Raw genomic sequence first — 280,306 nt, forward strand, 5'->3', positions numbered from 1 at the left:
CTAAATCTTTTGTTTTTTCAACACCTAGCTTCTTAGTACCCATCTCTACTTCTTTCACCATAAAAAAATCCAATATTAACATTCACCAAAAAAAAATCGTCATAAATAATCAAATCATTTAAAAACTATAATACTATTTTCACTTTGCATCTTCTTGTGTTAAAACTCCTTCCAAAACCATTTAACAGATCATTTTTCCCAGAAAAGATTAGTTTTGCCAGAACAAAATATATGATCGCGTCTGAGCCGTGTGAATTATTCATGTGTTAAAACTCCTTCCAAAACCATTTAACAGACTATTTTTCCCAGAAAAGATTAGTTTTGCCAGAAAAGATTAGTTCGATATATCGAGAACAAAATATATGATCCCCTCTGGGCCGTGTGAATTATTCATGGGCGAACTGGCCCCGAAGAGAACGTGTGACATCGACAGGCAGGCGAGTAATCTCGAAAATCCAATCTGCAAATCTTATTTTAAACCAGTTCTAGAAATCTTCAAAATCTGGAAAAGCCAATCTATAAATCTTAATTTAAACCAGTTCGAGAAATCTTCAATCAGTTCTGTTTACGAGGTGAACCAGCTCTTCACACCAAATACACGCCATCAACCATGAAACTACCCCACATTAAAAAATTCCCAACTCCTTCACTTGTACACTAACTAAAGCCAGGAACGAAGGCTTTGAGCACAACAACACAACACACAAAAATCTCGCAGAAATTTAAACATAAACAGCCTTGAAACTCTGGGGCACAGCCTGAATTGATTGGCTGTATTATTGGATTAAGGCTTTGGGCACAGCGCAACCCACAAAAATCTCGCAGAAATTTGAACATGAACAGCTTATAACTCTGGGGCACAAGCCTGAATTGATTGGCTGGATTATTGGATTTTGGATCGAAGAAGCAATTGGGTCAGTAAGGAATCAGGATGAGAACAGCCTTGGTCTACACACTGTTGGGCATTGGCTTAATTCTTTTCCTCACATTTGACAACAATAATAAGAGAAATCACAGTCCTACTCTACACAGGCGCAGTGGCCCTGAAAGGCGCCTGGTGGTGCGAGTGAACCATTCCAGAATAGCATTTGATCCCATTGTTTCTGATATGGAGCAGCGCCGAGAGGACAGGGATTGGGAAAGCGAGTACATCAAGCAAAACCACCCGGAAACATTACAGAATGCTTCGTATCGCGTGAGTGGTAAAGGATGGCACGATGACCAAGACCAGTCAGAAGCCCATGATACCTGGAACGAGCTCCATTCTCTCGACTATGGGGATGAAGATTACTTGAATGACCACGAGAGATTTAACATCACTCATCGGCTCTTAGCTCTTTTTCCACTTGTTGATGTGAAGCCCCTTGATGGTTTCATCAGTCTGGCAGAGCTGGAGGACTGGCATGTTCAGATTGCTGTCACGAGGTTGCTGCATCGCACGGACAGGGAGTTGGAGACCGTCGATGCCAACAAAGATGGGTTGGTCACACTCAAGGAATATCTCCGTCATCTTACAGACGAGGAATTAGGTAAGAGACGCTTCCTTCGATTTTTTTTGTTTGGTTTTTTATGTTATTAGTGCATATTTGGGGTGGATCTGGATGTGAGAACAGCTAATAGAGTAATGTAAATTATGGTCCAGACGAAGTTCTTGTCATTGGATTGAAGTGGGTTTCTAAGATCTGGTTATTCTGCGGAGCTGAACCACTGAACTGCACCTTTGTTCTCACTGTGAGTTGGGTGGTCCACCCGGGCCTCTTACAATTCTCGATCGCTATAGCAATCCTGATTACCATTGCCACCCTCCAAATCACCTGCCCTGCCCAAAAAGGATTGAAGAAACCGTACTGCAGCTTGACCACTGAAGCAAGCCCATTGCTATAATGACGAATCAAAACATAGCTTCTGGACATTTTGGGAAATCTGTCAAAGCTGCTTCGGCAGCATCTGTTTTGTGGTACTTGACAGCTTTGCTGGGAATACATGATATATAAATTAGATGGATATTGCAAAAGCGGGTTTCTGTAGATTTTGATTACTCGTGCGAATATAATGTGTGGCTTGGTAAGATATGCAGGACTTGATCTGTTCCATCCAATCCCTCTTCAATCCATTTGGACAACGGCCCTCACCTTACCTGCACAATCATGATCGATGATGTAATTTAGGTATGATGAGATAAAAGCCACAACTAAGAGCCAATTGAGAGACCTGTATAGATTCCAAATCAAATAACAGTCTGACCGCAAAGGTATTAACATCTTGTATATACGACATGAACAACCCACGGATAACTGACTTTCTCAAGCGAGATTTTGTCAATCTTACAAGATGTGCTTCATTGATATTGCCATATGTGTTGCTCTCAGTCCTATGATGATATCTTGGCAGTGATTTATCTATGCTTTAACCCTGATGGCCTTAGAGGTCTTTTGAGCTTTCTTGTTCCAGCAACTGTGGCAAGGACTGAAGGCTATTTAGTATTTATATATCTATGGAGTATAGGTAACTAGCTCTGGTAGACAGCTGTGACTTCCATGGGACCTGTCTTATCTAGATATTCAAAATACCTGTACTTCAGCTTTGCTACTCTTATAGTGGCATAAAAGTTCACATTTCCCGACTCTATTGCTGACTAGCACTGTCCATGGATATACAATACTTATTCTTGAAAAGAGAGGGTGGTGGGGGTGTGAACAATATGGTTACACAAGTGTTTTTTTTACATTTAATTATGGAGCTTAAAATGTTGTGCTTTTATTCACTGTTGGCATTGAAGGAGTTAGTTTAAGTCAGGATGGGTGATTCGTACTTTGTTATTCTTGTACAGTTGTTGGGATCCTCCTAGGGGTGTAATGGGGGGCTGAAGGGCTTGTTATGACAAAATCTAGCACCTAGCGCAAAGCCTCACTAGGTGACCTAGACAATGTGCAACCCATGGGAGTATCACCGTTGTCACCTCAGCAACTACTCCCATCTATTTAGTGAAGGACACAATCCAACACAAGGGAGACTTCCTTGGTAGGGCTTATGGATCGAGTAACCAAAGGATCTTAATCTAAGTGCCCCTTAAGAATCCTACAGCAAAGATCCATGGGATAAAAGTATGACAAATTAGGGTTTGAGGTGGATGAAGAAATAAATCCAGATTTGGGTTCAAGGGAGCTATGGGCCAATCTAAAGGCTATGGTTGGTTTAAAGAGTCTCGAATAGATTTCCCAAACACACCAGATCAAGAAAATACTCATAGTTGCTATAAAATAGAGTTTTAAATTAGCAAATTGCTGCAAATTTGCAAAAAAATAATTTATGACAGCAACAAATTTAGCTGTGAAAATTGCGAATAAGGTAAGCGAAATGACGGCTAAATTAAGGAGCAACTAGGGACAAAGTTGCAACAAATTTTGTCAGTTACGAAGACATAAAACAACAAATAAAACCTTGACGTCAGCCCTAGAAAATGGCTGAAAAACTTCAATTTTGCTTACCTAACGCACTTTTACACAATGTCTAACCTTAGGGCATACATCAACAAGTCATTAGATGTTGAAAATATAAGATTTTTGCTATAATTTACCCATAATTCACCATGAAATAAAAAAGAAAACGATTTCTATATTTTGATAAAATGCCACAAAAGAAATGGATTAGTGCCTTCTCAATCTAGGGCTAAGTTGCACGATACGGGGAAACGGGTACGGGTACAAAATGTGACCCTTCCCCCCTCCCAAATTTTGGAAACGGGGAAACACAATATATATATATATATATTATGATTAAATTGTCCAATGCCAATGTATAAACTATAAGTCTCTAAATTTATATCACATTTACCCATGAATGATCACATAATGAAAATAGCAATATCCAAAATTAGCCACGAGAAATTTCTAATTTCTTGTCTCGTGCTTAATTATGAGTCTCCTCCTGCATAGTCGAACGACCTTAGTGCTCTTGATTAAATACAAGTTCCATACCCTAGTACCCTAGGTGCTCTTGATTATTGGGAGTCTCCCCTGCATAGAGGGTTTGGTTCTCTTGATTAAATACAAGTTCCATACCCTAGTACATGACAAAATCCAATGGAAACATTGCAATCCCCCAAATCCTAAAATCCTGAAAAAATGATAAGTCTGCTGGATTTTGAGTGAGATTTAAAATTCTACTTTCTCCATATGAAATCCAATGAGGGCGAAACCACTCTCAAACATCTTGAGTCATTTCATGGTAATGTTAAAAATTTAACTAAAATGATGAAAATGAAAGATAAAGGAGAATGTCACTTTTACTTACCACGAGCTTCATATCAACACTAGGGCCATAGGCTTGAACATTAGGCTGCCCCACTCAAAATTTTTTGTTTCCAATCTTCAATAGCTCCTTCTATCACTCTTGAATTGGCATGGAGCGAAAATAAAAAAATAAAAACGAAAAATAAAAATAAAATACTGAAAAAAAATTCACTTTATTGCTGAAACGTGGCTGTACGACCTGGAAACACATTTCAATCCGCACTGGGCCACGTTTCCGGCATGTGAAACGTGGCAGTACGGCTTGAAACGTGTTTCCAGGCCGTACCAAACGCGTTTCCCCATTTCCGTACTGTTTTTGCCCAAAAATGGGCTCAGGCCCAACATTTCCTGCAACATAGATCTAGGGCATTGGAGTCTAGGATACAAACAATTTTAGGGTTTTTTGGAGTGATAGTAAATCCAAACAAACTAGGGCAAATAAACTTACCCTAGGGATTGAGATTTAGGTTCTAAATTTTTCGGATTATTAAGGGAAAGAAAAACCTATTTCTTTTCTTCCAATACTTGGAGGAAGAGCTTAGTTCAACAAGGTACAATGAAGCAAATACAAAATAAACTAACTCAACACAAGAACATTAATCCATGGAACATAATACTAATACCATGCAACATCCAAGGTCCACCATAAGCATCCATGAAAAGAGATCACATCACATCACAAATCCACCCAAGAGAAGTTGCTCAACTAGGCCTCCATAGCACACAAGAGAGAAGAATCACTAATCAAGTGAAATTATGATCCAAGTGTGACAATGAATCCTAGCGACAAAGTGACTCCCTATATATATGTAGATAACTAAGCCAATTTACCTCTAATTTGCTTTAAAACCCCTAAAAATAAGTTATCCATGATACAAGGTGAACATATCTATTGATTTTTTCATGGCACTTAAGAATCAAGTTTGAGTCTAAGATCACGACCACAGACACACTCAATTGCCACAACACAAGCACTTTGCACAGTGGAAAATTTTAACCCACAACTTGTACAGTGAATCAACTAGTACACAAGACAAATTTTAACCCACAACGTGTTTTATTACAAACTTTAATACAACAATCTTAGGGCTTTCGTACCAGGGATCATGGCCCTTACAATCAAGCCTGATACAAGGAAAACTAGGGCTTGGTATAAACAACTATGATCACCAATCTTTCCCTGAACAAAGTACACTTGGCTTACTTGCTGAAGGTGCGCGCTATAGTCCTTTCAGTCCACATACCTTGAACAAATCCAACAGGTACTTTTCCTCCTCTTCTGCTGCTCACGAGTCTTCTGCAACCTCATAAATGCTTATATCTTTCGCTGTCAATACACCTCCATCAATCAGTCTTGGCTGCTCCAAGATGATTGAACATAGATTTCCTTCATACATTGTCTTTTGCTGCTCCAAAAGGTCACTGTCATAAAGTCATCAATATGTCTGCCCTTTAGCTATCCTTTGCTTCTCAAAGACACCGACACATAGGGTCTTTACTCCTTCCCTCTTATAATTGATGTTGCCCATGACAAATCCCTAAACTAGGGAACAACAAGCTGCCCTCTTAACAATAACAATTCTTCCTTTTGTTCAATGTACTAGGGCTCTCCAAACAACCCACTCATAGCTCCTTAACAACACTAAGGAGGATTGTTCTAGGGCACATAGAACACAACCTTTTAACAGTCCTTAACTCCATTAAGGGCACTATACACAGGCTGCTCCAAACACTGCCCAAAACTAGACCTCATCAACATAGCATCATCCATAAGAAGACCAATCAAACTTACCTTTCAAGACATCTCCAACAACCTTGAAACCATCGACTTTGAGCACAGAATATACTGAGGTTTTGGCCCTCTTTAGGGCTCCTACAATGCCTCAGGGTTGCCATACCTTCGGCCTTCACTAACCTCTGTGCAAACCTCTTCTTTTAGGCCCGAACACCATTTGTTGTACCTTTAGGACTTGCGGCCTTGCTCCAGCAACTTGCCGGGCCTCTCAGTCCTCCAAAACAGACCTTACATCCCTCCACAAATAACTATTGCAAGGGTCTCGACCGTCCTCTTCTGAATAGAACAGATTTGGCCAGAACACAGAGTATTTGCCTTCAACATGTGCCCAAAATCCCTGCCAATGAACTCGGCCAACGATCCCTATTCTCGGCCTCAATATAACACAAGAGAAAGATACAAAACTTGTCCTTTCCTTCACTTCAAATCAACTCCTCTAGGTTTACGACCGAATTAGATCAATCTTCTTCTTGATTAGTGCACTTGTGATGTGTGTGAATGAGCTTAACTTTGTCTTCTGTTTAGAGTGTTCTTGGTGGGTTTCATTAGCCACCAAGGGTCACATTACTCCATCAAGGCCAACCTAAACAATATGTTTAAACACCATAAAACATAAGACAACAACCAACGCCACATCATTGAAGTCTTTGTTGCCCCTTAGCCCTTCAAGAGTGCCCCACAAGCTTTCAATGATCAAACCATCAAAATCTCCACTTGGATTCGTGCCCACAACTTTGGGTGCAAAACCCACTACTTGGGTACACTTGCCCACAAAGCCCTTTTGGGTCAACTTCTCCTAAACCTAGTACCCTAGGATTTGGGAGTACCTCCCAAGCCACAAATCAACACTCCCTCTTAGCGAGGTAGTTACTTCCACCACTCGAAAGTATCTCGTTATCATTGTCATTGGCGACACTAGCCCAACTTCTGACGTTCACTACTGCAGCATACCTTGTAGAATGAACCACATTAGTCTCAGCTGCCGCCAAAAGCTCCCTGCTTCTTCTTCCTTTCTTGATAGGCCTTCATGCCATCCCACAGTTCCTTCTTGCCAGCTATAGAAGTCCCCTTACTACCCACTGACCATGCGCTCTTCTTGGGTTGCAAATTCTCCCGCTGAACCTGCATACTCTTGCTCGAACTCGACTCCCTCTAAGTCTTAGGAACCTCTTGCTTCTTCTCATGATCTATAGGCTTGTCGTTAGCTGGTATAGACCATGCTCCCTAAATCCAATGACAACTCCAGCAGAGTTAGAGCCTCTGGTCCTCAGTCTTGCTTTCTCATCCTGGAAAATCATCTCAAACCTCTTCGCCTCGATCATTGATACAAACAACACGTATTTGAGCTCTGGTACCCGCAGTACATCTTGAACTCGCAACAACCGACCTAACTCCATCTTGAATGGCACAACACCTGATCCTCTGATTGCTTTTTGACTCTTGTCGCCAACCACCATGTGCAACTTTGAGTCCCATTCAGTTAGAGTCTCAAACACTTCACACGAACCTATCATATGCTTCGATGCACCACTATCCATGTACCATGCAGTCTCATCAATGGTACCCTCGGTGAAATGAGAAACTAGAGCAAAATCCTCGTCCTCCAACCTTCTCGAGAGGTCATCTAGCTCAGAGGATGTAGCAACACCAACTATCTCCTTGCCCTTCCTTTTCTCATTGTCTCCCTTCTTCTTCCACGAACACTTGCTTGAATAATGACCATATTCGCCACAGTTATAACACTTCAACTTGCTCAAGTCCTTTGCCTTGCCCTTCATCCTCCCTGCAAGAGCCATGTTATCATTAGAAGTCTTCTTCTTCTTATGAAGGTCCTTGTCTTGTAGTTCTTCCTAGATGAAGTCATCCCACAACCTGTTCCAATCTAGCAACTTCTCTCGAGCGATGATCCCTTTGATGAAGGGCTTCCATTCCTCAGTAAACCCTTTCAAAGCAGTCCTCACCAGCTTAGAATCTGAAACAGTTTCACTGATGGCAACAAGCTCATCTCAAACTTGAGAAAGTCTCGTCAGATACGGGGCCACTCCTTCACCATCCAACATCTTGGTGCTCTTCAACTTATCCCTCAATACCAACAGCGGGTTCTCGTTCTTATTCTAGAACAGATCTTGAAGAGCTTTCCACATCTCATGGGTAGTGTTCTTCCTGGACAAATGAGGTATCAAGTGATCTTTGACACCATCTAGGATGATCAACTTCACCTTCGTATCCAACTCCTCATACACTTCCAACTCCTTAGGGTCAATCGGTTTCTTGATCTCCTTGTCGGCAAATTCCCAAATCTTGTTCACCATCAAGACTAACTTGATCCTTTCCTTCCAAGGACTATAGTTAGACAACCCATCTAACCTGTCCTCATATCACAGACCAACTGCCAACTTCACCATTGCTATTAGTGCTTCAACAACAATTGAACCAACTCCCTCTTGAGCTGTACGTTGTGCACACTTTGATTCACTGGCCCTTCAAAGTAGCTCTGATACCATGATGATTTTTTCATGACACTTAAGAATCATGTTCTAAGATCACAATCACAAACACACTCAAATGCCACAACACAAGCACTTTGCACAACGAAAAATAAATAGCAGTGAATCAACTAGTACACAAGACAAATTTTAACTCACAACTTGTTATATTACAAACTTTAATACAACAATCTTAGGGCTCCCGTTCAAGGGATCATGGCCCTTACAATCAACCCTGATACAAGGAAAACTAGGGCTTGGTATCAACAACTATGATCACCAGTTATTCCCTGAGCAAAGTACACTTGACTTGTTGAAGGTGCACATTACAATCCTTTTAGTCCGCGTACCTTGTTGGGAAATTAGTTTGACTGTAAATTAGGGTAGATTTCTCTTATTTGATAATTCCTTGTGAATGTTGTTGGTTTCTTATTAATGTTTATTATGTCTTCTTCTTCAAACAATTATGTACAAAACATGAAGATCACAATATATAGGCTCCAAGCCGGGGCAAAACCCCTCCAAGGGGAAAACCAAAAAAAATTCTCTTATAGAATCAGATCAAAGTGAGATATCCAAGACCCATGACCATAGAAAGACTCCAACCCTCAAGATGCCAATTCAAACCCTCCTTCCACATAGCAAATCCATCAATAACAAGAGACCAACGACATGTACAACATCAGGAACAAATCTTCAACAAGAGATACGTCAAGGCAGAACTTTCTAGATATCTGAACCTAAGATAAAACCTTCTTTTCTTACCAATTTTATACTTCAACCCTCCTTCCTTCTGTGATATTTCAGAACCAATAATGCAAATTGTGTGTGTTGAAATGAGCTCAATTCTCCCTCTATTTATACTGTCCAGAGGGGTTTGAATAGACATGTGTTTTGGGGCAGGGCCAACTTGATAAGCAGGGCTGACTTGGCATCTACAAGCAATTTTGACCTAAATTACATATTTGAAAAATCCTTTTTCCAAGCTATAAATAAGCCTTTGACTTTGACCAATACAAATAATAATGAGCATGAAGAACATGCTTAAATAAAATAATAATTTGACTTGAGCATGAAACCCATGCTTGAATATATATATATATATATTTTTTTTTGATTTTTACATAAAATATACAATGACATAAGTTAAAAGATAATTATGAAGACTAAACCTGGTTACATTTTCCAGCACTCCCTCCTAACTAGGGAGGTATTAATAATTACATAACCGGTACAAGGATACTTCTCAAATTGAAATATTCTTGGAAGAAGAGTCAGATTGATAAGCCATATTTAAGCATCAACATCATAACCAGCATTGTCAAATAACAATATAGCAAGGCCTTGACTAACAAGCTCTAACTCTCCACAAGATTAGAGCACAATGCTGGGAGGCATACATATGGACACCAACACCACCGCCTCTCAAGGCACATACCCCATCCAGATGTTCACCAGGTATATCCTTCCAAGACTATTCTTATCTTGGATTCCTGATCCTCAAAGAATATCAGTCCTCTTCTCTACTCTTATCTTGGATACCCTGTAAGATCCTCAAAGAGTATCGATCCATGGGACTACTTTCTATCTTGGATTCCCAATCTTCAAGGATTGCTAGTCCCAGATGCTTATCCAATCCTTCATTCTCCCTCCTAGTACCTTCACTAGACTTATGGTTGTTAGTCCTGGCCTAGTGAATGGCTCATGGAGAATGCAACATCCATCATCACTCTCGAGGCCCTCTCAACTAGGTAGGAGGTCCTTACTCCTTAAACATGGAGGAGATTTCTTACTCCCTCTCAATCAGGGAGAAGACATCACAATCCTTAGATTGGTCTCATACTTCATTAATACATCAACTACTAGTCCTTCCGTGGAGATATAGTTGTCGCTGTAGGGTTCCTTTCTTGCATTACATCATACTTGGGCTTTGAACTTTAAACGTTTTATGGAACCAAATTCTTTCACACTCTATCTTCATGATAGGGTTTCTTGGCTCTTCATAGTACCATAACATATCAAACTTTGACCTTTCTGGATCTTGACAATCATCATGCAACTTTGTCATCAAATGGTTTATCTATCATCTTCAAGGAGCCAAACTTCCTCACAACGACTAGCACATGCCTTCTATTCTTCATAACAAAGTTCTACCTCATATTCTACAATAAGTCACATCAGTTTTCCAAATATCAATTCTGCCCTCATGCTTATCCAAGGCATCAATAGTGCTATCCACACAATCCCTGTGTTTCATGATCAAACCAAGTAGTTGTAGGTCCAAAAAATATCTCAATTTCTATCTTTCCAGTCTTTGCATATACTTCTACAAAATGTTTTTCCAGGGAGCCAAATCATATCTCAAACAAATCATCAATATCATAGTTACCAAGTCATGATAGCCTCTTGCCAAGATGTCAAGTTTTGCTACTTGCTCTCTCTAAGGTCAACATCCCTTTGCATGGTCTATCTCCATACTAGAATCTTTCTTCATGCTATTTGTCTTTCAAATATCAATCAATGTGTTCAAGGAATGAACCAATCAACAAGCTTCAATATCGTATCCATCAGGGTCTTTACAACTCCCTTTTTCCATCTAAGGTAAGTGAACTTCTTGTCCTCTAATTGATTTTCTTGATGCAAGCTTCAAAGTGCTCCTTTCATCTTTATGCTTTTACCATGTTCTTTTACTTCATCTTTCTGCTAGTCAAGCTTTGACGTTTTGAGAAGGATTAGCTCCCTCTCAATCTCAGACTTGTTCACCAATCTTGTCCTCACATTAAACATCAAGGGTTAGATCTATCTTTAACAATGAACATGATCAGATAGGGTTTCTTTTAGTCCAAACCATGCTAAGGTTTACAAACTCTAAATGCCAAGATTTGATGCTTACAAGCTGCAAAGTCCTGCAACCACACTAGAGAGTTAGTTGTAGAACCCTAGATACTTTAAGGTCTTCAAGATCTTGTTACGTTAGAAATTGCAAATTCTATGCAAACCCTAGATCCTTCATAGTCATCAAGACTTGTCATCCAAGCATTTTAAAATGTTGCAAAACCCTAATGATATTATTTGACATGCCTTTTATCCATGTCATTAGATTACAAGACCTAGTCTTCATATGCAACATATCATCAAACCCTTACATGTCATTGTCTATAATATTTATGCAAACCCTTCTCAAGATCATCATTATGACCTGAAGGACATAGATCAGAAATTAAATGTACCTCTTTGAGTTTTATCTATCCTTCTTAGCAAAGATCTGGTCTTGATTCTCGAGTTGACGTTTATCAACTTCATTCATCTTTGTCATATAAATTTCTAACTTTTATGAGATCACTGTTATGTTTGTCACTTCATTTCTCATTTTTTTACAGCCAATCTTCCTGTCAATAATGTCACTGATGTGTCAAGGTTACAAGAACTGTTGTCATAATTCTGCATTGTCATACATTCTTGAGTCATTGTCATCAACCAAGGTCACTGTTGTGCAGATCATAGTCATGCTTCAGAGCCTTAGAGATTACCACAAGCCAAAGCCATAGAAATATGTATGCGATCTTTAGGAGGTTCCTTCATAGATAGGTCAACTATACTCAATTGCTATATATACAATATCATTGCCAAGTATTGTTGTCATTCTTATCAAGAGTATTTTCTCCTTGTCAAAATCTCACTGTCAATGTTACACAAATCACATTCTCACATTGCGAGTCACTTATAATAAAGAGTGAGCCACAAATGATGAAGAGTGAATCACTGTAACATAGTGCTATGTCACAGAGTCATAGTGATCAATAGCGAGTCACAAAAATTGCTAATGAGCCATAAGATGAGCCACTGTTCAATAAATCCGAGCCTTAGAGATATATATATGCCAGCCACCAATGTGAGATCCAAGTTCCTGTAATATACGAGTCACTCAAAAAGACTGCGAGCTTTTGAGATTGTAATGCGAGCTTCAAACAAACCACAAATATTAATATGTAAACTATTGTGAGCCATAACAATAAATGATACGAGCCACAATCTTCAGAGTATATAGCTTGCCACAGAGAGGCATGGGCCACTTGTGGTTAAGTGCGAGCCAAGTATAAGAAAAACGATCCTCAGGAAAATATATAATTGAGCCACATGTATTTGAGCCATAATGAGCCAATTAGTAATCCAATGCAATGCCACGGGGGTATGATCGAAGCCATGTGAGCCACTATTTGATATGCACACTGAGTATGTAATGTCAAACCACTAAACTCTGATATCATTATAAATCGATGTGAATTTATGAGGTATACGAGCGACAAAATAACATAGTAAGCCATAGATTTTTATGAGAGTGAGTCACAAATCTATAAAAGTATATAGAGCGAACCACAAAAACAAAAATTTGACGAGCCATGGTCATGTATGCGGGACATTCTATAGAAATGTTATTGTCATCAAAGTTTCTTCATCAATCAAAGAAATGCATCCTCAAATTTGATACTTCGTCACTGTAGATTACTTTAGACATCTGCGAATATACAGATCGGATCACAGGATCAGATCTTAGGGTTACCACAGATTCCATTTTGGATATTTCGCACAACATGTTTTTTAGAGTTTTGATGTTCTTTTTCGTACTAGACTAAGTGCATTTACGAGCACATATGTTAATCCTTTTCTTGAGCTCGAATCTTGGACAAAGAATATATGTTTCAGAATCTTTTGGTGTAGCAGGCTTCAGGTACTGCTACAACGATGATGAATCTTCTTTAGGAATGCCAACAAAAATGTGATCTTCAAACTGTCGACTTCAACCTTATCACTAATACCATGTTGAGAAATCAGTTTGACTGTAAATTAGGGTAGATTTCTCTTCTTTGATAATTGCTTGTGAATGTTGTTGGCTTCTTATTAATGTTTATTATGTCTTCTTCATCAAACAATTACCAAATGTACAAAACATGAAGATCACAAGAATACAAAGAACACAAGATATAGGCTCCAAGCCAGGGCAAAACCCCTCCAAGGGGAAAACCCAAAAAAATTCTCTTCTTATAGAATCAGATCAAAGTGAGATATCCAAGACCCATGACCATAGAAAGACTCCAACCCTCAAGATGCCAAGTCAAACCCTCCTTCCACATAGAAAATCCATCAACAAGAAGAGACCAACAACATGTACAACATCAGGAACAAATCTTCAACAAGAGATATGCCAAGGTAGAACTTTCCACAAATCTAAACTTAAGATAAACCCTTCTTTTCTTATCAATTTTAGACTTCGACCTTCCTTCCTTCTGCAATATTTTAGAACCAATCATGCAAATTGTGTGTTGAAATGAGCTCAATTCTCCCTCTATTTATACTGTCCAGAGGGGTTTGAATTGTTGAAATTCTAGTGTTGCAATGGCTAGAGTAGTTCCTCACAATTGATAACTACTTTTGTTGATATAGATTGTTCCTTCTTTATACTTTAGTTAACAAGTAGCTATACATGAAAAACTTCAACCTTTAATTCTTCAAACAAAGCAGTAAATAGAGATCACAGTAGACAATGAACAATAGACAATAAGCAAGAGACAAGAGACACCAAGATTAGGCTGATAGTCAGGGAAAAACCCACAAGGGGAAAACCCAAAATTCTTTCCTTATTATAGAGAGAGATTCTGTCTAGCAATAGTACATCAGAATGTTCCAACAAATTCAAAACAATCAACAGTGCAATGCCCAATCAAGAGCTGCTCAAATAAAGAGAGAGATTCCACTTCTGTCCAATGAGAGGGTCTGCACAAGGAGGCCAAAACGTAGGCCTGTAATAATTGTGAAAAGAGGCTGAAAATCCCACTGTAATCACCAATGAACTATCCACAATATAGGCCCAAAAACCCTCAGTCAACTTCAGAAATGTGTCACATAAAGGAGAGTGAGCTTCTCTGCAATTATTCAGCCACAAAAGAATTAACAAAATGGATGTAGAGATGATCCCAAGTCACCATATCAACAAGCCCTTTAAGGAGACCAAACTGTAGACAAAAGAATCCTTGTAATCTTCTTCTCACGTGTGGATATGATCTAAAATAGAAGGCCGAATTAGTTTGAGATTGCAGACCAAATTGGTTGTGTTTATTGTGGACAAAATGAATGCCAATGACCTCTTATCAATAGGTGTCATGTGAGGGCTAATTAGCCATAATGGGGATGACTTGATGATCTTTCAAGGAGCCGACTTGTAGGGCTTGTTTGAGCCGACTTGTATGAGTCCAATAATCAATTTCTTCTTTGTGTATTCATGAAAAATGCCGGTCGAAGCTATAATTTATTTCAACACTCCCTCTTAGCTAGGGAGGTAGTTTTTTATTCTCTCTCAAAATCAGTCTTCTCGACCAATCTATAGGTCTCACGACCCACAACCTAAGGAAGAGAACACAATCCAATTTTCTCTCTCTCTCGGACTCATCATAAGGAAAGATACATAGCATTCATCTCAAAGCATCTCCCTGACCACGATGTCTCTTGGCACATAGCCTACAGGAGGAATCCATCAATACATCTCCCGGACAACAATGCTCTCGGCACACAGCCTACGGGAGGAAATATCAATACATCTCCTGGACAACAATGTCTCTTAGCAAACAACTTATGGGAGGGATCCATTAATACATCTCCCAGACAACAATGTCTCTCAGCACACAACCTACAGGAGGAAACATCAATACTTCTCTCGGAAAACAATGTCTCTCGACACACAACCTACTAGAGGAATCCATCAATACATCTCCCAGACAACAATGTCTCTCGGCACAACCTATGGGAGGAATCCATCAATACATCTCTCGGACAACGATGTCTCTTAGCACATAGCCTACGAGAGGAATCTATTAATACATCTCTTGGTCAACAATGTCTCTTGACACAACCTACGGGAGATGGTCCATAATATGATGCTATGTAATCAGTGCTCCCTCTTCAAGGGGATTCTCATTCATTCCAAGTTCTTCACATAAACATCAACAACCAGTTCATCATCAGAAATGTAGCCATGGTGGATTTCAAACATTTAAGCAAACAACAACATTCAACTGTTCATCCAGCTTTAGCGGGGCTTCTCTCAGAAGCAAACCTCAACAACCACCAATAAACAACAATAAACTTCAGCAATGGCAGCTAATATTAGAGTCTTGCAACTTCTTCAAATCATTCATTAGGAGAATATTGATGGACTTGCAGTCCACTGTGCGAAGGATATCAATAGGTTCATGCCTCAAAAGCAGCTCCCTCTTACACAAAAGTTCTCTCCATAGCATAAAAAATCACGGGCCCATCTTTAGCATATCTAGATCAACATTGGTCTTCAAAGCTTCTAACCATCATCATGAGAACGTATTTCAATTCGGCTGATCTTGTCTGCTCCCTTTGAGTATAGAGCCTATTGCAAGTCTTCTTGTCACATTGTTATTCTGTCATTTCCAACGATATGCCACATCTTGGTAGTCTTCATTATGTACCTGCAATCCTCACGAGGAGGCTATGGAAGAACAATAACAACCAAGCAAGCCAAGAGACTCATAATGAAACAATCAATAGAAACAATCAAGATAATACTTATCTTTTGAGAGTGTGCCCACTCCCTCTTGATCTTAGCCTTCTTAGATCGAGTAAATCTCATCACATCATCAAGGAGTCCATACTATTGTCAAAGAGTTCACATCATCAAGGAACCCACAACATCATTATCATCATCATCATCATCATTATCGTCATCAACATCATTAACGTCATCAATGAGTCCACATCATCATTATCATTATCATTATCATCATCATCATCATCAACATCATCAACGTCATCAACGAGTCCACATCATCATTATCATCATCATCAACATCATCAACGAGTCCACATCATCATTATCATCATCATCAACATCATCAACGAGTCCACACCATCATCATCATCAATGCCATCAATGAGTCCACATCATCAACGTCATCAACGAGTCCACATCATCAACGTCATCAACGAGTCCACATCATCATCATCATCATCAATGCCATCAATGAGTCCACATCATCATTATCATCATCATCATCATCAAAGAGTGAGCATCAATTTAGATCATCATTAAGGAGTTGAATCATATCATCCATGTCATCAACAATTGTTAGCAGATTGTACTTATAATCATCGACAAGGCGTACATATTGTCAATATTATAGTGTACGCATCATTCATTATAAAGAAGTCCACATCAACATCCTTATGGAGTCTATATTATCATCCACATCATCAAGAAGTCCATGTCAACATCAAAGAGTTCTTATTCACATCATGAAATCTACATTATCATTAAGTCTATATCTAGTCCAATTCATCATCAGCAAGTTCATGTCATCAACAATTCCATGTCATCATAAAAAACAAATTCTCATCATCATCATTACAGAGTCTATTAAGAAGGACAAATTATCACGAGGCTCATGTTATCCATGTCATTATGGAGTGCACAATATTATCAACAAGGGAGTAGGGTAAGGTTCATAAACCTTTATCCAAACCCTACCTAGGGTTTACAAACAATCCATTGTCAGTAATAATAAAAAGAAACACAAGGTACTTATCTTTTTCTCATCAAAACAACTCTCTCTTGATCTTCAACCCTCTTGATTTCGACTTACAAATCAATCTCAACATCAAGATGTTAGAGCTTTCTATGGTTCTTTTATTTAATCAATCCATAGGCATAGGGTAGTCAATTCCAACCCTTATTGACTAGAAAAGATTCAAATCCCTAATGACCTATTAGGTCAAACAAAGGTTGCAATCCTCTTAGGGATTCACAAATTCTAGTGATATTTGATGATTAACCCCCTACAAGGGTTTTGTAGGTCCATATTATAACAACATTGTCCTTTAGATATACAATATTTCGGCAGGACTTTCACACCAATATGACTTGATATTCAAGTCTAGAGAACTTGCACAATTGGATGAACACATGACTCTTTTCATATCGTATTCTTTTCACATGATTATTGTCTGAGTCAATTCTATCTGACAGAGGTAGGGTTTACCTTTTGACATAACTTTAGCAAATCCTTTCTTAATTTGAGAGCTTCATCTATTACTGTTGATAATTGATTTAATCAATTGAGGTGAGACCCAACCATAGGGGATCCGACCCTCAGGTCATTATCAAGTCATAATGTCGACATATATTGCCTTGAATACTTATATAAAGTAGTACTTCTTAAATTTATAGTGATACCATTCAGGAAATGGATCAATTCATTGTCAAGAATCATGTATCATTGTCACTATCATTAAAGTCACAGTCATATCTATAATAAGAGCAAGACCACTGTAAAGTCATACCACACTGTCATTGACATAATAGGCATCAATATTTACATCAATAAGGTGACAGGCAAGTTAAGGTTATTGCTGTATCTTTAAATCATGATGCATAAGGTGCTAGCCACAAAGAGTTATAAAGCCTTCCATGATACTAATAATAAGATCATGAGCACAGTCATATGATACTATTGTCACAGGAGAAATAGAAGAGCAAGGCTTATAGTCACCGAGGTTATAAGGCATCATAGCTATAAGGATCACATTAATAAGTCACTGAAATTGTATGACAACCATATATATAATTCAAAGATAGGATACAAGCATCATAGTGAATATATAAGTCCATATATGAGACTCATACAAACAATGCACAAAGGTACGATATGAATTTAGCCATAGATATACAAAGACGTCATAGAGGATATATGATGTTGCATGAAGGTATACGATATGATATACAATTTTGCAAGAGATACGAAGTTGCTCTAGCAAACCATTCTGAGGAATCAGACTGTACATGTCTGCAAAGGGTGTATAGTATACAATATTGCCAAGGATAAGTTACATTACCAACCATACAAGCTTGCTAGCTTTCAAGATCATGAGAGAGTCTTATCCAAGGCTCATGTCAGTTAAGTGGAAAATAGAGATAATATAATCCTTCAAAGATTAATATCTGAGATCTTAGAGAACATAGATCACACCTTTATAATCATACTTACCTCATGAAGATGTTTACCATTATAGCTATCTGAGTTCATTGTCAAGTACCTTCTACAATCATTGTAATGAGCCATCCGAATAGAGAGAAATCACCCGAAGTTGCAGAGAGAAGCCATTCGAAATCATAGAGAAGCCATCAGAGATCATAAAGAGGATATCCAAAACCACGAAGAAGTCATCCAAAATCCAAAATCACAAAGAAGCCATCTGAAATCATAGAAAGGAATCATTCGAGTTCCACAGAGAAGCCACCTGAAGTTCCACAGAGAAGGGTCATCGAAATTTATAGTAAGAAGCCATTTGAGAACCATAGTGAGAAGCTATCTGAAATAGAAGAGATTCTTGTCATTTAAGCTCAAAATTTAGATCAACATTGGTCACAACAATTTGTTCAATAAATGCCACAAAGAAAGAGATCCTTCAAAGATTCATTTGATCAACATGGTGTGATCTTGAAGCCTCCCTCTTCAAACCTTAGCTTTGATACCATGTTGAAATTGAAGCCTCCCTCTTCAAACCTTAGCTCTGATACCATGTTGAAATTCTAGTGTTGCAATGACTAGCGTAGTTTTTGACAATGGATAACTACTTCTGTTGATATAGGTTGTTCTTTCTTTATACTTTAGTCAACAAGTAGCTATACATGAAAAACTTCAACTGTTAATCCTTCACCCAGAGCAGTAAATTGAGATCACAGTACACAATGAATAATAGAAAATAAGCAAGAGACAAGAGACACCAAGATTAGGCTCATAGCTAGGGCAAAACCCACAAGGGGAAAACCCGAAATTCTTTCTTTATGAGAGAGAGATTTTGTCCATCAATAGTACATCAAAATGTTCCAAAATATCCAAAATAATCAACAATGCAATGCCCAATCAAAAGCTGCTCAAATAAAGAAAGAGGTTCCACTTTTGTCCAATGAGAGGGTTTGCACAAGGAGGCCAAAATGTAGGCCTGTAATTATTGTGATAAGAGGCCGAAAATCCCACTGTAATCACCAATGAATTGTTGAGAAATCCATAGGGCAATGATTAGAGTGATTTCTTTTTACTTGATAACTGCTCCACTTGAGAGGAAAACCCGCAAATCCCTTCTCTTCCTTATATATTCTTCAATTGACGAATTCCAAGACCTTTAGACTGAGATCAATACCCTCTAAGACCAAGACCAACCTCTCTAGATGATGTGCTATCCTTGATCCAGTCAAACCCAGTCAAATCTCTTCCAGTAGCACTACTTCGACCTTTTGCTGCAGAATTTCGGCCTCCACTGCAGACCTGAAATTTTCAGCCCTCCTGCAGTTGCTACTGCCACACGTGTGAGCCTTGCTTGGCCTTCCAAGGCTTCCTTAGACCTTCGCTTTCCTTTCTTTGACTTTTGGAGCTTGAGGATGACCTTTGGTGACCTTCGCTTGACCTTCTTGCCTTCTTTTCTCCAAGATCGAACTTGTAGATGAAAACCCTAGATCTGCTGTAGAAACCCTAGTCCTCCTTCGCATGTGTGAGAGAGAAATAGCCCAAACAAAAGTCTTCTTCGTCCTCTTCCTTCTTTGCTGCCTTCTTCCTCCTCCTTCGCTAGAATGAGTGATGGATGAATGTGTCTCAAGGAGGTCGAGTTTCCTCCTATATATAGGCTCTTCAAGGTGGATGTGGCTCTTCCTTTTAGGCCGACTTGGTCTTGGAGGGTATTTTAATACTTTTAAAGACAAAAATAATTTCTTTATAAGTTACAATGTGCCTGATGGGGTCTTCAACTTATGACAATGACTCTTTTGACTTCTTGACCTAGGACAAACCCTAGAAGCACTCAATGGGTGGTTGACCTATAAAATAAAAGACCTTGAGCATGAAACCCATGCTCTAAAAATAATAATAATAATTTTCTTTCATTTTACAATTTACAAGAACCAAAAGTACATTTCATATTTAGGAAGACCAAACCTAGTTACACATTTTTCAACACGAACTGTCCACAATATAGGCCCAAAAACCCTCGGTCAACTTCATAAATGCGTCACAAAAAGGAGAGCGAGCTTCTCTGTAGTTTTTCAGCCACAAAAGAATTAACAAAACAAATGTAGAGATGATCCCAAGTCACTGTATCAATGAGCCCTTTAAGGAGACCAAACAACAGTCAAAAGAATCCTTGTAATCTTCTTCACACGTGTGGATATGATATGAAATAGAAGGCCGAATTAGTTTGGGATTGCAGACCGAATTGCTTGTGTTTATTGTTGACAAAATGAATGCCAACAACCTCTTATTAATAGGCATCGTGTGAGGGCTAATTATCCCCAATGGGGCCGACTTGATAACCTTTCAAGGAGCCGACTTGTAGGGCTTGTTTGAGCTGACTTGTACGAGTCCTTAATCAATTTCTTCTTTGTGTATTCATGAAAAATGTTGACCAAAGCTACAATATATTTCAACATGAATAGACATGTCTTCTGGGGTCGGGCTGACTTGGCATCTAGAGGCAATTTTGACCCAAATTACATATTTGAAAATCCTTTTTCCAGGCTCTAAATAAGAGTTTGACTTTGACCAATACAAATAATAATGAGGATGAAGAACATGCTTAAATAAAATAATAATTTGACTTGAGCATGAAACCCATGCTTGAAATTTTTATTTGTTTATTTATTTTACATGAAATATACAATGACATAAGTACAATGGTAATTATGAAGACTAAACCTAGTTACATTTCCAACACCTTGAACACATCTGGCAGGTACTTTGCCTCCTCTTCTGCTGCTCACAAGTCTTCTGCAACCTAAAAAATGCTTGTATCTTCAACTGTTAATACACCTCCATCAATCACTCTTGGCTGCTCCAAGATGACTGAACATAGGCTGCCTTCATACAATATCTTTTGTTGCTCCAAAAGGTCATTGTCATAAGGTATTCAATATGTTTTCCCTCTAGTTGTCCTTTGCTCCTCAAAGACACCATACTTAGGGTCTTTATTGCTGCCCTCTAATCATTGATGTTGCCCACTGCAAATCCCTGAACTTGGGCACAACAAGCTACCCTCTTAACAATAACAATTTTGCCTTTTGTTCACTGTACTAGGGCTCTCCAAACAAACCACTCACAACTCCTTAACACCACTAAGGAGGATTGTTCTAGGGCACACAAAACACAACCTCTTAACGATCCTTAACTCCACTAAGGGCACTGTACATAGGCTGCTCCAAACACTGTCCAAAACTAGACCTCATCACCATAACATCATCCACAAGAAGACCAATCAAACTTACCTTTCAAGATGTCTCCAACAGCGTTGAAACCCTTGGCTCTGAGCACAAAATATAATGAGGTTTCAACCCTCTTTAGGGCTCCTGCAATGCCTTAGGGCTACCCTACCTTTGGCCTTCACTAACCTCTGCGCAAACCTCTTCTTTTAGACCTGAACACCATGCAATGTACCTTCAGGACTTGCGGCCTTGGTCCAACAACTTGCCAGGCCTCTCGACCCTCCAAAACAAGCCTTACAACCCTCCACAAATAGCTATTGTAGGGGTCTCAACCGGCCTCTCTTGAACAAAACAAATTTGGCCAAAACACAGAGTATTTGCCTTTGTTAAGATATGGTATGTTCTATGCTTATAACAGTCTACTTCTTTTTCTAATTACATTCCACAGATTAACAATCACATGTTCATAAAGTAAAGTGCAGATAGAACATTAAACGATTGACAAAAAACAAGCCAAGACAAGAGACACAAGATGTGGCGGCTAGCCAGGGACAAACCCCACAATGTGTGGGTGTTAAATTTGGACAACTAGGTCCAAACTCCATGTTCTGATGCTCAAATTAAGAGGCTAATATTTTTGTTGGATTCCTCTTACTGAGAGGTGTAAAATCCATATAAAAATAGTCTTAATCCGATGAGCAGAACTTATATTGTGAATTTATTATTCTTAATAAATTATATGTGCAAGGTCAGCCAGTTTTGTAATGTAGGCTCACATGCCCAACAGATGTGTCACACACCCTCATTGATGGATATATATACAGGAAAAGTTGGAGAGAATTTTAAGACAACTCAACTCACATCTTCCTCTCTCATCTTAGAGAGTACGCTACCTGGAGGACGAATTTCAGCCACACGTGGGAAGGACGAAGAGGACAGACCGTACGGATTTTCTGCTGCTAGGGTTTCGCAGAAAGTTTGACCAGCGTTGCGTTGACTTTGGTCAACGCTTGGTCCAATCAAGCTGAAAATTGGTGGAAAGTTCGATTTTTGAAGGCCGTACTATCTGGCACAAAAATCGAGGTCAAAGGGTTGACCGCTTTGCTGCTGCGTTGACTTTTAGCTTGCTGCCCCTGCGTTGACTTTTCAGGACAGCGTTGACTTTTGTAGAATTGACTTGGGTTGACTCATCTACTAGTTGGAGGGATCTTGTGACACATCTGGGCTGGCTGACCAAAGGAGACTTTGCTGGTTGAAGCATCCTGTTGACCGCCGAAACGAACACACACATTTTTCTTGTTTCTGATTTGTCTTCTGTAAGATCTGCTTCTATGTTCTATCTGCATTTTGCTTAACTACTTGTATGATTGCTGTGAGGAAAGTGAAATTGCTCTTAGCATAGAACATCTACAAAACTTTACATGGTATCAGAGCTGAGGAGAAGACAAACTCTATCTATAGCAATCATCATCAAAGGAAATGGATTCCACTAAGCTTGAATTCAGGGAGAATGACAAGCTGACTGGAAGTGATGACTTCCATGCCTGGAAGATGTTATTAGATCTCAAATTGGAAGATCATGATCTCCTAGATCATGTGACAGGGAAGATTCAAGAACCCCCATCAAATGCCTCTGCTGCTGTTAGAAACAAGTATAAGAAGGGAGAAATCAGAGCAAAGCTGCTGATCAGGGAATCCATAAATAAGAGTCTGGTTGCCTACATATCTGAACTAGGCACATCCAAGGAGATGTATGACAAACTGATACTTATGTTCCAAGTAAACAATGTGAACCAAGTGCTATTCCTCAAGAACAAGTTGAAGAATATGAAGAAGGGCCGAGACGAGTCTATTCAAACTTTCTTTATGAAGTTGACCGAAACCAGGAACAATCTGCTAGCTATTGGGGAGACAATAGCTGATCGTGAGATGGTTCTCACCGCACTTGGAGGACTTTCATATGAATGGCAAGTATTCACAACTACCATTCTCAACAATAATACCATCCCTAACTTTGATGAGCTTCTGTCTAGATGTATGCAAGAAGAAACAAGGATGAAGGAATTTGATAATGAAAGAAATGCTGCCTATGTTGCTCATTCCCGAAAGAAGAACTCTGGTGGTTCTAAGGACAAAGGAAGGACTAAGACTCAAGAGAAGAAGGGTAAATGTTTCACCTGCCATAGGACTGGACACTATGCTAGAGAATGCCCCTTCAAGAAGAATTCTCCCGATAGTGACGACAACAACAACAACCGAAGGAATGGGAATCGAAGAAATGACAAATCCAAAGGAAAGAGGAAGGCTCACTTTGAAGGAAACAATCCACCTTCTAAAAAGACCAGAAATACCAGGTATGAGGAGTCTAATGTTGTTGATAAAAGAAATGAGTATATTCTAATATCTGCTCTCTCAGCTGCATCTCCGCCCGACACTATGGATGTCTGGCTAATCGATAGTGGTGCCTCAAGACACATCACCGGATTCAAGGAAGCACTTTCTGACATGGTTGAAAAGGATACTGATTTAGAAATTATCCTTGGGGATAATGCCACTTATCCTGTGAAAGGGACCGGGACTGTGACCCTCCACTTGTCTCAAGGACAAGTCCTCCGTCTACAAGATGTACTCTATGTACCCAAATTGAAGAAGAACCTTGTGTCTGTATCTGCCATGGAAGACAAAGGATTCAATGTAACTTTCTCTGATGGAAAGGTACTCATGTGGAAGAAGAGCTTCAAGGAAGCTATCTCAATTGGTTTTAGAGTTGGTACACTCTACCATGTTGGAGGGAGTCCGTTGGGAGCTATGACTTGTGATACTATCCGTCAAACCGAACTATGGCACCGAAGATTTGGACACCTTCATTACAAGGCTCTCCCCGAAGCAAGGAAGGTGGTGACAGGGATGCCTGATTTTGGAAATAATCATGAAGGTGTATGTAAGGGCTGTGCTGAAGGAAAACATACAAGGGGACCTTTCCCCTCAAGTGTCACAAAGACATCTGAGATATTGCAACTGGTCCATTCTGATCTTTCCGGTATGTTGCCTGTAACATCCCTGGGGGGATATTCTTACTATATGACATTTACTGATGACTTCTCTCGCAAAACCTGGATATACTTCTTGAAGAAGAAGGATGAGGCTTTCATGTGGTTCCGTACCTTCAAAGCCTTGGTGGAAAATATGACCGGAAAGAAGATCAAAATTTTGAGGACTGACAATGGCACTGAATATGAGTCAAATGAGTTCAAAGACTTTTGCAGAGAAGCTGGCATTAAGAGGGAGTCTACCACTGCATATACTCCCGAGCATAATGGTGTTGCTGAACGCAAGAATAGGACTATTGTGGAAGCTGCCCGTGCCATGCTATGTGACCAGGGTCTACCAAAGTTTCTGTGGGGAGAAGCTGCAAATACTGCTGTGTACATTCAAAACCGATGCCCTCACTCCGCTTTGGACTCCAAAACTCCCGAAGAGGTTTTCTCTGGTAAGAAACCTGATGTCTCACATTTTAGAATTTTTGGATGTCCTGTCTATTTTCATGTGCCGAAAGAAAGGAGAAGTAAGCTGGATGCTACTGGAAAGAAAGGAATGTTTGTGGGCTACAGTGAGACTTCTAAGGCATATAGAGTCTATGTACCTGGTCAAAGGGAAGTAGAGATAAGCCATGATGTCACTTTTGACGAAGATGCTTCCCTGAAGAAAGTAGTAGATCTTCCTAGATCTGAAGAAAATCATGAAGAAAGACCTGGAAATCTGGAAGAACCCCATGATGAGACTATGCCTGATGTTGAAGGGCCTATGGACCCTATTGATCCTTCCCCTTCTCTAGGAAAGAGGCCATCATGGCTCAGGGACACCCTCGAAGATGCTAAGGGTCATGCTGCCCCAAGGGGGACATTCCGAGAAAGCAAGAAGCCGTGTAGATACCAAGGGTATCTAGCTGCCATGAGTTCTATTATACAATCTGAACCTGGATCTTTTGAGGAAGCCATCAAGCATCAAGTCTGGAAGGATGCTATGCATGAAGAATATGAGGCTATTATGAAGAATGATGTCTGGGATGTGGTCCCGAGACCGAAGGACAAATTTGTTGTCACCTCTAAATGGCTCTACAAGATTAAACATGGACCTGATGGGAGTGCTGAAAAGTTTAAGGCAAGATTTGTTGCTCGTGGCTTCTCTCAAAAGGAAGGAATTGACTATGACGATATATTTGCACCTGTGGCACGATATACCACCATCCGATCCATCATAGCCCTTGCTGCTACGCAAGGATGGAGTCTTCATCAGATGGATGTCAAGACCGCTTTTCTGCATGGTGCAATAAAGGAAGAGGTGTATGTAGAACAACCTCTGGGATTTGAAGTTCTAGATCGAGACACTTATGTCTGCAGGTTGAAGAAAGCCCTCTATGGGTTAAAGCAAGCACCCAGAGCTTGGTATGAGAGGATGGATAGTTACTTGATGAAGCTGGGCTTCACTCGAAGCAATGCTGATCCAAACCTTTACTTTAAGGTTGTGGAAGGAAAGCCTCTCATTCTAGTGCTATATGTGGACGACCTTTTCCTGACAGGTGATGACCCTCTCATTCATCAATGTAAGAGGGAGCTTGCTGCTGAGTTCGAGATGAAAGACCTAGGACTGATGCACTATTTCCTAGGCCTGGAGGTCTGGCAGAGACCTGGAGAGATTTTCCTTTCTCAAGGAAAATATATTGTGAAGCTTCTGGAAAGATTTGGGATGGTGGACTATAAGTCCGTGTCGACACCAATGGAACTCAACTTTAAGAAGTTGAGTGGCAGCGCTGCAGGGCCTATCTTGGCCAATCCTACTGAGTATCGTCAACTCATAGGAGCTTTGATGTTCTTAGTGAACACCCGTCCGGACATATGTTTTGCAGTGAATACTTTGAGTCAACAGATGGTTGAGCCTCATCATTTTCACTGGGTTGGTGCCAAGAATCTTTTGAGATATCTTCGGGGCACGATAAACCATGGGCTGAGATACACTGCCGGGAGTGTGATACTCCGGGGATATACTGATGCCGATTGGGCTGGCAGTGTGGTGGATCGTAAGAGCACATCTGGATGCTGTTTCAATCTTGGTTCTGCTTCGATCTCATGGATGAGCAGGAAGCAGAAGTCGGTGGCTTTGAGCACCGCGGAGGCCGAATACATTGCTGCTAGTATGGCCTGTTGTGAAGCAGTTTGGTTGAGGAAGCTCTTTAGTGAGCTGTTCCAACATGTGCTAGATACCACTGTGATACTTTGTGATAATCAGAGTGGGATTCGTATGACTGAGAATCCTGTGTTCCACGACCGATCCAAGCATATTGATATCAGGTACCACTTTATCCGGGATATGGTACAGCGAGGCGCCGTAAGGCTCGATCATATAGGAACTGATGAGCAGGTCGCGGATATTCTCACTAAGCCCCTGGGGAAGGTCAAGTTCCTAACCTTCCGTGAGAGTCTTGGTGTCGTGGAAAGACCCTATGATGTGGGTCCTGTTGGACGATGAGCTCTGGGAGCTCTGGGGGGCTTTGGGGATAGCTTCTCGGAGCTATAAGCACTCATAATGCTTTTGCCCCACCCTTGTGATTATTGAGCTGGTTCGCCACTCATTTATTAGTGCCCCGTATGCATCCTACCCATTGAGTTCAGGGCTCATGGGAAGTACCTCTCATTTGGCCAATGAGGTGTGGAAAAGTTAGAGACTATTAGCAAAGACTGATGGACGCATCAGAGATTGCCGTACTCTCTATCTAGGATGGCATGGTCCAACCACTTGATCTGGGATCAAGATTTGTGAGGTCTGGGACCTCTGGACTGACTATGTCAGTCGGGGAATGATGTCTTTGTGACTGACCCACTTCTGTTCTGAAATAAAGAAGCCAGCAAAGCAAGTTTCGGCGGGATGACTCACGATGTTGATTGCACTAATAAATGGAGTTCTCCCTAGTTGAGAGGGAATGTTAAATTTGGACAACTAGGTCCAAACTCCATGTTCTGATGCTCAGATTAAGAGGCTAATATTTTTGTTGGATTCCTCTTACTGAGAGGTGTAAAATCCATATAAAAATAGTCTTAATCCGATGAGCAGAACTTATATTGTGAATTTATTATTCTTAATAATTATATGTGCAAGGTCAGCCAGTTTTGTAATGTAGGCTCACATGCCCAACAGATGTGTCACACACCCTCATTGATGGATATATATACAGGAAAAGTTGGAGAGAATTTTAAGACAACTCAACTCACATCTTCCTCTCTCATCTTAGAGAGTACGCTACCTGGAGGACGAATTTCAGCCACACGTGGGAAGGACGAAGAGGACAGACCGTACGGATTTTCTGCTGCTAGGGTTTCTGCTGCTAGGGTTTCGCAGAAAGTTTGACCAGCGTTGCGTTGACTTTGGTCAACGCTTGGTCCAATCAAGCTGAAAATTGGTGGAAAGTTCGATTTTTGAAGGCCGTACTATCTGGCACAAAAATCGAGGTCAAAGGGTTGACCGCTTTGCTGCTGCGTTGACTTTTAGCTTGCTTCCCCTGCGTTGACTTTTCAGGACATCGTTGACTTTTGTAGAATTGACTTGGGTTGACTCATCTACTAGTTGGAGGGATTTTGTGACACATCTGGGCTGGCTGACCAAAGGAGACTTTGCTGGTTGAAGCATCCTGTTGACCGCCGAAACGAACACACACATTTTTCTTGTTTCTGATTTGTCTTCTGTAAGATCTGCTTCTATGTTCTATCTGCATTTTGCTTAACTACTTGTATGATTGCTGTGAGGAAAGTGAAATTGCTCTTAGCATAGAACATCTACAAAACTTTACAGTGGGGAAACCCTTTGATCAAATCTTCTTTTATCTTCAATAATTCAGCAGAGAGAAATAGTACAATAAATCTGATTCATATCAGCAGTAGCAAACCCTAGATCAGTAACATCAACATTAGCGGCTTCATCATCAAACTAGGGCAGACGATATCTCACAAACCGACCATCGGATTGGCTTGATTCCACCACCAAAATTTGCGGCTTCCAGAGGAGGTTCAGATGAACCTACATCGCAGTTCAGATGAAGAGATCTTCCAGTCCACGCAGATCAAACTTTACTTCTGCAGTTGCAGCTTCAGTTTCGACAGCTTCCGGCTTCAAACTAGGGCAGTCGATATCTTGCAAACCGTCTGTCGGATTGACTTGATTCCACCACCAAAAGTTGCGGCTTTCAGAGGAGGTTCAGATGAACCTACAACGCAATTCAGAAGAGGATATCTTCTAATCCACGCAGGTCAATCTTTACTTCTGCAGTTGCAGCTTCAGTTTCAGCAGCTTCCTTCAAACTAGGGCAGTCGATATCTTGCAAACCGTCCGTCGGATTGACTTGATTCCACCACCAAAAGTTGCGGCTTTCAGAGGAGGTTCAGATGAACCTACAACGCAGTTCAGATGAGGAGATCTTCTAGTCCACGCAGGTCAATCTTTACTTCTGCAGTTGCAACTTCAGTTTCAGTAGCTTCCGGCTTCACATGTGTGAGGGAGAGACCCTTTTTCTGTGCAGTAGAGAAGAGACTCTTTTCTGCGCAGTAGAGAGAGAGAGAAGTGATGAGTTGAGCGAGTCCAAATGAGGAAAAGTCCTCCTGTATTTATACACAATGTTAGTGTTTGAATAGATGCGATGGTTGGGCTTCTGAGCCTACATGAGTTGTAGGTCGGCTTGATAATAATTCCATAATCAAAATAAATTCATATCTCCATGAATACTTATCGGAATTGGATGATATTTATATCAATCCTACACCTCTCGACGAGAGGAATCTAATAAAAATATTATCAGCCATGAATAAGATGACCCACATGAAATTTTGCCCTAGTTTCCAATTTTAACACTCCCTCTCAACTAGGGAGAACTTCATTTGCAATATGTCTATCGGTCGTTACTATTCATCCATCAAATGCACTGCCCTGTACAGCCTGTCCCTTGCCCTGCTTTGCTCTATTATGCCTGTTTCGCTTTGTCTTGTTCTACCCTGTACTGATCTGTATTGTTCTGCTCTGCTTTTGTCCGAATTATGAAGAAGAAGAAATGATTGAGGATGTATCATACTGAATCAAAGTCAGTCTTAGAGTATGTACCACTGGTCCCAGACTAGTCTCAACCAACCCGAAGTTAGTGTCATAGTGAGTACAACTCCACTGGTCCCAAACCACTATCATCCTCCACTGACTCAAAGTCAGTCTCAGAGTGCGTACAACTGGTCTCAGACCAGTCTCAACCGACCCAAAGTCAGCTTCATAGTAAATACCACTCCTACCACTGGTCCCAAACCAGTATCGCAGTCTCAGAAAGTGTACCACTGGTCCCAGACCAGTCTCAACCGACCCGAAGTCAGCGTCATAGTATGTACCATTCTCACTAGTCCCAGACCAATAATGCACTAACACGAAGTCAGTCTCAGAGTATGTACCACTGGTCCCAAACCAATCTCAACCGACCCGAAGTCAGTGTCATAGTATGGTACAACTCCTACTGCTGGTCCTAGACCAGTATCGCAGTCTCAGAGAGTGTACCACTAATCCCAGACCAGTCTCAACCGACCCGAAGTCAGCGTCATAGTATGTACCACTCTCACTGGTCCCAGACCAGTACTACATTGAAACGAAGTCAGTCTCAGAGTATGTACCACTGGTCCCAGACCAGTCTCAATCGACTCGAAGTCAGTGTCATAGTGTGGTACAACTCCTACCACTGGTCCCAGACCAGTATCATTGATCCCAGATCAATGGAGGTCATCATAGCGTATGGAGTACGGTAGATACAACGATGCGTCCATCGATACTACTATGGTCCCTAACTTCATTTCCCTGCTCATTGATCAGATGAGAGGTACTTCCCATGAGTCCCAGATTGCATGGGTAGGATGCCTCGACAGGAGAACTAATCAATTTTGTCCTCACAGGAGAACACATCAATCCTGCTACAATCGACATGGAGAACACATCAATCCAGGCCGCCATGGAGAACACATCAATCCAGGCCTCACAGGAGAACACATCAATCCTGCTACAGTCGCCATGAGAACACATCAATCCAGTCCTCACAGGAGAACACATCAATGTTTAGTAATCTTCGGCAAAATCACATAATCAATCTTTTGTCGACGCGTTTCGAACCAACCAGTGTGGTTCATCGTCAGAACACATCAATCCTGCTACAATCGCCATGGAGAACACATCAATCCAGGCCTCACAGGAGAACTAATCATCCTTCTACACAGGAGAGCGAATCATCCTGTTCCACAAGAGAGCGAATCATCTTGTTCCAGTGCGCACCACCAGGGGAGGGTGAGTCACCCTGTGGTCGTATGTTGCTCCAGTAAGAACCGCAAGCCCTCAAAGCTCCCATAGCTCAATGTATGCAACATGTAGGACCCTTCTACAAGGATTTCTTGACGACTCCAAGTCATTTAGGAAAATCACAGATTAGATCTTTCCTCGGGGCTGACAAGGTGTATCGACCTGTACATCATCTTAATGCGATGGAGCCTCCTTGCTCATCCACTTACCATATCTCAGATGGTGTCTATCTGTTGGAGCAATCGACGAATACGGGATTCCTCAATAATTGAATCCCACCTCTGGTTGTTACAGAGAATCACAGTGGTATCCAATGTAAATTCAAACAACTCACTGAAGATCTTTCACAACTAGACTGCCTCACAGGAGGCCATGCTAGCAACAATATACTCTGCTTCGGCGGTGCTCAAAGCGATCGACTTCTACTTCCTGCTCATCCAAGATATCGAAGCAGATCCCAAGGTGAAACAACACCCGGAAGTGCTCTTACGGTCCACCGCATTGCCTGCCCAATCAGCATCAGTATATCCAAGTAGTCTCACATCTCTGGCAGTGTATCTTAACCCATTAGTAATTTTTCCACGAAGATATCTCAGAAGATTCTTGGCATCAATCTAGTGAGGCTCAACCAAATATGAGCTCACAATGCTAACTACAAAACATATGTTCGGACGGAGGTTCACTAAGAACATCAATGCGAATGAGTTTATGAAACTCAAAGGCATTTCCCAAATCTGGTCCGACATCACTACCATATAACTTCTAAAAGTTAAGATCCTCGAGGTAGTCACAGGCTTGCAGTCCATTATACCGAATCTTTCCAAAATCTTTACCACATATTTTCCTTGAGATAGGAAAATTTCCCTTGGCTTCTGCCACACTTCAAGTCCTTGGTTCTTCATTTCAAATTCAGAAGCCAACTCCCTTTTACATTTGTGAATGAAAGGGTATGCACCTGTTAGAAAGAGGTTATCCAGATACAACACCAGTATGAGAGGCTTGTCATCTTCAACCTTAAGGTAAAGGTTAGGATCGGCTTCACTCCTAGTGAATCCCAGCTTCATCAAGTAGCTATCGATCCTCTCATACCATGCTCGGGGTGCTTGCTTCAGCCCATAGAGAGCCTTCTTCAACCTGCATACATGAGATTTTCAATCATAAATCTCAAATCCTTCGGGTTGCTCCACATAGACCTCTTCTTTGATCGAACCGTGCAAGAACGCGGTCTTGACATCCATCTGATGTAGGTTCCATCCTTGTGAAGCCACAAGGGCTATGATCAAGCGGATGGTCGTATATCTGGCAACAGGTGCAAATATCACATCATAGTCTATACCTTCCTTCTGGGAGAAACCACGAGCAACAAAACGAGCCTTATACTATTTCGTACTTCCATCTGCTGCAACTTTATCTTGTAAAGCCATTTTGAAGTAACAATTGTCTTGTCCTAGGGTTTAGGAACTACTTCCCAGACATCATTCTCCATAATGGTCTTAGCATCCTTCCATACTTGATGCTTGACGACATCTGAGAATGATGAAGGCTCATTTTGTATGATCGTGCTCATACTAGTCAGGTATCCCTGATACCTGTTGGGTTTCTTACTTTCACGGAAGGTTCCTCGGGGTGCAGCATGTCTTTCAGCATCATCAAGTATCCCCCTAATCCATGAAGGCCTGGAAGGCTTTGGTCGATAAATAGGATCCATCGGTTCTTCCACATCAGGCATTGTTACATCATCTACCCATAGAGACAGCGTCCACAATCGTAGGGTGCCACACCATTATGCTTTGGAGTATGTGGTGTAGTAGTCTCCCTCTTAGTTCCAACCTCAGGTATGCTTGAGTGAACAAACTGTAATATATCGGAGGTCTTGCTTAGGCTTTGAGGGGAATGGTCCCCTTTTGAGCTTTCCTTTGGCACATCCTGGACATACACCTTCTTTCTCTACTCGGAATTCGGGCATCCCTGTCACCATTTGTCTTACATCGAGTAGAGCTTTATAATTAAGGGGGGGGAACCTCTGATGCCAAAGTTCGGACTGAAGAGATGTGTCATAAGACATGACACCTAGCGGACTTCCATCGACCTGATATAATGAATCAATACGAAACCCAAGAGTAAAGGCATCTTTAACATTATTTTTCCATATACGTACCTTGCCATCGTTGAAGGTTACCTTGTAGCCTTTGTCTTCCATTGCTGAGATGGACACCAGGTTCTTTCTTGAGGTCAGGTGCTTTTAATACATCCTGGAATTTCTAGCCTTCTTGAATGGTTGCCCTCTTCCTTGATTTCTAGCATTCCTTTTACCTTTGCTGTTGAATTTGTCATTCCTTTGATTGCCATTAGAGGGATTTTGATCATCGTCCCACTGTGAGTCCTTTCTATTAGGGCACTCCCTTGCAGAGTGACCTGCTTTATCACAGATGTAACATCGTCCTTTTATTCCACCCTTAGGTCCAGCCTTTCTTTTCGATTTAGATCCAAAATTATTTCTTTTCTTAGCATGAGAAGAAAAAGCAGCAGGAGGACCTTTAGGCATGGGCATTTCTTGCTCTTCTACCCTTGTTTCTTCTTGAATGCATCTAGCCATTAATTCCTCGAAACCAGGAATCACATTATTGTTTAGAAGAGTAGTCCTGATCACGTACCATTTGGATGGTAATCCTCCAAGAGTCGTGAGTGCCATTTCTTTGTCAGTAATAGTCTCCCCAATATATAGGAGATCGTTCTTGATCCCGGTGATTCTTAAGAAGTATGCTTGCATACTCTCATTTTTACCCTTATGAATTTCCTTCAGCTTATTTCTAAGAAACAAAACTTGATTTGCATCATTAACTTTAAATAAACTCACCAGTCTATCGTAGATTTCCTTGGAGGTGTCCAGTTCAAGGATGTAGGCCACCAAGTGCTTGTCGATAGAGTCGCGGATGATCTTCAATGTTTTGGCTTCTTCGTTTTTCCATTTGTTCCAGGCAACAACGGATGCATTTGATGGAGGCTCAACGATATTGCCTCTTACATGGTCCAACACTCCTTGATATTCTAGGGTTAGATCAATAGACATCTTCTATCGGTGATAGTCAGCTTTCTCATAGAGCTTGTCTTCGGCAGGAAAGAGTGTTGAGGACCCCATAGTTCTTTTAGGATAGCCTTGCCAATCTTCTCTTCGGTGATTGCTCTTGCTCTTGCTCGGGCTTTGTCTTCACCTCAGCTTTGAAACCATGTTAAGTTACGGTATGTTCTATGCTTATAACAGTTTACTTCTTTTTCTAACTATATTCCACAGATTAGCAATCACATGTTCATAAAGTAAAGTGCAGATAGAACATTAAACGATCGACAGAAAACAAGCCAAGACAAGAGACACAAGATGTGGCAGTTAGCCAGGGACAAACCCCACAATGTGTGGGGAAACCCTTTGATCAAATCTTCTTTTATCTTCAATAATTCAGCAGAGAGAAATAGTACAATAAATCTGATTCATGTCAGCAGTAGCAAACCCTAGATCAATGGCATCAGCATTAGCGTTTTCATCATCAAACTAGGGCAGACGATATCTCACAAACCGACCGTCGGATCGGCTTGTTTCCACCACCAAAAGTTGCGCTTCCAGAGGAGGTTCAGATGAACCTACAACGCAGTTCAGATGAAGAGATCTTCTAGTCCACGCAGATCAAACTTTACTTTTGCAGTTGCAGCTTTAGTTTCGGCAGCTTCCAGCTTCAAACTAGGGCAGTCAATATCTTGCAAACCGTCCGTCGGATTGACTTGATTCCACCACCAAAAGTTGCGGCTTTCAGAGGAGGTTCAGATGAACCTACAACGTAGTTCAAATGAGGAGATATTCTAGTCCACACAAGTCAATCTTTACTTCTGCAGTTGCAGCTTCAGTTTCAGCAGCTTCCTTCAAACTAGGGTAGTCGATATCTTGCAAACCGTCCGTCGGATTGATTTGATTCCACGATCAAAAGTTGCGGCTTTCAGAGGAGGTTTAGATGAGGAGATCTTCTAGTCCACGCAGGTCAATCTTTAGTTCTGCAGTTGCAGCTTCAGTTTCAGCAGCTTCCGGCTTCACATGTGTGGGGGAGAGACCCTTTTCTGCGCAGTAGAGAAGAGACTTTTTTCTGCGCATTAGAGAGAGAGAGATCTGATGAGTTGAGTGAGTCCAAATGAGGAAAAGTCCTCCTATTTATATACAATGTTGGTGTTTGAATAGATGCGACTATTGGGCTTCTGAGCCTACATGAGTTGTAGGTCGGCTTGATAATAATTCCATAATCAAAATAAATTCATATCTCCATGAATACTTATTGGAATCGGATGATCTTTATATCAATCCTACACCTCTCGACGAGAGGAATCTAATAAAAATATTATTAGCCATGAATAAGATGACCCACATGAAGTTTTGCCTTAGTTACCAATTTTAACAGCCTTCAACGTGTGCCCAAAAATCCTGCCAATGAACTTGGTCAGCAGTCCCTAATCTCAACCTCAACTAAACATAAGAGAAAGATACAAAACTTGTCCTTTCCTTCACTTCAGATCAACTCCTCTAGGTCTACGACTAGATTAGATCAATCTTCTTTTTGGTGAGTGCACTTGTGATGTGTGTGAATGAGCTTAGCTTGTCTTCTTTTTTCAGTGTTCTTGGTGGGTCGCATTAGCCACCAAAGGTCACATTACTCTATTAAGGCCGACCTAAACATATGTTTAAACACCATAAAACATAAGACAAAAATTATTTTCATTCAATCGACGCCACATCATTGAAGCCTTTGGTGCCCTTGAGCCCTTCAAGGGTGCCCCACATGCTCTCAATGATCAAACCATCAAAATTTCCACTTGGTTTCGCGCCCACAACTTTGGGTGCAAAAACCACTGCTTGGGTACATTTGCCCACAAAACCCTTGTGGGTCAACTTCTCCCAAACCCAGTACCCTAGGGTGTGGGAGTACCTCCCAAGCTACACAAATCAACAAGATCATCAAGCTAACCCCAAAGATAGCTAGAATAATGAAATAACATGAAAATAAGCCTTAGTTAGCCCACACATGTGAGTAGGGAAACTCCCAAAGGTGATGTCATCATCCAAAAGGCATGTCTATCCATGAAAAGGTGCAATGAATAGCTCAAGGGATGTATCTCATCCCATAAGTCACGTTTCATCACAAAATAGCCCTCTCAAGCCCCAATGTCACCCTGCAAAGGGCTTACATCATCATATGTAGGACATAGGTGTTATCATCAAGCTAGGACATGACATCATCATAGTAGAAGGTGCATAATTGCATCCAAAGAGGTCCCAAGTGATCATCATCATCAACCATCATCAAGAGAAGAGAAACATCCATCAAGAAAGTACAATTCCAACTTGGGGGCATCCTGTCATCTCTTGGGCACACTTGATCTCTAAGCAATGTCCAAGCCTAGATCATCAATGTCCAAGGTCCTCAGGCTAAAGGAGGGTCTCATCAACTGTGAAAAGTCAACCTCAAGGTCAATGCCCCTCAAAAAGTGCCCAACTTCTTCTGTCACAGTGCTCTGCATCATCATTAAATGTGGTTGGATGTCATCTCTGAAATGGAGAAGCATCATATTGCCCCTCAAGGGATCTTGGCTACTCGTGGAAGAATCATCGAACACATACTCAAGGAAACAAGTGAGATCAACTTCATGGGTAAAAGAACCAACGTGGAACATATTTAATGTCAAAGTCATGAAAGTACTTCACACAAGTATCATCCTCAAATGCCTTACTAGCTTATGCTTGTATACATGTTACCATACTCAAGTATGCAAGGGTTATCACGTGACCCTATTAGGTGCTTACAACCCTAAGGGGAGGAATAGTTCTTAGGCCGACCCTTTCAAATGATAGGTGTAAGTGATAAATGTCATGGCTTGGGGTTTACTTCATGAAAAGTGTCATAGTCTTATACTAGGTTAGGTTATGTAAAACCATTGTCCCTCTGTAGAGGGAGTGCTTAGTTGCATAAGTTACCTTCCCTTGCTTTTTCTTTCCTAAGGCCCCTTATTTGCCTTTTCTTTATTTGATGTGGTCTGTTTAACAAGATTCATGGAGTTGTGATGTAATAACGATGGTACAATCCCCCTTCAGTGATGGGTAGTTTATCGCTTTATCGGGGTTGGGATGTTCTTTGAGAGTTCCTTTTACTTTGATAGGTGTGATATACATGGATACTCTTGGGAACAAGTGGCTATATTAGAGGGGGTAGAGCTCAAGCTATAATTGGCTTTTGATTGCTTAACATCCCTTGCCATTATTTTTCTATTTGACATTTGACATTTGGCTTATGCTTTTTCTTTTCATATAGCTGCATCAACCTTGGATATTTCCAACCTCTTCTTCTCATAGGATGAGTTATACAAGGAACCAATATGAGTGATTGACAACAACCAATCAAAAGATGGGAACATGAAATGGGGGCAATACTGACAAGTGTTAAATATGAATAACATGAAATGTTACCATCATCAGAGCCTCCTATTTGTGCCCCTCCTAGACAATGTAAGAAATATTCTAAGGAAGGTCACACTAGACTAAGGGCAAATGATAGCCATCAAGGCGAATTAAGGGAACAAGTTCACGACCAAAAGTGGTCTAGAATCCAATTCCAACTATGATCTATACTAGAATGCCTTAATAATAAATGAAGGCACTTGATGCAAAAATGGTTAATGTACCTCGTAGTAGATGACCCACCTCCATGGGATGACTAGGGTAGATAAATGAATGTACTGATTGGAGAATGGGTGATAAGCATTTGAGGTTGCTTATCTGTGGGTCATGGTTGGGGCTGTTGGCTGGCAAGTTGCATCATAGGAGAAAAACTTTCTCCTAGGGTTACCCATATATGTGGATGTGTAACATCTGACTCCGACTCGGGGACATTTGCTCACTGTAGAGCACATGATCCATGTGCTCAAACAAATAGTGCATGAAAACCTGGACCAACAGGGATAACTTGTCTGAACAATAGCTCAGGCTTCCACAAAGATGGCTTGTCTTAACGATAGCTCGGGCTTCCATAGAGATAGCTTGTAGCGATAGCTTAGGGCCTCCCATAGAATTAGAGACAACTCATCCTTCTATAGCAATAGCTCAAGCCACCACAGAGATAACTTGTCTTAATGATAGCTTGGGTCTCCCACACACAAAACTTAAAACTTCAACTCTCAGCTTGTTCGCATTGTCACACTGACTCTAAGCTCTTCGTCACTCGGTTAACCATCACTCTCCTTGCTTCAGATCTCATTGTGTGGCTCAGCGATAACACACCCACTTCGATCAAACTGGTGGTCATATATATAGTTTTTACGTGGTTTAATTTGGATCGGGGCCGACCTAAAAAAAATTGACATGAACATGATCAATAGCTATAAATCAATGCTATGCTTTGACCAACGCTGACGTGGATGCCCTCGAGGGCTATTGTGTTATCCCATAGGACCACCTTCAAAACTATGTGTTTACCAAGATAAAACTTTGTTTTTCGAAGGCCGATGTCGATGCCCTTGAGGGCTATTGTTTTAGCCCATAGGACCACCTTCAAAATCATGTGCTTACCACCGGTCTGTCTCTAGCCATTTAGTCCATGGGGGCTTAACATCTTTTTCATGTGACCTAACCTCATGACCGTGCTCCTAACCATTTGGTTGAATTTATGTTAACGTCAACATGATAAATTGCTGAAGTCATTATGCCACATGTCACTAAAAAATGGCCCAATCAAACACCCGAAAATACCATTTTCCATGCCATGTGTCCCCTGCCATACTCTGCCATGTCATCATAAATGTTGACGTCACCAATCTATTGTCCATGCCACATCATCCTCATCATACCACTTGTTTACATCCACATGTCCTTGTTCTACTGCCTGTGTTGTCCGCCATGTCATCCGAGTCTTGCCACTTGTCTACATCATGCCATATGTATCACAACTTGATACATGTTGAGACAACACAGGTCCACACTATGCTTGGTATATTGACCACGTCAGTGGACCACCTACAATTTTACGTCATGCCATGTGTATCACAACCTGCCACATGTCGAGATGACACAGGTCCATGCCATGCTCTGCGTACTAGCCATGTTAGGAGACCACTGTGTAGAATTGGACTTGGGGTGGAGGGGGTCTATGCCAATCATGACCGTCGATTGACCTTTCACCATGGTATTGACTTTGGCCTTCCCTTGTGTTAACCTTTGGTATGATGGAAGGGCCCAAAACCTATGAGGATTGCTGTATCTGGGCACATTTGGATCAATGCCCAACAACATGTGCGCCATATATAGTGAAACTTCATGCACTTTTGAACCTTCGTTATTGTCAATTGCTCATGCCTTAACATTATTTGCTAGATCCGCTGATAGAGTTGCACATTGTTTAACAAATTTGAGGTTTGACCCCTTTTGTGCACTAGTAGACTTTAAATCAAGTTTTCTCCTGATTCCTTGAGAGTTTGGCCAAGTGACATAAGCCGTTGGAAAGCTCTTGGAGAGGGATATCCAACCAAAACCTCCGCATGCTTTTGATCAACATAACTTCAACAAATACTCAATAAACTCAAAACATCTTTAGGCCTCCAAACATCCTTTGACATTAATGACATTGGTTGTCAAGAGCCATATACCGTTGGGAAGCTCTTGGAGAGGGGTATCCAACCAAAACCTTTGCATGCTTTTTTGATCGACATAACTTCAACAAATACTCAATATACTCAAAACATCTTCACACCTCTACACATCCTTTGATATCAATGACATTGGTTGTCATCAATGATAACACATTGGTCAACAATCTCCCCTTTTGGCATAGATGGCAACACCACTAGACATTGATGGTCATTGATGACAATGAGCTAAGCTCCCCCTATCAAGCTGTTGATCCAAAGATTGTTCACTTTCTTATGCTGCTGGTCAATTTCTGCTTTCTCTCCCCCTTTGACATCAATGTCAAAGAGGGTTATTGGGAATTGTTCCAATTGCAGATGGTTGCTTGAATAATAACTACTCATTGTTGATCCAATCACTGCTCCCCCCTGTGAATGGGCTCTCCCCTTAACCGTACTCCCCTTGTGAATGGTTTCTGGTATGAATTGCTCCTCCTTTGGCAATATTTCTTTCTTGCCATTTGCTTGATCAATTTCATCTCCCCTATCAATATCATACTCTTCAGCTAAGATTAGTGAGCCATTCCTCCCAACGAGGAAGAAATTTCTTCCATACAACATTTTTCAATTTCCGTTCCATCAATAATGTATATATTGCCTGAAGTTCTATTATCCTTGGTAACCAATTTTCTTGTATCAACATTTATGATTTCACATCTCTTGGAATTGAATGTGAGATCATCCTTGATCACACATTTCACTAACACTTAGGAGATTGTGTTTCAGTCCTTACACATATAAAACATTTTGAGCCTTAGTTCTTCCATTATCGATGTTGACTGCCCCTTTTCCAACAATTTTTACCAATGTATTTTTACCAAGAATTACCTTGCCTCCATCCTTTTCTTTAAGTTTGACGATCTTACTCTGATCACCTGTCACATGTCTTGAGCAACCACTGTCAACATACCAATTATTTTCTTGCTTTTGCACGTATAACATGAGATCACATTCTTCCTGCTTTTCTTGTCTCTTCCATACTATTGGATTTCTAGTAAGACACTCTTTTTTGCCTTGGTTTTGATACCTGTTTAGACTGCTTCTGCAATGCCGTGCTTTGTGCCCATACTTGTTGCATATGTAACCTTCAGCATAATTCTGCAAGGGAGAAAAAGGATTGCCTCTTCTAATACTATTTTCATAGTTGTTCTTTAGAGATTCTCTTCTTTCATAATTTATTCTTGCATAGCCTCTACAATCATTTGCTTTATGACCAAAATTATTGCATGGGTAACACTGTCCATAAGAGAAAGTTTGGTACCTAGATGAATGCGGCCTACTAAGAGGAATAGCCTTGCTGATTTTGTTTTGCCTGCCTTCTTTGCCATGACGTTGCTGATTCATATCTGTATTTGTGCCTTTAAGTGTGCTTGCATGGCTACCATTTTTTCCTTTTGTTAATTGCTTTGCCTCTTATTTAGCTTTTTTTTGGATGATTCAACCTTGTTGTTGGTAGGGGTAGATTCATGGCTTTGCTGTCTTCTTAGATTGTTGTTAAGTGAATCAACATGGCGGGGGGGTTTCCTGCTTTTCTTTTCTGCTACTGATGAGCTTGACTCTCCCTTGCTGTGTTTTGGGATCTCTTCATACCCAAGAACTATCTTTAATAGTGGAGATCTCTGAAGGCTAAGGATGTGATCTAATGACTCAAAACCTTTTATAAGCTTCAAATTTTGATTGAGCTGATCTGAAGCCTTATCTAATTCTTTTCTCAAAAGAGCAATTTCTTCCTCTGGCTTTTCACAATGTTCTTCCTTTTCTTTTAACTACTTTGACAAAATTTCCTTTATCCTTTTGGTTTCTTCTACTTCATTTTTCAGAAGGATGACAAAATCTGTATCACAGTCCTTACCCTTATATTCTTGCAGTTGTTCTAGCTGATCTACCTTTTTCCTTAGAGGTCTTATCTCTTCCAAGGCACTTATGAGTTCTCCTTCAAAGTCTACTTCCGTGTCAACCTCTTCTTCAACATTTTGATCATTCATAGTTATGAACAAGATATCTCCTTTTTCATTATCAGACATGCTTTCATTGCTTTCACAATCACTATATTCTTTGGAGTACAAGCTTCTCTTTTTGAAATTGTTGCAAATATTGAGAGGGGGGTGAATCAGTATTTCTTAGCAATTAGTAGCTTATTAATCTTTTCAGAGCATTAATTAATCTTCAGTGATATTTCAAAAACATAAATAAGCAGTAGACAGTGGACACAAGAATTTTTTGCTGGAAAAGCCCCTCCGGGTCAAAAACCACTGAACACTTTTCTAATAAGCTTTTTTAATCTTTAGTTGCAATTGAAAAAAAAGCCCCAACTCCCTAGAACTCTAGAAAAACATTCATTCTCCAACTCCTACTGGAAGGATGCCCCAACACCTTGGTTTTATCAATAGTCAACTGAAAGGATGCTCCAACACCCTAGCAAGCTCCAACTTGCCCTAGCACCACCCTACCATCCTGAAAATGACAAAAGTTTAATACAATATTGGGTACTCCTGTACTAGGGATAATGGTCCACTTACAATGATATACAATGACTTTACTTCAATTGACCAAAACCCTAAGACCTAAACTTTGTCCTTGTTGACCACTCTGTGTCAACTACCCTATAACATACAATTTTTCAAAGCCTTCCATCATGATCAAGCAGACAGACATCTAAAGATCATCATCATTTTTCAACATTTTTGTCAAGATTGTAAATCCAAACTCTGCAGCCTTGTGGGCCATATGTAAAAATGATTCTAGTATGTTTGTGAAACCATGTAAAACACCTAGGTAAGCTTAAGATTTTCAATGAAGAGTTTCACTCTAGGGAGTTTTTTAACCTCGACTAATTATTTGTGTTTTTCCTAAACATCAAATAATTAGCTGAGTTTTTCTTCCAAGTATACACAAAAGCTAGAGTGGGGCTCGATGGTGATGTCTTAGGTGAGTCCTACTCTATAGACTCGATGTAAATTATCACGCTATATCATGTCTTGAATGTCGCTTAATTTGGTTAAGGATAAGTGTCTAATTTTAATTATTAAAATTTCCAACTGGTCGGGATTTTAATTATTATTTTGATGCAAATTGTAAGATGTAATGTCTATAGAAGTTGATGGGGGTATGAATACTCATAATTAGAACCTCTACACTTCAACTCTTTATTTAGACAATTTTTTGAGTGTTGAAATGTCTATCACCTCTTTTTTTTTACCTGGCAAAAAATGGCAAAATTTTAACTGGAAATTAATCAAATAATTAAAATGAGAGAAAATAAAAATTCTCCCATAGTGGAAAAACAAATTTTTGGAGAATATTGACTTTTCTGAGAAAGATTAAATTTGAAGGACTCATTTCCAAGACAGAAAAATCCCACAAAAAATTCGTTGGGCCAGAAAAAATAATTTCTCAAGGAAAGTCAATTTTTTTGGTCCAAGTGGTTAAATTGAATGAGAGAATTTTGAGAAGGAAAATCAAAAGAAATATTTTCTTAGCTCTCCAGTAAGGAAAAATCTATTTTTTAGGAGAAAATTGAACTTTTGGACCATGGTGGTTAATTGAAGGGGATTTTTCAAGGAGAAAAATTTGAAAAAAATATTTTTTGGACTTGGATCAAAGTTTCCTTCAACAAATTCGAATTTCTTCTTCCAGATCAAAGGACAAGATTAAATTTTGATATGGATCTAGCTTTAATTAGCTGTTATTCTCCAAGATCAAGTCAAATTTGTGCACTTCCTTGGATCTAGTTGTTTTCCACTTGGAGGGGGATCTAGATCTCTCATTTTTCTATAAATTGAGTCTAAGGTTCCTCATTGTAACATCTTTGGATGGTGTAATTGGTTCTGTAAGCTCTCTCTCTGTAATACTTTTTTTTACTGGAATAATAAAGCAAAAGTCTTTGGCGTTCATTGACGGTGGTGTTTCTCTCCTATATCTTATTGTTAATTTTTCTGATACTATTCTTAATGCTCTACTGAATAAATTTTAAAGAGTTGTTATTTCATTAGCCAGTTGTGGAGTAAATATTTGCACAAGTATCTTGCATTAGTTATTGGTTTTCGAGAAGCATTTTAATTCAATTGATCTATCAGGTATCTCTAGTTCTTGAGAATTATTTGTGATCTATCTCTATTGATCTACCAACTTGATCTTAAGTGTGTAGAGATTTATTTCATATTCAGATCTTGGGCGTGAGAGGAAGTCTTCGGTTGGACTAGCCAACTTCCAAGACATAAGATCTGAAGAGTCTACTTGATTGAATTTCCAAGACTTATCTAACGAATAATTTCTTGGCTAGTGCTCCATCTAAATCTATTTATTCATCAACTCTTTTATCTATTGCACTTTAAATAATAGAGCTACTAGTAATAGCTTTTATTTTGCTGATCAAGAATTGGAGTTGGTCTCATAGTCCCTTTATCTAGCAATTGTAAATTTGTAAATAATTTCATGTGCATAGATCTAACTTTGTATATAATTTTCCATACATTTCCTATATTTTTCTTGTAGATCTGAAAGAAGAGGATAAGGGTTTGGCATAATTTCATTTGTAAATTCTTTGCAGGTGGATTTTGTTGTAACATTATTTGGTTTTGATAAGTTAGCATATTAGTCAAAAAATAATTTTAAAATGTTAAGTTAGGATATGGATGCAAAAGAAAGAACAGTTAAAATGTTAGGAATTTTTTTTTTAGGCATCCATATCAATAAAATGTTAGGTGGTAACTGCCCTAAATAAAGAAGGCAAAAGGAAAATAAAATGCTAGGGAAGCAAAAAGAAAAGAAAGGCTTCGTTTCATGTTTTTATAAATGCACAGGCTGCTAGTCTAAATGTGCCACAAACAAACATCAAATGTGTTTTCATGTGCAGAACAAAAGGCAGAGGAGTAAAGGCTTTACTCCAAGGTTTATATATCAATTATTTGATATTAATCCTAACCCTAAGTATAAATCCCAAATCATTATCCCCTCCGCTCATAATTCCCTTCACCCACTTATCCCTAAGTCATTACACCCCTCATACATTATAAATAATCCATATTATGCGGTATATTAATCTCTGTTGACCCCATTGGATATCCCTTCACGTCACGATTAATCCCCCGCCATATCACACTCCATCTTTGCCCATCTTCCCACATCCGACGACCCACATCATATTTCGCCCCCCCCCCACCATCCAAGCTTTACCATCGGGGGGGGGGGGGGGGGGGGGGTGTTCGAAATGGGCGGTATACCAAACTGCGCCTGCGCCTTACATGTCAGCTCCACAGTGTTTCGGACCCCCCTCTAGTGAAACCACTAACCACTCTCCCCCTGCTCCGAAAAGCTGATTCCCTCGCTTCCGATATTGCTCTCCTACCCGTTGCGCTCCAACCATTCACCTTCTGCCACCTCATCTGTCCGTTAACTCCATCAAATCATATTCTTTCCCTCCAAAATTAACCCGTTAAACATTTAATTGTTTAGCCGTTAATCCAATGGACCCGCGCCTCCTTCAAGTGAAAAATCACTATGTTATATAAACCTCCTTCTCTTTTGAGAACAGGTTATTGAATTCATGCTTTATCACTGATAATTGATTCGTTACAATACTGCTGGACTAAAACTTCGACTGTTTCTAGTCGCCAACAACACCCTCTGCTCACCTGTTTTCAACTTATTGCCTCTGTTCTCGCCTCCAAAGCCTGACTCTTGTCTATGAATTCAGCCTCCAATCCAATTTTCACTCCTGTTCTTAGCCATAGCCAATATGCCTCCAAAGGATAAAGGACCAGAGGAAATTGTCAATCCTCTGATCTATCCTCCCATAGATCTTCATCATGTCCCTATGGCTGACAGAGACTACAAAATCCATGAGACACTCTGTGAACTTGACCTCTTCGAGATGTATTGTTGGCTCGAAGACAAGTATATAGATAAGTCAGATGATATCCAGCTGTGGGAATCCAACTTACCTCATTACATTTTCCCTCATACCCACAACACTCCAGATTTTATTAGAAAATGTCATGCATCATACTTGCCAAGCCAAAGAGCCATAGTCACCCCCACTGGAGAAATTTTATTTACCATAACTCCTCAGGCCATTGATCAGATGATGCAAGCCCCCTCAGTAGAGAATGCTACCCCATTTTCCTATGAAGCACTGGTTGAACTATACCAGAAACTAGACTTTGCCAAGAGAGCCCAAACTCTTGAGCTGTTCTTGACACAAGATGCTTCATTACCAAAGAAAAATCCTCCTTATCCCTCCTCCATTTTCCCTGAGAGAGCCAAGCAGATTATTACAGTTGTTTCCTACCTCCTTGGCTACTACTCTGATCAATGGGTAGATGAGGCCATTATAGGATTTTTGTCCATCTTCTCTGCTAATTCTAAGCCCTCCATTGTGTTTAATTTCAACCAATTTCTTGCAGAGTCAATTCATCAACAGCTTATCAAATTTCCCACTGAGGAGGTATTCAAGTATGCCTCTGTGTTGGTGTACATGTTCTTATACTTTCAGGGGGACAACATCAACCTTGCTTTGCAAAAGCTAGATGAAAAAGGCAACCAGTAGTGAGTCATCTTTTGGACTACTTTGGTCATGAAGGAACAAAAGGAATATACTTATAAACAATTTACAGAGATGTTTATTCATCTAGCAAATGGTCTCCTAAGTGGCAGGATAGAACCAAGGATCAGTGAGGAAATGAAAAGGGTGTTGCAGCTGTTAGATCAAGTTTAGACATGGGACTGGTACCTCTACGAGAACTATACAGAAATAAGAATATTTGGATGTGAGCCCTTACAAGCTGTCCAAATTCCTCCTAATGAGGATTTTTGCTTTGGAGTACATAAGGCAGATGATCAACATGGATGAAGTCCACTTTGTTGCTGCCAAGAAAAAGTCCCAGTTTAAAATCAAAACACAAGTTGGCCCTTTCATTTATAACAGCAGGACAGTAGGGGAAGAAGCAGATAAGCTCTTGAAGGAAATGCAGTTCAGCCTAAGCTTTACCTGGTCATATGATCCATTAGGGACCATTTCTAAGTTAAGGGTAGAAACCAAGTCTATTCGTTACTTTCACACATCCAGGCCAGAGATAGAGAAATAGAAGAATCAGTTAGAATGGGTTGAGAATACCCTACAAGAGGCAAAAGAACAACAAGTATCATCATCCATAGTGCAGACTCCTACCATGCAGGAGAAGATAGCCAAGAGACGCAGAGAGGAAGAGTCCCCTTTAGGGACTGACATTTTCAGTGAGGGATTCAAGATAATGTACAGAAGGAAGGCCAAGCTTAGTTCCAGACTAAGCCTTAGCAAGGACTCAGAGCAGCAGACAATTATCACCACTAATGAGCCACTTGTTTCCTCAATAGTGGGTGATCAGACAACATAGTCTCCCACCACCTCCACAACTTCACAAGAGCAACAACAAATTATGCAGACAGGCACATCTACTTCAAGGGAAATAGAGAAGAGTATTATGGACATCTTCAAGGAGATAAAAGTCAGAAATGAAGCCTTGAAGATTAACACCTACAACCAGTTCTGGAAGCAGACTTCTGGTGCTCAAAGCAGGCTGCTGTCAGCCTTTGATTCAGAAAAAGGAAAGATGCAAATGGCATTCCTCCAAGCACAAGTGCCCCAACCCAAGGCAGCATCAGACTACAAGAAGACAACCTTTGAGTTTGATGTAAAGGATATACATCCCATTGACCAAATGGAGATGCATAAGCAGACTGGGGAAATGATATTTTCAACTGTTACTAACACTGCCATGACTTTATCAAAACTGCAGGTTACCTTAGCAAATGTCCAATCACAACTGAAGATGGAGAAGGTCTCTGCGCTTGCCAAAGACACCAGGATTAAAACCCTGGAGGACTTGGTAATCAAACTGGGTTATGATCCATCAAACATCAATGCTGTAGAGGAACTTGTGAAGAAGAAGAATTTGGACATAGCAGCATTGAGGAAGTAGTTAAAACTGCCAGCTACTGAAGATCCTCTAGCTAAGGATATTGAAGAGACAAAGACTCAAAAGGTAGATATGATGAAGCTCATCATTGAGCAGACTGCACAACTCAAGCAAATGGAGACAAAGATGGAGAAGATAATTAAAGAAAAGGAGAAAGCTACTAAAAAGACTGCCCCCTTGGAAGCACTCCCTATCATAGTCATTCCTACAACCATATCTGCTACAACAAGTACAGGAGATGCTGCAGACCAGTTGGCCAATGTAGTGCAAAACATGTCTCTCCAGACTGAAGAAATCAAGAAGTTGCAGGATCAAGTGAAACTTCTAGAGGATCATCGCCAAAAATCTGAGATTTTTCATGCAGCAGAGCTTCAGAGAGCTCAAAATCAAATAGAAGTATGGAAGAAGTCAGCAGCTGAGTCTTCTATTGGCCACACTCTGGGTCATGTCAAGGAAATCATATGGAATAACATCATTGAGGAGATAGATGAAATCGGGCCATGTATCTAGATTATTTTGAGCAGAAGGAACTCATGGAGAAAGCAAAGCAGACCATTCCCAATATCAATGCTCAACTGGGAGAAATGCCTGCTACAACCAACAACATTATAAAGTTCCTCAACTCCAAAAATAGATATGAGCTGGATGATCTAGGAGTGGATTACATAACAGAAATCATCGTGGAGGTGAAGAAAGTTATTGATCCAGGTGGATGTTGTTGGCCACCCACCTATCCCATCTCGACCCCCACAACTGTCCCTTTCAGTTTTTCAGTTTCGTTAATTATAGCGCAGTTTACTATTTTTAGCAGTTTTTCGAGTCCTAAACTTCCGAAGCCGTTTTGAGGCCCTAAACGATGTTTTTTGGGAAATTGACCGGCAGCGATTTTTCTGTCAAAAAATCGTCTTTTCCGTCGTAGTCCTTGGAGGGATCTTTCCAACGGGCTATCATGCACGTCAAACGGAGATAATACGACCAATTCGCAACCACGGGAAGTTGATGTACCAACTTACCCAAAAACAGGGCCCACAATTTGGCGTTTCATCTTCTAGGGTTAGGTTTTGGAATGTGAAGGGTTTTCCATTGTTTCTCAACAATAAATAGGCCTTCGAGCCTCATTGTAACACAGTTGAGAACAGTTCAGAGGTATGTAGCCGCCACATCTCTTCTCAGAGATAAGCTACCATCGCCCTAGCTGGGTTTATCCAATTTTGTTTGTAAGCATATTTCAGTATTTTACAGTAATGAAATGAAGTATTATTTCCGCTGCATATCTGTCTTTATGGTTATCTCTGTATTTTATTGCGTTTCTGTTTAAGTTCGGATCAGTTCTGACCAAAATGAACTTAGTTATACAACGGATAGCGAAGTGTCACACTCTAGAGGTAGCAGTCAACAGGGTTTTCACAAGGATTAATGCATTGAACAAGAAGGGTCTGCCTTCACTGTTTGTAATCAATGATAAATTGATGACCAGGGAAGACTATATGAAGAAGCTTCAGGACATTGCCAGGGATACAACCAAGTCCTCCAACATCAAAGGTTCCATGATAGGCAAAGCGTTTTATGAAGCTATCAACAACATATTTTTTATTCAACATGAGATAAAACATATTTTCACTTTAAAACCCACTTTTGCTTGGTAAGGTAACCAAGATAGCTGTTCCAGATGAAGAAAGGTGGGAAAAGTTGTGTGAATTTCAGCATTAAAGGACACGCCAGCTTCACCAGTGTAGCACTCGAATAGTGGTCACTCAGCAACAACCTCTCCTTCAAAACAGTGCCAAATGTTTACATTCATTCCTTTTGATCGAATTATTTATGTTTCTGTTAGTTTTAAGTAATAATAGAATGCCTTGTCACTTAGGCATTTATTGTAATATTTTGTAATTTTGTTTAAATACTTCAGTCTGTCAAAGTATTCAGGGTTGAACCCTTGAACCAATTATCACACAGATTTGTACTAAGCTGGAGCATTTTTGACATAATAAACGATTCTGGATTTGCATCCTATGGTTTGTTTCTCAGTGAGTTGTTTTCATCTTAGTTTTTCATTATGTCTTCTTCATATAAATTAATTCTTTTACAGTCATCTAACTTAAAATTTAATTGAATACCAATTTCATTTTGAATCCGCTGTGAAGTTGTATTTAAATAAGAGATTAGTTTGCAGAACTATCTATTATTGTGAATTCCTCTTTGAACTTAAATTACACTAGATTTTTGTAATAGTTTAATTATATTTTGTTGATCAAGGAAACACAGTGTTCTTGATTTTTGCTTATAAATGATTAAATACTCAGTTTGAATATTAAATTAGTTATACTTCTACACATTCTTCTTATCCATCCACCTAAAATCAAAATAACCATATGTATGTAAAGAACAACCTCTTGTTTTATTAAGAATCTTTCTAACTTTAAAGCACCTGTTTTATAAACAGTTCACTGGTCATCCAAATCATTAAAATCAACAAAACATTATAGATGCTTTGGCATAACCAATTGACCTATGGTTATCTCAAAGGACAACAAATTTCGCTTCTACTTGAGGAGATCAAATTTTTTTTCGAGCCAAATTCCTTCTTGGCCTACATGAGTAGGGTTCTTGAGCACTTAGAAAATATTTTGGGTAATCGTCTAGCTTGGAGCCCTCTTCTTCAGGGCCACAAGGGTTTGAGGTAGTCCCTTTGCTTCAAATCGTTTTTTTTAGTTTTCCTTGTTAATAAATTTTGCAAAAAAATTATCCATAATTTTTCAAGATCTGTTGGTCATTTTCGCTTGAGATTTTTGTTTGATTTCTGAATATTTTTTTTTTTGCATAGCTGCAAGGCTTTGAGGGACTTTCTCCTCAAATTCAAAAATTTTCAAAGGAAATTCTATCTTAATTTTTTTGCAAATTTTCTCAGGTGATTTCGTTGGGGTTAATTCATTATTCTTGGTGGCCGAAAATAATTTTTTAGAGAGGCCGAGGGTTTGGATTCTCTCTCTTCTTCATCGATTAGAGGAGGGTTTTCATAATATTTTTGGCATGAATTAATTTATTGATCAATCTACTAAGCCGTAGGGATTAAAAGCATTTATTTTTTGTACTTTTCTTGTCTCTTCTAACAGTGGTTTTGCAATGAGAAAGCGAGGAGGATTGGAGGTTTGCCAGCCAAAACTTGATTTATAGCAGGTCTTTCCATTAGCATATTTTTGGCATAATTAGAAAACCTTTGGAGGCCTATCCTTTTCAAAGCCAAGAGTTCCATTCATTGTCTCCTTCTTTGGTGTGAAGAGCTTGAAGGAAGAAGGCTACCAATTAATTTTGGGAAAAGATTAAGCATACAAACCTTAAACAAAATTACCCCTAAATTTGAATAAATTTTCAATAAAATTTGTGATCATTTCATTGGCAAGGTCGTGAGCTATATTGTCACTGTATCCTTTGCTTAAAAGTCGTGAAGGTTGATATCCATTGTGTGGGAGAAATTTGTCATCAAGAGAGTAGGTGGATCAACATTTTTCTTGAGGGGAATTGTCATTACATTTTTCTTGATCAATTATTGTAAATCTTGTTAAGGGAGAGAGTCTCTCTTTCTTGTCTTAAGAGCTCTTTCCTTGCAATTTTAATAATAAAAGATAACTTGTTTCTTGAGTAAGCTTGGGATCTAAATCCCATGGTACCACGTCTCCTTTATTTAGGGAGATCTTTTGAGTCTTGCTTCATAGATTTTAATCTAGTTCTTTAACTCTCTTGCACTTAGTTTCATTTCATTCTAGATTTGATCTCACGGTTGCATTTCTAACTTGTCTACTTGATCCAAGTGCATTTGAACATTTTTTTGTCTCTTGTCCATTTGTAATCTTAGATCTAACTAGTATTTTCTCTTGTTTAATGTTAGCAATCTCATTTGCCATCTAATAAGTGTGATTTCACTATATAATTCTTACTTGTTTCAATTGTCTAAATAAATAAGAAATATCTTAAACACACTATTGTTTAAGGGCATTGTGGGAATTTTCTCTAACTCATCCAATCTAATTGTCGCTCATTCCATATCTTTGTTTCATTGAGTGATTATTATTGCCTCATTTGATCATTCTCATAAGTTAATAGTCTTGTGCCTAAAGTATTTATCCCATTTTTGATTACAAGCCTATTGACAATTTCTTCCTTTGAAGCATATTGATATCATTACATCTCATCTTGTATCTTAGAATTATACTTGCATCCTTAAAATCTACCTCCAAGCATAAGCTTGGTTGAATAGAAAGTTAAGCAAACCTTCTCTATTATTCAATCTAAGAGCTAGACCCTTACCCAACAGTTAAAACAGTTGACCTTGCAGCCCTCTTGTGGGAAATCCCTCGTAGGAACGGAGGCACTTGGGTCATTAGAAGTCCTGGGTAGGTATTGTTAATGAGGCCTTAGCCTCCTTCTCCATCACTTCTTTCTACAACCTTGTTTAAGACTAGTTTTTGACAATTGAGGAGAAGGTCTTCATCTAGATTAGGCATTTTAATTAAAATTAACCAAGATCTTGCATCTCACCTAGCTTAGTTTTGCATTCATTCTAACTTTCTCTCATTTGGCATATTGAACTGTGAGCATTTTATTTCACTTGCAATATTGTATCACTGCTCTTGTACTTGTCATTTAATTTCCTTCCTCATTGTCTTTGATATTGTCATATTTTGAAGAAAAGTACAAGTTTCTTTCTTTTTGCAAGTTATATTGTTCTGCTCATATTTTCAATATTATCTTGTCTTTGTACTAACACTTGTCTTGCAACATTGTTGTTGTTGTAACTTGAGATATCTATCTACTTGCAAGTATCTTGATTTACATTGAGCATTGTTTTAAGGCACTGGTCTATCATCTTTATATTTCATGTTTTCCTCATTGATCTTAATCGAATCCATCTCATACACATTGCTCATAAATAATTACACTTTCTCTAATTAATAATCAAGTTACATTAATAATAATTGCCTTGCCCTTAGATCTCCTAGACTTGTTGTTCCAACAAGTTTTTCCTTTCATTTCATCCTTTAGGGACTACCCCCCTTAGCTTGCCTAGGAGAGAGCTTAAACAAAGTGAGTAGGGAATAGGTGACAACCCCTACTCTGAGGGTTGCGCCTCTAAAATTACACCTGGTGGGAGTATAATTTTGCCTACATTGAGGCGTACATTTTAGGCGACAACAATTTTTTGGCGCCGTTGCAGGGGATAAATCTTTTTGTCCCTGGTTTTTCGACATTCTCTATGACTTAACATTGACAATTTTTTTTTGGCGCCATTGCTAGGGATAAATTAGTTTTGTTCTCGGAATTCCAACATCTTTCACAGGGATAAGTTTCTTGTCCTTGGTTCCGTTTACTAACTTTTGGTTCTATCATCTTGGGTTTCTAGAGTTAGATTTCTATATGAGTGGTGACTCCACTTTTTCCGTCTTCTACAAGAGCGTATACTAGAAGGCACCTAAGTATCTTGGTTAATCCTACCTTGGATCCTGAAAAGGTCTTCAAAGTTCAATCACACAAGCTCTGTTCTCGTACACTTGTTAATTTCAGACAAGAAGCTCTTTTTGATGTCCATTTGCCTTTTTCTTGATCTGGTTGAACAAGACATCATGGACTTGTTTGCCCCTTGTAACTTTGCTAACATTCAAGGTTATTAACATGATCTTACCGAAAAGGCTGAGTTCTTGCCTTTCCAAGGCAATAATGTGATTAATGTTAAAACTCATCTCAAGGGTTTTCAAGCTTTCTTGGTAAATTTGCTAGTAGTGTTAATTGTAATCATGAAGATGTGAAGATGAGGCTCTTTTCTCTTTCTCTGGAAAAAGATGCTTTGGATTGCTTTATGCCGTATAGAAAACCTTGATAATTCATTTGATTCATTACAATCGATTTTAAATGCCTTTAAAGATAAGTATGAAGATAAGAAAGAAGAAAGGCATTTGCTTAGAGCTATTAACACCATAAAGAAGAATGAAAATGAGATTGTAGAAGAGTTTAATAAAAGGTTTAAAGGTATTGTTAAAGATTTACCTCAAGATTATAAACCTACCGACAAGTCTCTTTTGGAATATTATATTGATGCATTTACTACTGATATTGCTGATACTTCTTATGAGTTGAGACATGCTAAGCCTAATGATTATAAGGTTTCCCAGACTTTGGCTGAAGAAATGGAAAAATGTAGGAAAACGTCTGGGAAATCTAAGATTCCAGGTTTTGAGAGGGGTCCTAGTAAGTCACGAGAATCTAAAGGAAAAGAAGTAAAAGAACCTGATACCGATCCTATTAAAGAATTGATGCAAATAATTAAGAATATGGAGCTCAATCAAGGCAACTTAATATCAAATCATGCAAAAGAAATAAGTGCCATGCAAGCTAGGTTGGTTCAAATGGAAAGATCACAAGGACAAGAAATGCAACCTAGGAATAATCGCAATAATAATACTTGGCAGAAGAGAGGCCCATCAAATGAGCAAAGACTGCCAAATCCACTTGAGTTTACCAATTTGGTAGAAAAAGCTCCACCTTATTTTAGAGCTTGTGTTGCTCTTCATGGTGAGGCTACTTGCTCTACTGTGAAGAGAACCATGGATAGTGGAATAATGGGGACAAGTAATCAAATAAGTATCGTTGGTGATGAGCATCACTTGTCCATGGAAGATTGGATGGAAGTTGTGGAAAATAGTCATGTGAAAAATCTTCAATTTTCTTATAGTGTCAATACTTTTAGTGAAGAAAGGGATATGATTTCTGAGATGTTTGGTGAAAAGCCTTCTCCAAAGCAAGTCTTGGAGATTGCAAAAGATAAAGGATTAACTTATCAGTGAAGGAATAAAGAACAAAGTGAAAATCAGATTACCCCTTGAAGTTCTAACCCTGGTTTGAGTTCTAACTCTGGATTAAATATTGATTTGGGATGATGGTTAAATAATGCAAAAATATGGGTTCCTGTCACTGATATATTAAAGATTCCCTCTCAAAAAGCCAAGTTATTGAAGGCTATTGATGCTCCTCTTGTTGATGTTTCTTGTGAAAAGGCCCCTAAAGTTGGTTATTAGGATGCTCCAGTGTATTTGCAAAGTATGGATCTAGATAAAAAAAATAATCGAATATTCTTCATTACTTTGCTTGTTAATGGTTTCCGATCATATAAATGCATGTTGGATTCAGGTGCATCAGCCTGTGTCATGACCAAGAGGGTCATGGAGCAACTTAACTTAAAGATTTCAATACCATATTACAACATATGTGCTATGGATTCCAAGAAGATTGAGGTTCATGGGTTAATTAAAGATTTGCGAGCGCATTTGTCAGTTTACCCTGATATAATGATTGTGATGGACATTGTTGTAGTTGATGTACCATATGCTTGGGGTATGTTGTTGTCAAGGAAGTGGGCCACTGATCTATGAGGGAGTATTCAGATGAATTGATCATATGCTACGATTCTTTATCCTAGAGGTTCTGGATTTGTTAGACTTAATAGAGAGCTTGAAAGAAGATTTCATGTTGAAGACCCCAAGAGCCCTCATAATGAGGTCATAATGGAACAACCTAGCCTTGGGAATTATGTGGTCCTGTCTAATTCAATAGTTCCTTTGGATGAAAAGGTTGTTGATCTAAAAAATCAGGTATGGTATATGAATTTTGAAGGTGCATCTTCCAGGCATGGTAAGGGTGCTGGAGTGGTATTGAAATCTCCCCTTGGTCACATTTTCAAATTTGCTTATAGATTGGAATTTGAAGCTACTAACAATGTGGTTGAATATGAAGCCTTGTTGTTAGGTCTTGAATTAACAAAGGATCTAAAATTAAATTGCTTAGTATCAAGGGAGATTATGATTTGGTAATTATGCAAGTCAAGAATAAATTTGCCTATAAGAATGAATGGTTGTGTCAAAATGCAATTTGGGACACTGTGGAACTTTTTGATGCTATTAACATTGAACTGTCCCGAGAGAAGTCAATAGTTAGGTTGATCAACTTGTAGTTGCCGCATCCACTTTGCAGATGTTTGATGATATGATAAATGATAAAGTTAAAATGGAAGTTATCTTTAGGCCTTTAGTTCTCGATAATGTTGAGCATTGGCAGGTTTTTGATGATGAAAGTCATGTAATTCACTTTCTAAATAATTTGGATGTATTTGCAAATTTTAAGGTAAATTTTAAGGAGGAAGGATTTAACAAATAAGAAGACGTAATAAATCCTACTCCCAGGAATATTATAGATTTGGAGCAACTCTTTGATAGGCATGATGCCACAAAGAGGAAAGAAGAAAATAAGATGGATCCAGGGGAATTCATAGAAGTAAACATTGGTACCTCTAGTACCCAAAGATTGTTAAAATTGGTAAAGATACTACTGAAGAAGAAAGGAAGAAATTAATTGATTTACTTCATGAATACAAAGATGTTTTAACATTTTCCTATGATGAGTTGAGGTTATAGGGAAGATGTCATGGAGCATATTATCCCTTTAAAAGATGAAAATGCTAAACCCTTTCGCCAAAAACTTAGGCAAATAAATACTAAGTTAGCCCCCTTGGTGCAAAAAGGAACTTCAAAAAATGCTCGCAACCAATATTATTGTGCAGACTAGGCATTCATCATGGTGTTCAAACTTGGTGATTTTTAGAAAGAAAAATGGAACAATCAGACTTTGTGTGGATTTTAGAAACCTTAATTTAGCATGTAAAAAGGATAATTACCCTTTGCCACACATAGAGACCATGTTGTAAAGAGTAACGGGTTCAGGAATGATGTCATTACTAGATGGTTTTTTCTAGTTACAATCAAGTCTAGGTAAAGAAAGAGGATCACCATAAAACTACTTTCACCACACCATGGGGAACATTCAAATATATTAGATCGCCTTTTCAATTGACTAACGCTGGAGTAACCTTCCAAAGGGCTATGGACTATGCTTTCAAAGGATTAATTGGTAAAATCATTGAAATATACCAAGATGATCTTACGTTTTTTTTCTAAAGATGGTATCAGTCATATAGATCATCTTAGGCATATTTTTAACAGGTGTAGAGAATATGGGATCTCCTTGAATCTTGCTAAATCTGTGTTTGGAGTAACTGAAGGGAAATTGCTTGGTCACATCATCTCTAGGGATGGGATCAAGATAGACCCTGAAAGAGTTGAGGCAATCCAAAAGATTCCTCTACCTCATAATCTTAAAACCCATCATTCTTTCCTTGGAAAGATTAACTTTCTTAGGAGATTTATTCCAAATTATGTAGAGTTAGTCAAGCCTATCAATAGTCTTCTGAAGAAAGATACAAAATTTTCATGGTGCTATCAAAAAAGCTCCTATTTGGGTTAGCCCTGATTATCCAAAGAAGTTTTTGGTCTTTTCTTTTGCTTCAGAAGACATAATTGCTAGTGTTCTATTGCAAAAGAATAAGGAAGGTCATGAGCAACCCATTTCTTTCATGAGTAGATCGATAGTTCTAAGTTAAATTGTAGTACCATGGAAAAGCAAGTATATGCCTTGGTTAAGTCTCTTAAGCATTTCAGGACTTACGTGGGTTATTCTAAAGTCCTTGCTTTTGTCCCACATTCTGCTATTAAAGATATATTAACTGAAACTAATTGCTTAGGGACTCGTGCTAGGTGGGTCACAAAGATTCAAGAATATGATTTGGTGATTAGACCCACTAAGCTTGTTAAAGGTCAAGGATTGGTTGAAATGTTAACCGAAGGTACTAAGAAAGCTTTGGGTTTGATTTTTCATAATAATTCAACTTCACCTAAGCTTCAAATATTAGGAGAGCTAGAATGGTATAAGGACATCATTTATTATTTGCAAAATCTTACATGTCCTAACCATTTAGTTGCTCATAAGAGAAGAGCTCTTAGATTAAAAGCAAATAATTATTACATCATGAAGGCTGGCTTTGGATGGAGGAATCCCGAAGGACTAATTATAATACTTAGGTGTGTTGATGAAGTTGAATCTAGAAAGCTTATCTCTGAGTTTCATTCAACGTTTTCTGGTGGTCATTATGCTGCAAAGACTACTGCCCAAAAAATTCTTAGAGCTGGTTATTATTGGCCTTCAATTTTTTCTGATGTGCATAAATTTGTTAGGATTTGCCAATTATCAACTATTCATTGGGAAACAGAAGCTAGCTGCCTTGCTGTTACAACCTATGGTTGTTGAGGCAACTTTTTGTTGATTTTTGGTAGCATCGGATGCGCTCTTAGCCTCAAAATTTGCAGGGAGGCTAAAACACACGTATTCCACAATACCCATAAATCGTTTTAGGAAATTCCACTCGGAGACAGTTTTATTAAAATAATTAATTATTTTTAATGGGTGCCTAAGTCTAAACTTAGGAAATTAAAATAACTAAAGGGTATTAATCAAACTGAGGGTGAAACTTCTAAAAGAAGACAGAGATCGAGTCCAAATGATTTGAGCCATTGATTAGAATCTAATCTGGGCCGTTGATTACTCAACTGGAGGATTATAAGAAGGACTTCGATGGGCACTTGGAAAACACATCGAGTAAGAGATCAAGAGATCGATTTCCGAAGAGAGCAGCGCAGCAGTTGCCGAAGAAGTGATTGAGGTGATTTCTTTCAGTGAGGGGCATGGATGGTTTCCGGTTGGAGAATTTCCTGATCCGGGGATACATCGCAGAGAAGGCAACGCAGAGCCACGTTGGGCATTGTAGGGCCACGCAGAGCCTGAGAAGAGAGCCAAAATTTGTTGGAGAATCGAGTTCCAGAGCCAGAAGCCGAGGTGTGAGACCAAGAGGGCAGAAAGTTGAAGTTCCAGAGGCAAATCGATCAACCAAGGGAGTGACGTAGTCCCCAGAAGCTGTGACGCAGAGAAACACAGTGATTGCACAGAGGTAGCTAGGCTCTAGCCATTTAGTGGTTGGATCAGTACTGGATCGCCAGTGATGGTGTGAGGTATATCTCACTCATCTCTCTATCAATCAGATTCTCTGTATTAGATAGCCAGCAAGGCATCCAAAGATTGTATTAAAAAATTACTGTTTAATAATACAAGCCCTCAATTGCTGCATCGGCTTTCCCGCATTGGGTTTTTTCCGGGGACATTGGTCCAAAAACAATGGTGTCACTTGTGTGTGTATTTCTTTCTTGCTCAAATTCTTCTTTCCACGTATTATTTAAATTTGTGAAGGCTGCGGTTGTATTTACTTTGATATTTACAGTAGAACATAGTAAATAACTTGCATGGATTAACAAGTAAGAGAAGTAATATCGGTTTGCTACAGTAGTGATTTGGGGTTTCTCGAATTTTGACACTTTTTAGCATTGGGTCTGGATTTCATCGGGAAATTCCATGAAAATTCTGGTAATGGCTATTCATGGATTTTAACTGCTACTGATTAATTTACTAAATGGGTTGAAGCCATTCTTGTTAAGAATGCCACTGAAAAGGTTATTGTGGATTTTATTGAAAATCAAATCATTACTAGATTTGGTGTCCCAACGAAAATTACCACTAATAATGCCAAGGCTTTTAGTTCTGTTGAGTTTTCATCTTTTTGTTTTAAGTATGACATTATTTTATCCCACGCATCTAACTACTATCCTCAAGGTAATGGTCTTGCGGAATCAAGTAATAAGAATCTTATGACTATTATCAAGAAGATAGTAGGAGATAATCAGTGGTCCTGGGACAGTAAAATCAAGTATGCGTTATGGGCAAATAGGATTACAAAGAAAAAAAGCTACTGGAAAAGGTCCCTTTGAATTAGTTTATAGTTTAGATGTAACTTTACCTGTGCACCTTAGGCTTCCAGCTTATCAACTTCTTCTACATTTTTCTACTGATAAAGATGTTGTTCAAAATAGAATTGATCAAATAGTGGAGTTAGATGAAACTCGTAGGAAAGCTTTTGATAATATTTGTAGAAGTCAATCTAATGTTAAGAAAAGTTTTGATAAATATTTTCGAGCTAGACCTCTTCAGGTTGGAGACATGGTGCTCCTTTTGGATTGTAAGATTGAGAAGCTGGGAAGCCATGGAAAATTTGACAGCTTGTGGTTGGGACCTTATATCATTAGAGCAATTGCCGGACCAAAATCATTCCACTTGAGCACATTGGATGGTGAACCATTGGACTTACTTGTGATTGGCCAAATGCTCAAATTGTTCTATAAATATGACATTTGATGCAACGAGGCATCTTTTGTATTGTATTTCTAACCCTACTATCTGTTATTTCAGTTGTTAGAGTAGATTTCATTTCAGGATTTATGTTTCATAGATTAGATGCCATTTTTGTTATTAGATTGGATTTACATTTCATGTTAGTTGAATAGTTTCTGTTTATAGACCTTCTATTTCATGTACTTAATGTTGTATGACAATTTTTGGATTATATTTAAATGGACGCTACTGATATAAACTTGTGTGTTACTTGGATGTAGATTCTGGATTTTCACATTCCTTCAACGAAGCAATGTGTCCCCATGTAGAGCTAGATGTTGACCACTCTGTGTCAAGTACCCTATAGCAACATACATTTTTTCAAAGCCTTCCATCATGATCAAGTAGCCAGACATCCAACGATCATTATCATTTTTCAGCATTTTTGTGAAAATTGTAAATCCAAATTCTGCAACTCTGTGGTCCATATGTAAAAATGATTCTAGTATGTTTATGAAGCCATGTAAAACACCTAGGAAAGCTTAATATTTTTAATAAAGAGTTTCATTCTAGGGAGTTTTTTAACCTCGACTAATTATTTGTGTTTTTCCTAAACATCAAATAATTAGCGGAATTTTTCTCCCAAGTATACCCCAAAGCTAGAGTTTGAGCTCGATGGTGATGTCTTAGGTGAGTCCTAGTGTATAGAGTCGATGTAAATTATCATGCTAGATCATGTTTTGAGTCTCGCAGAATTTGGTTAAGTCTAAGTGTCTAATTTTAATTATTAAAATTTCCCACTAGTCGGGATTTTAATAATTATTTTGATGTAAATTGTGAAATGTAATGTCTATAGAAGTTGATGGGGATATTAGTACTCATAATTAGAACCTCTACACCTCAAATCTTTATTTATACAATTTTTTGAGGGTTGAAATCATGTCTATCCCCTCAATTTTTTTTTTTTTTTGTTCGACAAAAAATGGCAAAAAATTAACTAGATATTTGTCAAAAAATTAAATTGAGAGAAAATTAAAATTCTCTCCATGTGGAAAAATGAACTTTTGGAGAAGATTAACTTTCTCGAGAAAGATTAAATTTGAAGGACTCATTTCCAAGACAAAAAAATCCCACAAAATATTCGTTGGGCCAAAAAAATTATTTTTTCAAGGAAAGTTGAAGTTTTTGGTCAAAGTGGTTAAATTGAATGAGGGAATTTTGAGAAGGAAAAATAAAAGAAATAATTTTTGGCCCTCCATTAAGGAAAAAATGATCTTTTAAGAGAAAATCGAACTTTTGGACTGTGGTGGTTAATTGAAGGGGATTTTTCAAGGAGAAAAATTTGAAAAAAATATTTTTTGGACCGGAATCAAATACTCCTTCACAAATTTGAATTTCTTCTTCCAGATCAAAGGACACAATTAGATTTTGGCATGGATCAAGGTTCACGTTGCTGTTATTCTCTGGGATCAAGTCATATTTGTGCGCTTTCTTGGATCTAGCCGTTTTCCACTTGGAGGGGGATCTAGATCTCCCATTTTTCTATAATTTGAGTCTAAGGCTCCTCATTGTAACATCTTTGGATGGTGTAATTGGCTCTGGAAGCTCTCTCTCTATAATATATATATATATATATATATATTTTTTTTTTTTTTGGAATAATAAAGCAAAAGTCTTTGGGGTTCATTGATGGTGGTGTTTCTCTCGAGTCTCTTATATCTTATGGTAATTTTTTTTTACACTATTCTTAATGCTCTACTGAATAAATTTTAAAGAGTTATTAGTTCATTAGCCAATTATGGAGTAACTATTTGCACAAGTATCTTGCATTAGTCACTGGTTTTAGAGAAACATTTTAATTCAATTGATCTAGTGGGTATCTCTAATTCTTGAGAATTATTTTGTTATCTATCTCTTGATGGGATAATGAATCATTTGTCAAATATTAAACAATTAAATGTTATTTTGTGTGAGAGAGATTTATGGACAGATTTATGGAGAGATCAGTGGAGTGATTTGTGGAATGATTGTTGAGAAATTATAGGAAATTGTTGAGAGATTTGTGGAGATGGGAGATTCGCGAAGGCCTCTCCTCAAGTATAAATGCATGCTTTTGATAATGAAATGAGTTGAGAGCTGGTGTGATATTGTTAAAAGCTTTTGCTCTGTAATATATTTTTACCGTGCTTTCTTTCATTTGGTATCAAAGCCATTGCCCAAAGCCAAAGAGTTTATGAAACATGTGAGTGAGTTGGAGTGTTGAAGTCCCTCTTGCATGGAGGAATAATTTGCCTACATTAAGAAATTCCTCTGCAATGGAAAAGAAGAGGATCTGCGTGAATCTAGCTATGGAGCTGTAAAAAATTCTACGTGAAGCTTGGACATTGATGTGCCTGTGTGGACAACTATCTGGATTGGTGCCTCACTGTGTTCCTATGTGTATTGCTCGAGATTTGTGTTGGAAAAGGGTTTTGTGGAGTGTTATGCTTTGCTCGGAGACTTGTGCGCTGAGAATTGTGCACTACGTAGTGTGCAAACCTGCGAAACGTTCCTTCAATACTTGTGAACGTCTAACTTGTGTTCGAATCATTAGAACGTGTATGCTTTGAACATATAGACTTGTGAACCTATATGCTGAACTTGTATGCTTTGAATGCTGCTTCTATATTTGAACCTACGTATGCTCCATACAAATATGTGAAATGCCTTTTGTGAATTTTTAAATTTAAAAGGTTCCTTATATTATGATATGCATAATGTTTTTTTTATGCATATAAAGAGGAGAAAGGCTTAAAGCTTCACTTGGATTCTTTAAAGCCATGCTTTACATTAAAGTCATTCCACTATTATTATGTAATAAGAGAAATTAGTGGGGAAAAGGTTTAGGAGAGATAATTTGAGTGTTTTTTAAAAGGGATTTTATTTTTTGAGAGAGATCTTTTAAATGATTTTTTTATAAATTGTAAATGTGAGAAAATAATTTTTATTGAAAAAGAGATTTTATGTGTTTTCTCATAAGAAGTGTAGAAGGTTATATTATCTTCTCTCTCATTGCGAGATATTGTACTCATTGAGAAAATGTATTAAGAGAGGGAGTCTTGAAGGAGTCATGTTTCATCTTTGATATAATTGAGCTTCTTAAGCTCTTCATTGTACTCAAATATTAATAAAAAGGATATTTTTTGGTGGTGGTTGAGTCCCAATTTTTGGGACATCTATTCTTGTCCCGGGTTGAAGTGGGACACATTGTGCACTTTCTCCCTCTAAATACTCTGATTCGCTCTTACTCCTCACGGTGACAAGCAGTATTGTATTGCCTAAACTTGTTGGCACAAACTATTTTTATTGGAGCAAACACATGCAACCTATATTCATCACTAAAGATTTATGGGAACTTGTAACTGATGGATACACTATGCCTTCTCCTGATGAATTCAAAGCATTAAGTGATGATGAAAAAAAATATCTGGTTGAGTTGTAGTTAAGTAGATCAAACTTCCAACCAATTGATGATACAAAGTAACATCAATTGAATTGGAATCATCATGTCTGTATAACTTCAACTCAAATTCCAAAGGAGTTGCCGTTGGCTTGCAACTCAACATTTTGAACTTCTTTAGAATGTCCCAACTATACTTGGCTTGTGACATACCATCTTCCTTTTGCAAACTTCAATCTCGAAGAAATAATGCAACTCACCAAGATCTGTCATCTCAAACTCAACAATCATACGTGACTTAAACCTTTGAAATAGTTTTGTACTATTCCCTGTGTAGATCAAATCATCAACATATAAGACAACTATCAAGATTCAGAATGTCCTGTCCCGACTGAAAGATATAGAGATTGGGCTCAGATAAACTTTTAACTAAGCCATGATCCCTAAAATACTTATCGATTCTTGAATACCACACCCTTGGCACTTGCTTAAGACCATATAAGGCCTTCTTCAACTTGTAAACATACTCTTCTTTTCCTGGTACTTCAAAACCTTCAGGTTGCTCCACATAATTTCTTCATCCACATAACCATTCAAAAAAGATGATTTAACATCCATCCGAAAAATTGGCCATTTGTACAATGCAACTAATGCAAGAACCATCCTGATTTTATCCAACTTTTCCATTGGGGCAAATGTCTTAGTATAATCAATTCCGTCTTTTTGTGCATAGCCCTTTACAACTAAACGAGCCTTATACATTTGATTTATACTTGTAGTGGGTCTTGTGGAGTTGTCCTAGCCCTAAAATATTGCATGGAGAAGGCTTGAAGGAGCAGTAGAGGGAGCAACTTAGTGGGACAAGGAGGTACATAAATTTGAGCATTGGTTTAGGGTTGTTGGTGTGGCCTAATCAATGCTCCAAATTGTGCAGATCACAAGGCAAGAGGACAACAACAGTGAGTTGCAGATGGACTCGTGATTGATGGTTGGATGCTATGTGGATAAGGTCTTAAAAGAGGACCAAGGTGGATCATCCTAAGAGCAAGTTTCAACAACAGTTGCATGTGTCAAGAAGGGAAACAAATGGTTGTAGAACAATTGGTCATCTTCTTGAGTTGATGGGTTGCTAGTGGATGTGAGGTGCTAGGAGAGGAAATGTATTGGACACAAGTGGTTTGTTGGAGGGCAGCGTGAGAGTGGACCAAGTGTGGGCCTAAGTGAGGCAAAATTGGAGCAGCCTAAAGAAAAACTTGCTAGGATTGTAGAGGCTTGCTTCAAGCCCGAAGAGACAAGTCTCTTGATGGACTAAGAGATTGTTAGATGTGGCAGAAAGAGAGTTCATAGGTTTGATCAACCAGGAATAGTATGAGTAGTCCTAGACTTGCCTTGTGGAGAAGGACATCTACAATAGAAGTTGGGCAGTCCTCTTAGCCTGTGTTCATTGTGGGAGAAGGACATCTTGCAGTGATAGGTGGCAACCCTCCGTGCCCTATGTTAGTCTTCATTGGAGCAACATAGGAAGACTATAGTGGGCTGAAGTCCCTAAGTAGTTGAGGAGTAGCAGTGGGTAGTTGAGAGTTGTTCACAAACGGAATTGTGAACAACTCGACAAGAGTCTCAATGTGTTGATGCGTTGAAGGACGAATAGTTAGTGAGAGAGCATATTGGAACCGAGATTCAGTGGCCAGATGGAATTGGTGCATTGATAGAGGCAGGTGCTGTAGATCGAGAGCCAAGGGACTGGGCATATGTGTACAGGGTACGACCAAGGCAGCTGTGAGGGACTCTACATCAGCGAGATGGTCATAGTATCTTGTATTGGGTAGATTGGTGGTCATCACAAAAAACACCAAGCCCTAGTTGTTGTTATCTTGTACTAGTGGATATTTCAAGGCCATTATCCCTAGTACGGGAGCCCTAGACTGTTGTATTATCAATTTGATTAATATAATGAAGTTGGGTTGTTGTAAAAATTGTAAAACGCTGTGTATATTTTGTGCACTAGTAGATTTATTGCTGCTTATATTCCGCTGTGCAAAGTAGACTTGTTGTGATACTTGGTTTGGTAGCATTAGTGATTTAAGATTCTATCCTAGACTCCAGTATCGTGGAAAAGCAACAAGCTTGTCCTCTCGTAGCGATAGCTTGGGCTTCCCACAAAGATAACATTCAGTGATAGTATGGGGCTTTCCATAGAAATAACTTGTAGCGATAGCTTGGGGCCTCCCACAAAGACAACTCGTCCTTTTGCAATGATAGCTTGAGCCAACCCAGAGGTAGCTTGTCTTAACGATTGCTCGGGCCTCCATAGAGATAGCTTGTAGCGATAGCTTGGGGCCTCCATAGAGATAGCTTGTAGCGATAGCTTGGGGCCTTCCACAGATACAACTCGTCCTTCTACAATGATGGCTCGGGCCACCACAAAGATAGCTTGTCTTAACTATAGTTCGAGCCTCCCACACACAAAACTTAAAACTTCAACTCTTCGCTTCTTCGCATTATCACGCTGGCTCTAAGCTCTTCATCACATGATCAACTATCACTCTCCTCGCTTCAGATCTCATTGTGTTGCTTAGTGAGAACACATCCACTTTGATCAAAATGACTCATATATATAATTTTTCTGTGGTTTAATTTGGATCTGGGTCAATCCGAAAAAAATGGACATGACCATGATCAATAGTTATAAATCAGTGTTATGCTTTGACCAACGCCAACATGGACGCCCTCAAGGGCTATCGTGTTAGCGCATAGGACCACCTTAAAAAATGTGTGCTTAATAGGATAAAACTTTGTTTGCCCAAGGCGGATGTTGATGCCCTCGAGCGCTATTGTTTTAGCCCATAGGACCATTTTCAAAACCGTGTGCGTACCAATCGTCTAGCTCCAGCCATTTAGTAGTCCACGGGGGCCTAACATCTTTTTCATGTGAACTAACCTCATGACCGTGCTGTTAACCATTTGGTTGAATTTATGTTGACATCAACATGACGAATTGTTGATGTCATTGTGCCACGTGTCATCCTTAGAGTGGTGCCACGTGTTACTAAAAAATGGCCTAGTTAGCCACCCGAAAATGCCAGTTTCCCATGCCATGTGTCACCCGTTGTACTCTGCCACATCATCATAAATGTTGATGTCACTGTCTCGCTGTCCATGCCACATCATCCTCGTCTTGCCAATTTTCTATGTCCATGTGTCCTTGTTCTACTGGCCATGCTGTCCGCCACATCATCCAAGCCTTGCCACTTGTCTATGTCATGCCATATGTATCACAACCTATCATATGTTGAGACGACACAGGTCCTCACCATGCTTTGCGTACTGACCACATCAGTAGACCACCCACAATTGTATATCATGCCATGTGTATTACAACCTGCCATGTGTCAAGATGACACAGTTCCACACCATTATCTATGTATTGGCCACGTTAGGAGACCACCATGTAGAATTTGTTGATTTGTGTAGCTTGGGAGGTACTCCAAGCCCTAGGGTTTAGGGTTTGGAGGGAAAAGCGCCACAAGGGTCACTTGTGGGCTTGGAAAACCCAAGCATGGGGTTTTGCACCCATCGGGATTTGGGTCAAAATCACGATGAATTTGAGCTTGAGAAAATTTGAGGTGATAGAGCTTGGCAAGCCGATTCCAACGCTCCAAAGATCACTCACATCGGAGCTGTAGAAACGAAGTTATGAATTTTTGAAGTTGACAATTAATTATGGACAACCAAAGTCATGTAAGCTTGTGGAAATCGTCCAAGAGACATGTCTCTTCATCAATTCGTGGAGCCCTTCTATTGGTGTATAAATAGAAGGTGATGGAGGACATTATTCCTCATCCATCTTGTGCAACACATATACATCAAAGACGAACTCGTTGAGGAGGATACTTTTGAGCCCTAGCCACAGCAAAGGAGGCAGAACAATGAAGTGGGAGGCCTGTATTTGGGTCCGAAATTTCTGTGGTGGAAGTTGAGGGTGCTGGAGGCTAGGTTGAGCTGAAGAGCCTCCTCGCAAGTCTTTTTGGGGCATCATTTGGGGACAAAAAGTTACCAAATATGTTGGCCGTTTGCTACATGATTGCTGTGTGCTAGGCCGCAGGCCATAGCACCATAACTAGGTGTGCGAAGGGAGGTTTAAGGGGTTGGTGTATGCCTATGACAACAACGTGGTAGAGGAGGGGTCTCCTAAGGGTATGCCGCAGATTCTGGGAGGCTGCTAAGGGCTGTTTAGGGGTCAGTTAGTGGCTGTTATAGCTTGCAAAGTATGCCCTAACCAGTGGTAGTCAAGGGCAGCGTGAGGACAACAGACTTGGAGCGGAAGTTTGATGTGTGTTGGGTCAAAGTTGACCAGTTTGGATAAGTTTGATATTGCAGCCTGCGGGAGCCAATTTGGAGGCGAGATTGGGTGATTGTGTGTCTTCATTGGTGTAGATTCCGCATTGATTGGATTGGGTGCCATTGATTTGATTGGAGGGCAGTGTGTTGGCTACCCAAAGTAGCCCTAGAGCAACATACAAGAAGGACGTTGTTTGGTGCGTGATTGGGTGAAGTTTGTAGCCTTATGAGTAGCTCTTTGATGGATGAAAGAGGCTACTAGAAGGCAGATTGGAGCTCGGGAATTAGCCCTACCCAAAGAGCAGATTTATGAGCCCGTGTACATGCAACAGAAGTGACATGCAACATTGTTAGGTGGCAGTCCTCCTGGAGTCTCAATGTGTACTGGCCTTGATGGACTAAGGCACTACTAGTGAGTAGTACGAGTGCAAAGGGAGCAGTACGGGTGCAAAGGACTGGCAGGACAAGATATGCCATCGAAGTTGTAGTGAAGTTTGTCATTGTATCTTGTATACCATTGTCAGTTGTATTATTCAGATTTGGTTTTAATATAATGAAGATTGGGATTGTACAATTTTGTTAAAAAGTGTATATTCGCGCATATGTGATTTATTGCTTTATATTTCCGTTGTGCAAAGTAGTTTATGGTTGAGATTCTTGGTTTGGTAGTGTCAGTGATTTTAAGACTCTAACCTAGACCCAAGGTCGTGGAAATTCAACTTGGTATCAGAGTGTGTCTGAGCTACTTTGGAAGTAAGCAAATCAGAGTTGTGCGCAACAAAGTACAGTGTGAGAGGGAGCTGGTCACATTGTAAGTGAAGGGCTCACTACAATGTCGAAGTTGTAGGCAAGTCTTCGGTATGAGGACAGGTTGGAGGGGTTGTTCAACTATAGTCCTTGGAAGGAAAGGATCAAGTTGGTCTTGCAGGTTAACAGGTTCTGGGAGTTCGCAAAGAAAGAGATGAAGAAGCCAACCGACCCTAATGAGCTAGAATATGGGATGATTTGGATGCGAGGGCGAGATTGATCATCCTAGATGGTGTGAAGGATGCCCTAATACCTCGTTTGTCTGAGAAGAACAATGCACATGAGATGTTGATGGCTCTTTAGAATTTTTTCCAGAATAAGAACGAGAATTGGGTACTGGTATTGGAGGATAAGTTGAAGTCCACCAAGATGTTAAAGGGTGAAAGCGTGACCTCGTATTTGACGAGATTGTCTCAGGTCAAATATGAGCTTGCTGCCATCGGTGTGACTATCTCAGATGCAGATATGGTAAGGATTGCCTTGAAAGGGTTCACCGAGGAATGGAAGCCCTTCATCAAAGGGATCGTTGCCAGGGAGAAGCTGCCAAACTGGTATAGGTTGTGGGATGACTTCATTCAGGAAGAGTTGTGAGGCGAGGATCTTCATCTAAAGAAGTCTTTCGATGATGATGTGGCACTTGCAGCGCGAATGAAGGGTAAGCAAAAGGACTTGAGTAAAGTCAAGTGTTGCAACTGTGGCGAGATGGGTCATTATTCGTCGAGATGTCCGATGAACAAGAAGGGAGATGATGAGAGGAGGAAAGGAAAGCAGGTCGTTGTTGTTGCCACTTCAGCTGAGATAGATGATTTCTCCAGGAGATTGGAAGAGGAGGACTTTGGTAAGATTTCTCATTTCTTGTAGGGTATTGTCAATGAGGATGGATGGTATGTGGACAGTGGTATGACGAAGCATATGACAAGGTCACAGGAGGTTTTTGAGACTCTAGCTGAATGGGACTCGAAGTTGCACATGGTGTTGTGCGAAAAGAGTCAGTTGGAGATCTGAGGATCGAGAGTTGTGCCATTCAGGATGGAGACAGGACATGTGATGCGAGTCCAGGATGTACTGTTTGTACCAGGACTCAGATATAGCGTGATTTCTGTCTCAATGATCAAGAGGAAGGGGTTTGAAGTCTTGTTCCAGGATGGGAAGGCAAGAGTCAGGCCCAAATGCTCTAAGTTCAAACTCGAAGTTAGAGAGCATGGTCTCTACAGGTTGACGGGCAAGCCTGTGGATCATGGAAAGAAGTAGGTGGAGTAGGTGCAGGTTCCAGAGAAGCAGGAGCAAGTGAAGATGCAGGTGTGGGCTTCAAAAGAGCAGGTATAGGTTCTCGAGAAGAAGGTACACCTCCCCAAGAAGAAGGTACACCTTCCAGAGTCGGGAGTCTAGTTTGAGAGGGAGCTTGCAGTTTCAGAGGGAGAATCTGCAGTCCAAGAAGAGCGCATGGTCAGTGGGGAGCAAGGCTACTCCTACAACTGTCAAGAAGGAATCATGGAGAGAGTGGAAGACGATACAGGATAAGAAGAAAAAGCAGGGTGCTTCCAGCAGTGACAACGACACTTCCAAGAAGGGTGAAGTTCACTGTATAGGGATTGCTGCGATTATGAGTGCCAGGAGTTGGGCAAGTGTTACGAGCAGTGATGACGATGACGAGTTATTTCCCAGTCTTGGAAGTACCTCCCTCGCTAAGAGGGAGTGTTGATTTGTGTAGCTTGGGAGGTACTCCAAGCCCTAGGGTTGAGGGTTTTGAGGGCAAAGCGCCACAAGAGTCATTTGTGGGCTTGGAACCCAAGCATGGGGTTTTGCACCCATCGGGATTTGGGTCAAAACCATGATGAATTTGAGCTTGAGAAAATTTGAGGTGATAGAGCTTGGCAAGCCGATTCCAATGCTCCAAAGATCACTCAAATCAGAGCTCTAGAAACAAAGTTATGAATTTTTGAATTTGACAATTAACTATGGACAACCAAAGTCATGTAGGCTTGTGGAAATCGTCCAAGAGACATGTCTCTTCATCAATTCGTGGAGCCCTTCTATTGGTGTATAAATAGAAGGTGATGGAGGACATTATTCGTTATCCATCTTGTGCAACACATATACATCAAAGAGGAACTCGTTGAGGAGGATACTTTTGAGCCCTAGCCGCAACAAAGGAGGAGGCAAAACAGTGAAGTGGGAGGACTGTCTTTGGGTCTGAAATTTCTGTGGTGGAGGCCGAGGGTGCTGGAGGCTAGGCTGAGCTGAAGAGCCTCCTCGCAAGTTTGCTTTGGGGCATCGTTTAGGGACAGAAAGCTACCAAATATGTTGGTTGTTTGCTAGGCCGCAGACCATAGCACCACAACGAGGTGTGCGAAGGGAGGTTTAAGGGGCTGCTGTATGCCTATGACAACAATGTGGTAGAGGAGGGGTCTCTTAAGGGTATGCCGCAGATTTTGGGAGGCTGCTAAAGGCTGTTCAACGGTCAGTTAGTGGCTATTGCAGCATGCAAAGTATGCCCTAACCAGTGACAGTCAAGGGCAGCGTGAGGATAACAGACTTGGAGTGGAAGTTTGATGTGTGTTAGGTCAAAGAAGTTGACCAATTTGGATCAGTTTGATATTGCAGCCTGTGGGAGCCAATTTGGAGGCGATCTTGGGCAATTGTGTGTCTTCATCGGTGCAAATTCCGCGGTGATTGGATTGGGTGCCATTAATAAGATTGGAGGTCATTGTGTTGGCTACCCAAAGTAGCCCTAGAGAAACATGCAGGAAGGACGTTGTTTGGTGCGAGATTGGGTGAAGTTTGCAGCCTTATGGTAGCTCTTTGATGGATGAAAGAGGCTACTAGAAGGCAGATTGGAGCTCGGGAATTAGGCCTACCTAGAGAGCAGATTTATGAGCCCGTGTACTTGCAACAAAAGTGACATGCAACATTGTTAGGTGGCAGCCCTCCTGGAGTCTCAATGTGTAGTGGCCTTGATGGACTAAGGCACTACTAGTGAGCAGTACAGGTGTGAAGGACCGGCAGGATAAGATACGACATCGAAGCTGCAATGAAGTTTGTCATTGTATCTTGTATACCATAGACTGTTGTATTAATCAGATTTGGTTTAATATAATGAAGATTGGGATTGTCCAATATTGTACAATTTTGTTAAAAAGTGTGTATATTTGTGCATATGTGTTTTACTGCTTTATATTTCTACTATGCAAAGTAGTTTATGGTTGAGATTCTTGGTTTCGTAGCGTCAGTGATTTTAAGACTCTAACCTAGACCCAAGATCATGGAAATTCAACAAAATTGGACTTGGGGTGGAGCGGGTGCATGCCAATTGTAATCGTCAATTTACCTTTCACCATGGCATTGACTTCGGCCTCCCCTTGTGTTAACCTTTGGTATGATGGAAGGGCCCACAACCTACGAGGATCGTTGGATCCGGGAACATTCAGAGCAACAATCAACAACATGTGCAACATATATCGTTAAACTTTGTGCAAGTTTGACCCTTTGTTGCTGTCAATTGTTCATGCCTCAATTGTCCAAACATCCTTTTGGCATTAATGGCATTGGCTGTCAAGTGCCATATATTGTTGGAAATCTCTTGGAGAGGTGTATCCAACCAAAACCTTTGCATGCTTGTTTGATCGACATAACATCAGCAAATACTCAATAAACTCAAAACATGATCAGGCCTCCGAACATCCTTTGACATCAATAATATCAGTTGTCATCAATGACAACACATTGGTCAACACACTTTTGTTTAAAGTGGTTTATTCCACATTCATAAGTGAATGATTTGTTTAATAAACAATGATATGTAAGGAGGTAATCTCCATTGTAACAAATGCACCTGTTATTCATTGGTAATATCATATTGCATCACTTATTCATTAAAATATCATATTGTGTTATTGTGAGTATCTTCCTTTGATCTTAATTATGTGACTCTAACCCTATCTAGGATTTCTTCATTTAGTGATCTAACTCATTTTGCAATATTGAGCTCTGCATTAGGAATCCATACAAGCACAGTTACAACATTTACATGTGGTCTTTTGTTTAAGCCCACATGGCTTGACTCTAGTGATTATAGGTTATAACTACACATTTATGATTTATACACAATCTGATCCATTACATTCCAGGAGTCAAAAACAGGGTATTACAGTGTGTTGCACCCCTCTGTTTTGGTTTGGCTAGGCTATTATTGCTGGTTGTAGTCACTAGCCCCTTTGACCTGCTTAGGTATTTAGAGGACATTAATAATAATACTGATTTCAATTCCAATTATAACCTGAACTGCACATGGGTTTGGAAACATCAATTTAGATTGAGATAACTTTGAAATGCAACTTCTCATGCATTATTTATGGTTCTGATACCTGACATTTATGGGAGATTTTGGAGTTGTAATTTAATGGTTTTGAGAATGATCTAATGTGTTTATGAGCTTTTCATTAACTTGTGCTTGGTTTTCTTTGCATCATGAAACAGCTAATAATAGCACGGAGCATGGTGAACCTGGCTGGTGGAAGGAACAATTTAATTGTGCAGATGAGGATGGTGATGGAGTTTTGAATCACACTGAGTTTTATAAGTTATTAATTTTTCAAACTTTTCTGACATAAAATGCTTTATTCTCAATTTTTGAGAAATTTTCCTCTCACTGCTTATGGTCTTCCATAACCTTGGATATCAACATTTGCCATGTTCGATTGTGATAAATTCATTAAGTCTTAAACCTTTACTAACTTTGCTTCATGTTCGTTGAAGCTTTTTGCATCCTGGAGATAGTAAGAATGAGAAGCTACTTCAGTGGATGTGCAAAGAAAGAATTAGGCAAGTTGCTTGCAACAGGAAATGCTGATTATGTAGTGCACAATTGATATATCAGGTCTTGATGTGCTAGTTTTCAATAAGAATCTACTTAAATTTCCTGCAGAGAGCGGGATCAAGATAAAGACGGCAAACTCAACTTTGCAGAATTTGATCATGGGGCATATGAACTCGTTAAACAGTATGATGAATATGATACCAGGCCTGCAAACATCACTGGACATGTACCATCTTCTCAAGAAAGATTTAATGAACTGGACAAGAACAAAGATGGGTATATTTCTAGTGTCTGTACCTTTTACAAAATATTATATGGACAGTTATCACCTAAAGGACAGTTTTCCACATTTAATTGAAAGAGTTGTGTACATCATTGCCAGATTCTTGACTGAGGATGAACTTGGGCCTATATTACACAAGTTACACCCTGGGGAAATTTCATATGCAAAATACCAGGCCCAGTATCTGATGTACCAGGTTGGTGTTGGTTTCTTCTTTTCTACCAAGTTTGGACACTAAAAGAGGTTATATATGGACAAACTTGATGTTGATGCATTTCAATAGGACATTACCTTTAGGATTAGCTGTATCTTTATTGCTTGTACGAAATTTTAAAATTATCTGTTCATTAGTTGTTATTTCTTTCTGAATTTATAATGCCAGGGTATCAAACATTGTTTTCCTAAACATAACACTATTGCATTTGGTGAACTGTTGTCGGTATTGAAACATAATGGTGACATAATCAGGGAAGGTCACACCTTTTGAAATGGCCATAACAGTCATAACTGACATTAAAATTACTCGTATGGTCATGATATTTCAATTACCGTGTCTGGACTCTTGGGCCTTTTTGGGTATTTCTTCTCTTTATATAGTCCATATCGTAGCATGCTGTTTGAGAGTTGAATGCCTTGTGTTATTTTGGAATATCATCTCACTAATAATCCTTCTAAATCATCAAATCCCTCAACATCGCTTGCAGAGCTGCCATAATCTCCCATGTGCTACCCATTATCTCAAACATTCATGGCTTTTTATTTTTCATCCATCATGCTATGATGGTTGTTTTCAACTGCTAACATTCTACACAATTGTCAATTTATTGTTACTGAAAAAAAGGACTTGTTCTAAGACCTCATCAGTATTAGATTATTAGTTGATTAACCTGGTTTCTTCCATATTACATCCATTACTAATCCAATGCATTTCATCTCATTTATCTTTACATGTAAGTAATTTTCAAAGTTATTTTGCTCCTCCAGAATTATTAGTCCTTCCAAGAGTGTAAGAACCCCAAATTCAAATCCCAGAATATTTAATTTACATACAGAATTTAAACAATTTATCTAATGAATACCAACCTCTCTGCTCTATTGCAAATCTTGTTCCGGCTGTGTTTCCAAAACGGCCAAAACCTCTTTGCCGAACTGGGTACAACCTAGGTACTCAGTCTCAGAATGCTTTCAAATGGAAGCAATCTGATCCCCCGTGCCCAAAAACTCCAGTACAATCAAGACTCAAGACTCCTTGTTTGTACCTCTGTGTTAAAAATTGTTCTCCTCCCCCCGTCCTCAAGATTTCCTTCCTCCTTTTAATTCCTCGTCCACCGCCTTCCTCCCATTTCCGTGTCATTGTTTTTGTTACGTGTAACTTTTATAAAATCAAATCTCATTTGATTTTCTTGATTTTATTTGGATACGTAGATTTGATTTGATAAAATTTATTTATTATTTTAATAAAATAATTTGATTTATTTAATTTATAATTTTAATTAATTTATCTTATTATTTTATTAATTTTAATTTGTAAATTAAAATTAACATTTTCTTTTAGTTCAAGGATATATATATATATATATATATATATATATAAGGTGGTATACGTATTACCTACCTAATTTGATATATATAATATTTTGGTGAGGTATTAATTCATTACCTTAATTTATATCTCTCCCTGTAGTAAGTTAGTAACCAACCTATATATAATGCGATACATGCGGGTCCATGCATACGTAGCTATCGTATGGAGGTCTCGTATGTATGCTAATATTCATATTTTATTTATAGTTGTAGGTGGGTCATTACATATGTCCCTAGTTAGGGTTTCCAAAATATATTAGTGATTAGTGTGAGCATATAAGTCTTTGTATTTCAGGATTGAATTTATTTTATATGGGTATTTAAAATTTGTTTTGTTGAATATTTTAAGATTTTACAACTATAATATTCATGTTCTGCCCCTGTTGGGTTCCCAAGCTACTCTAGAATCATCCTATCCTTCATAATCTCTTTCGCTTCCATCTTATCCATCCTCTACTAGAGTGTGCCATGGTGTCAGCTATACTGACTAACCATTCATGGGCTCTCAAGGGTATCAACGTCAATTATATCAACCTGATTGCCCAGTAGGCATCTAGCAGTCATCCTCACATGTCTAGGGGAGCGTGATTCGCACAGTCCTCCCATGACTCCAGGTTTTGGAGGATAAACGGCGAGTAATACCTCCACCCCTCCTAGTGGGACTAGGGTCAATGCTCTATCGTGGAATCTCATTGAGTCTTAATTGTACTGAAGTTTTTGTCATCATGTGGTCATTTTGGTAATGATGCTATCTGCAACGCAAACACTTGTTCATATATTATAAATATGCATCAATATATATAAAATAAATAGTTTTTGTATAGCTCATACATGTTATCTACAGTATAACATAATTGGTCATGTCCTACTCATGTTATTGGCTTTCATATTGAAATTTTAATCATTTTTTAATTTCTATCTCATTAATCATATCAATATGCATAAATGAAACAAAACTATAGAGATTTTAATTCATGATTTAGATTTTATAGCAAGGTTAATCAAATATTGAACTTCATCTTGGTGTCCATAATTCAGTAAGGTCAATTTAAATAATATATTTCATTTTGGTATCCACGTACCAGTAGAATTAAGAAGATAATATATATCATATTTCAGTAACATAAAAATTCACTTTTATATGTGATCCTTCCAAAACGGTTTTGAGTATCTGATTTAAAGTAAATTAAATATATACAAAATATAGCTGAAAGTTCTTCAAAATTGACACAAGTTGGGGTATTTTTGACATATGATTTCTGTATATTTTCAAGTAGCCGATCCAAGGCTATACTTGTCCCACTGGACCTTAACTTGGTCTACCAGACGATTCCTGAGCTGTTGAACCCTACGTTCCAGTATACATAATGGTTTGATCGAAATGATTCCCTTGTTTGATACCTGCAGTTCCTTCCATTGAAGGTTATGAGATTTGTCAGTTATGTAATGCCTTAATACAAATACATGAAATACATTATGAACTTTATGCAAGTGAGGTGGCAGTGCAAGACGATAGGCGACAGGTCCAACTTTTTCTAGGACTTTAAATGGTCTGATAAATCAGGGTGACAACTTTGTCTCTTTTCCAAATCGGATAGTGCTATTATTTGGTTTGATGCGGACGAAAACTTGATCCACTATTTCGTACTTCCTATCAGTTCTGTGAGCATCAACATAAATATTTTGTCTATCCTGTGCTTCTTTTAACCGCTGTCTAATTTGTTTTACCTGTTCCTCCATTTCTTGTATTAATTCTGACCCACTATCACCTGATCTTTTAACCCGTCCCAACTTAACAATGTTTGCAAGGTCTACCGTATAATGCTTCAAATGAAGGCATTCCGATTAAACTGTGGTAACTGTTATTGTATGCAAATTCAACTAAGGATATGTACTTTTCTTAGTGTGATTGCTGATTCATAACGTACACCCTCAACATATCTTCTAGTACTTGATTTACCCTTTCTGTTTGCCCATCAGTCTGAAGATGATAAGCTGTACTCAAATTTAGCTGAGTTCCTAATGCTGACTGCATGCAAGTTCAGAATCTTGAAGTGAATCGCGAGTCTCTATCTGATATGATCTTTTAAGGGACTCCATGAAATCTGATAATTTCATTTATGAATACTCGAGCTACGTCAGCAACTTCGTAAGTATCTTTTACGGGAATGAAATGGGCGCTTTTTGTTAATTTATCCACTACCACCAGAATAACATTGTGTCTTTGTGAAGTAAGAGGTAGCCTAGTGATAAAATCCAAGACATTTTGCAACAAATTGAACGATATCGCGTTTCATGCATGACCAGAAGAAGAGTTTCTTGGTATCAGTATACATTTTCTTTACCTTGGGATGTGCACAATACATTGCTCTGTGGACTTCCTTAAGGATGGTGTTTCAGAGATTCCCATTATCAGGAATATACATCCTTCGATGAAATTGCAAGATTCCATCATCTTCTAGTTCATACCCCTCAAACCTAGGTTCTTTTGACTTTTTACTATCAAGATCTTACCTTTAAATACCAGCTATCTCTTATGAGATGCTCTAGTACTTGTTGCCTTAAGTCTACTTTGATAGGTATGAGGGAAAATATTCGAGGTCTTATGCTTAAAACATTTGTCACTACATTCTCTTTTCCTTTAATGTATATGATATTCCAAAGCCATACTCACTTAGGAATTCACTCCATCGTCTTTGTCTAGCATTCAAGTCTCTTTGAATGAACATATATTGTAGACTTTGATGGTCGCTTTTGAGCATAAAGCTTCGTCCTACTAGATAGTGTCTCCATATTTTTAAAGCTAGTATTACAACGACTAACTCTAAATCATGAGTGGTGTAGAGTTCTTCACGAGGCTTTAACTTTCTTAAGGCATATGCTATTACTCTTCTATCTTGCATTAATACCGCACCTAATCCTTGCTTGGATGCATCAGTACATACAGTAAAATCTTTGTCCATATTAGGGACTTGTAAGATTGGTGCACTGGTCAACAGTCTTTTGAGTTCAGAGAATTCTTTATTACATTCCTCAGTCCATTCATACCTAACATTTTTACGTTGGAGAGTTGTAATTGGTTTTGCAATTTTGGAGAATCCTTCCACAAATTTTCGGTAGTAACCGGCTAAACCCATAAAGCTTCGCACTTCATGTGCATTTTTTGGTATTGGCCATTCCATGATTGCCTTTACTTTCTCAGGATCTACTGAGATTCCTTCACCAGATATGATATGACCTAAGTAATGAATCTTTTTTTGAAAGAAAAAACACTTGGATAACTTTCCATATAACAGAGGTTTTCTGAGGCAGGATAATACTATCCATAAATGGTCTTCATGCTCTTTGTCATTCTTGGAGTAGATGAGAATATCATCTAAGAAAACTTGTACAAATTGATCAAGATATTTGCGGAATTTTTTTTTCATAAGGTTCATGAATGCTGCTAGTTCATTGGTCAACCCAAATGTTACTACAGTGAATTCATAATGCCCAAAGCGTGTTCGGAATGCAGTCTTAGAAACATCGTTTTCCTTAATCCTTCGCTGATGATAGCCTGATCGTAGATCGATTTTCGAAAACACAACAACTCCTTTCATTTAGTCGAAGAGGTCATCAATGTGAGGCATTGGATACCGATTTTTTACTGTAGCTCGAGTCAAGTCTCGATAGTCTATGCATAACTGTAAGGAACTATATTTCTTGACAAAAATTACAGGAGCACCCCAAGGTGAAACACTGGGCCGTATGTGTCCTATATTTAATTGTTCCTTCAATTGAATTTGCAATTCTTGAAGTTCTGGTGTTGTCATTCTATAAGGTGTTTTAGAGATTGGTTCTGTACCAGGTTTCAATTCTATTGTGAGATCTAACTCTCTTTTGGGGGGTAATCTTGGTAGTTACTTTGGAAATACATCAGGAAATTCGGCTAACACCGGATATTGTTTTAAGGATGGTCCTTTTTCCTTGCTTAATTATTGAACTGCATATGTCTGACAACCTTTCCTTAAGCAACGCTTCATTTCATTGCTGATATGTAGTGTAAAGATGCTTTTTTCTTGATACCTTGAATTTGGATCGTCTCTCCTTCATCATTTATACCGAGAATTCTTTTCCCATAACAGTCTACCCAAGCTTGATGAGCTTCTAACCAATCCATACCTATGACGAGGTCATAAGTTCCTAGGGCTGTGACATAAACTTTTCATTTAGTTGAACAAACCCCTAAATCAATTTTGCATTCCTCCACACTTAAGTCTACGAATTGGAGTTCTCCTGAGGCCATTTCTACCTGTCTGAAATCATTTTGCTTGCGAGTTGCCAACTCACATTTATTTAATGCATATGACGAAATGAAACTATCCGTGGCACAAGTATCAAATAAGATTTTGAGTTTTATACTATTAATAGTACCTGAGGATTCCATTACAGTGGATTGATATATTGCCTGATTGTTGTTTACTATTGCATGGATTCTATGATTGCCTTGGGTATTTGATGCTGGTTCTTTTCCTGCTCTGTGAATTATACTTGACGAAGCTTTTGGACAATTACGTTGAAACTGCGGTTCCCCACATCTCCAATAATTAACCTGGGTCGATCCTCTTGAATCATATTGTGAGTTTTTAGGTAAGGAGCTTCGTCCTCTTATGCCACTCCCTCTCGTGTTTTTTCCTCTATTAGTAGTTCCACGAGATTTCCATGGACTTGCGTTTGATGATTCAATAACTATAGTATTAACTGCCATGGGAGCTCTTGCTCCTACTCCCTTTGGGGTAAATCTATTACCATAAGGAGGCCGCCTTGAGCTTCTTCCCCTAAAGAAGTTTCGGGGAATCTTTCCTGGAAACCCTGGTTGTAGAGGTTTTGTTGGCCTGATATCTCTTTTTGTTTCTAGATGCTCTTCTGCATAATGGCCACATTCTACTGCCTCAGCTACTGATGATGGCTTCCACATCCTAACCATGGCCCTAATGTGAGGATTTAACCCATATATGAAGCGCTCAGTTTGACGTTCATCAGAATCAAAATAATGAATATATTTCCCAAGCTCCATAAATCTTATTTCATGTTCTTCCATTGTCTTATTACCTTGGACTAATGTATGAAAGGCCCCAACTTGTTCTTGAAAATATGGATGTAATTAATTAGCACGAAATATTTCCTCGAACAATTCCCAAGGGACATTATCTATTTTGAGGTGTAGTTGTTTTTCCAGATTTCCCCACCAAATCAATGCGCTTTCTTTTAATTGAAATACGACAATTTTGTTTTTGAAGTTGTAATGTCCCAAATGAGAAAAATTTGGAACAAGCTCTTCACATAAAATTTATCATACATTTAACAGAAGATTTCCATGTAAAAATGAGCAAATAAAGCACTGCAATCTTAGAACAAAATGAACAAGAAATTCTCAGCTTTATTATATTAGAAGAACTGGGGTTTACATATAAATGCAACCCATATAGTTGAGGTAAATGGCCTCAGACAAATCTACAATAATGCCGCAATCGGCCTCCAAAACAAACTGAAAAACCAATACACTGCAACCTGTGAACCCTGAATGGATTCACCAAGGGAAGAGATGGGTGCTTTCCCACTCTCACTGAATCACTCGAGGGTTTCTGTCCTGGGGCTACTGCTGGAGTAGAGAATCGGGTTCTCGACCTCACATACAAGAAACAATATCAAAACCAAGATGTCCCAAATGATTTTCTCGTTCTCTTTTTATAGATTTGGTGGATAGATCTCCAAGCCTCTAGAAGCATCTTATTTTATCATTTTACTATTATTCTAGAAGCTCCTCCATTGACTTTATCTTAAGTGACCTCTTTTATTTTATTTTATTTTACTTAAGTCAATTTTGGCCCATTTCGTCTAATTAATTATTTTTCCTTAATTAAATGACTAATTAAAGTCATTTTTAACTAAGGAAAATGGTAAATCGCCCACCATACTCTCTTCGGCCACTGGAAGTCACTTCTCAACATCCCATCATGTAGATCTTCTTGTTCCGGTTCTAATGAGCTATTACACTGAGGTGTTCCATCCATTAATCTCCCTGGAATGCCACCTCAAGCATAATTAATTAAGTTATGTCAATAATAATCCCGTTTTACGGGAATTATCAGAAATTCATGGAACCAAAAAAAGATGTGCGAAATTGCTCATGATGATGAATATGCCAAGCGAATGCCATCAGACCCCATGAAAACTCCTCAAAACTCCATCAGAACCCCTGATGACATAAACCTGCTCCACTAACCTGGCCATCCCCTGCCCTGGAAATCCACGCTGGCCGTACTATGGAGAAAAATAAAAACGGGGACATTACATCCCTCCCGCCCCAAGATTGCTTGTTCTCAAGTAATCCGAACATGTCATCAACAAATTCTCCGGGATCCCAATGCCACCAAGAAGGAGCATGAATAGTCCATGGCTCCCGCTGTGCTATAATTTCAACTGTGAATTCTGCTCCATTCACCATGTACCAACTCATCACTTCTCTCCAATCCAACCCTTGGCATAGACCAAGGTCAATTCCATCATGCGGATGCCATGTTGAAACACTGATGGGTGGCCAGCCCACACCCTGATGTCAACTGAAGCATGTTATGTCCCTCATCTCTTCGGGCTCCTGCAATACAATGCTCTTGACTAAAAATGATACTCCATCAATAGGATACCAACTCACGATCTCCCGCCAATCCATCCTATGGGAAGGATCGGATGCACGTGCTCCTATACAAGGTATGAATGCACTGAGCTGCACCATGCTCAATTCATGTAGCTCTGCCTAACCAATTAATCGAATATGTCTAGGAATGCATGCCTCCCTCCCTATAAGTGGGTAACCCATGCTACATGCTCTATAAATGTACTCCTGCAGAGGGTTGCTGTCTGGAAATATTATAGCTTTTCTAGCTGCCACTGCATCGACTTGCACCTTGTTATTGGGTAGACCCAAAGATGGATACGTGACTGCCTCTAAAAGAGCCTCGCTCATTTGACCGGAAACTCGCTGCCTTAATAGTCCACTCGTCATCTGCAAAACTATCCTGTCAAGTGCCAACGCCTCCTGGTGAACAATATTTGCAAATACTACCTCCCTGGTAGCAGCCTGCACATCTGCGTGCTCCTCTCCAATGGTTGGCCCCAAGGGTGTCTGCTCATCCTCCATCCCGGGCTCAACATGAGCCACTAGTTGACTTTCTAAAAATGTCTCATCCCGCACACTATACATATCGTCCTCCTCATGTCCTTGCACCACTGAGTGATCTTCATGTTGGGCCACCACCAATGGCTCATTTTTCGAATCCTCCTGAGTGTCTTCTCTTGGGGTTTCTTTATGCATGGAGTCAAATTGTTGCTCACCATTTGCAATCATCAAACATGAGGCATAGGTAGGTTTCTATCACACAATTGTTCATGCTTCTCAAAGGTGTTTCAATGCAAGTTAAAGCATTCTACATGCAACTCCTGCTCAAACATGGGCCCTTCATTTCTTTGTTGACTTGAGTTTTTTTGTCATTCCTCGCTCTTCTTTAGTTTTTGCTTCTCTATTAGTTTTACATGTGTGATCTGGTGTCCATGCTCCTTGACATGTGAAGCAAATATGCTCTCTTCTCATTTGATTTCGGCTCTTCTTTGGGAGCCGTTGAAATTGCTTATGCTTTGGTTTTCATCCTTCCCAAATCTGAACCCTCCCAAAAATATTCTCATAAACTTTCTCTTGACGATAGGGTCAGATATAAGGGCTGCGAGCTGCCTAAGTGACTCATCCATGAGCCAATAAATTTTAAAATTTCAAGCTCCCCTTACTGCTGTTGCAAAGGCCAAACAAATAACCCAAATAATTAATTCGCATTGCCCAGAAATTATGTTGTTGCTACTGAAGATGAACAAGTGTTTTTTTCCCTCAATACTACAAAAAATTCTGAAAATTTAACTTGAGGCTCCTCACACCAAACCCATAAAAACCCAGAAATGGTTTGGCTTAAATCCAAGCCAAGAAGATCAAGCTCACCAAGTGGTGTGAATCAGTGTTGCAGTACTCGCGATTTTATCGTAAAATCGTGGTTTTTTAAATCCAATGATAATATTGCCCGATAAATACAAATTTTTTATTTTTTATTTTATTTATTTATTTATTTTTTCTCTCTGCAGTTTTTTTAAAAAATTGCGAAAAATAAAAATAAAAATAACTAACTAAATAAATAAATAAATTATATGAGGAGGAGGAGGTGACACAACCTACCCAAGTTACCCCTGTCACCAGTAGAGGACGTGGTATACCTCCTAGTTATTCAGCTTCTAGAGCATAGCAGAGTCCACTGCCAACTCCACCGACATCTACATCTAGAAGGGCAGAGGAAATCAATGGTATTAGACTTTAGTTATTTGGTTCATTTCATTGTATATGACATTATGACTCATGATATGAGATACATTATTATATTTTTTGTTGATATTTTGAGGCTGACTTAGGACTCATGAGTCAAGACTTACTATTCAGGACATGCTTCATTGTTATGTGTGATGTAACACTAGAAATGATATTACACATCTTATATATTAGTTTTTTTTATCATATTTATGTGCCAATGTATTTATTTTATGTTGCAGATGCTTTATATATTAAAAAAATTGAAAAAAGATGAATATTTTTGTGTTTTATGGTTTTTCCTGATTTTTACCGATTTTTTTCCCGACTTTTACGATTTTTTTCCGATTTTTTCCCCTAGCCGATAATATCCGATAACAATTACTGCAACATTGGTGTGAATTACGCAATTCACTGATAAAACAAAATGATGAAGGAACACTGATTTATAGCCCGCATACTACTCGAAAATTTCTGAAAGTTTAACCACAAACTCCTCTCATAAAACCTAGAAAAACCCATAATTTTTTTGGGTAGATTCCAAAATATACAGAAAGCCCCAATTTAGTGCAAGTTCCGTACTCCGCTCAACTCGGCACACTGCTCCAAATAAGGTAAATTAATATCACAATGCTCCACCTCTTCAATCCATCAAATTCACTAGAAAATCACTGGCAACAACAATCTTGGCACAAAAATAAAAATTCTGCAACAAATGATGACTTTGGCACTTCCAAAATAAACCCTTGAATACTTAAAACTGAAAACCCGAACCCGCAGGCTGAGGCAAGTTCGATGCTCTGATACCACTGTAATGTCCCAAATGAGAAAAATTTGGAACAAGCTCTTCACATAAAATTTATCATACATTTAACAAAAGATTGCCATGTAAAAATGAGCAAATAAAGCACTGCAATCTCAGAACATAATGAATAGGAAATTCTCAGCTTTATTATATTAGAAGAACTGGGGTTTACATATAAATACAACCCATATAGCTGAGATAAATGGCTTCAAACAAATTTACAATAACGCCGCAATCGGCCTCCAAAACAAACTGAAAAACCAATACACTGCAACCTATGAACCCTGAATGGATTCACCAAGGGAAGAGATGGGTGCTCGCCCACTCTCATTGAATCATCCAAGGGTTTCCGTCTTGGGGCTACTGTTGGAGTAGAGTGCTGGGTTCTCAATCTCACATACAAGAATCAATATCAAAACCAAGATGTTCCAAATGATCTTCTCCTCCTCTTTTTATAGATCTGATGGATAGATTTCTAAGCCTCTAGAAGCATTTTATTTTATTATTTTATTATTATTCTAGAAGCTCCTCCATTGACTTTATCTTAAGTGACCCCTTTTATTTTATTTTATTTTACTTAAGTCACTTTTGGCCCATTTCCTCTAATTAATTATTTTTCCTTAATTAAATGACTGATTAAAGTCATTTTTAACTAAGGAAAATGGTAAATCACCCATCATACTTTCTTCGGCCACTGGAACTCACTTCTCAGCGTCCCATCCTCTAGATCTTCTCGTTCCGGTTCTAACGAGCTATTACACTGAGATGTTCCATCCATTAATCTCCCCGGAATGCCACCTCGAGCATAGTTAATTAAGTTATGTCAATAATAACCCGTTTTACGAGAATTATCAGAAATTCATGGAACCAAAAACAAGATGTACGAAACTGCTCATGATGATGAAAATGCCAAGCGAATGCCATCAGACCTCATGAAAACTCCTCAAAACTCTGTCGGAACCCTTGATGACATAAACTTGCACCACTAACCTGGCCATCCCCTGCCTTGGAAATCCACGTTGGTCGTACTATGGAGAAAAATAAAAATGGGGACATTACAGAAGTAGAAGAGTACTCTCGTAGTGCAAAGCATTTGGTCATTCCTTCTAACCATGCTTCAGCACGTTCTCCAACTTGTCCTCTTGAAAATTCCGGGAGTTTAATTTTCTGCAACTTCAGAAATATCTTCCTTTGATTGCCTATACTCAGAACTTTTGGGTTCCGTTGGATTTGTTTCTTAAGGTTGAGGTTGTTCTTCTTTGGTTTTAGCCATTGTCGACCCTTTTAATGTTTCCAATATGGCTTCCAATGAGCGCATTATAGCAGTCAACTCCGGTGCTGGAGCGATTGGTGTTGATGATAGTCTCGATGGTGGCGGCGATGGTGGTGGCGATGGTGGTGGTGTTAATGACGGTGATGCTGCCCGATCATGTCATTGTCATTGATATATCCTTACCATCGTAGTGTTTCTCGTATACATAATAAAAATGTAAAAATTTGAGACATACTTTCAGATTTAACATATCATTTTGCAATTTCAAGTTTACAAACGGGTATAGTTTTTTTGCTATTTTTACCTTCTAAGTAGGTCTTACTGGTACCGAAGTCATGGAGGGTGGTTTCGTGACCTTCTTGTCCTAATGCAAGGTATTCTATCCTAATGCCTAATAATTCTTAATAAGATACATGGGTCTTCATAGACCATAGTATTTATTTCGTAATTTACCTAATCATGCTATAAAATATTTACAAAATAAACGAGTTGAACAAGAATAATTTACCTTTTAATTCCTTTCTCGCTATGGTTTGGACATAATGCTCAAAATTAATTATATTAATATATATAAAAATATTTAGAATTTATTTTAATAAAATCCCCATATTAATAAAGTCTCAAGTCTCAATATAATGTATACAAATATGCCCTTTGTAAGCTTCTCTCTTGACTTGAGTTGATTTGATTTGATTGCTCTATAGACTTCCATAATATATACGGTAAAATCTATTATAATATAAAGTCTCAATATATATTATATTAATTATCATTATTATCATTAATTTTATAAAATTATGGTACAAAACCCATCATTAATTTTATAAAATTATGGTACAAAACCCAGAAATATTTTGTGATTATAAATTTTATTTTATAACCATCATAATACTTTATTCAATATCCTATCAAAATATATTACCAAAATTACAACTATTTTTTTTTAATATTTCATCAACAATCTTATAATATATCTTTTATAGAATCTGAAAACATACTCATGAAGATGAAACCAATTTTTAAACCGTAATCTAATTATTTTATGTTTCAACTTTAATTGGAGTCATTGGATTTAATAAATAAAATCTTATATATATATATATATATTTGATACTTATTTGTAAACCATTTACTCTTATTTTACAATCTGACAACACCATAAAGTATTAAATAATTTATATATATATATGAATCATGTCATAAATTTACCTTTTGGATATCACAATAATCGGGTTGAATTCGTTGATGGATGCTTGGATGCCTATCCATAAACTCTTAAAAGCTAGTTTAAAATTTTACACCTTCGTCCTCCTGTAAACTATTAAAAGGTACGCTGTTTTGTTTTGTTTTTTTGCTTAAAACTCTAAAGCAATGTCTTGGAAAAGCAAATCATCAAGATTGAAAATACAAATTCTTGCATATATAACATTGAATAGACGTGGGTAATTGCTGTTAAAAGTTGTACTGCTCGTAGTGGATGGAACATGCGTCCATTCCGCCACCGCTTTCGACCTGAGCACCGATGGCATTGTCGCAATAGCCCCAGACGGAATTAGCTCGGTTAGTAAGGCAATGGGTGCACTCAGAGACTCTGATTTTCTTATTGCAGGTTGCTTCCCCGTACGCATCTATACCTGTGGATGGGTCTACATACGACGCCTTGTAGTCGTAACCACTGCTGGCCATGTATTGTTCCAGAAGTGTTAGCACCTTTCCGGGAGAATCGAAGAATGAACTTCCGCTTGGGATTTGCTGCGGGTCACAGGTGCCGTTTTTTTCTTTTAATCATTAAAAACAAAATAAATTTATTTACTTATTAAATCGTACTTTAAAATATTCCAACCATTATTATATACACTTAACGAAAATACAAACATAAATGTGTAACTTAACAAAACATCAACCTTAATATAAACCTATATCAATCTAACAAACTAACATAAGAATGGCTTTCGAAAATCAAAATCTAAAACATTTTTTTTATAATCGTGTGACCTTATTTTCAATGGCGTGTGGAATTGTTCGTTATAGTAATGTATGCTGGAATACTCTGTTAATTTTTTTTTTTTTACACACACGTTATTTCAAATCGAAACAGTATCAACATTTCTTTTCCAAAGGAAAAACTAATTCGACTAGCCAAGGGGATTTTAAACTGCAGAATTTAATTAAGAAAATCGTCCAACCATCACAGCTGCACACAGGGTTAAAACAAGAAATGGTTGAATTCAAATTTTCCCATAACTGTAATGTCTAAACTTGACGGAAAATATGAAAACACAGTCGAAATTTCAAAGGGTTAAAAGGGAAGACGCAGAGGTGGTAATGGAAATCTAAAGCCTACCAGGGCGGAAGAGTTTGAACCAGTTCCTCTGATACCATAATGTAAGAAACCTAAATTCAAAATACCATAATATGTAATTTAAATACAGAATTTAAACTATTTATCTAATGAATACCAACCTGTCTGCTCTGTTGCAAATTTTGTTCTGGCTGCGTTACCAAAAGGGCCAAAACCTCCCTGCCGGACTGGGTACAACCCAATGTTCCACCAAGGTTCTGGGACGAGGGGGCGAGGGAGCGAGGGGGTGCGGGAGCGGCCTATGCAAAAGCTCCCCACCATTTTTTAGGAAACGTGGGGAGCGTCAGGGTCTTAAAAACTTATAAATATAGAATATAATTGAGTCCACTATGACAATTTGGTTTGAATTGAAAAGCTGCAAAGCATGATCATTGATATGAATATCATTTGACATTATCTAAATTTATAATATCATATAAAATAATAAATTTAAAATTCTAATTTATAATCATACATCAATGATCATACATTATGATTAAAGTTTAAAGTTTAAACCATATTGATGTTCCACTTCCTACTATGAACATTGAATATTGAACAGTGAATATTCAATATTGACATAAAATTATAAAAGTAAAGTCTGATACATCATACATCAAGAGTCCAAATTTTATAGAATTATAAAAGATTAAAGTCAAGTCTGATACATCAAGAGTCAAAATTTTATAGAGTGAGAATCTGAATAACTGATAACACAAATGATAAGAACTGAGAACATCAACATATCAAAAGATAAACGAGCATAATGCAAAATATGCCTCAAGGTAATGCCCCAAGGTAATGCTCAAGCCTCAAGGTAATGCCCCGCTAGTCTCTGCATCCAGCTGCTGCATGAATAAATCAGGATCAACCATATCACCATCTGAATCTGAATCACTAGCATTCTCAAACATGCTAAGTGGCACACCAACCAACCCCATTTGTCTCTCATCAAGTCTCTCCTCCATATCTACTTGTGCATCATCCTCTGGATCAACATCCAATCGTGTTGCTGGTCCCTTCAAATACTCAGGTGTCTTCCTATGCTCAAGACAGAGGGCACTGTGCACAACAACTAATTTCTCCGCTTTTCTAGAGGTAAGCTTGTTCCTCTTGATAGAGTGGATGAAGCTATATGTGGACCAATTTCTCTCTGCTGCAGAGGAACTAGTAATCTGAGACAACAAACGCATGGCTAGATCTTTGAGCTCTGGAGCACCATCCCCATGCATCCTCCACCAACCAATAGGGTCATCTTGGGCTAGATTTATGCGATTTGCCCGAGCACCACGTGTGTTGTAGGGGCCACTAAGAGATGCAAACTAAACAAACTGTCTTCGAAATTTTGACTCCTCCTCCTTACTGTACATCTTTGCAATTGCATCTAGGAAGCCTTCTTTACCTCTGGATCATCAATAGGAGGCACCTTCCCAAGTCTCTCAACATACCATTTTGGGTTTAATGCATATGTTGCCATGTGCAAAGGTGTGTTCATGTGATCCCACCTACGCTGAATGATGGGTCAAATCTGGGAAGTATAGAACTCTAATGAGGGCTCCCTCTACTGAATGGTTACCTTCACACGACCCAACATGCTATCAAAGGTCTCATAAATTTCTCCAAGACTAGGAGCATCTGAATCAGTGTAACAAATGACCTTCACAATAGGGCCCTAGAATGACACCAAATAAGAACAATCTGCCCACCAATCATTGTTCAACACCTGAAGCCTGACCTTCTTCCCAGTGTCTGTCTTTGATTCTGACCACCTTCCCCACTCTGAACTCACAACCAAGGATTGTAGTGGTGCTTGTACCTTTATCATCCTCTCCAATAAGAGAAAATAGCTAGCATATCTAGTATCAGTGGGCTTGAGGAATTCCTTCCTCGTGTGAGCCCTATACATAGCCAAGGAGGTGTGGTGGTTGTAGATAAACATCTATACATCTCTTGCCGCTGACACCAAGTATGATATCCACTGAATCTTGCCAATGTCCTTTAGTGCATTATTGAGTGCATGCACACAACAAGGAGTCCAAAAAATGTGTTGATACCTGTTCTGAATCAATAACCCAGCTGATCTACAAACTGCTGCTGCATCTGTCACAACCTGCACCACACTATCAAGCCCAACATCCTCTATAGCTTCTCGAAGAATCTCAAAATGGAAAGATGCATCCTTGCGCTTTCCAGAAAAGTCATCAGCTTTAAGAAAGAATGGACCTTTTGAAGATGTCACTATGATGTTGATTAGTGGGCGTTTTCGGATGTCAGTCCATCCATCCATAACAATAGAGCAACCAAACCTCAACCATGTTTGTCTCATTCTTTCTTTCTACACATTAATTTTGGACACTTGTCTATCCAAAAGTGTTGTTCGTAGTTTATGTTCTCTGGGTGGTACTTATGAAGGCCCTTTTTTTGCAATTGCTTGGACCATTTCCTTGTAATAAGGAGAACGAACAACATGGAAGGGAATCCCATTAGCAAAAAGAAATTTGCCAATTGCATCATCTGTGTCATCTCGATCTAGAATGTTGTACATCCCAGACACTGTACCAGTACCACCCATTGCAGAAGAACAAGATGCACCAGTGGAAACCTTTGTCTTTTTTGATGAAGCACTGGATGGAGGAATATTTGTGGATGGATCAACATGTCTACTAGAGAACAATCCTTTTCCAGTGGCTGCCCTTTCTAGCCTCCAAAGTTGCTCTCTTAGAGCTGAATCCAGGTTCTTTGAGGGACACATATTCACTCCTTTACTTGTAATAGCCAAAATGTGTTGCTTCACCCTGGTATAGCTGCCAACAAAGTGATGCCCACAAATATTGCAGACCCAATCACGTGAGCCACCACCAACTTTTGGATTCTTTTTCGGCAGTCTAGTTGCATAGATTAGAAGTGGTTTTAGAGGATTAAATGTCCCCTTTGCAAATTTTTCCAGCTCTCTTGGTGGGCCTCCAGAATCTACACCATGCCTATTCTGGTATCTTGCCCCCCTGTGACCGCTTTCAACTTCTTCTTGTGCATCATGTGGCTCACTACAGTGGTAGCTACTGTCACTGTTCTCACTGTTCCCAGAAGAAGTTTGACTCTGACTCATAGTTGTAACTTTGTAAGTTGTAAGTTGAATGACAAGTCAAAATGTAAGTTGTAGCGTGTAGGTTGCAACCTGAAATGAAAATAAAAAAAATTAGAAACATTACAGCTACAGCACATGCCACACATATTGAAGTTTTCAAGTTTTGAACACTGATTTTTTTTTTAATTTACAAGAAAAAAATTAAAATAGAAATTAAATTTTAATATAGTAAAAAATTATAAACAAAAACAGTTTCAATTTTTTTTTTAAAAACACAGTGAACAGTGAACACTCAAAACATAATGATAAAAAAAGAAATGAAAAAAATCCTTTGCTCCTACTTAGAAATTAGAATATAAATTGAGATGTGATGTATCTTGATGAATATATAAAAAGATGTGAAGATATTAACGAATTACAGGTAGATCACTCTAATTTTCGGTGGCATTAAGGCTACATACTGAACAGTGAAAAGTTCAAATTAAAAACTGTTTCTATAATCTATTCACTCAACTAATAGTCTAATACCTTTTGCGTTTAGGAAAGAAAAGGATAAAATTTAAACCTATGCTTAATTGTTCTGTAGTTTGCACATAAATGATAAATCTCTCAGCTCTGTCAACGTGCCCTGAATTAGTTACAAACTTTGCTCCAGATCTCTGAAGATGCCACTATTTTGCTCTAAAAGGGAGACCGAGAATCATGACCAGGTCTATTGATAGCAAGTGAATTCAGATGTATAGAAGACCTCGACCATTACAAACTTCCTCTTGCACAGTTTTGTATTGAAGATTAGATCCTAAAGATGTAAGTGATATGCCCAAAATAATAAAATATCCAGACCTTCAACCTCCTTTAAGGCTTTAAATTTATAAGTGAAACATGGAAACCTGGGTTCTTTCGAGAAAGTTGCATTCATACTAAAATTAAAATATTTTGACACATGGTTAGTTGGCATGACTTCTATGTTTCGGATCTCATCGCAAGAGTAAAATGTCAAAGCAGAGGTGCTGCACCAAGTTATAGTATTTTTTCTTGAGAAGATGGGTTCTTGACTCCTTATTTTAGTAGTATAATACCTACATATTTGCTGGAACAGATCTATGTTGGGAACAGAACTCGCTGAGAGACTGAATTTGAACTTCGAAGGAATCTTTTGCAATTCTCTAGTCAAGAACCATGGTGACTCCATGGAAGAATTGATGGCTGGAAGAAAATATCAAAACATGGAACCTCCATCTGTAGTTTACTTACGACAGCATTGTCGCTTAAAAGAACAGCTCTCAAGACACACCAAACAATGCGCACTATTGATCTGTTGGAGACTTATATCACATTTGAACCCCATCACATGGGCAAATTTGGAAGGGCAGTGTTTGCCATGCATTCAGAAGATCTCAATGCTTAAATAGGTGTAACGCGTCCATACGTTAAAACTTAAAAACTCATTTTGAAGGGCAAACCTAAGAGAAAATGAATCAAAATAACGGATTTTAAGCAATAAACTTTTGTAAAATAAACTGCAAAAAGAATTTGGGCTTGGAAACAGTGAACACGTCTTCAATGAACAACAATTCATATACACAAACATATCCAAACGCATTCTTTAGATGCACTCTAAACGCAGTTATGCAGTCGCAAATGCTTATGAAATGAACTGTTACTTACCTGTTAGGTTGTAGCAGTCCGCTCCTCGCACGCAACGCTGCTCGCACGATGCTTAAAGGGAGGTGCTGCTCGCACGATGCTCGACGGGAGCTGCTGCTCATAGGATGCTCGACGAGAGGGAGGGAGGAGTTCTGGAATGATGAATCTGAATAGTGAAATTGAACACTGTGAGTGGAGCGCTCAGAAAACTTGCAAAGGCTGTGAGTGTGTTGTTCATGGTTCACGCTGCCGTTTTTATAACATGAAACAGCTAAATTCCAAAACCCTAAGAGTTAATTAACTGTTAATTAAAGATTAGGTTCAACGTTAAGTTAATTAAAATGGTTTTTTTGCATTAAAGGTGTGCCACGTCCCCCCATGTCCCCCCTCGCGCCCCCCATACCCCCCTTTTCGGAAACGCCCCCTCAGGAAAGGGAAACGACTCCCTGGCACGTTCCCCTGAGTTTCCTCAGTTTTGGGAGCGTGGGGAAACGCCCCCTACTCGTCCCCAAGTCCCTGGAGCACAGGGGAGCGAGGAAACTAGCCCCTACGGGGGGGGGGGGGGGGCGAGTCCCTGTGTAACACTGGTACAACCTAGGCACTCAGTTTCAAAATGCTTTCCAATCGAAGCAATCTGATCCCCGTGCCCAGAAACTCTAGTACAATCAAGACTCAAGACTCCTTCCTATCTGTACCTCTGTGTTAAAAATTGTTCTCCTCCCCCCTTCCTCAAGATTTCCTTCCTCCTTTTAATTCCTTGTCCACCGCCTTCCTCCCATCTCCGTGTCATCGTTTTGTTACGTGTAACTTTTATAGAATCAAATCTCATTTGATTTTGTTGATTTTATTTGGATACGTAGATTTGATTTGATAAAAGTTATTTATTATTTTAATAAATTAATTTGATTTATTTAATTTATAATTTTAATTAATTTATATTATTATTTTATTAATTTTAATTTTAAATTTAATTTGTAAATTAAAATTAACATTTTCTTTTAGTTTAAGGATATATATATATATATATAGGGGCTGGTTACTATAGGAGGAGATATAAATTAAGGTAATGAATTAATACCTCACCAAAATATCATATATATCAAATTAGGTAGGTAATACGTATACCATATATGGTAATACGTATACCACCTTATATGGTATAACACCCTATATAAGGTGGTATACGTATTACCATATATGGTATACGTATTACCTACCTATATATATATATATATATATATAGGTGGTATACGTATTACCATATATGGTATACCTAAATATATATATATATATATAAGGTGGTATACATATTACCATATATGGTATACCTAATTTGATATATATGATATTTTGGTGAGGTATTAATTCATTACCTTAATTTATATCTCCTCTTGTAGTAACCAGCCTATATATAGTGCGATACATGCGGGTCCATGCATACGTAGCTATCTTATGGAGGTCTCATATGTATGCTAATATTTGTATTTTATTTATAGTTGTAGGTGGGTCATTACAAAGAGTTTTTATGTGTAGTTTCCTAATTGTTTTTCTATGTAGCACGAGAGCTCATCTCCACCCCTAGTGAACCTGTACTTGTGGTTCACATGTTCCAAATGTTGAAATTTCGAGAATCTGACTTCTATTGCAAATTCAGAAATTTCACCTCAACCTTGAGATGTTCTGGATCTATTTCATGTGAACTTTCAACCTTGTTTCTGAATTTGGAATATGAATTTACAGCCGCAATATTTCACTTCTCTTTGACCCAATTTTACGAAGTGGTGCAATAAAATAAATACCATTCGAGTGTATTTCAATACCACAAAGCTACAGCCCTTAGGGCACAGTTTTCCAAACATATCGTGGATATTTTGGATATGTGTTAAATCACTTAACTGGTTCAACTTTATTTTATGTCAAATCAGCTTGCACAATCAGCACTATACAATCCAATCAAGAAGATAACATAAGCTGAAAATCAAATCTGCAAGTACACAAAATTTGGACAACTAGAACACTTAATATATATATATATATATATATATATCACAACCTGTTACAAGTCAAGCTCAACAAACCCTAGCTAGGGAAACTATAAGAAAACCTTAGCCATCAACTCCTCCTAGCTAGGTATCACTCCTAACATAAGCTAGTCACTCCAACGATCCTCATTCACACCTACACTTGCATCTCATTAGTGTACAAGATCGTGGTTTTCCTCTCTTCTCCACAACAAGCACACCAAGTAGAATTAGGGTTTCTAAATGCCACAAAACCCTAGTCTTCTTCTCTCACAGAAAGTACAAGTTCAAATGCTTCTTTTGCTCCATTAGGGTTTATTTCAAATCCTAGTCTTCTTTATCTTCTTAGGGAAAAATCCTAACCATAGTCTTCCCTTGAAATTCCTCCAAGAACTCTAGTGCTCAAGATAAAGAGAGCAAATACAAATAAAAAGTGTACAAGTAGACAAGTTCACCCTAGCTCTAACATCTCTAATGCAAGTATGTGATTGCATGAGTGAACAAGATCAAGTGACGAAAAGGCTCTCCCCGCTTATTGTTATGAAAGGTGGAGGAGGCCAACAATACAAAGTGGACCTAGTCCACTATAACCAACCTATCTCTACACAAGATAGGCCCACATATGGAGTACTCCAACTCCACTTGACGCATGTCAAGATGTGTAGAATTTGTTTTCGGATCCATCGCATTGATAGTTATTTTATCGACGTTTCAAACCATCATATGTGGTTCATCATTAGGATTAATGAAATATATGAATGTCTGATCAAGTCAAAAGGTGGCATATATATATACATGAATCCTATAGAGTAATGATGACAAGGAGTCGACAAGAAAGGGGAAACCAACATAGGGAACCCTAGAAAACCCTAAAATGAGAGGAGAAATGAAATATATGTTATCAAAATATTATGATTATTAATAACATGTTTGTTAAAATATTAAGTTATTAATATTAAAATCAAGTTTTTAATATTAAAAAAATTTTTAGTCAAGATACAAGGTGAGTACATTTGAAAAATAAGTTGCTAAGGCTGAATTCTCCACGAAATGTGTCCAATGCTCCTCCTCCAAAGCTCCAATGCTCCCTCCTCAGCCATGTCGTCTTCTGGGTCCACCACACCTAGATGATCACTTCTCAACCCAAGTGTCCTCAAGTCAAGTATAAACCTCCATGCAAGCAACCAAGGGTCTCATGCCATCTAGGGCTCAACACCCTCCAAGATGTTCAATGCTCCTCCTTCAAGGTAAGCTGTCCTCCCAAGTAAGAAACCAACCTCCATGTGCACATCCCATGAAGAGCCACTAAGCCACATAGGTCTCCAATGCCCTAAGGAAGTGCACCACATAAGAATCAAGTCAAGGCATAGCAATCCAAGAGTACATTGTCTTTTGTTGAAATTGTAACTAGGTTCGGTCTTCATAATGTATATTTTATAAAGAGTCAAAATGAATTTATTTGAGTCAAAAGAGAAAAAAATATTTTTGTCATGTCCCATTTGGATATTGAAAAGAAAAAGGAAAAATTAAAATTTTTATGTGTCTTTTGGTCAAATCCCAACTGCCAAGTCGGCCTTCCAGATGACAAGTCAGCTCAGCCTTTAGAGGCACCTTTTCGGATATGGAAACCACTATATTTTGACATCATCACTCCACCATTTGGCACTCATTCATAGCTCTTGTGTGAAGAAGAAATATGGAGCTGTCTGAGGCAATATTCTTCTGTGAAATGTGAGTTATCTGAGGCACTTTTCTTTTGTGGAATGTGAGTTCCTGAGGCTACATTCTTCTGTGGTTATGCTTGCCCCTAAGGCTATATTCTCCTGTGGCTATGCGAGTCCCTGAGGCTATATTCTTCTGCAGTTATGCAAGTTTCTGAGACACTTTATTTCAGTAGCATGTGGCATCTTAAGGACAGTCTTGTGGACAGAAATGAGGAGGGCTGACTTGGCACTTGGGTAATTGGTCTATTGGTCAGGTTGGCCATGACTTGGATATCTCTCATGTTGACAATGATTCTATAATGAAAGGATTGTTGGGTTTTTCCCATTGTGGGTTTTCCCAAGGTAAACTTGTGTTGTCTCTGTGCATTGCGATATCTACTTTCTTTGTACTTGCATAATTGAATGTATAATTGCTTGATGACACAATGGAATGAAGTGAATGCTAAAACACAACATATATATTAGCCACAAGTAATTATCATGATCAGAAATTCTAGCTTACAAACGAATTTCAACATCTTCAATGTGTATTTCCATCATAGAACAACCAAGCGTAATCAACACACTGTGTACCCCTCATCACATGAAGCACCCCCAAGCATGGTATAAACTCTTTCAAAGTAACCTCGAAAGATAATGCCGGGTAGCTTGTGAATGGCTACAAAATATCCCTGTTTGGCTTGGGATGACATTGGGATCATTGGGAATGTTCCCAGCTAGTCCCCAACTAGATTTGAGAATGACCCTGTAATATTCACACATGTTGAGGAGTCATACCTGTCAGGAAGTGGAATGTATATACTATAAACATACCCAGTTTGTCAAGGAGCATCCAAAATGCTCATCAACAAGCTGCGGGTTGCCTCGAAATTCCCAGTCTGCAAAAGAGCATCCAAAATGCTTCTTGACAAGCTGCTGGTTGCCTAGATGTTCCTGCACCTTCTGGGCCCCATGCAAGTGCCAAAACAGGCTTGTTTCACTTTCAGTGCCTAGTCAGCTTAGGCTGGGCTTGCTATAGCATATTAAAACAAATAAAAAAAACTAAAAAAACACATGAAACTCTGCTCTGCTTAATTTAAACTAAATTTTAAAAGTCCTAGGTAGTTTTCTTTTTTTCGAATGTTTTTAAAATTTTGAGATTTTTTTTTTTCCATTGTCTAGAAAATTTGGTGGAAACTCCAGCCATTCTGGACACTTGTTCATGTTTCCCCACCACCATTCTCTGTCCTGAAAACTCATGCAGCAAAGATATTTTTAATATTATCTATGCCAGCATTCATGTGCCCTAGACGTCCCAGCACCTGCTGGGCTCCATACAGTTGCTGGAAAAAAGCTTGTTTCACTTTCATGCCTAGTTAGCCAACTGTAGGCCCAACTTGGCGTAGCAGCTAAAAGCAAAATAAAGAAACAAAAACTAAAACAATACCAATGTTCCACCAAGACTCTGGGACGGGGAGACGTGGGTGCGGGGAGATGCACAAGGGGGACGTGTGGGAGTACCCTCAATTCTTAGGGAAATTTAGGGGGGACGGAGGGACATCGGGGTATATAATTTTTTTAATATATATATATATATATATAAATTCATATTCAATAATGAAATCATAAATACAATGATACATACATAATTGAATTAAGTAATGAAATACATTGATCCATACTCATCATCCTTACTAATACATAAATGATTCATCCGCAGACCACGAGATTCAATAATGAAATACTCCGCGACATATTCATCATTCATTATTCACCATTCTAGAATCTACATTGATAAAAATTAAATTCATCATTCATCATTCTAGATTCTAAATTGATTTAAAATTAAAATTCATCATTCATCATTCTAGAATCTAATTAGTACTATACTCTGATCATCCTTACTAATACATAAATTCATCATTCATTATTCACGAGATCTACATTGATTTAAAAATTAAATTCATCATTCATCATTCTAGAAAATTATTGATACTGGTCTCTAAAGTACACAAAGGGCTTGGTGCTCTTGATTAAATACTAATTCCATACCCTTGTACATGACAAAATGCAATGGAAACATTGCAATCCATCGAATCTTGAATTCCTAAAAAACTGTTAAGCCTGCTGGATTTTGAGTGAGATCCAAAATTCTACTTTCTGCATATGAAATCCAAAGAGGTTGGAACCACTCTCAAACATCCCGAGTCATTTCATGGTAATGTTAAAAATTTAAGTAAAAGGATGAAAATGAAAGATAAAGGAGAATGTCACTTTTACTTTAAGAATTTAACATTACCATGAATTGCATAGCATTAGTAGGGCAATATGATCAAATACTAGGTTTCCCCTATCATAAATCATTGTTTACAAGCAAATTTAAGGGGGACACATAGCCCATTTTGAGGGGGGACGCCCAGGTGTCCCCCTTTTGGGGAGTCGCGTCCCCCACATTGGGGAAACGTCCCCCCCTTGCGTCTCCCCAAAAGGGGGACGCGGGGAAACGTTTCCCCAAACGTCCCCCCGTCCCAGGTGCGTGGGGTGTGAGGGGTGCGCACACCCGACCATGGGGACGCGTCCCCATGGAACACTAAAAAATACATGAAACCCTAGGTGTTTTGCTTAAATTAAGCTAAATTTTAAAATTTTAGGTAATTTTCTTTATCTTTTGGATGTTTTTATTTTTATTTTTTGTTATTTCCTGGAAATCTTGGGGGAAATTCCAGCCATTTTGGACACCTGATCCCCTGTCTCGAAAAATCATGCAACAATGCTGTTTTTAATAGCACTAAGAGTATCAAGGTGCCTCTACAGCCCAATATGATAGAGATGTTGTCATATTTGTTGCGTGGGTAAGACTTACATCGTCATTGTTGGCTTAAAAAAATATAATACTTATAAGAAATAATAACTATAGTCTATACTATGTGTTGAATATATATATATATATATATATATATAGATGAAAGAGAAAAAAGTTGATATGTACACCTAATATAAAAGGAATGTTTATAAAGAAACATTTTCACAATGTATACAATAGTCAAAATTGTATTTTTATGTTGGATAAAAGTTGTCATTGATGTCAAAGGGTGAATGAGTATATTGTCATTGATGTCAAAGCCCTAATCTTAGGGATGATGCCCTAGCTTTGGGATGATCAAAGCATGTGATAATAGTTCAAGAAGCCCTAAAGAGAAAAAAGGTTTAAGCCCTCAAATGCAAAACTGACAGTCAAAAGAAAATCAAGGAAAAGGTGGTCAAAGCCAAATCAAATTCAAGAAAGACTATATCATCATGTAGCCCTCATCAAGACCTTTCCAATGGTATATGGCACTCCCTCTAACTCCTCATGGTTGAAGAGAAATGATTTTTGGATTTTTGATGCTCCATTTGGATACCCTATATTTGAATGCATTTTTACTCCATTTACCTAGGTCAAATGGAAAGAATGCATGATTGGAAAGCTTATTCTGAGACCTTTCCAACGGTACATGGAACTCCCTCTAACTCCTCATGGTTGAAGATAAATGATTTTTTGAGTATTCACTATACATTCTGCCAGTTGCACAAGCCAGTGCAACTAGTGGACAAGTTGGCTCGACCAATGGACTTGTCAGTGCAGTCTAGACCCTGGATGCACTATACATAGGTGTGAGGAGGAGGCATTTTAACAATTCTGTAATGAACAAGGTTCGTATACTCAGAGGAATGCTCTGATACCAATGTAACAAAGAAAGTTCTTATATGCAGTAAAATACTCAGAATATCTGGTATATGTAAATATTCATTATAAGACAATATATTTATATAAGAAATGTATAGAAGATATGATATGATATGTGTTACAAATGAGGGTCCTGAATATATACCTAGGCAAGTAGCCTTTCATGATTGGTCGTGTCCTTAGAGACATGCCTTTTCTATACTAATCACTAATTAATTAACCATTATTACAATTATCATTATTATTTATATTTTTATATTATTTATATATATATTTTATTCATAACATTGCCTTCCTCTTCGAAAATCTTTGTTTTCAAAGCTTTTTGGTAATAAGACGCATCATTTGTTTTGTCTTTGAAATCTATTGCACCTTTTGGAATTCTTTGATTTGTCATCTTCGTTGATACAAGATAAGATCCTTTAAACTTTAAATAAAATTGTCGAATTCAAAGGGGATTTGACCATCCTAAATCAATCTCCTATGGAATCTTATGGTTATTGGATATTTTGCGTGAATTTTTATTACAAGATTGAATTGCTCTCGCATCACTAGTCTTTGGGACATAAGTTTGATGTTTTTGTTTTGAGTGATATTGATATGCAGGCTGATTGAGTTGTCTGCTCTTGTGATTCAGATGTTGATAAGGAGTTCTTGTGGTTTGATCTTGCCTTAATTTGTTTGTGGCTATGTTGCAGGAAACACTGGGCTTGAGCCTGATTCTGGGTAGAAACGATACGGAAACGCGTTTGGTACAGCATGGAAACACGTTTCAGACCATACTGCCACGTTTCACGTGGGGGAAACGTGGCCCAGTATGACCTGAAAGCATTTCCAGGTCGTACAACCATGTTTCAGCGATAAAGTGACTTTTTTTTTTTCATTTTTTCGTTTTTATTTTTATATTTTCGCTCCCTACCAATTCAGGGGTTATAGAGGGAGCTATTGAAGATTGTAAACAATTTTTTTTGAGTGGGGCAACCTAATGTTCAAGCCTATGGCCCCAGTGCTGATATGCAGTTCATGGTAATGTTAAATTCTTAAAGTAAAAGTGACATTTTCCTTTATCTTTTATTTTCATCCTTTTATTTAAGTTTTTAACATTACCATGAAATGATTTAGGATGTTTGAGAGTGGTTTCACCCTCATTGGATTTCATATGGAGAAAGTAGAATTTTATATTTCACTCAAAATCCAGCAAACTTATCATTTTTTCAGGATTTTAGGATCGGGGGGATTGCAATGTTTCCTTTGGATTTTGTCATGTACTAGGGTATGGAACTTGTATTTAATCAAGAGAACCAAGCCCTCTATGCAGGGGAGACTCCCAATAATAAAAAGCACCTAGGGTACTAGGGTCTAGAACTTGTATTTAATCAAGAACACAGGTTGTTCGACTATGTAGGAGGAGACTCCCAATCAAGCACGAAACAAGAAATTAGAAATTTCTCGTGGCGGATTTTGGATATTGCTATTTTCATTATGTGATCATTCATGAGTAAATGTGATGTAAACTTAGAGACTTATAGTTTATGCATTGACATTGGACAATTTAATCATAGTGTAATAAATTATAATGTATCATGTATGTTTTATGATTGCACATATTTCTTAAATGTCCTTATATATATATATATTTCGTTTCTCCGTTTCCAAAATTTGGGGGGGTCACATTTTGTACCTGTACCCGTTTCCCTATATCATGCAACTTAGATTTGTGGTGATTTCTTGGTTTATTGGAGGTATTTGATTTCTTTCAGGTACAAAGGTTGCTTGACTAACTGCAAGATATTTGCTTGAAATTTCTGTTGTTTGGACTGCAACCTCTGAGTACGCCCTCACTTCGATTGGTTTATCTTATTCTTGAGTTGTGATATTGACTGGATCAGTATTTGTTCCTTTTTCTTCAATTTGGACGGTTACATCTGACAACTTTGATACTTCTTTTGTGATGAGTTCTTCTAATTTATTTTTCAATGATTGCTTATATTTCTAAGTTTCTTAATTTGAGTGAGTAATTTCTCGCTATGGTCCTTAAGACGATTAATTTGTTCGTTTTTGTCAGTGGTAATTTTGTCAACTTCCCTTTGCATATTTTGTATTGTTTTTTTATTTTCTTGAAGAATTACTTTTGAGATATCTTGTATGTCTTCTGGCATCACTGAATCTGGCTTCAAAGTAACGTCTAGTAGCAACATTATTTCTTTCTTTTTGTAGGAAAATGTCAATTTTTTTTTCGTATTTAGGATAAAGGACCCTAGCGATTCCATTCAGGGCAAACTTAGAATTATATCACTATTATCGCAAAATAAGGTTATAACAATGAATTGCGAGGCAAAAATATAGTCTCCAATGCATTGTTGTAGATTGTTTATGTTATATTGTTTATTATTAATCAAATCCATCATTTCAGTTATGTTTGATTTAGGAATCACTAATTGGTTAGCACATTCAGTACTAACATAATTTTTATCTTGAGTAGGATCGATAGAGATAATAACATCCTTTCCTGCAAGTGATCCTTTGATTTTAAATAGTGCATTAATACACATTCTAAAATTTTTAGGAAATATTCCATCACTAATCTCCATTTTTTCTTCCTTCATCCTTTTCGAATTAGACTCCATTTTGTTCGTCAAATATTAAACACTTTCGCCCCTTTTTTTGAACTTTAACTTTCACTTCTTTTTTTATTCAACCTTTGCAATCTTTGTGCTATATATATATATATTTATTGTATAATAATTAACTATATAATAACTATTATATAACTTATTATATAAAACTATATAATAAATTGTATATCAACTATATAATTATACTTATATGTAATGATACGACAACAACATTGATTTAATATGGGGTTGATGCAACTGGTTGGATAGAGAAATGATAGCGGGGGACATTGTTTTGGCGAAGGGACTTGATGGTCGGGAATGGCTGTGGATGGTTGAGAATGGACGGATATGGATGTCTTAGTCGAGGGCTGGAACACGGTGGTGCTATGTAGGCACAGAATGGTAAACAGGTGGAGTACTTGAGTGTCGTGTTCGCATTGAGGGACTTCTGTGCAGTGACGGAAAACCAAGAATGCACTGCGAGACAAGGGGTGTTGGAGCCGCATTGATGGAGCTCCGATATCAATGCAGGTGTGGCGGTGGCTTAGGCAAATTTTCTGGATGAAACTGCAATTGTAGTGGGCTGTCGGACGGTTGGTTGATGTTTATGACTGGTTGAATGGCAGCGGACACCTGGGATAACACTGCGAACGGGAAATGTGGGACGACGATAAATGGAACGAAGGTGAATGGCGCAGTGTGGGACGTGCACTTGCGACTGGCCATGGTGGCTATGCCGACAACAACTATCGTGCCCTGTTTGGTGGTGTATTGTGGTTGATCGTCATTGAGCTATCTCCTAGGTTAGCTAAGGGGGGTGGTCCCTAATGAAAAGTTAAGTTAAAAGATGTGAGTTTCTAGGAGAATTGTTAAAGTTAAATAGATTATCTCTATAAGATTTATAAGCAAAAAATTGATATGAGCAATAACTATCATAAGATAAGCATCAAATACATAAACAACCAGTGCCTTCCAAGTATTTTCTCTTTAAGAAATGAAATTGTATTTTGCTTAAAATGAAGTGAAATGCTTTCAAATGGAAAGCCAAAATAAACCTGAAAAGTGAAACTCTAAATTATTAATATTATAAATGCTTTCAAGATGAATAAGTCTACTAATCAAAACATGGAAACTATCTTGCTCAAAAGGATACAAAAATAACTCAAATGTTAAACCAAGATGACAACAAAGTATGTTACAAAAATAATCTACAAGAGGCTAGACCAAAGAGTATGAGCAAGCTCTCCTCTTTGAATAGCCATGATTTAGTGCTTTGAAATAGCCAGATATTGATAAATTAAGTACAATACGTAAAAAATAATTTTTTCCAAGTTTAATATTTTGATGCAAGAAATAAAAGCGTTAAGAAACTTGAAAGAATCCCTGCAAGACAGAAATAAGATATAGATGAGACTTTGGAATTCAAAACATGTGGGTTCTCCTTGAATATTTTTCAAGAATGTGTTGATTCCTCCGAGAATTACCCTTCATGCTTGAAAAACTTGACCAAATAATGATTCATCTACAAAATATCATCACAAATCATTAAATCGACATGAAATTAAATAAGTGCAATGGAAAGAATTCCTAGAGATACATTTATTATCCACTAGAAGATTTATTTTCCTAAAGAAAATAATTAATTCTTATGCTAATATGAGATAGCTGCATACTAGCATAACTTGAAACAAGCATGAAAGAAATAATGACATGAGGAAATAAATAGAAGCATAACAACAAGTCAAGAATTTACCACACATGCAAGGAGAAGAACACCATCATGCTTTACCCCAAAGACTGTTGTATTATATTGCAAGTAGTGAATACAATCTTGCAGAGTCTCTTCAAGCACAATAGTTTGTATTACATGATACAATGTGAGAGCCCATGACTCTATTATATAGAGAGTTGGGAGCAAATTCCAATGAAGAATGACAGTGACAAATGGTATTGAAGCCAATCCCAATGTAGAAGTGATTAAACAAGTGGCATGAGGTGACAATCCCAAAGAGAAATTCGAATTTGTTGAATGGCGGTCCAATGCCAAGTGTAAAAATCGAATTTTGGCAAGTGGACATCATTTTCTTCTTCCTTTATGTGCCAAATTCGAATTTTATAATAGAATGACAAGTGTATATGGGTGGTAACCCATGTGGAGACAATTTCCCACAAAAATCTCTACCAAATATTCTCCCAAATCCTCCCAAATGTGCATTAACTTCACAAATTCGAATTTCCAAGCAACTTTCTTCTTTAATGCCAGAAATTCGGTTTTATTTGAGTACATGTATTTTCCTTGATTTTAGGAGTCCACATCACGTTGAGACTTCACTTTAACTCCCCCATAATTTTCCACCTCATTTCCACAACATTTAGCATGTGTGGATATTTATTTTTCTCTATTTATTTAATTTCTGGCTTAATTAATTGCCAGATTTCCCACTAAACTTAGGAAAAGTGGGTTTTGAGGGTTCAAAACACATTTTTAACCCATCAAAGTGTGTCATAATAGAAAGTTGAGGGTGAGAGGTGTAAATTTCATTACTCATGCTCCATACAACTTCTCTAGACATCACTTATTACATTACAAGTACAATTTTATTTGCAATTTTTGATCTGCGGGAAATCTAAAAAATTAAAAAATGACTACCTAGACCTAACCAAATTCCACGATTTTTTTTTGTGTGATCTAGTATGATAATATACATTGACTCTAGACACTAAGATGTGTTAGGGGCTCAACCTTCAAACCGTCACCCCGGTTTTGGGGTAAAAAGTGAGTGAAAAAACCTAGAAAATTATCCGCCTCTGAAAAAAAAGGATAATTAACCAGATAAAAAAAAACACTCCAAGGTGTACTCATTTGCTGATCAAGTCCCAACATCCTAGGCCTGTTACATACTCAAAACTCATCATTACTAGTATCACTTATTACAATTCCCCGTAGGGTGTGGAATTTGGGTACAAGAAAGATGATGAGAAAATAGAAGTAGAGTTAAAAAACTCTGTTGAATGATGTTATCTGATGGTACAAGTGTCCCTTGGATCCTACTTGGGCATGGAGTCTTCATATAATCATCAGGTGCCACTCCAGTGGTCAACAGGACTCTTGACTCGCTAAAAGATTTTTTTTTTTTAAATTTTTTTTTGTTTTTTCTATATAACTTTTTTTTTTATAATTTTTTTCTAATTATAATAAGTTCTTTTAATATTTTTTTTCACTTTTTTTTATTTTTAAATTCTCTCTTTTTTTTAATAATTATTTTTTTAATTATATGGCCAAAGGCTTGACGACAGAATGGAGAACCTCCAACACTGTGTAGCGAAACACTTCGATTACGACGACAACAGAGTGGACGGAAATTGATGGCCAAAGGCCAGATCAGACCAGTTCTCCGTGCAGCGGTTGAGTGACCAGAGGATCAAACAACTCTAATACCAATGTAATGAACAAGTTCGTATACTTAAAGGAATGCTCTGATACCAATATAACGAACAAAGTTCATATATGCAGTGAAATACTCAGAAGATCTAGTATCTGTAAATATCCATTATAAGACCATATATTTATATAAGAAATGTACATAAGATATGATATGATGTGTGTTACAGACGAGGGTCCGGAATATACACCTAGGTAGGTACCCTTTCATGGTTGGTCATGTCCTTAGAGACATGCCTCTTCTATACTAATCACTAATTAATTAACCATTATTACAATTATCATTATTATTATTATTTATATATATTTATTCATAACAAATTTGCTCAAGGAAAAATTTGGATCTATTGAAACAAGTAAAGAAAAGAAGTGTTTCTGGAGTTCAAATCTCATGAACCGGAAGTGAGGAGAGGCCAGATTGGGGAGGCTATCTATGGAAGGACTTTTGACACATTTTTAAAGGACTTTTGGTACATTTTTAAAGGATTTTGGCACATTTTTTGAAATTCTCTGTCATAATTCTTGTAAAAGTTTGGAGCAGATCTTGAAGTTATTCTTGTAGAAGTTTGGAACAAATCTTGAAGTCATTCTTGTAGAAGTTTGGAGCAGACCCTGATGTCATCCTTGTAGAAGTCTTGAAGCAGATTTGAGTTACCTTTTGAGGCAGATCAATAGTCTTTTATGAGGCAGAGTTTCTGAGGGAGATCTGAGCTACTAAAAGCACAATTTGAGGTTTTTTCAAAGGCATATATGAAGCAATTGATTGAGGATATGAATTAAAATCTATTTTGTTGCATTGAAGGTCAGACTTACAGTGGCATACTTATTGGAGCAGATATGAAGTTGAACATGTTTAAGCAGAGATAATAGTGATTGAATATTTTTGTATTTGGGTCATTGTCCTTGGTATGGGAGCCCAAGAGGTTTTTGTTTCATATTTTATTCAAAAGGGTGGTAGAGTGGTGCTAGGCAAGGAAATTGTAGCTTCCTTCAAGAGGTTGTCACCTTCTTCCAGTGGGAGCTGGTAAACCTGGGGTTGTAGCCCTTCTAGTTGTAGCTGGTAAGTCCAGAAGTTGTAGCTTCCCTTGTAATATAAATATATTGTTCATATAGATATATTGTGTTCATTTGATGTGATGTTATTGGTTAATGGTTTTGATACGAAATTTGTAAGAATAACCAAAATACTGATTCACTGCCCCTCTCAATATTTCCAACATTTTACATATCCATATCTGCGTAAGTTGTGAGTTTTTAGTTCTACAAAATTGAGTGAGACTACAACCAACCTATATCCATCTTAAATGATAAAAAATTTACACCACAAATTATATTTTTACATATTTTTGAGTTCTAAATTTGATGGAGTTGATTGAGACTACAATCAGTCTAGATCTATCTTAAATGATGAAAATGTTTACACATCAATATATGTGATCCCTCTCAGTGCTTGATAGATCGAGAGTTAATATGGATCTATGTTGGTATTTATTGGTGCCAACATTCATGTGAATTACTGATTCACTACCTTAACGATTTTGGTTTGGGTCACTCTATGCCATCATTGTTGTTCACAACTAGTCCTAGTCATTCATCTCATATTTTCTCCAATTGAGAGTCTTATCTATGATCACTCTATTGATATGATGATATAGTGTAAGTCTAACTCTATGTTGCCAGGAAACGTGGGTGCGGGGACGGGAACGAGGACGGGGACGGGGACGGGGACCGCATTTTTGGAAACAGGGTGCGTGGGTTCGTCGGGTAATATAATAATATTACATTTTAATAATTATATTTTATAAATTATAAATTTATAATTAATAATATATATGAAATTTGAATTTGTATATTTTTTCAACTTTAAACAAGAAAACTTTAATGATAATCATTTAAACATGCACATCATTGAACATTCAACATTGACATTGAAATTTCAAAATTTACCACCAAAAAACTGTTCTTTTGAATCTTTTCCGTGTAACAATGACACTGTGACAGCTATGTGAGAGAGCTCAGGGCTACTACTAAAACTGAAAATTCAAAATACATACTAGGATAAATGCTAGACTCAGCTATTTTGGTGAAACTTGGGACAGATTTTGTCACACACAGGCTTTAAAATAACTATGCAACTTAGGTTCATTTGCAAGGATGCCTATCAATGAATCAGGCTGTGGTCGTACAAACCCTTCCTCCTACACAGCCAAGGAGTGTTAGCATTTCTGCCTCTTGCTCTAATTTCAAGACAACTTCTCTCCTTATTGAAATTGCTCATTCTGGCTGGAGCTTGAGCTTGTAACTTTGCTTTGAATGTTTAGTCTCTCCCATATAAAAACACAATTTTTTCATAGGAGATTCTTCTCAACCTGATAATGGTCTAGAATTTTCTTGATGTCTAATCATCCACCTGCCCCATGCATGGTGTGCTCTGTGGTAAAGCAATCCCAAAAACAGTGGCAGCCTTACCCTTCCACAAAAAACGCTTATCAATCTTTGTTTCCCAATAAAATGCACAACAGCCATCTGATGGCTTGAGGGATGGTTTGTCTTTGAGTGCGAAGCTCTGCCTGAATATTAATTATCTAAACATAAAACATCTTCGCAGTTTTTATAGATTACTTGGCGTACAAGTCTGTAGAGACCATATATGATTTAGGCATATTTTCCTAGTTTTAATCTTAACATGATGTTATCAGAATGCTGTGAGAAATTGGCAGATTTTGATACTTAATTTAGCCATTGTCCAAAATATCCCTTCGCCATTTAACAGCATCGGCTGATTACAGCTTATGGCTGGTCTCAATCCTACTTTCTATTTGACCGAAAATGTCTGAACCTGTATGTGTGCATTTACAGTTTATAATTTGATGGTTATTTGGCTCGGGAATGAATGTTTCATTCCAAATTGATTTACAAGAATTCTTAAAAAACAAGACTTGTAAAAAACTTAAAAAACCGGGTGCGGGTACGTGTAACATAGGTTTTGATGGTAAGGACCGTGGAAGAATGTTTCATTCCAAACTGATTTACAAGAATTGATTTAGGGTTTTTTAGGTTTTGTTATAAGTTTTACCTTTGTTATAAGTTATTTTTTAAATTTCAATAAAAAAAATTATTTGAAAATTAAAATTTTTAATATAGTTTTTTTTATGAAGAACCCAAAGAACCCAACCCGAAGAACCCGAAGAACCCAAGAACCCAAGCACCTGAAGAACCCAAGAACCCAAGAACCCGTTAAAGGAAAAGAACCCTAATTTTTTTTTTGAAGAACCCGGTTCTTCATGGAAGAACCCAGTTCTTCTGGGTTCGTCTGGGAAGAACCCGTACCCGAATCCGGTACTTGGGTGCGGGAACCCGGGACGGGTTCGAGAACCCCACCCTCGGGTGCGGGTACCCGTGCAACACAGGGACTCTAACTACATGTCCAAAAGTGGGTCTACATGCTCATCATTTGAATATTTCAACTATACATCATGAACAACAAGCTATCTTCCTTGAAATTTGCCTTAAAATCTAAAAATTCCCATATATTAACAACAGTAAATGAATATTGTACACTGTTTGAGAACATGCTACAGTCTATATATCATATTGTTCAAGAGGACTCTTCACCTAGAGTTGGATGGGATTGATCTAATTAATTTATCAATGGCATAGCCATCCTCTGTACAATATACATTATTATCCATTTATTGTCTCAAGGTTTTCCTATTAACATTTTTAAAAAACGAAAATGAAAATTTTGATGTATCAAACCTTTCCTGGTAGCATTAATAAGTAATCCAACTAAAAATCTAAATAGAATATTTGCTTTTTAGGGTTTCAAACATGTGGCAAATATCCTAAAAAAATAAAGAATAAACCAAAAACTCTAATGTTATTTGCTTGGGATTCGGCATGTGAGGGCTAGCTGTCACATAATCTGTTTTAGTAGCATGGGATCCATTTCTGGGTTTGAAGGATCGATTTACGTGGTAGGTCCTATGCGAATCTGGGTAGATCTGTATCCATATCCATATCTGAAATGTGGATATGCGGATCCAACATCAAGACCTTGTGGATCCAGTAATATAGGTTTTACATGATCATTATGTTGTACAAGGGCCTCGTTCAAGTAAATTGAAAAAACTTTCATTTTCTTTTAGTGTAGCTATGGATTGATTATGAAGGCTGAAAAAGTAGATCTCTAGAACTCCATATGTACCTTTTAGGCTCCAGTGTAACATCTCTGAAGATAACCAAAACCATTTAAGAGTTAAAGAGAAACTAATGTAAATAGAGTCCTTGAAAGAAAGTGGACACAAGGCCAACATCTCATTCTATGGCATCGAGGGTATAGACGTCCTTTTACAGGCAAATTATGTTAGTTCAAGATTGGTGGAGATGACCAAAAATTTGGAAAAGTTAAAAGAAAATGCACCTAATCTATAAAAAAGGAAAGTTGAGACAAATGAATTTATATAATAGTCAGGTTCAAACTTATCATAATGCATATCTGTCTCAAAGTCATTTAGCACAAATTTCAAAGTAGACCATACCTTGAGGATTTTTATCGGCGAAGTTAAAGGTTAGTTTAATTCCAAGGCTATCCAGTTTATAGAGTGGCCTGGCCACAACTGTACATGTTTGTCAAAAAAAATTCTTTCATGGAAACATTGATTTTTTTTTCCCTAGAAATACAAATTGTCATGTGCAATGTTTGTAAGGTTACTAAATATACTTATAGGTAAATAAGTGAAAAGAAAAATATAACGAGTGGACTAGACACCCATTGTTTCCTTTGGTTAGACACCTCTGTGTTGTGAGATTGAGTATATTTGAACTTGTTAATAAAATTTGGAAATGGATTCTCAATGTGAGATGTTCACATTTCACCCAACAACAGATGGGATTCCTTTAGGTGGATCGAGTTTGCATCATTCACTGCTTGTCCACATCCTCTTTTAGACTCTGGAAGGTCTACCTCAAGATTGGTAGTATTGATCAGGACAAATGTACTTAAGGAATAGTATGCAAATGTGATATGAATGCACAAGTGACTCCTATGAACAATATGTGGAAAATGAAATCTTCTAGATTTAATGAAGAATAAACAAATAAGATTAGTCAATGAATACACTAGGAAATTCAAAGAATTGCAAAGTGTTATAAATATTGCAGAAAATCATGTCCTTGAACACTTCATAGGGAGGCTTCAAGGAATATATGGTGCAAGAAATAAGACTATTCAAACTGTAATCAATGTCCAATTTAATCAAAATTGCAAGAAAATAAAACACATTAATACAAAATGGGATATTTTTTTTTTTGATTAATCAATGTGGTGACTCAATCAGTAGACCACAATCCACATACTAAAAGGGAGAAAAATTTGCCACAGAGATGGCAATTTACTTGCTATACATAATGATACATAACAAACACATTAGTTTGAACCTAAGTTACCAGAAATGTCACCCTGAACTGCCAGAAATGCCATTTCGAGTTTCCAAAATGGAAACAGGTAAAATCCACCTATGAAACACCTTTGAAACGTTTCTGATCCATTTCAAGGAGTTGGAAATGCTGGATCCAGAAATGAAAACGTTTCAAAAGTTTTTAATTTTTTTTGCATCCATTTTTGGAAACGAATCCACTTTTAAAGGTCGAAAACTGGGAATGATAATTAATTTCCAAGTTGGGCCCTCCCCCTCTTAACCTATCACCTTGTAAGTTTGACATTTGTAAACCTATTTTCATATTTCCATTTCATTCGACTGCCACTGTTGGAAGATGTTGTCGTGACCTGTTGCTATAGACACTTTGCTACATATATATATATATATATATATATATATATAGACTGAGTGTTATTGGGCAATATGATGTGAATCATTTGTTAGACAAATGAGTTTTGATACTAACGCTTGGTAAGGGCAACAACACTCAGTCTTTATAGTTTTGATACTAACGCTTGGTAAGGAACACTCGGTCTTTACCAAGCGTTAGTATCAAAACTATAAAGACTGAGTGTTGTTGCCCTTACCAAGCGTTAGTATCAAAACTCATTTGTCTAACAAATGATTCACATCATATTGCCCAACTGAGTGTAGCAACATCGGTTTCTTCTCAATTAGATTCAATCTCTACATAAGAAAACCATGCCTACAGAGCCTAAAATTTTTGTGTCATAAACTGCAAGTTAACATCCCGTATAAAATTTCTTCATACACTGAGCATGCAATCTTATTCTTATTTTTTGAAGCCTTCGATTCGAAAATAGAACAAAAATTGTGCTAAAACATCCCAGAGAGCCACGCTCATTTATGGTTCACTCAATAGTTCAAGAGTAAAAATCATTTCCTTTCAAGACTGCTGTACATGGGTTTGAATGTTGTGTTAATAAGAGGCCAACTGTACTAGATTGCAAACCATGCCATGGCGACCAAGGAAGCTTAGCGTAGATGATGAGAAGCGAAGAAGTAAACACTTGCAAGCTTGCAACCCAGACATGCCCATTCGATGCGTTGGATGGGAAAGAGAGGACTGCCTTATGCATCGTTCCTCCTTCCATGTCACATTACTTTTCTTTTGTAAAGCCATGAATTCTAAAGAGCCAAGTGAAATGCCGTATGAGCTTGTATATGGAAATAATCACAATGAAATCAAGTGTTTGATGAGTTAATGGGATTTTCAATGCTCATGGTAAATGTGTATATGCTGATATAACTCAAGAATAATGTGCTTAATGTCCTATGTCAGAGGTTCTTTGAATGTAATTACTCTTATGGTTCTCTGACCATTTCATGATTTGGCGGTATCCTTTCCAGCTATGTGTGAGACTATATGGTCCCGGACTCCATCCAGGATCAACCACTTCGCCTTTGCCATTTCCGTCCTATATTCCTTTAGCTGATCCGCATCTCGGGGAAATGCCACAACACTGTCTATGTATAGCTTCATGCCACATTCATCCAATAGGAAGGGCATCCTAGCCTTCCAGATGACATAGTTGGAGGAACCCTCCAACCTATCCTGATCTCTCAGCCCAATTGTGGCCATCTTTGATCAAGTCGAAAACTTCCTCTTTCCCTGTGCTCGGCTACTGCTTTGCTATTCACACTCCCTTTTGGAATGCATGGCTCTACTAGCTGCTACTTCCAATTTGCAACTGGAAATTCAAACTTTCGAGACTCAAAGTTCCCAGAGGAAAATTTTCCCTCTGTTGTGTATGCTTTTCTCTTCCACCCGACACAGATTCTACCTCTACAACCTGTAGCAAAACCCTCTGTGTCCAACGAAAAATCTTCTTAGCGAAAATCTGAGCTGCTGCTACTCCCTTTGCCTGCTGGAATCACTAATTTGGGAAATTTGAACTTTTTCTACCTCCTGCACTGAAAAAATCGAACTTCCCCAAGAAACTCGGCCTGCCTGGCAATGAATTATGTTGCCTCAAGAATTTCGGCCTGCTGCTCCTTTTGAGCAACGAAATTCTTTCCTTTGCTTCCGAGCTTTCGGGTGATACCATGTGAAAATTCCAAAAACCGGAATCCTATTGCAACAACTGGTATTATTTCTTCTAACTGATAAATTAATTATTCAGTTTATTGCTACGTCAACATCGAAATAAACACATTGCAACCTTCACAAATAAAAACTGCAGAAATAAATAGCGTTGGAACTGAGAAAATACTAGCACACACACATAAAAAATAACACCGTTGTTTTTGGATAAAATTCCCTGGAAAAACCTAATGCGGGAAAACTAGTGCAGCAGACGAAGGTTTTATTTTATTATGAAATATTGAAATCTGAGTACAATCCATGGATGCCCAAGGCAATCCAATCAGCAAGTATCTGACATAAATAATTAGAGAGAAAAATTCTCTGACCCCACAAGCAATCCCGACATTGGCTTCTATAGAAAAACTGGCCGTCCAAACCCCAATGTAGGCCCTCTGCACTGCCTCTCACACGTGTGGCTCGAATTTGGCTCCGAACAAGCCGTTTAGCCTGCCTGTGTTGTTGGAAGTGACTCTTCGACACTCTGGAAGACTTTCCCGACGTCTGGAAATTGAACTGACCTCCTACTTAGCTAAATCGAACTGCTCTGCATCAGCTTCTGCACAGTCTCTGCACTGCTTCTCCGTGGATTAATTTTGTCACTTGCTGTTGCCTCTCCAAATTTGGAAAACTTCCTCTGGATCACTGCCCCTATCCCTCACTCGCTGCTTCGATCTCTAGCTCTCCGACAACTGGCTGTTGCTACTCTGGAAATCGATCTGCCAAGGAAATTGAACTTTTGGTGTTCTCAAGTGTATTCTCCAAGTGCCCATCGACTTCCTCTTATAATCCACTGTTGGAGCACCAACGACCAAGATTAAAACTTAATCGATGGCTAGGATCATCTTGGAATTGATCCGTGTGAGTTTCTAGATGATTCTCACCTTGACTTAATTAATACTGATTAATTAACTAGTTTTCCTAAGTTTAGACTTAGGAAACATTAAAAAATTGGTTAATAATCTAATTAAGTCACTTCTAGGTGGAATTCCAGAAACAATTTCTAGGTGTTGGAGATCTCATGTATTCTAGCGTCTCCACCAAATTTCGTGGCTAGAACACATCTGATGCTAAAAAACTAACATGGTTCACCTAGAGTTTACTAATTCACAATTATGGCATAAAAGTTAAGTCCTAATGGTTGTGAAATAACTCTTATAGGCACAGATATGATTCTAAAATAATCTTGTTTTATGGTACTCCATCAATATGTTGTGGGAAAATAGATAGCGAGTCAAATGACAATAATACAATCCAAGGTTCTAGAGGAGTGAAACGCTAAGCTAGAGTAATGTTCGACTACAAAAACTGAACTCTAAAATATGAAGTAAATAACATGCAAAAGGGAGCAGATGGACCTGAAATGAGGAATGACATGCGTCCTTATACGGGATGGTTATTGTTCCTTTCAACCAGGTATCCATATTGAATTAGTCCACTACTATGGTAGCCCTCCCATGATTTGACCTAGGTGACCCAAGTAGATGGTAGATGACTAGATAGAGCAACATCAATGTGGATTGAGCAATAGAGATTGTGCATGTGGCTTGGTTGGACTTAAAGTAGTACAACATTGCTAACACACACGATTCTTTTAGCGTTAAGTGAAGAATCTCTATGGCCACACATTCTTAGAGAGCTAGAGAGATCAACTCTAGAGAAATCCAAAGTAGAGCACCTCTCGCCTGTCATACTACCTCCCAATTCTAGAGGAGTAACCAAACATCCTTTTTGAGTTTCCTTCTTTTGACCTTGGATGTTAGGAGTATCCCTTGCTCGTACAGTGCCCCACAGGATCATATAGTTGAACCCCCCAATGGTTCTAGAGGACTTTGATTGCGAGCCAGTGCCCAATGCGTCCCTCCTCACTCTTGACCATCAAACCTAGGAGACATCATTGGCTTCATTGTCAGAAGTCTCTCTCTCACTCTCCTCTTGGTCGGTTCTTGAGTTGTCCACTTTTCTGATCTTGGACAAACTCACTTAGTATTTTGTACCACCATATCTTTTTCATGGTTTTATACATGTGTTCTGATGTTGTACTTATGCAGGGTTCTTTCTTTATATTATTTTTAGCATTTTCTAGGAGATGTGCTTGCATTCCCACATTGTATTCATATTGTTTGTATTCTTCAGTCCCGTTGACCTACTTTTGTGGTCATTCATTGAACATTAGTATAATTATCTTATCTTATCTAGTCTTCAAGCATCGGTCTACATTGTATAAGAAAAAATAAAATGTCTAAAATTTGTATCTAACCTTTAGCCATCCCTTTTGCCTCTCTTTTTTTCTTTCTCATACAAAACTTTTGGACCTCTACTAGAACATGCATTTAGCGTAGGAGAATGTACACGAACATATAGGAAACACAGGCAAGCACCAAAATGATCTTTTTGGAGTGCAAGTTCACTGTGATGGATGGGGAGCAATGGTGTTATCATGAGCTCCTAAATGTTTATGTGCAAAACCTGATTGCTTGGATGTCAAGTCAAATAGTTTTTGGAAGAAATCCTCTTCAAAGTTTGTTATGGGGAGAATCTCATCATGTGGTAGGTGGAAATTCTCTATGGGATTTTTTGAATTCTCCCTAAATAGAATGGTTTTGGATCTCTATTTTCCCTAATTGTGTGGGAAATACTATGGTTAATTATGATTTCGCCTCTAAGAACTCTATCAATGAGGATCTTAAGACCTAGGAAGGGATACTCCTGGACTAAATTGAGTGCAGTGAGTGTGCCTAGTGGGTTTAGGTACCAAATTCAGTTGGCCAAAAGGGTTTTAAGACCTTATATTTGATCAAAGGTATCTTGCAAGACACCTAAATTTTTCCACATGGCCTCATTTGTCTACCATTAAGAAAATTTATGAATCAACATGATGAAGGATGTGATGCGCCCTATATAACATCATCATTAGATGAAAGTGTGCATGAGTTGAGGTGCATGCATTGCAGACTCATGCTGAGCAAGGAGATATATTGTCTTGTTTTTATAATGGGAAACTTTAAGCTATGGGTCATCCTTGATTAATGCATATCCAACTATATGATGAATTTATGAGGTATTATGTACTACAATATCATATGGATGTGTAACGTTGGCACAACAAGCCTACAATTTATAATATATTTGCAAGCACATTGATCTTGGCATATGCATGACAACTTTTAAGTAGAAGCCAATAGTGGTAAGGGGATCTTGATCACAAAAAATGTTGTTCAAGGATCTTCGTAGACTATAAAAGTTCACTTTAGCCTTTGATTTGTAATCATCTTGGTTTTCTATTTTGAAGGTTTCTTTAAGAAAATACCTGCAACCAAAGCTCTTTTTGTTGAATTTTCTACAAGATGCACAATAGAATACAGTTTTGTTGAAAAGAGGGTAGCTATGCTCGGTATTTTCATTGAAAAATTAATGGAAAAACTTCAAATTTTAATGTTTGACCAAGTCAGCATAAGAAGGACAAGTCAACCCCACATGTGAGAAAAGCCACCTCCAAAATCACATATAAATAAAGGCTCATTGGAATTCATTTGACACCATCTCATCACATCACATTCGATCTAAAATATAGAGAAGACATCAACACGTGCGAAGGAGTCAAAGGAGACTTTTATGATCTGCGTTGACTATCTTCTTTTGATTTGTTTGACTTGCGTTGACTTGGGTTTGTTTGCTTTTGTTTGGCCGAGCTCTTGACTGTTGAATGAGGTCGAAAATTGCAGAGATACATTGCCCATCTTTGACGAAAGTTTTGCTCCTGTTTCTAGCTTTTTGACTTGGGTTGACCGTAGGTTTGAGTGAGACTTTGACCGAGAATTCCAAAGGCTACTTTGACTATGGGTTTGACCTAATTGTAGCCTCCTGTTCTAAGCTACCTTAGGCCGAAATTCGGCCCTTTGTTGTAGACTGTGATTTTGACCAGTATTGACTTTTTCTCTCTTTGTTCACTGGTTTTGACTTGGATATATTGAGGTCGAATTTTAGAATCTTGTTGGAATATTTTGATCAGAATACTATTGATGAATATAATTTCTCTCTCATAAGGAAAGATTGGTTGGGTTTTGCAATGGCTATGATCCTAATTTCTAGTCTCGTCTCTTGTTTTCACTATTCATTGTGATCTCTACTGCTCTATTGATGAAAGTGAATGGTTGAAGCTTTTCATGTATAGCTGCTTAATGTTTGGAATGATAAAAGAAGATTGATTGTATGATTAGAAGTAGTTATCAATTTTGAAAAACTTCTCTAGTCCTGATTGCACTAGAAAATCAATAGTTTAGTTATCAAATTCCTCTGGCCAAAAGGGTTTTAAGACCTTATCTAATCAATAGGAAAGGATTCATCCGAGTGTATGTGATGAAAGGTATCATGCAAGACACCCAAATTGTCCCACATGGCCTTATTTGTCTACCATTAAGAAAATTTATGAATCAAATGATAAAATATGTGATGCACCCTATATAACATCATCATCAAATGAAAGCATGCACAAGTCGAGGTGCATGCATTATAGTCATGTTGAACAAGGAGAATTATTGTATTTTTCTTATAATGGGAAACTTTAAGCTATGGGTCATCCTTGATTAATGCATATCCAACTATAAGATGAATTTATGAGGTATTTTGTACTACAATATCATAGGGATGTGTAACATTGGCACCACAGGCCCACAATTTATAATATATTTGCAAGCATAGTGATCTTGCATATGCGTGATGGCTTTTGCAGAAACCAATAGTGGTAAGGGGATCTCAAATTTCAATCACAAAAAATGTTGTTCAAGGTTCTTTGTAGACTGTCAAAGTTCACTTTGGCCTTTGATTTGTCATCGTCTTGGTTTTCTATTTTGAAGGCTTCTTTAAGAAAATATCTGCAACCAAGGCTCCTTTTGTTGAAGTTTCTACAAGATGCACAATAGAATATAGTTTTTTGCTAGATAATTACTTCCTAATGATTTTCACGCAGTATTCTATGCCACTGATATCATTGAGCAATTACACTTAGGAAAACATCAACAGTAAATGCAGCGGAAATAGTTAAGATCATAGAAATACAACCATGCCCAATAGAGAACAAATTTTACCCTAGGAAATCCAACCTTGGGAGAAAACCCAACTTTTTTTTAGGAGAAAGTATTCTTCAACAAGGTTTAAAAATCACCAATTTTATCTAGAAATTTGTGTCCATAATCCAAGTCAACTTCCAATCAAACATGGTCAAACTTCTACTAGTCAACCCTGCTCAACTCTGTTAGAAATCACTTCTGAACTTTGTGGTCAAACTGGTCAAACTCTCCAGTGAAAACATAGTCAAAGTCTCGGTCAACTATGGCCTTACGGTCAACGACTTGGAGCCCTGCGGTCAACATTGTATAGTTCTATGGTCAAATCAGAGGTCAAGCAACTTCGTCAAACAAAGATAAAATTTCGGTCAACTGCTTCTTCACATGTGTGGTCAAGAGAGATAAAAAATAAATAAGATAATCTTCTAAAACTGATTTCTTTCTTGCTCAGACTTTCTCTTGCTTGATGGAGAATGAAATGTTACATCATCTACTTATACTAGTCAAATGGGGTGAAATAACCCAAGGGACACGTCCCTTCACCCTCTTGTTAATTTTCTAAGGGCTATATTTTTCTTTGTTGTAGATAATTGCATTTTAAACTTTTCATCACATTCACCCCATAACATCATAACATCATTAGCAATTATGTAGAAAGAACAATAACATCAACAATGCAGCAGAACATTAATGAAAAGTAGAAGAAAACATGCACAAAAGGGACACTAGGAGTTAGATTAGAGACCAGGGCAAAACCCCACAAGGGGGAAAACCCAACTAGATTCTTCTTATATTAGATATTCATCAATTGTTCAGCTGAGATACAAAGTACAATAATCATGAGGCATCATCATCTATTACAATAGGCCACTCAGAGTCAATCCAACAACAGACCATATCATATTATCATTGGAGCACTGACATCATTGTCATGGAATATGGAAGCATGATCAACATTATCATGGAACATGGAAGCACGGTCAACATAATCAACACTATCATGGAACCCAAACATATATCATAGCCCCTGTCACTACATACTTCAAAGAAGTTGTCATCGAGACTCTGCCATCATTGTCATATCATCATCATAGGGTTGATCCATACATCACAATTACTGCCTCCATTTTCATATGTCACTGCCATGTAGCTCATGACAGTGACATATATCGCTATTTCATTGTCATACAGATCACAAACTAGGGTCATTGTCCATATATTAATGTCATAACAAATGTCACTGACATGATTACTGTCCAACATCAAAGTCATTGTTATATATATATGTATATAAGCATCAGAGGTACTGTCGAGTCATACATTAGAGTTGCGACCATTAGGGTTATTGTTAAGACATACATTAGAGTTCTCAGTTACTGCTGTAGAGGTAACTGCCATATCATGTATGTAATTGTTGTCAAATGGGTCCTGTAGAGTATCAATACCATATAATGAAATCTCTGCCATATGTGCTCCACAGGGAGAGTGGTCCAAAAAATATGAGCTATAGAAATATGCCATGCGAACCTCTATTCGTATACTATGTGATAAAGCGATGTTATACAAATCTAATAGAAGAGCAATGCCACGGATGCAAACCATAAATTAGAGTTGTCCATAAAATATGAGCTACAGAAATATGCCATATGAACCATATACTATGCCATAGAGTGATGCTATACAAAGCTAATAGAAGAGCGATGCCACAGATGCGAACCATACAAACCACAGATACATACCAGCGAGCCACCAATATGTATGCAAATCAATATGGAAAAAGTCCCGATAAAATCCCAATAACATCGGCAACTCGTGATTTTTTTGACTGGCCGATTTTATTGGTTAAGTTTTTCACAATTTTTTCAAAACTGAAAAACTCGGGATAAAATCAGGAGTTTATCCAAAAACTTGTGAGTGAGGTGTCGGGCTATGTATAAGTTAGGAAAAGGTCGATTTTTCCACCCATTTTGCACTCTAACCTTTGCGATTTGTGCCTGTGGAGAGAGGAGGTGTTTGTCATTGCCCAAGAGGAGGAGATTTACCTAATTGTGGGTGAGACAACTTCAGAAAACCCCTAACATGGAAGCCATCTCATTGGACCATATTGACACCACTGCTGCATGGAGGGTTGAGACTGAGAGGCCTATCATGGACTTAGTCCCTGATTGGTTAGAGGTGGATCCAGACGCACTGGAGCCTGAAGAGGTAGCAGCTGTAGGGGAGGGAGAGGTAGAGGAGGAGGAGTAGGAATAGGCGGCAATGCAGGAGGAGGAGGAGGAGGAGTAGGAATAGGAGGCAAAACACGAGGAGGAGGAGGATGTGACACCATCTAGGATGGGCAACAACAGAGGATAGAGGCGACCTCCTATTTTTGCTTCTAGAGGATGACAAAGTCCATTTGTAGCCCCAGGGGTAGGGCCTTCTTCCTATAGAGGAAAAGGCAAAGCCATCCCCTATTCTCGTAAAAAGGGCAGAGGAAATCAATGATTGATTAGTTTATGACATGTAGATGACACATGATGATGAATCATGATATACATTTATTATATTTTTTGTTGATATTTTGACTCTTGAGATTGAGGACTTAGGATTCAAGACTTGATTCACTATTGATATGTGATGTAGCACTAGACTTCTTATACATCTTATATATTAGCTTTCTTTTCATATTTATGTGGCAATGCATTTATTTGATGTTGTTGATACTTTAGATGCTATTTTTTTTTAAATGAATATTTTTGTAATTTTTAAATTTTGTCGAGTTTTTGCCAATTTTTTCAAAAACCTCCCGACTTTAACGACTTTTTCAATTTCCGGACCCTTGCTGATTTATTCCCGAGGTCGATTTTTTCCACTTTGATGCCAATATCTGTGATATAGAATGCAGACAATAGTGTATCGAGCCATTGTTCATGCTAGCCATTCCAAAAGCGAATCACAATTATGAATATGACGACGTTATATATTATTAATGCCACGATGCCACTATAACTATTTACAATGTTAATGTTAGAACCATATGCGATGCCCGATGCCTGTAACAGGAATGCGATGCACTATACATACTATCGAACCATACTATGTGAAATACAAATCATAGAATGATTCATGTCACTGAAAAATATATGCCAATAAAAAGGGTAATGCCATACAAACCAATGTAATGACTAGTAGAAAGAGCGAACCAATCAGATACAAGACCACAATGTAAGCTAAAGGTGCAAAGCAAGAACAAAACAAACAAACCACTAGAAGATGTGAGTCATAAATGTAAGTGTTAAAGTCTAGTCATATAAGACAGCCACCAAAGGTATATGATGTAAGCCTCCTATACAAGCCTGTGAGCCTTAAAAAAGAGTATCCAAACCATAAAACTCATTGCGGACCTCAGATGAAATAGCGAGCTTCAGGCATACGAACCACAAAGTTTATGGATGTGGGCTTCTTTCACACCTCCTAAGCTAATACAAGGATTTACTTTATATACACTTCAATGGAGAATCAAACGTAACCCTTGCTAAGGCCGACATTTAAATTTGGAGGGAGAATTACTTGATTTTGAATTTTGGTCAAGGGGGTATTTAAATATATTTCACTTTGTTAATTGCTTGCCCACATATGATTTGCCATATTAATAATAATAACAAGAAGAGTGCCCCAAACATATTAATAATATTTTCTATTGAACAATTTGAATTCTCTTTTGAGGCTTTTGATGGGACAAATGGGTTCCTATGGGAAATTGTCCCATAGCATTTCAACACCTCTTGGGATGACTTGACTTTTTTTGGTTGACTTGTCATTCAAAAATCAAATTTTTGATTTAATTTTTCCTAATTCTTCTAGGTCGACTTAGGCATGCGGGAATACCTCTCGATGCTACAAAAAATCAACACTCCCTCTTAGCGAGGTAGGTATTCTCCTTGGATACAAATATATTTCTCCTTAGCTGAAATGTCTCCTTCACAAGAAAAGTTCATGAGCTTGCTATGTTGATGGAGTGCATTTTCACATGCACATCTATAGATCACTCCATCCTGGAGTAAGCAACGTGACTCCTCATATGCATGTTTATAGATCACTGTATCCTTGGAGTAGGTAATGTGAGTATCCTGGGCCATTTACCCTTGGCCAAATCAGCATGGCTTCTCAGGTAAATTTATCAATCTCCTCTGGTCAAATCAACATGACCTAACCAATGTCCTTCATGGCTTCTTAGGAGAGGATCTGCCTGTTGAGAAATCAATGCATGTAGATATTAGGGTTTGATTCCTCTTTTCTTGATAATTACTTGTGATGTGTGTTGGCTTCTTTTACTTCTTTATTATGTTATCTTTCATCAAGCAATTACCAAATCAAAAGTGCATGAAGATCACAAGAACAAGGAACACAAGATATAGGCACTCAGCAAGGGAAAAACCCCTATCAAGGGGAAAACCCAGTCAAACTCTTCCACTAGTAGATTCAAATGAGACAATCCAAGACCCTTTTGACCTAGACAAAGACCTCCAATCACCAAGTCAACCCTTCCTTCAAGTAGATGAACTTTGCCAAAGTCTCCAAGTGCCAACTTCAATCCACAATTTCGGCCTCCTAACTGTAGAATTTCAGACCTGCAGCTACTTCAAAAATTTTGGCCCCTGCAACTTGCCCATAAATCGTAGAAAACTTCACACGTGTGAGAGAGAGATGCCCAAGAACTTCAATTTGATCTTCCTCAGCTTCTATCTTCCTTCACCTTGACTTTGCTCTCCTTTTCTTGCTTTTGAATTGCATATCAAACTTGTGAGTGAGATGATGCCAAATAAATCGAGCTCCCCTTCTATTTGTACTTCTTTTGTTGGGTCGAATAGCCCTAACATGGGCCAACTTCATCAGGATAGGGCCGAGTTGGTGAGGAGGTGACAAATGCCATTTTTGACTCAAAAATAATTTTCTTTACATGATACAAAGGCCCAAGAAGGGTCTAATAAATGTGACAATGACTCTTATGAATCAAGACATAACCTAGAAGCCTTCAATGGAGGCTATGACCTAGAAAATAAATAAAGGAGCATGAAACCTATGCTTCGAAATAATTTTTCTTTTACAATAAAATTTTCTTTTTACATCATGACTCAAATAAAATTATGAAGAGTGAAACTAGTTACATTCTTCAACACTGCGCTTGGACCATTCACCCCTGACCAAATTAGCATGGCCCTGCCAAAGTCCTTCATGGCTTCTCATGTGAATTACATCAATCTCCTCCGGTCAAATTAGCATGACCCAACCAAGGTCCTTCATGGTTTCTTAGGAGAAGATCTGTCGAATCCTGCGATTTCCTTGGGCCATTCACCCCTAGTGAAATCAGCATGACCCAACCAAAGTCCTTCATGGCTACTCAGGGAAATGTATCCATCTCTCCTGGTCAAATTAGCATGACCCAGCCAAATCAACATGGCTTCTCAAGAGATGGTCTGCTCGATCCTGCAAAGACATCAACGCTCCCTCTCAATGAGACATTCTGCATCACGTCAAGCTTGTCTCTGAAGTATACAAACTTCTCTCTAGATAGAGGCTGGGTGAGAATGTTTGTAATTTGCTCATCTGTGAATATGTACTATAGCTTCATTCCTCCCTTCTGCACGTCTCAGATGAAGTGACTTGATCAAATAGTCCTGTTGTCGCACAAAGCGTCTAGGCACTGCGACAACGTTCAGAGTAAGGGCTGTCACTCTAATCCTTACTCACTTCGTTTAGACTTTCTCCTAGACAAGTTAAGGGGGGTAGTCCCTAAGGTGAATGAATGAGAATAGCCTGTGGAACACAAGCTCTACGAGACTTAAAGATGGACAACTTGATGAATGTAAATGAGCCCTGATTAATTGAGATGAATAGATTAAACACTAATACAACCAAGACACAACCACAAAATAGAAATGATTATAGACCAGTGCCTTTATATTCAATTAACCATAAACTAAATGAGAACAAGTTACCCAGAGAAATTTTTAATGTGGGAAAGGTGACGATCATGAACGATTAAATGTAAACGCCCAAAACTGCAATATATTCTAGCAATTAAATCCCATGAAGAATTATGAAAATTAAATGCTAAGCAATGATTCTAGATTAAAAATGATTTTCTTCAATAACCTAGATCTAGAATTAATTATCTTTCTCCTATAGCCAATATAATTTTCAAAACATTAATCGCACTTGCCAATAGAGAAATCAATACCACAAAAATCAAAATTTTACACTTAACACCAATGACACCAAGGAACTTAAAATTTGAATGTTAATTATCTGTTAGGCAATCAATTTAATGTGCTAAGCTTATGAAGCAAAGTTTAATGTGGCAAAATGAAGAAATTAAAATTTTAATGTGACGAAACTTGAAAATAAAACAAATCAAAAGGGTTAATAAATTGAATTTGTAATGGGCCATAGGCCACATTAATTTTTATTTTTATTTTTTTTATTTAATGTGAAATCCTCATTTAATTTATTTTTCTAGCAATTCTAAAGTCACCAAACAATTTTTTAATGTTTTTTTTTTTAGATTTTTTTAAAGTTTTTAGATTTTTTTAATGTTTAAAGATTTTTTAATTAAAAAAAAAACAAAATAAAAAATAAAAGAATAAATGAAATTAAAAAAAATCAAAGTCATGAAAAAAAAAGAAACAAAATAAAAAATAAAAAAGGAAATGAGAACAACCAAATAAAAAGAATTTCGAACTTTTAATAAAATTAAAACTTAACCCTAATCAAAACACAAACAAATAATAAATAAATGTAAAGTCGAACGTTTGTTTTGCTGTGTGCAGGTTTGGAGAAGCTTGACATCGGCAAGGAGGTCGACGGACGAGAGGGAACAAAACAACGGAGAGGAATGCGATTGCAGGAAGGGATAAGATGCATGCAGGGGTATGGCAACGACGGAGGAGAGGAGGACGCAATAGAGAAAAGTGTGCAATGTTAAGGAGGAGAGGAGGACGCAACAGAGAAAATGCGAGCTGCGGAGAAGGATGAGGCAGCGGATAGGGAAGCCACAACAACGGTGCTAGGATGCGGAGCTGCAGTCTCACGCAGAGGAGAGAATCTGCGCGCAGGAGCAGAGATGGGACTGTGAGATGCCAAAGGGATGCGCGAAAGAATTTAGACGGACTGAGAGAGATGGAAGTGAGGGTTAGAACGCTGGCAAACGCTGGCAACAATGTATAAGTGGAGGAAAACACAACAACAAGGAGGGCGAGGAGCAGATGCAACAAAGAAATCCGAAATTTTCCAGAAACCCCAAAACGCAGACAACACAAAAAAAATTCGAAATTTTTTGGAGGCTCAATACGACAGTAGACAGGAGAAAAATGGTAGCCAAAAACTTAATAAAATTTCCCATAAAATCTTATTGACATGCTTCTGCTTCAGATTTATCTGTTAAAACCTTATGAAAATTTCCAGATTTAAAATTTTTAAACCCTTCGACTGCAATTTTTTTTTGAATAATGTCCCTGCAAAATTATGTTGATAAACTCCCAGAGATCTAGATCTTACCCTCCAGGGCCTAGATCTGGACTCTGCACAAATTTTCTTCTCAGATCTGTAGCTGCACGACAACAAGAAAACACCCAAACGATATATACAATAATAAAAACTAAAACCCCCAAAAAAACCCAAGTCAGAAAACCAATATTTTTTTACAGATCTATGCACAAGAATGGTAGATCTATCATATCTGAGCAGTATGAGTCCAACTCCGCTCCTAGATCTAATAATCTAAGGCTCTCGACAGCTAGATCTATCAATTTCCCACACAAAAATTAATTTTTAAAATTTTAAGGTGTTAACTCGAAACCCTTCGTGCATCACCAAAAAAAATCTTATGATAAGCCCGGGATTAATTTTATTGGGCTCCTCAGAAAACACGGATCGGGAGTTTGTTGGTCCAGCTGAAAACTTCCCGTAATGCCCAAGGATCTAAAATCAAGATTTCCCTGCAAAACTCAAAACAACCATTAAAAATAGAGCGAGAAAATAATAATAAAACTTAGAAAAATAGAGATACCTGCTATTACGTTCAAAATTTAGATTATTATTCGAACTCCAGCAACTGAGCAAGATACCTGTACTCAAATCATTCTTTAGAAGCTATCATCAATGGCTTAGAAAAAATTATGTATGAAAAGTTAAAACAACACATTTTACAATATTCCAATGAAAAGTAACACCAACAAAACTTAATCCCAAAGTCTTTCTTTATTATCTAGAAAAAGATTACACAAGATCTTCTTGCTAAGCACACGACTCAAGGGTCGGATGAATAGACTGACAAATGACTTCCTATTTAAAGATAAATCCTCCAATGACTAGTTCGAGTGATCTTCGTCACAACAATCTCGACCGTTGATGAAGATTAAAATTTCTTTTAATCTCATCCGTCGAAATATTTAAATATTTGGGGAAATTAGAAAATTTTCATTAAATGCATTTTAATTAAACTCAAAAAATAAAATTTTTGAGTTAATTTCCCTAAAAAAATTGACTTTGAATTAACCCCCAGGGATCAAAGGTTTAAAATTTGGTAAAATAATTAATTTACCTTAGTCTCGAGATCTTTTAAAATTTAATTTTTAAAGACCGACGAATTTTGCCTTTTGGAGAATTTAAATTTACCCAGGACCTAGAATTAATTAAATTTCTGGCTTAGGATCTTAATTAATTTTTGGTTAGAAAATTTAATTAATTAACCTATAAGGGGATAAATTATTTTCCCAACCCTTAAGACACTTTGCATCATGATTTTCATATTTTTAAATTTTTACATCATAAGGGGGAAAACCCATTTGTAATAGACCGTCATAGACTACCCATTTCTGCGACACAAACATAATCCAGCGGACCAAGCAATTTGTAATAAAATAACCTAACCAAATAGTTAGGATTATTCTCAAATTACTTTTACATAAACTCGATCTTGAACACTAGGATTTGCCTAAGATTCTGGCGACAAAATCCATTCCAACTTTGGGGTAAGACTGAAGGAAATCTCTGGCGACCATCCTAGAATGGATTGGTGAGACAAAAAACCTCCCAGGATGGAGATCGTCACTACAAAAGTAGGTTTACATAGTCGTTATATACATGACACGGATTTGCTGAGATTATTTACATTAGACACATGTAGAAAGGGTTTACATAACATCTTGGAAGTCAAGATGATGATGATAGCTAGACGGCACAGACACATCGATCAAGTGCTATCCCTTTTGTGAAAAAAGGGGGTGTACTACTATGGGTCGTTGACACGTAGTGGTCAACAAGTCCTATAAGAAGCTTATGATGCTACACTACTTCATGACTTGCAACACTGGCTGCAATATACTCCGCTTCTGCTATACTGAGTGCGACAGAAGTCTGCTTCCTGCTAAACCAGGATATCATAGTTGATCCCAAGTTGAAGCAACACCTTGAGGTATTGTTTCTATCTTTTGCCCTCCTGGTCCAATCTGAATCAGCATATCCTTGCAGCCTTACTTCACCACCTGAGACATATCTCAAACCATATCCAATTGTACCACGTAGGTACCTCAACACATCCTTTGTTGCAACCCAATGTGTCTGTCTCGGCTCAACCATACATTGGCTCAGGGTGTTCACTGCAAAGCAAATATTCGACCTAACGTTAACTAGGTACATCAAGGGTCCTATCAACTACTTGTACAACATGGGATCGACCAAATCTGAATCTGAAGTAGGATCTGAATTTGAAGTAGAAGTAGCCATGGACTTGTAGTTCATCATACCAAATTTCCTCAAAATCTGGACAGTGTACTTCCCCTGTTCGAGGAAGATCTCATTTGGTCTCTGCCACACCTCCAGTCCCAAGAAATAATGCATCAAGCCAAGATCCTTCATCTCAAACTTTCGAGGCCAACTCCCTTTGACACTGAAGCAGATCCATTTGTGGTAATCCAAGTTGCTCCCTTTGTCACGTAAGAAAGTCCTTCTGCCACTGCTACTCCCTTTGTCACATAAGAAAGTCCTTCTGCCACTGCTACTCCCTTTGTCACTGAAGCATACTCTTTTGTCTAACATGGTCCCTTCATAGAAGGCATATAGCTCCTAGAGACCTCCCATCTCTATGCATATGAAAATCTCAACTCATGACATCCTCTTGGAAGGTTGCTCCTTCCATTCTACCTAACTGTTTTCTCCCTCGAAATTGGAAGCTCTTCTATTCATCTAGCATGGTTTTGGATGTCCTAACAATCTGTACAATTTCCTTCTTGAACACTGACTATCTGACAAATGGACTAAAAAATCTCCTTGTAGTCCACGCCCCCTTCTGCAAGAACTTCTTGTCACAACCTTGCCTTGTACTTCTCAATGCTACCATCTACTGCATGAATCATAGCATTGGTAGTCTCCACAATGTACCTATTCTTCCTTTCTGCAAACTCCATTCATGGAAGAAAAATCATAACCAAGGTAACATACAAAGACAAGAGGCTGACCAAAACAACAACAATAATAATAATAATAAGAATCAAGGTAGAAAAAAATTGATTGAAAATACTTATCTCTTAATTAAGGAAGAAATTGTTGAAGGTTGTCAACTCCCTTTTTGACAAATCTATGACTTCTTCTAAGGTGGATGCTCATCGTCATCATCATCAACATCCACTGTTGATGCATGTTGCTTTTTCTTCCTTTCTTCTCAGGACACTGAGAGGTAGTGTCCAAAATCATGACAAATGAAGCACTTGACCTTTGACATATCCTTCTTCTTCTTCTCCTTGGGCACCAATGCCTGGGCTGGTTGTCCTAATAATCTGTATAGTCCTTCCTCTCGAATACCAATCACTCCTACTGAGTCTATGCTTGAGCCCTTAGGCCATACAAGAACCTGACCATCTACAAATGCAACTTTGTAGCCTTTATTCTCCAACTCTGAAATAGAGAGTAGGTTCTTCTTCAAACCTGGTATAAACAATACATCGCTTGTGTATAAAATCTTTGGACTCTAGTTGAACTGAAGTTGTCCCAACTCCTTTCGCAACATACTTGGCATTGTCTCCAAGTTCCACTTCCCATGTTGAATCCTTAGTTAGATAGGTGAAAGAATTTTGAAAACCTATCATGTGCCTAGAAGCACCATTTGTCCACCAACTAGATATCACTGCTATTGGTAATAGTGCCTGAAAGAGTGGAAACAAAGACTTTCTCCTCAGCTCCCTCTGGCTCTGGAATAGCTTCCTTCTAAAGATTGGTAACATTCTTTAAACTGCTTTCCATTCTGAGACTTGGCATCATTTGGCAAGAGATCAAAATTCCAGTCAACCTACTGAACAATTGTCTCTTAGGCTGACTTTAATGGTTGTTTTTTCAACAAAGCTTTGATACCGTATTGAATTTTCTACAAGATGCACAATCAAATACAATTTTCTGCCAGATAATTACTTCCTAATGATTTTCAGACAGTGTTCTATGCCATTGATATCATTGAGCAATTACCCTTCAGAAAACATCAACAGTAAATGCAGCGGAAATAGCAAAGATCATAGAAAGACAGCCAGGCACAATAGAAACAACAAATTTTACCCTAGGAAACCCAACCTTGGGAGAAAACCCAACAACTTTTCTTTAGGAGAAATTATTCTTCAGCAAGGTTTACAAATCACCAATTTTGTCTAGAAATCTGTGCCAATAATCCAAGTCAATTTCCAATCAAACCTGGTCATACTTCTACTAGTCAACCTTGGTCAACTCTGTTAGAAATTACTTCTAAACTCTCTGGTCAAACTAGGCAAACTCTGTGGTCAAGATGCAGTCAAAGTCTTAGTCAATAGCGGCTCTGCGGTCAACAGCCTACAACCCTATGGTCAATGCCCTACGGCCTTGCGGTCAACGCTGTACAATTTCACAGTCAAATCAGAGGTCAAGCAACTCGGTCAACTTCTTCTTGACATGTGCTATTAGAATATATCTCTATATCTCTATTTTAGTAATGCTCAGTCTTTTAGATGTTTCTATTCTTATTCTTTTAGCAGTTTCTTAGATGAAACTGTTTGTTCGATATTCTACATAGAAACCTGATGTTTCTATTCTTGTAAATATCTTTGTATTATCATTGAGCTGTTTGCTCCATGTGTATTATTCATTCAACATTCTTTTATGGTATCAGAGCAAGGTTAAGAGATTTTTTCTTGAACAGTATTTCTCTTTGCATCGAAATCTCTTGAGTCCTTTCTAAGGTCGAGCCCTCTGTAAGCCAGGCAGCCTTCACTGAGTCTTAGCCTCGGCTTTGCTCGCTGTGATAAAAGCTTACAGTCGTCCATCTCGATACAGAAATGGATTCTTCTCTTGCATGATCAGTTTATTAAAGAAATAACTTTGTGGCGGTGAATATCTTCGTGGGAGCGGGATTTTTTTTTTACTGGCCAGTTTTGCTGGGAATCGTGGATTCGGCTATCTTCTTCTTCACCTGGCAGCTACTCGACCACATCAAGGAATTTCTCAGCATTCATGATCCAGGTGTTTTCTCTCAAAACTCACTTGTGTTTTTTGAAAGACAGAATCGTGGTTTGAAAATTATATCTGCGGGCAAATTCATGATTATTAGCTTCAAGACTGTCAAACCAGTGGATACGCATTTTTTTTTTTTTAAAAACTCGTGGATATTCTTTCTGAAAGCCCGAGGATCTATATTTGAAGTCTGTGGATTCTCATTTGAAATCTGAGAAGATATATATTGGAGTGGATATATATTTCTGAAACCCCGTGGTTATTTAAATTTCCGAATCCCGTGAGTATATTTTTTGCAGTCGAAAGATGTGGGTGTATTTTTTAAAAAATAAATCTGATGCTCTTAGTACCTTTCAGAAGTTTAAAACTTTAGTTGAAAAAGAATCTGGTTGTAATATCATGACCCTTAGGACCGACAATGGGGGGGAATTTTGTTCCTCAGCTTTTGCCAACTTCTGTGATATTCATGGCATCAAACGTCAATTCACCACACCTTACACTCCCCAGCAGAACAGTGTTGTCGAGCGTCGCAATCGCACGGTTGTTGAAATGGCTCGTTCCATGTTACAACACCGGAATGTTCCAAACAAATTCTGGGCTGAAGCAGTATTTACTGCTGTTTACCTTCTTAACCGATCCCCTACTCAAGCTGTTAAAGGGAAGACTCCTGAAGAAGTGTGGTCTGGTCGTAAGCCTAAAATCAGTCATCTCAAAGTTTTTGGCTCAGTTGCATATGTTTGGATTCCATCTGCTAAGCGATCTAAGTTGGATTCCAAAAGTCAGAAACTCATGATGACAGGATACAGTGATCATCACAAGGCTTATAGGCTGATAGATATAGCCACTGGTCGACTTAGCTTCAGTCGAGATGTAGTATTTGATGAAGACAGAGGATTCTTTCAGTCTTCTTCTTCTGAGCAGCGTTCTGAGGATCCGCCTCACAGTGTTCTTCTTCCAGTCAGTTCATCTGATGGGAGGGATGATGTAGCATCAAGATTTGATACTACTCTATCTGAGCTTCCTCCAGAAGCTAATCCCCCTCTTGCTATCCCTATTGCTCCTGAGCCTGCTTCTCTTCCTCCTGATATTGGTCCCTCTAATCCTGATATTGGTTCTTCTTCTCTTCGACCAAAATGGTGGGCTAAAACCATAGGTGATCTCCGGGATGATGAGCTCCTTGAAGGTAGAACTTCTAGGCATAAGAACAGACAACAGTCTTCAGTCAATTTTGCTCTTATGGCTAACCTTCACAGTACTTTTGAGCCTCAAACATATTCAGAAGCTAAGGGTATATCTGAGTGGGAACAGGCTATGGAAGCAGAATTTCAGAGTCTTCAGAAGAATCACACATGGGCTCTTTCTGATCTTCCCGCAGACAAAAAACCCATAGGCTGCAAATGGGTGTATAAAGTTAAATACAAAGCTGATGGAACCTTAGACAAGTATAAAGCTCGGCTTGTGGCTCGAGGATTTTCACAGCAGGAAGGCATCGACTATGAGGAGACTTTTGCTCCTACAGCCAAGATGAGTACTATCAGGCTTGTGCTTGCCCTAGCAGCTCAGTTCAATTGGAAAGTTCATCAGATGGATGTAAAAAGTGCGTTCCTAAATGGTGATCTCCAAGAAGAAGTCTACATGACGCAGCCTCCAGGATTCAAGGTTGCTGGTCAAGAACAGAAAGTGTGTCGGTTAGTTAAAGCCATTTATGGATTGAAACAAGCTCCTCGGGCTTGGTACATAAAAATTGATCAGTATCTGACAAATCAAGGTTTTCAGAGGAGTCCATCTGATGCAAACCTGTATATCAAGCATACTGATGATGATATCTTGTTTGTAGTTGTCTATGTGGATGATCTTATCATTACTGGCAGCTCTGCACATTTGATCCATGGGATCAAACAAGATCTATGCAGAACTTTTGAGATGACAGACTTAGGACTTCTTCATTACTGTCTGGGGGTTGAAGTATGGCAGACTGAAAATCAGATCTTTCTTTCTCAGTCCAAGTATGCCAAAAATCTTGTGGAAAGGTTCAGAATGCAGGATTGCAAACCGGCCACGACTCCTATGGAACCAGGGCTCAAACTTTCAGCACAGTCATCCTCTCCTCTTGTGGATGAAACTTTATTCAGGCAATTAGTGGGCAGTCTCATCTATCTTACTGCTACCAGACCTGACATCAGTTTTGCAGTAAGCTACATTTCTCGCTTTATGTCAGCTCCTAAAGCTGATCATTGGATAGCAGCAAAGCGGGTGCTACGATATGTGCGTGGTACTTCTGATTACGGCCTCTTATATACTCACAGCTCCACTTCTACTCTCAGTGGCTACACTGACTCTGACTGTGCCGGTTCGGTTGATGACCGTAAATCTACAGCTGGGTATGTGTTTAGTCTAGGATCTGGAGCTGTTACTTGGACTAGTAAGAAGCAACAGGTTGTGGCTCTCTCCTCAACAGAAGCAGAGTATCGGGGAGCAGTTAAGGCAGCCTGTGAGGCAGTTTGGCTTCGTCGTATGCTTGCAGATATGCATGTTTTTCAGACAGGGCCTACTTCTTTGTTTTGTGATAATCAGGGAGTGCTCAAACTTGCCAAGAATCCTGTCTTTCATGAACGAACAAAGCATGTGGAAACTCACTGCCACTACATTCGACAGTTGGTTGAAGATGGCTCAGTTCAGTTGCACTATGTTCCCACCACAGAGCAGCCCGCCGATATCTTTACCAAGCCTCTTGGTCCTGATAAATTTGTAAAATTTCGCGGGTCTATTGGTGTTGTAAATAGATTGAGCATTAAGGGAGGGTATTAGAATATATCTCTATATCTCTATTTTAGTAATGCTCAGTCTTTTAGATGTTTCTATTCTTATTCTTTTAGCAGTTTCTTAGATGAAACTGTTTGTTCGATATTCTACATAGAAACCTGATGTTTCTATTCTTGTAAATATCTTTGTATTATCATTGAGCTGTTTGCTCCATGTGTATTATTCATTCAACATTCTTTTATGTGCAGTCAAGAGAGAGAAAAAATAGATAAGATGATCTTCCAAAATTGATTTTCTTTTTGCTCAGACTTGCTCTTTCTTGGTGGAGAAAATGAAATGTCACATCATCTATATATACTAGTCAAATGGGGTGAAATAATCCAAGGGACACATCCCTTCACCCTTCTAGGCAGACTTGACTTTTCTGGGCTGACTTGTCATTCAAAAATCAATTTTTTAATCTAATTTTTCCTAATTGTTCTAGGCTGACTTGGGCACGCAGCAATACATCCCGATCCTACAAAAAATCAATGCAGTTTTGACAAATGTATCTTTTTTTTTTTTTTCCCAAAGAAATAAATCAGCCTCCCTCTGAGCCTGAGGGCTAGAGTGAGATTGCTGGTACCAGGCCAGCCCACAACTATACTCACTTAAGAGTTCACAAGGAATGAAGCCAATACAACAATATTTATAGGCACAAAGCCATTACAATTTACAACAATGCTCATCATGTCACTAGCAGGTATTTGAACATGGGTGGGGAAGATAACAACCATTCCGCCCAACTGCCCGAGATAACCCCAATTACATTGACAAATGTATCTATTTGTATTAATCTCTGTTTCTCTACAATTGCAACATTCAGTTGGATCTTTTTTAAATCTGTGATTATTATGTTCTCCTATATTTTCTCTGTTTCTCATTATATAATTGTTTGTTGCATGGTGTGCTGGTTACATCCTATCTGGATATCATATTCTGAACCGTGAGCCATAATAATCAGTATGCATCTTACAATTCTTTGTTCAAACTGTGAGTAATGAAACCATTTCACCCTTTTTATTTCCTTTGTACCTTCAAAATCAATTTAAGGTATTATGAAAGAATGCATTGAATTCTTGATGTTATCGATCCTCCTTGTGTCTGTGCACAATACTGAATTCCACTCCACTGATTAAACTGTTATTAACATCAATTCCTTTGGTTTCTGAAAATAAAACAATAGACAATGCATTACTTTAATTTGGGATTTCTACTGGCAGGAGCCTTAAGTGGAAATTTTCAATTGTCTCTTGCAGTCCACTATAAATGTGTTTCTAAATATTTTTTCCGTCCACTCAATTTCTCTATTGTGCTGTGGGACGAATATTTGAACTCATTATGCTGCAGGACTTGTCAATAAGGTTTTCAGTCTTTATCTCCGTATGTACTTCATTTGATGTTAATTCTTGCAAATTATAGCAATACCAGTCTATGTTTCAATTCTATGAAAATGAAAGAATATTATATTTTATGCTTCTTTCTAATTTCTCAGTTCTCTTAATATACATGCGATTTACTTCAACTTTCTCTTTAATTTTGTAACTTCCTGACCTGCAAATGCTTATCTGCACTTACAGTTGTAGAAATGCCTCCAAGACCAACATTCTATCCCTTCATATTTTCTAATATAGCTAAATGTATGATATTAATGAAGAATCTCCACCTATTTTTTTCAATATTTTTGATAGTTTTCTGCCTGTGCAATGGATATATTTTCTCATTAGACCCTTCTTGCATACTCGAAAATAGATTTCACTAAAATATCTGGTCAGTTATCATAGTAAAGGTTGTAGAAAAAACAATATTTCTGAAAAGCAGTTCCTAAGGCTTTCATCCCAATATAATGTCATGCTTATTCAAATAACAAAACAAGAAAGCCTCATGATTTAAAGATTTATGGATATCTACAGGATGCCGAGTAACGTACCAAATAACAGTACCAGTGAAATGTATTCTATTGAAAATATTGAGAAATCAAAAAATGGTTGGAAGATTATCACGAGTGTTCCAATCTTTTAATTGTTGGTGGTATCATATAGAAGTTCCTAACTTCTTGTCAAGGGCACAAGCCACAAATAACTAACAAAATTTGTAATGGTGACATCCGGAAATTTCATGTGCTAAGTAGCTGGCCAAAAGTTGGATCGGTACAAGACAAAATCCTTAGACAGTTTATGATTCCCTGGTTCTTGAAAAGAAAAGGCTAGGTTCTGCTCAAATTTTTTCTTTATTAAAAACAATCGAAACATCAGAAGATTATTTTAAACATTGCTGTTAATAGTACATAACCTGTGCGCTATGTTTCAGCCACAAAAGGTGATGGTCAGTTGTTGATGCTTCAGTGATCCTAGACAAACACCACAGCTCCAATCTACATTGTATAATGTAAATTTATCAAGTCGTTCCTCATAAAAAGGAATGGAGTCCGTGGTTCTAATTTTAATTCATTGTCGTATTCTAGGCCTCACAACATCAAAAATTCGTTGTAGATATTCTTAAAAAGTATGTTTGTGGTTAATTCCTTTTGTTTTGCATTCAGGCAGATGAGAACAAGGATGGCCAATTGACTCTAGAAGAAATGTTACACAATCCATATGCTTTCTACAACACTGCATATGGTGACGATGAGGAGGATGATTACTACATGCATGATGAATTCCGGTGATATTGCATAGGTAAAATTCCAAATTCCAAATGCAATTCCCAATGCTCAATTTTCATCTGTTTGCATGCCACTAAAAGCAAAAACTACAATCAACCAATTCCTAGAATATTCTGACATTTTTTCTTCAGAGATGCATTCTTACTTTTTCTTTTCTCTTGTAGATTTCTCGAGGATGGTTCTATATACATTTCAAATTCTTCTTCAGTAGCATCTGTATGACTAACTTATTGGACATGAAGTAAATTATAATTACTTGAGGCCATAATTGTCCACAAGTCAATGGAGGCACTTGTGAGGCACTTTTTTCTTATTTGGCTAATTTTTATGCTTCTGTGGTGGCCAGAGAAGCACATAATTAATTTGAGTAGTACAGGGGCTCTTATTCCAGCTTCTCATGAATAGCAGACATTCCTTTTGAAATGCAGTAGATTCAGCATACATAGATATTTGCGGTATATCATATTATTTATTATAAACTCGTGGATCCAGGAATAGAAATCCAAAGCCACTCCCACCAGTGGAAAATGTAAGTTAGGTTGAAAAGCTCCCGTTTTCAATATATTCCAAGCAAAATTTGATGCTTTGGAAATGGAACATATTGTTTGGGATTCTCAGAAATAATTCAATTTCAGCTTCAGCATTAATATATTGTCCATTTGGCTTGAAGATTGGGCGTATTGTATGCATTTTTAATGCTAATAATAATTGACACCACATTGTTATGTTTCCTTAAACCGAGAAGAGTAATTGACACCACTTTGTTATGTTTCCTTAAACCGAGAAGGAGTGGAATGTGAGATACACAAAAAAATCATGTTAAGATAAAACTCATCTATCTATATAGCCGCTCTCATATCATCTTTGCTTATTATTAGATTTTCTTGTACATATGTCCAGAACTTGTACATAGGTCCAGAACTTAGAGCTGATGTAATCAGATAAGCCACACTATAGGTTACGCAATGGTTATAAAGTATATCCACACTATAGGTTACGCAATGGTTATAAAGTATAAACATTATATACGATGTCCATTTTGTACATATGTAAGACCCAGAAATGTAGTAAAGGTAATATCTTTTAGACGGAATGGGACATAATCTACAGCTTCATAGATAACCTCAAGGTTACATGGAGTGGTAATATATATAATATATATTTTGCATTTATATTATAAAAAATGTCTAGAATGCTAATTTAGTTGTGCAATAAATGAAAACCTGCATATTTGTACACCAATGAAGATAGAAATGGTATTCATAGTATATTATGATTAATCATTCAAGCATCAACCATTGATTAATCATTCAAGCATCAACCATCTGAAATCTATATTTTATCAATTAAAAGAAACCATACAAATTTTTAAGCCATATAATAGAAAGTAGACTATTGACTTATGGAATGAAATAGGTTATCTAGCAACTGTCAACAATAACATGAAGAAATAGTTATGTTTATAAAGTAGGACATGTACACACCAAGATATGAACACTGAAAGTCCTAAACAATAAATTTAGCTAGTTGCTAAACACCTCTCTACAGAAGAAGTTTTCACCAATTGTGAAAGCAACCCATGTTGCCAAATGTCATAGTTATGGGGTAGCACTGCTATGCATGCCCCACCACTCCTTGTCAAGCAATGCTCCACCATTGCTTATATCGGGATCCTTATCATTAGTATCATCCTTCATTATTTTCTTATCATTAGTATCATCCTTCATTATTTTCCTCTTGTCCAGCCTTTGCCTCTATCTCGATCCTCTAGGGACATCCATAGACACCACCCAATTTTGATGAAAGTGCCTAATCCAAGACTTAACATATGGTAGAACAGCCTTAACATGTTTGATCAATGATTTTGGTTTGAACGAAGGGTACATTTTTGCTAAGGCCATGACAAAGAAATTCAACAATCAACACTGGGTTATATATAGGGTTTGGTGCTTTTGATTAAATGCCAATCACATATGCTCGTATGCGATAGAATCCAATGAAATGTGGAAATCCCTTCGATCTTGAAAAATGATAATTCTATTGAATTTTGAATGGGATATGAAATTTTGTTTTCTCATATGAAGTTCAATGGGTTGGAACGACTCTCAAACATCGTGAAATAATTAATGGTAATGTTAAAAATTTAAGCAAAGGATAATATCCTTTTACTTTAAAAATTTAGCATTACCATTACGTAGCATCCAAGGAATGCCTAGAGAGGGTCCAAGGAGCATTCAAGGAGTGCCTTGGGAGGGTGTTGCTTGGCTTTGGGAGTGCCATGCTCCCAAAATGGTAGGGGGCATGCGCAAAAGGTTCTTTTATTTTGGGAGCACACTCCTAAGGGCGCTCTTGCTCAGAGCGCTCCAGGTTTGGGAGCAAGGGGGGGCTGGGATGGTTCTTTATTGCAACACTGGATAACCTAATGAAAATACAAGATGCTCTTTTGTAACTTGCAATACTATAGTTATACTCAATTGTTATTTCTTTATTTTTTTCCAAGGAAAACCTTGCAAGATCCCCCTTCTCCCCTGGGACATTTAGTGGAGGGTGGGTCAACTTCTAGACACAATAGTGATTTGTAACCTCGAGGAACACAATCTGTTTTGAACTTGTGATCTATGCCCTCACCATTGTTAACATGCCTTGGGCAAATGGTTCAATTAATTGAGATGACCCTTGGGGCTAAGAAAAACCAAGTTATTACTTGTGTCCCACACCTCTAATATATCATTCACATAGTTGAAATGGTTAATAACTTTAGTTATAACTTTTGATAACATTTTTCTTTGGTTAATTTGTTGTAACTACTCACATTTTGCCCTTGGTAGTCATCATGAAAGTCTTTTTGCTAAAATGTATACACAACAAAGTTGTTGAATTCAGCATAAGGATAAAATCGGCAAGGGTTTGGAAAATGAAAAAATAGGTAAAAATCAGCAAACATTGGCAAAATTAAAAGAATAGAAAAAATCAAAAGAAGTGAGTTAAGGCATTTTTTTTTGGATTTGCTCGCAATTTTTTTGTGGATTTTACGATTTTATCGTGATTTAAAGTTTTATCCCTATTTTTCAGGGCTTAAAAACTCGCAAAATTTTCGGTAAAAAAAATCAACACGATGAAAAAATCGTGATTTTCTAATTTTATCATGATGTTTGCAACACTGATGCACAAAACCTAATACTTTTTAGATCCATTCCATGACGTCTTTATGAATGCAAGAAATCAACCAAGTACAGTTTATTTGTCAAAAATCAAACTACTCCAATTAGTGCCTTGGGAACAATTGCATCTAGAATGGACAGGGCGCCTATAAGGATGGTCTCATTATGAATGTACAAAACAATAGTGGATCCTCCTCTAAAGGTAGGATTCCCACCAAAATTGTTCAGAATAACTTTATTGTTGCAGGGAATGATGAAGATTCTGTATGTTATGATCTTTCAGATGTATATGATGCAAAGCCTTTCCATGAAAATATATTTAAATAGGTAGTGATGTTTCTCCTTTGGGGTTGGGTTCCTAGCTATAGTGATAACCAAACTTGGTAAAGAAATCACGGGAACTAAAGGATTATGAAGTTGATTTTGTGCACACTCTAGGGATAGGTTACCTATGATTCAACTTGAAACTCTAAATAAGTAGCTAGATCAATATTTATGATTAGGAACTAGAGTATTGAAGAATTCCTAATACCCAGTCTTCGAATCTAGATTTTGATCCTCAAAATATGTTTAAACCAGTGTTGCACTTATCGCGATAATATCACCAAAACAAACCTCGCAATAACTTCGATAGTCACTATCACAATAATTTTCCCTTTTGAAATTATCACAATAATTAAGGTAATTATCATGATAATTTCAAAATTATCACCCTGTCTTTGTTAATTTCAACTTATAACCAAATTTTTTCTTTTAACCCTAATTTATAAAAAGTGAAGTAGGGGATTAAGCTGTGAAGATATTGTGACTATTTCCATTAAGAAAATTAGGGGAAGTGTAATGTTTTCATTTCCCATGATTCATCTCATGTGATAAATACCCTAATAGTTAATGGTAATATTAAATTCTTAAAGTAAAATGACGAAAATGAAATATACTTAATTTTTTAACATTAGCATTAATTGTTTCAAGATGTTTGAGAGTGGTTTCAACTTCCCTGGATTTCATATGGAGAAAGTAGAATTTTAGTTCCCATTCAAAATTCAATGTACTTAAAAGTTTCCAGGATCAAGATTGGCAGGATTACAACATTTCTATTAGATTTGTGATGTATGAGGGTATGGCACTGATATTTAATCAAGTTCTCCAAGGCCTTGTTGATTTTTCTACAATAAACATAACCAATTTTTTCATATGATAATTACTTTTCATAATTTCCAATCAAGTTATCTTATGTTGCATATATCATTAAGCAATTACAAAAAAAAAAATTTCAACAATAATGCAACAAAAACAATAGAAATAAATAAGATCATAAAGAGACAACCATGCACAATAGAGACAACAAATTTTCCCTGGGAAACCCAAACTTGGGAGAAAACCCAACAACTCTTCTTTTAGGAGAAATTCTTCTTCAACAAGGTTTACAATAAAATGTCTAGAAATTTGTGCCAAAAACCAAGTCCAAACTTTAGCCATTTCATCCTTTTTTCTGCTCCCACGAGTGTCTTCTATATGAGAGAGATGATGAGTGAGTGTGACAAATGAATTGTCACATCATGTGTATATATATAAGTCGAATGGGTGCATTTACCCCAAGGGACACACCCTTTCATGGTGGAGTCGACTTGTTCCTTTTGAGCCTACATGAAACCCAAAAAATAAAATTTATTTTATTTTAATTTTCATAATTTTTCTAGGCCGACTTAGGAGGCCTCTTGGCATGTGGGAATACCTCTCAATGCTACAAAAAAATGAACACTCCGTCCTAGCGAGGGAGGTATTCTCTTTGGCTGGAACATATTCTCTTTTAGCTAAAATTTCTCCTTCCTTAAGAAGAGTTTATGAGCTTGTCAAATTGATGCATGTTTATAGATAACTCCATCCTAGAATGGGCAATTTATCTTCTCATATATCTAGGGTTGCCCAAAATCCTTTATGGCTCCTTAGGAAAAAATATCAATCTCCTTTAGTCATGACCTAGCCTAGGCATCCAATTTTTTCTAGCTTCTTGGGAGAGAATTTTCCTTTGGACTGTTCACCTTTCTGGTCAAAGTCCTTTATGACCTAGCCAAGTCCTTATGGCCTCAAAGGTGAATTACATCTATCTCCTTCGGTTGACATAGCCAAGTCCTTTTGGCTTCTAAGGAGAATATCTGACCAATTCCTCTGGGCGACTTAGCCAAGTCCTTTTGGCTTCAGAGATGAATGCATCCTAAGATTGCCCTTGTAATTGCCTTGGGTCATTCACCTTTCTAGTCAAAGTCCTTTTTAACTAGCCAAGTCCTTCTAGCTTCAAATGTGAATGTATTCATCTCCTCTTGGTCAAAGTCTTTTGTGACCTAGCCAAACTCCTTTATGACTTCAGGAGATGGTCAACCCAATCCTACAAAGACCTCATCATCCCCTTCCGATGAGGGAGACATTCAACATCAAACTAAGCTCATCTTTGAAGTATGTCCACAATATGCTCATCTATGCAGATGTGCTGGAGCTCTCTTGCTCCTCTCTGCATCATGTATCAAATGAAGTGACCTGACCATGTGCTTTTGGATTTTGAAGTCACATTTCTTCATGACTTGCGATACAAATATATGGCCTGGTGTTAACCAGGTACATCAAGGATCTAATCAACTGCCTGTACATTGTGGGATCCACCAAATATGAATATCCAATCCCAAGAAACAATGTATCTACTAGAGTCCTTTATTTCAATTTCTGAGGCCAACTCCCTTTGACATTGAAGCAAGTCTTCCTGTGGTAGTCTTGGTTGTGTCCTCTGCCACATAAGCAAATCCTTATGCCATTGTTCCTCTCTTTGTCACGTGAGAAAGTCCTTATGCCACTGTTGCACCCTCTTACTAGGAGAAACTTGTCACAAGTCTTTTTTTGTTCTTCCTTATGCTGCCATTTGTTGCTAGAATCATTTCTTTGGCAACTTTCACGATGTACCTAGAAACCTCATTCAATAGGCCATGGAAGAAAAAATTATAACCAAGCAAATACAAAAGACAAGTTGTTGACTGAGGATTAACAATAATAATAATCAAGGGAGAAAAATATGAAGGACTTATTTCTTGATTGAGAGGGAAAATGTTGAGTGTCATAGGGAATTGTCAACTCCCACTTGATTCTTGCCTCCTTACATAAATCATTGAAGTCCATTTGTAACGCTGATCCTTGTCCTCAACATCAACTGTTAATGCATGTAGTTTTTTTTCTTGCATGACTTGTAAAGGCCAGGGTTTCTTCATCCTGCTGATTAGCAAGCCATTTATTGATTTATCTAGCCACAACAAAGGCTCAACAACAAGCTAGCATCAACACCAAGTCTACCCTTGGATCTCCCACTCACATTCAACACTCCAAGTCTTGCTCTAGGATTTACAAACCCTAAGTCTTCCAACTCTTGTGACAGTATGCCCTTTACCTTGTAACCAACGTGCATTACCAGTTTTGCTACACAATGTTCCTTGTTTTTCTATCCTTTTAAATCAGTTTTGATCTAATACTTTGACAGGGAGAATGACACTCGATCTGACAACTGGTCATAGTTCCTCTTTCACATTGTAACAGGATATAACAACACACGTAACCAATATTGTAAGCATGATGACTTCCATGACCCTGCATATGTATGTCCACACTGGTCAACTTGTGCCAATGATTTGCTCACTATACATTTATTTATTTATTATTATTTTTTAATCGTGTAGTCACACCATTGCTTGGGTGAAAACTCAAAAAATTGTGGTAGAGTACTACCATACTCACATGCTTTTCTTCGACTTCTAATTCATCACTCCAACACTCAACCACAATGATCTAGTCTTTGCTCGAACCATAATGCATAGGAGCGCTTAGCAATTTTCACATGGTGTTACACTATATCCCTTATCATTTGTTTGTTGATCATATAGGGCAAGAAAAAGTGAGAGAGATGGAAAGTAGGTGCATAGAGGTTTTCGTATTCGTGGTGGTTTTCTAGTTGTTGTGCGTCTGGTGTTTTCGTGTTGTCATTGCTGGTCCTGCTAGTATTGGTCTTAGTATTGCTAGTTCTTGAATGGTTTGATGGATGATTTTTACCACTTTGACGTGATCGTAATCACAAAACATAATCAAATCCAATGTCCACCAATTAGTAAGAGATTTCTTGAGTGCCATTATGCACTCCTTTGAATGGTTTTCCACAACTGCTTCATCCAAGGATGCGACACGTTTATACTTTTGGATTCAGTGGATAGTTTCTTTAAGAGAAAGAAGCTTTCTTGAATGTGAATTCTTTGAGAGGGTATGCATTCATTGATGCTATCAAGACTAGACTAGAAGAGGAGTTCCTTCTCACTATCTCATGCATTGATATTATCGTGAGAGACGTCGTCGCCATGGTAATTACAATGATTGGATTGATTTCCACCAATAACATTGTTGTTCTTGATTTCTTTCTTGAAAGAGGGTTCGTGTTTATGTACTTTGTGATGTACAGACAAGTAGACTATTCTTTCTTCTAGCCATTGAAAGACGAGATGGAATTGTTGCAGAGGCCAACCTTTCACCCCCCGTAAGGACGTGGATAAATTTGTAGTGAAGTTTAAAGGGTCGTAATTTCACTACAGAGACAATCATTTCTCTTCTTGGTGCGCACACTATCGCGGGGAAGCCACATTATCGATTCTTCAAATCACGGTTCAACAATTTTCTCGGCACAACCAAGCACGACCCAACCTTGGGCACTAGTTTGGCGGACAAACTGATATCTATGGGTAACCAGACCAATGTTAGGACAGATCCTGTGGTTACGATGGAAAGTGAAAGAGATAAAGTTTTTGATGCCCATTATTACAAGAACATCCTTGCCTGCAAGGGAGTGCTACACATCGATCAAGCGAACTTTGCTCGAGCTATGGTGAAGCTCACCAACTTAAACATCCTCACCAAACAGATATGAAAATAGTGATAAGATAAGTAATGGTGGATAGCCTAGAAGTGTTGTGTATTAATATCCAAAATAATAATTATTCGACAACTTCTGCCATCCCTCATCAAGGTTTATCACTAAGGCATCTACTTGGTTTGTAGTAATGGTGGATTTTCCAATGCTATTGTGTATTAATATCTTGAATTTAAAGCATTGGAAATGCCATTACTCGTGTGTAAGACTCCTGTTGGAATAATTATTTTTAAATATATAATACTGTTAGGTCCCTATAATAATACTAGTGTATCCCCCTTATTGCTATTGTTAGTGCAGCCCACTATTGTTATTGTTGTGCCCTTACATTATTATTGTTATGTAGGCTCTGATTATATTGTGACCCCTTAGACTCCTATATATACCAAGGAGTTCTTATCATTTGTATCATCCAAGAATTTTTCATTTATGTAAATATAAAGGAGGTTTCCCCTTCGAAGAGAAATTTTTTTACGTTGTTGACCTATATATTTTGTGAGCTGGTTGCATAACATTTGGTATCAGAGCTTTGGATTTTAGGGTTTCGCTTCTTCAAACAAGTCATCTTGACATTTTCACTATAACTATTTTTCTACCAGGATTTAGAAGATGAAATTGCAACCACGTGGAGCTGAAATATTGGTGAACTTTGTGTACGAATTTCAGATCTTGCTTCATTGTATTTTCAAAGATATAATCTGAGAAAGTTAGGATTTTTGCAGGTTCTAGAATTCCATCTCAAACTAAAATTGCATAGATTGTAGTTTTTCGTGTATCATTTTCAGGGTCGAAGGTCAAAATAATGACCTGTGGCACTCCACACAAGTTAGCTCTACTGATCAAGTCTATAATTAGGTCAGTGTGGGGGATTGGGCATAACTCTTTCTTGAATAATCCAATCTCAGCTTGACTTGTGGGGTTGGAAATAATACTTAGAGGGCTACCACAGGACAAAAGTTCATACCTTGGAGATCTTAAATTATAGAGATACAATAGTTTCAATATCAAGATCCAAAAAAGCAAGAAAAAAGTGTGTATTTTTTTAAATTTTGCATAAATTTTGTTTGAAAAATTAGTTTGAAGTGATTGAAAGGGCATAGTAAAGCATAGATATCATTGTTTGATTCCAAAATTCCCGAAAATAGAAAATGGACACACCTAGTAAGCAACCATAATCTCTTCTATGGCACATGACGAAGAGGAAAAAATGCAACATGATATATCAAATTTATGAGACCAAATGCAACAAATTTCGCTCTCGCAAAATGTAACAAAAATGAATTGGAAACCACGATGAACGTTAAGATAGATGGCATAAAAAGGGACATGGGAGTTAAGATAGATAGTATAAAAAGGAAAATGGGATTTTTGAATGATGGTTTAAAAGCAGACATGGAAGCAATGATGAATGTCAAGATAGAGGGGTTGAAAGAAGGTTTGGAAAAGTTGCTAGAAGAAATGCTTTCCACTGGTGACAAGGTAATCCATGAAAATCATGATGAAAACAAAAGGAATATGAATTATGATTTTAGAGATTCTAATGTTGAGTTTAGGAACCACCACATTCCAAAGATCGATAGGAGGAAGTTTAATGGCAAGGATCCGATAACATGGATACTATAGATGGAGCAATATTTTGATCTCCATGATGTGCAACACACACAAAAGGTATGCATTGCATCTTTATATCTAGAACCTAATCAATTTGTATGGTATCGATGGCTTCGTTCTCATAAACCACTTGTTACTTGTTCAATATTTACGTAAGAAATGATAACACATTATGAGGATACAAAGGGCAACACTTTCTTTATCCAATTGATAAATCTAAAACAAAAGGGTTCAATGGTGAAGCACATTGAGAACTTCCAAAAATTGAATATTAGGATAATTGATATTTCAGAGGAGCATGGGACTGATGTCTTCATAGAGATTTTAAAGGATAACATCCAACATGAGATTCACCTTTGAGAACCCGATACATTGGAGAAGGCATTCAGGGTGGAAAAAAAAGTTGAAAGAAAAATTATGGCAACAAGGAAGTTTACCACTCACAGCTATAAAGATGGAAGTGTTGTTGCTCCTAGCCTTCCACAATCTACAAGGTTGACACCACAAAAATTGGAGGAAAAAAGAGTAAAAGGGATTTGTTACAGTTGTGATAACAAATACACTAAAGGTCATAAGTGTGCTGAGAAGACATTATTCTACATATATTGTGAAGAGGAAGAAAAGGAACAAGAAACATCAAAATAGGAGGATATACACCAGGAACCAACTTCAGAGAAAGAAGAAATCAATCCTACCATATCTTGTAATGCATTGGTAGGAATTACCACTCCTCAAACTCTCAAGATAGAAGAATATATTAAGAAGAAAAAGGAAATAGTGGTGATTGACTTTGGTAGTACCCATAATTTTATTCATTGTAAGATAGCCAAGGAATTGCTTCCTATATCTAGCACCAGAGTGTCAAGTGATGGTTGCAAATGGAGGGACTATAAATTGCTCTAGAAAGTGTCATAATATCAAGCTAACAATGGGGGAATATGTATTGAATAGTCCAATGCTTTCCATTCTAATGGGTGGTGTTGATGTTGTATTAGGAGTCCAAAGGTTACAATCTTTGGGGACGATAAATTTTATTTTTCAAGGACTTTTCTTGAATATTTTTTGGGAAGGCAAGGAAGTTGAATTAAGGGGCATCGCATGGAAACCAAGAAAGATAATAAACTTTAATGGCATGACAAAGCTTCTGAATAAGAACAACGAGGCTTAATTGCAAACTTATGCTTTAGAGGTTCAAACATTGAAATCATCTATTTCTCTAGATCTCCAAAAAGTCTTGGATAATCATTCAAAGGTATTTGAGACTCCCAAACCCCGCGCCCCCCCCCCCCCCCCCCCCCACCTATTTGTGATCACAATCATGCTATTCATTTGATTTCAGGAAGTGTACCGACAAATATCAGACCTTACAGATATCCATATGACCAAAAGAGTGAAATTTAACGTATGGTTGTAGAAATGCTAGAGTCTATTATAATTCAACCTAGTCAACGTTCTTTCTCTACTCTAGTAATATTGGTGCACAAGAAGGATGGATCATAGTGTATGTGTCCGGATTATAGGAAACTCAATAAAATCAGTATTAAAGATAAATTTCTTAGTCCTGTCATTGATGAACTATTGGATGAATTACATGGAGAAATTTACTTCGCCAAGTTGGATCTTTGTTCATGATATCATCAAATTAGAATGAAGACTGAAGACACTCCGAAAACAACATTCAGAATTCATGAGGGTCATTATGAATTTTTGGTCATGCTTTTTGGCCTTACTAATGCACCTTCCACATTTCAAAGTTTGATGAATTCCATTTTCAAACCCTTTCTTAGAAAATTTGTGTTAATATTTTTTGATGATATACTAATCTACAACAAGTCTTGGAAAGATCATGTTCAACATGTTGACATGGTGCTCAAACTATTGGAGTAGAAACAATTATATGCAAAAACCTCCAAATGTTTCTTTGCAGTACAGGAGGTGGAATATTTGGATCATTTGTATCTAATGAGGGTGTTAAGGTAGACCATAACAAAATGAAAGCCTTTAAGGAATGGAAAATCTCCACAACCATAAAGCATCTTTGAGGATTTCTCAGGTTGACATGGTATTATCGCAAGTTTGTTAAGAATTATAGGAGAATAATAACACTTCTAACAACATTACTGAAGAAAGATGCATTTTCTTGGACTCCATAAGCAACTATGGCCTTTGAAAATCTTAAACATGCAATGTGCCAAGCGCCAGTCTTATCTATGTTAGACTTCACAAAAACCTTTATTGTTGAATGTCATGCCTCAGAAAATGGAATCGGTGTTGTTTTAATGCAAGAAGGAAGACCCATTGCTTTTTAAAGTCGTCCAATCAAAGGAAAGTATTTACACAAACCCATTTATGAGAAGGAAATGTTGGCAATACTACATGCACTAAAGCAATGCCGACTTTACCTAATGGGAAGACACTTCAAGGTAAAAACATATCATGATAGTCTTAGATACTTTTTGGAAGAAAGATTATCTTCAAAAGAACAACAAAAATGGGTCAGAAAGGTGTTGGGTTATGACTTTGAAATCATCTACAAAAAAGGGAAGCATTTCTTTGTGTCATTTCTATTATCCAACTTGATTGGGTAACCGAAGCAAGGGATGAATGAAAGAATGACGAAGAGGTGCGAACACTCATTCAAAATTTGCAACAAGATCCCAGTACATTTGATACATTTATCCAGAAAAATGATTCATTATGGTACAAAGATCGGTTATATCTTTGTAAGAATTCCCAACTCAAGCAAAATATTCTTTTGGAATTACACACCTCCCCCTTAGGAGGGCACTCAATTTTTTTAAAAACTTACCATAGGGTCAAGAAAATGTTTTTTAGGATGGCCTTAAATTTGATATTCAGAAGTTTGTGGCAGAATGTTTGGTTTGCCACCAAAATAAATTTGAAACAATTCAGACCCCGGGTCTGTTACAACCTTTAGCCATTCCAATTCAGTGTTTGGAGGAGGCCTCAATGGATTTTATCACAGGTTTACCCAAGTCTGAAAGAAAGAATGCCATCATGGTGGTAATTGATAGACTTACCAAGTATGCACACTTTTGTGCATTATCTCATCCTTTTAAAACTAGTACAATTGCTATTGCATTTATGGAAACAATTCAAAAGCTACATGGAAACCCGAAGATTATTGTAAGTGATAGAGATCCCATTTTGACTCGAAATTTTTGGATGGAATTATTTTCTTGCCTTGGTATTCAATTATCTCATAGCTCATCTTATCATCCTCAATCTGACGGGAAAATTGAGATAGTGAACAAATGTTTGGAATGATATCTTCGTTTATTTGTATTTGATAAACAAACACAATGTGTTTAGTGATTACCTCTAGCTAAATGGTGGTATAACACTTCCTTCCATACTACAACAAAAATGACCCCATTTATGGCAATTTATGGATATCATCCACCATCCATCACATCATCTTTAAGATAAAATTCTAAGGTTCAAATAGTGCAATATCACATCGAACATCAACAACAAGCTATCCAACTCTTAAAGGATAACCTCACTCTGGCGCAAAATCGAATGAAATAACAGGAAAATCAACATCATAGTGAAATAAGTTTTGATGTAGGCAACTGGGTATTTTTATGGCTACAACCATACAAACAAATGTCCCTCAAGCAAGCTAATAAGGATAATAGATTATCATCCAAGTACTATGGTCCTTACAAGGTGTTGTAAAAGATTGGTACTATGACATACAAATTGGAGTTGCCTGCATCTTCTCGAGTACACCCAATTTTCCATGTTTCATGCTTAAAGAAGGTTATCGGTGACAAGCTCCTAGTTCAAACAATGTTGCCAAAACTTGACGAAGAAGGAAAAATCATATTTGAGCTTGAAGTAGTTACGGAAACAAGAACCCAACAACTATGGAATCGATTAATTTCAAAGTATCCCATTAAGTGGAAGAGCTTACCAGTTGAAGATTCCACTTGGGAGGATGATAATTTTATACAGAAGCATCTAGAACTACTCAAGTGTTGAGGGCAACATTTTTTTGAAGTAGAGGGGCATGTTAGGTCCCTATAACAATACTAGCGTATCCCCCTTATTGTTATTGTTAGTGTAACCCCCTATTATTATTATTGTGCCCATGTATCCCCTATGTTGTTATTGTTGTACCCCATAAAAGCCCACTATTGTTATTGTGGCGCCCTTACATTATTATTGTTATGTAGGCTCTGACTGTACTGTGACCCCTTAGACTCATATATATACGAAGGAGGTCTTATCATTTCTATCATCCAAGAATTGTTAATTTATGTCATGTAAAGATGGTTTCCCCCTCAAAGAGGACAATATTTAAGTCATTGACCTATTTTTCCTTCTGTTTTGTGAGTAGGTTGCATAACAAAAACCCTGGAACTAAAGAGTTTCTATTTACTGGAGGTCTACTTCACTGTTTATTCCATACAATGCTTTCTACAGACTCATTGCACCACATGTCCCAAAACGCACAACACAACAAATCGATTCATGGGTAACTAGCACATGATCGCTCTGTGGCTGTCTTTCACGACTTGTCTGGGCATACAATATGAGGCCCTCGACCCTCCTCTAGAGATATGGCCCTTCCTTTGTTCAAAACATATCCTACATAGGCCCCAAACAATCATAGAGCTCAGTCTTACTTTAGACAAACTTACATAGGTCTCCTCGCTACAACCCAGACTAGGGCACACTCCAACCCTCTTCTAGTTGTAGCATATACTTCATCATACTTGTCTCTTCAATGGTTGCTCTTATCAACAAGGCTCTGATACCATGTTGATTTTTCTATAATAAACACCGTAGAAACTAATTTTCTAATATGATAATTACTTCTAATGATTTCCAATCAAGTTATCTTATGTCACATATATCATTAAGCAATTACATATAGAAAATATCAATAGTAATGCAGCGAAAACAATAGAAACAAATAAGATTATAAAGATAGTAATGCACAATAGAGACAACAATTTTCCCTAAGAAACCTAAACTTGGGAGAAAGCCCAACAACTCTTCTTCTAGGAGAAATTCTTCTTCAGCAAGGTCTATGATAATATCTTTAGAAATTTGTGCCAAAAACAAAGTCTAAACTTTAGCCATTTCATCCTTCTTTTGCTCCCACGAGTGTTTTCTATATAAGAGATAAGATGAGTGAGTGTGACAAATGATGTGTCACATCATTTATATAAGTTTAATGGGTGCATTTGCCCCAAGGGACACACCCTTTCATGGTGGAGCAGACTTGTCCCTTTTGAGCCTACATGAAACCCAAAAATAAAATTTATTTTACTTTAATTTTCATAATTTTTCTAGGCCAGCGTAGGAAAACTCTTGGAATGCGGGAATACCTCCTGGTGCTACACAAAAATCAACAACCCTCTATGTAGCTCAATGTTGGTAGCATTGACCATTGAAATCCTCTGTAATGACCTTAGTAATAATGTACACTTCACTCAAGCAAAATCATTGATGAGGATGTTAAGCTTTTTCTATCTTATTTTGATACTTGGAGTGTGATCTTGACGAGGAGGATCCTAATATAGGCAATGATTTTGATGTTATGTAGCTATTTTTTATAGCATGATTTATTGATCTATTTTGATTCAAAGATGGATTGCACTATTGATATTTTGGTTGTATGCACCCTTGATATATATATGAAAAATTTTGCATTTTGTGTTTAATAATTTGGATTCATATGGATGCACATGAATTAAATGTTCTTTTCAAAATTTGAATATTATTATGTTTTATGTATATTTTGGTTGATCAAATCTTTTGGTTTGGTTCTGATAACATTGTTGAAGATGATGTGACCATTTTCCATCAAGAAAACAAGGGGAAATCTATTTTTTTCATTGCTATGATTCATCTCATTACATAAATATATTTTTGTTTTGATATGATATTTGTAGGATTTTATCAGATCTTATGACTCGGGTCAAATATCAACTTTTAATATCATTATATGATGTATCACTTGACATCTTATACATCTTATATATTGATTTTAATTTTATATTTAGGTAGCAATGCCCTTGCTTGATGTTGTTGTTTTTTTTTTTTTAAGTTAAAAATTTGAAAAAATTATTATTTTTGTATATTTTTAAGTTTCAAGATAATGTTTGATATTTTCCTCGATATTGTTGATAATTGAAATTTTGGAAGTGATAAATTGCTGATAACAATAAATGTAACATTGGTTTAAACACCATTATTGGCTATGGATTGAGTTTTGATTTGGAGGGAAATTGGTCAGGGACACCCTATTTATTATTGTAAATTTTTTGTGGAAGCTCTTGTACAAATAAATCCCATCGAATAAGCTAAACAATCTCATCAAATCCCCAATCCTTTAATTATATACGCAGTTGAGATCTTTTCAAGCTAGTATAATGAAGGCATAATACTATAATAGATTTTAAAAAATTGAGGAACAACTGGTGGCTAATGCATTGTCGAAAATGAAAGTTCATATGGTGTCATGGATTGTGAGAGGGGCCAGTTACATCAATGAAAAAACACATTGTCACTAGAATGATTAGATATCAGAAACTATATATTTCTCCTTTGTTGGAACTAAAATGTGGTGATTTTGGGCAAATAACTTTTGCCAATTTTATCTGGGATGGTGTGATGTGGTTTTTGAGAATCTAACTGGGAAAGACAAGTCTTTTGTGGTATTTCCTTGTGCTTTAATCCACATATTATGAACAAATGTTGTAATCTAGAGAAAAAATGTTCCTGGATTATTATTCTCTTTCAGATTAGTGTTTTGGGTTTTTGTTCTGTTATGCTTGTAACACAACCCTGCAGAGAACCCATCTATGGTTGTGGTTGGTTGATAACCTTTCATTTCTTAATTTCCTCTTCAGGCTCGTTTTTACTATGGTGGAATGAAAAGGTGATAGACACAGTGGTTCTCTCTACTCTATGGATAGGTAGAAACCAAACCTAGAATGCTTGTAGTTGAACTCTTCAAATTGTAGATTTAAATAGAAAAAAAACTATAAGGCACATGGAGGCTGGTTTACTTTGATTAAGAAGGAAAAAGAGAAGCAAGGATTTGGCCAATTCGTATAGATGTTTTGGTAACCTTGTGGATTTATTTTTCTCCATTAGTTTCACCATTGTAGTTGAGGTTCTTACATTGTTAGTTGGCTCTGATCATCCACCTATCTCTCCATCCATGTTGCCTGGTTAGGAATAGGTCAAACAAAAATCAATGTTTAAGCTTCATGTCTCCTAGATTGAGTCTTTGGAGTTCTATGAAAGCATGAAACCTAGCCCCCTAACCTATAGGGAATTTGGGGTGGATTCTATGTTGGGGAGGTGCAGTCGTCAAACTACCCAATGTCTAGGAGGTGGGGTAAGCTGATGACAAGGAAAATATAGGATAATAAGAGAAATTTCTGCACTCATTTGGCCTCCAAAGGGATCTCTTTGACTAGGATAGAATGAACTTTATGTTCCAAGAAGAGCTCGTTAAATTGGAGCACAAGCTTCATAGATTGGAGTATAAAATGAGAGGAGAAAGGATAAGAGCCAAAATAATCAGTGTTGATGTTGGAGATGAACCGTTCAAGATCATTCCTTACCATCTTACGAAAAGTATTCTTTAGAATGAAAATTTTCACTAGTTAAAGCTAGAAGATTCTTAGAAGATTGTGTTAAAATGCAAGATATTTTAAAGGAACACATTTAGTTGCGCTTAGTCACAACTCTGATCAATAAATGAAAAAGAAATTGTAAATTCCTCTCCTGATTTATTAACTAACAAAAAACACAATTAAAATGTTATGAAATTGGAATTAAACTTAACAAAAATCTGTGCAAGCTTCATTTTTCTTATACTATTGATCCCTTAAAAAGGAGTGTATCCCAAGGATCCTAAGGGATAATATGCCTATGAATGACCACTGCTGATGAGAAATAAGGACAAAATGCAAGATAGAGAGAGAAAGTAAAGGTAAGATAGAGAAGCAAACATAATTATTAAAGGGGTGAAAGACTATGGGAAAAATGAATGTACCTTTGACCTTGCAAGGGAATTCTTGAAAGACAAGTTGCTAAGGCAAGGAAAAATATGGCAAGCATGGAGGGTAGGTAAGTTTAACAGTGAGAGAGCCAGGCCCATAAAAGTCCTCATGCCTAGCTCGCGTGATAAATATATCATTCTAAGCAAGAAGCAACTCTTGAGGGTTCTTGTTTTTTTCTTGAAGAAGATTTAACTATAAGACAACAAGAGGAAAGGAGGGAGGAAATGTCAAAGTTTCGGGAAGCAAGAGATGAGGGAAAGAGAGCATGAATTTATAAAGGTAAAGTTTTGATATCTTGATTTGGACCTCCTTCAAAAATAGGGAAGCAAGATAATAATAAAGAAGAGGCAAGAAACTCTTTAGTAGGAAATCAGGAAGCAAGGTCGGTATGGGCAAGCAGGGAGAAAGACTCAATTGTGAGTCTTGCATGTCAAAAAAAATAGTAATCAAGTCACACCCAGTTTCCTTAAGATTAGTTTGTTGGAACTTCAGAGGTTACCCATGGAGACAAGGACCTGGGTTAAGGCCTATTGCAGAAGATAGAGACATAATTTTCCTCATAGAAACACATGAACATGAAGGGTGAAAGACACATTTGTTTGAAGGGTACTGGAAGATGGCAATGTGGAACAAGGTAGCAGGGAATGGAAAAGGACACGAGGGTATCATGGTATTAGTGAGAGAAAAATAAGGTTGTTTCATTCAGCTAGAAAAAGAAGACTCAAATAAACAATTCGTTTGGTTTAAAATATCAGAAAATGGAAATCACTTTAGAATTGTAGCATGCTATTTTGTGCCACAAGTTTAAAAAATCTACAAAAGTAGAGGGTTTGACCACAGATATCCCTTTGCAGCCTTAAAAGCATATATTGCAACATATTCTCAACTAGGTGAAGTCCTTATAGTGGGCGATTTCAATGCTAGGACTGCAAGTGAGCAAGCTAGCATTCTTTATTGTAAAGAAGACTATGACCCTATCTGGCTTACAAAAGAGAGTAATCATTAGTGAGAAATAATTTCAAAGGACAAGAGTTGCAATCCTTTTGATGAACTATTTCTTACTCTATGTGGGGCTTTTGATTTAGTCATTTGTAATGGTTTGAATATATGAGAAAAGTCTGGTAATTTCACTCGCAATACTTACAATGGAGCAAGTGTAGTAGAATGTAATTTGCTTGCATAGTTTGTGTGAGAAAATGGAGAAAGTTTTGATTGGAGATCAACTTTGGGACTTAAAATCAGATCACAAGCCAATTTATTTAAGTTTCTCTTGGACCAGAAAGAAGCAGTTAGGGTTAAAAACTCAGTGTGTTCAAAGAAATCTCCCAAAGGGCATAATTCTTTTCACTCCAAAAAATTGTAATACCTTAAAAAAAACGCTAGAGAGGATCTTCGAGAAGGAGAAAATCCCATTTCACGATCTTCATAGTCATGAATTAACACATTTAATTCAAAGCACACTTGTAGAGTGCAAAAGAGAAAATATTAAGAACTCTGAAACAAATTACTTTCTGGTTAATGCTTGTTTGACGAGGAATGCAAAAAGGCAAGGTGAATGTGGAAAGAGTCAAACAAGGATACCATAAAGAAAAAAACTTACAAGCATACATTAAGAAAGAAAAAAGGTTGATTTCATGGTTTCGAGGAGAGAAGAATTAATCTTCCTTGGGAAAAGTAACCACAAATTATTTTTGGAAGGATCTCCAACCGAGAAAGATGCAAACGGAAAATAATATTACAACTTCTAAATGGTTTGACTATGCAAGACAACTTTATGAATAGGATCCCAAGGTTGACCCTCCTCCCTTGGTTAATATTGGTACAAAACTCTTCACAATGCAAGAGGTAGATATGGGTATCAAGAAATTGGGTGTTGGAGAAGAAAAAGACTTGGCTGAACTCCAAGTAGAGTATCCAAAGTGGGGCTTAAAATTTCTTGCACCTCACATTACAAAAATTTTCAATAACATCATACAAGAGAGGTTCCCCATAGATTGGACAACTAGTTTGCCAATATCTCTTTTCAAGAGCGGTGATGTCAATAATCCCTCCAATTATAGGACCATAATGATAGACCCCTTGTTTGCAAAGTTATTTGGAAATATGTTAGAAAATAAAATCAGCAAGTGGGTAGAAGAAAGAGATAAACATGTTAAAGGGCAAGTAGGTTTTAGACGTAAACTTTCCACAATTGATCATGGTATAAATTTAAGGCACATCATTGAAAAAGTTTGGGAGAAAAAGGAAGAAGCCTTTTGTTGATTTCAGAAAAGCCTTTGACATAGTTCATAGGGATAATATTTGGGACAAAATGGAGGAAATTGGGGTTCCCAAGCATTTGAGAGCAGTTGTGCATATGCTATATGAAGAGGTTAAAGTCAAATTTAGAACTTCAGTAGACATTTCATAAATTTTTAGAAGCGATATAGGGGTCAAGCAAGGTTGCCCATTGTCTCCTACCCTTTTTGGTTTATATATCGACAAGCTTGAAGAGTGGTTAAATTCGCAAGGGGGTGACGGTATCCATTTGAGAAATTTTGTTATAAGGCTTCTTTTGTACGCAGATGACCTTATTCTGATTGCTAAATATGCTCTTGGTTTGCAAGATCACTTACTTTCCCTTGAGAATTTTTGTAGAAGAGTGGGGATGCAAGTCAATATTAGTAAAATGAAAGTAGTGGTTTTCTCTAACAAAAGAAAACATAACCAACATAAGTTCTACTTTGAAGGCAACATTTTGGAAGAAGTTGCGGATTACAAATAAATCGGAATTGATTTCAATAGAAATATAAGCTAGGATGGATATAGAAAGAAAAGAACTTTTGGGGGTTGGAAAAAATTTTATGCTTTTCAAAATAGGTGTAGAGAGGCAGAGTTATGGCATTGGAAAACTACTATAACTTTTTTTGGGCTTTTAGTGATTCCGGTGATTCTCTATGGTTGTGAACTGTGGGCCAACAATACATTCGACATGCAGTAGAAACAAATTGAGAAAATTTAGAAGCGTTTGATTACAAACAAATTCAAAATTAAAAGTGCAGTTCCTTATGCTATCTTGTTAAGTGAAACAAGGGTTTCTCCTATTGAAGCAATTTCTATGGTGTGAGTCATAAGGTATTTAAAAAAAAAATGAGTAGATGGAAGAGGGAAGATGGCCCAAGGTTGTGTTTAATGATATATTGTACAAAAAAAGGAATACTTGGATGCGGCAAAATAACAAATGGTTTAGTAAATGGGGTATTTGCTTGAGCATGTGTCCCACAGACAGCAAAGAGATAAAAGCTTTTGTTATGGATAAGTTCCACAAACGTACTTGGGAGGAGCTAGGGAGAAAGAAAAAGTACTATATTGAAGAGTTTAATCCCACTGATAATCATCAACAAAAAGTGTACATAGGGGCCAATATTTCTTGGAGAGCCAAAATTCTTATTGCTCAACTAAGGACTAATTCTCATCAACTCCGTTGTGAAATAGGGCGTTGGAAAAGGCCAAAAGAAGTGTGGGAGGAAAGAGTATATATTTTTTTCTCTTCCATAAAAGTGGAAACAAAAAAGAATTTCATTTTAGAATGCGAGGCCTTTAAAGACAGCAAGGAAAGTTATGTAGATATTCTGGCAGCTAGCTCTTGGGATAATCTATTCAGTGAGGGGTTTGTTGAGAAGTTAGGAGCATGTATTGTGAGACTTCACAGGAAAAGGGATGAATACAAGAGTTAGATGGAGAAGCAATCTATCACAGGCTATCTTTAGCCTCATGGATGTTAAAATAATTTCTTCTTCTTCTATAAACTGACTAGTAAATAGATAAGACATGTCACAATACTTGTATTATACCATGGTGCAAGGTGCAACACGATAGACCATGGAAATATCACTATGTTAAGAACTGAAATGGTCTTTTAATTAGTTGTACATGATTTCTAACTGCTGAAAGGTCTTGGCCTTTGCTGGAATTGGCCCAAACATATTCATGGTTCCAATAACTGTAACACGATTTAGTTCTTTTCTAATGCTCCAAACCATGATTGAGATGGAACCAGCAATGTAACTTTGATTTACAAGGAGAGGGTGTTCTACGTCGTTCATTCAGATGTAAAGATAGTAGATTCTTGGAAAAAATGATAGGAGATAAAACAATTCTATTTAAAATCCATCTACAAAGATTTGAATAATATTTCAAGATGATTTTTTGAGGGATGCCATAATTGAAATGGCTTTATCTACATAGCTCAAAAAATCGGGAGATAACCATGATTTTCAATGATGTAATGGGTTTGTTTGACATATAAATTACCGACATTTAATCATTATGGTTTAATACTATTTGTAATCAACTTCTTGGATTGTTGAATTATGTTATTTATATTAATAATAGACAAAGTTCAATAGTAATATGAAATATTTTGAGCTTGAAATAAATAAAGAATTAGAGTATTTATGGGATGAGGAAATGCACCCAATAACAAGATGGAGAGATATAAAGGTTTAATCAAGCAATTTGGATGGGGATTCAAAAATAATATTAAGTTTATTATTCTATTAAATTCCTCTCCAAAACTTTGAACTCTCCAACTTCACCTAGAGGATCATTGCATTGGCTCTAGACTACACAAAAATTTATTTATTCTAGGTCTTAAGAAAGCAAAGTGGGAATGCTTCACAGGCCAACCTTGGAGCAATGATGAATGAAGGATTATACAAGGTGAATAGTGGGGATCTACATTTCATGCCACTCCCTTGATATGGCCTTATTATGATTGATGTGTCTCATTACAAGTGCCCCCATCATGTATGCACGAAGGGATGAGCTAAGGCTCCCCCATCCCCTGTCTCACCTTATTCCTTATCCACTTATGTGTGATTATTTTAAATACAATGGTTGATTAAAATATGTGTGGGGATTTATTGTTATACTGGTCTAGTTCAACCCCATTATTGCCACCTTTACTCCTAGCCTTGGTAGCATAGAAGCACTGGAAGTAGGTTAGTGTGCCCTAGTTCAAAATGTCTTTGTTGAGTCTTTGATCATATCCAAAGAGGAAATTTGGGGTGCTTTGTTTAAGGATGAACTTGCTTGGAATATGCATAAATTCAGAGCAACAATGGTCCATTACCATTGTAGACATAAGTGTTGCATCATGTCTAAGATAAAGGAGGCCCAATTAGGGGTTAATGATTGTGAGCATGAGGTTGTTGAAGTGTAATGTAGTGTGATGAATTCCACCATTCATTGTAATTGTTGGCGAGAAGGACGTGATAGGAAGTTCAAGGTAGAGAAAAAGGTAAAGAACTAGTGTGCAATGGAAATAACAACTCAACTTATGGATATTAAGGAACTAGAGAAAGAGGTCATTGCATTAATGCAAATTCATCACTGAAAATACTTTGAGCTAGTGTCACAGATGGACTCTGTGAAATCTCTAGTTGGAATAATTTAAACACACCTTAAGCTCCCATAAATGGTTGTCTTGCCTCTTCCCCCTTTGGACTCTATGTTCTCCAGGAAATCTTCTCTCTACAACTATTCTCTATCCAATTAGGAGAATATGGACATTTCACACTCTCTAAAATGTTTGTTGGTGGATGCTATAGGGGAAATCATCCTTGTAGCTCAAACTAAAGTGGAAATTCACTTTCGAGGATTCAAAATTAGAGATTCAGATAGGTTGGAAAGATGAAGCCCTTAAAAAAACATGATTTCTAGTTTTCTTTTATATTTATTATATTAGCCAATTGAATTTTTTTTAATTAATTAATTAATTAATTATTATTTCAGTATGTAAGCTAATAGAGCTACAAAACCTCGAAAGGATGGAATTGGAAAAACAAGAACAAGGAATTTTGGATGGTAGATAATCCTATCATGATGGGATGTTGATATTACTAATGTTATATATTTAATTTAAATAATATTTAAAGTAACCCCGTTTTCATGACACCCATGGATTTGACTTAAAAGAGGTTAAATTAATGAAAATTTGTTCATAATAAAAGAAATATAGAAATACATACTTCCTTAAAGATGAGTTAACACATCATATACACCAAATTATTAATGTAAATGTTCATAACCATTCTATGTTAGCTAGAATTCCATGAACCTACATAATCAGGAAGAGGATAAATAAAACTTTATGAGATACACCTTTTATGAAATTTTCCTATAGATGGATTTAAGAAATTATCTTGATCATATGTTTTGTATGATGCATTAATGCAAGGAAAGTCAATTAGTTTAGAGACTACACATTAGACAAGTATTACTCTGTTAGAAGTTTGGTTAATCGAACACTCGTTCGGATACTGTGTGATATTATATTATGTATGAGATAATTCCATTAAAACATGGTGTGAATGTGGTTGGTTTCTTTATTAAAGACTTATGTGATCTGGTTAGTATTCAAGGTTAACACAAAATACTTACAAATATGGAAGTGAATTGTAGAATTAACATTATTTGATTTGTTGAGTTTTGTTTTTTCCCTACTCTCTTCAACATTTAATGAAATTCAAAATTAACTCTCTATGGATAGTGATTAGCTAGACAACCAAGCTAATGTGTATAAATCTACATTGATATGTTGTTTCAACATTTACACATAAAAACCAATCCTTTCACGAAAATTGTTTTTTTTCAATTTACTTAAACTTTGGCATTGTTTTATAAACATCAATATATCGTTACCTAGTTCAAACTCATGACTACAGGAAACATTGTTTTAGACCATTGATACTGGTTCTTTTCAAAGGTAAAGATGCATAACTATGAGACTAAGATTGCAGAGGAAAATGCACAAGGATTGGAATATCAGTTACCTTGGGTGGTGAGAACTTTTCATTGCATTTGTCCTTTGACTTTATTTCCTGAAAAAAATAAATGTCACGTGCATTGAAATCAATTATATGTCCATGTGCATTGGTGAATACATATAACATAAAATGTAATAAAACATAATACACATGTAAAGACAAAATCTCAATGTATAACATCACCATTACATCAAACACAAGGTGATTGTTTCACCATCAACACTTATGTTTCCAAACCCAATATATCAAAGTCTATTCATATGTTTATATATTCATTATATATAATTATGGTTAACCATCATAAATACATAACTTTTGTATGGTTAAAAACCATCAAACAAAATCAATGCAAGAAGTACTTGAAAAATTTACTCAAAATTAGCATCCTATACCAATTAATCTAATTGTAAAGATGATCTTATGGAGTTCTATTTGTGTGTTCCTTGTCCAAACACACAAATGTGTGTGTTCTTTTTGTCGAGACACATCACATCCTTATAAGACTCCTAAATTCTAGTTCTTAGTAGTCTAATTTTTAGGTATTATTCTTCTTTCTATTTCCCAATAAAATGAAAAAACATTGCATGATTAGCTAAATAACCTATTGTAGAAATTTCAAAAATTTAGCTATTAAAGCATTATGAAATTCTACCTCATTTATTTGAGGTTTCTTAAATATATTTATTGTGAACTTTCAAGTTTACAACTAAATATTAAATATTGAAGTATAGTAGCTAATATTTCACTTTTCTCCAGTCCAATTTACCAAGCAACCCAAGAAAATAAATACATAATAAGAGTATGTCAATGCCAACAAATTAAAACCCTTGTGGCACACTTTTCAAACATATAAAAAATCTATGATGTCTTGTAATATCATCTTATAGCAATAATAAATCTACTCTTATGTCCTAGATATGTGTTAAACTTAACCAATTAAGTGTTATGTTATGTCCAATTAACATGAACAATGAATGCTATAATCTACTTAAGCTTGAAAACATAAGCTAAAAATAAAATCTACAAATACAAAATATTTAGAGAATTGGAATCTACATATCTATCTATCTATTTAATATGGAGTACAAAGCACTACCACAACTTTATCACACAGTTGGTACAATTCAAGCTCTCTAAACATTGCTAGGAAAACAATAGGAAAATCCTAGCCACCAAATCCTCCTAGCTAGGAATATCTCCCAATCAAATTTGGTCACTCAAGAAAAGACCTCAAAAAACTAGCATCAACAATGACAATCTATCCATGATATATACACCAAGCTTGTAACACACAAACACTCAACATTGACGCTCTTATTTTCCTTGGGCTTTACGAAACCTAGCCATGTTGCATCACATGAGTACATAGGGAGACAAATCTAGCATTAGATCTACATTTCCATCTTAAGGGGTGAGTCGTCAAACCCAAAATATTCAAATCTTGCATTTACACAGTCACCAAGACCTCCATGTAATATCAAGAATATGATAATTGAGTCTTTTTATAAACAAAGCATCTCACGTAGCTCAATAATTGTCAAGTTAGGCTCTCTATTATCATGCCCTAGCCTCACATTGTAGAATAATAAGGTTATCAAATCATACAAAGCATTTAATTCACTCTCCATGTCTTCTACTAAGGTAGAGACCCTAGCACTATAACAGGAGCCATAGTAACCATCATCATTCTTGATGTCATGTTATTCTTTGTGATCTACATGCATGACACAAACCCTAGCATCAAACAAGAAGTCTCTCCAAGAAAATCGAAGAAACCATACAAGGTATTTAATCCACTATCCATGCCTTCTACCAAGGTAGATACCCTAGCACTATAAAAAGAGCCATAGTAACCATCATCATCCTAGATGTCACGTTCTTCTTTAGAATTTACATGCATGACACAAACAAAAAAATCCAAGTTGTTTCTCTCTCCTTGTCTTCTCTTATGGTTTCCTTATGAGCCTTAGAGTTATGCTTCTAGGTTTCCTCACGAACCGTAGTGTCTTTCTCTATGCAAAATTTTTGCAACAAGAAATCTCTCCAAGAAAATACAAGATGTTTCTCTCTCTTCTTGTCTTCTCTTAGGGTTTCCTTATGAGCCCTAGAGTTATGCTTCTAGGGTTTCCTCATGAACCTTAGTGTTTTCTCTTAGGGTTTCCTTATGATCCCTAGAGTTATGATTCTAGGGTTTCCTCATGAACCCTAGTGTCTTGCTCTCTATACAAAAATTTTGTAAGACTATAAACAATAGAGTACAATTATTGAATGATTACAAAAGTTTTCTCCTCCCTTTATATGCATAATAGGTGAGAAAGTCTAACATAAGGTAAGGATAAATGTCCATGGAATTAACCTATAAGGAAACCCTACATTGATTGTTGTACAATACAAGAATATAAAAGAGTTGCACAAAGGTTTATCTGGTGATCCCTAGTATTGCACCAAGAGCGTTGCAACTCCCAAGGGCTAGTCAACTCAAATTATCAACCCGAGGTTCGTACAAACTTAGAGGTGACAATGCTATATGCAAAGTAGGTTAGTTTCTACTAATGTTACCCTCAGTCATGAAATCATATCAAGGTGTTCAGAGACCATTCCTCTAACTAACTATAGTGAAAACTTCTTATGAAAGCATAATTGAACCTGAATTTAACTATGAAAGTGAAAATTCCATTCATTTAAATGTAAATGCTAATTGACATTGCATGAAAGAGAAAGGGATAGTATACTTGCAGAAGTAAAACTACTCTACTTTGCAAATTAATCAAATCAGTAACCTACTTGCATGTATCATTGATATACTTTACATTTGCTTGAAAATATGGAATATTACTTTTAACATGCTTATGAAAAAAATAATAATTCTAACTCTGTTTTGCAATGAGTAAAGGAGGAGGTTGGAGTGGTCTAAGATCCTTTGTTAATCGTCATATCACAAGTTGGGGCCATTATTAAAATTAACTAGGTTAGGATCGAAGTGGGGAGAAAAATTGTTTAAAAAGAACACTGCTACAGGGCTACTACAGGAGGTCCTGTATTGCTATAGGAGGGGTTCCAAGAGCCTTTTGAGGGTATAACTGGTGTCCTAAGGGAAGGAGAAGATGGACGAAGGTAGGAGGAAGTGAATGAAGTTTGGGTGAGTGTTCGGCCTTGAAATTGTCATTCACTTCCATTACATTTTCACTTATATTTCCATATTGTCACCTTCACTCCACCTCTATTTCATTACATTTACCTTACCATTATCATTATTGGGTCACATTTATGTTTTTCCAAACTTTATTAATTCTTAGCATTTTTAAGTGAATTTATGGTTAAAACTTGGAAAATAATCTGCATATGCTTATACCTAACAAGTGGGATGAGATTGTTGACATGTGTAGGTCAAAAGGAAGCTTCTAAAAGACCCTTATGTGATCTCCCAAAACCAAATTCGAATTTGAGTGGAGAAGATCATGTGATCATGAGGATACGTGTCTCATTTCCTATTTGTATTGAAACTCTAAGAAGACATTTGTCTTATCATTTCGTATTTTGATTGTAACTCTAGAGATATGGGGAGAGATTCATGGACTTTCACTAATGAGATAGCTTCTCATCTTTTTGTATAAATGAGGGAAGTTTTCTCCTATCATTTTCATGTGTAAAATTGGAGTTATGCTCAAGCTTTGAATACAAAATTAGATTGTGGCACCTTACTCATGAATGTTCCTTCATTTTGACTTGGTTTTGCTTACATATGAAGCATCTCGATTTACCATCTCTCACACTTTTAGATAAGATACCTAAAATGTGTGAAATTTAATTGCTTTTATAGATTAAAGTTCATTTGCTTTCTTAGTATTAGTTTTAGAATGACTGTGTAATATTTGTTTTTCTAAAAACATTTCAATAGGAAAGATTTAGGTATTTTCAAATTGGATTAAGTTTGAGGTAAGAGCTCATAGTTATTTAGTTTCCTTTCATGTTCTGTTATTTACTTTCTTATATCAAACTATCAATTCATTGTATAATTGAATAAAAGATCAGGTCAAGAAGGTGACTTCAAATTGGGTGATTGAATGTTCGACCTATGTAATCATTGAGCTTTTCTTTTTCGTGCTTTTATATTTGCTTTTAAGATCCTTGTTTAATTGCATTAACTGATATTCCTAAAGATCATTCTAAGAAATTGATTTAATCATATTTCAAGGTTGAATGGTTGAATATTTAATACATGCAATTACTGAGTTATTTTCTGCACACTTTGTTTTCTTTTCTAGGACATTAGGAGTTAAAGTATAAATAGTTGCTTACACATCATCTCAAGAAGGTAACACTTCATAATTGAATGCTGGAGTAACTAAGTATACATTAGTTGTTTTTGATTTCACAGGTGAGTTGAATTTCATTTTCATTATTATATTTCATAGATTAGATGAATTGGTTTTCGTTATTTTGTAGTTAGATTGATCTAAACTGAAAGACAATTTCTAGCACACATAGTGCACACATGCTTCACAAGTTTACGAAACCCCCGGGTTGAAAAATTAAATTAAAGTGATTGCCTGTGATTTAATTTGTCAACCCGGGGGTTTCGTAAACTTGTGAAGCATGCGTGCACTGTATGTGCTAGAAATTGTCTTTCAATTTAGATCAATCTAACTACAAAATAACGAAAACAAATTCATCTAATCTATGAAATATAATAATGAAAATGAAATTCAACTAACCCGTGAAATAAAAAACAACTAATGTATACTTAGTTACTCCAGCATTCAATTATGAAGTGTTACCTTCTTGAGATGATGTGTAAGCAACTATTTATACTTTAACTTCTAATGTCCTAGAAAAGCAAGAAAAGTGTGCAGAAAATAACTCAGTAATTGCATGTATTAAATATTCAACTATTCAGTCTTGAAATATGATTAAATCAATTTCTTAGAATGATCTTTAGGAATATCAATTAATACAATTAAATGAGGATCTTCAAAGCAAATATAAAAGCACGAAAAAGAAAAGCTCAATGATTACATAAGTTGAACATTTAATCACCCAATTTGAAGTCACCTTCTTGACCTGATCTTTTATTCAATTATACAATAAATTGATAGTTTGATCTAAGAAAGTAAATTACAAAACATGAAAGGAAACTAAATAACTATGAGCTCTTGCCTCAAACTTAATCCAATTGGAAAATACATATATCTTTCCTATTGAAATGTTTTTAGAAAAACAAATATTACACAGTCATTCTAAAACTAATACTAAGAAATCAAATGAACTTTAATCTATAAAAACAATTAAATCTCACACATTTTAGGTAGCTTATCTAAAAGTGTGAGAGATGGTAAATCGAGATGCTTCATATGTAAGCAGAACCAAGTCAAAATGAAGGAACATTCATGAGTAAGGTGCCACAATCTAATTTTGTATTCAAAGCTTGAGCATAACTCCAATTTACACATGAAAATGATAGGAGAAAACTTCCCTCATTTATACAAAAAGATGAGAAGCTATCTCATTAGTGAAAGTCCATGAATCTCTCCCCATATCTCTAGAGTTACAATCAAAATATGAAATGATAAGACAAATGTCTTCTTAGAATTTCAATACAAATAGGAAATGAGACGCATATCCTCATGATCCCATGATCTTCTCCACTCAAATTCGAATTTGGTTTTGGGAGGCCACATAAGGGTCTTTTAGAAGCTTCTTTTTGACCTACACATGTCAACAATCTCATCCCACTTGTTAGGTATAAGCATATGCAGATTATTTTCTAATTTTTAACCATAAATTCACTTAAAAATGCTAAGAATTAATAAAGTTTGGAAAAACATAAATGTGACCCAATAATGATAATGGTAAGATAAATGTAATGAAATAGAGGTGGAGTGAAGGTGACAATATGGAAATATAAGTGAAAATGTAATGGAAGTGAATGACAATTTCAAGGCCCAACAAGAGCCCCCTAGCCAAGCCTAGGTCATGTTGGAGGTCTATCTTGCACCAAGGGTGATTCCCACAATGTCCTCTATTTGCCTTAACAAAATGACCATGGAAACATAGTTTGGGAGTAGTGTGAGGTGCAAAGGAAGAAGATGGAAAGGTACAGGTGGATATGGAAAGATGTGCCCACATCTGCAGATTAAAAAAACCGTGCAGCTAGCCAAATACATGCATCAAATAACCAATAACACAATGAGATAAACTATCATGGAAAAGATGAGTTGAATTTGACTAAAATCTATTCTATTCCACAACACTACTCTGATCACTAAACTAACTCCTAAGTTGCAGAGAATAAACATGCAAAAGGATTACAACTAACATATATCTATTTCCAAGAAATCATAAACAAATGTTTTTGGACTGAGATTGTAAATCTTTCCAATCACTCTTCCCACAAGAGAGGTGATAAGAAAGAATGCAATAATAAGTTTTCATAGCTTAAAATATACTAAAATAAGAGAAATACATGACATTTTTTAAGACAAGAACAAGAAAAAAATATAGAAGAGGGACTAAATCCTCTAGGTTGGGCCCAAACCCAAGGGTTTCAGCCCTTTAAAACTAGCTTAGATGCAGATCATTGGAAAAATTCTCTTCAGCAGAAAATAATAGTCTCATACATCACATGAAAGTTAAGAATAATAATTTCAAGCACTAGGCTCAGTAGTTACTCTTAGCTGAATCAAAAACTCGAACCCTAATGAGCCTTTCAATTGGTTTATTTATACAAAATGGTAACTGATGGCAACTCCCTAAAATAGGAGTGATTCCCTCCAAGATCTTGAGAATTGTGGATCTGGTTCTCCTTAATCGTCACATGGACTTGGAGTCCATTGGCTGCTAGTGAATTCAAGCCACGAGTGAGGATCCTGTGATCCTAAGCTGAGTTAGAGAGTTAACAAGGTGGACAAGACCCCCTAGATTCTCTCTTGGTTGTCTCCATCAAGCCCCTACATAGTAAATGCCTCAAAAATGCCTATTTTTCCTGCAATTTAATCACATTAGGCCTCACAATATGAAAAACACCTTTTAATCTTCTTACTAAGCATATTATGACTAAAAATGTGAATTAATGTGAGAAAATGATAGTTTTAAGGGCTGGAGGATAACATAATGAACTTCAAAATATACCTATTAATGGGACCCATCATCACCCCCTGTTGAAGGTGTTGCTCATCCTCTAAGAAACTTAGTCATCCATATGAAGCTCATTCATGGCCCTGGTGGCCTCTCTGACATCCCAAGGTGCCTCAAATGGTTTTCCTTCCTGTGGATAAAAACCAACATTTGTCTCTATCTTTGTCCATACCTTTTGTTCTTCTGTCTGGTTTCTTCCTTCTTGTAAGCCCAACAACAAGGGTGGACTGAGTTTGAGTCCTATCCATTTGATCTTCAGTCTTTGCATGATTCTTGTACAATGAGGTTATTTCCAAGGAATTCCTTAGCCTTTCAGGAGAGTGATACTCTCTGATTTGCAGACTGTGGGGTAAGGTATACCACCTTCTCTGACAAGCTTGTAGACTCTTTGTTCCTAAAAGTGTCCTCAAAATGTAGAATGGATTTCTCTTGGGTTGCTATGTACTTAGGTGCTAAATCAGAATTAGAGGAGATGAGGTTGTGATTGCTGATGACAGCTGCAGGGCTTACCAATTCTGCTATGATGTATAAGGGATATTTCTCTTCCTTTTCCATCACCTTCTTTACCTCTTTAGCCCTTATCTCCTCATGTGTTAACCAAGATTCTAATGCCATGAGTTGCATGTCTCCCAATCTTGAATTGGGGTCCCAAAAATTCATATATGTTAGGATCAAATTATGCATATAAAACTCAACTAGTTTTTCCCTCTCCTCCATACTTACCTTTTTGCAAAACTCAATAAATTGCCTATAGTCTGTTAGTGTTGGTATCTTCATCCATCCGTTAGAGATCAAATCCTCTTGTTGGATTGCATATAGGTGTCTCGCTCAGTCAGATACATTCCATTAGGAGCATGGATCATCTGACGGTAGTGGCTTGTTGTACATTGTCCCTCATGTCTTTTACCTGCTGGCCCATTTTCATTCATCAAAATCATATGCAGTCACTTTTTGTCTTCGAATTTGCAAAAGTCCTTTTTTAGGGTTTCAGTTGCATTAGGTCTAGGGTTTCATCAAAAAGGTCTCCAAAATGTCCAATAACAGTCAGCAAGCACATGAGGAGGTTCCAGTACCAATAAAGTTCATAATAAATTGCTCAACAATGTATTTTTCCTCAAAACTTTGTTTTGAGGAAAAACAGAGTATTCTAGGTTTTTATTGCATTAATTCATGTATTTTCAGTTCTCTTGAATGTAAATATGCTCAGAGGCAACCCTGTTCTCCTTCCCAAGTCTTAGTAGCTCCATCCCCTGCAAAGCAATAAAAAATCAAGAAAAATCGAAGTCATTCAGTTCATCAAAAAGCTCAAGTAAAGTAAAAAGCTCAAAAAATAGAGTTGGAAAACAAAGTTATTTCCAAAACATTGCAAAAATGGGTTTTATGAGTCAAAAATTTAAAAGCTCCATATATAAGTCATTCCTTCAATTTCAAAAGTTCATTTGCACTCCAAGACAAAGTGGAAGCAAGGCAAAGTCGTGTTGGTGAGCAAGAGAGAGGAATTGGTGAAAATCGACCAAAAAACAGGGGCGCGACGCACTGGGCAGGTGGCGCGGCGCACATAGACAGTGCGGCACATAGAACCGCGACCTCCAGTGCAAATTAACACGGGCGTGGCGCACTCAGCAGGCGCGACACATACAACCAGCAAGCCCAAAACCTTCAAAAACTTGCTCCAAATCACCAGAAACTTGTGGATTATCACTTGTACAAGTAAGTTGGGCTCCCATCATTGCTTTTCATCTAAGGTTATTGCTTGTTTGATGGTGGTTGTCTTATGGTGTTGAATAAGGAAATCAAACCCTACCAAAGAAAACCGTGCTAGGGTTTTGTATTGACTGTTTGGCTACCAAGTTATTCCTCCCACCTCACACTCCCTTATTTCATTTGTCCCTTGATTTTCCTATTCCCTACATTCACATACCCCTAAATTCACTAATCCCATACCCCAATTCCCATTTCCCAAAGTCCCAAATACTCTCTAACTCCCAAACCCTAGTCCTATACAAAAACTCCCAAATCATTCCCTAATCCCCTATTTCCCTAATTAAACCTGTCCCAACAGTCCCTAAATTCCTCATTGTTTCCCCTCCCTCATATCACTGTTTCCCTTGGTGGAAAAAGTCAAAACACAACTCACCTATTTCTCATCAAGACAGCTCCAAAATAGTCCATCCACTAGCAGACATGGTATCTAATCCTTCATATGATTATGAAGAGGAGACCCACAGTGATTCACCTACAGAGGTACATGCACCCAGGAGGCCTCATAGAGGTGGCAAACATATTAGAGAAGAACCAACCACTCTTGTTGAATTACAGGCCTGCCCTCTTGCCATCTCTTATTTCCAACATCTGTCCTGCTATGAATTTTGTGAGAAGGTTGTTAGCATTCAATTTCATCATGAGTTGGATCATTTGTTTGTGTTGCATTTACATGATGGTCAAGCCACTCTAGCTAGTGTCACTTTCACATTAACACCAGAATCCATTTCACTAGCAACCAGTATTCCTAACATTGGAGAGAAATGGAACAAGAGGTAGCAACTTGACCGGCAGCATTATGAACCATACATCAAACCTGGCTATTTGAGACAACTCAGCAGAGTATTTCCTTTCTGATACCTCAAAGATGCTTATGCTCCTTTGATGAAATTGATCATGAGGTATTTCAGCTGTGAGGGACGGTTTTCACGTTTGTATGCTTATCATATTAGGCTGATGATGCATTTTACCAGGGTAAGGATGATGAACACCCCTTAATTCATGTGCCAAAACATAGAGAATATTACCACCCTAGTGCAGCACAAGACTCCTCAGCAGCAGTTCAACAGTATTTACCATTTTTCTCTCATTAAAATTATGGTCATTCATCAGCTTGGCTTATAGGGAATCACTTGGGAGGACTTCATATCTCGTGATTTTTCAGAGCTCCACAGGGACCTTTAGAGGCTTTGCATGAGACAGGTGGACCTTCTTATCAGCATGAGGGTCATGAGACACAGACCGCTAGCATGCCAGTGTTTATCACCTATCAGAAGGGCACTAGACAGTTGTTTGTAGCAGCACAGCGAGTGTTATCTCCACCCGGGGTGGAAGGGGCCTTGCTTCCATCATCGTCACAACAGGTTCAGGACAAAGGAAAGAGGCCACTTCAGGAGGAAGGACCATCAGGTGAGTGGGAGACTGATTTCATTCTCATTGAGGGTGATGATACTGATATGGGCCCGCAAAGCACAAATCTCAAGGAAATCATTCAAGAGCAATAGGCGGACATTGATGCCTTGTCCATTAACTTGGATAGAGCCCAATGGACAATACAGTACCTGGAGCAAAGGAATAAGTAGCTTGAAGACCAGCAAGTGATTATGGAGTTGCAAAACATTCGGGAGAATCGCCAAGTTGCCCAAAGGAGGAGGGTGGAGTTCACTTCACTTGAGCAGGAGGTTAATGCCGATAGGGATTCATGGCTTGAAAGAGCCAATATCTACTTGGAGAGGAAGCTAGAAAATGCCATCAATGAGAAGAATATGCTTAGAAAACTGTCATATCATTACTTTTCAAGGAACTTGGTGTGCCAAGCGAGAATCAGGAGTTTAAAGGAAAATTTGAAGAGAGCATCAAGGAGGAAAAATGAGCAGGAAGGAATTTAGATATTGGCTGAAGCTTCCTTGGTCCAACACAATTTTTTATGGAGAAGACTCAGGTCAAATTCCAAAAAATTTGGGGCACATTTTGCATTTTTGAAATTTTTTGCTCAAAAAATAGGATTTTCTGCCCTATGTGCTGTGCCACGTGGCGTTTGCTTTTGCTAGGAGCCTCCAAATGAAAAAAACTCAGAATTTTTGGATTTGGCATGAAAAAATATGCTTTCCTACCAATGGCCAAGAAATTTGGGCAGGTTTTGAGCCCTCAGAAAGGTCAAAAACACTCAAAAAATGACCTCGCTGCCCCTATTTTGACACACAGGAAGCAATGTTGGGAGAACTAACTTTTGGAGGGGCAAATGGAGGCCAAATTGAAAAATTCCACTTGGGTTGGAAAGTAGATAGGAATACCTTTTCAAAAAGCATAATTGGAGCTAATTTGGACACTGGGAAGGCCTCAAAAAGGAGGTCCAAACAGGCGCTACACATAGAGGAAATTTTGCCAATTTGACCAAGTATTACTCAGCGTTTCGCCCAGCTTTGGCCAGTTTGACTTTTTCACTTTCTTAATGGAAAATTTGTGATGTAATGTAATGTACATTGATGGATCATGATTTAAATGTGTCAAATTTTCACTTATAGAGGTAGATTCATCAGTTTGAAAGTTGTTTGAAACTGAATGAATCAATTCTCTTGTTTCTAGAGGCATGTTGTTCTGTTGCCTAATTTCTAGTTCTCAGTTTTGAATTAGTTGGAACAACTCCTAAACATGTGAGATTGATACCTAGAGGCTAGGATGAGCTATGGTTTGTCTATATTATGTGGTTTTTCGGTCATTAGCATGGTTGGACTTTTGAGAAAGCCTTGAGCTTCATTGTACACTCATATCAGCATTTTGGCTAAGGAATTGAGACCAGGGTTTGCAACACTCTTTGGGATCCCTGTGGCATTTTGTTTTGGTACAATGATTTCTTCTATATTTTTTTATGTGTTATGTATAACATTATCTATCTCGTTTCTTCTTAACAAAATCAAACAAGAGTGTAAGTAGAATCCATTGAAATTGTAGTGCTCTACTTGAGGTTTGCTTTAGTTTTTTGATGTTTTTAGCTGTTTGGAGAGGATCCAAGGCTTCTCTTGCCCTCTTCAACTCCTCACCTGTCTAATCCCTCCAACTCATTTGCTTTTAAGTGCCAAAATCAGTTGCCTACCTTGCCCCATTGAGATCTCTGCAAATCTGAGCCTCATTCCCCGCACCCAAAATCTACTTTCCCATTTGAGCCAGCAAAAACATCATTTTATTCAATCAAACTCTTTTGCACACATACCTAGCCTAAGATCAATAGTTATATCAGTCATCTCAAGCCTTTAGCGATCATATTTTGCTGAGATTGACCTGGAGAGAGCCCTCTCCCGACCTGGTAGGGCTAGCTACCAGGTTAAGCGTGGTTTGATGTTGGCCCTGGATCCCACCTTTCTCAACCTGAGGTAGATTTAATCTCTAACATAGTCTTGGAAAGGAAAAGACCCATACTATGCTAGTGTCTTTATTTGGACTTGTAGCCACTTCTCCTTGAGGAAAAGAGCATAGGATTTTGATGGCTTCCATAGAGAGACTTCCCATAGTGGCAAGTTATGTTTCCTTTTTTTGCAGTTATTCTTTTAGCCTTGTGTTCTCTGCTTGTAGCTATTTCCTCATGGTTGAATCCGTTAGTTTTAGATCACTTAATTCCTTGACCATTTCATTGATCTTTTCCTCCATTAGGCCCTGTGATGCAGGAAAGTTTCCTCTGCGGACAAAGGCAACCCCTCTAGCCCTAGAGTGGGTCTAGTCACAACAAGACAAAGAAAATAGCTAATTTCTTAAATAGTTTTTGTTGGGGAGGCCTACCTTATACCGGTGTTTGATGAAATCTTCGTCACTTCGCTTCAGATATCGCTATATTCTCCTTAATGAATGATTTACCTGAAACAATATATGAAAACAAAAAAACACATAATAGAGCACAACAACAAACTATCTACTTATAAAGTCAAGGAACCATAAGCTATCAACATACATTTCATACATGATATAGGAAATAACCATTGATTGTATTAATATAAACAACAACAAAGCTTACAACCACGCCTTGACGTTGCAAGCTTCCTTGAAGGGTTCAATCAGTATGTCTCCATAAGCATTCACTCTCAAAGGTCTCCTAGAAAGACTGATGACTCTCTCTCTCACCCAAAAGCACAAGTATGAAACTAAGGCAATCACAACAAGGCTTCCTTCTTACAAAACCATTTTACACTCTCAATCCACAACATGAAAGGCAATCCAAACTGTAAGCTATCAATCCAACAAGCTAAGAACTAGCACACCAAAAACTAAACTAGCACTCTCTGAACTCCAAACTAGCTGATCATAGTCATGGAGGATGCTTTTATAAGAGGAGGAGCCTCCATAAATGAGGGGAGAGGAATCTTATCTTCAAGGGAGATTACTCAAAAGGCGGAACCACCATCTCAAATGAGGAGAGGTGAACTTCTTTGACCCAACAACCAGCTCCAAAGCCACCTAGAAGTATTCCGTTTGAACTAATTCGCCATATCTGGGCTGTCGCAGATCAAACACTGAGACTCAGAGATGACGTCGCAAGGCATTAGTGCATTCTGGGCTATCATCGCAGGTAGGATACTGATGACCTGCGAATATCCCTAAAATCCAACCGTCGCTGAGAACATATGTACTCTTACGACGTTGTTGCGAGGTTCTCGTTTACTTTGGGCCATCGTCGCAGACATGATACTAATGTCCTGCGACGATATAGAAACATAGGTAAAAAGGGTCAACTTCAACATTAATGAGCATGGTTAATCTTCTTGAGTGATATGGAAGATGTGGACACATATTTTGATGTATGACACAGAGAAGATGCCATTCAGGGACCGACTCTACCCGGGATAAGGGGATGCAGGGGTTGGTGACAGAATACTCTGTAACAGATGCCCCCTAAAGCATGAAGGCCGATAGAGTGGGAGGGGTGAAATGCTTTACGAAACCATAACTGAACCGAAACACCATCGTGGAGAACCTATAGACGTAAGTACAACTAATATCTCTGATAGTTAAAGAAGTATATGTAGGTAAGGTATGGGTGCAGCCATCCAAAAGACAAATAGAACTGGGCTGTGGTATGGACACAGCCATCCAGTCGAAAAGACCATATGAAAACACAGGTATGGTCACAACCATCCAATCAAAAGAGTCATGTATAAATAATCCACGCAACCTGGACTTGTGTAATCTGAGCCCAGGGTCTTGAATCCCTACTTGTCCATCGTACAATTTCCAAAATGCGAATAAATATGTTGAAGTCGAGCATACTAGAAAATCGCTTGGTTACTGGCCAATGATGTGAACCGTTAACAAGCACGAGAGAGACCATTAGTAATGTTAATGGTTCTCAAGGTACTGCTAGTACAATCCACAAAGTGTGAAGAAGGATATGGAGTTGAACACTTGTGAAATCACCCAATCAAAGACTAATGATGCAAGCCTGTCGTCGAGTGCGAAGAACTTGCCATTAAAGCATGCAAGCTCCAAGGTACCAGAAAAAAGTCTCTAGATCAACTTCTTGGATAATGAGTTGATGTCGACAGGAAGCGATTCATCACAGGAGGGCCATAATGTTTCCCACATCAACACCATGAGACAAAGGAACAAGATGTAGATGGATGAAACAAAGAATCAGAGGAGGATGTAAGGGTGCAAATTGCAAAAGGATTAAGCTCTTGAACATATCGACGACATGACTCTGGAATGTGGCAACATTTTGGTACCAAGGGATCAAAGTTCATGCGAAGACAACAGGGATCGAATGGAATGAGGCAAAATGAAGAACCCAAACCCCAGAAGGCCAATGATGAAGTGAGGATATCCCAAACCCGGTGAGAAGCAACAAAGGTGTCGATGTTCAAGAACGACAAGTTGTCGTAGGAAATCAACAAAATATTTCCAAACTTTTTCCCCCACCATTGCTGGTGAGTACCCCAATTATTTTTGAAACATAAGCTTGAAGGGGATAACATATGCTTGCAATATAAGTTTGTACTTCAAACAAATCCAACCCAGTGAAATTTTAATGAGCCCTAGGGAGAAGAAGCTCGGGTCTCATCATGGCGATGAGTCCAATGTCATTAGGGTTTAACGAGTCTGACATAGGTAAAACTCAGAGTCTTTTTCATGTTTAGAGAGTTTGAAAAAGACATGGAAAATAAAACTCTAAAGGGGCCCTTTTCGTATGTTTGTGTCTCTCAAGCGCGAAAAGGTAGAAAATGATACCTGAGAGAACTGCGTGACCATTTCATTCAAGGAGCACTTTTCGTAAATAGTGCCTCCAGCCTGAAAAAGTAAAAAAACCTACTAGGGGCACGACGTTTTGTAACCATTAACAAGCTCGAAACGACAAGGGCTCGACAATATTTTGACGTTTCAAGAGTTAGAAAGGAGCTTAAAGTTGACTCGAAAAGGGTTTTTCAATATTGCTTGAGTATATAATTCATGCATCGATCATCACTAGCGCTCAAAACACCTGTCGCTACACAAGAAAATGCAAGCATGAGATCTGCCTCGCAAAAACACACATAGAGGCCAAAACCCTAATTTCAAACCTTAAGGAAAACCCTAAATTTTTGAAAAAATATTATAAAAGATAAATTATGGTGAAAAACCAATTTACTTGTGTTTTTGACTGTGGTAAAAAACTTCAAACATTGTGTACCTTGTGAAACTGGGCGATCGATTCTGGGAAACTCAGTGGTCAATTGTCTTTCGTGCTTCCTCCAGGTAAATACCCTATCCCTGCCTTTGTTTTTTCACCAAAATTAGATGCAATTTCATGTTTTAGATTAGGGTTTAAAGCAATTTTTTGGACAACAATTCTGCCTCGGTCGTCAGAAATTTCCCCCTCAGGGTTGCGACAATCGAGAAATTTTAACGGGGCAAAAACGGGATCGTCGCAAGAAAGTGATGTACACTTGCGACGACCCGTGAATTTGTGAACTATGCAAATCGGCTCATCGCAGCTGTTTTAAGAACAGCTGCGACGAGCGCCAGAACCCAAAAATATTTATTTATCATCAGTTTTAAACGGTGAAAATGGTTGGATGGCTTTTAATAATGGGATGTTTATGTATGTAGGGATAAACAATGGTGTTCGTATGGCAAGAAGGTACCCATTACCATGATGATGATATGGGAATGGCAGATCCTCAGTGTTTGAACATCTCGCGGAACTGTGGGTTACTGAAGTTCTTCCTGACACCACTGCTAAGAGCACAATTGGATCTCTTGGAGTACCTAATCCGAGCATGGAATCCAAATGAAGGCAAATTCATAATCCACGGGAAAGAAATTTAATTTGATGCCACGGACATATATTTTTTGACTGGGTTGTCAAGAAGAGGAGAGATGCTCTGCATGGTGGGAACTCAGGTTACTGAAGACTCTATGGACACACTTATCGCGAGACTATTCCCTTCAGGAGCATGGAAATCATTAACAAGTGGCAAGCTGCAAATTGTCACTGTTAATGATTTGTCACTATGGGTACTGCTATTTAACATAACTAGAGTAGCTGGCTCCCAAGCCCAACACGAGGCGACCAAGACTCAATTATGGTTAACCCAAGACTACTTGAATCCTACTATGTTTAACTGGGCAGAGGCCATTTCTCTCAATATGAAGAGATAACTGACCAAGTGCCATTGGGGTGAGGCAAAATAGTTCGGATACGACTCAATCTTGATACTGCTCATGCTGGAACGAGTACCAATCCTTTAGAGACAGGATGTGACGGAGGGATGGCCAGGGCCACAGCAAACACAGATAACTCGATGGGCACTCGTGATGCCACGAGGAGGCGGTGGCCAGCCTACATCATGGGGTCTGGAATTTGTTGAGTGGATGAACCGTCAACAAGTTACAGTCGAGGATTGGCCATACGCTGAGATGGACTTCATGGGCGATCCAAACATGCTACTTCCACCTGGTGAACAATAAGACAAGAGAGGTATAGGACTCAGCTTGACCGACAAACTTTTGTAATTTTTTGTTGTTTTTGGATTTTAAATATACATGCCCTAATTATTATGTTCAATTCTTCGCAGATGTTGGACCTGAGGGACCAGTAGGTATCGCTACTACTGCTTGGAGGGCTGACAGAGAGATTGACTTACCACCTCCAGGTGGAGATCCTAAGGAGGAGACAGCTCGTAACCTAGAGGGCTTGATTGAGGGGATCCCATAATACAGAGGATTCAAGGAGATTCCTAGACAGTACCAGCGACACTCCGCGGGTGTGTCGAATAGGATACACTGGCTGCTTCAACGCATGGTCCGAGCAGTAGTCTGCTATAGAGATCATAATGCATAGTAGACTTCTAGGTTTCTTTTCTGCAGATTTTTGAGAGACATGTGTCTCACGATGTAACTGAACACACATATTTTTGGACATATATATATTTTGAGCGCCATGGTGCGCAACACATGATATAGATCTATCTGTGTTTTATTGTCTCTGCTTATTATGTCCGAATGTTTGTTTATGAGTTATAATTTGTGCAAATGTCTATCTAATGTTGGTTTGTGTTATATTCTTTCCACGACTAACGTACGTAATGAACCGGGGGGTTAGAGGGCGGGTGGAGCCCCCCCTTCATTGTGCTGATTGCGCAGCGGGGGGGTCACAGGGGGGGTGACAACCCCCCCTGTCCGGGGGGTTTAAGCGGGGCGGGTAGCCCCCCTATACAAGGTCTGGGGCAGTGCCACGGGATTTTTTTTTTTTTGGGACCCTATATTAGGTTGGGCAAACCTACCTATGGTTTTCGGTCCATGGTTTTGGACGCGATGGTTTTCGGTCCATGGTATTAGATGCTTTGGCATGTATAAATATGTATTATAACATTGAAAGGAACATAATGAAAAATCAAGCTGGTAGTCCCGGTTTTGGGATCCGGGGGAAAATATCTGTGTATATGTGTTATGCTCTCGCATTTTTTTATTTTTATTTATTTATTTATTTTTTTTTTTTTTTTTTTTTTGTGTTTTAGAATTCGTATGCAGGTAATTTCTATACAAGGTTAAAACCTACATTTGGTATCAGAGCTGTTTTGGCTTCAAGGGGACGCCTTTGTTGCTGAGGGGTTTCGCTCAGGCCTGTGGTAGACCCTGTTTAGTGGGAGATCTGTGAGATCGATTTTGGTGGTGAAAGAAGATGGCGAGCAGTGGAAAGATAGAGATCGAGAAATTTAATGGTAAGAGTTTTGAGTTGTGGAAACTCAAGATGGAGGATCTGTTGGTGGATAAAGATTAGTGGATCACAGTAGATCCGGGTACTAAACCAACGGGAGTGTCCAATGAAGAATGGAAGAAGTTGTATTGGAAGGCAAAGAGCACAATACGATTGTGTGTGTCAGATTCAATATTGCTGAATGTATCAGGGGAAGCTACGACGAAGGATTTGTGGGACAAGTTAGGGACTTTGTACCAATCTAAGTCTCTGGTGAATAAATTGTTCCTACAGAAAAAGCTGTATAACCTGAGGATGAAAGATGGAGACTTGGTGACAGAGCATCTGAACGCATTTAATACTGTGCTAAGTCAGTTAGCATCTATTGATATTAAAATTTCAGATGAAGATAAGTGCATCAGTTTGTTGTGTTCTCTACCAGATTCGTGGGATAGTCTAGTTATTGCAATAGGTAGCAATGCAACTGCCTTGCAGTTTGATGAAATAGTTTCATCCTTGTTGATGGAGGAGATGAGACAGAAAAACATGGAGAGACAGAATGGTGATTCCTTGTTGTACGAGGACGGTCCCAGAACATAAACAAAAATAAGTCATCGAGTGGGAGATCTAAATCTAGAGGGAGATCTAAATCTCCAGGAAAACCTATAAAGGTGGTGTGCTAGAAATGCGGAAAGGAAGGGCACTACAAAAGGGATTGTAAATTTAAAGCTCCTGGTAAAGGAAAGGGATCTGATGATGCTCCTTCTGTAGAGGAGAAAACCACCTCAGATGAAGGTGGGGATGTGTACTTGGCTTCTTTAAGTACACATGTCGATCATGAGACATGGTTGATTGACTCAGGTGCATCCTTTCACTTCACTCCCAATAGAGAGTGGTTCTGCGAGTATAAGAAATACGATGGTGGTGATGTATTCTTAGGGGATGACAGGAAGGCTAGAATCGTTGGTCATGGAAAAGTAAAGTTGAAGTTGCAAGGTGGAAGGGTTAGAATACTTTCAAGTGTTCTGCATATTCCTGCATAAGTGAGAAATCTGATTTCTGTAAGCAAGCTGGATGATGTAGGTGTAAAAACAGTGTTCGAGAAGGATACCTGCAAGATGGTTCGGGAAGCACTAGTATTGATGCAGGGAGTTCGGACTGGAACTCTGTACAAGCTGCAAGGTAGCATTTTTGTTGATGGGCGCAACAGTTCTATGGTTCCTGAAACTGGAGTAGAAAATATAGTGGTCTTTGGAGAGAAGACCATGCTGTGGCATCAAAGGCTTAGACATATTGGAGATAAGGGCCTTCGAATACTTCATGGTAAAGGTATGGTAGAATATATGAGTAATAGCTCTCTGGATTTTGATTTCTGTGAAAATTGTGTATATGGGAAGCAGAATCGGGTGAGTTTCCCCTCTGGTGGTAAGAGGGCGTGTTAGCGCTTGAAATTTCACCTCAGGCTGAGAAAGGTAAACCTCAAGGCAACATCAAACCATTTAGCCTCGTAGCTAGCCCTACGGGGCAGGAGAAGGCTCTCTCCGGTCTATCTCGAAAAATCTCCAATAAATGAGATGACCCATAAGGTATCACTGATATTAGGCTAGTAAACTGATCAGAAAGATTGATTTTGGGGTTTTTGGGTTTTTGGTGGCAAATTGAGGAGAGGGCAATTTTGGGTGCGGGGATTGGACACAGTTTCTGCAGGGGGTTCTTTGGGGCAAGGTAGGAGACAGTATTGATGCCTTTAACTGAGGTGGATGGTCAGGAAAGAAAGATGAAGAGCTAAAGAGAGCAAACAATAACTTTGAATTCTCTTTAGACAGTAGAAAACATTGAAATTAAACAAACTTAAAAGCAGAGCATGGCAAGCATGAATTCTTACTTTAACACTTCATTTGTTTAATGTGCAGAAGTAAAGAAAGGAAATGAATCACATAACAAAGGTTACAAGAACATTGAGAAACACACCATCAACACATGAGTCCACAAGAATCCTAAAGAGGACTGCAAAACCCTGGTCTTCCTTAGCCAAAAATTGCAGAGATACAGTGAAATAATACAATGATAGCTTCTCCCTCAAGAGTCCAACCATGAAAATGAGCAAGAAAGTACATAATATAGATCATCTAACCTCTTTCCCTGCCTCCATGGGTCGAGCTCACTATCCTAGGAGCTGTTTCAACCACTTCTAAACTAAGCACTACAAACTAGGCAGTCAAAACAACTTGCCTCTATAAGCTAGGAAACCAATTCATTCATTTAATTTTCACCTTTTTCATGAATGAATCTTCTAGAAGAGGTACATAAGAGTAAAAGTGTCAATAAAGTACATTAATTACGTCAAATAGGATAATAATCCACCCCAAAAAGTCAAACAGGGTCAAAATGCGTTTTTCTGAGCTGTACAGTGAAATTTGGAAAAGTTTGCCTGACGGGTCGCGCGCCTCTGCCTGACGGGTCGTGCGCCTTTGGGACCATATTTGGGGCACTTCCCGGTGTCCAAATTGAGCAAGAGTAGGCTTGTTTGAAAGGTCTGTGAGTATAATTTCCAACCCAACTGGAATTTTTGAAGTTGGTGGTCATTTGCCCCTCCAAAATTGCAATCTCCCAAGACTGCTTTCTGCAACTCAAAAATGTGGCAGAAAGTCAATTTTTGCTTTTTTTTTGACTTTCTGGAGGCCCAAAACTTCATAAAATCTCAAGTCCATTGATGAGCATATGTAACTTCTCATGAAAAATCTGGAAATGCTGAGTTTTTTCAAAATGGAGTTGCCATGATGAAGGGTCGCGTGGGGGGTGAGACCCGTTAATGGAGAAAACCTGTGTTTGGCATAAAAAATTCACAAATGACAAAATTTTCTCCAAATTTCTTGAAATTTGGGCTGGGAGTCCCCAATCAAGTACCATGCTCAGTGAAAGAGGCTTTGGCCAAAATTTGGAGTGGATCGGGCGTTTTCCTTCGTTTTTGTGCTTTGGCCAACCGTCCTTTGAGCACCTTCGTTCTCGCCGGTATTTTTGACATTTCTTTAAAACCATGACACCTGTGCAAAAAGTGAAGGAGGTTTTTCTTCCTTGGCATGTTGTGGACAAAAATGTATCTCAGTTTTCCAAAATTCATCTTTTATTGCTCTGGAACATCATTTGAGTGCGACTTGTCCCGATGTGTGAAACAAGGAATTTTGTCGAAATGGAGCGAAATGAAGGGAATTGGGGGCTTCTAAATTCTTGGGGAAATTTTTGGAATTAGGGAGGGATGTTAGGAAGTAGGGGAAAGTGGAGTCTTAGAGATTGAGTGAGGGGAAGGGGTCCAAAAGGGCAAAACACAGGCCCAACCTAGAAAATTGCCAGGTTGTAGCTAGAAACTAGGGTTTGTGCAAAAATGAGGAATTTGGCAGATCTAAGGGATGGGAAGTGTTTGATAAGGTACTTTAAGGATAGGGGAAGGTGTATGAACATCAGGAAACAAGTTTTTCCGGTGATTTGACCATCCAAGAGAAATTGCCTTCAAAACCCTAGGAGAGGGAAATGACCTTGCCTAGGCACAACTGAAGCATGAATAAGGTGTAACATGACCCAATGGAACCTAATATGATGATAGCAACCCTCTGAATGATGATAGGCTCAGCTGAATGATGAGATGGACTGACATTTGGACAAATTTGAAAAGTGTGAAAGCAAACCCTAGACCTAATGCCTAGTGACCAAATTTTGCTTGAAGACTCACTGAAATGACAAAATTTGACCTTGACACTTCAAAATCACTTTGTAAGAGCATATTTGATCACTGGAGGAAGGCTGGAAAGACTGACACTAACAGGGCGAAACATATATTAGAGCTTGTGCATAGTGATGTGTTTGGACTTATCAAGGTTCCATCACTAGGTAAGTCTGTGTACTATGTATCATTTATAGATGACTTCTCAAAGAATACATGGATATATTTCCTTAAGAAGAAATTTGAAGTCTTTCACAGGTTTAAAGAATTTAAGGCTCTGGTGGAAAACCAGACAGAGAAGAAGATAAAGGTGTTGACGACAGATAACGGTGCAGAGTTGTGCAGTAAGGAATTTGAAGAATTCTGTTAGAAGTGTGGTATAACACAACAGAAGACTACTCCATATACACCTCAGAAAAATGGAGTTGCAGAAAGAATGAACAAGGCATTGATGGAAAGGGCAAGAAGCATGCTCAGTGGTGCCGAGTTAGGACAGGAATTCTAGGTAGAGGCGGTGGAGACAACATGTTACTTGGTCAACAGATCACCTTCATTAGTGTTGGAGGATAAGATTCCACAAGAGGTATGGACTGGTAGAAACCCTCTCTTTCACATCTTAGGGTATTTGGATGTGATGCATATGTACATGTTCCAAAGGAGAAATGAACCAAGTTGGATAGTAAATCTGAAAAGTGCATCTTTATTGGGTATAAGGATGGTTTAAACAGTTATAAGCTTTGGAACCCAGCAACAAGGAAGGTTGTGTACAACTGAGATGTGGTTTTTAGAGAGGTGAAAGATGTTATTAAACATGAAGTCCAACCAAAGGAACCTGAGAAGATAGAGTTTGAGCTAAAGGAGGAAGAATCAGACTCTACAGCAGAGGAGGAATCAAAAGATGAAGAGCCACAAACTCCGGGTGTAAGAAGATCAGTTCAAGAAAGAAGGCAGCTAGAAAGGTATGGTCCATCTTCTTTCTGTTCAAATTTTGTTTTATCTATTACTGATGATGATCCCAGAACTGTGAAGGAAGCAGTAGATTCAGAGGATGGAAAACTCTAGAAAGAGGCCATGGTTGATGAAATGGCATCTTTGCACAAAAATGAGGCTTGGGATCTGGTGGATTTGCCGACTGGAAGGAAACCCATTGGCAGCAAATGGGTGCTCAAGAAGAAGACAAATGTAGAAGGAAAGGTGTAGAAATACAAAGCTCGGTTGGTACCAAAAGGTTATTCCTAGGTGTCGAGAATTGATTTTGGTGATATTTTTCCTCCTGTTGCTAAGGAAACTTCTATTAGGTTACTTTTATCTGTTGCTGCTGCTTTTGATTTTGAGGTAGAACAGATGGATGTGAAGACATGATTTCTTCATGGGGATCTGGAAGAGGAGATCTACATGAAGTAACCTGAAGGATTTGTGGTTAAGGGTAAGAAAGAATTGGTATGCAAGTTAAAGAAGTCTCTGTATGGGTTAAAACAATCACCAAGGATGTGGTATCAGAAATTTGATACATTTATACGGGGACTTGGCTTTAAGAGAACCAAAGCAGATCACTGTGTGTATTTTAAATTAATTTTTGACCGTGTTATTTATTTGGTTTTGTATGTGGATGATATGTTGCTGGTTGGAAATGACAAAGAAATTATCCAGGATTTGAAGACCCAATTGTCCTCCAAATTCAACATGAAAGATCTTGGTGCTGCAAACTATATTTTGGGCATGGAAATTAACAGAGATCTGCAAAGAAGAAGGTCTAGTTAAACTAGAGGAAGTATGTCGAGACAATACTACAGAGGTTTAATATGCAGGATAGTAAACCGGTGAAGGTTCCTATTCCTGTAGGTGTAAAGCTATCTGCTGAACAGTGTCCCAAGACACAAGAAAAGGAAGAGGATATGTCCCGTGTTCCATATGCAAGTGCAATTGGTAGCCTGATGTATGCAATGGTCTGTACTAGACCAGAAATTACACATGCAGTGGGAGTATTGAGCAGGTTTATGTCAAAACCAGGGAATGAGCATTGGAAAATAGTGAAGCAGGTTTTCAGGTATTTGTGTGGCACTAGTGATTATGGTTTGTGCTACCAAGGAAGACCAGGATTGGACATAGTTTTGGATATCCGTGGCTTTGTTGATGCAGACTGGGCTGGAGATTTGGATCAGAGAATATCTACAAGTGGGTATGTGTTTAACCTATTTGGAGGTGCAGTTAGTTGGATGAGTAAGAAACAATCTGTAGTGGCACTATCAACTACAGAGGCAGAATACATGGCAGCCACTCATGCAAGCAAGGAAGTAGTTTGGTTGCAGAGATTGTGTTCAAGTATGGGGTTAGTACAGGGAGCTATAAGAGTAGATTTTGACAGCCAAAGTGCAATTTTCTTGACAAAGAACCCTGCTTATCCTTCAAAGACAAAGCACATTGATGTTCAGTATCACTTTGTGAGGGATATGATAGAAGACAAAAAGGTGTTGCTGGTAAAGGTGGGCACTTTGAAGAATACTACAGATGCATTGAAAAAATCTGTGAGCTCTGAGAAGTTCTCTTGGTGTAGAGAAACAATGGGCATTTCAGGGCTGAAAAAATGGCTAAGCTCTCCTGTGGCCCCCTGTGGAAAGAAAACAACAAGTGGGAGAATGTTGGGTTGTGTTATATTCTTTCCACGACTAACCTACGTAGTGAACCGGGGGGGTTAGAGGGGGGGCAGAGCTCCCCCTTCGTTTCACCGATTGCACAACGGGGTGGTCACAGGGGGGTTTGAGGGGGGCAGGTAGCCCCCCTCTATGGGGTCTGGGGCAGTGCCCCGGGAATTTTTTTTTTTTTGGACCCTATATTAGGTTGGGCGAAGCTACCTATGGTTTTCGGTCCATGGTTTTGGACACGATGGTTTTTGGTCCATGGTATTGGATGCTTCGACATGTATAAATATGTATTGTAACATTGAAAGGAACATAATGAAAAATCAAGCTGGTAGTCCTGGTTTTGGGATCCAAGGGAAAATCTCTGTGTATTTGTGTTTTATTTGTTATGCTCTCACCATTTTTTTTTATTTTCTGTGTTTTAGAATTCGTATGTAGGTAATTTCTGTACGGGGATAAAACCTACATCTAATACATAATTCACTAATGCATCAATCAATATATTTAACATCTGCATAAACAACAAAAGACATAATAAGTGAGAAATCGATTTACACACCAAACCAAAAAAGGTACTTCGGCGCATGGGTCCATTTTTACACAAGCTTGAACCATGGAGAACTATGCTTGGATTCGGTTTCATGCTTACACAAGCTTGAAACAAAAAACTATGCTTGAATAAGGTTCGCATGCCCCTGACATAATGATCCAATCGAGGTACATGCCCCCCAAGCTTCATTGCATTCAACTAGGTGGATGTAATGAAGGTTCACGCTCGAGATTCAGGAAAGACTCAACTGGGATTTTACGAGATCTTAATTAAAGACTCGATTTGGAAAAGGGAGTTGTTTCATTTTTTAATGAGGTTGACAGAGTGAAAAAACTATCCTCAAGACATTTGTTTCATTTTTTAACGAGGTTGACACAAGATCAAGAGCTCTCCTCAAGATTCCTTGATTCATTTTTTAACGAGCTTGACATAAGACAAGGAACTATGCTCCATACACCTTGTTTCATTTTTTAACGAGGTCGAAACAGTGAAAAACTATCCTCGGGACTCCTTGTTTCATTTTTTAATGAGGTCGACACAAGAAAAGAACTATCCTTGCGACTCCTATTCATGGACCATATGAGAACAGGGCTCCCAAGAGGTCTTCACTAGACAAAAGGACCACGCTCCAGGAGGAATACAGGTCATTGGGTACCAATGACAGATCGGGTCCCAATGCCCCCAGTTCATGATGTACTAGATCATCTGCGTGATCATCTATGGAGGTGGAATGGGTAGCCACATAATTGACCTGTGGCAGGGAAGGTGATGCTTCCAAACAAGAGCAGATAGGGGATGATGGTTGCAAAGGAGGTACCTGGTGACCAAATAAAAACAATTGATCGATAGTCACAGTTCTTCCGTCATGTGGAAAACAAACCACACGTAAAAGCGAAGTAATAAGAGCTCCCATGACATAAATATAGTCGCGGGAAAGGAGAAGAATGAAATCCAACACACCTTGGACGACCATCACGTCTATATAGATGGTTTTACCTCACAAAGTAATAGGGAACTTCGGAAGGATCCCTAAGGGTTGAATGGTTCCTCCGTCGAAAGCCAACAGATTTTGGGTGAAAGGAACAAGCTGTGGGGAGCCCAAAGCTTGCCAGGTAGTAGAAGACATGAGGCTAACAGACGCACCTTCATCCAAGAGAGTCCTAGGTACTGCCATATTATAGGCATGTACTGTGATTTGGAAATGCACATAAGATGAGAGATGGAAAGCAGTCAAGTGACTCCAATCAAAGGAAACGACAGAACCACTTGGTGGGGGTATCATATGATTGCCCCCATGATCTGCAAGAATCGAAGAAGGACTCTCTTGATTAGCCGGGATAGGAGGGTCACTCTTTAATTCAGGAGAATCTAACGAGACGAGAAGAACATGAGAAATATGATCACGACTATCTTCTGGAAAAGAGTGAGGAACTGAAGGCGGAGCCAAGTTGACACTTTGTTCGACCAATGGTTGGTCGGGAAAAGGCATGATAGTGTCTCGCTCAGAGAGATCAAGACAAGCAATAGATGAATCCAATTCAATCTCTTTATCAACCGAGAGAGGGTCAGAAGAAAGCCTCTGATAACCAACCGAAAGTTAGGGTTGAGGAGCTGTAAGATTTTCCAAAACGGTGGAAGCTTTATCCATGAGCGGACAAAGTTGAAGAATATGTTTGCCTTCACATAACCTACAGGGGAATCTAATCTTCCCTTTCTTCTTACCACTGCTATTGGAGGGTGTAAGATCAACATGATCTTCAGAGGGCGATGAGGATTGATGAGTCAGATCTTGAGACCATACTTCTAAGATCCTAGGAATACCAGGACAATCACAAAGCAAATGGACACCCTTGCACAACTTACAAGGGAATTTAACCTTCCGTGGAGGATTAGAAGGTTTTTCTATAGGAGGTGTACTCAGAGCAATTGTTGCATGGGTGGCCTCTCACTTATCTAACTTTATCTTCTTCATCTTCCTCTTCTTCTTCTTGGCCTCCTGGTTACTGGACTTAGAACTTTCACCAAGCGAAGTAGAAGGGGAGGATGAAGAAATAGGGGAAGAAGGCGAAGGGTCAACCCTAGAATCATCTTGTCGTGATTCAAATGAAGGAGATGGTGGAACAGGAGTCGGGACGCTCGGGACCACCGAAGTTGAAAACAACCAAACATGTAAGCCAATGGTTAACCCAGGCAAGGACAACGTTGCCATATAAGGAGCACTAGCGTTTCCAAAAGAAGGAAAAAGACCAGTATTCCCATCCGGGGGGAGACCTTGACTTGTAGACATTGGAAATGTTGCCATTGGAATTGACCTTGAAAGGAATACTAACTTTAACCAGGAATATTTCGTGGGCAATTAAATTTTACAACATTGAAACAAAACTTTGCCTTTTCATATTTTAAGAGCTGAGAAAAGGACGAAAGGTGACTCTATCGCTTTCGAAGTTTAATGAGCCTGAAAGGACAAGTGCTCAGATGATCCTTTTAATTTTAAAAAGTCGAAAAGGAACGAAAGCGACTTCTCTGGAATTCTAGGCAAGATGTTTACCATACAAATCGTAAAATTGCACATACACCTTGGTAATAAAATGAAAGAGAAATGACCAAGGACTTTCCGTACGACAGTCAATCTTCCCGAATGCTGTGTTCGGTGCGTTACGACTCGTAAGGCAGTAGATTCGGCTTCCTATGGATAATAGGATGATAACCTAGTTGGGTCTCCCAATATATACACGACGGTACGGGGAGCACAAATCCATACTAGCATCTATTGTATCACAAAAGGAGGAACCACCCAACCTTAGTGAAAACAATAGCAACTAGGTTTAACAACGCCGTAACACATCTCTAGCCTAGACCTCTATATATGTGAGTGTTAGTTTGCAATGCGTTTTTAAGTTCATTCAATAGATTTTAACAGTTAATCTTGAATGAAGTTTCAATTTCAAGGCCTTATCAAGTGTATCTTTAACACTCCTAGAATGCAACTAGATGGAAAAAAAAACCATTCCTTTTGATGAACGACTACCTAAATGAGGGTAAGGAGTTCATTTCCAAAAAAGAAAATGCAAGAACAACAATGCAAGAAAGTAATCCAATCAATAAGAAACACAATACATCGATTTCTGCTTATCTCGCAACTACTATGACGAAAAAATGAAAGTTTTGAATTTCACTTTTCAATTCCTAATCATAAAGAATCTACTGTTGCAAACATGCTTTCATTTTCGTGTACTATATGAGTGCAATTGTTTTTGATTTTTGGAATAAATAACAAACAAGCTGATGCAAACTTGACCGATCAAAAGGAAAATGTAATCTATGCTTCAACAGTGAATGGAAATAAAATCAACACAACAAGCTAGTTTGATGGCCAATTACTATGGATCAACCAAGAAGATGGGCAAGTAGCAAGAGAACAACTTCAAACAAATCAACAAGACTGTTGTGGATGTAGTGTAGAATATTGGAAGGACAAGCAACCCAAAACAAATGAATTCTTGACGAAACATTAAAAGGCTTAGGTTATACAGCCCAAAAAACCAAAACTCATACAAACGGAACCAAGAAGGATATGTCTTAGCAAACATAGTCAAAACAAGATTAATAAGATGTAAGAGATAACAAAGGACAAGCTACACTGGCCTATTCAGGAGGCAGGGCTGTAAAAAGCAACCCTACATCGTTGTAGGGGTAAGACTAACAACATGAGACGATCATCAAATCATCGCAAGCACGACACGGGCAATTGGGTGACGTCGTCGCAAGGGTACACCTGTTCTCAGTGACGGTCCAATTTCAGGAATCGTCGTAGCTGTATGATGGGATATCTACAACGTACAACTTGGGTAAATAGGACAGGAGTGATTCATCGCAACTGTTAGGAATTAAACAGAGACGATCTCAACAGAGAGGGAAAACAAGGCAAAAACAACTGAAAGAAACTAGGCTTATCACTCAGACATTGAGGCGGACTACCAGATATACTAAAGTGATCCAAAACACTGATGGTTCAGTCCCAAAAAAGGAGACACTACGTAATTCAATCAAAACCAAATTAAGAGCAAAAGCAAGAGACAACACACAAAAGGATCCCTAGTATGGTCGCCAACTTGTGATGCAGGAAAGTTTCCTCTGTGGACAGAGGCAACCCCTCTAGCCCTAGAGTGGGTCTAGTCATAGTAAGACAAAGACAATTACTAATTCCTTAAATAGTTTTCATTGGAGAGGCCTACCTTATACTGGTGTTTGATAAGATCTTCATCACGTCCCTTCAGCTATCACTATCTTCTCCTTAATGAATGATTTCTTGAAACACCATATGAAAACAAAAAAACACATAATAGAGCACAACAATGAACTAGCTGATCATAGTCATGGAGGATGCTTTTACAAGAGGAGGAGCCTCCATAAATGAGCGGAGAGGAAGCTTATCTTCAAGAGAGGTTACTAAAAATGCGGAACCACCATCTCAAATGAGGAGAGGCGAACTTCTTTGACCCAACAACCAGCTCTAGAACCACCTAGAAGTATTCTGTTTGAACTAATTTGCCATATCTGGGTCGCCATAGATCAAACACTGAGACTCAGAGACGACATCGCAAGGTGTTAGTGCATTCTGGGCTATCGTTGCAAGCAGGATACTGATGACCTACGACGATCCATAAAATCCGACCGTCGCTGAGAACATACGTACTCTTGTGACGTTGTTGCTAGGTTCTCATTCACTCTAGGCCATCATTGCAGACATGATACTGATGTCCTGCGACGATCTAGAGACATAGGTAAAAAGGGTCAACTTCAGGATTAATGAGCATGGTTAATCTTCTTTAGTGATATGGAAGATGTGGACACATATTTTGATGTATGACACAGAGCAGATGCCATTCAGGGTCCGACTCTATCCGGGATCAGGGGATGTAAGGGTCGGTGACAAACTACTGTGTAACATGACCACATGTTCTAATTTTTTGTATTTGGAAATTTGCATCCATCTATGTGTCCTTCCTCTTTCCTTTTCTAATTCAAATAAGAGTGGGATCACAAATTGTTGGGGTATAATCCTACCTCCCTAAAAACAGTTGTAGTAGGATTCTATATTGGGTTATGGCTTGGGCTATTGTAGCTCTTGGAGGCCCTTTTCATTCATTATTGAGGTGGTTTCTTCTTCTTGTAGCTCTTCTATCTGCTCTTGTAGTATCCCCTATTTCCCCTCTATCAACCCCTGTTTCTCTTGTAGCTACTTTTTTCCTCCTGTAGTTCTTCTTTTTCTGCTTGTCCAATGGTAGTTTGTGTCTTGTGTCTCTTGAAGGTGATTTATCTAGTGTTGGGCCTTCCCATTGGTATCACAGGTGGCTTAGTTTTGGCCTTACGGGAGGTAACCTCCTTAATCTTCTCTTTACTAGGTCCTACTTCTTCCTTTTTGCTTGGTGACTCATCAATAGTGATAGGGATTTTTGAAGGAGGATGTGGTTTCCCTTGCCTAATCCTAGTGCTCTTTCTTGTTTTGAAGTATAGGGGACCTTGCCTTGGCTGCCTCCTTTTGGGCTTGATAGGTGTGCCCAATGTAGCCAATGTTGCAACCACTTCTTGCTCAGTATGTCTTGGAGAGAGACTGGTTTGATGTCCTTGTTTCTCTATCTCTTGGGGCTTAGAAGTCTTCTCAGGGCTCTCTTTTTCTTCTACTTGTTTCTCTCCTTCTTCTTCCTTAATCTCTGCTTCCTCTTCCTTTGTTTTTCCTGCCTCTTCTTCCTCTGTTTTTCCTGCCCCTTCTTCCTATGTTCTTCCTCCCCTGTCTCCAGTGCTAGAGGCTAATGTTTCTTCAGGCGTGATGGCTTAGGTTTCAATGAATACCTCCCTATCCATGTCTACAAAATTAGTCCATAGCACAAGGTTTCTTAAGTGACTTAAATCATCCATCACAATTAACTTAATGAGGCCATGGTGTTGATGCTTCCCTTCCCTCACCTTCTGGCTCATTTCAATGATTGATTGTAGGAGGAAATGGGGAACACTTAGTCTCTGTGGGATTGGTAAATATTCTTTGAATCTTAACTCATGGAGTAACCTAAAATGATAGGCATATACAATTCTCAGCCTCCCCTCATAGGATATATACTTGAGAATGTGATAGGCCACTTCATCCCAGGGGTAAGGTAGGATTTCTCTTCTTACTCCATTCTTATCTTCTATATGCTTCTCTCTCTGAATGAAAAAGTTCTTCCTAGATATAACACTTACTTCTTTCTCCTCCTTGCTCCATCGAATCCCTAAGGGTAAGGTGGTCACTCTACTTATGGTTTTAAGACTTAAGGAGATGGCCAACCCTCTAACAACAATAGTGGCACTATCTTCTCCTTGAGAATGTAATTCCATGGAAAATTCTTGAGTGATGTCATCATCATACCCTTTCAGTTGTTCAAAGAAACCCATCCATTGATGTCTTAGAAAAATGTTTACTACAAGAGGGTGTTGGTGAATTCTCTTTGTGTTTGTGGGCTCTCTTCTATTGAATCCTCCCCCATTTCTTCTACTGCTCCTTCTCGATGTTACTTAGGTGCAAATTTCAATGTTTCCTCAAGGAAACCTTGGTTGTAGAAACAATATCAAAACTTCCTTTTTATCAGTGAGGGAGAAGGATTTTAAAATTTATGTCAAAACAAGCTCTTTTTTTGTCCCTATCTTTCCTTTACACATAACAATTTCCAAAGGAACTACTGCTCAATTGTCTATTACAGGGCACTAACTTCAGGCATAATTTCCCATGCAATTGTATAGAAATTAAAGAGGGAGAAAGCCACTTACTCCTTTTTGAAATAGCTCTATCATGTGCATGAGGGTTTGAGGACAACTTTGGGTCACTTTGGCTCCCTTTCTCCCTTCAATTCCCTCTTGTAGCTTCTTCTTGACCCTCCTGTAGCAATTCAGACCCTCCTGTAGTAGTTCAGACCCTCCTGTAGCTCCTCCTATAGCTTCTCCTATAGCACCTGAAACCACAGTTCGAAGCAGCTCAGTGGTTCCCTAGGCAGTCGTATAGCAATAGCTCGTCCTTCTTCTAACTGTTTTTTTCTAGAAATGAGTGATGGTGTAAATGGAGTCAAGCTTAGTACTTAATATTCCTTTTGTGGTAAAGTCCCAGAGCGCTGTGATGACATGGATCTTTCACGAACTTCCATTTTCTAACTTTTTTCCCCACTCCTTGCAATCATCACTCTGCTCCTCGTGATTATCGCGTCACTCCTTGTAATCACAACCTCACTTGAGTTGAATTTTCCACGTGCATGTGTAACTGAAATGAACTTTAGTTTACTAGTCGAGGGTGGCCAAGTTCACTGGCCACCTCCAGCCCATTAAAATTCCTTTATTGATTATTAACACATTTTAGCATTATATGCATAGGGAAGAGGTGAGGGTTGTCATACCTGAGCCTACTTGTGGATCGAATTGTTGGAGATTCTTGCATGTTGGAGCTAGATCTCATAACATTGTGATCTTAAGGGTGTTGATTTTCTTTGCTTGTTTTTGTTCAGGTCTTCATAACTTGATGGTCTTTTGACTGATAACTTTGTTGTGTGTGCAGGTCCCTTCTCTGTGTCCAATATGCTGTTGGTGGAGTGGATGGAATGCTTCCTAAGGATGATGTGCCTCTTCTCTACTTCAAAAATGGCTCCATGATGCTCTCTATGGGTGGAAAAAAGCAAGTTTAAGGATTTTTTTTTGTGACTGTATAGGCTGGTACAAGAGGAGTCTCCTTCCTGTAGCAGTCATTTAATCCCATTTTTCAAGACCTCATTTTTCATGTCAGATTTAGGGCAAGCCATGAAAGGTATGAGGACAATATTAAGATCATGAGGAAGTGGCGTAGGTGGTGGAAGAATGGAAATTAAAGGTTTTTTTTGTGTTTTTTTAGATGCATGACAAAGAGGAAATTTGAGCTAACTTTGGCTAGATGGAGTGGATGGGTGATGAAATTGACATTGGTAGATCTCTCTCAACATTACCTAAAGAAAGTATGACCCTATGGTCTCTTTTTCCCATCGGATCTCCCTCCTATAGCATTTCGGGCTCCTCCTGTAGCATTACATGCTCCTCCTGTAGCATTATAGGCTCCTCCTGTAGCATTATAGCGAGGAGGAAAATTTTGATTCTTTTGTTGGCTGGATGATGGAGAGAGGTAGGTATGTGAGTGGGGAGTGTGGAAATGAAATGTGTGGTCAGAACAATGGAGGAATACACTTGTAGATGCTACCCTGTAGCCATGATTCTGTCAACTATTTGGAGTCCTACAAAGAAAATATGTTAGCAAAAGTGGTGTAAGAACTCCTTCCCTATTTTTCTCTTTTTCTTTTTTGAGACATGCAAGCTGCCTTTGTAGAGGTTTTCAACTTGCATGCCTGCCCTAGGCGCCTCAAAGGAGGTTTTCACCTAGGGATTTTTTCATATTTTATTTTTTAGTTTCTTCTTTTTTTTTGCTTCTGGGCCGCCTCAAAGAGGTTTTCAACTCAGGAGTTGGCCTAAGATGTCTCATGGAGGTTTTCATCTAGGCCCTCTTATTATTATTATTTTTAGAAATTTGGTGGAATGAGGGCTATGAGCCTCCCAATCACATTTAACTTTCTACTGACGAAACTAAAAGGATCTTCCTTGGACAAAGGTTTTGTGTACAACTTCAACCTATGACCATTGAAAAGTAAGAGAATCCCTTCCTCATCAGTTGTTCTAATTTGGACAAACCCGTTCTCGTGATACTTCTCTACTAGATAGGGACCCAACCATCTTGTCATTAACTTCCCCTTGAAATCCTTGAATCTGGAATGATACAATAGGGCCCAATATGCTTCTTGAAAAGTCCTTTCTCTAATGTGATTATCATGCCAAATCTTTCTTTGTAGCTGGATTACCTCAGTGTGAAGGAGAGCTTGCATTCTGAATTCATATAGACCATTGAGTTGGAGCAACCTTTCCTATTGTGTTGTAGTGAGATCCAAGTCTAACTGGGTTTCTATCCTCAAGGTGTTGTACTCAAATTCAATAGACAACAAAAACTTCTTCCCATAGACCAAATCAAATGGAGTGAATCTAGTGGTGGCCTTCCAAGTGGTGTTGTAGGCTCAAGTGGCTTCCACAAGTCTGTCTACCCAATATTTTCTGCTGCTGCTAACAACCTTGGTAAGAATGCTCTCCAATGCTCTGTTTGTGACTTCCACGTACCCATTTTCTTGAGGGTGATAGGAAGTAGATGTCCTATTCTTGATGTGGCACTGTTTCATAAGATCTTCAATCAAAATTGATGTAGATTTTGCCCATTGATCAATGAATAATTCCCTTGGAAAACCAAATTTGTAGAAGATGCTCTTCCTTAGAAATTCAACCACCTTTTGCTTAGTTGTTGCCTTTACTGCTTTTGTTTCAGCCCATTTGGTCAAGTAATCAGTGCATACAATGATATACCTTTTCTGTCCTGATGGGGGATCAATAGGTCCAATGAAATCCATGCCCCACTTTTCAAATGGCTCTAGAGTCACTTGAGGTTGTAAGGGAATTTCATCCTTGGGTGTTGGCTTACCCATCCTTTGGCACTGATCAGAGTTGGTGGTGTACCTCCTTGCATCCTGATGTAAAGTGGGTCAATAATAACTTGATTATATAAATTTGAAGGCTGTCCTCTTAGCCATAAAGTGGCCCGCACAAGGTCCATCATGGCATGTTGAGAGGATGTCAAAGACCTCTTATTCCCTCACACATATTCTTAGGATCTGATCTAGCCACAATCTAAAAAGATTCCCCCCAATCCAAGTGAATGGGGCACTCTTCTTGAAAATATTACTTTTCTCCTTGGAGGATAGGCTAGGAGGGAACCTCCCAACAACCGAATAGTTGGCTATATCAACAAACCAAGGAGAAAGCACCGAGATGGCAAAGAGATGTTCATCTGGAAGTCGATCATCTATCATTTCTTCCTTTTCTGTACGCAGGGTTAGTCTTGACAAGAAATCTGCAACCACATTCTCTTTCCCTAGTTTATCAACAATAGTCAAATAAAATTTTTGCAATAATAACAACCATCTAATTATCATTGCATTGACATTAGGTTTATTCATTAAATACTTAATGGCTGCATGATCAGTGTGAACCAAGGTTTGATAACCAGTGATATAATGCCTAAACTTGTTCAATGAATCATTATGGGAATATTGAGGTCTAAAATGGGCCTCCTAAGGAAATTATAAAATAATAGTGGAAATAATAAAATAAGATTAGATTACATAAAATTTTAAAGGGAAAAAAGAAAAACTAGTTTTTCAACTCATATTTTCAACTTATCTCCCTATGGATTTACTCAAATTTCGAATGAAAACACTCATTGGATGCAAAATTTTTGTAGGTTTTAACCCCATACATAAATTACCTGCATACGAATTCAAAAACACATAAAATAAATAATGCGAGAGCATAACACATAAAACACATATACTCAAAGATTTTCCCCTGGATCCCAAAACCGAGACTACCAGCTTGATTTTTCATTATGTTCCTTTCAATGTTACAATACATATTTATACATGTCGAAGCATCCAATACCATGGACCAAAAGCCATCGCGTCCAAAACCATGGACCGAAAACCATCGCGTCCAAAAAACGTGCGAAAATCATGCACAGAACCATAGGTGGGTCTGCCCAACCTAATATAGGTTCCAAAACCAAAATTTTCCAGGGCATTGCCTCGTACTCTATAGAGTGGGTTTACCTGCACCCATCAAACCCCTTGTGACCCCCCTCCTATGTAATCAGCGCAACGAAGGGGGGGCTCTGCCCCCCCTCTAACCCCCCGGTTAACTATGTGGGCTAGTCGTGGAAAGAATATAACACAACCCAACATTCTCCAACTTGTTCTTTTCTTTCCATAGGGGGCCATAAGAGAGCTTAGTCATTTATCCAGCCCTGCAATGCCCATTGTTTCTCTACACCAAGATAACTTCTCAGAGCTCACAGATTTTGTCAATGCATCTGCAGTATTCTTCAAAGTGTCCACCTTTACCAGCAACACCTTTTTTTATTCTATCATATCCATCACAAAGTGATACTGAACATCAATGTGCTTTGTCTTTGAATGATAAGCAGGGTTCTTTGCCAAGAAAATTGCACTTTGGCTGTCACAGTCTATCCTTACAGCTCCCTATACTAACCCCATACTTGAACACAATCTCTACAACGAAACTACTTCCTTGCTTGCATGAGTGGCTACCATGTATTCTGCCTCTGTAGTTGATAGTGCCACTACAGATTGTTTCTTACTCATCCAAATGACTGCACCTCCAAATAGGTTAAACACATACCCACTTGTAGATCTTCTATGATCCAAATCTCCAGCCCAGTCTGCATCAACAAAGCCACGGATATCCAAAACTCTGTCCAACCCTGGTCTTCCTTGGTAGGACAAACCATAATCACTGGTGCCACACCAACACCTGAAAACCCGCTTCATTGTTGTCCAATGCTCATTCCCTAGTTTCGACATAAACCTGATCAATACTCCCACTACATGTGCAATGTCTGGTCTAGTACAGACCACTACATACATCAGGCTACCGACTGCACTTGCATATGGAACACAGGACATGTCCTCTTCCTCTTCTTGTGTCTTGGAACATTGTTCAGCAAATAACTTTACACCTACAGGAATAGGAACCTTCACCAGTTTACTATCCTGCATATTAAATCTCTACAATATTGTCTCGATATACTTCCTTTGGTTTAACCAAAGCTTCCTCTTTGCTCGATATCTTTTAATTTCCATGCCCAAAATATGGTTTGCAGCGTCAATATCTTTCATGTTAAATTTGGGTCTTCAAATCTTGGATAATTTCTTTGTCATTCCAACCAGCAACATATCATCCACATACAAGACCAAATAAATAACACGGTCACCAATTAATTTAAAATACACACAGTGATCTGCTTTGCTTCTGGTGAAGCCAAGTCCCTGTATAAATGTATCAAATTTTTGATACCACATCCTTGGTGACTGTTTTAACCCATGCAGAGACTTCTTTAACTTGCATACTAGTTCTTTCTTACCCTTCACCGCAAAGCCTTCAGGTTGCTTCATGTAGATCTCCTCTTCCATATCCCCATGAAGAAATGTTGTCTTCACATACATCTGTTCTACCTCAAAATCAAAAGCAGCGGCAACAGATAAAAGTAATATAATAGAAGCTACCTTGGCAACAGGAGAAAAAAAATCACCAAAATCAATTCCCAGGACCTGTGAATAACCTTTTGCTACCAACTGAGCTTTTTATTTCTCCAGCCCTCCTTCTGTATTTGTCTTCTTCTTGAAAACCCATTTGCTGCCAATGGGTTTCCTTCCAGCCAACAACTCCACCAGATCCCAAGCCTCATTTTTGTGCAAAGATGCCATTTCATCAACCATGGCCTCTTTCCAGAGTTTTCCATCATCTGAATCTACTGCTTCCTTCATAGTTTTGGGATCATCATCAGTAATAGATAAAGAAAAAATTGAACAGAAAGAAGATGGACTATACCTTTCTGGCTGCCTTCTTTCTCGAACTGATCTTCTCACACCCAGAGTTTGTGTCTCTTCACCTTTGGATTCCTCCTTTGCAATAGAGCCTGATTCTTTCTCCTTTAGCTCAAACTCTATCTTCTGAGGTTCCTTTAGTTGGAATTCATGTTTAATAACATCTTTCACCTCTATGAACACCACATCTAGGCTGTACACAACCTTCCTTGTTACTGGGTTCCAAAGCTTATAACCCTTTAAACCATCCTTATACCCAATAAAGATGCACTTTTCAAATTTACTATCCAACTTGGTTTGTTTCTCCTTTGGAACATGTACATATGAAAAACATCCAAATACCCTCAAATGTGAAAGAGAGGGTTTCTTACCAGTCCATACCTCTTGTGGAGTTTTATCCTCCAACACTGATGAAGGTGATCTGTTGACCAGGTAACATGTTGTCTCCACCGCCTTTGCCTAGAGTTCTTGTCTTAAACCGACACCACTGAGCATGCTTCTTGCCCTTTCCATCAACATCTTGTTCATTCTTTCTGCAACTCCATTTTTCTGAGGTGTATATGGAGTAGTCTTCTGATGTGCTATACCACACTTCTTACAAAATTCTTCAAATTCCTTACTGCAAAACTCTCCACCGTTATCTGTCCTCAGCACCTTTATCTTCTTCTATGTCTAGTTTTCTACCAAAGCCTTAAATTCTTTAAACCTATCAAAGACTTCATATTTCTTCTTAAGGAAATATATCCATGTATTCCTTGAGATGTCATCTATAGATGATACATAGTACACAGAATTACCCAGTGATGGAACCTTCACAAGTCCAAACACATCACTGTGCACAAGCTCTAATATCTGTTTCACCCTCTTACCACCAGAGGAGAATGTTAGGTCCCTTTAATACTAGTGATTACCCCATTACTATTGTAGTTGTATCCCTTATTAATATTGTTGAGCCCCTATTGTCCCCATATTTTTATTACTGTGCCCCATAGAATCCTATATTGTTATTTTTGTGGCTTTATATTATTATTGTTAGGTCGGTTTGGTTATATTGTGACTCCATAGACTCCTATATATAGAAAGGAGGTTTTTTCATTTGAATCATCCAAGAATTGTTCATTTGTGTAATGTAAAGGAGGTTCCCCCCTCGAAGAGGCTGAATTCTAAGGCGTTGATATCTTTTTTCTATCTTTTTGTGAGCTGGTTTCATAACATTTGGTATCAGAGCTTTGGATTCTAGTGTTTCGCTGCTCCAAATAGGTCATCGTGGCATTTTCGCTATAATTTGTTTCTGCGACATTTCAGAAGTGGAAAAGAAAACCCATTTGAGAAAAAATTGCACTAAACCTTGGGTCCAAATTTCAGAGCTTTTTGTGCTATATTTGCGGAGATATGATATGAGGAATTTGGTATTTTTGCAGACTCCTGAATTACATTCCAAACAGGTGACTTGGGAAAAATCGTCATAACTTTCTCTCTGAGCATCAGATTGAAATTTTATAAGAAGGTACAGAAAGAGGACGGACTGTAGTTTCTTGTATATATTTTTCATTGCCATAGGTTGAAACAGTGACACGTGGCACTTCATACAAGTTCGCTCTTCTGGAAAGGTCTATAATCAGGTCATCATGGGAGATTGTGCATAACGCTTTCTTGTAGAATCCAATTTGGATCAGACTGGTGGCATTGGAAAGAGGACGTAGAGGGCTACTACAGGCCGCAATTTCAAAACTGGATGATCCCAAATTACAAAGATACATCAGATTCAATATCAAGCTCCTATAAAGTGAAAAAAGGTGTGTAGTTTTTTTTTAGTGTTTGCTTAAGCTTGGTTTGAAAAATTAGTTTGAAGGAATTCAAAGGGAATATTAAAGCATTATTATCGCTAATTGATGCCCTGAGGAAAGAAAATTAAAACACCTAGTAAGCAACCTGAAATATCTAGCATGACTCATGAAGAAGAGGAAGAAATGCAACATGATATATCAAAATTACGAGACCAAGTGCAACAAGTGTCACTTGCACAAAAAGTAACAGAATCTAAGATGAAAGATGTAGAAGCTAAGATGGATGGTTTAAAGAAAGGTGTAGAAGCTAAGATGGATGGTTTAAATAAAGGTGTAGAAGCTAAGATGGATTTTTTAAAGAAAGGTGTAGAAGCTAAGATGGATGGCATGGAAGCTAAGATGAATGGCATGGACGCTAAAATGGATGACATGGATGATAAGATGGAAGAATTGAAGATAAATATGAATAAGTTGCTACAAGAAATGGTCACTAATGGTGAAAGGGTAGTAAAGGAACTCATGATGAGAACAAAAAAAATATTAATCATGATTCCATAGACTCTAATGTCGGATCGAAGACCCACCATATTCCAAAAATTGATATGAGGAAGTTTGATGGCAAGGATCCCGCAACATGGATATTACAGATGGAGCAATTTTTCGATCTCAATAATGTGCGAAACACACAAAAGGTATGTATTGAAACTTTATATTTGGAACCAAATCAGTTTGTATGGTATCAATGGCTTTGCTCTCGTAAACAAATTATCACTTGGGCAATTTTTACGAAAGAATTGATAGCACATTATGAGGATACAAAAAGAAACACTTTTTTAAGCCAATTGATAAGTCTCAAACAAAAGGGTTCAATAATGGAGCATATTGAGGAGTTCCAAAAATTTAACATAAGGGTAAAAAATATTACAGAGGAGCATAGGATTGATTTGTTCATAGGGACTTTAAAGGATAATATCCAACATGATGTTCGCCTTTGGTAACCTAATTTATTAGAGAAGGCATTCAGGTTAGCAAGAAAAATGGAAAGCAAAATTATGGCAACTAGGAAGCATACCACTCACAACTATAAAGATGGAAGTGTTGTTATCCCTAGCCTTCCACAACCTATAAGGTTGAAACCACAACAATTGGAAGAAAAAAGAGCTAAAGGGCTTTGTTACAGTTGTGATAGCAAATACACTAAAGGTCATAAGTGTGATGAGAAGAAATTATTCTACATAGATTGTGAAGAGGAAGAAGAAAAGGAGCAAGAAAGGTCAAAGGAAGAGGATATACTCTAGGAACAAAGCCTAGATAAAGAAGAAATGAATCCGACCATATCTTGTAATGCATTGGCTAGAATTACCACTCCTCAAACCATCAAGATAGAAGGAAAAATCAAGAAGAAAAAGGTAATAGTGTTGATTGATTCAGGAAGTACCCACAATTTTATTCATTGTAAGGTAGCAAAAGAATTGAATTGCTTCCTATATCCAGCACTAGAGTGTCAAGTGATGATTGCAAATGGAGGAATGATAAATTGCTTTGGAAAGTGCCATAATATCAAGCTATCCATGGGAAAATATGTATTGACTAGCCCAATGCTTTCCATTCCAATGGGAGGTGTTGATGTTGTACTGGGAGTCCAATGGCTACAATCCTTGGGTACCATAGCTTTTAATTTTCAAGAACTTTTCATGGAATTTTCTGTCGAAGGAAAGGAAGTTGAATTAAGGGGTATTGCAGGGAAACCGGGAAATATAATCAGCTCTAACGGTATGACAAAGCTTCTAAAAAAGGAACAAAGAGGTGTAATTTCTCAATTATGTTCGCTAGATGTTTCCACATCGAAATCATCTATTTCTCCAGATCTCCAAAAGGTCTTGGGCAATCATTCCTAGGTATTTGAGACTTCCAAATGTCTCCCACCTATTCCTGATCATGATCATGTTATTCATCTAATTCCAGGAAGTGTTCCTCCAAACATCAGGCCGTACAGATATCCCTATGCCCAAAAGAGTGAAATTGAACGTATGGTTGCAGAAATGCTAGAGGCTGGTATAATTCAACCTAGTCAAAGTTCTTTCTCTGCTCCAGTAGTATTGGTGCACAAGAATGATGGATCATGGTGCATGTGTCCGGATTATAGGGAGCTCAACAAGCTCACTATTAAAGATAAGTTTCCCATTCCTGTCATTGATGAATTACTGGATGAATTGCATGGATCAATTTACTTCACCAAGTTGGATCTTCGTTCAGGATATCATCAAATCAGAATGAAGACTGAAGACATTCCGAAAACAACATTTAGAACTCACAAGGGTCATTATGAATTTTTGGTCATGCCTTTTGGCCTTACCAATGCACCTTCTACATTTCAAGGTTTGATGAATTCCATTTTCAAACCCTTCCTTAGAAAATTTGTGTTAGTATTTTTTGATGATATGCTAATCTACAGCAAGTCTTGGAAGGATCATGTTGAACATGTTGATAGGGTGCTACAACTATTGGAGGAGAAACAATTATATGAAAAAAGATCCAAATGTTTCTTTGGAGTACAAGAGGTGGAATATCTGGGTCATATTGTATCTCATGAAGGATTTAAGGTAGACCCTAACAAAATTAAAGCCATTAAGGAATGGAAAATCCCCACATCCATAAAGCATCTGCGAGGATTTCTCGAGTTGACAGGGTATTATCGCAAGTTTGTTAAGAATTATGGGAGAATAGCAGCACTTCTAACAGCATTATTGAAGAAAGATGCATTTTCATGGACTCCAGAAGCAACAAAGGCCTTCAAACATCTTACAGAGGCAATGTGCCAAGCACCGGTCTTAGATACACCGAACTTCACAAAAACCTTTATTGTGGAACGTGATGTTTCAGGAAATGGAATTGGTGTTGTTTTAATGCAAGATGAAATACCCATTGCTTTTGAAAGTTTTCCAATCAAGGGAAAGTTTTTACACAAAGCTATTTATGAGAAGGAAATATTGGCAATACTACATGCACTTAAGAAATGGCGACCCTACCTAATGGGAAGACACTTCAAGGTAAAAACGGATCATGATAGCCTTAAATACTTTTTAGAACAAAGATTATCCTCTGAAGAGCAGCAAAAGTGGGTCACAAAGATGTTGGTTTATGACTTTGAAATCATCTACAAAAAAGGGAAGCAAAATGTGGTGGTAGATGCACTCTCAAGAAAGGATGAGGATGTGGAAGCATTGTTGTGCACCATTTCTATTATCCAACCAGATTGGATAAACGAAGCAAGGGAGGAATGGACAAATGATGAAGAAGTATGGGCACTTATTCAAAAGTTACAACAAGATTCCAGTACATCTGATACATTTAATTGGAAAAACGATTCATTACGGTACAAAGATCTCTTATACCTCTGTAAGAATTCGCAACTCAAACAAAAAATTCTTATGGAATTGCACACTTCTCCCTTAGGAGGGCACTCGGGATTTTTAAAAAATTACCACAGGGTTAAGAAGGAATTTTTTTGGGATGGCCTTAAATCGGATATTCAAAAGTTTGTGGCGGAATGTTTGGTTTACCAACAAAATAAAGTTTAAACAATTAAGACCCGGGTCTATTACAACCTTTATCCATTCCAAGCCAACGTTGGGAGGAGGTTTCAATGGATTTTATCACAGGTTTACCCAAGTCTGAGGGAAAGAGTGTCATCATGGTGGTAGTTGACAGACTTACCAAGTATGCACACTTTTGTGCATTATCACATCCATTTAAAGCCAGTACAGTTTCTACTGCATTTATGGAAACAATTCAAAAGCTACATGGAAACCCAAAGATTATTGTAAGTGACAGAAATCCCATTTTCACTGGAAATTTTTGGACATAATTATTTTCTTGTGTTGGTACTGAGTTAGCTCATAGCTCATCTTATCATCCTCAATCTAATGGGCAAACTGAGATAGTAAACAAATGTTTGGAAGGATATCTTCATTGCTTTTTATATGATAAACAGACACAATGGGTGAAATGGTCACCTTTGGCTGAATGGTGGTATAACACTTCTTTCCATACAACAACAAAAATGACCCCATTTATGGCACTTTATGGATATTAGCCACCATCCATCACGTCATATTTAAGATAAAATTCTAAGGTTCAAGCAGTGGAACATCACATCGAACATCAAAAACAAGTCCTCCAACTCTTAAAGGATAACCTCGTGTTGGCATAGAATAGAATGAAACAACAGGCAGATCAACATCGTAGCGAAAGAAGTTTTGATGTAGGTGATTGGGTATTCCTACGGCTACAACCATATAAACAATGTCCCTCAAGCAAGTTAAGAAGGATAATAAATTATCACCAAAGTATTATGGTCCGTACAAGGTGTTGCAAAAGATTGGTACTATGGCATACAAATTGGAGCTTCCTGCAGTGTCTCGAGTGCACCCTGTTTTCCATGTTTCATGTTTAAAGAAGGTTATAAGCGACAAGCTCCCAGTTCAAACAATATTGCCAAAACTTGACGAGGAAGGAAAAATTATACTGGAACCAGAAGCAGTCACAGAAACAAGAACTCGACAGCTACGAAATCGATCAATTTCCGAGCATCTCATCAAGTGGAAGAACTTATCCACTGAAGATTCCACATGGGAGGATGATAATTTTATACAGAAGCATCCAGAACTACTCAAGCGTTGAGGACAACACTTTTTTGAAGGAGAGGGGCATGTTAGGTCCCTATAATACTAGTGATTACCCCATTACTATTGTAGTTTTATCCCTTATTAATATTGTTGAGCCCCATAGAATCCCTCTATTGTTATTTTTGTGGCTTTATACTATTATTATTAGGTCGGTTGGGTTATATTGTGACTCCATAGACTCCTATATATAGAAAGGAGGTTTTTTCATTTGAATCATCCAAGAATTGTTCATTTGTGTAATGTAAAGGAGGTTGCCCCCTCGAAGAGGCTGAATTCTAAGGTGTTGATCTCTCTTTTCTATCTTTTTGTGAGCTGGTTTCATAACAGGGAAACTCACCTGATTCTGCTTCCCATATACACAATTTTCATAGAAATCAAAATCCAGAGAGCTATTACTCATACCTTCTACCATACCTTTGCTATGAAGTATTCGAAAGCCCTTCTCTCCAATATGTCCTAGCCTTTGATGCCATAGCATGGTCTTCTCTCTAGATACCACTAGATTTTCTGTTCCACTTTCAGGAACCACAAAATTGTTGCACCCATCAACAACCGTGCTACCTTACAGCTTGTACAGAGTTCCAATATGAACTCCCCGCATCAATACCAGTGCTCCCCGAACCATCTTGCAGGTATCCTTCTGAAACATTATTTTTACACCTGCATCATCCAACTTGCTTATAGAAATAAGATTTCTGGCCAATGCAGGAATATGCAGAACACCTGGAAGTGTTCTAACCCTTCCACCTTGCAATTTCAACTTTACTTTTCCGCGACCAACGATTTTAGCCTTCCTATCATCCCCTAGGAATACATCACCACCATCATATTTCTCATACTCATAGAACCACTCTCTATGGGGAGTGAAGTGAAAGGATGCACCTGAACCAATCAAACATGCCTCATGATCTACATGTGTATTTGAAGAAACCAAGTACACATTCCCACCTTCATCTGAGGTGGTTTTCGCCTCTGTAGAAGGAGCATCATCAGATCCCTTTCCTTTATCAGGAGATTTAGATTTATAGTCCCTTTTGTAGTGCCCTTCCTTTCGGCATTTCCAGCACACCGCCTTTACAGGTTTTCCTGGAGATTTAGATCTCCCTCTAGATTTATATCTCCCACTCGATGAGTTATTTTTGTTTCTGTTATGTGACCGTCGTCGTATAGACAAGGCATCACCATTTTGGCTCTCCATATTTTTCCGTCTCATCTCCTCCATCAGCAAGGATGAGAATATTTTATCAAATTGCAAGGCAGTTGCATTGCTACTTATTGCAATAACCAGACTATCCTACGAATCTGGTAGAGAACACAACAAACTAATGCACTTATCTTCATTTGAAAATTTAATATCAACAGATGCTAACTAACTTACCATAGTATTAAATGTGTTCAGATGCTCTGTCACTGAGTCTCCATCTTTCATCCTTAGGTTATACAGCTTTTTCCACAGGAACAATTTATTCACCAGAGACTTATATTGGTATAAAGTCCCTAACTTGTCCCACAAAGCCTTCTCGTAGCTTCCCCTAATACATTCAGCAATACTGAATTCGAGACACACAATCATATTGTGCTCTTTGCCTTCTGATCCAACTTCTTCCATTCTTCATTGGACAGTCCCACTGGTTTAATACTCGAATCTACTGCGATCCACTGATCTTTATCCACCAATAGATTCTCCATCTTGAGTTTCCACAACTCAAAACTTTGACCATTAAATTTCTCGATCTCTATCTTTCCACTGCTCGCCATCTTCTTTCACCACCAAGATCGATCTTGCAGATCTCCCACTAAACAGGGTCTACCACAGGCCCGAGCGAAACCCCTTAGCAAAAAGGGTGTCCCCTTGAAGCCAAAATAGCTCCGATACCAAATGTAGGTTTTAACCCTGTACAAAGATTCCCTGAATACGAATTCTAAAACACATAAAATAAACAATGCAAGAGCATAACGCATAAAACACATATACACAGAGATTTTCCCTTGGATCCCAAAACCGAGACTACCAGCTTGCTTTTTCATTATGTTCCTTTCAATGTAACAATACATATTTATACATGTTGAAGCATCCAATACCATGGACTGAAAACCATCCCGTCCAAAACCATGGACCAAAAAGCATCAAGTCCAAAAATCATGTGCAAAAATCATGCACAAAACCATAGGTGGGTCCGCCCAACCTAACATAGTTTCCAAAACCAAAATTTTCTGGGGCGCTGCCCCTGACCCCATAGAGTGGGTTTACCTACACCCCTCAAACCCCCTGTGAACCCCCTACTACGCAATCAGTGCAACGAAGGGGGGGCTCCGAGCCCTCTCTAACCCCTCGGTTAACTACGTGGGCTAGTCATGGAAAGAATATAACACAACCCGACAATTTTATTCCTCATTCAAGGATTACCCATGTTTCATACTTTCGACGGACCCTACTACATGAAAAATAAGAAATACATGAAAAATGTGATAGGAATCACGCTTTTTCATGTATTTCTCATTTTTCTTGTAGCAAGATCCATCAAAAGTATGCAAAATGGGCACTCCTCATGAGGAATTAAATTTTGCATCCAACGAGTGCTCCCGCTTGAAATTTGTGTAAAACCTTAGGGAGATAAGTTGAAAATATGAGTTGAAAATGTAGTTTTATTATTTTATTATTTTTATTTTTTTACTTCAAAAATGGTGAATCATCCCCCATGGTTGACATCATCATCTTAAATCCTATTGGTTCTTATAAATTTTATTTTGGTTGTACATTTTTCTTAGGAGGCCTATTTTAGACCTCAAAATTCCCCTAATGACACCATGACCAAGAGTTCCTTTTCAGTGACAATATAATTTAACTTGGCTTTAGAACGGTTCTTACTAATGAAATATATAGCATAAGGAAATTTGTCTTTTACTTGTCCTAAGGCAGCCCCTACAACTTTGTTTGAGGCATATGTGTGTATATGGAAAAGGTAATGCCCAGTTGGGACCCCTAAGGATGGGTGTAGTGGTCATATTTTATTTTATTATTTCAAAGGCTCCTTGATAGTTGTTTGTCCAACAAAAATCTGAATCTTTAGTCAACAGTCCAAACAAGGGCGAAGCCAGTTTGCTAAAATCTCTAATGAACCTTCTATAATACCCAACCAGTCTAAGGAAACTCCTTCCATATATTTGCTTTTGAGGGATAGGGACCCTTTTGATGATGGAAATCATGTTTGGGTTAACCTGTACCCCTTCCTTGGATATGGAATGGCCAAGGAAAATCCCTATATTCATAAAAAACTCACATTTCTCAAGGCTTAATGAGAGATTCATTTCAATACAATTATTCAATACTTTGCACATATTAGAAATACCTTCCTGGAAGTCACATTCATATGAAGTGAAATCATCCATGTATATCTCAACAGAGTCATGAACAAGTTTAGCAAAAATCCCTAGAAGTGCCCTCTAAAAAGTAGCAGGGGCATTGCACATACCAAATGGAAGAAATCTATAGGAAAAGGTGACCCTAGGACATGTTAATGTGGTATTATCTTGGTGTTTATTGCTGATCTAGATTTGGTTTTATCCACTAAATCCATCTAGGAAGGAGAAAAATTTATTTCCTGCAAGGCCATCTAGGACTTGATCAATGAAGGGAAAAGGAAAATGGTCCTTCCTTGTAGCCTTCCTAAGTGATCTGAATTGGATCATTATATTTTTTGTCATCCATCTCGATGCAATTGGAGTGGGAAAAGTGAAGGAATTAGCTCAGGGACCTTTTTTACCAGTGGGACCCAGTTTGGTGAAACAGGGTCTAAAACCTTCTTAGAGCATTTTGAGGTATCAAACAATGTTTTTTTTTTGGGGGGAGGGGGGGGGGGGGGGTAACAAATTTTCTGCTAAAGTTAAGCACTTTTTCATGTTATTATACACACAAAAATATTTCCAATGACGCAAGAATCACATCAATCAGAGTCTGTATGCAAAATTTATGCCACTTAGAAAGGTTCATTTTGATTTGAATTGTAGTGAGGATAATGTGCAACTTTCATGCCTTGTCGATATGGTCAAGGTCCTAGGGGTCTCCTTTGGTTAATGAAACACAACTATTCTGACACACTCTCTACTCCTCCCTAGTATACACCCTTTAGGCCTAGAAGAGAGGGACATTTTTCTATTTCATGATTCTCTTCACATACTAGGCGGACTTCTATGACATTCAATGGGCATTCATTCCTAGGATGTCTTTTAGTACATCCAGGGCATAAGATAGCTAGTGCCCTTTCTGCTTCCTCTTGTTTTCTTTTGATTTTCATAGTATCGATTTGTAGGGAAAAGGCATGCAACATTTCACTCATGAAATCCTCCAACATATTCCATATCTCATGCTTGATGGTTGTCGTGGGGGGAGGAACTGGCTAAGCTTTGGCTAGATCTACCCTTCTTCCTAGCAGCTCTAGGTTAATTCTTGAATACAATTTTGATGTCATCATAAGGCAACTAGTAGATATCTCCTCCAGATAGCATGTTGAGGGTTTCCATTACACCTTCCTTGATCCCTCAGAGAAGAAATAGCTTGAGTGACTCAATGTCAAGTGTATAGTTGGCCCTCCTATAATTGAGTTGAAAGCTTTCCTCATAGTCCTCCAAAGATTCATCAGGTCCAAGGGTAATCCTAAAGATTTCCTCGTTTGTTTCTTTGGACCTACAATAATCTCAATATTTTTTCATTGAAGGTTTGTTGCATTTGGGACCATGTAGTGATGCTTCCTCCAAGTAGACTCATAAACCATCGCAAGGCTGCATCTTTGAGGGTAGAAGGAAACAAATTCAAATTCTACTCATCAAAGGTATAGTCATAGGTCCTATAGACAACAAAAAACTCAAACATGAAGGTGTCAGGATCTTCAGAGGTTAGGCCATGGAAATGTGGAAGGGTAGCATGGCTTATATTTTTCATTCTAGCCTCTCCATTGGTTTCTTTGATGGGGAAAATCTCATTGTTCTAGTTTTCAGCCATAGTTTGGGTAGGTGAGATAGGTTCTTCTTCTCCTATAGGTTCTTCAAAAATTTTAGGTGGCTCTCCTAAAGGGTTTTCCAACTCCCTTGTAGTCAAAGAGGGAAGTTCACAATCACTGAAGAAGAATGAAGGTTGACTGCATGAGGTGGGGGTTTTTGGTAAGAATTTCCCTTGGTTATCCCTACTCCTACGAGGCATGAAAGAACTAGCTTTGTTGATTTTATTGTTTTATTTTTTATATTTTTTCGAGAATTTTCAAAGCAATAAGACTGGGGTAAAACATAAAAGAACAAGAAATTATTAAGAAGAAATAACACCTATTTAGACACCTCCCCAGAATGACGCCAAAAAGTGGTGAGCCCTGGTATTGCACCAAGAGTGTTGTAATTCCCAAGGGCTCCTCAACTCAAATTATCAACCTGGGATTCGTACAAACTCTGAGGTGACAGTGTTATATGCACAATAGGTTAGATTCTACTCATGTCATCCTTAGTCATGAAATCAGATCAAGGTGTTCAAAGACCATTCCTTTAACTAAATATAGTGAAAAATTCTTATGAAAGCATAATTGAACCTAATTCTAATTATAAAAGTGAAAATTCCATTCATTCAAATGTAGATGGTAATTGACATTGCATGAAAGAGAAAGGGCTAGTCTACTTGTAGAAGTAAAGCTACTCTACTTTGCACATTTAATCAAATCAGTAACCTACTTGCATGTATCATTGATCTACTTTACATTTGCTTGAAAATAAGGAATCTAACTTTTAACATGCTTATGAAAAAATATACTAATTCTAACTCTGTTTTGCAGTGAGGAAAGGAGGAGGTTGGAGTGGTCTAAGAGCCTTCCTTAATCATCAAATCACAAGTTGGGGCCATTATTCAACTTAACTAGGCTAGGATCGAAGTGGGGAGAAAAACTGGTTGAAAAGAACACTGCTACAGGGCTACTACAGGAGGTCCTGTATTGCTACAAGAGGCCTTGTTTTACTACAGGAGGGGTTCCGAGAGCCTTTTGAGGGCATAAATGGTGCCTTGAGGGTAGGAGAATATGGATGAATGTAGGAGGAAGTGAATGAAGGTTTGATGAGCCCCCTAGCCAAACCTAGGTCCTCTCAGAGGTCTATCTTGCACCAAGGGTGATGCCCATGGTGTCCTTTATTTTCCTTAATAGAATGATTGTGGAAATAGAGTTTGGGAGTAGTGTGAGGTGAAGAGGAAGAAGATGAAAAGATCTAGGTGGATATGGAAAGATGTGCCCACACCTGCAGATCAACAGAACCCTGCAGGTAGCCAAACACATGCATCAAATGACCAATAACGCATTGAGATAAACTATCATGGAAAAGATGAGTTGAATTTGACTAAAATCTATTCTATTCCACAACACTACTCTGATCATTGAACTAACTCTTAAGTTGCAGAGAATAAACATACAAAATGATTACAACTAACATCTATCTATTTCCAAGAAATCATAAACAAATGTTTTTGGACTAAGATTGTAAATCTTTCCAATCACTCTTCCCACAAGAGAGGTGATAGAAATCTTGCAATCACAAGTTTTTATAGCTTAACATATACTAAAACAAGAGAAAGACATGAAATGATTCTAAATAATAATAAGAAATAAATACAAAAGAGGGACTAAATTCTTTGGGTTGGCCCCAAACCCAAGGGTTTAAATCCTCTAAAACTAGCTTAGATGCAGATCAATGGAAAACTTGTCATTAGTAGAAAATAGTAGTCTTATACATCACATGAAAGTTAAGAATAACAATGTCAAGCACTAGGCTCAATAAATACTCTTAGCTGAATAAAAAACTTGAATCCTAATGAGCCTTTTAGCTGGTTTATTTATACAAAAAGGTAGTTGATGGCAGCTCCCTTGAAAATAGGAGTGATTCCCTCCAAGATCTCAAGAATTGTGGATCTGGTTCTCCTTGATCTTCACATGGACTTGGAGTCCCTTGGCTGCTAGTGAATTCGAGCCATGAGTGAGGATCCTATGATCCTAAGCCGAGTTAGAGAGTTAAGGAGGTGGACAAGCCCCCCTAGATTCTCTCTTGGTTGTCTCCATCAAGCCCCTGCATAGTAAATGCCTAAAAAATTCCTCTTTTTCCTGAAATTTAATCACATTAGGCCTCACAATATGAAAAACACCTTTTAATATTCTTACTAAGCATATTATGACTAAAAATGTGAATTAATGTGAGAAAATGATAGTTTTAAGGTCTGGAGGATAGCATAATGAACTTCAAAATATGCTTACTAATGGGACCCATCATAACCCATAAGAGAAAATTTTATCCATGCATGATCTTCTTGAGCTCAATTCATTCCTCCAAAATGGTGCATAATCCAACAATATATTAGTCCAATGTTTCCTTTTCCATGGTGTTTTTTTTATCTAAGTGTCCTCATGTAAGGTGATCATATTTTATTTGCCACGTCCTTGTGTGTCCAATGCTCATCAACATGTGGGACATGTGGCTACTAAGGTCTAATACTCCTCCTCAACATATGGCTTTGGGTCCATCCCTAGTCACTATGAAGTATGCTCCTCATGCCAAGTGTTAAAGTCAATTTTGCAACTTATAGGGTATATATCACATGGTCACAAGTTCTAGCGTTTAAGTGTCCTCCTCAAAATTCCTAGTGCTTATTCTCCTAGTTAGGTGCTACTCCTAAATAAGTAGTTGACACATCCACTATGTGAACTAAATGAATTAGTCATCATGTCAATTAGGGTAACAACGTCCTAGGTAAGGGCACTATGCTAGCACTCTAACCAAGGTCAAGCATCAACCCAAACTAAGTCATCCATATGTCCATGCCAAGAGGCTAGAAGAAATAATTCTCTCCCAGCAAGGTGAAAACACCTTTGGGGTAACCCAAAATCCAACCCTCCTTGTTTACAAGAAAAGTGTTTTCTATAAAACCAATTAACTCCCTCAAAGTTTGCGACATGTGAATTAAGTGCCTCTACAAAGCCAAATGAATGCTCCTACATAATGATAAAACATCATACCTACTTTGCAAGAGTAATACCCATGAGTAAATGCTTTCATACCATAACATCCAAACAATCATTGTCCATAAATGTATTTCTTTCTCTAAGCATTCAACTAAGCAATTTGTAACTATTCCTTCAAATGGTGAACACACAAGGAGAATACAACAAAGCAACTTTTGTTGACATCACCAAACCAAGTTACTGCATATTCCCCTCTAATAGGGGCTTCAAAAGAACAATGAACACCTATGAAACTTAAGGAACACAACCTTGGATCACTACTACCTCTTAAAGTATAAAAACACTTTTAAACAAAGAATACATCAACAATAACATGTCCAAACTCTAGCATCCCTAAACTCATCATCACAAGCCAAAATCCTTTTGAGCCACATCAAGAGTTGCTTAGGACATCTTGCAAAGATAATGACATCTCTGATCAGACCAATACAAGTGTATTGGATCAATTAAAAGCACAATATAAGTTATTCATAAATATCAACTCATCAATCCTAAAATACAAACTCTTGATAAGATAAACAATGATGATAAAGGGTTATCATTGACTTGTGAGTTTGAGAACCACTCTCCCCCCCCCCCCCCCCACCCCTCGTGCATATAGAAACCTCCAATAATTTAAGTAATAATATTAAAAGTTTACATCCCTCTTAGTAAGAGAACCCTAAAGGAAGAGTATCATCATGTTTAACTCCCTTTGCCAAAGAGAGTCTAATAACCTTCTAATTGCTACTCATCAATATTCCCATAATCCGCAAGCTCGGAAGCAATAACCTCTTCCACAACCATAGGTAAAAATGCATAAGAGAATCGATAATTTAACATCACACTATCTATCATATCCATGATCAATCTCTCCACAAATGTACAAGATTTACAATTAATACCATCCATAAGGGATAATGTTAGAAGTTCCCTCCATTTGCATCAATCATCAAAGTTGAGCAAGAAAAACCATTGAGCCACAACTCAATCAAAACTATTCAACCAATAGTCATCAATGTATCATGGAATGAATAATCCCCTCTCCTGCTATGGAATTAGCATACACCCAAATGGTTAAGCATGCATATCACATGCATAAATACTCTCCAAACATTGACATGCACTGAAAGAAATTAGCTACATATCACAAGTCCTCTTGCACATCACACCCACTAAAATGTACATCACATGCTAGCCATCAATGAAGCAGATCCTTCACAAATCGTAGGTGAAAGTAGATTGTGTTAGTTTATGTAGCTCAGACAAGTGTTCTAGTATTAGATGGTGTCCATGGGACTAAGGAACACAATGGATTAATTTTCTCCAATACCCAGAAAAAGTTTCTAAGGAAAATGACCTTAATTATAATTAATTAGCCAGTTTATTAATTTTCCTAAGTATAAGTTAGGGAATAGCTTAATTAATCGAGATAAATTGAGGTAAATCGATTTTTCTCTAGTGACTTCTAGAAAATTCATTTGATGGGGTTAGGATGATCATAGCCATTGATTGAGATTAGATTGTGGTCGTTGATTTATCAACGAGAGATTATAAGAGGAAATCGATGGGCATTTGGAGAACATATAAGAGACAGATTTGTAGAGATAGAAAGGGCACATTGATAGCGTGAGATCACCACTAGATCGAGATCAACAATGATTGAAGACAAAGTTGCCAGAGATAATTCTTCACTGTGATTTCTAGTTTCCTAGAGATAGAGGGAGGTTGATTTTATCTACAAAAGAGGTCGAGTTTCCTAGTAGTATGAATTGCTTAAGAGAGGCCGAGTTTACAAAGCAAGGAGAAATTTTCTAGAGTGATCAATTTGCATAGGAAAAGCTAAGTTTTCAAGGAGAATTCGAATTATAGAGGAGGTCGAGTTGATTTCTAGCTAGTGTGAGTTTTCTAGTGAGGGTCGAGTTAACAGAGCCACATGTGTGGACCAGTTTGAGGCTCTAGAGGAGTGCCAAATTAGATTAGAGGGGTCGAGTTGTCTCTAGGAAGCCAAATTGACTTGCATAAGTGAAAGAAACGATTTTATGGAGGTTTTCTAATCTACGACAAACGGTTGTAATTTTTCAATCAGAAAATTTTGTTGAAGAATAAATAAAATACTCATATGCTGAACTATTTTTCCCCACATTTAGGTTTTTCCAGGAACATTTGTCTAAAAATTTCGGTTTTCATTATTTTGTGTGTGTGTGATATTTTCTCGGTCCTGTGGTTTATTTATTTTCTATGAAGTTTCACTGGTGTTTTATTCAATATTTTCTACAAATAAATTATAGAAGACAACTAATAAAACTTGATAGATTAATAATAACCAGTAACTACAATAATGCTAAAATTTCGCATGGTATTAGAGTAGATTTGAGGGCATCAGAAGGATTTGCACAAGCATGGGAAGAGAAAAGTCGAGGGTTTAAAACTCAATTTATATTCTTTAGTTTATTTGGGTTTTGCTATATTTCCGAGGGTTTATAAAATGGCCTCAACAGGTTTGAAAGATCAGGACAAGATTGTATGGAGCCTCAAATTTTGGTGTCTAGAAAGCCAAAATTTCTTTATTGTTGGAAGAAAATGGTCTCAAGGAGAATGTGACTAGTGTGATAGTTGTACGAATAGATCCAACACAATTTGCAACATACAAGAAGGAAGATGCCAAAGCTAGGAGGATAATCCTTGATGGAGTTAAAGACCATATATTTCTTCATATTGCTAAGTTAAATACAACAAAGAAAATGGGGGGCACAATATTGAAACTGTTCTAGGATGCTACTACCAATAGGAAGCTACTTCTCATAGAAAAGTTGAGGAATACCAAGATGAACAAGGGTGAAGATGTTACAAGCTAGCTCACCACGCTTAGATTGTTAAAGGATGAGTTAGATGTAGTGGGAGATATACTAGATGATGATGAGATGGTATGTATGGCCCTAAATGGATTTACGAAGAAGTGGGATGTGTTTGATCAAGTCGTTAATGGATGATACACCTTACCAAGTTGGGATCGATTATGGAGTGATTTCACTTAGAAGGACTTGAGACTTAGACTTTTATGTGGTAGAAACATTAGGATTTAGAAGAGTGAGGAGAAGTAAGAGAACGCAACCCTAACATTGAAAGGAAAAGTGAAGAAGGGGTCCAGCAAGGGACCGAAACCAAAAGGTGAGAAGAAGAAGAAGAATGACTTTTCCAAGGTCAAATTTTATGGATGTCACAAATTCAACCGCTATGTCAAAAACTATCTGTAGAGAAAGAAGGTTGAGAAGAAGGGCAAGAAGAAGACAACAAATTTAGCTAGTGCAAATGAGCTCTACAACATTATGGATCAGGAATTCACTCTTATTTCTTGCCTATCTAGATCAACTTCACAGGGTGTTTGGTATATAGAAAGTGGGGCGTCATTTCACATGACAAGAGTTAGAGAGTATTTCTCCAGCTATAGGGAGGAGGACATAAATTCCATATTTAGATAAGGAACAATTCCAAGTTCAATCCAAATGCAAGAGGGATTGTTCTATTTTAAAGGGAGAATGGAAAGCTGATTCCTATTCATGATGTGTTGCATGTCTAGGCTTGGGTATGAACTTGATTTCCATATCTATCCTTAAGGATAAAGGGTACGATGTACCTTTTAGAGGGGCACAAGTGTTGCTCAAGCACAAGGATTGGAAATCACCTATCGTGATTAGAGTTAGGAGTGATCGATTGTACAAGTTGTAGATGGACAGTACGAATGCACTGGTTAGCAAAAATAATATGAGGGATTAAGGAGAGCTATGCAATATGAGGATGGGCCATATACATCATGGATCACTCATATTTCTTCGTAAGATAGTGACATGTGTTGTAGAGGTGAGCACAGAGCATGATGATGTTTACAAAGGATGTGTGTTGGGGATGTTTGTGAAAGTATCTTTTTCAAGGAGTGACAAGAGATCTAAGGGTATTCTTGACTTGGTGCATTCAGATAGATGTGGACCAATTTCTGTGAATTATCTCAAAGGATATGATTAATTCATGACTTTTATCGATGATTTCTCTAGGAAGACCTGGATATACTTCCTGAAGACCAAGGATAAGGCCTTTAGTCGCTCTTAGGAGTTTGAAGCATAAAAACTGATAGCTTGTAGACTTGAATGTAAAAATACACAAGAGGTATTTAATAATAATAATTTATTATATATAAAAAAGTATAAGTGATAAATGTTACAATGAGGACCTGCATATATATACCCTAAGTAGGTGTCCTTTCATGACTAGGCATGTCTTTTAGACATGCCTCTTCACTTAACTTAATGACTATTTAACATAATCGATATTTGATTATTTAACATTTACATTTATTTTATTTATTTACTTGTTATGAATAAAAAACATGCCTCTTCACTTAACTTAATGACTATTTAACATAATCTATATTTGATTGTTTAACATTAACATTTGTTTTATTTATTTGCTTGTTATGAACTATATTCATAACGTAGCCCCTCCCTTCGGAAGCTTTGTCCTCAAAGTTTTAACGCTATGGATTTTCTTTCCTTGTGTCTATCGTCTCAATGTTTTCTTCACTTAGTGTCTGTCACTTGATGTATATAATATGGCAAGTGTCTCGTCATGTAGAATTTGTAATATTCCCTTGGATTTTTTATTTTTTTTAATAACTCTAATTTTTTTGTATTTTTTTTAATTATATATAATTTAATTAATTAGATGGTTTGATTAATTAAATTATATTCACTAAGTTCCTAATGTACCTATTATAAACTTTAACTATCAAATTTATTAGACTATAGTGCTTTGAAGATATGAACGAGCTTCCTTCTCTTGATCAATTCGTCATGGAATGGATACATCGAGAGTCTTTAATTCTTAGTCATTCTCATTGCATCGGTATCATGATTGATTTAAGGAATAATTATTGTTAGTATATTTTAACCTTTTGTCAGAAGTCTTTCTGCTCTCGGATATCTCAAACGAGTCTGCTGTTATAAAAAAAATTGATTTCCAATTCACCTATCCGAAGAAAACAATTTATTTCCCTCCATTTTTATTAAAGAAACCTCAGAGTCGGTGTTCTCTTTGTTTTGACCGATCAATCTAACTCTTGCGACGTTTGACCTCTACGCAGTGCTAGACCAACACATCATTTTCTGCCCAAACGTTATGACCAAACGTTCCACGCAACGTTTGATCTCCACATCATTTTCTGCCCGAATGTTATGACCAAATGTCATGAACCCAGGTTTTGCACTGCAACAAACAATGATAGTGGCTAAATAGATGTTGGTTGCATGCCACGATCGAGAGCCTGAGTGCTGGTGCTTAGTGGTGGGGAGCACGGTGAAGGGACCGTGTGGACAGCTAATGTAGCTGGAGTAGCGGAAGTGGGACGGAGCATGAGCGGTGTTGTGTCGGGTAATGAATGATAGGGATGGCGACAATGAAACAGAGACTCTTATTAGAAGAACCTGCGTCCGGAAGAAAACACTACCAGGACTCTTATTATTCATATGAGAATATAAATCATAAGTGAATAGGCAAGCATTTGACTTGAGTGAACTGTGGGAACTTTGCACAGGAAATTCCTCTCTATGGCCATGCAGGTACCTTTCAGTTCTATAGCCAACACGAAGAATGGCCTGCTCTTTACAGCGATCATGATCATGATCAAACTTTTGTGCATGTTGATTACCCCTGCCAAGCTGAGGCCTTTCTTCAAATAAAGTATCCTTCGATTCTGATCCAAATTCCACAAATTTTACCCTATTTTTCTCGATGTCAATCTTTGAAACTATTTCACAGACTCTCCTCTGCTGATCCTTGTTTGTGGCTACATCCATTACACTAGAGCATCGCAAATTAGATGCCAATCTATCCTGATCTAATAAGTCGTCTTCACAAACCCTTCTAATTCCTCCACGTTCATCTTCAAAAAAGGATTCTTTAGATTCACGAAATCTACGTAACTTTTAGCCTTCTAATTTCTAAGAGCGCCGGTTATGGGAAGTGTCATGTTCTGGATAACGATCATCAAAATAGGAACTATACTCTTGGTCGCTCTCATAATGCTTATTTTTCTTGCAGCTAACCTGCTGCTTAGATTCATCTTTGAAATGTTTACTATCATGGTGTTCTATAGTGAAATCTCGATGAGGCTGCTCTAGCCTAAACTTTTCATCTTTGCTTTTATCATCCTTGTACCTGTCAGCCCTTGGTTTATCATTCATGTGCCTTTCTTCTTTATATTTATTTTCATTATCATATTTTGTAGACACTCTCAAGGTTGAGGGCTTTGCAGTAAAAGTTACAGGCAAAGCATTGCAAGAATTCCCTGAAGGATTCTTGGCACTAAAAATCATACTATTATCAACAATGTTTATAGAATCATCTTCCTTATTATCGGTTTCATTTCGACATGCTTTAACTTTTGCAATTGATTTTTCTAAACACTGAAATGCTCCTTGAATTTTAATAAACTGCTCAATGCATTCAGGAAGTGAACGTAATGGCACATTGTGTAGCAAGCAACGATCAAAGACCCACATGATTATATTGTGCGCCATGGCTATGATACCATTGAAGCATAAAAACTGATAGCTTGTAGACTTGAATGTAAAAATACACAAGAGGTATTTAATAATAATTTATTATATATAAAAATGTATAAGTGATGAATGTTACAATGAGGACCTGCATATATATACCTAAGTGACTAGGCATGTCTTTTAGACATGCCTCTTCACTTAACTTAATGACTATTTAACATAATCGATATTTGATTATTTAACATTTACATTTATTTTATTTACTTGTTATGAATTATATTCATAATAGAGTTCAAAGCTCTAGTGGAGAATGTAATAGGTAGGAAGATCAAGGTTCTGTTGAAGAATGTAACTAGGTTTAGTCTTCCAATTGTATAATGTAATTTATTTGTCAAAAGAGATTTTATTATTAATAAAAATGACTTGTTAAAGCATGGGTTTCATGCTTGGGTCATCACTTTTTAGGTAAAAGCCTCCATTGTAGCCTTCTAGGTTTTATATTGAGTCAATATAATCATTATCAATTTTATTAGACCCTTCTTGGGCTTTTGTATCATGTAAAAAAGAATTATTTTTGAGTTAAATAGGGCATTTGACACCTCTACACCAAGTTAGCCCACATTAGGGAAATTCAACCCATAGAAGACGCTATATATAGAGAGGCAGTTTGATCCATTTGCATCACTCACTCAACAAGTATGATACACAAGAAAGAGAGGCATAAAAAGCGCGAAGTTGCTAGAGAATGAAGAAGATTGTAGGAGAAGAAAAAATCTAAATATTGGTCTATTTTTCTCTCACATGTGCGAAGTTACTGGGCTATTGTTGGGTCTTTGAATCTACTAAAGGAAGAGTTTTGACTGGGTTTTCCCCTTATAGGGGTTTTTCCCTGGCTGTCTGCCTACATCTTATGTCTCTCGTTCTCGTGATATTCATATACACATAAATTGGTAATTTCTTGATAATAAATAATATAATAAATAAGTAAAAGAAGCCAACGTAATTCACAAGTAATTATCAAGAAGATAAATCAAACCCTAATTACTACTAACATTAATTTCTCAACATGGTTTCAGAGCTAAGGCCGAAAAAGGTTGGAGATCACTTTGTTGACATGAAAAAGAAGGCTACTCCCTCTATGACAAGTTACTTAAAGATGGCATTCAATATCATAAGAATTGATGGAAGCTGGATTGGAAGGATAATCTACAACTTATCTAAGAAAATCAAAAGTGAATGGTTCTTGGTTGCACTTACAAGTACTCTTGATGGTGACGATGCATGGATCATTGATAATGCAACATAAATACATATGACAGAAGAAAGTGGAAAAATTCATACTCTATCAAAGGAACAATCATCTCATGCAGTTTAGTTAGGAGATAACAACAATTATGCAGTCAAGGGCCTTGGATCTACATATTTGAAGTTGGAAAATGGAGCGAAGCTACACCTCAACAATATACTCTATGTTCCAAGTTTGAAAAATAATTTACTTTCAATTTTTTGTTTAGAAGATAAAGGAGATAGGGCTCCCTTTGTAGATGGTAAAGTCTTGGTTTGGGAAAGGATTCAAACAATGAAAAGGAAAAGGTTATTGGAGTTCATGACCAAAGACTATAGAGGGTTATAACACCATCTCCTCAAGCCCTAGTTCACATGGAAATCAATCTTATCGAACTATGGCATAGAAGATATGGGAATACACACCACAATATCATTCCCTCTCTCAATCAAATGGTAAATGGCATCCCGAACATCAAGGATGACTGTGAAGGAGTATGTAAGGGATGTGATTTGGGAAAGAATACAAGGAAGCCTTTTACAAGCAATGATACAAGGTCTAAAGAAATATTAGACCTCATTCATTCTGATGTGTGTGGGGCTATGTCTAACAAATCACTTGGAGGCCATCTTTATTATGTGACCTTCATTGATGATCACTCTAGAAATACATGAATATACCTTCTCAAGGCAAAGGAATAAGTATTTGAAAAGTTCAAGGAGTTTAGATCTGAAGTGGAGACCTTAACCAAAATAAAGATAAATACCTTGAGATCCGACCGTGGTGGGTAATACACTTCAACATAATTGGTTTCATATTGTAAAGAAGCAAGTAATAAGAGGGAGCTCATTTTCCCCTACAATCCTGAATAAAATGGAGTTTCATAAAGTAAAAATAGAACAATTGAAGAACTTATATGAATAATGGTATTTGATCAAGATCTTCCAAAGCTTCTATGGGGTGAAGTAGCTATGACATTGATATATATACAAAATAGAATTCCTCATTGAATCCTTGAGAATATGACACTTGAAGAAGCATTCACATGGAAGAAACCATGTGTGGACCATCTTTGAATCTTTGGGTGTCCCACATACATCCATATTCCAAAGAACAAGCAAAAGAATCTAGATTCTACAAGCATTAAAGGGATCTTCATTGGCTGCAATATTTCTTCAAAGGCATATAAAATCTACGTTAAGGAAGGAAGACAAATTGAAGTAAGCAGGGATGTTATATTTGATGAGAATAATGCTTACAAAATATCCAAGGATATCTCAATTGATTCTGATGATGAAGATACACCACTATTTGAAGAAGAAGAACACCATGATAAGGAAACTACAAACCAAGAAGAAGAAGATGCATGACCAAATGAGACAATTAAACCTATGGTCATACTTGAAACAACGAAGAGGCCAAATTGGTTGAAAGTTACTATTGAAGATGCCGAAGGACATGGAGATGCTAAAGGAAATTTTAGAGAAAGAAATAGACCAAAAAGATATTTAGGATATGCGACATACATGACAAAATTGATAGAAGTTGAACCGAGTACATTTGAAGAAGCCACTCATTAAGAAGAATGGAAGAAGGTGATGCATGAAGAATACTAATCCATCATGAAGAATACCTATGATCATACCCAAAAAAAGTAAGAGGCCAAATTGGTTGAAAGCTACTCTTGAAGATGCTGAAGGAAATGGAGATGCTAAAGGAAATTTTAGAGAAAGCAAAAGACCAAAAATATATTCAGGATATGCAACATACATGACAAAATTGATAGAAGTTGAACTGACTATATTTGAAGAAGCCGCTCATCAAGAAGAATGGAAGAAGGTGATGCAAGAAGAATACCAATCCATCATGAAGATTCAAAGGAGATTCAATAGATTTTCGATCCCTTCCAAATTCCACAAAAATACGGTCTTTTCAAGAGATATGTCATAAAAATATAATGTCTTTGATATATATGCCTTGGAGATATATTTTGCATTGTTCCATGCCTTGTAGATGTTGATTTAAATTTCACTGTCTCCCTTCACCTCTGATCTTAGAATTATAGTTCTTCTTTCAAGGAGATATGATACAATATAGCCCATAGTGCCTTGGAGGCTTCACATTATTGCTACATGAGATTTGCATAAACTTCTGAGAATATCAAGTATAAATTTTTGTCTTCTTATCTTCTTGATAAAGATATCAGTTATAACTTTCGTTTTCATCCTTCAATAGTCCTTCTTAATTATTATTCTTTGTAATGGATATTATACAGAATATTTCAGATGTGTAAAATGTGTTATGAACCATAGAGAATCATCATATAACTCAGATGCCACAAAGGTATACTGCCACAGAAAATTCAGATCCTCATTAGTACGATTACATAAGTATAGTCCTTTGCGTGTTTCAAAGAGAAGGTGCTACTAAAATTCATATGCCAAAGAGATTACAAAACTCACATGTCACAAATATTCAAATTGTCCTTTGGTCATTTTCTATCTTAAGCGGGGGTACAAATATTCTTTCTACACTTCAACCTTCATTCTTTCAGAGATGAATAACTCAGTTTTATTTACTTGGGCTATTTAAATTTGTTCAGTCCTCAGAGATGACAAGATACTTGGGATTTGATCTTTAACAACCTTCATGTAATGGATGCATTGATCTTAGCTTCTTAGATATTCTTTGCACAATAGACATGTATCGATTAGGGCTTCTTCAATTGTGATCCTACCTTTACCATAACTCTGATACCATGTTGAGAAACCAAGTGTGGCATAGATTAAAGCTTGATTCCTCTTTTTGATAATTACTTGTGAATGCTAGATAACTTCTTATTATGTGTTATGTACTCTTCATCAAGAAATTATATAAATATTTAATAAATCTAGGAAAACAAAAAGACAAGAGATACCAAAACTAGGCTCCAAGCTAGGGAAAAACCGCACAACAGGGAAAACTCATCAATCCTCTTATAGAATAAAATCAAAATGAGATATCCAAGACCAAGACCAAAACTGCTACTAAAAATGCCAAGTCAAATCCTCCTCAAACTCATCTCCATGGTCAAAATCAATGATGATAAAACTATCCCAAATATGGTCAACCCCTAAAATTTTAGTCTAGAAATTTCATCCCCTAGAATTTCGGGTTTGCAGTAGCAAAAAAAATATCAGCCTTCAAGTATGAAATTTTATCAAGCAAAAATATTCTTCTCTCTTATTTGACTTCATTTCTCTCTCCTTTGAGTTATTCTTCTAGTCCTCCTTCACATGGTTCAAATGTACTTCTTCTGTGTGACTGGATGATCTCTAAGAGGGTCGAACTTGCTTCTTATATATAGTTGTCTAGGAGATTGAACAAGTGTCTCTTGGAGGCCCATGCCGAATTGTTCCAAGTAGGGTTGACTTGACATTTTGTGGACTTATTGCCTCAACATAAAATTCAAAATTTGTTTCTAACAAATGTCCAAATGGGACATGACTCAAGTAAATTTTTCTTTGACTCATAATAAATTCTTTTTGACTCTATAACCATGAAGAACATGCTTTGACAAAAAATAAACATAGTAATGAATATAATAAATACATCTGATGACCGACACTAGTTACAACTTCAACAAGATGGAGGTGATTATGGTAGAGGAATTGGGAATTGAGGCAAGGAATTGAAGTGTCGTTCAAATTTTGGACTATATTGGAATACCCTTTCGTTCTTTCCAATGACATTTATATGGGCATTTGACAAATGAGTTCATATTGAAGTTCCATGGTAAGCAATGGATAAGGAAGGTGTAGGCTTAGAGACAAAAAAATGAGATACAACCCACAAATATAATTGAGGACAAGGGCATGGGGGATATTGAAAAGAATCCATTGGAGTAGATGAAAGGGAAATTAGAATTTCAAGTCTGGAAGATTTGAGAAAGGTCCTAAGGATGAACATTAGTAAGCAATGAAATGAGCTCTATGAATAATCCAAGGATTCTTTTAGTGGAAACAACTAATGTTCTCTATTACTTGTCTGCTTGTGACTCAATGAGCATGGAATCCTCTCTTACGTACAACTCTTTTAAATTAGTAAAGTTAATTTGTTGCCATAAAAATCTAGTTGGTTTAGAAAGTGCTAAGGTTATATTTCCTATGGAATCTTAGTTAAGATTAAAGTGTGTATACCTATGTTAAGAAGGCTATGAAAGGAAAAATCATAATGGGGGGAAGTGATTGCCTCATGGGGAGACTTAGGTTATGGGAAAAGACCTTCTTCTAGTAGTGTGTTCAAATTCTAGTGTAATTTTGGGAGAGGAGACTCAAATGTAAATGGGGAACCCACAATGTCTATGTGTTGGAGAGAGACATTTCGGTTTATAATTTTTTAAAATATTGTCTTAGGTCAAGAAAGGGAGTCTTGTCCATGGACTCTTAAGGAGATGAAGGGCCCATAAATAGGAATGTAGGGCAAGAAGTAACTCAACTTGGAAGTAGAAAAAAATATCCTATTTCTAGAAACGATAACTAATACCTTATGGAAGTTAAGGAGGGAATAGAACGCCCTAAAAGGGCCCCTTAGAGCAAGGCATGCCTCATATAAGTTTCCAACATGATAATTATGTCCCTTGACATAAGAGAACTGGGCAAACCTTCCAAAAAACTTTCCTTGTGTAAATTAGTTGATCTCCATGAACAACATATCCTCATGACCTAAGAGAGTATGGGCCCATATTATTATTAGATATATGCCAATAATAATAAATAAACAAATAAACTATTTTATTAATAAAAGAAAAATGGTAAAAATAAGGATCTATATATTTATGAAAAACAAAAAAAATAAAAATGCATTGTGACAAGTAAATCTTATGGATGGAGTTTTTCATTCCATTTTTAGACAAAGGAGATCTATTTAGTGGACCAGCAAGGATGCAAGGTATCTTTTCCAAGAGAATTTTTGGGAAGCAAGAATTAGATATTGATAGAGGTACTTGATTAAAGGCTCATGTCCTCTTAGTTGTCTTGACTAAGGGGTTGGTTGGATTGATATTCCTGCCCCACACATTAGTTGTGGTTAGTAGGATCAAAGATTGGCATAAGATGGTTAAATATACATAACTTTGCAAATAATTTGGTTTCTTCAACTCCCATGTAAGATACCTCCCATTCACTTCTCCTATAATTTTTGTTATTTACAATGAAATTTTCTTTACTTTTATTTATCAATGTATATAAATTTTATGTATTATTTTATGTGTAATTATGTTGTAAGCGCGGAGATTTACATATAGTGTATTTCAATTCTAATAGATATTTAGGCTTCTATATTCTTGTTCACCATTAATTATAAGTAATGCTTTAAGATGGATCTATACTGATATTTCTGTAAATTCAATGACATAAAACAAGGCAGAACAATTAATGTGGTCAAAATGAGATACATACAAAATAAAATAAAAATGGCCTCTTGCTCTGCTATTACAACGAACTGGAGAATTACTGGAACTCCCGCATCAAGAAGAAGCTCGATTTATAAACCCACCAATTACTCTCTTGGATCAACAAGAATCACCATCATTGCGCTTCTTGAAAGCGAGTGGTTGAAAAAAGTGAGTGATGAAAACCATTTCTATTTGTTTACATTTACATTTGTCTCAATCGATATAATATTTTGAATAGATTATTATAAGGTCTCGTAGTTGTTTAAGAGAAATTTATCATTTATTTTGATAATCAACTACTCACGTGCATGCTCTCCATTGTTTTAATTTATTTTGATAAACATTGTCAATTTTCAACGTGGTCGATAAGCATCTCATGGTAACATGAGTTGTCTGATATTAAACTGTTTAATAATATGAATCCTCGAACATGTATTAAACTGTGAAAAAATAAATATTTATATGTTAATTGCCTTGTTTTAAGAAATATACTATTTTATTCTCTTTACACACACTATAAGAAATACCACTTTTTATTTGTTTCATGTCATCATTAAAAATGATATTATCAACTACATATAAAATTATTGAATAAACCAAACTATTTAAACTCAACTCCACACAAGAATGATCTAAAACCACTTATAGGCAATACTACCGAGATACGCTAACCCCATAATTTGCCATAAGAAAATATCAATGGTTGCTTAAAACCCTAATCATGAAGAAAAATAGTAATCATCTGCAATGCAATTAATTATTCGAGCACACCCATAGGTAAGAATTATTTAATCATATTGAATGGAATGAATGGTATAAGCACAACCATAGGTAAGACTGATTTAAAACCACTTATACGCAATATTAAGCTAACTCTAACGCTTACCACTGAGGAAAAATATTATTACTTAAAACCCTAATCATGAAGAAAGATACTAATCATATATAGTTTGGTGATCAAGTAATTTAATTTTCAAAGAAAAGCGTCGATGAGGTATAATAAGGACATGTGTTCTGGATTAGATTTCTAATTTGAAAATAAATAAATTTGAAATGTGGTAGTCTTAGTTTTTATTTGACTAAAATCCTTCACCATTTAAAAGACAATGCATAATTTTATAAACAAATATATCAAAACCATTATGTTAGTTTCTAATCTGGAAATCCCTACGGGCGGTGATAGATGGTTTTCCACGAATTGTTGACACAAGTTAGTAAATAGAAGGAACGCTATTCAATCTCTTCCTACCTTCGGGTTCACCGTAAGTCAATGATGTAGGATCGATTCCTACTATAATTAGCAAATTCCCTCAGCACCAACAAAAGGTCTGTCAATATTTTCCTTGTTCTACAAATTTGGTAGCTTCATCGCTTGGAGCTCTCATCATTTTCACAGATCCTAAACTAGTAACATAATTCAAACTCGACATAAAACAAACTTAGAAGAAAGTAGATAAAATCCCTCGAGGTGCAAATCTTCTTTTTGGAGTGTAGAATTTGAGGAAACATTTGCACATTGAGGGATTTGATCTCTCTTTGCGCATGATAGATCTAGAATTATATGGATCTAGGCTAGTTCTAGCTGAGGGCAGTAATGTCATATTTGTGTAAATCGGTTTTCGGATTCATGTTGTATTTGGTAGTTGTAGTAATTGATGTTTCGAACCAGCGACGGTGGTTCATCATAAGGATGAGAAAGATCTATGAAACACTGGTCTACCACTTAGTTCAATAAATATATGTCAGAGAAGAAGAGCCGACAGTAACCTTAGAGAGTTGTAAAGTTGACTAATAATTTAATTACAAAATTAAAGTTTACTCATTAAATTAAAATTTATTATAAATTTACTTATTAAATTAAAATTTTAATTTAAAGTTTAATTATTAAATTAAAATACTTAAAATTTTTATTATAAATATAATTATTAAATTAAAATTTTTATTATTAAATTAAAATTCATTAAAAATAATTAAAACTTTTTTAGGGGATTTTAAAGTTTAACATTATATAAATTTAATGTCATATTTTTAGATTATCATTATTATGTATATGTTTGAGATAAAATTCATACTTTAAAATTTACATTATGTTTTCTTTACTTGACATGACCATATAATTCTCTTCTTTAATTTACTCTGCGTTCCTTGTCTTGAATGGTTTGTACGTCTGTGTTTGGATGTTTTGAGTGGTTTGTGTGTGTTTATGTTTAGATTCTTTGAGTGGTTTATGTGTTTGGATTTGGATGGTAATGTTTGTGAATGTTATAGTTTTTGTGTTATATTGCTATATGTGTATGTAATTGTCTATTAGTAATTAGTTGGTGATGAAGAAGAAAGACAATCTTCTCAATAAATTGCGGGAGGATTGATATTACACATTTATTTGTTTTTGGATTCTCTCTTGCTCTCCAATATTAATAAGTTGAATTACTATAACACAAAAACCAATGCACATTGTCAATAATTTTTTTGTGCTTGCACTAAAATCAATCACACTGTTAATCCAATCACTTTAAAATTAATGTACCATCATACATCGAGTTACATCAAATCAGAAATCAACATCTACACTGAAATCAATGCATCTAATGCAAGCAATCAAATAGGATTAGAGAAAAACATCTACATTGAAATCAATGCATCTAATGCAAGCAATAAAATATGAATAGAAATCAACATCTACACTGAAATTAATTCATATAGTGCAAGCAATCAAATATAATCAGAAATCAACATCTACAGTGAAATCAATACATCTAGTGCAAGCAATCAAATATAAATAGAAATCAACATCTACAATGAAATCAATGCATCTAGTGCAAACAATCAAATATAATTAGAAAACATCTACACTAAAATCAATGCATCTAGTGCAAACAATCAAATATAATTAGAAAACATCTACACTGAAATCAATGCATCTGGTGCAAGCAATCAAATAGGATTAGAAATCAACATTTACACTGAAATCAATGCATCTAATGCAAGTAATCAAATATCATTAGAAACCAACATCTACATTGAAATTAATGCGTCTAGTGCAAGTAATCAAATAAGATTATAAATCACCATCTATAATGAAATAAATGTATCTATGCAAGCAATCAAATATGATTATAAATAACCATCTACACTGAAATCAATGCATTTAGTACAAGTAATTAAATATAATTAGAAAACATCTACACTAGAATCAATGCATCTAGTGCAAGCAATCAGATAGGGTTAACAATCAACATCTACATTGAAATCAATGCATCTAATTCAAGCAATCAAATAGGATTAGAAATCACCATGTACGCTAAAATCAATGCATCTAGTGCAAGAAATTTTCTTCCCTCTCTTCCCCCTCCATCTATATCTCTATCTCCCTCCATCTCTCCTTATTTGTCTCTCTATATCACCCCCAAACATCACACTCTCCCCATCTCTCCATTTTCACTCCCTCTCTCTCTCTCTCCACTTTTCTGTCTCTATGTTTTCCTTCTTCCCTCCCTCTCTCCCCTTCCAAGTCCATTTCTTTGTCCCTCCTGTTAGGGTCCAATAATAATAAGATTCATAATTTTGAATTGGCTATGGTTAGTCTTGTAATATTGTACATACTTTTGCTTTCTGCAAAATGTTTTCCATAGTAAAAATTAAAAAATGTAAAGAGGGTATGTCCTAAAAGAATAATCAAAGGACAAAAATAAAGAAAAAGGAAAGATAAAAAAAAGTAATAAATATGAACTCCAAAAAGAGATAAAAATAGATCGTGAAAGTGTGAAAATTCAAATGCCACTCCTTTTACTTTAATTTGCAAAATAAGATTGTGTGCAACTTGTCAAAAATGCCACAATCCATGACGGTAAAATAGCTTAATCTTGACTCATTCATGCTTTAAATTTCATCTTGATAGATAGAGAATAAAGATCTAGCCAAATTGTTTAATCTTGGCAGATCAGTAGTTAGGTAGAGAATAATAATGAGCTTATCAGTTTAATCTGCGCCATTGAAAGTTATAAGGTTAGAATTAGATAGTTTGTTTATCAAAAGAAAAGGGAATAAAGGGCTAGCAAGCTTAAATGCACCCATTGAAATGAATAAAAAATGTTAGGGTAAATAAATGGTAGGTAGAAGAAGTTTTGCAAAGTGCACAAGGTTGCTAAAACAAAAGCACATTTATCATGCTTAATCCTCTGTTTCATGTGCAGGAGGAATTGAGAAAAAGAAAGGATATTCACCAAAGTTTGTTTATTAAATTTCCCCTCATTTCACTACAACCACACATACTTATTTGATAATTTATCCCTTTATTACTTATAAATACCCTTCCCCCTCATTTTGACTCTTACCCCTTGGTTTCACACATTCCCCTAGAAATTACCCTTCAAAAATCATCTCCCCTTCCCAAAACCCCTTTTCTCTAGTGTCAAACCCATTCCTCAATTACAAATATCATTTCCCCCTTTATTAATTTCCCTTTTCCCCTTAAAAACCCACAAAAACCATTTTATCCTAAGTTTTTCCTATGCTCCCGCATTATATAATTAACATCCCCCACTTTATATTTCTCCGATGCCCTTTCTAACCCACCAACCCTGGTGGAGTTAAAAAAACCACACCACATAACCCATGGTCCCACCTTTATTAGCCCGCTGATTATATTAAATCCCGACACTATTCATTAATTAATTACAATTCTTTATAATTAAACCTCGGGCCTTGCCAACCACTTTCCCGACTTTGTCTGTGCAACTCAACTATGTTGTATCCCTCCAATCTCCCACCCCCAGATCCAACGGTGTAAAGCCATATCATGTGGATTCATTGTCTGGCAGTTAACGGCCCGAAAGCAAGCGAGATTAGCGGTTTTGGCCGAGCGTTGTTTGGCTACGTGGCAACACTACGCTATATCGTGTGCTCACGAAAAATACCGCCCGCCATCCAAACACGGTGTGATATCGCACAAGACTACCTCCCCTCTTAAACCAAAAACTACCCACTTTTCATTCAATAAAATTTCGTGCCAAAATGTAACCGTTATCGGTTAAAAGGCTGAAAAAGCCCCAAATTGTTCTTTTCGCTCGTTTTTTCTGCAAACCACTGTAAGCCAATTGTGACACCCAGAACCTTTGAGCGACCAATTTAGCCACCAATTGCCACCTGAAGACGCTGTGGACACCAAGTTGGAGCAACAAATATCTAGTTCAAGCCTTAGTATCCTCTGCAGCCACCACAGAACCATGTCTGCACACCAAATCACCAATTTCCAGGTATTCTTGGAAAATCCAGAACGACCCTGTGAATTTAAAAAACACACAGTAATTATTGAATGGTTAATTAATTAAATTAACTAAAAAAAATTCCTGAAGTTGAAGAGAAGCCTATTGTCCACCCAAAACCCTTTTTTACAAACTGTAATTACCCTCCCACTATTCCAGAGCTTCTAAACCTCACTCCTGAAGTCACAAAAAGCATAATTTAGTTGAATTAACCCAATTATGGCTTCCCAAACTTCTCTAGATGTAAGACCTCTGCAAACCCCTCACCTGGATATTGACAACCTTGCATTAGCCAATAGAGACTTTCAAATTAAAGATACAACTTCCCCTGCCTACCTACTAAAACTCCACAACTGGAGTAAAGATAAGTTTTTAAACCAGAATGATGACATTCACCTTTGGGAGTCAAATTTTCCCAAGTATTGTTTCCCATAGGTACACCCATTCCCAGAAATCATCCACTTCTGCCAAGATTGCTACATTCCCAGTCAAAGAGACATAGTCACCATAACCAGTAGGTTTTGTTCATCATTACAACAGAATCTATAAATCAAATGCTGCAAATCTAGTCAAGTCAAAATGAGACCCCACTTTCAATTGAAGGATTGCTTGACCTCTACACCAAGCTAGATATTCCCAAGAAAGCTCAAAGTATTCAAACTTTCATCATTAAAGAGTCTCACACTCCAACAAATAGTCCTCCTTATGCCGCCACCATTTTTTTTGAGAGAGGTAGACAAATTATTACCATGCTCTCTTGCATTTTAGGGTACACCACAGATGAACATGTGGATGAGGTTGTCTTGGCTTTCCGTTCTATATTTTTCCCAGGCAAGCCTCCTGCTATAATGTATAACTATGCTGTTATGAAACCAGTTCAAGAAAAGATAGAAAAGATAGATCAACGCCTTAGAATTCAGCCTCTTCGAGGGGGCAACCTCCTTTACATTACATAAATGAACAATTCTTCCATGATTCAAATGACAAAACCTCCTTTCTATATATAGGAGTCTAAGGAGTCACAATATAATCCAGCCGACCTAACAATAATAATATAAAGCCACAAAAATAACAATAGAGGGATTCTATGGGGCACATAAATAACAATATGGGGGTAATAGGGGCACAACAATATAAATAAGGGGTATAACTACAATAGTAATGGGGTAATCACTAGTATTATAGGGACCCAACATGCCCCTCTCCTTCAAAAAAGTGTTGTCCTCAACGCTTGAGTAGTTCTGGATACTTCTGCATAAAATTCTCATCCTCCCATGTGGAATCTTCAGCGGATAAGTTCTTCCACTTGATAAGATACTCTGAAATTGATCGATTTCGTAGCTGTCGAGTTCTTGTTTCTGTGACTGCTTCCGGTTCCAATATAATTTTTCCTTCCTCGTCAAGTTCTGGCAATATTGTTTGAATTGGGAGCTTGTCGCCTATAACCTTCTTTAAACATGAAACATGGAAAACTGGGTGCAATCGAGAAGCTGCAGGAAGCTCCAATTTGTATGCCATAGTACCAATCTTTTGCAACACCTTGTACGGACCATAATACTTTGGTGATAATTTATTATCCTTCTTAGCTTGCTTTAGGGACATTTGCTTATATGGTTGTAGCCGTAGGAATACCCAATCACCTACATCAAAACTTCTTTCACTGCGATGTTGATCTGCCTGTTGTTTCATTCTATTTTGTGCCAACACGAGGTTATCCTTTAAGAGTTGGAGGACTTGTTGTTGATGTTCGATGTGATGTTCCACTGCCTGAACCTTAGAATTTTCTCTTAAATATGATGTGATGGATGGTGGTTGATACCCATAAAGTGCCATAAATGGGGTCATTTTTGTTGCTGTATGGAAGGAAGTGTTATACCACCATTCAGCCAGAGGCAACCATTTGACCCATTGTGTCTGTTTATCAGATACAAAGCAACGAAGATATCCTTCCAAACATTTGTTTACTATCTCAGTTTGCCCATCAGATTGAGGATGATAAGATGAGCTATGAGCTAACTGAGTACCAAGACAAGAAAATAATTCTGTCCAAAAATTTCCAGTGAAAATGGGATCTCTGTCACTTACAATAATCTTTGGGTTTCCATGTAGCTTTTGAACTGTTTCCATAAATGCAGTAGAAACTGTACTGGCTTTAAATGGATGTGATAATGCACAAAAGTGTGCATACTTGGTAAGTCTGTCAACTACCACCATGATGACACTCTTTCCCTCAGACTTGGGTAAACCTGTGATAAAATCCATTGAAACCTCCTCCCAACGTTGGCTTGGAATGGATAAAGGTTGTAATAGACCCGGTGTCTTAATTGTTTCAACTTTATTTTGTTGGCAAACCAAACATTCCGCCACAAACTTTTGAATATCTGATTTAAGGCCATCCCAAAAAAATTCCTTCTTAACCCTGTGGTAAGTTTTTAAAAATCCTGAGTGCCCTCCTAAGGGAGAAGTGTGCAATTCCATAAGAATCTTTTGTTTTAGCTGGGAATTCTTACAGAGGTATAAGCGATCTTTGTACCATAACGAATCATTTTGCCAGCTAAATGTATCAGAAGTACTGGAATCTTGTTGTAGCTTTCGAATAAGTGCCCACACTTCTTCGTCATTCTTCCATTCCTCCCTTGCTTCGTTTATCCAATCTGGTTGGATAATAGAAATGGCACACAACAATGCTTCCACATCCTCATCCTTTCTTGAGAGTGCATCTGCCACCACATTTTGCTTCCCTTTTTTGTAGATGATTTCAAAGTCATAACCCAACATCTTTGTGACCCACTTTTGTTGCTCTTCAGAGGATAATCTTTGTTCTAAAAAGTATTTAAGGCTATCATGATCTGTTTTTACCTTGAAGTGTCTTCCCATTAGGTAGGGTCGCCATTTCTTAAGTGCATGGAGTATTGCCAACATTTCCTTCTCATAAATAGCTTTGCTTAAAAACTTTCCCTTGATTGGACGACTTTCAAAAGCAATGGGTCTTTCATCTTGCATTAGAACAACACCAATTCCATTTCCTGAAGCATCACATTCCACAATAAAGGTTTTTGTGAAGTCCGGTGTAGCTAAGACCGGTGCTTGGCACATTGCCTCTTTAAGATGTTCAAAGGCCTTTGTTGCTTCCAGAGTCCATGAAAATGAATCTTTCTTCAATAATGTTGTTAGAGGTGCTGCTATTCTCCCATAATTCTTAACAAACTTGCGATAATACCCTGTCAACCAAAGAAATCCTCGCAGATGCTTTATGGATGTGGGGATTTTCCATTCCTTAATGGCTTTAATTTTGCTAGGGTCTACCTTAACTCCTTCATGAGATACAATATGACCCAAATATTCCACCTCCTGGACTCCAAAGAAACATTTGGATCTTTTTGCATATAATTGTTTCTCCTCCAATAGTTGTAGCACCCTGTCAACATGTTCAACATGATCCTTCCAAGACTTGCTGTAGATTAGTATATCATCAAAAAATACTAACACAAATTTTCTAAGGAATGGTTTGAAAATTGAATTCATCAAACCTTGAAATGTTGAAGGTGCATTGGTAAGGCCAAAAGGCATGACCAAAAATTCATAATGACCCTCATGAGTTCTAAATGCCGTTTTCGGAATGTCTTCAATCTTCATTCTGATTTGATGATATCCCGAACGAAGATCCAACTTGGTGAAGTAAATTGATCCATGCAATTCATCCAGTAATTCATCAATGACAGGAATGGGGAACTTATCTTTAATAGTGAGCTTGTTGAGCTCCCTATAATCCAGACACATGCGCCATGATCCATCCTTCTTGTGCACCAATACTACTGGAGCTGAGAAAGAACTTTGACTCGGTTGAATTATACCAGCCTCTAGCATTTCTGCAACCATACGTTCAATTTCACTTTTTTGGACATAGGGATATCTGTACGGCCTGATGTTTGGAGGAACACTTCCTGGAATCAGATGAATAGCATGATCATGATCACGCATAGGTGGGAGACCTTTGGGAGTCTCAAATACCTTGGAATGATTGTCCAGGACTTTTTGGAGATCTGGAGAAATAGATGATTCCAATGTGGAAACATCTAGCGAACATAATTGTGCAATTACACCTCTTTGCTCCTTTTTTAGAAGCTTTGTCATGCCATTAGAGCTGATTATCTTTCCTGGTTTCCCTGCAATACCCCTTAATTCAACTTCCTTTCCTTCCGTAGAAAATTTGATGAAAAGTTCTTGAAAATTAAAAGCTATTGTACCCAAGGATTGTAGCCATTGGACTCCTAGTACAACATCAACACCTCCCATTGGAATGGAAAGCATTGGGCTAGTCAATACATATTCTCCCATGGATAGCTTGATATTATGGCACTTTCCAGAGAAATTTATTGTTCCTCCATTTGCAATCATCACTTGACACTCTGGTGCTGGATATAGGAAGCAATTCAATTCTTTTGCTACCCTACAATGAATAAAATTGTGGGTGCTTCCTGAATCAATCAACACTATTACCTTTTTCTTCTTGATTTGTCCTTCTATCTTGATGGTTTGAGGAGTGGTAATTCCCGCCAATGCATTACAAGATATGGTCGGATTTATTTTTTCTTCATCTAGGCTTTGTTCCTGGAGTATATCCTTTTCTTTTGACCTTTCTTGCTCCTTTTCTTCTTCCTCTTCACAATCTATGTAGAATAATTTCTTCTCAGCACACTTATGACCTTTTGTGTATTTGCTATCACAACTGTAACAAAGCCCTTTTGCTCTTTTTTCTTCCAATTTTTGTGGTGTCAACCTTGTAGGTTGTGGAAGACTAGGGGCAACAACACTTCCGTCTTTATAGTTGTGAGTGGTATGCTTCCTAGTTGCCATAATTTTGCTTTCCATTTTTCTTGCTAACCTGAATGCCTTCTCTAATGAATCAGGTTCCCAAAGGCGAACATCATGTTGGATATTATCCTTTAAAGACCCTATGAACACATCAATCCTATGCTCCTCTGGAATATCTTTTACCCTTATGTTCAATTTTTGGAACTCCTCAATGTGCTCCATTATTGAACCCTTTTGTTTGAGACTTATCAATTGGCTAAAAAAAGTGTTGCTTTTTGTATCCTCATAATGTGCTATCAATTCTTCCGTAAAAATTGCCCAAGTGATAAATTGTTTACGAGAAAAAAGCCATTGATACCATACAAACTGATTTGGTTCCAAATATACAGTTGCCATACGTACCTTTTGTGCGTTTTGCACATTATTGAGATCGAAGAATTGCTCCATCTGTAATATCCATGTGGCGGGATCCTTGCCATCAAACTTCCTCATATCGATTTTTGGAATATGGTGATTCTTCGATCCAACATTAGCGTCTATGGAATCATGATTAACATTTCTTTTGTTCTCATCATGAGTTTCCTTTACTACCTTTTCACCATTAGTAAGTATTTCTTGTAGAAAATTTGTCAAATCTGTCTTCAAATCTGCCATGTCTGTCTTCAAATTTATGTTCAAATCTATCTTCAAATTGTCCATCTTAGCTTCCATGCCATTCATCTTAGCTTCCACGCCATTTATCTTAGCTTCTATTAACTTTTGTGAGCGTGACATTTGTTGCACTTGTTCTTGTAATTTTGATATATCATGTAGCATTTCTTCCTCTTCTTCATGAGTCATGCTAGAGCTTTCAGGTTCCTTACTAGGTGTTTGCATTTTCTTTCCTCAGGGCATCAGTTACCGATAATAATGCTCTACTATGCCCTTTGAATTCCTTCAAAATAAATTTTCAAACTAAGCTTAAGCAAAAATTTAAAAAATTCTACACACCTTTTTTCACTTTGTAGGAGCACGATATTGCCTCTGATGTATCTCTGTACTTTCCAATCATCTAGTTCTGAATTTGTGACCTGTAGTATCTCTCCGTGTCCTCTTTCCAATGCCACCAGTCTGATCCAAATTGGATTCTCCAAGAAAGAGTTATGCACAATCTCCCAAGATGACCTGATTATATACCTTTCCAGAAGAGCGAACTTGTATGAAGTGCCACGTGTACAATTTTTGATCTTTGGTTCTTAAAAAGATATACAAGAAACTACAGTCCGTCCTCTTTCTATACCTTCTTACGAATTTTCAATCTGATTCCCAGAGAGAAAGTTATGACGATTTTTCCCAGGTCACCTGTTTTGAATGTAATTCAAGATTCTGCAAAAAGACCAACTTCCTCAGATCATATCTCCGTAAATATCATGCGAAAAGATCTGAAATTTGGACTCAAGGTTCAACATGATTTCTTCTCAAATGGGTTTTTTTTGCGACTTCTGAAACACCACATAAACAAAGTTATAGCGAAAATTCCACGATGACCTGTTTGGAGCAGCGAAACCCTAGAATCCAAAGCTCTGATACCAAATGTTATGAAACCAGCTCAAGAAAAGATAGAAAAGATAGATCAACACCTTAGAATTCAGCCTCTTCGAGGGGGAAACCTCCTTTACATTACATAAATGAACAATTATTCCATGATTCAAATGGCAAAACCTCCTTTCTATATATAGGAGTCTAAGGAGTCACAATATAATCCAGCCGACCTAACAATAATAATATAAAGCCACAAAAATAACAATAGAGGGATTCTATGGGGCACAAAAATAACAATATGGGGGTAATAGGGGCACAACAATATAAATAAGGGGTATAACTACAATAGTAATGGGGTAATCACTAGTATTATAGGGACCCAACATATGCTCAGTTCATAGCAGACATAATGCATGAAAAATTCATCAAACTACCAAATGAGAGAGTTTTCAAGTACTCTTCAGTTTTGTTTCACATGTTCCTGTACTATTAGTCAAAAAAGTTTCCAATCAACATTTAGAAGTTAGACACCAAAGACAAACCAAGATCAGTCATCTATTGGACACCATTGATCCAAGAATACTCAACTATTTTTTCCTATAAAGACTTCATTGATTCATTTGTGCATCATGTTGTAAACATGCTAACTAGTAGCTATCAGCCCAAGATCAGTCAAGAAATTAAAAGGGTTTTATAGTTGGCAAAGAACAAAAAAGTGGGAGACTGGTATTTATACCAGGACCACACAGAGATAAGGATATATGGATGCTAACTAGCTCCCTACAAACGGCCCAAATACCTCCCCATGAGGTTATTTGCATTAGAGTACTTTAGGTAGATTATAAACTCTGATGAAGTTAAATTCCTCGCAGCCAAGAAGAAGACTCAATTCAAAATTAAAAACCAATTGGGCCCCTTTATTTGTAATAATAGGGAAGCTGGACCAGAGGCAGATAAGATTCTACAACAGATGAAATTCAAGAATAGTTTTATGTGGAAATATGACCCTCATGGAGTCATAAATAAACTAAGGCTCAAAGTCAAATTGGGTCCTTTCATACATCATCCCAGGCTAGACATTGAGAGATTTGCAAACCAGTCTGAATGGTTGGAAAACACTTTGATAGACATGGACAGTACTGTAGTAGATGTGGAAAATACATTGATAGATGTGGAAAAGAAGATTGATACTAGTTCCTTTCTGCAGGTTCCAGACCTAGGAGAGAAGATGAATATTCCTCCTCTTTTACAGACTCCAACAAATGAAGATAGAAATGCAAAGAGAACCAGGGAAGAAGGTTTTAGTTCAGCCATGGAAACCACAGATGAACAATTTGAGATCAGTTATAGGAAGAGGCCCAAGCTTAATCCTGTAACTGAACAGGAAGGCACGATCGGAATAGTGGAAATCACTGACATTGACACAATTGTGGGAAGGAGAAAAGGCCCAATAGCTTCAGAGGAAATACACCAACCTTCTACATCAAACACTCAACTTATTGAGAAACAACTCAACATTGAAGTCTCTTCATCCACCAAGCCTACGGATAAAGAGAAATATATTATAGAGAGGTACAAGGAAATTAAGTTGACGAATGAGTCATTGAAGGCTGAGACTTATGCCCACTACTTCAAGCAAACACTTGCCAATCAAAATAGGTTAATTTCAGCCTTCGACATTAAGACTGGGAAGATGAAAATGACATTCATGCAACCTACAGTCTAGCAGCCAAGATCATCAGCAGACTATAAGAAAACAAATTTTGAAGTTTTGGCTAGGGATGTTCACCCCATTGACCAAATTGAGTTCCATAAGTAGGCAGGTGAGATGATCTATTCCACCATGACAAATAAATCTATGACTTTGTAAAAACTTCAAGGTTCATTGGATAATATCACTGTGAAATGCAAGCTGGAAAAGGCCTCCTCACAGGCCAAGGACAACATAATCAAGTCACTGGAAGACTTGGTCATTGAGCTTGGACATGATCCAAATGATGTCAAGGCTGTTGAGAAATTGATAAAGAAAAAGAATGAGGATATTGCTGCTTTGAAGAAGCAACTGAAACTGCCTCATTCAGAGTATCCACAGACAAAAGAGGTCTTAGAAATCCAAACACAGCAGGAGGAGATGATGGATCTGGTTCTACAACTTAATGACCAATTAAAAGAACTTGAGGAGGAGTTGGACAACTTAATATAGCTAAAACATTCCAGCCTTGAGACTGCCACTGCCACTATCATTCCAACAGTCACTGCAATAGTACCATCCACCTTGGCAGCTTCATTGGCTCCTACAGCTCCACTGGCTACAACACTTCCAGCTGCAACAACATCTACATTAGAAAAAGGTTCAACAACAGTGACAACTTGGCCAAGTGGTGAGGCAAGCAAATTGGTCAAAGCAATGGAATACATGTCCATTCAGACCATAGAGATAAATAAGCTTAAAGAAAAGATAACAAGTTTAGAAAACAAAAATAGGCTTGCACAGATTATGCACAAGGAGGAAGTTCAGAAGTCAACCAGGTTGACTGAAAGAATGAAGAGCTTAGAGAAAGAACTAACATTGAAGGAGCCACTTGGCCAAGCTAAAGAACAGTTATGGGCCAATATCATTGACTCTGTCAATGATATTTGGCCATCTATACAAGTCATCTTTGAGCAAAATGACTTAGTCAAAGAAGCTATAGTTAATTCAAAGAGTTAAGGCTGAACTGGAAGACATGGCAAAAGAAGCCATTAGAATAATCCATTTCCTTAACCTTAAAAATAAATATGAATTGCAGGAGCTGGACATAGCTGATAGGACAGGCACCATACTGGAGGTTAAAAAGGTTCTCACCAAGAGGAATTTGATGATGAAACTTCAGGACAAATGCCAAACCATGCAGCTGGCTATAGACAGGTTCATGGTAAAGTTTGATGTTTTGAGGCAGAAAGATCTGCCAAACCCCTTGGTGATAAATAACAAATTGATGCCATAGGAAGCCTACAATGGGAAAATTAGAGAGGTGGCAAAGGATCAGGGAAATAATTCGTCTATGAAGGGAATTCCTACTGGAAAGGTTTATATCAGACATTTGAGAACCTATTTTACCTCCAGCATGAGGTAAAGCACCTTTTTTTGAATAGGCAAACCTTTGATAAGTACACAGAACTAGATGAAATTTATAGGAAAATGGTAAATATCAAATTACTAGATGCATATATTTGGGAGAAGTTAAATGACTTACCGTAAAAATGCACAGTAATAGTGAAAACAACACAGTGAAAGAAAAATGACAGACCAACCAGATGAAAGAGTATCAGGTGAAAGTGTATCAGTTGAAAGGGAAAAGTAAAAAGAACAGCCAGTGTGAAAACCAACAACAAGGCAGAGAATAAACAACAAAAGATCAAAAGCATAAAGACAACACAACCAAATAAACAAGGACATCATACAACAATTGAACATCTGTCTCTATCTTCTTGCATGAAGATATTTCTTTTTCCTAGATTAATTCCCAAGACAGTTTGGGATATTTTGTAAACTATTTTTGTATAAATACTTCATAATTCGAAGTATTGAGTGTGGATTACTAGACATTTGTAGAGTTGTATTGATCTGAAACCTAAGGGTTCACTGTATCATTTTTTCAAGTCAGTAGACTGGACTGAGTAATAAAGAGATTGCATTATAGGATTCATGTGTTGAGCTACTTCAGTGAAGTATTTTATTTGTCAAATTGTTATTTTCTTATGTGTTTCACAAACTTGCATGTTATCTAAATTGAATGAATTAACTGGAAATTTATTTCAGAATTTGTTTAAGTACACTCTGTCTTGAACAGTTAATCATTTTAATGTTTTCTTCTGATATCCGGATCTAAGAATCCTTAATTTCTCTCCCATCCCGGTTGACCTCTTTCACTTCCTTCATAATCCGGTTTAAGGAACCCTTAATTTCTCCTTGGATTCGATTGAAAACCACTTCACCATCCAGCCTTAAGATCTGAAATTACTCAACTACCTTGCCCTGTAAACACTATCTTTAGACCTTGATCTAGTCCTGTTTGCTTGACATTTGACCCCATAGCCCAATGGTAAAAGACATCCCTCTATCCATCTAAGTAAGTGATCCCACCACCAAATCAAAACCAAAACCCAAGTACAATTATAACTAGCCTAAAATCAATTAACTAAACAAAGTTAAATCATAAAGAGAGAGCCCTCTCTGATCATTAGGAAGGCTAGATCCTAATCTCCAAAGTAGGTTTGTGGTTACCTCTATCATTTATTTCCTAACAACTCTAGAGAAATTTTGGAGTGATAACATATTGGCGACCATACTAGGGACCAATCCTCAGTGTAATAAAACTTTAAGGAAATCTTAAATCTTACCTTTTGCACCTTAAGGTCATCTTAGAGTTGTTAAGAAATTTCATAAAACAATTAAAAAATTAAAATTCTGGCTTCCAGGAGAACACACTATACCAGGGCAAATCCAGATCCAAACCCTGCAACAATAGTTGATGACCCTGATAGAATTTTAAGAAAATAAAAAAAGGTAGAAACTCAAGGAAGTAGTAGTTAGTTAGTTAAAGAAAATTCACCCCCCAAAGAATTATCAAGTTTAGAGGATATTCAGTTTGATCTGTTGTTTGAGATTTCATTGTTTAGAACCAAATCATAAAGTTCAATTCATGAAACTGTAATAGACCCTAGTTTTATTGAATTCATTGAGTCAAAAAAGGTGCCTATACATCCAGATTTAGATCAACTTGTTTTGGATACTTTTGATAAACTAGAAGCTTTAACCTCAACCTTGATAAACCATATAGATGATTCCTATCATCAACAATCAGTTGAATTAGCTGCCTTCACTGTTGTTGCCTCTGAAATTTCTACAGAGTCTTCAAAAATTGTAAATACAACTTCATTTACTACCACCTCACCTATAATATCCACCACACTTCATTCTCCTAAACCATTGATACCTCAACTTCCTCTCCAACCGAACATCTCAAGTTCATCTAGTTCATCTACACCCATTTCAAGTCCTTCTTCTAGCACCACTAATTTTCCCCACAGTCAAACCAAAATCTCAACCATGGTGGATAGATATGCACCTTTGGTTTTACCATCTCAACTATATCGCATGCCCCAAGATTACCAAAGCAAAATCTTTTTGTTTGATGCTACTGGTCAGTATACTGCCCAACAACATGTGAATAAAATGATTGATTACTTTGAATTGCATGAGATTGATGAGTCTGATGTTCAAATGAGGTTATTTGCCCAAACACTGACAGGGGATGTAAAGAAATGGTTTAAAGGTTTACTTGCTAATCATATTGCAGATTTAGCTGCTTTTCATAGATTGTTTATTGATAGATGGGAAATAAAGAAAAACCCTTTGCAAATACTATCTGAATATGATAACATTAGAAGAGATCCTAATGAATCAGTTTAGGATTATTGTACTAGGTTCAAAAAAATCTATAATGCAATCCCTGCTAATATTAAACCTCCACCAGACCTAGCACTCATCAAATTCCCTGATGGTTTTGACACTGATATGTCATACCAATTAAGGGAAAGAAACCCTGAAACATTGGAAGAAATGCAAAGTAATTCTATTAGTGTAGAAGCCAATTTATTAGCTAAGAAAGCTAGGATGACAAATGAGAAAAGAGTTGTTATTAAAGAGGAAACCTCCACTTCAGATGGTAAAATAGATAGTCTAGATAAAAGTGTAGAAAGGATAATGGATAGATTATAAAACATGGAAAGAAAAACTCAATGGGAAAATCAATAACCACCCCCAATAAGAAACCCCAACTTTTGGAAAAACCCTAAAACTGGAAAAAAATGCTATACTAGATCAGCAGATTAGACCTCCTTTCCAGGAAAACTATGTTGAGGGTTCACAAAACCATGAAGAAGACGAGGATACCCAGATAAATATATTAGGAATAAAAAATGAAGATGATGTTTTTCTTACTCAGGAAGAACAGGAATTGTACATGCTATAACAATTACAATTAGACACTGGAGAATCCTTTGACTTCGAATAAGATATGAATCTACTATATATGAAGTTCACAAACTGTACAACATTAGAAGCAAAAAGAATACTGAAATGCCCACTAAGAAATCAATCCAATGTTGGCATTATGGCACAGGTTTGGAGCTATGGCACAGGTGTTGTCCTTGATGGCAACTCTCTTTGGTAACAGATCTCAGTTCAGGCTTTCAGAATGAAGGAAAAGACATATACGAAGGTTCATCTAGACGAAGATGCGTATACACGCAGGTTAGACGTTTCAAAGGCGCGTATGCGTATACATGCACTTTCATGCAAGGAAAAGTGCATATATGTTTGAGAACTTACCTTTGGTCCGTGATAGTTAGTCCTTGGTATTTGAACCTATGGTTTTGGACCATGGTACCTCATCAAAAGTGTTGATCCCAAGTATTGGGTCCGTGGTATTGGTTTATTATGGTTTTGGACCGTGGTATTGTGGAAGGCCTAAAACTATAAAAGAGGAAGGAGATCATGTGGCAAAGAATCATCTGAATTATGGTTGAATATCTGAAAAAGTGCTAGATCTGGAATACTGGTAATTGGGTTATGGTGTAGATCTGGATCTGAATGAAGGAGGAACCTTAGCGCAAAGATAAGGATAAGTTCTATTGATGGATCATAATCTTTAAGATTGAATGATAGTATCTTTGTATGATTTTGATCTGTTATATGTGGTGCTTGCTTGATCTATAAAACTCATAATCTGGGTTAATTAGTGTTTGAATATCTGAAAGAGTGAATTATCCTTTATAGATCTGTACGTAGGTTTAGTGAAGCAAAGGTGCATATACATGCTGGTTCAGTGAATGAAAACAACGTATACGCATGTTGTTCCATACGTAGAAGTGTATGCACGCAGGTTTCAGGTTATTGAAGTAGCGTATATATTTTGAGTTGTGATCTAGCTACTTCTATTTATTGCTGCAGTGTTCTGGGTTCAGATTTGGTGTGTGGTTACTGTTACTGTGATCTGGGTACAATCGTCAGAGAAGTGTTTATTTTGATTCAGTTTTGATTGGTGAAAAGGTGATTGGTTGATGCAGAAATTCTTAATGTTTGATTGATGTTATTTGTGGATCCAGTCTGAAAATTTATGAAACGTGGTCCGTGAAAGAAAGAGAAGGTTGTAGCCTTCTGTAGGCCAGCACCTACGTACTAGTATCTTGGCTAGTGCAAGAGCTAAGCGGGTTGTAGCTCCCTTCCAGGAGAAGCTGGAGAACGAGAGAGGGTTGTAGCTCTCTGTAGGTTGCAGCCTGCGTACTGGTAAAGGACTGCACCAGTACATTGTAAAAAGAAGTTTCTAATTAAAAGAAGATAGAGACGAATTGTAGCAGGTGGTTTTCACCCACATTGGGTTTCCACCTTATCTCTTGTGTTCTTGTGTGTGATTGTATTCTTCTCTGTTTTATTGTTCCTGCTTACTGGTTATTTGATTCTGAAACACAGATTAACAATCAACATCTGACAGATAAAGTAAATTATAAGTTTGCATTGTATACGCGGTTTTCTTTCAACATAGTTGCATATATACGCGGGTTTAATTAACTGAAGTAGCGTATATTATCTGAATTTGAAAAAGGGAATATTTGACTTGATAATACTGATTCACCCCCCCTCTCAGTATTATTTCCAACAATTGGTATCAGAGCAGGTCCTTCAGAAGAAGCTTGATCGCTTGAAGGAAGATCTTTCATCATGAGCAACTACGAGAGGGAAGCATCAATCAGACCACCAGTTTTTGATGGGACAAACTTCGTATATTGGAAGGTAAGTGTTACTGCCTATCTTCAATCTCTTGGTACAGAAGTTTGGGATATCATAGATACAGGGTATACTTTTCCATCAGCAACTCCTACAGATCCGGCTGAGAAGAAGAAATATGAAACAAATGAAAAGGCGATCAATACTCTATTAGGATGTCTATCTCAATCAGAATTTGTCAAGGTTATGCAGTATAAATCCGCAAAATAAATATGGGACAAGATTGTTCTGAGCTATGAAAGAGATGATCAAGTAAAACGAGCAAAACTTCAAACCCTCAGAATTCAGTATGAAAATCTCAGAATGTACAATGATGAAAGTGTGGCTAACTATTTTCTTCGTGTAGATGAGATTGTTAATTGTATGAAAAACTTGGGTGAAGAAATAAAAGAGGCTGTTGTGGTTGAAAAAGTTCTAAGATCTTTGTCCCCTAGGTTTGAATCTAAAGTTTCTGTAATGGAAGAAAAGGAGAATCTACAAAACCTCAAAATGTCACAACTGCACGGAATTCTAACTACTTATGAAATGAGGAAAGGAGGTCCATCAGACAGGAGAGAAGCTGCCTTCAAGGCTTCAGGCAAAGGAGAGTACTATGAGTCAGGACACGTGTCAGAAGAAGAAGAAGAATCAAATTTTGTCAGAAATCTTCAACGGGGTGTTGGACGATTCCGAGGTAAGTTACCTTTCAAATGCTTTGCTTGTGGAAGAGTCGGTCACTATGCTTCCAAATGTCCTCATAAGGATAAGATTGACAAGGGGAAGGAACCTGTTAGATGGAACAAGAAACAGAATGCAAATAAGAAAAGCTATTACACTCATGAAGATAGTGATGGACTTTCAAATAGTGACGAAGATGAACGAGGTAATAATTATAAACTTTTAATGGATTTTGAAGATGATGATTACATGGATGCTATAGATGAAGAAGGTCTTTATGAAGAGATTTCTAATCTCAAAATTTGTTTAGAAGAGAAAAATGTGATTATTGATTCTCTGCAATGTCAACTGGCTGAAAGGGAAAAACATCATGAAAAGTTGGAATGTGAAATTGTTGGTCTTAGAAAAGAGATTGAGAAGACAAAAGCTATTAATCTTAAATTTGTTAAAGGATCTGAAACTCTGGATGAGATTATCAATGTGCAGCGTTCTCCACTAATCAAGACAGGTCTGGGATATAATGGAGAAACTTCTCAAGCATCCACCTCCAAAAGTTATCTTGATGCAGCAAGGAGGAGCGAGCAAAGGCCTAATAGAAATCATCAGGGATAGTTTACCTCAAGAATGAACAAAGTCTATCAAGAAAATCAGGGGTGATCTACCTTAAGGGCGAACAGAAGCTACAACCAGCCACAGGTAAAAACTTCTCAATTTGCTTCAAGAATGGATGACAATCGAAACTACAATCATTTGGCTGGTAGATTTGATAATCGCAGAAGTTTCTTCAATGGCCAATGTTTCTCTTGCCATAACTTTGTTCACAAATCAGCTCAGTGTGTTGCCTATAAGACAATCATGACTAGAGAAGCTCAAAAAGGAAGTATGACTGGAATCACAAAAAGGACCTATAACAACTTTTCCGCCCTTGAAAATGAAATTGAATGTTCTATTTGTAATAACTTCGGTCATGAAGATTTTGAATGCAGGAGCAGGTTTTGGAAGACAACTCAGAAGGAACAAACCTCAAGTGCCAGAACATGGAGAATGAAGGAACCACAACGAGAAAGATGTGGGATAGCTTTATATGCAGAAGGACAAGAAAATCAATGGTACATCGACAGCGGATTTCGAAGCATATGATAGGTGACAAAGAAAAACTTGAATCATATAGTGTTTTAGAAAAGGGAAAGAAAGTTTATTTTGGAAATGATACCCCTGCAGTCATAAAAGGAAAAGGCACTGCCCAGTTGAAAGAAAAGGTCAAAGCAGGAAATGTTTTGTATGTTGATGGCTTGAAGCATAATCTTCTGAGTGTCAGTCAGATGTGCGATCAAGGAACCGAGGTAATATTTCGATCAAATGGATGTAGTGTTCGTGATCTTGATACATGAAAAACAGTGATCAAAGGCAGAAAAACTCCAAATAACTTATACATATTTGAAGAAGGACAACAACAATGCTATTTGAGCAAGGATGATGAACACTGGTTATGGCACCGGAGGCTGGGGCATCTAAGCTTTTCACAAATAAGGAATGCATGCAAATACCAGGCAGTTCGTGGTCTTCTAGATATCAAAATTCTAGACAACACCATATGCAAATCATGTCAGTTTGGTAAGCAAAACAGAACGAACTTCCCTGAGAAGGAAGGATCAGCGAGCAAGCCTCTTGAACTAGTCCATACAGATGTATGTGGTCCATTTAGGACAAGGTCACCTCAAGGAGAAGAATACTTTATATTATTCATTGACGACTTCTCCAGGATGGTTTGGTTAGGACTTATGAAACACAAGGACGAAGCATTCAAAAAATTCAAATCTTTCAAAGCCTTTGCTGAAAACGAATAAGATCACAAAATTAAGTGCCTTAGATCTGACAGAGGTGGGGAGTTTACCTCAAATGAATTTTTCGATTTCTGTAAAGAACATGGAATAAGAAGGGAATTCTCTACAACTAGGACTCCTCAGCAAAATTGAGTGGTGGAAAGGATGAACAGAACGGTTCAACAAATGGCTCGTGCTATGCTTGATGAGTCTGGAACTCTCGCAACCTTCTTGGGTGAAGTTGCATTTGCTGCGGTTGTTATTCTCAACAAAACAAATGTCTGAGTGAACAACACTCAAACTCCTCATGAGCTCTGGTATGGTGAGACTCCTTCCGTAAAGCATTTCAAAAATTTTGGAAGCAAATGCTATATTAAGAATAATGATGAACAACTTGGCAAACTTGAACCTAGAGCAGATGAAGGCATTCTCCTTGGTTATTCTCCCCACAGCAAAGCATATAAGTGTTACAATAAAAGACTTGGAAGAATTGTTGACAACATTGATGTAGTGGTTGATGAAAAAGGATACATTCCTAGGCAAGTAAATTATGAAAATATCGAAGAGGATGAAGACTACTCTCCAAATCAGACTGATGATGAAGAAGAACCTCAAGAGGCACTAGAGGAACAGATAAGGATAGAAGAGAAGACTCCATCCAGGTATGTTCAGAAGAATCATCCAGAATCTCAAATTTTGGGGCAGAAAGAGGCAGGTATACAAACAAGAAGAACAATTGCAGAAGCCTCAAGCTACTTGGCTTTACTCTCCTCCACTGAGCCACAAAATGTAAAAGAGGCATGCAAAGATGAATGCTGGGTCAAGGCAATGGATGAAGAACTTGAGCAGATCGAAAAGAACAACACTTGGGAGTTGGTTCCTAGACCAAAAGATAAGAATGTCATAGGGACAAAATGGATCTTTAAAAATAAGTTGAATGAAAATGGAGAAGTAATTAGAAACAAGGCCAGACTTGTGTGTAAAGGGTATGCTCAATAAGAAGGAATAGACTTTGAAGAAACTTTTGCTCCCGTTGCTAGACTTGAGGCCATCCGAATGTTCCTTGCTCTCTCAAGCTTTCAGAAGTTCAAAGTATTTCAAGTGGACGTGAAATCAACCTTTCTGAATGGAGACTTAGAAGAAGAAGTGTACATTGAGCAACCAGATGGTTCCATTCTTGGGAATGATCCAAATCTTGTATGTAGACTAAAAAAGGCTCTCTATGGTCTTAAACAGGCTCCAAGGGCTTGGTACTACCGTTTGGACAAATATCTTCATCAACAAGGTTTTTCAAAAGGATCAGTAGATAGCAATCTTTATATAAAAATTGAAAATGACAAATTGCTAATACTTGTTGTGTATGTAGATGATATTATATTTGGCAGCAATGAAGAAGCTATGAGTCAAAGCTTTGCCTTGGTGATGCAGAAAGAATTCTAAATGTCCTTGCTTGGAGAACCGACATATTTTCTTGGATTGCAAATCCAACAAAATGAAGGCGGTATCTTTTGTCTCAAACCAAATATATCAAGCAGATCTTGAAGAAATATGGCATGGAAGATGCAAAACCAGTATGTACCCCCATGGTTACAAGATGCAGCCTCAGTGCAAATGATGAATCAGTAGCAGTGCATCAACCAACCTATAGATCTATGATTGGAAGTATACTTTATTTGACAGGTACACGACCAGACATCATGCATGCAGTGGGAATAGTTGGAAGATTTCAATCAAATCCTAAGGAAACTCATCTTCAGGCAGTTAAGAGAATCTTCAAGTACCTTCAAGGAACTCAAAACTATGGCTTATGGTATCCTAGAGAAACAGATCTCACACTTCATGCTTATACAGATGCAGATTGGGCAGGAAGCGTGGATGACAGGAAGAGCACAAGTGGTGGTGCATTCTTTATGGGTTCCAGATTAGTATCTTGGTTCAACAAGAAATAGAGTTTGATTGCTTTATCTACAGCTGAAGCGGAATATGTGGCTGCTGCATCTTGTTGCACTCAACTTCTTTGGATGATGCAAACCTTGCAGGACTTTCAAATCACTTGTACACCACCTATCTCCATCTTATGTGATAATACAAGTGCAATCAACATTTCAAAGAACCCAGTCATGCATTCAAAGACCAAGCACATACCGATCAAGTATCACTTTCTCCGGGAACAAGTGTTGGAACAAAAGGCCAAATTGGAGTATGTTCCTTCTAAGGAACAAGTTGCTGATATTCTCACCAAACCACTGCCCAGGGAGACATTGGAATACCTCAGACAGAAGCTAGGAGTAGTTGATGCATCATCTTGCTGTTAAACCTTGTCTGTTTCAGAGAAAAATGGGTGTACGCGAGTTTTATGAGGAGGATCCGCGTACATACGCTGGTTTGTGCAGAGACAGTCGCGTATATGGAGGTTTGATGGATATCAGTAGGGACAGGCTCTGGTTGAAGATATTCTAATATGGGTCTGACAAAGACCATCCGGCACAGGTTCAGGGGGATTAGATAATCTTCTAATAATGCATTGTTGGCATTATCTTATAAGCTTTTGGTTCTAGTTCACAGCTGTTGTTGGTTTTAGGTGGAACAGAGGCAGAGAGAGAACAGAAGGAAATATTGGTTGCTGATCTGCATGGTGATTGACAGATGTTGTTGCTATCAGTTATTGGTGACTTTCATAAGTTTTGTTCTAGATATTTCGTCTCTATGTCATGTATCTCTTTTATGGTGTCAAGGTCATGTAACGGCCTATTTTGGTTTCCCCACTATGCCTGGGATGAACATGTAATGAACTTGGTTGTCATATGTAAATTTATGATGTATCCCCACTTGGTTGGGTGATGGATGTATGTATTGAGTCTTTTGGTGATAGGAAGGTCTTTTATGATGTATAAGTCATGGTTCTTCTTGAAGAACATCTTTTGCAGATCTTGCCTACAGTCAGGGGGAGCATGGTCAGCACAACAGGGCATAAATTTCAGCATGTACTCAGGGGGAGCACAACTCTTTGCCCTTGATGACAAAGGGGGAGAATGACTTTGAGGATTTTGGGTTGCCATCAAGTCCAAAGGGGGAGATTGTTGGCATTATGGCACAGGTTTGGAGCTATGGCACAGGTGTTGTCCTTGATGGCAACTCTCTTTGGTAACAGATCTCAGTTCAGGCTTTCAGAATGAAGGAAAAGACATATACGCAGGTTCATCTAGACGAAGACGCGTATACACGCGGGTTAGATGTTTCAAAGGCGTGTATGCGTATACATGCACTTTCATGCAAGGAAAAGCGCGTATATGTTGGAGAACTTACCTTTGGTCCGTGGTATTTAGTCCTTGGTATTTGAACCTATGGTTTTGGACCATGGTACCTCGTCAAAAGTGTTGATCCCAAGTATTGGGTCCGTGGTATTGGTTTATTATGGTTTTGGACCATGGTATTGTGGAAGGCCTAAAACCATAAAAGAGGAAGCAGATCATGTGGCAAAGAATCATCTGAATTATGGTTGAATATCTGGAAAAGTGCTAGATCTGGAATACTGGTAATTGAGTTATGGTGCAGATCTGGATCTGAATGAAGGAGGAACCTTAGCGCAAAGAGAAGGATAATTTCTATTGATGGATCATAATATTTAAGCTTGAATGATAGTATCTTTGTATGATTTTGATCTGTTATATGTGGCGCTTGCTTGATCTATAAAACTGATAATCTGGGTTAATTAGTGTTTGAATATCTGAAAGAGCGAATTATCCTTTATAGATATGTACGCAAGTTCAGTGAAGCAAATGCGCTTATACACGCTGGTTCAGTGAATGAAAACAACGTATACGCATGTTGTTCCATACGTAGAAGCGTATGCACGCAGGTTTCAGGTTATTGAAGTAGCGTATATATTTTGAGTTGTGATCTAGCTGCTTCTATTTATTGCTGCAGTGTTCTGGGTTCAGATTTGGTGTGTGGTTACTGTTACTGTGATCTGGGTATAGTCGTCAGAGAAGTGTTTATTTTGATTCAGTTTTGATTGGTGAAAAGGTGATTGGTTGATGCAGAAATTCTTGATGTTTGATTGATGTTATTTGTGGATCCAGTCTGAAAATTTATGAAACATGGTCCCTGAAAGAAAGAGAAGGTTGTAGCCTTCTGTAGGCCAGCACCTACGTACTAGTATCTTGGCTAGTGCAAGAGCTAAGGGGGTTGTAGCTCCCTTCCAGGAGAAGCTGGAGAATGAGAGAGGGTTGTAGCTCTCTGTAGGTTGCAGCCTGCGTACTGGTAAAGGACTGCACCAGTACATTGTAAAAAGAAGTTTCTAATTAAAAGAAGATAAAGACAAATTGCAGCAGGTGGTTTTCACCCACATTGGGTTTCCACCTTATATCTTGTGTTCTTGTGTGTGATTGTCTTCTGCTCTGTTTTACTATTCCTGCTTACTGGTTATTTGATTCTGAAACACAGATTAACAATCAACATCTAACAGATAAAGTAAATTATAAGTTTGCATTGTATACGCGGTTTTCTTTCAACATAGTTGCGTATATACGTGGGTTTAATTAACTGAAGTAGTGTATATTATCTGAATTTGAAAAAGGGAATATTTGACTTGATAATACTGATTCACCCCCCCTCTCAGTATTATTTCCAACATCTAAACCCAAAATAAAAAGATAACAGAAGCTTCTGTGAAAAAAGTGCTACGAATTCTCCCTTGAGGAACTCAAGAGACTTCCATCCCTAAAATTGTAGATATAACTTCAGTTGAAACTCAAACTGAAACTGTTAGTCAAACTATCCCAAATAAGAGAATCCAAAACAAAACAGCTGGTACACAAACTAAATTTCCAACTGCTGATAAAGAAGATAAAATGACACAGACCACAATTTCTCAGGAAGATCTCACACAATCAAGCAAAATTCAATTGCCATTCAATATTAAGACTGAGTTAGCCAAATTGAAAATATCAGTTCCTTTGACAGAGTTAGTGAAAAATGAATCATATAAAGCACAAATCATTCAAACACTAAACATAGGTGAAGGAGAAGATGTTGTAAACCTTAGTGATGATCAACCTGAGTTATTGTTTGGCCCAGAAGTAAATGGCACACATCAGCAAGGGGGTATCCCTCCATTCTACATTAGCTTGAATGTTCATGATAAAATCTTACATAATGTTATGCTAGATTCAGGGGCATCCCATAACTTAATGCCAAAAGAAATCATGGAGAGATTAAATTTAGATATCACTAGACCATACAAGGACATCTTTTCCTTTGATTCTAGCCAAGTCAAATGCCTTGGCCTGATTAAAGATTTGTGTGTGACTCTAGTCCAGTGCCCAGCAAAGAGCATTTCCATTGACATAGTAGTTACTGAAATCCCATCCAAGTATGGAATGTTGTTATCTCACTCATGGGTAGAAAAATTGTAGGGATCTTTACAGTTAGACATGTCATATGCCACCATCTCTGTGTTTGGTCAGCCAAGAAAACTTTACAGAGAGACCTTGATGAAATACATGGTGAGTAGTGCATAAAAACCACAAAATTTCCATATATACTCCATGCATTCTGATATGGACTCTTTTATATTATACAATTCACACAATGGGAAAAATGAAATTACAGCTATAGAAGAAAAACACAAATCACCTGATAGTGAAAACAGATTTCATGAGTCTCTATGGCATTTGGAATTTGATGGCTCTGTGAATAGATTAGGAGTAGGTGCAGGAGTTTGGATTCCCAACATGGAAAATAATCATTTTGAAGGTCATGTCTTTAGATTAAATTTTAAATGCACAAACAATATGGAAGAATATGAAGCTTTAATCTTAGGACTACAAATCGTTAGAAAACTTGGAGCCAGGAGAGTTTCTATCATGGGAGATTCAGAATTGATTATAAAACAAATTGAAGGAGAATACTCTGTGAATAATCCCAGACTTAGCCAATACAAAGAGATTGTCCTAGATTTGATTAAGGACCTCCTTGAAACTAATTTTGATGCCATTCCTAGGAAACAGAACATGCAAGCTTATATTTTGGCCACTTTTGCTAGTATCTGCAAATTACCTTTTCAGCCCAACCACAAGTACACTGCAGAAGTAAGACACAGACCTGTCATACCTGAAAATTTGAAATATTGGCAATTTTTTTCACAAGATTCTCAAATTTATTATTTCATGAATGTTGAAGGAGAGTTTCAAAATTCTAATATAGATACTGATTGTACAATAGATAATAACATAGATAGTGAGATAGATATAAATTCTTTAGATTTGAATAAACCCACTAATTTCACTAAAGTAGAAATATATAACTTAGAAAAGGTAGAAATAGAAGAAATAATGAATAATGATCCTGAAATTTTAAACCTTAAAGATAACTTTTTGCCCAAGGGATTAGTCCCATTAGAAGATTTGTTTGATTCAAATGATGTAGCTAGAAAACCAAAAATGGAGCCTTTAAGAGCAGACATAGAAGAATGTAACATATGAATAAAAGAAAAACCCAAGCTTATCAAAATATCAAAAGCATTACCTCCAGATGAAATGCTTAAATACATAAGTCTGTTCAAAAAGTTTCAAGATATGTCTTTGCCTAGAGTTATGAAGACCTTAAGTGTTATGACACCAACATAATTCAACATAAGATACCCCATCAAAGAAGATCATAAACCCTTTAAATAGAAGCTTAGGAGAATTAATCCAGTTCTTATGCCATTAATTGAAAAGGAAGTAAAGAGGATGTATGATGCACAAATCATAGCACCAATTAGATATTCAGACTGGGTCTCTAATTTGGTCACTACTAGAAAGAAAATAGGAGAAATCAGACTCTGTGTTGATTTCAGGAACTTGAACAAAGTGTCATTAAAAGATAACTACCCTCTCCCTAAAATGGACCACATTCTCCAAAGGGTAGTAGGGTCATCCAAAATTTCATTACTTGATGGATTCTTTGGATACAACCAAATATTAGTTCAACCAGAGGATCAAGCAAAGACTGCATTTACCACTCCCTGGGGTACTTTTATGTATTTAAAGATGCCTTTTGGACTAATGAATGCAGGGGCTACCTTCCAAAGAGCAATGGATATAGCCTTTGCAAAAGAAATCCATGACTTTCTAGTGGTTTACCAAGATGACATCACTATGTTTTCAAAATTAGATAGTGAACATCTAGATCACCTAAGAAGAGTTTTCATTAAATGCAGAAATTTGGTATTTCCTTAAATCCCCAAAAGACACTCTTTGGTCTAGAAGAAGGTAAACTATTGGGACACATAATATCAAAAGATGGAATCAGAATATATCCAACTAGAATAGAGGCAATCCTAAACATCACTCATCCTAGAAACATCAAAGAATTACAGTCATTCTTAGGAAAAATAAATTTTGTTAGGAGATTCATTTCAAACTTAGTGGAATTTATTAGAGAACTAAATAACATGTTAAAGAAATATTCAACACTTAAGTGGACAATAGAGGCTAAAAGGTCTTTTAAGGCAATCAAAGAAGCCCTTACTAAAACACTAGTCCTCATAAGTCCTGATTTCCAAAAAGATTTTATAATTTTTTCTTTTGCTTCAGAACATACTATTGCAGTAGTCTTGTTGCAAAAGAATGATCAAGGATATGAGCAAGCTATTTCATTTTTCAGCAAATATTTGAGAGATGCTACAGTAAAGTACAACATAATGGAAAAACAAGCCCTTGCTTTAGTAAAAGCTATTAAATATTTTAGAGTATACATCTTGTATTCACACATCATTGCTTATGTTCCAAATTCAGTAGTAAAGGACATTCTGACATAGGATGGGCCTGAAGGAAAGAGAGGAAAATGGATTGCCACTATTTTGGAATATGACATAGAAATAAAGCCTACAAAGCTTATCAAAGGCCAAGGTTTAGCTAAACTCATGGCTGAATCGAACTATCAGGCCTTAGATATAAATTTCATTGGTGCCCTAGATGATCAGGAAGAGATGATGACTCCACATATCAGTGAACCTTTTATAGCTTCACCTTGGTATGTAGACATCATATTTGTTTTACTAAACTTACAAGCTCCTCCTGGTTTATCTAGAACTAAAGCTATATTTTTGAAAATGAAATCAATGAAATATTGTATCATAGATAATGCTTTATTTTGGAAAGATAATGGTGACATTCTATTAAATTGTTTATTAAAAGATGAAGCTAACAAAGTTATGCAAGAATTTCATGCAGGAGATTGTGGAGGACACCTATATTGGAAAACTATTGCTGATAAGATTCTAAGGGCAGGTTTTTACTGGCCCACCCTTTTTGTAGATGTCAAGAAACATGTGACCTCCTGTCATAAGTGCCAAATATTTGAGGGCAAAAGGAAGCTCTTACCTTTACCTCTCAAACCCATATCCACAGAAGTTCCATTTCAACAATGGGGTTTAGACTTCATTGGGGAAATTCACCCATCCTCCTCAGCCCAACATAAGTGGATTTTGACAGCCACTGATTACTTTACTAAATGGATAGAAGCCATCCCTTCTAGAGAAGCCACAAACTCTGTCATTATCTCATTCCTTGAAAACAATATCCTTTCAAGATTTGGATGCCCCCAAAATCTCATTACTGATAATGCAGCTACTTTTAAATCCAAGAAAATGATAGACTTTTGTAACAGATATCACATCACCCTTGGCCATTCCACTACCTATTACCCTTAAGGTAATCGACTTGCAGAATCCTTAAAGAAAAACCTTGTCAATATCATCAAGAAACTGCTAGAAGACAATAAGAAGACTTGGAACAAAAAGTTGGTCAATGCCTTATGGGCAGACATACTAACTACCAAAAAGTCCATTGGTACATCTCCTTATCAGCTAGTTTATGGAATGGATGATGTTTTTCCATCCTCTTTAGGAGTACCGGTAATGAAAATGATTGAAGAGTTGTAAGTTGAACCAAATGACATCCAAAGGAGGATAAATTAGACAATATACTTGTAGTAAACCAGAGAAGAAGTCTATGTCAAATCACAAGTGATCCAGGATAAAATCAAAAATATTTTTGATAAGAAAACTAAAGCTGATGATTTTTACATAGGTGACAAAGTACTTAAATGGGATTCTAAAAGAGAAGAGAAAGGTAAACATGACAAATTTGATTTCCTATGGCAAGGCCCTTATATCATTTATGGTTTCAGAGCTAACAATGCATTTTTCTTGAGACAACTAGATGGAACAGATCTACCAGGAGGACTAGTCAATGGTAGAATGCCGAAGCATTAATTATCCACAGACTAACAGTAGTTTATTTTACTTTTCTTATTGTATATAACATTGGAGAGTTTAGGTTGGATTGGATGGTAATCTTTTGAGGTTGAAGCCTGGAGAGAAGGCCCTGAGATTTGAAAGGTGTACCATCATATGTATGAATAAAGAATATCAGAGAGGAGCAATTCCAAGCCATCCACAATCAAAATTTCAAAGGCTACTGATCTTAAAGTTCTTGACATTTCACCAGGAAATGCCATCCCCATGTGGAGCCACTATTAGGGTCCTATAATAATAGGATTCATAATTTTGAATTGGCTATGGTTAGTCTTGTAATATTGTACATACTTTTGCTTTTTGCAAAATGTTTTCCATATTAAAAATTAAAAAATGTAAAGAGGGTATGTCCTAAAAGAATAATCAAAGGACAAAAAGAAAGAAAAAGGAAAGATAAAACAAGTAAAAAATATTAACCCCAAAAAGAGTTAAAAATAGATCATGAAAGTGTGAAAATTCAAATGCCACTCTTTTTACTTTAATTTGCAAAATAAGATTGTGTGTAGCTTGTCAAAAATGCCACAATCCATGATGGTCAAATAGCTTAATCTTGACTCATTCATGCTTTAAATTTCATGTTGATAGATAGAGAATAAAGATCTAGCCAAATTGTTTAATCTTGGCAGATCAGTAGTTAGGTAGAGAATAATAATGAGCTCATCAATTTAATCTAAGCCATTGGAAGTTATAAGGTTATAATTAGATAGTTTTCTTATCAAAAGAAAAGGAAATAAAGGATCAGCAAGCTTAAATGCACCCATTGAAATGAAGAAAAAATGTTAGGGTAAATAAATGGTAGGTAGAAGAAGTTTTGCAAAGTGCACAAGGTTGCTAAGTCAAAAGCACATTTATCATGCTTAATCCTATGTTTCATGTGTAGGAGGAATTGAGAAAAAGAAAGGATATTCACCAAAGTTTGTTTACTAAATTTCCCCTCATTTCACTACACCCCCACATACTTATTTGCTAATTCCCCCCATTATCCCTTTATTACTTATAAATACCCTTCCCCCTCATTTTGACCTTTGCCCCTTGGTTTCACACATTCCCCTAGAAATTACCCTTCAAAGATCATCCTCGCTTCCCAATGCCTCTTTTCCCTAGAGTTAAACCCATTCCCCTATTACAAATATCACTTTCCCCCCTTATTAATTTCCATTTTCCCCTTAAAAACCCACAAAACCCCTTTTATCCTAAGTTTTTCATATGCCCCCGCATTATGTAATTAACGTCCCCCACTTTATATTTCCTCGATACCCTTTTTAACCCACCAACCCTGGTGCAGTTAAAAAACCCCCGCCACATAACCCATGGTGCCACCTTTATTAAATCCTGACACTATTCATTAATTAATTACAATTCTTTATAATTAAACCTCGGGCCCCGCCAACCACTTTCCTGACTTCGTCCATGCAACAAAACTGTGCAATATTCCTCCGATATCCCACCCCCAGATCCAACAGTGTAAAGCCATATCGCACGGATTCATTGTCTGAAAGTTAACGGCCCGGGAGCATGCAATATTCACGGTTTTGGCCGAGCGCTGTTTGGCTAGGTGGCAGCACCACGTTATATCGCGTGCTCGCGAAAAATACCACCTGCCATCCAAAAGCGGTGTGATATCGCACAAAACCACCTCCTCGCTTAAACCGAAAATTTCCCACTATTCATTCAATAAAATTCTATGCCAAAATGTAACCATTATCGGTTAAAAGGCCAAAAAAGCCCCAAATTGCTCTTTTCGCTCGTTTTTTTTGCAAACCGCTGTAAGCCAATTGTGACACCTAGAACCTCTGAGCGACAAATTTAGCCACCAATTGCCACCTGAAGGCATTGTGGACACCAAGTTGAAGCAAAAAATATCCAGTTCAAGCCTCAGCACCCTCTGCAGCTACCATAGAACCCCGTCTGCACATCAAATCGCCAATTTCTAGGTATTCTTGGAAACACCAGAACGACCCTGTGAATTTGAAAAACACACAGTAATTATTGAATGGTTAATTAATTAAATTAACTAAAAAACCTTCCTGAAGTTGAAGAGAAGCCTACTATCCACCCAAAACCCTTTTTTACAAACTGTAACTACCCTTCCATTGTTCCAGAGCTTCTAAACCTCACTCTTGAAGTCACAGAAAGCATAATTTAGTTGAATTAACCCAATTATGGCTTCCCAAACTTCTCTGGATGTAAGACCTCTGCAAAGCCCTCACCTGGATATTGACCACCTTGCATTAGCCGATAGAGACTTTCAAATTAAAGATACAGCTTCCCCTGCCTACCTACTGAAACTCCACTGCTGGAGTAAATACAGGCTTTTAAACCATAATGATGACATTCACCTTTAGGAGTCAAATTTGCCCAAGTATTGTTTCCCACAGGTACACCCATTCCAAGACACCATCCACTTCTGCCAAGCTTGCTACATTCCTAGTCAAAGAGCCATAATCACCCCTGACCAACAGGTTTTGTTCACCATTGCAACAGAATCTATAAATCAAATGCTACAAATCCAATCAAGTCAAAATGAGACCCCACTTTCAATTGAAGGATTGCTTGACCTCTACACCAAGCTAGATATTCCCAAGAAAGCTCAAATTATTCAAAATTTCATCATTAAAGAGTCTCACACTCCAACAGATAGTTCTCCTTATGCTGCCACCATTTTTTCTGAGAGGTAGAAAAATTATTACCATGCTTTCTTGCATTTCAGGGTACACCACAGATGAACATGTGGATGAGGTTTTCCTGGATTTCCTTTCTATATTTTTCCCAGGCAAGCCTCCTACTATAATGTATAACTATGCTCAGTTCATAGCAGACATAATGCATGAACAATTCATCAGATTACCAAATGAGAGAGTTTTCAAGTACTCTTCAGTTTTGTTTCACATGTTCCTGTACTATCAATCAAACAAGTTTCCAATCAACATTCAGAAGTTAGACACCAAAGGCAATCCAAGATCAGTCATCTATTGGACACCATTGATCCAATAATACTTAACTGTTTTTTCCTATAAAGACTTCATTGATTCATTTGTGCATCCTATTGTAAACATGCTAACCAATAGTTATCAGCCCAGGATCAGTCAGGAAATTAAAAGGGTTTTACAGTTGGAAAAGAACAATAAAGTGGGAGTTTGGTATTTATACCAGGACCACACAGAGATAAGGATATATGGATTCCAACTAGCTCCCTACAAACTACGCAAATACCTCCCCATGAGGTTATTTGCATTAGAGTACTTTAGGCAGATTATAAACTCTGATGAGGTTAACTTCCTGGCAGCTAAGAAGAAGACCTAATTCAAAATTAAAAACCAATTGGGCCCCTTTATTTGTAATAATAGGGAAGCTAGACCAGAGGCAGATAAGATTCTACAACAGATGAAATTCAAGAATAGTTTTATGTGGCAATATGACCCTCATGGAGTCATAAATAAACTAAGGCTCAAAGTCAAATTGGGTCCTTTCATACATCATCCTAGGCCAGACATTGAGAGATTTGCCAACCAGTCTGAATGGTTGGAAAACACTTTGATAGACATGGACAGTACTGTAGTAGATGTGGAAAATACATTGATATATGTGGAAAAGCAAATTGATACTAGTTCCTTTCTGCAAGTTCCAGACCTAGGAGAGAAGATGAATATTCCTCATCTTTTACAGACTCCAACAAATGAAGACAAAAATGCAAAGAGAACCAGGGAAGAAGGTTCTAGCTCAGCCATGGAAACCACAGATGAACAATTTGAGATCAGTTACAGGAAGAGGCCCAAGCTTAATCCTGTAACTGAACAGGAAGACACAATTGGAATAGTGGAAATCACTGACATTGACACAATGGTGGGAAGGAGTAAAGGCCCAACAACTTCAGAAGAAACACACCAGCCTTCTACATCAAACACTCAACTTATTGAGAAATAGCTCAGCATTGAAGTCTCTTCATCGACCAGGCCCGTGGATAAAGAGAAAGATATTAAATGAAGGTACAAGGAAATTAAGTTGAGGAATGAGACATTGAAGGCTGAGACTTATGCCCAGTAATTCAAGAAAACATCTGCCAATCAAAATAGGTTAATGACAACCTTCGACATTAAGACTAGGAAGATGCAAATTACATTCATGCAACCTAAAATCTAGCAACCAAGATCATCAACAGGTTGTTAACATTTTGGTACCAGAGGACAAGTGGTTCCCTAAGGCTTTGATCTTTGGCCTAGGGAAAAGTGTCCAAATTTATTTTTTACTTTTCTCCTAAAGTGACTTTATAAGTGGTAAAGTCAATTTAATTTAAAAGTGACTTTATTAAAGTGAATGAAGAATTAGAAAGTGAAAAAGTGACTATGGAAATAAAAGGCTAAGTGGGTCTTTATTTAAGTGGGTGAGTTAAAAAATAGAAAGTGAGAATTAAATGCACATTTATTCTCATCCCTAGATCTAAATGAATCTCAGCCATTAGATCTTAGGGTAACCCAAAAGGTCATTTAGAGAATAAAAGGAGAAGAGAAGAGGAAAAGATCAATTCATTCTTTCATGAGCATTTGAGAGAAAGAGAAGAGAGAGCAAGGAGAAAATTTCTGAGTAGTGAGGAAGTGAAGGAGAGCAGCAAGAAGACATTTCAACAAATCTGGGCAGCAACATTTATTGGCACACATCCCAAGGAAAAACCGTACAGCAGGAGAAAGGCACAGAAATCGAGGAAGAGGGACAACAAGTTCTGGGCACATTTTTCGATGCCGGTCGTACAAAATTTAATGTTTTTTTTATTGCTGTAAAAATTTATGTTTTGGTTGTTTGCTGATTGGCACGATTTTGAGGTGGAGTTCAAGCACGAAAATCGAGATAAGTTGTAATTTGTGGTTGTTGGAATTTTTACTGTGTATTTCATTTTCTCTGTAAAATCATTTTCAGAAATAAAGAAGAGCTCTCAAATTGTTTTTCCCCAAGAGTTGTAGGGGGTTTTTCTAGGGTCACATTGACAAAAAATCACTATGTTATTTTCTGTGTGTCGCTATCAAAATTTTGCTGTGTTTTATTTCTGCAATTTCAACAGTTGTGAAATCTCTAAATTTTTGTTTTCAGAAAAATATTATCATTTCCAGATTTTAGAATTTTTATCATGCTTGGATTTAAAACTAAATGCATGGAGTGATAAGGAAAACTGATAACCGGAGTGGGGGTTGAAATTTCTTCACATACTATAACAAAACAAATTTTGAAGTTTTGGCCAAGGATGTTCACCCCATTGACCAAATTGAGTTCCATAAGCAGGAAAGTGAGATGATCTATTCCACCATAACAAATAAAGCTATGAATGTGCACAAACTTCAAGGTTCATTGGATAATATCACTGCACAGTACAAGCTGGAAAAGGCCTCCTCACAGGCCAAGGACAATAGAATCAAGTCACTGGAAGACTTGGTGATTAAGCTTGGACATGATCCCAATGATGTCAAGGCTGTTGAGAAATTGATAAAGAAAAAGAATGAGGATATTGCTGCTTTGAAGAAGCAACTGAAACTTCCTCATTTAGAGCATCCACAGACAAAAGAGGTCTTAGAAAGCCAAACACAACAGGAGGAAATGATGGATCTGGTTCTACAACTTAATGACCAATTGAAAGAAATGGAGAAGGAGTTGGACAACTTAATATAGCTGAAACAGGCCAGCCTTGAGACTGCCACTGCCACTGTCATTCCAATAGTCACTACAACAGTACCATCCACCTTGGCAACTTCATTGGCTCCTACAGCTCCACTGGCTACAACACTTCCAACTGCAACAACATCTACATCAACAACAGCGACACCTCAGCCAAGTGATGAGGCAAGCAAATTGGTCAAAGCAATGGAAGACATGTCCATTCAGACCACAAAGATAAATAAGCTTAAAGAAAAGATAACAAGTTTAGAAAACGAGAATAATCTTGCACATATTATGCACAAGGAGGAAGTTCAGAAGTCAACCAGGTTGACTGAAAGAATGAAGAGCTTAGAGAAAGAACTAACATTGAAGGAGCCACTTGGCCAAGCTAAAGAAGAGTTATGGGCCAATATCATTGACTTTTTCATTGATATTTGGCCATCTATACAAGTCATCTTTGAGCAAAATGACTTAGTCAAAGAAGCTATAGAAGCAATACAAAGAGTTAAGGCTGAACTAGGAGACATGCCAGAAGAAGCCACTAGAATAATCCATTTCCTCAACTCTAAAAATAAATATTAATTGCAGGAGTTGGACATAGCTGACAGGACAAGCACCATATTGGAGGTTAAAAAGGTGCTCACCAAGAGGAATTTGATGATAAACCTTGAGGACAAATGCCAAACCATGCAGCTGGCTATAGACAGGTTCATGGTAAAGTTTGATGTTTTGAGGCAGAAAGGTCTACCAAATCCCTTGGTGATAAATAACAAATTGATGCCACAAGAAGACTACATCAGGAAAATCAGAGAGGTGGCAAAGGATCGGGCAAATAATTCATCTATGAAAGGAATGCCTACTGGAAAGGTTTTATATCAGACATTTGAGAACCTGTTTTACCTCCGGCGTGAGGTAATGCACCTTTTTATGAACAGGCCAACCTTTACTAAGTACACAGAAGCATATGAAATTTATACGAAAATGGTAAATATCAAATTACCAGATGTGGATAATTGGGAGAAGTTAAATGACTTACTATAAAAATGCACAGTAATAGTGAAATAAAAATGACAGACCAGCCTGATGAAAGAGTATCAGGTGAACATGTATCAGTTGAAAGGGCAAAGTAAAAATAACAGCCAACATGAAAACCAAAAGAAAGGCAGAGAATAAACAACAAAATATCAAAAGCATAAAGACAACACAACCAAATAAACAGGGACAACATATAACAGTTGAACATATGTCTCTATCTTCTTGCATGAAGATATTTCTTTTTCCTAGATTAATTCCCAAGACAATTTGGGATATTTTGTAAACTATTTTTGTATAAATACTTCATAATTTGAAGTATTGAGTGTGGATTACTAGACATTTGTAGAGTTGTATTGATCTGAAACCTAAGGGTTCACTGTATCATTTTTTCAAGTTAGTAGATTGGACTGAGTAATAAAGAGATTGCATTACAGGATTCATGTGTTGAGCTACTTCAGTGAAGTATTTTCTTTGTCAAATTTGTTATTTTCTTATGTGTTTCACAAACTTGCATGTTATCTAAATTGAATGAATTAACTGGAAATTTATTTCAGAATTTGTTTAAGTACACTCTGTCTTGAACAATTAATCATTTTAATGTTTTCTTCTGATATCTGGATCTGAGAATCCTTAATTTCTCTCCCATCCCGGTTGACCTCTTTCACTTCCTTCATAATCCGGTTTAAGGAACCCTTAATTGCTCCTTGGATCTGATTGAAAACCACTTCACCATCCAGCCTTAAGATCTGAAATTACTTAGCTACCTTTCCCTGTAAACACTATCTTTAGACCTTGATCTAGTCCTGTTTTCTTGACATTTGACCCCATAGCCCAATGGCAAAAGACATCCCTTTATCCATCTAATTAAGTGATCCCACCACAAAATCAAAACCAAAACCCAAGTACAATCATAACTAGCGTAAAATGAATTAACTAAACAAAGGTAAATCATAAAGAGAGAGCCCTCTCTAAGCATTAGGAAGGCTAGATCCTAATCTCCAAAGTAGGTTTGTGGTTACCTCTATCATTTCTTTCCTGACAACTCTAGAGAAATTTTGGAGTGATAACACCTCTCTCTCTCTCTCTCTCTCTCTCTCTCCAATCCTGTCACTTTCTCCCTCCCTTTCTCCTTATCTCTCTCCCCCTCTCTCCCCCCTTCATCTTTGTGTCTCCCTCCCTCTCTCTCAGCCTTCTCTCCCTCTCTCACTCCTCACCTTCTATCTCTCTTCATTCCTCCTCTCCCCTCTAATTTAGTTTATCTCCTTTAGTGTAAACAATCAAATAGGATTACAAATCACCATAGACATTGAAATCAATGCATCTAGTGCAAGAAATATTCTTCCCTCTCTCCCCCTTCCATCTATATATATATCTCTCTCTATCTCTACTTGTTTTTTTTTTTTTTTCTATATCTCACCCCCCAAACACACACACACTCTCTCTCCATATTTATCTATCTCTCCCTCTCTCTATTCTTCCCTCTCTTCACCTTCCATCTATATCTCTCTCCCCCTCTGTCTCTCTTTTATCTTTCTATATCACCCCCAAAACATACACACTCTTTCTCTGTATCTATCTATCTCTCACTCACACTCTCTATTCCCCTTCTCTCCCCCCTTCTATCTATCTTCCCTCCTACTCTCCTCCCTCCCTCTCTGTCCAGCTCCCTTATCACTCCCTCTCACTCTCTCCACCTTTCTCCGCTCCCTCTCTCCTTCTCTCTCTCCCACCCCCCTTCTCTCCATCTCTCCTTTTTTGTCTCTCTATCTCACCCCAAAACATACACACTCTCTCCATCTCTCCCTTGTGACTCTCTCTTTCTTTCTCTCCACTTTTCTTTCTCTATGTCTTTCTTCTTCCCTCCCTTCCTCTCCTTCCAACTCCATCTCTCTAAGCCTCTCTCTCCCCTCCTTTCTCTCACTCCATGTATGTCTCCACATGTATCCTCGTATGTCTTTGTTCTTCCCTCCCAAATATATCTAGAGTTAATATATATCATGATCTATTAATATATATTATATTATAAAAAATTTAATATTATATTAAATTTAAAATTGTATTAATTAAAATTTATTAAGTTGAATAATATTAATATGAATATTAATCTTTCAATATTAATATTAGATTTAATGATGTTTTTTACATGGCATGACAACCAAATTTATAATAAAAATACATCAAATGAATATTGAATATTGACGTGGAAATATTTGTGTATGGAGATTTTAATATATCCATGGCATATGGTTTTCCTTTTAAAGATTCATGTTACAAATAATTAAGTAAAATAAATATTAAAATATTTTGGATTCTTTTTATTGAATTAACCTTTTTGTTTTGATTTAAAAAATGGTGGTGGGTTTAGTAAAGAGGTAATATGTTTAAAATTTTACTTAGATTGGAATTTTAATGTGGTAATTTTTGTTGTTGGAAGTAAATTTATGATCCATTCAAATTTAACGTATATGATAAAAGAACTATTAAACGCATGAGATAATTGTATTGTAATTTTTTTTTATCTAAACGCATGAGATAAGTGTATTGTAGTGTTTTTTTTTTTTTAATCTATATGGTTATTTTCATTTTTGTTTAGGGCTAACATTATTATTTTTTTATATTTTTACTATTATTATTATTTTTTATTGGAGGGACGGACATAAACATTATTTAGATTTCTAATTTTTTATTTTTATGTTGGCCTCATAGAGTCATTCGTCAAAGACTCTTCGTTATTTGTCAATGACCTTAAGGGAATAAAGTTCGGCCCTGGGGACATTCTTGCGAGTTTCAATGTGGTCTCCCTTTACCCTTGCATTCCTATAAAGGAGGCCATTGAGGTCATCAACCACCTCACTGATCCTGATACCGTTCATTTAGTTGAGATTTGTCTCACGTCTACTTTTTTCAGCTTTGATGGTGAATTCTATGAATAGACTTGTGGGGTTGCCATGGGCTCTCCCCTATCCCTGGTTGTTGCTAATATTTTTATGGAAGACTTTGAATCCAAGGCTTTGGCCTTAGCCCGTCTCTTGTCCAAGCTTTGGAAGAGATTTGTTGACGAAATTGGTGTCATCTGGTCTCATGGCCAGGAAGAGTTAGATCTTTTTTTTCTAGCATCTCAACAATCAATCCCCATCCATAAAGTTGAATATGGAGCAGAAAGTTGATGGGTGTTTACCTTTCCTTGATGTTCTCATTTCAAAGAATGATGATGGTTATTTCTCCCACCAAGTGTTTAGGAAGAAAAATCATACTGAGCAGTATCTTCATGCCAGCTCCCATCATTTCCCTGCTCAAAAGTTGGGTGTTCTCAACATGCTAGTGACTCGTGCACTGAGAATCTCTAATGAAAAGAACCTTGATAGAGAGAAATCCCATCTCCTTAACGTTTTTGTTAATAATGGTTATAGTAGGCACCAAGGTCTGAAAGCTTTCATTAAAGCCAACAAAGATCCCAAGGTTAAGAAAGACCCTAAAGATCGAGTTTCAGGGGTTCATATCCCTTTCATCCAGGGGACCACTGATAAGATTGCGAGAATCCTCACGAGGCATAATGTTCCCTCAACATTTAGACCCTTAACACCATCCACAGCTCCCTTAGTAAAAGACCCTGTTGACCCCAAGGAAATGAAAGGTGTCTATGTTATTCCTTGTTCCTGTGGACTCCCTATGTTGGTGAGACTGGGCGCTCTATTAATCAAAGTATTCATGAGCATTCAGCGGACATAAATCATGGGAGGACCCAATCTTCTGCCCTGGCAGAACACGCGGAAAAGACTAAGCATCACATATGTAGAGGATGCCCTTAGATTGCACCTTTTCATCACCAAAAGTTTAGGGAGGCCATAGAAATTGAAAAAAGGCTGAAAAATCTCAATAGGGATGACGACTAAAAATTAGCAGTCGTTGGATCCCTACCCTTTCATCCTAGCCGCACCCCCCCCTTCCCCCGCCCCTTGTGTTGTTCTTTTTAGTGTGGTCTTCTCTGTTTTCCCCCCTCGTCTTCTAGATTGTTTGTTTTCCTTTTTATTCCTTCTCTGATCTTTGATTTTTATTTAGGTTTTTAGTATTTTATTTTAATATTACTTGTTCTCTTGCATTTCTTCTAGATTAAAAATAATAATAAGATGTTTTTATTTGAAAAGGTAATAATTTTTATTCTTTTTACGCCTTAATTAATTAACATAATGTATAAATAAATATTTTTATACCTAAACATAGATGAAGGAATTTTAAAGATAAAAACTAATTATTCATTTATACCTTTAAATATAAATAAATAAAATTAATAATGAATTAACTAACTAATTAGAAACAACTTTATTTTCTCAATAATTCTTCAATGACTTTAATTTAATTTCCAAGTGATTTTAATGAGTAGAAATTGCTACATATTCAGTATAGTTAGATTCCTTAAATTTAATATTAGGTCAAATATTTAACTAACTAATTAGGTTATCCATTTAATAAACATTTATTAATTTTTCTATTATTTCATATAATAATAATAATATAGGTTTTTATTTAGTTTATATAGTTTTAAATAATAAAAAGGTCTATTAATTAGTTATTGATTTATACTCATTGTAGTTAAATACAAATGGTTACATTTAATCAAATATGGAAATAAATATAACAAAACTAACTTATTAATTAATTAACTAATTATTTTTCCCTATCCCTATCTCTTGGTCCAGTCCAGTTACCCAGTCAAATATAGTTGTTTCCTGGTCAAATATAGCCGTTGAATGATCTGCTCTCTCTATTTAACCTGTAGCCATGATCTGGTTCTTCAACTTGTCCTAACGATGAACCACACTTGTTGGTTCAAAACACGTCGACAAATAAATTATGATGTGATTTTCGCTGAAAACTCTTCTCAATAAACTTGATATGGATCACAGAAGCCTAAATTCAATAAATATAATATGAATTATTTATTATTTAATATTGTGTGAGAAAATTAAAGAATTCTTAAAGTTATAAAATTAACAATAATTAAAATATTATATATCATTTTATTTTTTATTTTTTTCTTTCAAATTCTTAAGTTTTAAGTTTAAATAAGGTTAAGTATAATAATTGGACAATTCAATATACATAAAAGGAAATAGAAAGGAATATGGAATGAATACAAACATCTTTATAAATGTTAATGTTAGAGTAAAAGTATTGTTTTAAAATTGTTTATATTTGTGTGTGTGAAAACATTCAATAATGAATAAGAATTTTAACATGTAAGTTAGTTGAGCGTAGAGAATACTTAAATATTATAGTTTATGAATAAGAATTTTAACATGTAAGTTAGTTGAGCGTAGAGAATACTTAAATATTATAGTTTATGATATAAATGATGGAATTTGAAATTGTAACGAAGGGATAATAATATAAAATGAAAGTGGAAATTTTGAGGGTATAGGAATGATTAAAAAGATATAAGAGAGTTATAATAAAATTTGATTTAAAAGTAATTTAATTCATATGAATTACTATTTGATTAATTTTGCTTCGAGAATGTTCCTTCAAGGGAAAAATACTAAACACCGAATGGTTTAATGGGATGTATCAAATTTAGTGGTAGTATTAATGGTTATTTTCTTGATGTATTAATGTGTTTTTATGATTACTAGAAGTTAACTAGTGTGACATTGGTTTATTTGAGATAAATAAAGCATCGGATTGAGTATTACATTTATGGTTATTTGTTTTCATATATATGTTAATGGTTGATGATTAATATGAATGTGTGGTTGATAAGTAAAATATATGATAGGCGTAAGATAGAAGCAATTTATTCCTAATGTCTATAGAAGATAATGATTATGATTAGTTTCTTGTTAATATATGTATTCTAAACTTAAAATGATAACATAAATAAAATCACATTCACAATCGAAAATTCCATATATTAAGGAAGCATTAGGAACTTATAATTGGCTTACATGGTACATCAAGAAAAAGATAATGTAATTATGTTGTGGACATGCTTAGATGAGTTCATGAAAATAATCAAGATGTATCTTAAGTGTTTCTCTTATGTTTGGTGATATAAATTTAGAGGCTTGGCTATGAACATTAAAAAGAGGCTATAGGATATGAAGTAATATACAATTTCATAGTATGCTAAACTAGCTAAAGTAATCTATCTAGGAAAGATGTGAAGAAATTATAATTGATAAGATTAAGTGATTAGTATGACAATTCCATGAAAATACATATCAAACGAAGGCAAAACTCTAAGTAATGTGTATATACCTTAAGACAATATGCAATTACCCTGGAATGATCATATTATTAGAATGAGAAGATGGAAAAAATAAGTACAGAGACATGGATTTTATAAAATGAAGGAAATTTTTTTAAGTTTGAACCTCAATAATTAGTAGCATATATATAACAAGTTACCTTATGGAGAAAGAGAAAATGATGAACTTATGGTTTTTTAATGAAAATAACTTATGGTATTCCTCGTAACCATAACCAATTGGGAATGATGAGATAAAAATAAAAGAGTACTAGATAGATACTTCATGTGAGTGAGTGGAAGTTTCACAAACAAATGTAAGAAATCAACAAGGAGTGGCCTATCCCAAAACATGATGGAAGATTTTGGATGTAGGGAATAATCATAATTATATAACTCAAAGCTCTTCAAGTATCCCATGAATGAGTAACCTTGTGACACAAAATTATGGAATCATAGTAGTAATTTCATATAAAAACATGATAATAGTCACTATAAAGTCTATTATAAGGGACTTACTTGAAAGATTAATAATGTACTTATAACAAAAATATATGAAAACTTGAGCATTCTAATAGGGTGACTATAACTACCGTGGAAATTATCAACTTTATTGTTGGATGAAGAGGAAACGATAATAAAGAACAATTTGTATCTTAATGATATTATGGCACACAATAATAATGGTGATCCAACCCAAGTTGATTGACATAACCAAAATAGGTCCTAGATGAAGGTTTTATATTAGTGTTACACTAAAGATAATAGTTGGTATTCATTATTTATGTAGGCTAATGAATTTGAATAATGAATCATGATAAGAATGCTCACGGTGTTTTATTACTCCATATGTGATATGTGCCGAGATGATTATCATATTTATGATGTTGTGTTAACTTGTGGTTACATTTATTAGGGTAATACAATGTTATAGTTTTTATAAAGATATGTTGATGTTATAATATTATGATAGTATTCATGATGTAATGGCATGTGAAATTGAATGTGTTTTTTATGATGAGATATTAATGATGACGTGTGTAAGAATGTGGTGCCTTACTATCTAGGATGTTGTGATAACAATGATGATTATGTTTTTATGGTGACATGCAATGTTAAGTCCCTATAATAATAGTGTATCCCACTTATGGTTATTGTTAGTGTAGCCCCCTATTGTTATCATTGTGCCCATGTATCCCCCATGTTATTATTATTATGCCCATAGAAGTACACTATTGGTATTGTCGAGTCCTTACATTATTACTATTATGTAAGTTCTGATTATATTGTGACCCCTTAGCCTCCTATATATACCAAGGAGGTCTTATCATTTGTATCATCCAATAATTGTTCATTTATATAATGTAAAGGAGGTTTCCCCCTCGATGAGAATAATTTTTAAGTCGTTGATCTATATTTTATATTGTTTTGTGAGTTGTTTGCATAACATTTGGTATCATAGCTTTGGATTCTAGGGTTTCTCTGCTTCAAACAGGTCATATTGGAATTTTCGTTATAATTTTTTTCTACGAGGCTTCAGAATCTGAAATTTTGACTACATGGAATAAAAATCTTGGTGAAATTCTTGTAGAAATTTAAGATCTCGGTTCACAATATTTTTTATAAATATATGTTGATGTTATAATATTATGATAGTATTCATTATGTAATGGCATGTGAAATTGCATGTGTCTTTTATGATGAGATATTAATGATGACATGCATAAGAATGTGGTGCCTTACTATATAGGATGTTGTGATAACAATGATGATTATGTTCTTACGCTGACATGTAATGTTAGGTCCTTATAATACTAGTGTATCCCCCTTATGGTTATTATTAGCCCCTATGTTATTATCATTTTTCCCCATAGAAGCACACTATTTTTATTGTTGTGCCCTTACATTATTATTGTTATGTAGGATCTGATTATATTGTGACCCCTTAGACACCTATATATATACCAAGGAGGTCTTATCATTTGTATCATCCAATAATTGTTCATTTATGTAATGTAAAGGAGGTTTCCCCCTCGAAGAGGATAATTTTTAAGTTTTTGATCTATATTTTCTTTTGTTTTGTGAGCTAGTTGCATAACATTTGGTATCAGAGCTTTGGATTCTATGGTTTTTCTACTTCAAACAGGTCATCTTTTAATTTTCGCTATAACTTTTTCTCTACGAGGATTCAGAAGCTGAAATTTCAAGTACGTGGAATAAAATCTTGGGGAAATTCTTGTAGAAATTTAAGATCTTGGTTCTTAACATTTTCTGAGATATGTTTAGAAGAAGTCAGGGTTTTTGCAGGCTCCAGAATTCAATCTCAAACCAGTGACCTAGGGAAAATCAACATAACTTTCTACCTGAGCATCAGATTTGAATCTCGTAAAAAGTGAATGAAGTCACAAGGACTCTAGCTTTTCGTGTATCATTTTCAAGGCCGAAGGTAAAAACAATGACGTGGTATGTTGAAAAGTGTACCTAGGTCCAGTCTTCATAATGACATGTGTAGTTGTGATTTTATGTAATTGATGAAAAGAAGAAAAATAAAATTATTATTGTAATTCTTGTCTCATGTGTTTCATGAGTAAGGAATTTTATTTTTAGTATTGGCTCCCATTGTAAGCCTTTACTATTTGTCATCCAGTCATAAAATTCAATTTGAGTTTGTCATGTATGAAGGACCCTTCTTGGGCATGTTACACATTTGTATGAGTCATTAAATAAGTATGAAAGCCCTCCAATACAAGCACAAGACCTCTCCTTCAAGTAATCTACAAGATGGAATCAATAATCTACACAAAGAGTCATGTTGGTTCACCCTCTTCAAGTCAGCTTATTACAGGCTCCAACAACTATAAATAGGGCAGTGCGTATTTCATTTGAAGACAGAATTTCAAACGGAATTTTGGTGAAGCATAGGTCTGAAACAGAAGTTTGGTCCAACAAGGAGAAAAAATAACATTCTATAGTGAAGGAATAGAAAGGATAGGAAGGACAAAAAACAAAATTGTTTTGGTTTGTTTTCCATACGTTTGATCCTCAACTAGGGCACACTTTTCAGTTGTCAAGAAGCAAGGATCATAGTCAACATAGAAGGCATAATTTCAATGGATAAGGAGTAATATTGGAGGTCAATGGGTTGAAGTAAAGGTATCTCATCAAGCTATTAATAAAGGGGCATTCTCCCCATACTTTTGACTACACGAATTCTCTAGGGTTTCTACAGTGCATACAAAAGGTTGCAGGTCTGAAAATAAATTCGAAGGAGAAACCATCATCATTGGAAGGCTTGTAAGTTGTGTTTCTACAAATAGGTTGATTTGATCTTGGAGGGATTGTTCTCAAGGGTCTTGATCTTGGTCTTTGTATTTATCAATTGGAGTCTCTATAAGAAAAAGAATTTGTTTGGGTTTTCCTCTCCAGTAGGAGAGGTTTTGGCCCTGGATGGTAGACAATATTATGTGTCCCTTGTCTCTTTATGGTTTATGCATTGGTAGCTGTTTTATGAATAATAACACTATAATAATATAAGTAAAATAAAATCCTAATATAAAGTGAAAAACATTCACAAACAATTACTAAATAGAAGATAAATCACCTATTATCGATGCACTATATTTCTCAACATGGTATCAGAGCTAAGGTGGAGAAGTCAAGGAACGAAATCTTATAAAGAGACACACAAGGATCTAGACAAAGAAATCAAAGAACATTGAAAGATATCAAAGTGAAGTGTACACCAACAAAAGTCTTGGATATTATCATCAAAAGACCACAAAGACCCCCATCAAGTTGGAAAGATCTACAAGAAAGGTATCTTGAAGTATATACATCCACGAGAAGCACTTCAAGAACAAAGATCACATAATCATATTGAAGAAGAAATCTATCTTCATCAAAGAGAATGTTTCTATCATCTATATCATCATCAAATTCTAGAAAGAAGCAAGTGGAAGAAGCATCTCAACAAGTAAGTCTATGACCTTATATGAATTTGTAAAAATGTCTTTTTGCAAGGAAAGAAACAAATTGGTTGGGGCTTCAAACTATCTTGCATGGAAGAAAAGGACAAATCTGAATCTCATTGAAAATGAGGTGATTGAACATGTCAAAGGATCTATCACAAAATAAGGAGAGGAAGATTCTCAAGCTCTTACAAAGTATATGAAAATGGAAGTTAGGGCTCAAAGGATTCTCATAGAATTCATCAAGGATCCCCTCATCCCATATGTATTAAAACTCAAAACTTCAAAATAAATCTACGACAAAGTGGTAGAGTTGTATTTCGTAAGAACTTATGGAGAAGTCATCTCATTAAGACAAGAACTCTACAAGTTGAAGATGTCAAGGGAAGATGGAATAGCCTCATACTTTATGAGGACATCTGAAATCAGGGATCAAATACAAGATCTGGGAGAACTCATGTCTGATAGAGAAATGACTACAGTTGTATTAAATGAACTACCAAAGGAGTGGGGTAACTTTACTTCAATTATTTATGGGAAGAAAGAAGCTAATCCATTCTAGGATCTATGGTCACAGTGCAAGATTGAAGAATTTAGACTAGAGGCCAAATCTGATGTGGAATCAACTGAGCAGAATCAATCATATGATGAAATAACAAAAAGAAAGGGAAATTTTGGAAAGTTTTGTTCTCATAAATAGAAGAAGAACATGGCTAAAATACAATTCTATGGGTGTCAATAATATGGGCACTATAGGAGATATTTTCCTAATCTCAAGAAGGACAATAAAAAATGAGGAAGAGAAGAAGCCCACACCACTTAGGAAGTGGAGGAAGATTAAAAGAACAAGAAAAATAAAGAGGAAGTAAGAGATGTCTTTACTGAGACAATATTCCTCACATAAGTTCTTTTCAAGTTCCTAAGTCTTATGTTGAAATATATGGCTACCATGATTCACTAAGTAAAATAATGGGATGCATCAAAGCATCATAGAAGCATTGAAAGTAAAAGCTCGAGACATCATCATAGAGAAGCAAGAGATATGGGTAGAATCTATGGAAGTCAAGAATATAGCTCTTGGGAATCTCATTGGAATCATCGGTGGTGTTAGCGCTTGGAATTCACCTAGGCTGAGATAGACAAACTCTCAAGGCTACATCAAACCATTTCACCTCGTAGCTAGCCCTACGAGGTATGAGAAGGCTCTCTCGGGTCAGATTTGATAGATCTTATAATATAATAAGCTGACCAATTAGGATCAAAGATATTAGGCTAGTAAATTGATAAGGGGGGTTGATTTAATGATTTTTGGGGTTTTTGGTGGCAATTGGAGGGAGTGCAATTCAGGGTGCGGGGATTGGGCTCAGTTTTTGCAGGGGGTTCTTTGGGGCAAGGTAGGAACTTGTGCTGATGCCTTTGGCTTGGATGAGTGATCAGGGAAGAAAGAGAGGAGGTTAAAGAGGGCAAACAAGGACTTTGAATCCTCTTTAAACAGTGGAAAACATAGAATTTAAACAAAATTGAAAGCTGAGCATGGCATGCATGAATTCAAACTTTATCACTTCTTTTGTTTAAATAGCAGCAAGAGATTAAGAAATGGAACACATAAACACACTTACAATAACAGTAGGAGACACACCATCAACATAATAATCCACAAGAATCCACAATGAAGTCTGCAAAATCCTGGCCTTCCTTTTCCTCAAATTGCAGAAAATACAAGTCAATAATACAATAGCACTTCTCCCTCTAGAGTCCAACCATGAAAATGAGAAGGAGAGAGCATAATATAGACCTCCTAGACCATCTAACTCCTTTCCCCACCTCTAGGGGTCGAGCTCAGCTTCCTAGGAGCTGTTGCAACTAATTCTAAATCAGTCACTAGATAATTGGCCAGCTCAACAACTTACCTCTAAAACTTAGGAAGCTTATCTATGCATTAAATATTCACTATTTACATCAAAGAAGCTTCTAGAAGTGGTAAAGAAGAGTAAAAGTATCTAATGCCATGAAATTTACACAATAATCCATCATTTACATGCCCAAATAGTCAACCAAAGTGAAAATAGTGCTTTTCTGGCCGTACTAGTCAAAAACTAGCAAATCTGGAAGTTCTGGTCGTGCCCCTGGAAGTTCTGGTCGCGCCCCTTTGCAGCTACTTTTAAGTGGGTTCCACTGATCCAAATCAGGTGCAAGATGGCTCATTGGAAAGCTTGGCCTGTCTACTTTCCATCCCAAGTGGAATTTTTGAATTTGGTGTAGATTTGACCCCTCAAAAACCATTTCTCCCAAGGTCACTTTCTGCAACTCAAAAAGTGGGCAGAAAGTCATTTTTTTGATGTATTTTGAGCTTTTGGAGGCTCAAAACTCAAAATTAGGCTGCCCCCAAGTACTGGTAATTTTTCTTTTTGCATACCCTTTCCAAAAATGCCAAGTTTGCAAAATTCCGAGCAGCCCTTCAAAATGGTCTCACCCGGGGTGAGACCAAACCGTGGGCAAAACCTGTAATTTTACCAAAAATTTGCAAAATGCTCCAAAATTCTCAAAATTTTCAGATTTTGATGCTAGATCAAGGCTAATGAGTACCATGATGAGTGAGGGATGCCTCAGCCAAGATACGGGGATTTGTCCTTTTCTTTTTCCTCATGAGAGCCTCGTTCAACCGCCGTTGAAGGATCTTCATCCTTGCTTTGTAAACATGCATTCTGGCCCAATAATGTGTTTTCATGTTGCGTAGCAGCTCTTTGTCATGATTTGCCTTCTCTAAAAGCCTCTGTTGTGTCTCAACCTCCGTGGAAGAAGACCGGTCATCACCTTGCTCATTAGTCTCATTGGTTGACATGATGTTATTGAGCGAGGTGGAACAAATAGGCAAAGATGACTGCTGCCCTGCTTGCAAAATGCTGAGAAGTATGTTGTTTTCAAGGGGAAAAATCATGAGGGAAATGTTAGGGGAGGGAATTTACATATAGGAAAGGGAAAAAATATATAGATAAGCAGGGAATTCTGAAGGAAAACATCACATAATGCTAAACATGCCATCTCATCTTTCATCATTTGCAAATCAATACTTTATTTAGGGAAACTGTGATTTTTAATCACCAAGGGAAAGGACAATATAGAATTTTCATCATGATGGAAGGAAGGATGTCATGGGCATAGGGGGATAAGGCAACATCAACTATCAACATTTAACCGGCTGCTCATTTCATTTTGTCTTTGAATGTCTATTAAGAGCATACTCTGTTTTTTTATAGCTTTTGAAATGGTCATTGATGCTTTTGGGAAACAGGGATTTTGTTATTTTGATTACAAGGGGAAGAGAAGGGTTTTTATGACAATTTGAAAAGGAAATGGGAAAGGGACTGTATCAAGGGAATTAGGGAGATGGAGGGATATGGGAATTAGGGTTAGGGTTTCATAGGATTGGGGGTAGGGTTTGAGCTTTTCTTGCAAATGAGATTAATGAAAATGACATGTTAACATATGTAATTTAACTTTGGGAAAATGAATGGAGGGACTAGGAAAAAGTTGCCTTAACAGTTTGAGAGAATTTGAGGGTGATTTTGGCGTTTGAGTGAGTTTTTACAGCAGACAGAGTTTTTGGTCGCGCACCTCCGTTTGGTCGCGCCTGTGTAATTTAACACAGTGCGTTGGCCTGTTTTTGGTCGCGCACCTCCGTTTGGTCGCGCACGTTTACAGCCTTGTTTGAGGGCCTTCACGGCATCGGAATCAGGCGCAGGATGGCTCGTTGGAAAGGTATTTGAGTCTACTTTCCAACCCAACCAGAATTTTTCAATTTGGAGTTGATTTGACCTGTCAAAAAACAAATCTCCCAAGACTGGTCAAAAAGTGTCCAATGAGGCTGCCTCAAGGAAGAGTGTTGTTGCAGTCAACTTTTGAATGCCTTCCTCAACCCCAAATTGAGCGCAGGATAGCTCATTGGAAATATCTTCATGTCTAGTTATCAATTTACCCATCAAGAAAGTCATTTGGCCAACCAAGCTAGGAGAAAACTTGATTTTCCCAAGGTCACTTCAAAGGTGCCTTTGATTCTCCTGAGGCAACGGTATTCTTGACATTTCTCTCAAACCATGACACCTGTGTAAAAAATGAAGGAGGTTTTTCTTCCTTGTTATGTTGTGGACAAAAACCTCTCTCAGTTTTGAAAAATTCATCTTTGATTGCTCAGAAACAGCTTTTGAGTGAAACTTGTCCCGATGTGTGAAACAAGGAATTTTGTCGAAATGAAGCGGAATGAAGGGGACAGAGGGCTTCTAAATTCTTGGGGAAATTTTTGGGAATGGGGAGGGATGTTAGGAAGCAGGGGAAAGTGGAATCTCAGAGATTGAGCGAGGGGAAGGGGTCCAAAAGGGCAAAACACAGGCCAAACCTAGAAAATTGCCAAGTTGTAGCTAGAAACTAGGGTTTGTGCAAAAATGAGGAATTTGGCGGATCTAAGGGATGGGAAGTGTTTGATAAGGTACATGAAGGATAGGGGAAGGTGTATTAACATCAGGAAACAAGTTTTGCCGATGATTTGGCCGCCCAAGAGAAATTGGCTTTCAAAACCCTAGGAGAGGGAAATGAGCTTGCCTAGGCACAACTGAAGCATGAACATGGTGTAAAATGACCCATTAGACACTGACATGACGATGACAAACCTCTGAATGATGATAAGCTCAGCTGAATGATGACATGGACTGACATTTGGGCAAACCCTAGGCCTAATGCCTAGTGACCAAATTTTGCTTGAAGACTCACTGAAATGACAAAATTTGACCTTGACACTTCAAAATCACTATGTAAGAGCACATTTGATCACTGGAGGAAGGCTGTAAAGACTGACACTAACATTGGCTCCAATGGGGATGGTAGCTCCTTGGAGGTGCCAAGAACCTTAGACCTCTGGGAGAGCAGACCAGTACCTTCAACCATTGGGCGATGGAGTCAATATTTCGGCAAACGACACAAGACTTTGACTCATTTATTGAATGAAAACTTGACTGAAACTTAACTGAAACTTGACTCAAACCGACTCAAACTAACTTAACAACAAGACTGAAAATGGACTAACAAAGGACTCATGACTCAACTAAAAACTGACTCAATACTTAAACACAATCGACCAACTGAAAATGATGCTCAAAGTGGAGCTTATTCATCACAACCTACTCTAACAGTTTCATTCATCACCTGATCAAGTGAAATGAAACAACCAATGCAACCAAGTAAGCATCCCATCTGCTGTTCGAATTCTCCACAAGTGCTCACTTATGACCAACAAGAGAGAACAACTGAAAAGCAACTCTGATGGCAACTTAGAAACAGATCCGTTGAAAGATATGAATTCTCTATCCGCCTCCAAAAACACTGCATAAGGATCTTGAAATTCAAGCTCACTGGAACTTAGCTCATCCAA

At 37.5% G+C, this 280,306-nt stretch overlaps 1 protein-coding gene across 1 annotated transcript; it reads left to right on the forward strand.

Annotated features, from left to right (window-relative positions):
- Positions 1-203: 203 nt before the first annotated feature.
- Positions 204-137,434, forward strand: LOC149150676 (uncharacterized). Its single transcript, XM_089442901.1, has 7 exons — positions 204-1,529; positions 73,084-73,186; positions 73,363-73,428; positions 73,532-73,699; positions 73,806-73,902; positions 136,801-136,936; positions 137,088-137,434. Exons 1-6 carry the CDS (start codon positions 932-934, stop codon positions 136,924-136,926), a joined length of 1,158 nt encoding a protein of 385 aa, XP_089299027.1. The 5' UTR covers positions 204-931; the 3' UTR covers positions 136,927-136,936; positions 137,088-137,434.
- Positions 137,435-280,306: the final 142,872 nt, after the last annotated feature.

The sequence above is a fragment of the Pinus tabuliformis genome, chromosome 9, assembly GCF_031772625.1.
Source record: "Pinus tabuliformis cultivar Carrire ecotype Pingquan chromosome 9, CPIR1, whole genome shotgun sequence".
NCBI lineage: Eukaryota > Viridiplantae > Streptophyta > Pinopsida > Pinales > Pinaceae > Pinus > Pinus tabuliformis.

What these genes read in the sequence shown, in the direction of transcription:
- LOC149150676 (XM_089442901.1), top strand. Translation starts at nt 932, where the DNA reads ATGAGAACAGCCTTGGTCTACACACTGTTGGGCATTGGCTTAATTCTT. An exon ending in CTGGACAAGAACAAAGATGG is followed by an intron (nt 73,700 to 73,805) that starts GTATATTTCTAG and finishes CATCATTGCCAG; the next exon opens with ATTCTTGACTGAGGATGAAC. An exon ending in CCCAGTATCTGATGTACCAG is followed by an intron (nt 73,903 to 136,800) that starts GTTGGTGTTGGT and finishes TTTTGCATTCAG; the next exon opens with GCAGATGAGAACAAGGATGG.